The 288,358-nt window shown below is 41.8% G+C and overlaps 1 protein-coding gene across 4 annotated transcripts; it reads left to right on the forward strand.

The window, feature by feature from the left end:
• Positions 1-77,945: 77,945 nt before the first annotated feature.
• On the forward strand, positions 77,946-186,738 carry chst15 (carbohydrate (N-acetylgalactosamine 4-sulfate 6-O) sulfotransferase 15). Of its 4 annotated transcripts, none has more exons than XM_072239463.1 (8): positions 77,946-77,966; positions 142,880-143,578; positions 148,259-148,598; positions 157,962-158,105; positions 163,081-163,237; positions 165,412-165,568; positions 172,994-173,141; positions 178,270-186,738. In XM_072239463.1, exons 2-8 carry the CDS (start codon positions 143,081-143,083, stop codon positions 178,455-178,457), a joined length of 1,632 nt encoding a protein of 543 aa, XP_072095564.1. In that variant the 5' UTR covers positions 77,946-77,966; positions 142,880-143,080; the 3' UTR covers positions 178,458-186,738. The 4 variants fall into 4 exon arrangements, with proteins under 4 accessions (XP_072095564.1, XP_072095565.1, XP_072095566.1 ...); XM_072239464.1 differs by lacking the exon at positions 77,946-77,966 and adding an exon at positions 81,273-81,362; XM_072239465.1 differs by lacking the exon at positions 77,946-77,966 and adding an exon at positions 95,566-95,585.
• The last annotated feature ends 101,620 nt before the right edge of the window (positions 186,739-288,358 follow it).

Genomic DNA, 288,358 nt, shown 5'->3' on the forward strand with positions numbered 1-288,358 from the left:
TTTGAAAATCAAAGCAAAATCTGCCGATGCTGTAAGTTTGAAATAACAACAGAAGGTGCTGGAGATACTCAGATTCAGCTGCTCTGTCGGTCTCTGTTTCTCTTCTCGTAGATGTGGCCTGAACTTTGTTCCTGGTAATTCTCAACATGTTAAGTCACCTTTTCTCTCACTGGCTTTTTATAAGCAATTATTACTTACTAGCTTTTCATTATCTGTATAATTTTGGCAAAGCCGTTGTTCGTTGTCCGTAACCTAACCAGCCCGGAATAATTGATGGCGGGCCTTCTTCTAAAACAATTGTGACTTTTGCAGAGCAGGGGCTTGTGATGTGCCAGTGGAAAGTGAGTTCACAGCATCTGCAGGGGCTTGTGATGTGCCAGTGGGAAGGAGTTCAGGACATCTGCAGGTGGTGGTCATGTGCCAGTGGGAAGGAATTCAGGACATCTGCAGGTGGTGGAGATGTGCCAGTGGGAAGTGAATTCAGGACATCTGCAGGTGGTGGAGATGTGCCAGTGGAAAGTGAATTCAGGACATCTGCAGGTGGTGGAGATGTGCCAGTGGGAAGTGAGTTCAGAACATCTGCAGGTGGGTGGAGATGTGCCAGTGGGAAGTGAGTTCAGGACATCTGCAGGTGGTGGTGATGTGCCAGTGGGAAGTGAGTTCAGGACATCTGCAGGTGGTGGTGATGTGTCAGCGGGAAGTGAGTTCAGGACATCTGCAGGTGGTGGTGATGTGCCAGTGGGAAGGAATTCAAGACATCTGCAGGTGGTGGAGATGTGCCAGTGGGAAGTGAGTTCAGGACATCTGCAGGTGGTGGAGATGTGCCAGTGGAAAGTGAATTCAGGACATCTGCAGGTGGTGGAGATGTGCCAGTGGAAAGTGAATTCAGGACATCTGCAGGTGGTGGAGATGTGCCAGTGGGAAGTGAGTTCAGAACATCTGCAGGTGGGTGGAGATGTGCCAGTGGGAAGTGAGTTCAGGACATCTGCAGGTGGTGGTGATGTGCCAGTGGGAAGTGAGTTCAGGACATCTGCAGGTGGTGGTGATGTGTCAGCGGGAAGTGAGTTCAGGACATCTGCAGGTGGTGGTGATGTGCCAGTGGGAAGGAATTCAAGACATCTGCAGGTGGTGGAGATGTGCCAGTGGGAAGTGAGTTCAGGACATCTGCAGGTGGTGGTGATGTGCCAGCGGGAAGTGAGTTCAGGACATCTGCAGGTGGTGGTGATGTGCCAGTGGGAAGGAATTCAGGATATCTGCAGGTGATGGTGATGTGCCAGTGGGAAGGGAGTTCAGAATACATGTAGTGCATTTAGTTGATGGTACAGACTACAGCCATTGTATTCCAGTCGTGTAAGAAGTGAATGTTTTGAATGGTGAATTGGTTACTCATCTCATTGTCTAACAACAAGAATAGGTGTTCATTTTAATCTTCAGAATCCATATGACTTGCTTTCATTGAACAGAAATCACTAACATGACGTTTAACTTTCTGCTGTGTTCTGGATGATATGACCTTCAGAATCAGATTCAGAATCTAGTTTATTATTACTGGCATGTGTCGTGAAATTTATTAACTTATCAGCAGTGCAGTCGTACAATGCAATAGATGATAATACAGAAAGAAAAATAAATAATTAAATCAGTGACAGTAAGTATATACTGTATGTGTATATTAAATAGTTAGATTAAAAATAGTGTAATACAGAAATTATTTTAAAAAGTGAGGTAGTATTCATGGGTTCAATGTCCATTTAGGAAGGAGCTGTTCCTGAATCGCTGAGCGTGTGCCTTTAGGCTTCTGTACCTCCACCCTGATGGTAACAATGAGAAGAGGGCATGTCCTGGGTGATGGGGTCCTTAATGATGGACACCGTCTTTCTGAGACACTACTCCTTGAAGATGTCTTGGATACTACTGAGGCTAGTGCCCAAATTGGAGCTGACTAACTTTACCACCCTCTGTAGTTTCTTTCAGTCCTGTGCAGTAGAACCCCTTCCCCCTACCAGACAGTGATGCAGCCTGTCAGAATGCTCTCCACAATACATCTATAGAAGTTTTTGAGTGTTCTAGGTGACAAACGAAATCTCTTCAAACTCCTAATGAAATATAACTGCTGTCTTGCCTTCTTTATAGCTGCATCGATATGTTGGGACCAGGTTAGATCCTCAGAGATCTTGACATCCAGGAACATGAAACTAATCACTCTGATTAATTTCCACCTCTGACTCCTCTATGAGGACTGGTTCATGTTCCCTCATCTTACCCTTCCTGAAGTCCACTATCAGTTCTTTGGTCTTACTGACACTGAGTGCAAGATTGTTGCTACGATACCACTCAACTAGCTGGTATATCTCACTCTGGTACATCCCCCTCCCCATCTCCCTCTAAGATTCTACTGACAATGGTTCTATCATCAGCAGGTTTATAGATGGCATTTGAGCAATACCTAGCCACACTGTCATGGGCATAGAGGGATTAGAACAGTGGGCTAAGCACACACCCCTGAGGTGAGCCGGTGTTGATCGTCAAGGAGGAGGATATATTATCACCAATCCGCACAGATTGTGGACTTCCAGACGGAGGTACAGTGGCCCAGGTTTTGTAGCTTATCGACCAGGACTGTGGGAATGATGGTGTTAAATGCTGAGCTATAGTCAATGAATAGCCTCCTGACATGGGTGTTTGTATTGTCCAGGTGATCTAAGACTGTGAGAGGATCCATTGAGATTGTGTCAGGAGTTGGTTCTAGCCATGACCAGCCTCTCAAACCATTTTATTACAGTTGATGAGAATGCTACTGATTGATAGTCATTAAGGCAGCTCACACTTCTCTTCTTAGGCACTGGAATAGTTGCCATTTTGAAGTAGGTGGAAACTTCTGACAATAGCCGTGAGAGGTTGAAAATGTCACAAGTTTTCAAAGCCTTACCAGATACTCCATCAGGGCCTGCCACCTTGCAAGGGTTCACCCTCCTGAAAGATAGCTTGACATCAGCCTCCGAGATCATAGGGTCACCAGGTGCAGCAAGGATCTTCACAGCTGCAGTTATATTCTCTCTTTCAAAGCGGGTGTAGAAGGCGTTGAGCTAATCTGATAGCAAAGCATCACTGCCATTCATGCTATTGGGTTTTGCTTTGCAGGAAGTAATGTCCTACAAACTCTGCCAGAGTTGACATGCATCTGATGTCAGTCCATGGCCTCCTCTACTGCCGTGATGAGGCCACATTCAAGTTGGAGGAGCTGCACCTTATATTCCATCAGGGTAGCCCCCAACCTGATAGCATGAATATCAATTTCTCAAACTTCCAGTAATCTCTCTCCACTCTCCTTCACATTCCCCATTCCCATTTCCCTCTCTCACTTCCTTACCTACCCATCACCTCTCTCAGGTGCTCCCCCCATCTTCCCTTTCTTCCACGACCTTCTGTCCTCTCCTATTAGATTTCCAGTTCTCCAGCCTTTTATCACTTTCACCAATCGACTTCCCATCTCCTTTCTTCACCTCTCCCCTCCCTTCCAGTTTCACCTACACCTACTAGCTTGCATTTCATCCTCCCCTCCCCCACCCCACCCCACCTTCTTACTCTGGTTTTTCATCTTCTTTTTCTCCAGTCCTGATGAAGGGTCTTGGCCTGGTGCATTGACTGTTTACTCTTTTCCATAGATGCTGTCTGGCCTGCTGAGTTCTTCCAGTATTTTGTGTGTGTTGCTTGGATTTCCAGAATCTGCTGATTTTCTCTTATTTGTCTCCACAAGTCATATCTGGTTTTCTTGTACAGACCCGGGTCACCAGACTTAAATGCCACAGACCTAGCCCTCAGTAGGCGACGAACCTCCTAGTTCGTCTACAACTTTTGCATTGGGAATGTACAGCAAGTTTTTGTAGGCACACACTCATCCACACAGGTTTTAATGAAGTTGGTAACAACTGCAGCATACTCATCCAGATTCAAAGATGAATCTCTGAATACAGTCCAGTCCACCAATTCAAAGCAGTCCTTTAAGTACTCCTTTGCTTACGTTTTCCATACTTTTTGGCCCTCACTAGTGGTGCTGCAGATTTCAGTCCCTGCCTGTACTCAGGGAGTAGAAGTACAGCCAGGTGATCAGACTTCCCAAAGTGTAAGCGTGCAATAGCACGGTAGGCATTCCTAATGGTGGTGTAACAGTGGTCCAGTGTGTTGTTCCCTCTGGTTCTACAAGTGATTTGTTGATGGTAATTATTTAGTGACTTTTTCAAACTGGCCTAGTTAAAATCCTCCAAAATGATGTTGAAGGCATCAGGATTTGCTGTTTCGTGCATGATAATCCCAGAGGCCCCTTGGGTAAGAGTGACCATAACATGGTGGAATTCTTCTTTAAGATGGAGAGTGACATAGTTAATTCAGAAACAAAGGTTCTGAACTTAAAGAAGGGTAACTTTGAAGGTATGAGACGTGAATTAGCTAAGATAGACTGGCAAATGACACTTAAAGGGTTGACAGTGAATATGCAAAGGCAAGCATTTAAAGATCGCATGGATGAACTACAACAATTGTTCATCCCAGTTTGGCAAAAGAATAAATCAAGGAAGGTAGTGCACCCGTGGCTGACAAGGAAAATTAGGGATCGTATCAATTCCAAAGAAGAAGCATACAAATTAGCCAGAAAAAGTGGCTCACCTGAGGACTGGGAGAAATTCAGAGTCCAGTAGAGGAGGACAAAAGGCTTAATTAGGAAAGGGAAAAAAGATTATGAGAAAAAACTGGCAGGGAACATAAAAACTGACTGTAAAAGCTTTTATAGATATGTGAAAAGAAAAAGATTGGTTAAGACAAATGTAGGTCCCCTACAGACAGAAACAGGTGAATTGATTATGGGGAGCAAGGACATGGCAAACCAATTGAATAACTACTTTAGTTCTGTCTTCACTAAGGAGGACAAAAATAATCTTCCAGAAATAGTAGGGGACAGAGGGTCCAGTGAGATGGAGGAACTGAGGGGAATACATGTTAGTAGGGAAGTGGTGTTAGGTAAATTGAAGGGATTAAAGGCAGATAAATCCCCAGGGCCAGATGGTCTGCATCCCGGAGTGCTTAAGGAAGTAGCCCAAGAAATAGTGGATGCATTAGTGATAATTTTTCAAAACTCTTTAGATTCTGGACTAGTTCCTGAGGATTGGAGGGTGGCTAATGTAACCCCACTTTTTAAAAAAGGAGGGAGAGGGAAACTGGGGAACTATAGACCGGTTAGCCTAACATCGGTGGTGGGGAAAATGCTAGAGTCAGTTATCAAAGATGTGATAACAGCACATTTCGAAAGCGGTGAAATCATCGGACAAAGTCAGCATGGATTTCTGAAAGGAAAATTATGTCTGACGAATCTCATACAATTTTTTGAGGATGTAACTAGTAGAGTGGATAGGGGAGAACCAATGGATGTGGTATATTTGGATTTTCAAAAGGCTTTTGACAAGGTCCCACACAGGAGATTAGTGTGCAAACTTAAAGCACACGGTATTGGGGTGAGGTATTGATGTGGATAGAGAATTGGTTGGCAGACAGGAAGCAAAGAGTGGGAATAAACGGGACCTTTTCAGAATGGCAGGCGGTGACTAGTGGGGTACCACAAGGCTCAGTGCTGGGACCCCAGTTGTTTACAATATATATTAATGACTTAGATGAGGAAATTAAATGCAGCATCTCCAAGTTTGCAGATGACATGAAGCTGGGCGGCAGTGTTAGCTGTGAGGAGGATGCTAAGAGGATGCAGGGTGACTCGGATAGCTAAGATCCAAGGTGAGTGGGCAAATTCATGGCAGATGCAATTTAATGTGGATAAATGTGAGGTTACCCACTTTGGTGGCAAAAACAGGAAAACAGATTATTATCTGAATGGTGGCAGATTAGGAAAAGGGGAGGTGCAACGAGACCTGGGTGTCATTATACACCAGTCATTGAAAGTGGGCATGCAGGTACAGCAGGCGGTGAAAAAGGCGAATGGTATGCTGGCATTCATAGCAAGAGGATTTGAGTACAGGAGCAAGGAGGTACTACTGCAGTTGTACAAGGCCTTGGTGAGACCACACCTGGAGTACTGTGTGCAGTCTTGGTCCCCTAATCTGAGGAAAGACATCCTTACCATAGAGGGAGTACAAAGAAGGTTCACCAGATTGATTCCTGGGATGGCAGGACTTTCATATGATGAAAGACTGGATTGACTAGGCTTATATGCATTGGAATTTAGAAGATTGAGGGGGGATCTTATAGTGTATAAAATCCTAAAGGGATTGGACAGGCTAGATGCAGGAAGATTGTTCCCGATGTTGGGGAAGTCCAGAATGAGGGGTCACAGTTTGAGGATAAAGGGGAAGCCTTTTAGGATGGAGATTATGAAAAACTTCTTCACACAGAGAGTAGTGAATCTGTGGAATTCTCTGCTACAGGAAACAGTTGAGGCCAGTTCATTGGCTATATTTAAGAGGGAGTTAGATATGGCCCTTGTGGCTAAATGGATCAGCGGGTATGGAGGGAAGGCTGGTACAGGGCTCTGAGTTGGATGATCAGCCATGATCATACTGAATGGCGGTGCAGGCTTGAAGGGCCGAATGGCCTACTCCTGCACCTATTTTCTATGTTTAGGCGGGTTATTGGGTGTCATTTGATAGCACTGACAATGCATCTTCCATCACTTTGCTGAAGACAGAGAGTGCATTTATCCAGGATTAACATGATGCAGTTGATCAACGTTACAGATTGCCAGGCAGCTGCCAGTGTCATAACAGGCTGGATAGAAGAAAGCCTGTGCTGGAAAGCATAATTTTAGTGTTACAACCGGGACATGGTCTTTTCCCATGTTCTTTGCTATATCCAGCTGTTACTTAATGTCATGTGGAATTAACAGAATTGGCTGAGCTTGGTTTTTTGATGGTGGGATCTTAGGGAGGAAGTAAGGATGATCACCCATTAGGCACTGATGGCTGTGAATGTTTCAGCCTGGTTAATGTCCCATGCACTGGGCTGTTATAAGTGTATTTGGATATCCATGAGCAATATTTTCTTGCAAAGTTTGCAAAATGTCTAAATTGGAATGATTAAATCTGGCCCCACAACAGACTTTTAAAAACGCAAACAACAGGAATACTGCAGATGCTGGAAATTCAAGCAACACACATCAAAGTTGCTGGTGAACGCAGCAGGCCAGGCAGCATCTCTAGGAAGAGGCGCAGTCGACGTTTCAGGGTCTCGGCCTGAAACATCGACTGCGCCTCTTCCTAGAGATGCTGCCTGGCCTGCTGCATTCACCAGCAACTTTGATGTGTGTTCCCACAACAGACTTGTCTTGTCTTAACCATTTGTGATAAGTCAGATTCTATTCTTAGCAACAAATTTGCTTACCATGTTCTATGTTAGTAATTTTCCTTACACTCGGTCTATTAGTCACCTTCTGGAGTAAATTATAAAAATTGAGAACAGTCTCAATTCTAGAAAGAAATATATTCCTATTTGTTAATTTAATTCTGATGACAAATTTCCATGTAAAATACTGAATTAGTGTACTTTTAGGTACTTGTAGATGTACAAATTTCAAAAAGAAAATGAAAGAGGTGTCTATTTAAGTGGAACAAAGGACAAATGTCAGTAATGTAGACTCATCAGGTCAGGAAACATTTTCATTAGAAATGGCCAGTTCCTCATCCATGCATGATATTAGCTCAGATATTTCTCCCTCCACTAGCATAATCTGACTCGTTGGGCATTTTCTACAGTTTTGAATTTCCATTTTTACATTTAATATATTTTCTGTCTAACAGCCCTCATTATCATCTTGTCTTCATCGACTTTCGTCCCCAGAGCAAACTTGGCCTCACGCTATCAGAGATGTTCCCTTTGTCCTATCGATACATAGTATATAGAACACTACAGTACAGGAACAATTCCGTCTGCCTATAATGTTCTGCCAAACTAATTAAACTAGTAATTAAATATCTAAGTAAATTAATCTCTTCTACCTACACAATATCCATATTCCTCTATTCTCTGCACATTCATGTGACCATCTAAGAGCCTCTTAAAATCTTCTATCACATTTGCATCTACTACCAGTGCCTTCCAAGAAACTAAAACTTTCTGTGTAAAATATTTGGCCCACATATGCCCTTTGAACTTACCTCTCATCTTAAGTTCATTCCCTCGAGTATGAAATGTTTAGACCCTGGGAGGAAGGTACTAGACGACCATTTATAACTCTAATAATCTTATAAACTTCTATGAAGTCTTCCCTCAGCCTGTTCCAGAGTTGCCATATAGCAGTTAACTTCCGGTTAAGTTAGTCGTTTGAATACTTCTCGCTATTGTTGAGCAGAGTTTAGTAAATGTTTATGTTTGATCATTGTTGCTGGTCACGTGACACTACCAGGAAAGATTCATGAAATGTGTATGATGATCAGGAAAAAGTTGGTTGAGCCATGATGTTGTGATATGATCGAGCACTGGAATCCCTAATTCCCACAGACCAGTGTAAATGAGCTTCTGGAAAATATACAAACATCCCTCAACAGAACCTAATATCGAGAGGGAAATTCCAAACTGTTGCCAATTAATTAACTTTCTGAAAACCCAAGTATTCATGAAATTATTATTACTATTTGACTATGGTTCCTCAAGGTTGCCATAGTGGGGGAGTACAGTGCCTCCACTACCTAGGTGGGTTGCAGGACCTGTAATGGTAACCTTAACCTATTAAATGCTCCCAATGGCGTGTTTCTCAAATAGACTCTGACAACCAAGTCCAGCTCCTGGCCTTTATGTGTGGCTTATTACTAGGCCCAATGGAGTCATTTCGATTGACAGGAGAAGGGGCAAAGGCAGGTCAGTGGTGCCTTAGGATCAAAAGACCAAAAGACCAATCACTTCATGCAGATGGAGCTCGTCAGCTGTGGTTGGCAGCTCATCTGGGAGAAGGAAAACTCTGATCTCAAACCTCAGCTGCCTTGCAGCTATACCCGCTCACGGGGAAGACTTTAGGAGTAAACCCTGAGGGAAAATCTGGAGCTGGTGTCCCTAAAGCAGTCCTACACTGACTGGTAACTCTCGCAAGTACCTCTGTGCCAAACTGCATCAGTTCGTACCGTTCCTTTTGATTCATCAGCTGCATGGAGAGGGGGAGCCTGCTGCAATGGGCACCAGCTTGCTCTCCATATCATGCTGCCCTGCCTTGCATACTATCTTGTGTAGACAACTAGAATGCAACATCCGCAGTTGACCCCTATCAATGGAGGGCCTACTTCAACCACTATTAGACCTTTACTGCGCTGTAAATTTCTGAGGCACCCAAAGAACTCAATGGCAAGATAAAATTTCTGTTAGCCTTCAAAAACGTGTGTTCTACTAAAGAAAGTTTATGATTTAGCAGAATAAGTAAACAGCTTGCTTGAAAAAAAAGCTCATTTCCATGGGTTTCTGAGTTATGATGCAAAATATTAGTTTTCAAGAAGGTACCACATCTTGTTGGATGTTCCACTTGTGTCAATGCTGTAATCCTACTGACTTCAGAAATGCAGGTATCCTTGATCTTGGTGATGGAGCAGTTTTCCAAATGTAGTTAATGGTAAACATCCTTTGCTTTCAGTCACATGCATGCATCTGAACCAAATACTCATTGCAGCCATGTTTAGCTTGAGTATATCTTAATTTTGAAAATCCGCAGATTGCTATTTTGATTTGATTTTAATTTTAAAAAAAGGATATTTGTGTTGCTGTGGAAATCCTGTGGTTCCTTGGGGCATTTTTGAAAAAACACCATTATCTCTAAAAAGCCTTCAAATTCACTGGAAGGATACACAAACTAATGTCAGTATCCTTTCTGGCCATCATCTCTGGCTAGACATTTGGCTCTAACGGGTAGGCCATATTGTTCATTTTTCTAACGGACTAATCTACTCCAAGATCTGTCACAGGAAGGGGTCAGAGGAAAAGATTCAAGGTTGTGCTCAAAGCTTTTCAAAACATCCACACTGATCCTGGCCCCACTCAAAATGGAGAAGGAGAATTCTAGATTATCGTGAGAACCTTATATACCAGGAGACAAGGAAACCCAGGTGTTAGGGATGGAGGGGGCACATTATCACACAAACTATGTAAGGCCTCTCCTGCTCCATCTGTGGAAGAGTCTGTCATTTATACATTGGCATGATTATGCACCTCAGAACCCACAAAACTGGAGTGGAAAGGAGAAGGTGACAAACTAAACGAAGAAGAAAATGGAGAAAAGGACGTCAAAGGAGTCTAAGACAGACATCTGTTTCTTGCTTGAGACCAACTTGCGACTGTCGCTTGAATCATTCCAACCATAATCTCCAGTCGTGTCAGACCATGATGATAGATATGTTGAGCTGAGCTCCCCAACATCTGATCTGATAGTTCGACAAGTTCTCGCTCCTTCACTTCTCAGCCACCAGCACACCCATCCTCCTTTCTTCGACTGGCGACTTTTCATTCGGCCACAGCCACCGACATAACAAGTTGAGCTGTCTTCTGATCATGGCCTCACCAATAGCGGTCAGATCACTGACCCCACCCATCATCCTGTCTTTTCTCCTGGAACTTCCTCATTTTGTGCAACCCTCAACAATTTAACTGGATTCGTTTACATTCTCCAAAATAGCAAAGGAAAGACTTCCCAAGTAGCCCCAGTAGTCTCTTCTGTTCATGTGCAGAGAACTCATATAACCATATAACAATTACAGCATGGAAACAGGCCATCTCGGCCCTTCTAGTCCTTGCGAACTCTTACTCTCACCTAGTCCCACTGACCTGCACTCAGCCCATAACCCTCCATTCCTTTCCTGTCCATATAGCTATCCAATTTAACTTTAAATAACAACATCAAACCTGCCTCAACCACTCCTTGCATGATCGCTCTGAAATTCCCAACAGAGGGACCTTAATGAAAACAATTACTGATCCAAAAGTTCAAAGTAAAATTATTATTGAAGTGTATATATGTTACCATGAGATTCATTTTCTGAATTGAATTGACTTTATTTCTTACATTCTTCACATACGTGAGTAAAAATCTTTATGTAACGTCTCCGTCTTTGTATGTGCAATGTGCAATTTATAGTAATTTATGATAAATAGTATGTACAGTACTATTATACAACAGAACAATCAATAAGAACCGGAAGAAGCTGCAGAAGATCATGAATATGGCACAGCACATCACACAAACCAATCTTCCATCCTTGGACTCTACACCACACGCTGTCGGAGCAGTGCTGCCAGGATAATCAAGGACACGACCCACCTAGCCAACACACTTTCCGTCCCTCTTCCCTCTGGGAGAAGGCTCAGGAGCTTGAAGACTTGTACGACCAGATTTGGGAACAGCTTCTTTCCAACTGTGATAAGACTGCTGAACGGATCCTGACCCGGATCTGGACTGTACCCTTCAAATATCCGGACCTGCCTCTCGGTTTTTTTACACTACCTTACTTCCCATTTTTCTATTTTCTCTTTATGATTTATAATTTAAATTTTTATTATTTACTATCAATTTGTACTCCAGGGAGCACGAAGAGCAGAATTAAATATCGCTGTGACAATTGTATGCTCTAGTGTCAATTGTTTGGCGACAATAAAGTATAAAGTATATAGCTTCGAAATACAATTATGCTAGTGTGAATTAATCAGTCTGATGGCCTGGTGGAAGATGCTGTCCCGGAGCTTGTTTGTCCAGGCTTTAATGCTGCAGTACCGTTTCCTGGATGGTAGCAGCTGGAACAGTTTGTGATTGGGGTGACTCAGGTCTCCAATGATCCTTCGGGCCCTTTTTATGCACCTGTCACTGCAAGAGTCCTGAATAGTGGGAAGTTCACATCTACAGATGCGCTGGGCTGTCTGCACCACTCTCTGCAGAGTCCTGCGATTGAGGGAAGTACAGTTTCCGTACCAGACAGTGATACAGCCAGTCACGATGCTCTCAGTTGTGGGCCTACACAATAAATCTATAGAAAAATGACCATAACAGAATCACAGAATCAATGAAAGACAGTCAAACCTGGACATTCAACCAGAGTGAAAAAGACAGCAAACTGTGCAAATACAAAAGAAAGAAACAATAATAAGAAATAAATATTGAAAACATGACATGAAGGGTCCTAGAACATGAGTCCATTGGTTGTAGGAACAGTTCAGTGATGGGGCAAGTGAAATTGAGTGAATTATTCCCCTTTGGTTCAAGAGCCTGATGGTTGAGTGGTAGTAACTTCCTGAACCAGGTGGTGTGAGTCCCGAAGCTCTTGTATCTCCTTCCTGATGGTAGCGACGAGAAGACAGCATGTACTGGGTGGTGGTGGGGCCCTAATGTTGGGTGATGCTTTCCTGCGACAGTGTTTTAGGTAGATGTGCTCAAGGTTTTCTTGTACAGCCAGTCAATATACACATTTCTACACATCTATTCAACCCAATCAGGAGCCTTTTGATGTTTAGGTTATCAAAGCAGGGAATTATTTGCATTACTCATGTTTCAGAATTTGTAAAGTGACTGTCAACAGAAAAAATGTTGTAATGCCAGAAACAGACAAATAAGACGGAGCACCATGGTAGTATGGTGGTTAGTGCAACACTATCACAGCTTGGGGCGTCCGAGTTCAATTCCAGCGTCCTCTGCAAGGAGTGTATATGCCCTCCCTATGTGCGGGTTTTCCCTGGGTGCTCTGGTTTCCTTCTCAGTCCAAGGAGCTCCCAGGAAGGTTAATTAGTCATTGTAAATTGTCCTGTGATTAGGTTAGGGTTAAATTGGTGTCGTTTTGTGCTGCTGGGATGGTGTGGCTCAAAGGGCCGGAAGGGCTGAGTTCTGCACTGTATCACTAAATAAATACAAATAAAAATAAAGATTAATTTGTAGGTACATGTGTAAGATAAAGATTGGCCCTCTTCCTAGTAACAACCCCACACCCACACCAGCTTGTGACCCTCACGTAAACCCTGTCCACCCAGCTCATAATTTGCTGAATCCACCCACTCTGACCACTGATCTGCTGACATGAGCCCCTCCTATCAACCCCCGACTTCTCCAGCTGCTGATCTATGAAGCTGACGGTCCTTCCACTCTTGAATGCCAATGTTTCTCCAAAAGTACTTCAAGCTATCTACTCTGAGCATCAGTACTGATACTCTTTAATGTGGCACATTATTCACATCATGACAGCTTAAAGTACAGATTATTGTTATCATTATTATTAGACAATGAAGCATTAAAAGCTAATAGCTATCTCTATCTCAGAACACAGGAGCAATAGGTCATTCTGCTTTTTGAAGTCTTAAGACTTGTTTCCAGAACATGCCACACCCTTGGCCAAAGCTGTTCCAGCATAGACACAATAACACCTACTGTGCTATTCCACGCCCTCACTTTGGGAAGTCTGATCACCTAGCTGTACTTCTACTCCCCGAGTACAGGCAGAGATTGAAGACTGCAGCACCAGTAGTGAGGACCAAGAAGGTATGGACAAAGGAAGCACAGGAGCGCCTACAGGACTGCTTTGAATCGGTGGACTGGACTGTATTCAGGGAGTCATCTTCGAATCTGGATGAGTATGTTGCAGATGTTACCGACTTCATTAAAACCTGTGTGGATGAGTGTGTGTGCCTACAAAGACTTACTGTACATTCCCAAACCAAAAGCCGTGGATAAACCAGGAGGTACGTTATCTGCTGAAGGCTAAATCTATGGCATTCAAGTCTGGTGACCCAGGCCTACACCAGAAAACCAGGTATGATTTGTGGAGGCCTGTTTCAAGGGTGAAGATTCAGTTTCAAACGAGGTTGGTAGTGACATCGAATGCATGACAATTATGGCAGGGTTTGCAAGACATTACATCCTACAAAGCGCAACCCAGTAGCATGAATGGCAGCGATGCTTCACTACCAGATGAACCCAACGCCTTCTATGCCCACTTTGAAAGGGAGAACACAACTACAGCTGTGAAGATCCCTGCTGCACCTGATGACCCTGTGATCTCTGTCTCAGAGGCTGTCTCTAAAGAGAGTGAACAATCCCAAGGCAGAAGGTCCCAATGGTATAGGGACCTGGTAAGGCTCTGAAAAGCTGTGCCAACCAACTGGTGGGGGTATTCAAGGACATTTTCAACCTTTCACTGCTATGGGTGCAAGTTCCCACTTGCTTCAAAAAGACAATTATAGCAGTGCCTAAGAAGCTGCCTTAATGACTATCGTCCAGTAGCACTCTGATCTACAGTGATAAAATGCTTTGAGTGGTTGGTCATGACTAGACTGAACTCTTGTCTCAGCAAGGACTTGGTCCCATTGCAATTTGCCTATCGTCACAATAGGTCAATAGCAGATGCAATCTCAGTAGCTCTTCACACGGTTTTAGTCCACCTGGACAACACAAACACCTATGTCAGGATGCTGTTCATTGACTATAGTTCAGCATTTAATACCATCATTCCCATAATCCTGATTGAGAAGTTGCAGAACCTGGGCCTCTGTAACCCTCTCTGCAATTGGATCGACGTTTCGGGCTGGAACCCTTCGTCAGGACTGAAGAATGAAGATGCTTCCCCATCTTTCATTCTTCAGTCCTGACAAAGGGTTCCGGCCCGAAACGTCGACTCATCGTTTCTAACTGATGCTGCCCGACCTGCTGAGTTCATCCAGCGTACTGAAAGTGTTGCTTTGATCACAGCATCTGCAGATTATTTTGTGTCTGCAATTGGATCCTTGACTTTTGGAAGACCACAATCTGTGCGGATTGGTGATAACGTCTCCTCCTCACTGACGATCAACACTGGTGCACCTCAGGAATGTGTGCTTAGCCCACTGCTCTACTCTTTATATACCCATGACTGTGTGGCTAGGCATAGCTCAAATACCACCTATAAATTTGCTGACAATATGACCATTGGTCTGGCCAATGCTTTATAAAGCGTCAGCATTACATCCTTGCTGTTATATTGTAGCCCTCTGGAAATGAATGCTAACTTCACAGGCACTCCATGTGCAACTATTCACTCACTCCAGAAGCAGTGCACAGTAGCATCCACTGGATGCACTGCAGCATCTCACCAAGATTCTTCCAAATATATTACCCCCTACCAGCTGGGACAAGGGCAGGTGAAGCAAGGGATCACCACCAGCTGGAAGTGGTCCTCCAAGCTGTCTGTCGTCCTGACTTGGATATCTATTCAGTGACCACTTAATTAGGTACACCTGTACACATGCTCATTAATGCAAATAACTAATCAGCCAATCGTTGCAGCAACTCAAGGCATAAAAACATACAAACATGGTCAAGAGGGTCAGCACATCAGGATGGGGAAAGAAACGTGATTTAAGTGACTTTGACTGTTCAATGTCTGCTGGTGCCAGAGGGGGTGGTTTGAGTATCTTAGAGATTGCTGATCTCCTGAGATTTTCACACACATCGGTCTCTAGAATTTACAGAAAATGGTGCAAAAAATAGAAAAAAAAATCCACTAAGTGGCAGTTCTGTTGGTGAAAATGGTTAGTTAATGAGAGAGGTCAAAGGAGAATGGCCAGACTGGTTTAATCTGACAGGAAGGTGACTGTAACTCAAATAACCACCCCTTACGCGCTTGTAACATCATCAAAAACTCATCCCATCCCGGATGTTGTCTGTGCAATCTCCTGCCATCTGGTAGGAAATACAGAATCATTTTACCCAAGACAGTAAGACTGAAAATCAGTTTCTTCCTGAGGGCTGTTGTACAGCTGAATAACGCTACACCCCAGCTTGCCAAAGGCCTTTGAGTGTTATGGACGACCAAAGTCACATGTTGTGTGTAAATATGGATTTTTTAAAAAGTAAGCTGTACTGCATGCATTGTAAATATCTGTCTTCATTGACTAGAGTAGCACCACCAACTCGTTGTCTTGAGCAATGACAATAAAATTCTATTCTATTCAACAACAGCAGTGTGCAAAAGAGCGCCTCTGAATGCGGAACACGACAAATTTGAAGCGGATGGGCTACAGCAGCAGGAGACGACAGACATACACTTAGAGGCTACTTTATTCAGTACAGGTGGTACGTAATAAAGAAGCCACTGAGTGTATATCTCTGTCCGCCAGAGAAAGCAGGATCTCCCAGTGGCCACACATTTTAATTCCACGTCCCATTCCCATTCTGACATGTCCATCCACGGCCTCCTCTACTGTAAAGATGAAGCCACACTCAGGTTGGAGGAACAACATCTTATATTCCGTCTGGGTAGCCTCCAACCTGATGGCATGAACATCCACTTCTCTAACTTCCGCTAGTGCCCCACCTCCCCCTAGTACCCCATCCATTATTTATTTTTATACATACATTCTTTCTCTCACTCTCCTTTTTCTCCCTCTGTCCCTCTGACTATACCCCTTGCCTATCCTCTAGTTTCCCCCCGCCTTGTCTTTCTCCCCGGACCTCCTGTCCCATGATCCTCTCATATCCCCTTTGCCAATCACCTGTCCAGCTCTTGGCTCCATCCCTCCCCCTCCTGTCTTCTCCTATCATTTTGGATCTCCCCCTCCCCCTCTCACTTTCAAATCTCTTACTAACTTTTCCTTTGGTTAGTCCTGATGAAGGGTTTCGGGCTGAAACGTCGACTGCACCTCTTCCTAGAGATGCTGCCTGGCCTGCTGCGTTCACCAGCAACTTTGATGTGTATTGAGTGTATATCTCTGCTCATTCAATGTTACAGAGCCAAGATTCCAGAACTCTCTCCCTTACTGCATTCTAGGTATACACACAATTCAAGTACTGCAGTGGTCTAAGATGGTAGCTTCTCAAAGAAAGTTAGAATGGGCAAAACCCGCATATCTTGAATGAATAAAAGAAATATCTTAAGTAATTGAGGTGCATTTTGATGCTGTCAGTTCCGTTTTTATAATCAGTTTTGAAGTGTTCAGTTGACACAGCCTCATCAGCTTTATAGGAAAGTTTTAGATTTCATTGACTTTAGAATAAGAATCAGGTTTAATATCATTGGCATGTATCATGAAATTTGTTGTAATGCAGCAGCAGTACATGGCAATACAGCTTAATAACAACTGAAAATTACAATGTATATATAAAAAGTTAAATTAAGTAAGAACGCAAAAAGATAAAAGTAGTGAGGTAGTGTTCATGGGTTCGATGTCCGTTCAGAAAGCAGATGGCAGAGGGGAAGACACTGTTCCTGAATCATTGAATGTGTGCCTTCAGGCTCCTTTACTCCCTTCCTGACAGTAGCCATGAGAAGTGGGTATGTCCTGGGTGGTTGGTTGGTTGGCATCCGTCTGTCTCAGAGGGAAATGGGTGATGATGATCATGATGCCTGGGTGGAAGGTATGGAGATCCTGAGATGACCAGTCGTCCTGATTCTCCTCTTGGCCTCATCAGTGTAGTCCAATGGAAAGCTTACGAAGCAATACGTTTGGCACCAATTTGGCTGCAGGGATCGCCAGAAGGATGTTCAATGACATCCAGCCGCCTTAGGGGTTCCACTCTGGATTTGTTGCCTGGCTTTACTCTCACAGCCTTTGTCTCTCTTGAGGCTGCCCACAAGACAGTAGGGCTACTTACCCATAGCTGAGGATCTGGTTCACGAGCACCAGGACATGTCCACACACCGGTGGGCATGTGTGGCAAGTGTGCAGGAGCCAGACTTCCTCCCCATCCTCTGTAGTTCAGCCTGAGTCCGAAGGAAATTCAGTTTCCATGTGCCACCGGTGAGGAGCCACTACCTGAGGCTAGCTGTTGGAGAGGCTATGTACTGGCAGGGAGAGATTTACACATTCAGCTCTCCTTTTTGCAAGCCTGCTAGTCAGCGGTAGAAGCCGACAGTGAGAGCAGCAAGAACTACCCACTACACTACCACATTAGATGTGTCACAACAACCATTTTGACACCATTTCCTGGGCGATGGTGGTCTTTAATGATGAATGCCATCTTTTTGAGGCATCGCTCCACGAAGGTGTCCTGGATGCTCAGGAAGCTAGAGCCTGTAGTGAAACTGACTGAGCTTATAACTTCCTGCTGCTTATTTTGATCCCATGCAGTGCCTCCCCCTATACCAGACAGTGATCCAGCCAGTTAGAATACTCTCCACGATACATCTGTAGGAATTTGCAAGGGACTTTGGTGACATACCTGATCTCCTCAACCTCCTCATGAAATATAGCCTCTGTCATGCCTTCTTTGTAACTGCATCGGTACGTTGGGCCCAGGATAGAACTTCAGAGATGTTGACACCCAGGAACTTGAAACTGCTCACCCTTTCCACTTCTGATCCCTTGATGAGGACTGGTGTGTGAATGAGGGGATACTTCCTGATATCTCTAAGGAAAGAGTTAGTCTCTCCGTTTCCTCCTTTAGATCCTTGAATGGTAATAAAGACATCAGTGATCATTCACTAATCGTTCACTCAGAAGAGAATACAGATATAGATTGTAGAATTTATCCTCATAATGTAACACCTGTTATCCCCAGGATCATTCAAGTGAAGCTATTCCATGTCCACTCCAAGCCCATTGTACTGTTTCTGCATGACTGGCCCTCTACACGTAACCCAGACTGTACAGGAAAACTAGACTTCAGAGTTTTCCATCAGAAACATCACTACTTTATCTATGCAACCTACTCATATTCATCTTCAGAGCCTTCTCTCATGGCTTTAAGGGGTTTTATATTGTAGAGGTCCCAACCTATCAGGTCTCTTATGTCATGTGCTTTCATCTGTAAGGCGACACTGTCATGAGAGATTGAGTGCATTTGGTGACTCCGCAGGAGAAGGGTGGCATTGCAAATGATGTGGGGAACCCAGAGTGGGGGAAAGAGTGGATAGGGGGTGTCAGAGAGGTATATAGATAGATAGATACTTTATTGATCCCGAAGGAAGTTACAGTGTCACAGTAGCATTACAAGTGCACAGATATAAATATTAGAAGTAGAAAGAATAAAAATTAAGTCACCTCATACAGTCTAACAGGAGGGGGTCATCACTTCTCCGGCTGTAGATTGACTCATTATAGAGCCTAATGGCTAAGGGTAAGAATGACCTCACACTGCGGTCTTTGGAGCAGCACAGTTGTCTTAGTCTAATACTAAATGTGCTCCTCTGTTCAGCCAAGGTGGTGTGCAGAGGATGAGAAACAGTGTCCAGAATTGCCAGGACTTTCTGTAGGGTCCTTTGTTCTACCACAGCCTCCAGCGTGTCACTCATGTTGATGCCATTGCCCCAGCACACCACCGCATAGAAGATTGTACTGGCCACAACAGACTGGTAGAACATGTGAAGGAGAGGCCTGCACACTCCAAAGGAGCTCAGTCTCCCCAGGGAGTAGAGGGAACTCTGGCTCTTCTTGTACACTGCCTCTGTGTTGGTGCTCTCCTCAAGTCTGTCATCCAGATGCACCCCTAGGTACTTGTAGGTCCTCGCCTACAATGCAAATATGTAAGGAATTGTGTGGTGGAAAAGTCTCAAGAGGCAGAGGGAGGAGCTGGGATTATGATAGGTCACTGGATTTACCTTTCATAAAATGTATTGATTCCAGGAGCATGGCCCACTTCTGCTCCTGAGCCTCTCTGAGGTTCTCAGCAAGAGCCTCTTGACCTCACTTGTAGCCTCCTTCCTCCCAATCCAGGAGAGAGCATTCTCACATCTTACAGATTATCCAAGTGAGCAGACCCAGGGAGCTGACAATAAGACAGGTGAAGACAAGCCACTCCTGCATGTGCTAATGGTGTGTAATCACGCTCCCAGTGTGCCTCAGATATTGTACTACAGTTTCTGTCACCAGTTAAGAAACACATCTGCTAATTCCTGCACAACAAGGTCCTACAAAGAACGACGGCGTAAATGACAGTTGATTCTGTTTTAGGAGATGAGGATTATGTTTGGTTGAGGGAAATTGTTGTTTAAGAATATCCTGCTGTGATGCTGAGTTGCATCCTAGAATGCGCTGGGACACACATCAGTGATGTAACCTGGGGTCATTGGGTGTTTTAGGTCTTTCAACATCAGATACTCTTGCCCAGGTGGCCTAACCAGGGTAGATCAGGCCTCATCTTGTGTTCTGACAGCATTGCTCCATGAGTTACACCTCTTGATCCATAGCCATCTGGAGGCTCGCTCAGCAGCCCCTGTGATGGTCCTAAAGGCTCCTCCCTTTGAAGCCTTGAAATGCCAAAGAGAGAGTAGGTTCTGCAGAGCGAGCATCCAGCAAAGCCTCTACACCTCATCTCTATAGGCTCACAATGGAATATTATTGCAGGATCTTATACCTGAAAAAGTTTAATTTTTGACTCAAAGGCACCTACTTTTGGCATTAGCACATTGACGTCTGTGGCTACATTTATGAAAGGTATTAGCAGGGCTTTAATATGAGATGGGTAGAGTGATCCAGTAAAATGGGTTAGAGTAAAATCATCCCCCTTATTGAAGCCAAGGACCCTGTGTGTGTGTGTGTGTGTGTGTGTAAAACTGTAAAACACTCCAAGGAAACGTGAACCATTGCAGCAGAAAAAAAAACGTGTCACAGTATTTTTGAAAGAACTCTCCATGCAACTAATTTCCATAATCTATAGCAATTAACTTCAAAAAAAAAAGAAAATGAAGGGCAGTTTAGCATCTGAGCAAAAGATGCCTGTAATAATTTAGTATCTTTAATCAGGAGGGATCTTCAGAAACAATGCCCACCATCTTATAGTGTGAAATTCTAGTTGCACCATTTTCTCTCAGTACCAGGACCTGTGAAATCAATGGTGAAAACAAGAACAATAAATTTAAATAAACCACGACATTTCTCTGATAAAAAGATTTAATATTTGGACTTTATTGTATATTCAGATACGTCTCCATGCACTGCAAATTTCTCCATCTGCAGGTAATAAGCAGATATTTTTAGCTTAATGAATGACTGAGTTAGAATGAAACTATACAGAAACCTGGTGTTCATCAGCTATCCTGGTGACAGTCATTTCCCAGGTTCCATAAATTATGCTACATTTTTGATTGCTATCATTTGCATAATTGCAAAATAAAGTTTCTCTTGTGCTTCAGGTTGGAAGTTAGATTGTTTGGGGAATACTGAGAGCCGGATTCAAGTAACCTCCTGGAGAAGTTTTCAAAAACCCAACACTCATTTCCAAATAAGAGCCTTATTAAATACATACAGTCTTCAATTTCTGATGTGAAAACACCATTGCAAAAGCCACCAAAATTCTGTCAGACTTCACCAGCCAAGGAAGGTAAATAAATCTACTTCATTAAAAATGTCAGTATCAAGCAAAATCGAAAAAAATAAGATTCCACAGAGAACTTTTTTTAAAATGCCCCTGAAGTTTACACTAGGCCAAATTCTGCTGAAAAAGTAACACCTTGTGAACATTTCACACTATTATTCACATACAAACCAGTCTTGAAATGCCTAGTGAGAGGTGGGTACACTAAGAATTGCAAATAACAAGTTGCCGCTTGACTTCAACTATTGCATTAAAAATAGCACCTCTCGCTTAAAATTCAATGAAGCTGTTACATTCACTTTCAGTTAAAGTAAATGACTAGATTCTCAAGACCATAAGACAATAAGATATAGGAACAGAATTAGGCCATTTGATCCATCGAGTCTGCTCCACCATTTCATTATGGCTGATCCATTTTCCCTCCCAGCCCCAATCTCCTATCTTCTCCCTGTATGCCCTGACTGATAAAGAATATATCAAATTTTGCCTTAAATATACCAATGATTTGATCTCCACAGCTGCCTGTGGCAATGAATTCCACAGATTCACCACTCCCTGGCTAAAGAAATTCCTCCTCATCTTTGTTCTTAAAGGACACCCCTCTATTCTGAGACTGTGTCCTCTGATCTTAGACTCCTTCACCATAAGAAATATCCTCTCCACATCCACTCTATTGAGGCCTTTTAACATTCAATAGGTTTCAATGAGGTCACCCCTCATTCTTCTGAATTCCAGTGAGAGAGGCCCAGAGCCATCAAATGCTCTTCATATGACAAGCCTTTCAATTCTGGGATAATTTTTGTGAATCTCCTTTGAACCCTCTCCAATGTCAGCAGATTATTTCTTAGGCCCAAAACTTTTCACAATACTCCAAGTGATGCCTCACCAGTGCTTTATAATTATGTCCTTGCTTTTATATTCTATTCCTCTAGAAATGAATGCTAATATCATATTTAGCTTCCTCACCATCAACTCAACCTGCAAATTAACTTTTAGGGAATCTTGCACAAGGACTCCCAAGTCCCTTTGTGTCTCAGGGTTTTGAATTTTCTCTCCATTTAGAAATTTCTATTTAATATGCTTAGCACAAAAAGACAGAAAGCAACACCTTAATTTGGTACACTTTTAAAAATATTTATCTACAAATGGAATACAGTAACTGAAGGCTACAAACAGTTTAGATATTTGTTGCCTGAAAATTGATGTCCAGTGAGAAGAGATGTACAATATACAATTGGTAACATGTGGTACGTTGCGTGTCACTGATGACCAGGGATGAAATACTTGACAAGTTTTATCAAAGTGTCGAGAAGAATAGTACTATATTCTTTCTCTCTCTGGAGTTGGTCCTAATTAAAGAAATGCAGCAACTGTTCCCATCTGCACTTTTATTTTAGAAATCTTCCCTCTCTTTTGTTAAGATAATTTAAAAATGTAATTAAAACCATCTGCTTTTCAGATACCTAACTTGTACATTATGATTTATTGAGGTAGTGATTTCCATGCACAAAGTTTTAGTCAGGGTTAAAAAGGATGCATTGAACAGTCTTGATTTAATCACATTGAGGGGTGCTTGGTTAAATGTCATGAAGGAATAGCCCAGCTACAGAGTAAATATTACTCCTGATGGTGGAGTTGAGAACAAGCGGACACCGTCTTATATCTGGTAACTTTTGAAATTTTCTCTGATAAAGGTGTAGGACAATTACTGCTTTCAAGACTGAGAATTTTTCTTTGTTACTACTCTGTACCAAGGTACTGAGGTATATAATAGGGTTAAGGAGCAGAAAAGCCAAGATAGAAAAGGCCTGACCGCCTGTATGGTTTACCTCTGTCTGAACTGAATAGAGTAGGTGCTTGATCCCACTGTAGGATTTTGTGAATAAAACATGCAAGTGTCATTTTTTGACAAAAGCTGAAGTCCTTTACTTCTATTATGAACAAACGAAAAACAGTCACCAAACACTGAAGTCATTACGTTAGACACCATCTCTTGAAGCAAACACAACAGCTCAATGACAGTGTTTGTGAATTATGTAGAACAGTTTCTATTATGAACAATATGTGTCATCAGTCACCCATTACATTACCCGACAGCAGTACTTAAAGAGTGCAACTCGGTTGGATATGCTCCGTGATCCAGTTGTGGGCAGAAAATTAAGATTCCAGCCAAATTGTTTGCAATTCTGACCAAAGAAAAGCAGTGAATAAGAGAGAAAAAAATAGAAATCTGTTGCATTGCTCTGGCAAAGAGAGCAGAATTTTAAACGAAGAAGACAGTCGGAAGCAAGAGCTGTTCAGACAGGTGGAAGGCTTGGAGGATTGGAACTGATTGTGGAAATGGGCCAAGGTGTTCTCATGAGTCAGAGAATGCTGTCAAGGTAACAAAAGTACTGGAATTGGGCTGTGTAATCAGTATGTCATTTTGCATTTCATTGGAGAATCAAAGAAAATTTACAATACTAGCAAAACCTGTTTGTTCCATTATGTCACTGCTAGTGATAAATGTGTAAATGTGCTACTGAATCTTTAACCACATAAAGGTCTCTTGTTTTTGTCAAATGTAAATCTTGTCTGACATAAACTAAAGACCTTGACCAGTCAGCATAAGGAAGCTTCTTATTACAAATATCAGCTCTGGGTGAATTGCAGGAGAAGTTCTTGTCACAGAAGTGACGACTCTTCATTGTGGCAATGGAAAGGTCCCCACTGCTGTACATCCATGCATTAGACTGGAAAGGATTGTATAGGGACATGGCAATGCTCTTTATCAACAAAGCAAGGGTTGGGAAGACAAACTGAGTTGAGATCGGGAGTGAAGTTATGGGTAATGAGTGAAGATGCTAAGAGAAGAAGGAAGGGGAGAACATTCCACTTGGAATATTCCAAATTAGAGGATATCCCAGGGCAGGGAGCAGACAATCTGTGAAGAGCAAGGATTTAAACCAAGAGAATGAAATAATACATTCAGAGTTTGCAAAGATCTCCTATGCTGAGGACGAGAGGCTAAATTAGATAGAATGAGTTGGCTGAAACACACACTCGGTGGCAACATCATAAGGTATGTCCTGTACCTAATAAAGTGGCCTCTGAGTGCATGTTCATGGTCTTCAGCTGCTGTAGCCCATCCACTTCATGTTTTGATGTGTTGTGCATTTGGAGATGTTCTTCTGCTCGCCACTGTTATTACACATGGTTATTTGAGTTACTGTCTCCTTCCTGAAAGCTTGAACAAGTCAGGCCATTCTCTTCTGACCTCTCTCTTTTAACAAGCTGTTTTCGCCCACAGAACTGCAGCCCTGTGGGATGTTTCCTTTTGTGATTTTTTGCACAGTTCTTTGTAAACTCTATGGACTGAATTGTGTGAAAATCCCAGGAGATCAGCACTTCCTGAGATACTCAAAACACCCCATAACGTACCAACAATCATTTCACTGTCAAAATCGCTAAATTCCTATTTCTTCCCCATTCTGATGTTTGGCTTGAGCAACAACTGAACCTCTTGACCATGTCTGCATAACTTTACAGTATTTTAGCACGGTACTACATTAGATTATGAGGACACGGAGTCCTCTTTTATTGTCATTTAGTAATGAATGCATTAAGAAATGATACAATTTGTTCCTTCAGAATGATATCACAGAAACACAAGACAAACCAAGACTAAAAAACTGACAAAAACTACATAATTATAACATATAGTTGCAACAGTGCAAGCAATACCATAATTTGATAGAACAGACCATGGGCACGGTAAAAAGTCTCAAAGTCTCTCAAAAGTCCCATCATCTCACGCAGACAGTTGAAGGAAGAAAAATCTTCCTGCCATGAGCTTCCAGTGCTGTAAACTTGCCAATGCAGCATCCTGGAAGCACCCGACCATAGTCTGACTCCGAGTCCGTGTAAAAGCTCCGACACCGAGCACCGAGCACCATCTCTGCCGAGTGCTTCGACCCCAGCCCCGGCAACAGGCAATAGGCAAAGCCAAGGATTTGGGGCCTTCCCCTCTGGAGATTCTCAATCGCACAGTAGCAGCGGCAGCGAAGCGGGCATTTCAGAAGTTTCTCCAGATGTTCCTCCATGCTCCTCACAGCTGTCTCCATCAAATCAGGATTGTGCACAGCATCCTACTTCACAAACACGGTATCAATTCAGAGCGGCCACGTGCGCTGCGTCGCGTCGCCATCTTCTCCTCCCCATTTGCTAATGTAGAGTGGACTTGGCGTGGGCTTACGTTAGAACGTTTTATTACTGAACTGCTGCTCAATCCTGTGCATGCATAGCCTGGTCATCATCGTAACTTCCACTTCTGGGTGAACTCCTTGCATTGCCCACTAGGAATTGAAGTTCTTTATAATTGAATTGAATTGAATTGACTTTATTTCTTACATTCTTCACATACATGAGGAGTAAACGTCTGTATGTTATGTCTCTGTCTGAATGTGCAATGTGCAATTTATAGTAATTTGTAATAAGTAGTATGTACAACAGGACAGTCAATATAGCTTAGAAATACAATTGTGTCAGCCTACATTACTCAATTATGATGGCCGGTGGAAGAGGCTGTCCCGGTGTCTGTTGGTCCAGGCTTTAATGCTGCAGTACCATTTCCTGGATGGTTGCAGCTGGAACAGTTTGTGGTTGGGGTGACTCAGGTCTCCAATGATCCTTCCGCCCCTTTTTACACACCTGCCTCTGTAAATGCCCTGAATGGAGGGAAGTGCACATCTTCAGATGTGCTGGGCTGTCCACACTACCCTCTGCAGAATGTGTCGGCAGGCGAATGGTATAACGGGCATACGGTATAATAACACAAAGGAAATAAGGTAGGAGTTACGGACAGATCAGTCATGATCTTACTAAATGGCAGAGCAGCATTGACAGGCCACGTGGGCTACATGGCCTAATTAGTTGGTTTTGTGTGTGTGTAACTAAAATGTATTTGGTTCTTAAGCCCTGTTGCACCACCAAAGCAATGTAGATGTAATAAGGTTTCATTAAGGGAAAATATATAATCCGCTGTGATCTGAGTAGCTGTCAGAGCCGTGATGCCAGTGCAATCATCATTAGACAGTATTCTGCAGGGTTCAGCAGTATTAGAGTTGCTTAACCACTGGCAGAGTATGAAAAGTTCTCTGGTGAGTGCCACACCGAGGCTGGATCGAGAGGAGGATGGGGTACTGGACCTCTTGTTGGAATGCAGTCTGAGAATAGGAAGGCATGCAGAGAGATGGGCTGGATTTGTAACTGTGGGAGCAAGCAAATGGTCAAAGGAAGAAGAAATGAAAAGTGACATGCCAAGCATTTCCACTTTCATTCAGGAAATGTTCTATAGTGTTACTCAATAACTTGCCTCCTGTTTGAGATTTGTGTTTATGGGACTCTTGCGATTTAGTAGACTTGACTGATTTGGCTGCAATTTTATCTACCCAAATACTGTACTCAGAATTTAAGGTTTCAGTTCAAGTTTAATTGACATTCATCCATAAACATGTATACAACTAAGTGAAACAGCTTTCCTCAGAGCCAAGGCGAAAAACACACAGCACACGCAGTTTCGATAGCGCACCTAGTCACAAAAAATAATATTAGCAAAAATTCCTGAGTTGCATGGCCTGAAGATTGATGGTGCATGGGATGTTGTCCAGCAGCCATGTTTCTGGAAGAACATCATTTAATCAGGAGTTGCTCATTGCACTCTGATTCAGCATGCGAAGGCAAATCAGCAAATCTGTAGAGAATTCTGCAATGTTTTTCTGAAAAAGAGGAGGAATTTCCCTTTCTCTCATTCCTAAAAGTCCACCAGCTTAACTTCTTCAGTTAGATACCGGGCTTCCCAAACTTCTTTATGCCATGGATCCCTACCATTCACCACGAGCTCCATGGACCCCAGGCTGGGAACCCCTGAGGTAGAGAAATGAAATGTCTCAACATTTACTCCATCAATCTGTTTCAGAACCATTAATGAAAATATCTCTCACTTTCCTAAGCTCCACTGAATATAGTTAAAGTTCAAGTTTTATTGTCATTCAAGGTCAGGGTGTTGGCGTCTGAGGCGAGGGACAGCTCAGTTCAGCTCACTGCTCCACGATCTTAACTTGGCTCTGTGTGAACTATGGGTCTCAGACTCTCTTTGTGGACTTCAGTTCAGAGCGCTATTTGCTTGTAGTTATCATCTGCATGATTTGTTTTTTTTCTTTTCTCTGCCCATTGGGTGTGTGATATCCTTATTTGAATGGGTTCTTTTGAGTTTCTTTCTTTTCTTCTGGCTGCCTGTTAGGAGACAAATCTCAAGTTTGTATAATCTATCATGGCTTGGCTTGGCGAACAAAGATTTAGGAAAGGGGCTGCCCACGTCTGCTGCAGGCTCGCTGGTGGCTGACAAGGCCAATATGGGACAGGCAGGCCTGGCCACAGCGGCTGCAAAGGATGGTCGTAGACGTTGGCGTGTCCTTCGGCCTGCGCAATGGTATTTTAGGTGGAGCACAGTGTGCGTGGTACTGGCCCCACCATTTACACCCGGGGTTCATCTGCCATAGCCTAGCAAGCTGGGATGGTGACAGCGAGGTCCTAGGGTCGTAGGATTTACGTCGGAGTGTCCTTCTCCTCGGTGGATGGCTTGACAAGGCTAACGAGCCCCACCTGCCCGGGTTTGGAGTCAGAGTCCTTCTCTTTGGCTGGCTGCCATCCGAGGCTAACGAGCCCAGCCGACCCATCCAGTTATACCGCCGGACACTTGGTCACGCCATGACGTAGCAAGCTCGGTGAAAATGGGGGGCACCGACGAGAAGGTGTTGCTACAGACGCAGTAATGTAGAAGCGGCTATTTGCAGTGGCGTCCTGCCTAGCAGGCCAGACAGTGAGCATGTGGCGATCACTACATCAGGAAAGGAGAGGCGATGTATTGTGCGTACACATTCCCTGGGTAAGCGGGATGTCAGGCACACTTTGATAATAAATGTACCTTGAACCATACATGAATAACAATGACTACAGCCAAGTGAAACAGTGATTTACTCAAATTTTAGACCCATTTTATTCAAATTCTCTTTCAGCAAAATACGAGAATTAATCTAGTGAATAGGGTTCATACTGCATATAGTACTCCAAATAATGTACTTATAAACCCTGTGCAATCTCAGCCAGACTTTCTTTATCTCTTTGCAATTGAGGCTAATAGACTACTTGCCTTCCTAAATCCTGCAATACCTATGTATTTACTTCCTACATCACACAAGTTGCTGTTTTGCACACTTACGACTTCTTGCTGTTTAAAGTATATATTATTTATTTTTTTCCTATTTTTCCTATTTTCTCACATTATTCTCTAGGTATCAATTGATGTCCCCCTACTTAAAACCATAGCTGAGTTCCCCTGTTAGTTTTCTGTCATCAGCTAACATATTATTGTCAACAAACAAGAGATTCTGCAAATGCTGGAAATCCAGAGTAACACACACAAAATACTGGAGGAACTCAGCAGATCAGGCAGCATGTATGGAAAGGAATAAAGAGTATATGTTTTGGGTCATTAGGATCACATATTATTGCCCTTTTCTCGATGGCATTAACTGTAAACTGTGAGTTGTTATGACTCAGAACTTGTGCCTGTGGCACTCACCAACAACACTCACCCAAGCTGAAAGCAATTTATAAAATTTCTGTTCAAGGATTGGAGGCACAGATTTAAACTTTTGTGTTACATGAGGCATAAGAGAATAAGATTGTTTAGGAAGTAGTTATAGACTGAAACTGAAGAGCTTGCGTGGGTGATGAAAATAGAACTGATCATGGAGTTCAAAGAGGAATTGCATCACTCGTGAGAAAGTAGTCGCAGGGGTACGGGTAGAAAGTAAGGAAATGGGACGGAGGGGATGGTAAGAGAATAAGCTGATAAGGTCTCGAAGGGCTGAATGGCTTTCTCCTGTGTTGTTTGGAGATGATTTATTTAGCAATACAGCACGAAGTATACCTTTCCGGCCCTTTGAGCCACGCCACCCCAGCAACCCCCGACACACCCAACTAACCCCACCCTAACCATGGGACAATTTACAGTGTCCAATTAGCCTACCCACTACGCCTTTGGATTGTGGGGGGAGACTAGAAAACCCGAGGTGAACCCACGCATCCCTTGGGGAGGATGTACAGACGCTCCTTACAGAACGGCGCTGGAATTGAATTCCAAACTTTGGAACGCTCTGGGTTGTAACTTTCTGTGTATCCATGCTAAAATGTTAACCCAGCTCCATCAGACTAACTTTATACTGCAATGGGCTGATACTGCACTGTACTATAGCATAGGTTATCTCCATGACAGTGGAAGGACACCCAGGCTGGTTCAGACAGAATTCCAGCAGCTATGCTAATGCCAATAACCTTGTAAGGCCTGGATGGAACTCAGAGCACAGAGACTGTCGTCAATATTGCAGGGCTGATTTTCACCCACTGTGTATTTAAAGTGTTACACATGGAATTGAAGGGTAGAGATGGAAAGGATCCGAATCAGACAAATGAAATATGATGATAAGTTATGATGAAATATCAAGATAACTAGCCAATAATATAAAAGAGGATACCATCCTCTGCAACGCCCGCCACAAGTGGGAATTCCCGGTGATCAAGCATTTTAATCCCGATTCCCATTCCTGTTCCAACATATTGATCCATGGCCTCCTCTAGTACCAAGACGAGGCCATCCTCAGCGTGAAGGAACAAAATCTTATATTCCATCTGGGTATGAATATTGATTTCTATTTCTGATGAAAAAGATTCCCCACTCTGATCTCTTGCTTCTTCTCACCTGCGTTTAACTTCTACTGGATCCTGTCCTTCCTCCCTTTCTCCTGTTGTCCACTCTCCTCTCCTATCAGATGTTGTTTTTCTCCAGCCCTTGACCTTTTCCACCCACCTGGCTTCACCTATCACCTTCCATCTAGCCTCTTTCCTCTCCCTGAACCTTTTAATTCATGCATCTCCCTCCTTCCCTCTCAGTTCTGAAGAAGTGTCATCACTGTTTACTCCTTTCCATAGATGCTGCTTGAGCTGCTGAGTTCTTCTAGCATTTTGTGTGTGCTGCTTTGGATTTTGAGCATCTCAGTTTGTTTTTAGTGTTAAGGATACCAAAAGTTTTTTTCAGATGTATAAAGAGAAAAAGAGAGGTGAGTGTGGATATTGGACCATTGGAAAATGATGCTGGAGAGGTAGTAATGGGGGAGAAGGAAATGGCAGATGAATTTATGGAGTATTTTGCATCCATCTTCACTGTAGTTAACACTAGCAGTATAAGAGAAATTCAGGAGTGTGAGGGGCAGAAGTGAGTATAGTTGCTATTACTAAGGTGCTTGGGAAGCTGATGCTTCTGAAGGTCACCAGGGCCAGACAGAATACACCCAGAGTTCTGAAGGAAGTAGCTGAACAGATTGTGGAGACATTAGTAATGATCTTTCAAGAATCACGAGATCCTGGAATGGTTCCAGAGGACTGGAAAACTGCAAAGCTCACTCCACTCTTTCAGAAGGGAAGGAAGCAGAATAAAGGAAAATATAGTTTAGTTAACCTGACTTCAGTGTTTGCGAAATTGTAAGAGTCTATTATTAAGGATGAGGTTTTGGGGTACTTCGAGGCATACGATAAAGTAGGCCAAAGTAAGCATGGTTTTCTCAAGGGAAAACCTTGCCTGACAAATCTGTTGGAATTCTTTGAGGAAATAACAGACAAGATACACAAAGGAGAGTCAGTGGATATCGTGCACTTGGATTTTCAGAAGGCCTTTGACAAGACCTTGATGAGGCAGGAGGCTGCTTAACAAGATAAGAGCCCATGGTTTAACAGGAAAGTTACAAGCATGGATAAAAAAATTGGCCGAGTAGCACGATACAAAGAGTAGGAATAAAGGGGACCTATTCTGTTTGGCTGCCGATGATAAGTGGTGCTCTGCAGCCGTCAAAATTGGGGCTGCTTCTTTTCACGTTGTATGTCAACAATTTGGATCATGGAATTGATGACTTTGAGGCCAGGTTTACAGATAATATGAAGATAGATGGAGGAGTAGATAGTGCTGAGGAAGCAGTTGTCTGCAGAGGGATTTGGATTGGATAATGGACAAAGAAGTGTAGATGGAATATAGTGTAGGGAATTTGGTAGAAAGAATAAAGGTGTAGAATATTTTCTTAATGGGGCAAATTCCAAAAATCAGAAGTGCAAAGGGACTTGGAAGTCTAGGTATAGGATTCCCTAAAAATTAATTTACAGGTTGAGTTAGGGTTAAGGAATGCAAATATAATGTTAGTATTCATTTTGAGAGGTCTAGAATATAAAAGCAAGGATGTAATGCTGATACTTTATAAAGTATTGGTGAGACTGTACTTGGAGCAGTTTTGGGCCCCTATTTAAGAAAAGATGTGCTGGGATTGGAAAGGGTCCAGCTGAGGTTCATGAGAATGATTCCGGGAAGGAAAGATTTAAGGTAAGAGAAGCATTTGGTGGCTCTGGGCCTGTACCCGCTGGAGTTTAGAAGAATGAGAAAGGATCTCATTGAAACCTATCAAATATTGAAAGGCTTAGATAGAGTGGATGTTTCCTATAGTGGGTGAGACTAGGACCAGAGGGCACAGCCTCTCAATAGAAAATCGTTCCTTTAAGAATAGAGATGAGAAGGAATTTCTTTAGCCAGTGAGTGGTGAATCTATGGAATTCATTGTCAAGGAGGTTGATAGGTTCTTGATTAGTCAGGCTGTCAAATGTTACAGGGGAAGGCAGAAGAATGGTGGGGTTGAGAGGGATCATAAAACAGCTATGATGGAATGGCAGAGCTACTCAAAAGGGTTCTTATGTCTTATTATGATCTTAAGTGAGCTTATGTAGAAAGGAGACAGTGTTGAAGTGAAACAAGGATCTAATTATGCAGAAGTGGTAGTACAAAGGATGTGACAGCATTGTGAAAACAGGATGCCAAGGTACTCTGCATAAACCAGACCTTCAGAAAGGTGACAGAGCCATGAAACTGGCTGCTCTCCTGCCCTGAAATCTTATCCAACATTTAAGTGAAGTCATCAGGACTTTCACATCTCCAGAATTCTCAGATTCATCATCCAGTACCAGACACCTTATGTCCTTCAAACTTCTTCTGCATTATAAAGGCCTGTGTAATCAAGTTTATCAGGCTGCTGCTTCACGTGCAAGACAGTTTTTCTTGGGGAGGGGGGCAATGGAAATATTTTAGAAGCCAACATACTGACTTGAACAATTGATCATGTGGAGTCTAATTTAGGAAATTTTCTCAGACAAGTTCCTGTCCAGGATAATAAGTGTTAGGGTCAGTATTGATTTGGGTTTATTTAGAGTTGGTTTCCCCAAGCTGCAATAAATGAAAATAAGCGAGTTAGCTGTGGAAATTGTCAGACTAAAGAGAAAATTAGAAAATTATTTCCCCTTATTCTATTCTTCTTCTTCTCAACAACAGGTCGGAAACACCAATTATACTGATTTACACAGATCAAAACAGATACAGAAAGAATAGTGAAGTTGTTATTGGAGAACCCTTTTTTGTTTCCTTGAATTTTACAGCGGTTCCCATGGTCACTGGATTCCACCACTAGTCCCCACCTAAACCAAAGAGAAAATCTAACCCGCTTTAAAATTCAGATTAGTTCATTGTCATGTATTATCACATACCTATAGGTAGGGTGCCTAAGACTTTTGCACAGTATAGTATTTGTCAACGTGGAATGGTGAGCAAGTTTGTAAATCTGACGGGAGCGAAGTATGTTGGGAATGGCGAGGGTGGAGCACCGTGGGATGTTGTGGGGCAGATGGCAGAGAAGGAGTGTGGCTTATGATTGCTTGTGCTGCTAATTCTGTATTGATGACATCATTGTTTGAAGAAGGCATCTGATAAGTAATAAGGAATCTACCAGAATCAAATTATCATTTCAGAAGTAAGTGATAGTAAATTGGAGGACCACTTCGTCGAGCACCTCCACACCATCCGCCACAAGCGGGACTTCCCGGTGGCCAAACATTTTAATTCTGATTCCCATTCCTGTTCTGACATGTCGATCCATGGCCTCCTCTTGTGCCAAGATGGGGCCACCCTCAGGGTGGAGAAGTGTCACCTTATATTCCGTCTGGGTACCCTCCACCCTGAAGGCATCAATAACAATATCTCCTTCTGAACAAACTTCCCCCCTTCCTCTATTCCCCATTCTGACCTTTCCCTTCTTCTCACCTGCCTATTACTTCCTCCAGGGTCCCCTCCTCCTTCCTTTTCTGCTGTTGTCCACTCTCCTGTCCTATCAGATTCTTTCTTCTCCAGCCCTTGACCTTTCCCATCCACTTGGCTTCACCTATCACCTTACAGCTAGTCTCTTTCCCCTTCCCATCTTTTTGTTCAGACATCTTTCCCCTTCTTTCTCAGTCCAGAAGAAAGACCTCAGCCCGAAACGTCGACTGTTTACTCCGTTCTGTAGATGATGCCTGACCTGCTGAATTCCTCCAGCACTTTGTCTGTGTAGCTTTGGTGGTAAAGGTAATGATTGAACACAAATTTTAGCAATTTCAGAGAAAAAAAATAGAGCTGTCGGCTGATTCCAACCACCTCAGGCTGTTGATTGTGAGTTCTGTGTTCCAGATGTGGGACAGAAGTCATTGGCTCCACGTGAATCAGCATGTGTAATATCTGATCTAATGTGAGCCCGCTGAAGAGTCCTTGCTTTTACCAAAGAGAAAACAGCTTTTTGTTTGATTGCTGCTGCTTTGTCCTACTTGGCATGGCACTGTTAGGTTGATGGCCATATACGATAACTTATGGTGGGAAACTCATCTTCTTCTTTTCCATAGATACTGCCGGCCTGCTGAGTTCCTCCAGCATTTTCTGTGTGTTGCTTGGATTTCCAGCATCTGCAGATTTTCTCATCTTTGAACTCGTCATCCTGGACCTTTCATTGTTAGTTTAACTTGAGTTTATTGTTTTAAATGTAATGATTAGCAGCAGATATTAACCATAAATGGAAATTTCAAAATGCACTTCCAGATTTAATGTTCCCTATTCTTCAAAACCAAAATCCTTTCATATGGACCAGCTCAAGTTATTTTGGATAGAAAATCTAAACTTCAGTTTTCAAAGGCTACTGGCAATGTTTGGAGCAGCAGTGTTCTTCATTCTGTTTCCTTATTTGTGCAAACTTCTGTAATGTACAAAGTTCTGATCTTTGCTGCCTGGCATCTCCCTCTGTCCACATATAAAAAGTCGGATGGGTTTGAACTTTTTTGAGGCCATCGTTTGGTCAGGGTCAACCGTGGATATTGCATCTCAGCTGTCTATATGATGTGCAAGCTAGGGCAGTAGGATATGGAGAGCAAGCTGTTGCCCATGTAGCGGGCTCCCTCCTCCACGCAGATGATGAATCCAAAGGAACGGCAGAGGCTGATACAGTTTGGCATCAGTGGTGTTGCAGAGTTTCCAGTCAGCATTGAACTCAACATGGGACTGCCTTAGGGACTCCAGCTCTGGATTTTTCCTTGGAGTTTACTCTCAAAGCCTTCCCCATGAGTGGGTATTGCCGCAAAGCAGCGGAGGTTTGAGATTAGAATTTTCCTTCTCCTAAATGAACTGCGAAATGGCCGACAAGCCCCATCTGCTTGACATGACTGGTTTTAAGGTGCCAGTAACCCACCTTTACTGCTTCTCCTGTTGGTAGAAACAATTCCGCTGGGCTTGGTAATTAAGCCACATGTGAAGGCCAGGAGCTGGACTTGGTTGTCAGAGGCTATTTAAGACACACCCAATGGGAGCATTTAATAGGCAGTGGGAGCTCCCACTGCCAGCTATAACAAGCTTAAGAAACCTGGTTTGAACTACATGGAGAATATAGAACGTGGTCACAAGTGTTTATTTAAGTTCTTGAAAATCTTTGCAGCAGCATGTAAGCGCTGTTTGCAATTTGCACTCATCCATTTTAGATTTTCCAAAGGAAAATGCAAATCTTCTAATTACATATAAAGGATCTGTGAACTCCAAGCACAGTTTCCATCATCTATTAACTGAAAGCATGATTAAAGAACTGAAAAAAAAAATCAATGAATTGGTTCCTTAATTGATACTCTGGTGGGACAAATAATTAGTTGGATTTCGTTTGATGAATGTTTTATTGACATTTATGTAATAGTCCAAATTTAACTCTTCTGCTTTCTGTTATATTTTGTAACACCAGAAACAAATCAAAAGAAAAATATAGGAACCGGGGATATGTGTGCATTTAGTTTTGTTTTCTCTTAGAGAGGTGTTCACGGATGACGCGGTGCCGTAATGATGTACGCCATTCACGTACTTCTTACATATAACTCATAATGAACTATGTAAAGACATAAATGATGCTTAATCAAACAATATTCTGTATTTACAATATTGCTGAAATATTAAATACACTACACTTTCCATTTAATTACTAAACAATATTGGCAGCTCCCACTGCTACAGCTGAAGTATTGCTTGAGGGGATACACTTGATCTGTATACTTGCTTTTGTTGCAGCTACTGGCATCAGGATCAGAATCCTTTATTATCACCAAGTATGTGGACACATACAGGGCATTTGAAGCCAGTTTCCCTGAGCTCTCGCTGTACAGAATCATCTTCCCCACATTGTCCACTGGCACACTCTTATTTATTCTTATCAAAGACTCTGAGGCTTGTCTACCTCTTACAAAGTTTTTGTCACCCCAGACATACTTTATAGGTGAAGTAGTATTTTACTCCTGTGTTTCCCTATTTAGTGTTCTGCATTTGATACACACAATGTGATCTTCATTGCATTGGGGAAACGAAATGCTGATTTAATTCCAGTGGCAGGCATTCAAGGGAAGGTAAGCAAGTATGGAAATTTCCTATCAAAGGGGAGGATTAGAATATGAAAACCTAGTCAATGGATTCAATAAAACCAAGCCTGATTGATCAAGTACAAATTGTGAGTGAATTCAATTGCTCCAATGATAATTAGTGGGTACAACTGTGTCCTGTGGGAATGTGACCCAGGTATGTTTGTATGCAATTCGTCTGTGCACTTCTTAAAACTTTCAGTACATCAATTACACATGTAATGTGATTATAGGCTGTGCATTGCACATTTCCTTTCTTTTTTTGAGGTACATTAAAGGTGTGGTGTGCAAGGTCTGATCTGTTGAATAATAACAGAAGACTAGAAGTTGGGAGAACACACACCAGACCTCAAAGAGAGGTCAGTATTGGAAAGAGTGAGCGGCTTTAAGTGCCAGGCAGTCAACACCTTGGAGAACGTGTCCTGGGGTCAACACGCTAATGCAATCATGTACTTTGAGGAGATTTAGATGTAACCAAAGGCTCTTGTAAACTTCTACTGCTGGAGAGCATTCTGGTTGGCTGCATCACAAACTCGCATGGAGGCTCCAAGTACAGGACAGCAAGAGGCTACAGAGCATCCTAGATTCAGGTAGCTCCATCATCAGCACAATGCCCCTAATCATCAAGGATATCATCAAGATGCAGTGCCTCAAGAATGTGACATATCTGGAATATACACTCTTCTTTTTACTACCACCAGGGAGGAAGTAAAGGAGCCTGAAGACTCAAACTCGTCAATTCAGAAACAGCTTCTTACTCTCCACCATCAGGTTTTTGAGCTGTCCATGAACACTACTTCATTGTTCCTTTTTTTACACTATTTATTTAATTTGTAGTTTATATTAATTTCATGTCTTCACACCGTTTTGCTACCACAAAACAAGAAATTTCACTTCATGCACTATATCATTGATAGTAAACCTGATTCCGATTCTGGTTCCTGATGTGAAGAGTTCCCCTAAGCTTTGAGACTCTTTCCTGTGGCTGCTTCTGTGAAGAAGAAGCTGTTAGGAGCTTTCATGCAGCTTCCTTCTGGAACAGATGTCCTGTTGTAGTATATGATTCTGGGTATAAACCACCAGCGTTTTGTTTTTAATGTTTTTTTTGGCCAAAGTGTTGATTTTTGTTTGGGGGGGGGCTGAATCCTATTGGGGATTAATGCAATAAAAACACATGTTCACCTTATTGAGAAAGGATGACTTTCTGTTGCTCATAGAAATGCTTTCTTACGATTGGCAAGTGGGAAACTAACAATTTTAGTGTAAATGAAAAAAACATTTGGAAAGAATGTAAGAAGACACTTCCTGTATTGCATAATGGTGTAACTCAAAGGGATGGTAATCAGTTTAGTTCGAAGAAAGACAGATCATTTCATTTTCTATTCCTGTTTCCAGTTTTTCTGTTTCCTCTGTTCTCTATCAATTCCTTCTCTTCACATCTCTGTCATTCAGAACAGACTCTACCCAATCCCATTTTCTTTTGTGGAATACTTTCTTCCTTCCTTCCTCTTCTTATTCTTTGCAGCTTAAAACAGGCTTGACTTCCGAATGTACTCAGTTCTGATAAAAAGTCATCAGCTTGAAGCACTAACCCCTGACTCTCTCTTTCCTGAAATGCTGCCTGACCCACAGAGGAACTCCATCATTCTCTCTGATTATCTCAGGTTTCCAACATCTGCAGTTTTTAAAAAAAATATTGAGATAGAAGTTATTTGGGATATTGGAATGATACATGATGGGATAACCTCTGACCTCTAGATCAGAGGTTCTCAACCCCAGGTCCATGGAGTTCTCAGTTAATGGTAGGGGTCCATGGTATAAAAATGGTTGGAAACCCTGATCTAGTTTAATAGTCCAGAATTCTTGTCTGTAGATTAGCCCTGTAACACTAGCTTTGTACTCCAACAACAAGGAAGACAATTTTCCTGGGCTGCTGATATCCATTTGCTACATGATAATGAAGACGCGGATCAGAATGTTTCCAGAAAATGCCTCTGGCATAGACTCCTTAGCGCAATTTTCACCTGGAGCTTCACTTACAGGAGTGGGGGGGGGGGGGGTGGTGGTGGCGGGGTTGGATTGAAAGAATTCTTTAGAAGCATTTAGTGGACTATATTCTTCAGTGTCCTTGGTGCTCTGTGAAGTTCTCTCCCAACCCTAACTCTTATCTGGTGAATAACTTTGAAAGGTATTTTAGGTAACTATTGGACTGTCATGACATTAAAATCGATTTTGTTCACTGATTTTCTTCAAGGCAAGAAATGCTCTCCAGATCCACAGACGTATGGTTGACCCCAAATAGCTTTTAGTAATGGTTCAGCAGGTCACTTAGTCAATGTGGGGAGAGGTAGTGCAGTTAGGGATGGACACCAAAGGCAACCCTCAGTGATGGAGTCTACATTTCATGAGGGGAGAGATGAACAAGGAGAAAGGTTGATTTGTTCTACAGAGAGAGAAAAGGACAGTTGTGGGCAATTTAACATCTGGAAGAAGACACAAGCAACACAACACTGTGAGTTCCAGTAACTTCACTGTGTTGTCCATGCTCATAGTTGTAATGATCCCTCATTGTTATCATTGCAGCAGGCCAGGAAGGCAGCTCATCACTGATTTTAATGCCAACGTGATGAGTATCAAATGTTAACCTCTCCACCCTCCCTCACCAGCCCACAGGTGTTAAGAGTGGCACAGTAGTGTAGTGGTTAGCACAACGCTTTACTGTACAAGCCACCCAGGTTCAATTCCATCCGCTACTTGTGAGGAGTTTGTATGTTCTCTCCGGGGCGACATGGGTTTCCTTCGGGTGCTCTGGTTTCCTCCCACAGTCCAAAGATGTACCAGCTTGTAGGTTAATTGGTCATTGGAAATTGTTTCATGATTAGTGTGGTAAACTATATATATGAGTTGTAACTGGGTTACCTGTCTGGACACGGCCCTCTGCTGACTGCTCCTGTGGTTCCTCCCACAGACCCCTGAATAAAGGCGATTGTGTCACTGCTCCTCCTCTCAGTCCAGGGCAGATACTCAGCATGGTGGAGGTCACATTTTACTGCTAATAAAAGCTTTTCGGTATTTACTCTACTTCCAGTCTTTTGGAGTTATTGATAGTGCATCAATTAGGCTAGAATTAAATCGGGGGATTGCTGGGCAGCGTGGTTCGAGGCACCAGAAGGGCCTACTCCTCACTATATGTCAATAGGTAAGTAACATATACAAAAACAAATCACAAGACTGACACAGTTATCATTTTACCATCCCTATGCTATGGCCATCTCAAAAAGAGATAAACTTCTTGATAAACTTGGGAACTTGGCTCTCCTTGTCAAATCACAAGTAACAAGCCTGGGTGCTACCCTTGACTGAGACTTGGACTTTAAATGCCACATAAAGAAAGTGAACAGAGCAGCATTTCTACACTTAAGAGATATTGAAAGGTACATTTGTTTCTGTCATCATAATGATGTTGAAAAACGAATTCACGCCTTTATATTGAATGTAATGCTCCTTTTACTGGCCTTCCAAAGCAACCTATTGACAAACTAACTCATTCCGAATGCCGCTGCTAGACTTTTAACCAAAACAAGGATGAGGGAGTATCACTCCCGTACCGGCTACTCTGCTTTGGCTTTCTGTATCTTTTTGAATTGATTTTAAAGTTCTTTTACTTGTTTTTACATCTTTTAATGATCTGGGACCAGATTACATTACAGAATCGTTCTCACATTATAATCCTGCAACAGCTCTCAGGCCTTTTTCGACAAGCCTCTTTAATGTAAACAATCTCCTTCAAAGGATAATTGGCAGGTCGACTTTCTTCAACTACACTCCTGAATTATGAAATAGAATACCCAAAAATATAAGGGATGCAAACTCAGTTGACAATTTTAAATGCCAGCTCAAAACAGAGTTATTTAACCTTCCTTGTAACTGACATATTTTTGTCTTACATATTTTTAATTTTTCTTTTATTGTTTATTTTATTTTCATGTTTGCACTTTATCCTATTGTAAAGCACTTTGAACTATATCATCTGTATGAAAAGTGCTCTATAAATAAAGTTATTATTAGTAGTAACATTATTATTTATACCCAGAAAGCAAGAACCAAGACAACAACATTTCAAATACTAATATCCAGAGCATTTGAGTTGTCCATTTACTAATTCAAAGTTCAAAGTAAATTTATTATCGAAGTACATATAGATCAATATCTATACAACCCTGAGATTCATTTTCTTGCGGGCATGCTCTATACATCCATAATAGAATAATAACCATGATAGAATCAATGAAAGACCTCTCCAACTTAGGTATTCAACCTGTGTGCACAAGACAACACAAACTGTTCAGATACAAAAAGAAAGAAATAATAATACTGTAAATATGTAAATAGGCAACAAATATCAAGAACATAAGACGAATTGCTCAAATCCTTCAGTCTCTTCTGCTCCCATTTATTCATTTTGTTTAGTTTAGCTCAAAGTCTGGAGTGAAAGATGCACCAGTTTGTTATGAAGGGTGATTGGGAGCACTTCTGGGGTTCTATGGCCCGGCCTTAATCTGTATTAGTATAGGTGGCAGCAATCTGGGCTGGTCAGCTCAAATGAAACCATGAGAGGGGAGAGCAGATTTATTTTCAGCCGCCCATTGGGAACTCAGTCACCTGTGTGCTTCATCACCAGCAGACATGGTGATCCATTAGAGAACAAGTCGCTGTATCGGCATGATCCTCTCTAAAGCTCTGTATATCCTCTTGAAATTTGTAGTGATCAAATATCTAATGTCATGATGTTTAATATTTGCTGTGAAGTAAAAGAAGTATTCCTTCCAGCAAAATCACTTAGAAGAAAAATCTTCCAAATGAAGTAATATTGTGTCAAGTAAATTTTTGACTTTTTAAATTTTAGGTATCAATCTTGTTTGATTATATTTGCTTTATAGTTAGATTTCTATTAATTTTGAGTGTTTTAGTAACCAACATATGCACACAAAACTCTTCAATTCCTCTTAATAACAAAGCAGTCACTTCATAGTGGAATTCGTTCCTGTCAAAGTTGTCCTTTTGTATGAAACCTTAAAATTCTTCCAGGAAAATGACAAAGAAATACTGTATGTCACTTTTCATTACTTCTCTTATTAGTTAATTATTTCCATCTTTAAATGTATTTTGATCCATACAAAACTTGGCACACAAGATTATGTAAAAGTTTTCCTTAAATATAAACTGGAAAAGAATGAACTACTGTTGAAACAAAATTTGAAACTGGCTAAAGCTAAAAAAATGGTTCCAGACTACCCTTCAATGTAACATTATTCATATTTTAAAGGAAAATGCATTTATGGGAAATCATATTTGGTTTCTTACATTAACAGAGTATAGAGAAAGTCCATTTGCTAAGTAAAATAGAGTTTTGGGATGCATGCATGACGAGCTGAAGGGTTCACAAAGAATCTTATATGGTTAGCACATAAAAATCCTGTGCATACTGCTGTGTCTGGAAATTAAATGCAAGGTCTCAAGATAGCATGAATGATGTATTTATTGGCTACTTTGGAAAAAAAGGTGACTCATGATGTTCCAACAATGTGGTTAAGATCATTTGCTTCCCACCTATATGGTTGAAAGTTCAGGTCCCAACGGTGACTAGCATTCCAGGCTGTTGAGCAATGTATGCTGAGTCTCTGCATTCACATCTTGGGTCTCTGTTCACTTACATTAAAACAATGCAAATAGAACAGGTAAGAAAGGTCACTTTTATTACAGGGAAGCCAAGCTGATTGAATTTTAAACTGTCTGGAAGTCAAAAAGTCCTATGAAGGAATAGTTACTCTGTTTTGTTCAGCTGCATGTAGTTTAGGCGTGAATAGCATACCTACTTACTGCCCGTTACACCGCTGGCATTTAGGGCAGCAATGAAGATCCTCCACCTCTGGCAGTGCTCAGGACTTCCTTCGTCATGTCAGTAGCTTCCTCTGGGTTTTCATACTGTCAGTCATGCAAGTCCTGGGTGGAGACTCAAACATACCGCTGCTCTCAGGTGTAGGATTCTTTATTGCGGTTTCCGTAACGATCTCGTTTTACCAGTCAGAGTTCCTGAGATGAACCCCCAAACCTAGAGACCAGGCGGAGCACTCTTAGTCAGTCCTCTACCCTTTGACCTCTTTGGCATCAGTGATCGTACCACGAGCCAAAGCATAAAGCCCTGATTCCAGCCAACATAGCTGTCTGAGTGATTGAGATATGCAAATCTCCGGACCACAACAAGGTTATGCTCCTCTTGGAGGGTGAATAACATAAGTCCCGAGTTAAACAATTGCAACGATGGCATAGATTTTATGGGAGGCAGTAACACGGTGGAACTAATGATGCTGGCAGCAAATTCTGATATGATTATTAAATAATCATTTGTCCCTAGCAATCATCTCAAGAACGTTTGCTTAACCCACTGCTTAATTGTCTACACTCATGACTGTGACTAGGTACAGCTCAAATGCGACTATCAATTGCCAATGACACCACTGTTGATGGCAGAGTCTTAGATGGTGGTGAGGATGCGTACAGGTTGGTTGAGAGGTGTCATGGTATCAATCTTTCAGTCAACATCAGTAGAACCGTGGAACTGGTTGTGAATACAAGGATGGGGAATTTGGGTGAACACACACCAGTCCTCATTCATGGGTCAGCAGTTGAAAGGGTGAGCAGTTTCAAGTTCCTGGGTTCATGGACTGTTTGGAAATCTCAGAGGATCTCTATGACTAACGCATTTCTGCAGTCATTAGATTATGAGGACACTCAGTCCTCATTTATTGTCATTTAGAAATGTATGCATTAAAAAATGATACAATGTTCCTCCAGTATGATATCACAGAAACACAGGGCAGACCAAGACTAAAACTGACAAAAAACACATAATTATAACATATATTTACAACAGTGCAAAACAATACCGTAATTTGATAAGAGCAGACCATGGGCACGGTAAAAAAAAGTCTCAAAGTCCTGATAGCCCCAACACCTCACGCAGACGGTAGAAGGGAGAAACTCTCCCTGCCATGAACCTCCAGTGCTGCAAACTTGCCGATGCAGCATCCTGGAAGCACCCGACCACAGCCGACTCTGAGTCCATCCAAAAACTTCGAGACTCTGACCAGCCCTCCGACACCGAGCACCATCTCTGCCGAGCACTTCGACCCTGGCCCCGGCCTCCAAGCAACATGCAAAGCCGAGGACTCGGGCCCTTCCCCTCCAGAGATTTCGGATCACACAGTAGCAGCGGCAGCGAAACAGGCATTTCAGAAGTTTCTCCACATGTTCCTCCGTACTCTCACATTTGCCTCCATCAAATCAGAATCGTGCACTGCACCCTACTTGACAAATAACAGATATTCATCACCAGAGTGGCTGCTGCAAGCTGTGTCATGCCGCCATCTTCTCCTCCTCCTCTCCACGAAGAAGGCATACCAGCAGCTCTACTTCATTAGGAGCTTCAGGAGATTTTGTATGTCACCAAAGACTGTAGCAGAGCTTTCAGACTGGTTACATCACCACCTGAAATGGAGGTTCCAATATGCAGGATCAAAAGAGCTGCAGAGTGTTGTAGGCCTAGACAGCTCCATCACAGGCAAAACCCTCCATACCATCGAGAACATCTTCAAGAGACAGCATCTCAAAAAGGCGGCCAACATCATTGTAGGACCCTCATCACCTGGGACATGTTCTCCTCTCATAACTACCATCAGGGTGGAGGAACAGAAGCTTAAAGATCCAGACTAAATTTCCAAATGGCCCATGAACCCATGAAGACTACCTCACCATTTTTGCACTGTTTAATTTTGTAACTCATAGTAATTTTTATGCCTCACGCTAGTGGTGCTACAAAATAACAAATTTTATGACATTAGATTTTTTTTAGATCATGAGAACACTCAGTCCTCTTTTATTGTCATTTAGAAATGCATACATGCTTTAAGAAATGATGCAATGTTTCTCCAGAGTGATATCACAGTAAGCAGGTCAAACACTGACAGAACCACATAATTATAACACATAGTTACAGCAGTGCAAAGCAATACCATAATTTGATGAAGAACAAACCATGGGCACGATAAAAAAAAGTCTCAAAACTCCCCGAGTCGATCGACTCCCGAGTCCCCGATAGCAGGTGGCAAAAGGGAGAAACTCCCTGCCATAAACCTCCAGGCACCGTCAACTTGCCGATGCCTTGGAAGCACCCGACCACAGCCGACACTGAGTCCATCCGTCCGAAAACTTCAAGCTTCCAACCAGCCTCTCCGATACAGCCTCCCGAGCGCCATCCTCTGCCAAGCGCCTTTGACCTCGCCCCAGCCGCTGAAACACGTAAAGCCGAGGATTTCGGGGCCTTCTGCTCCGGAGATTCGGGTTACCACACAGTAGCAGAGGCAGCGAAGCGGGCATTTCAGAAGTTTTCCAGATGTTCCTCCGTACTCTCACATCCGTCTCCATCAAATCAGGATTGTGCACGGTCCTCTACTTGACAGATAACAGATATCCATCATCGGAAAGGCCGCATGCGCTGCTGTCACGCTGCCATCTTCTCCTCTCCTCCAGTAATAATAAATCTGATTATGTGTAATATTACATTCCACAGTACAAATGAGGCCTAACCAAAATGTGTAATCCACAATATCTGGCTCTATTGCAATGAGCTCAATTGTTCATCTTGCTACTGCTTCTAGTGACCCTCGTCTCCTTGATTCTTCCCCCTCCCCCACGCTCTACCATCATCCTGCTTGTGATCTCAATTTTTCAGTCACTCTGGAGATGTCTGATCTCCTTGTTGGTGCAATTTGAGCTCTATGTCCACCTCAGCAGCACTCCCACAATCTTTGAACCCCTTCCCCTGGTCATGGTCTCTGATCTCAATGCAGTCATTCTCAGGGTCTTCTGTTACTCTCTCATTTGCTCGCCAGTCTCTGTTCTCCCTCCTGGTGCTCTTAATGTCTCTAGCCTTCTTCTCAAGTACTCCCAGGGTCTCTAGTCCCTATCAGGGTTGCATCCACCATATTTGGCTCCTCTCTTAGCGATTTGTTTGCCCTATAATCCACTTGCCTGCCCTCGCTTTTGGCCAATCACAAAGTCTCTGAGCTTCTTCTCAGACACTCCCATGGTCTTTGACCTCTTTTTTGACCACTAATAGGGCTAGCACCTTCTCAACTAATCCCATTCTCCAGTCTCATCCTTTTGTGCAGCGGTTCTATTGAACAGAACTGATCACAATCCTAAATTGAAGAAAGGGGCTACAATGCACCAAGAACACATATTGAAAAAAATACCCTTTACTTCGCAGGTTTAATTTGAATAAATACATTACTTAATTTACAATTAATCTTCATCATGATGTGCCATGTCATATGACTTGGGTGATTCTGGTCTGTAACCATGATTGTTCTTGGCAATTTTTTCTTCAGAAGTGGCTTGCATGGGAGGGAGGAGAAGATGGCGGCGTGACGCAGCGCGCGCGGCCACTCCGGTGAATGATATTTGTTATGTGTCAAGTAGGGTACCGTGCACAATTCTGATTTGATGGAGACAGACGTGAGAGTATGGAGGAACATCTGGAGAAGCTTCTGAAATACCCGCTTCGCTGCCTCTGCTACTGTGTGGTCCGGAATCTCCGGAGAAGAAGGCCCCAAATCCTCAGCTTTGCTTGTTTCGGCAGCCGAGGCGAGGTCGAAGGCGCTCGGCAGAGGATGGCGCTCGGGAGGCTGTATCGGAGGGGCTGGTCGGAGGCTCAAAGTTTTTGGACAGACGGACTCAGTGTCGGCTGTGGTCAGGTGCTTCCAATACATCGGCAGTTGTCGGTGCCTGGAAGTTTATGGCAGGGAGTTTCTCCCTTTTGCCGCCTGCTATTGGGGACTCAGTAGTCGATCGGGACTTTGAGACTTTTTTTTACCGTGCCCATGGTCTGCTCTTTATCAAATTATGGTATTGCTTTGCACTGCTATAACTATATGTTATAATTATGTGGTTCTGTCAGTGTTAGTCTTTCGTTTGTCTTGTTTTTCTGTGACATCACTCTGGAGGAACATTGTATCATTTCCTAATGCATGCATGCATTTCTAAATGAAAATAAACGAGGACTGAGTGTCCTCATAATCTAAACTTAAAAACCTAATCTAAACATTGCCTTCTTCTGGGCTGTGTCTGTACAAGATGGGTGACCCCAGCCTTTATCAATACTCTTCAGAGATTGTCTGCCTGGCATCAGTGGTCACATAACCGGGACTTGTAATATGCATCAGCAGCTCATATGACCATCCATCCACCATGTTCCTGATCGAAGGGATAAGCAGGTGCTATACCTTGCCCAAGGGTGACGTGCAGGCGAGTGGAGGGAAGAAGTGCCTTACCTCCGCCCCCTTTGATGTCTTCACTCCGCTACCCATAATTAGAATGAGATAATTAAAATTTTGCATCCTCTTTTGGAATTGCAATGAATATTTCTCAGCCTATTTATAGTACTTCTCTATAGAGCGTAGGTACAGTTTTCTGATGGTGAAATGATTAAGACTGAAAAGTATGTCAGTCCTTTAAATCAAACAAGGCAATATCCCAAGTAACACAAGCGGATGGAGGATAGTTGCTTTGTATAGCCCGTTAGGAGTTGGTCCATACTTGTTAATAATGTGGGGATAGTGATTGCTGGGTTGAATTTAGTGAGACACCAAAAGCAAAGTGTCAGACTATCACCATCACTTCACTTCCGTGTTTCATTCTGGCAATGGGTGTTTACAATGTGGCAAATTTAGAACTCGTTGAAACTTTCTCAAGCGCTAATGTATCACTGAAGAAACTTGTTTAACACTGATTTCAGGAAGCATATTCAGAAGAATAGTGGCTTTTCTATAGAACATAGAGCATAGAACATAAAAACTAGAACAGTGCAGTACAGGAGCAGGCCTTTCAGCCCACAATGTTGTGCTGAAACAATTAAATTAATAGTCAAATAGCCAACTGAACTAATCTCTTCTGCCTACACAGTCCATATTCAAAGTTCAAATTTCAAAGTAAAATAAAATTATCGGAGTACATACGTGTCACCACACACGACCCTGAGATTCTTTTTCCTGCGACATACTCAGCAAATCTATAGAATGGTAACTGTAAACAGGATCGATGGAAGATCAAGAGTATGGAAGACAACAAACTGTGTAAATGCAAATATAAATAAATAGTAATAAATAACCAGAACATGAAATCACAAGATAAAGAGCCCTTAGATTGATAGCATTGGTTGTGGGAACCATCAAGAGCCTGATGCTTGAGAGGTATTTACTGTTCTTGAACCTGGTGGTGTGAGTCCCGAGGCTCCTGTACCTTCTACCTGATGGCAATAGTGAGAAAAGAGCATGGTCTGGGTGGTGAGGATCTTTGACGATGGATCCACTGATCTATCCATTGTCCTCACATTCATGTGACTATCTCAACTTCCTTCACTTACCTGCTAGACAAACACCTAAAAGACACGGCAGAGTGAATGAATAATTTTTCTGCATTGTGTTTGATGAGACTACAGATGACCAAGGTATGAAGTGTATATTATTCTTTTACCTCAACTGCAGGCTTAAGTATTTGTTTTATTTGTCACATGTACATCAAAAAACACAGTGAAATGTATCATTTGTGTCAAATCTCATCAGCGAGGATTAGGCTGGGCCACTCACAAGTGTCGCCATGGTAACAGCACCAGCATGGCATGCCCACAACTCTCACCCTAACTCGTGCGCCTTTGGAATGTGGGAGGAAAACCGGAGCACTCAGAAGAAAGCCACACAGTCAATTGGAGAATTTTTAAACTTAAAGGCAGTAGTGGGAGTTGATCAATAATTGCTGGCTGATGCCGTAAAGCGCTTGCCGCTATGCTACTGTTGCACCTTAAAAGGCTGTGATGGGTCTTGGCCTGATACCTTGATGCTTTATTCCTTTCCATAGAGGCGACCTGACTTGCCAAGTTCCTCCAGTATTTGTGTATGTTACTCTGGAAGAGCTGAAACCCTTTTTTTTGGACAATGCTATTACTGAAGTAATGAATTATGCCACAGTGAGAAAAATTGTCATTTAAATGTTTGACAGATTTTGAAATGGAATTTGACAAGGTATCTGGGATAATGACAGGTGATACTACTTGGATACGTAATGAAGTTTTGAAGGAACTACTTCATAATTCAATGCATATAACATGCATTGCATCATTGGAATCTGGTCAATAATCAGTAACGCATTAATTTCTCTTAAGTTAACAAATTCAAGGAAAATTGAAAAAATATGTTTAAACATTATTCAACTCACAAACTGGCTCTGTATTTATAATCTTCTTAATTGCAGTAAGTGAACTCATTGCATGTGAATTGGGGATCTTGCCAGACACTCAAGTGAGGTATTGCCTGAACTTACCATTAAATGGCACAATCATACCAAAGTTCAAAGTAATTTTTTTGCCAAAGTGCCCACTGTATTTGTCACCATATACAGACCTGAGATTCATTTTCTTAGTGGACAATCACAGTAAATACAAGAAACACACTAGAATCAATGACAAAATGCACCCAACAGAATGGAGAACAACCAATGAGCAAAAAAGAGCTAGCAGACTCCGCAAATACAAAACAAATGAAGCAATAAATATTGAGAACATGAGATGAGTCCTTGAAAGTGAGCCAGCTCAGTGATGGGATGAGTGAAGTTGAGTGAAGTTATCTCCTCTTGTTCAAGAGCCTGATGTCTGAGGATTTATAATTGTTCCTGAACCTGGTGGTGCAGGTCCTGAGGCTCCTCTGCCTTCTTCCTAATGGCAGCAGCAAGAAGAGAGCATGACCTTGGTGGCGGGGTTCTTGATGATGGATGCTGCTTTCCTGCTACAGGTCTCTCTGTAGATGTGCTCAGTGGTGGGGAGGGCTTTACCCATGATGGACTGGGCTGCATCCACTATTTTTTGTAGGCTTTTCCTTACAGGTGCATTGGTGTTTCCATACCAGGCACTGATGCAACCCCGTACCAGGCTACTTGATAAGAAGTTCATTGCTGTCAATGACATGCAAAAGATGAATGCTATCAAATCTTTTTAGATGTTTACTGTTTCCATCCATCCAGCACACAACACTGTGATGGAATTCACACACTGAGCAGTAGATAGTACAAAGTAAATGCATAATAAAGGTAGAAGCAGTAGGAATTTTTTTTAAGTACATTCAACAGAACAGACAAACTTCAACAATACACACAAAATGCTGGAGGAACTTGGCAAGTCAGGTAGCATCTATGGAGGGAAATTAAACAGTCGAGACAATTTATCGGGGCCGGAAAGGAAGGGAGCAGATGCCAGAATAAGGTGGGGGGAAGGGGGATGAAGTGAGAAGCTGGAAGGGGATAGGTGGGAGAGGCAAAGGGCTGAAGAAGAAGGAATCCATAGAATAAAGGGGAGGAGGTGGGAAACCAGAGGGAGGTAATAAAACCAGCACAATGAGAGCCTAATTTCATGTAGCTGACAATTATGAAGGCAGTAGGGGCATTTGATATCAAACAAATGCTGGTGTTAGGAGAGTATCTACTCTCTCCTGACTTGCCATGATACTTGAGCACAGATTGCCCCACCCAGTTGTTTTTGCAAATGATCATGAAATGACTAGTCTGAGGAATTGTTGAGATTCAGCTGAAATTATGCGTTGGTTTCTAGAGTTAACTGAGGCACAAAGCGATCATTACCAATCCTGCCTAAGACATTTGATGACAAAGATACTGTTCCTTGGTATAGAGTCATAAAACACCCTTCAGCCCATCTTGTCCATGATAAACAGTTATTCTGCCTAGACCCATTGACCTCTACCTGGACCATACCCTTGGTATCGACATACATTTCCAAATTTCTCTTAAATGCTGAAATCGATCCTGCATCCATCAGTTCCGCGGGCAGCTCATTCCACACTCTCACCACCCTCTGAGTGAAGAAGATCCCCCTCATGTTCCCATTAAACATTTTACCTTTCATTCTTAACCCATGACCTCTCATCTCACCCAAACTCAGTGGAAAAAGCCTGCCTGCATTTACCCTATCCATACCCTTCTTAGTTTTGAATACTCCCATCAACTCTCCCCGCATTCTTGTATGCAGTAGGGAATACGATCCTAACCTGTTCTACCTTTCCCTATAACTCAGGTCCTCAAGTTCTGGCAACATCCTTGTAAATTTTCTCTGCACTCTTTTAATCTTATTGACATCTTTCCTGTAGGTAGGTGACCAGAAATGCATACAATACTCCAAATTAGACCTTACCAATGTCTTATGCAACTTCAACATAAAATCCTAGTCACAGTCAGGTCTTAGAAAAATGACAACAGTGGTTTTGCCATGTGGTAAACCATCTACATAGATTGTAACTGGGTTACCTGTCTGGACATGCCTGGACACGCCCCTCTGCTGACTGCTCCTGTGGCTCCTCCCACAGACCCCTGAATAAAGGTGATTGTGTCACTGCTCCTCCCTCAGTCCAGGACAGATACTCAGCATGGGCGTTGGTCCATTTACTGTTAATAAAAGCCTTTCAGTATTTACTCTACTTCCAGTCTTTTGGAGTAATTGATAGTGCGTCATGCCAGAAAGAAGATTAGCAGGTATAAAATATGGAGACACCTGGAACATTGACTGTCCATTTCCTTCCATGGATGCAGCCTGACCTGCTGAGTTCCTTCAGCATTTAGTGTGTTGCTCCAGGTACAAAATACTTTTGAAAAATCATGAGAAGTATCTGTATAGTTAATATTATTGCACCAAGAAATGAATATACCTCTTGACCTTTGCAAATTCGGCAAATAATGGCATAACAGCCTATCAAGGTAGAATTCTGAAGATTTACTGCTCTCTGACAAACAAAATTTCTCCTCATTTTAGTGCTGATCTTTTGATATTACAGCCACACTTATTCTAGGTTTTCCTGTCATTGGTGCAGCCTCTCATAATTAACCCATTTACTCCGTCATTGAACTGTGATACATGAGAGCAAGACTTTGAGTGATATGTGTCTGATGGTGTAAAGGAGTCCTGATTGATATTGATGGTAGATAATTAATTGGTTTTAGGATATGGCACATTAATGGTGCAAATAATTGAAGATGAAACTCGATATACATACTGACCTAAGTCCTGCATGTGAGACTATTAAGCCTTTGAAGGCATTATACCCATGTCCCCGGGACTTCAACCCTATTGTTGACTTTCTTTGCAACCTCCCTCCAATCTGAATATTTTCCTTGATCTCTGCTGCATGCATTCACTGTGGAATACCTGAAAATGCAAATACAAACACTCACTGACAGTGTCGATTCCAGCAAACGTCAAAGCAGGCAGGTAGATTTCTACCTGATTACAGAAAAAAAAGCTCCTTTTTGGAAGTGCAGACATGGCTTCAATCAGCCCTTGCCGTCACACACAAGATTGGCCTTTCGTACGAATGCCAAGGCAGTGAACAGCACAATTAGTATTGGGTGACAGATATCAGCACGATAAAGTGGGCATGTGAATTTTGTGTGCAAATCAGCATAAGGGAATCACAACTCAAGTGCACGTTTTGCAGCACTGCATAATTTAACACTCAGGTTTATCAATTTTGTGTATTGATTGCACGAAACCCCAGATGTTGCACAATTAAGGTTAGAGTCACAGAGTCACGGTTCATTAAGGGCATTATAGCAGGGTGGTGGTCGTGGGGATAAGCTCTAGCTCTTAGATGCTCCCAGTGGCATGTGTCTCAAAAAGCTTCTGACAACCGAGTCCCTTTCCTGGCTTTCACATGTGGCTTAGCTACTAAACTTGACAGAACTCATTTTTACTGACAGAAGAAGGGGCAAAGGTGGGTTACTGGTGCCTTAAAACCAGTCACTTCAGGCAGATGGGGTGCGTCAGCTGTGGTTGACAGCTCACCTCAGAGAAGGAAAACTGATCTCAAGTCTCTGCAGCCCTGCGGCTCTACCTACTCATGGGAATGGCTTCAGGAGTAAACCCCAAGGAAAAATCCCCAGCTGAAGTCTCTAAGGCGGTCCTACGCTGAGTTCATTGTTGACTGGCGACTTCTGCAACACCGCTAGTGCCAAACTATATCATTCTCTACCGTTCCTTTAGGTTCATCGCTGTGAGGGGAGGGGGAGCCCGCTACGTGGGCAACAGTTTGCTATCCATACCATACTGTCCTGGCTTGCGTATCACATAGAAGGCTGGAACACAACATCTATCGTCACCCCCAGTCACTGCAGGACCTCAACCTAGAGTCATAGAGCACTACCTCACTGAAACAGGCTCCCCAGCTCAGCTAGTCCATGACGAGCCATTATTCTGCCTAGTCCCATTGGCCTGCCCCTGCATTATTCAACTTCTCTTAAATGTTGCAATTGGACCCACATCCACCACTGACTCCACACGTTCCATACTGACTCCATCCTCTGAATGAAGAAATTCCTCTTCTGGTTCCCCTTAAATATTTCACCTTTCACCCTTAACCTATAGTTCTAGTCTCACCCAACCTTAGTTGAAAACGTCTGTTTGCAAACAACCTATCGATCCCCTTGATAATTTTGTACAGCTCAATCAAATCACCCTCTTTTCTGTAGGTACATGACCAGAACTACACACTATACTCCAAACTTGGCTTCACCAACATCTTATACAACTTCCCAACTCCTATACTCAGTACATCATGGTTAAAACCCTCCCGACCATTGAGCACATCTACATGAAACGTTGCTGTAGAAAAGCAGCACCCATCATTAAAGACCATCACCAACCAGGCCACGCTCTTTTCTTGCTGCTACCAGCAGGTAGAAGGTACAAATTCCTCAGGACAGTTATTACCCCTCAACTATCAGGCTCTTGAACAAAAGGGGATTACTACGCTTATTTAAGGACTCTTTTATCTTGTTATTTCAAGCTCGTTATTTATTTATATCTGTATTTGCACAGTTTGTTGTCTATTTGATCCTGTTTACAGTTACTGTTATTTGCTAAGTATGCCTGCAGGAAAAGAATCTCAGGCTTGTATGTGGTGACATCTATGTACTCTGATAATAAATTTTACTCTGAGTTTTGAATTCACAAAGGCTAGTTTGCTGAAAGCTCTCTTTCTGTCCCCAACTACCTGTGACACCACATTCTAGGAATCATAGATCAGTATTCTCTGATCAATTTGTTCTACCACTCTCCTCGGTGTCCTACTATTCATTAATGCCAGATACATCAAAAGGAGCAAAACAAATTGCCTGCACGGAAGCAAGCCGAGCTGACAGTGACTCAAGCCAGTCCTTCCAAACTGTGACATCTCACACTGCATTAAGTTCCATCTGCCATTTTTCAGCCCATCTGCCCAGCTGGTCCAGATCACACTGCAATACTTGATAGCCTTCCTTGCTGTTCCGTCCATGAGAACCACAACCTGGTCGTGGTTTTGAGGCTTGTATCCCTCAATGACCCGGAGAGCTATGCTGGCTGGGGTCAGGGCCTTATGCTTTGGGTCACCCATGCCAAACAGGTCAAAGAGCAGAGGCCAGACTAAAAAGAAGTTCAGTTTTTGGGTTCAGCTCAGGGCTAACAAACCTGACTGGTCAAACAAAACTATTACAGAAACAGCAATGAAGAATCCTTCTACATCTAAGTGCGATGGTATTCCTAAGTCTCCACCCGAGACTTGCGTGGCTAACCACACCTGGGGCACAGTAGAGAAGATGGCTAAGAGCAGACAGCGATGGAGGACCTTCATTGCTGCCCTACATGCCAGTGGCATGAAGTTCCTCATTGTCCTCAGTACCCTACTGTTCACTGTGTAAGACCTACCCTGGTTGGTCCTACTGAAGTGCAAAACCTTGCATTTGTCTGCATTAAATTCCATCTGCCATTTTCAGCCCATTTTTTTCCAGCTAATCCAGATCCCAAGCAAGCTACAATATCCTTCCTGCATCCCCAATGTTGGTTTCATCTGCAAATTTGCTGATCCAATTAATCGCATTATCATCCAAATCATTAATATAGATGATAAACAACAACCGACCCAGCACTGATCTCTGCGGTACACCACTAGTCACAGGCTTCCAGTCGGAGAGGCAACCATCTACTACTTTCTAGCTTCTTCCACTAAGCTAATGTTGAACCTAATTTACTTCTTCATCCTAAATGCGAAACAACTAAACCTTCTGGACCAGCCTCCTATGCAGGTTATAAATTAACTCTGGGGTACAGCTTCTTTATCACATTCTCTTATCAAACCATCTGAAACTGGATAATCTATAATCTTTTATTCCCTTTCAGAGTAATTGCCTGATGCTGTATATTTACTTCATCTGAAAATGAACGAGTCCATGGTTTAAAACAGGAAAATGGTTTGAAATAGAAAAATGGTTTATTTATGTGTAATAACAACCAATTTGAGGGGAAGGTAAACTTAAATACGGCTGATCATATCAAAAGTTTTTCTGTCCGGGGGCTGACGTACCCTTCCTCATCTGTCAAACCTCTCTAGCTTTGAAAATTATACAAAAGATACAATGAATTATTTTATAGTCGATAAGGATGTGCTGAAGACTGAAAATGATACAAAGTTATTAAAGGGACAAAGAGAAGAATTATTTCACTTCTTAAAACAAACTCAGGAATACAATATGCACACATTACTCTATGTTATAAAGGTTAGTGTGTACATTTTTACATAGCACTAGCAGGTAATTTGACAATTAAGAAGCTTTTGAGCTTAAATTAATGACAGCTATGCCATAAGGAGGAAAAATAATTGCCTGTGCAGAAGCAGACCGTGTCGACAGTGACTCAAGCCAGTAGGACTCCAGCCTGTGCTCACGTAAGAGTACTTACTGTGCATTGTAGTAAATCTTGTGTTATTAAGCCAAAAGGCAATTCTTTCAACATGCCATACATATTTTGTTAGTTTAAGAACTTACCAGATGGGCACATTGCTCACAGAGAGCTTTTTGTACAGGGAATACTAAAATCTGCTTCAGGTAACATCTGATTGTTACAAGCTAACAATCTGGTTAGAAGGTAAGTGTATTCTAGGCAATAACTTCCTGATGTATGGCTAAATGTAGAAAGTGTTTTAAAGTGTGTCATAGTACGAACAGAACTTTGATTGGAGGATAAGTGGTCACCTCTGAACTAATAAGTTATGGGAGCAGTGACCTTGCATCGAAAGCTGTTCACCCTCATCAAAATGCAGAGTGGAGTGGATTTATAGAGGAAAGTTCCCTATTTCAAGTTGCCATTACATGTCTAAAAGGGAAAATGAGCAGATATTCTGCACTCTTATGGTACATTCATTTATTCCACAGCAATTAATGGAAACAGGCAATTTACTGTGTGAACTGCAAAAAGAGTTGGTCTTATGACAACTGGAGCAAGTTACAAATCAAACGTTTACCTGTAATTAACTAAAGTAAGTGCATGAGGATTGAATTTTCTTGTGCCCATTGACAATATAGCAGCACATGCCAAGAGTGTGACATTCACTGCCAAGGTGAGATGGCAGTAATTTTATAGACTAGAAAGGTTTTAAAAGTGCATACCAGCACCTTTCTGGTGCCTTGTCACCAGGAGGAAAGGACATACGGTTTATGTACAACATTTAAAATGCCCAAACACAGGAAATTAATTTGAGTGAATGTTAGAGAGAGATAGAGATCCTGAGATACATTTTAGGATGCACTGGGACACATCGTCAGTGAAGTAACCTGGGGTTTTTGGTTGTTTTGGGTCTTTCAGCATCCCTCGCCCAGGGGACCCAGACAGGGTTGATCAGGCCCCAGCTTGTATCCCTGCAGCAATGGTCCACCGATCACATCTCTTGATCCATAGTCATCTGGAGGCTTGCTCAGCAGCTTTTTTCTTTGCAGACCTGTAATGCCAAGGAGAGAGTAGGTTCTGCACATTGAGTAGCCAGCAAATTCTCTACACCCCACCTGCATAGGCTTGCATCAGGCCCTCCATTCCCTGTCTCTGGTACTGCTCTACCAGCTCTTGGTGTTTGGCTTTCTTACACTCAAATACCTCCTCAATCTGGTCTTCCCAAGGTATTGTCAGTTCTACCATGACCACCTGATATGAGGTTTGTGACAGAATGGCCATATCAAGCTTCAGAGAAGATGATACAGAGAAAATTAGGAGGAAAAAAGTTTCAGAAAATGGAAAAAGCCAGGAGTATGAAGCTCTTTTGTGATCAAGGCCATGAGATACTGAGAGTATATTGCATTGGCAAACATGAAAGCATAGAATGGAAGGTTGTTTGATACTTAGAGACTAACATCAGGTTAAGTGTTTTTATCGGTCAGGGTGGAATAACTGCAAATTCCGGAGGAAACTGAGTAATATTTAATAAGGCCCTTTATTCACCACTGGTTTATTCTGTTAATTGTTGTACACAGATCTCATCTGACCTATTTGCAAGTGGTGTATACTTCATTTGTAAAATCATGTCAAAACCGCATGTAACACACATAACTGATTAATTAGACTCTTTTCACAAAAGTGGAAGGGACAGATACTGGAACAAGTTAGCCACTATCCCTGTTGCATACCAATATTAAAAAGTCACATCAAGGTCTGTTAAAGTGGCATTGTGACTCTGTAGGTTGGCATCGTCTGAGGAGAATGTCTGTCACAGTGGGCGATGACAATGACTGACTCCCATATAGAGACGGAAACAGGAGTTTATGCATAGGAATTCCAACAGAACACTAGTGGAACGACACCACGAGGCAAATCAGTTTTAGAACAACAACCCCGCGATAAGTACTAATCAGGAGTCCACTAAAAAATAATCACAGTCCACGGAAAACCTGTGCCACTCAAAATAAACTTGACAAGATTAAACAGGAGGCACGAGGGCTTAATAATTCTGGTTAAGATAACAGTTAAGAAAATTCAGGCACTCTAGAAGCCTCAGAGCCTAACGTTCTATGCCTCGCCACACAGACCCGCAAAGTTCATGATAACGTCAACATTCTGGGAAGAACAACGAGTTTTTATGGGCTGACAGAAGGGTCATGTTCCTCGTGTTCTTTCAGCAGAGTTACGGGTCCTTCCCCTGGCATCAGCAATAGTATAGGCTTGCTCCACAAACAATGAGAGATGGATCAGGATCAGAAAATCTCATTAAGTGGTATTGTGAACTCCTTCATTGTGTCCCAGTAGCATGAGAGTGAGGTTACAATGAAAGCAAATATTTTTGCACGGCTACCGGAGAAAGTTGATGAGAACAAGGAGAGTATAAAACTTGGAAAAGTATAACTGGTTAGCTGACTCTGCCAGTATGTATCTGGAGAAGATTGAAGTCTGCAGGGGAAACCCATGTAGACTTCACACAGACGATGTTAGAGATTGGAATAAAACCCAGCACGCAGCACTGTCTATTTAGGATTCCTTTTTGTTTTGCAATAACTTCATTTGTATCCCTGAAGAAATTGCACAGATGGCCACCTTTAGCTACTTCCATAGTTCTTCCAAGGGTTCTGCAAGTGTCGTAGCAGCAGATCGTTCAAAACCTGTGTGAATATTAACTCAAGGCTTAAAAAAGTTAGTGCCCTGTTTTAGTTAGGGATGTATCTGGGTGCAGTGCTGGACAGCAATCAGCATGCACCAGGTTACAATGTCTTCTGATGAGGAATCTTGGAACATTTCTTTCGCTCATTATGCAAACCTACCTCATTACATGGCTTAGGATATGTTTTCTAGGAATTGGACTGTACCAGTTTTAGTGTGTTAAATGGATCCTGCATTTGGCTCTAACATTCAGTTGTGGAACCCTCAAAAGATGGCTAAATTGAGGAAGTTTATTTTGTGTAGGTTCTTAAAAATGCTTTTGTGTTTTCCCCTTGTTTGCTGCGGTGTAGTGCTGCATGCAAATTCCTGAAGCACTCTGCAGTGTTCACTGCTGCCAAATCATTTGACCGGTGACCACAGGAATGGGTCTTACGTCTAAGAAGGCCATCACACCATATGATTTCTTAACGGCACTGTCCACCTGCACAGCAGCTTTGAGTGTCCTATAGACATGGACCCCAAGATTTCTCTGATCCTCCACACCGCCAAGAGTCTTACCATTAATATTATATTCTGGCTTCAAATTTGACCTACCAAAATGAACCACTTAACACTTATCTGAGTTGAACTCCATTTGCCACTTCTCAGCCCAGTTCTGCGTCCTATCGATGTCCCACTGTAATCCCAACAACCCTTCAGACTATCAACAACACCCTCAACTTTGGTATCATCAGCAAACTTACTAACCCACCCTTCTACATCCTCATCCAGGTCATTTATAAAAATCACAAAAAGGACGGGTCCCAGAACAGATCCCTGCAGAACACCACTGGTCACCATCCTCTATGAAGAATATGAATCATTTACAGCCACCCTTTGCCTTCTGTGGGCAAGCCAATTCTGGACCCACAAAGCAAGGTTTCCTTGGATCCCATGCCTCTTTACTTTCTGAATGAACCTTGCACAGGGAACCTTATCAAATGCCTTACTGAAATCCACATACACTACATCCACTGCACTACCTTCATTAATATGCTTTGTTAGTTCCTCAAAGAATTCAATCACGCTTGTAAGGCATGACCTGCTCTTGACAAAGCCATGCTGACTATCTCTAGTCAGATTATATCTCTCCAAATGCTCATAAATCCTGCCTCTCAGGATCTTCTCCAACAACTTGCTCACTACTGAAGTAGACTCACTGTTCTATAATTTCCTGGGTTATCCCTACTCCCTTGCTTGAACGGGGAACAACATTTCCAACCTCCCAATCCTCTGTACTTCTCCCATCACTAAAGGTCATTGCCGGGGGCTCAGCAATCTCCTACCTTGCCTCCCACAGTAGCCTGAGGTATATCTCCTCCAGTCCCAGTGCTTATCTAACTTAATACCTTTCAAAAGCTTCAGCAAATCCTCTTTCTGAATGTCTATATGTTCAAGCATTTCAGTCTGCTGTAATTCATCCCCACAATTGCGAAGGTTCTTTTCATTAAGTACCACCACTACCTCCTCTGGCTCCATGCACATGTTTCCACTATCGCTCCTGGTTGGTCCTATTCTCACACAGCTCATCCTCTTCACATACTTGTAGAAATGCCTTGGGGTTTTCCTTAATCCTGCTTGCCAAGGTCTTCTCATGGTCCCTTCTAGCTCTCCTAATTTCATTCTTGAACTCCTTCCTTGGACCTTTGTAATTTTCTAGAGCTCTAAGAATACCTTGTTTCTTGAACCTTTTGTAAGCTTTTCTTTTCTTCTTCACTAGATTTTTTACATCCTTTGTACACCATGGTTCTTTTACCCTACCATCCTTTCCCTGCCTCAATGGAACATACCTACGCAGAAGGTCATGCAAATGTTCCCTGAACATTTGGCACATTTCTGCCATGCATTTCCCTGAGAACATCTGCTCCCAATTTATGTTCCCAAGTTCCCGCCTAATAGCATCATATTTCCCCCACCCCAATTAAATGTTTTCTCAAATTGTCTCCTCCTATCCATCTCCAGCACTGTGCTAAAGGAGATAGAGTTGTGATCACTACCTCCAAAATGCACTCCCATTGAGAGATCTGACACCTGACCAGGTTCATTTCCCAATACCAGATCAAATATAGCCTCTCCTTGTTGGCTTAGCTATATTTTGCATCAGGAAACCTTCCTGAGCACACCTAACAAATTCCATCCCATCTAAACCCCCTGCTCTAAGGAGATGCCAATCAATCTTAGAAAAGTTAAAATCTCCCATCACAACAGCCCTATTATTCTTGCACCATTCCAGAATCTGCCTCCCTATCTGCTCCTCGGTGTCTCTGTTATGATTGGGGGGGGGTCTATAAAAGCATCCAGTAGAGGTATTGCTGCTTCCTGTTTCTGACTTCCACCCATAATGACTCAGTAGACAATCCCTCCATGACTTCCTCCTTTTCTGCAGCTATGACACTATCCCTGATTAACAATGCCACTCACCCACCTCTTTTGCCTCACTTTTTGTCCTTTTAGAAACATCTAAAGCCCAGCATTCTCAGCAGCCTTTCCTGCCCTGAGACATCCAAGTCTCTGTAACAGCCACAATATCATAGTTCAACGTATTAATCCATGCTTTAAATTTATCTGCCTTGTTTATGATACTCGTTGCATTACAACACATCTCAACCCATCCGGCTGAGTGCATCTTTGTTCTATCATCTGGTTATCCTTCCTCACAAACTTCCTACAAGCTGTCTCTACTTGTGCGCCAACTGCCCCATCCTCTGCCTCTTCACTTCGGTTCCCACCCCCCTGCAAATCTAGTTTAAACCCTCTCTAATAGCATCAGCAAACCTCCCTCCCAGGATATTGGTTCCCCTCCAGTTCAGGTGCAACCTGTCTCACAGTTTAATTCACATCTGCTCGATGACCTGCTGCAGAGTTTACTGTGTGTGAAAAATGAATGTTGGAGGTAGGACTTCTTCCGACCCAGTTCCTTCGTAGTATCCATAACATCTTCAAGGAGCGATAAAAATGTGGTGTCCATCATTAAGGACCTCTATCACGCAAAACATGCCTGCTTATTGCTACCATCAGGAAGGAGGTACAGAAGCCTGAAGGCACACACTCAATGATTCAGGAACAGCTTCTTCCCCTCTGCCATCTGATTTCTTAATGGACATTGAACCCATGAGAACTACCTCACTACTTATCTAATTTAACAGTTTAATATATATATTCTTACTGCAATTTACATTTTTTTCGCTATTATTAAGCATTGCGTTGTATGCTGCCACAAAGATAACAAATTTCAGGACAAGCGCCAGAGATATTAAACCTGATTCTAATTCTGATTCTGATTCTATCAGTTAGGCAGAGTACATTTTGCATCATTGTGCATTTCGCATTTTGGGGTCATCAACATGAGTGAATGGCGTGGTATGTTGGCGTAGCAGGCCGTATGGTGGCGTAGTGTTTAGAGCAGTGCTATTACAGTACCGGCAGTAACACGGGGTTTGACTCCTGCTGTCTGTAAGGAGTTTGTATGCTCTCCCCATGACTGTCTGGGTTTCCTCCAGGTGCTCCAATTTTCTCCCATATTCCAAAGATGTACAGTAAGTTGTGGACATGCTATGTTGGCAGCAGAAGCATGGAAACACTTGCAGGCTGCCCAGCACAGTCTTCACTGAGTTCATTTGGCGCAAACAACACATTTCAACATACGTTTCGATGTACATGTGACAAATAAAGCTCATCTTCAAAAAATAGTCTTAGTTTTTGAATGATGCCAGAATGCGTCCAAACGTGCCTGATCCAATTTCCCGTGGGTGGCACTTCCCCCAGAAGTGGGCGCAAACACTTTAAAACTTGCACAAATGTGATCTTATGCATGATTCATCCATAAGAAATGGGATAATTTCTGGGTAGTTACCTGCTGCATCTGTTTCTGAAACATGCAGTTTTGCACAGAACAGTTGGGTCTGGCCACTCACCACTCTCCTGGTCTGGTGCGCTCTCGGTTTGTGGGGGAGAAAAGCCTGTTTGCCCGGTAGGCAACTCAAAACATTTATTCCCAGCCTTTCTAAAAGCCAAAAGATATTTTGCCCAAGGGCATTGTATTCAAATAACTGCATCCTTTTAAATTGTGCCCATGGCTTTTAAGGGAGCAGAGGGAGCAAGCTATAATCACTTAACTAGACTGACCTCATGACCTGAGGCAAGGTCACATCTTTACACAACAGGCTCCTCATGACAGGGCTACATAATTAGCCCACTAGTCATCTGCTTGTGAATTTTGCCACAGTTAATCACTCAGTTGTAGACTTCACCGTGCTCATTGCTTTGTAGACATAATGAATACATGTCCCAAGTTGCTTCCCTTTCTAAGATTCATTATGCACTGATGAAAAATAAATAAGGCTTTAAAGTAAAAATCAAAAGGTTCAAAACTTTTCATCAATCAACTTCCCCTAAAGTTAAATTGCTACTAACTATGAAATTCTTCTATTTGGTTTTGAGGCAAATGCAACCATTAGAATATTTCAAATAATACTGTTTAGCTCAATAAGCCCATCAGGGGCCAGTATCTTATGGTAAGCCCCATTTCCTGTTCTGAACATGGAATCCAGTATTGTTATTTGCTGGTTATCATTGACAAACTATTCCACTGCTCTGTTATCCATTGGTAACACTTTTTGACTAATTTGCCCTTATCCTTGATATCTGAAATGGTTTGATATATATCCCACCATTTAGACAGTGCTCTCTTCTCACTACTACCATCGGGCAGGGGGGTTCAGAAACCTTGGGTCCCACACTGCTAGGTTCAGGATCAGTCATTAACCTACGACTATCAGGCTCCTGAACCAGCATGGATAATTTCACTCACCAAAGCTCCAAACTGAATCTTCAAACTACAGACTCACTTTCGAGGTCATTTTACAACCTATGTTTCAGTATTATATTTTTTGTTTGAACAGTGTGTCTTCTCTTGCAAATTAACTGTTCATCAGTCTTTGTTTATGTGCGGTTTTTCATAAATTCTGTTGTATTTCATTATTTTCCTGTAAATGCCTGCAAGAAAATGAATCCCATGGTAGTGTATGGTAACATATGTACTTTGATGATAAATTTTACTTTGACTTTGAATATCTATATCTATATCTATATATATTTTTTTACAAAGTCAAAGTAAAAAATATATATATTAGTGAGATCATGAAGTCTCACTAATATAGTAAGGAGGAGAAGATGGTGGCGCGATGCAGCGCGCAGCGACTACTCCGGTGATGAATATCTGTTATCTGTCAAGTAGGGTGCAGTGCACAATTCTGATTTGATGGAGGCAAACGTGAGAGCACGGAGGAACATCTGGTGAAACTTCTGAAATGCCTGTTTCGCTGCCGCTGCTACTGTGCGATCCAGAATCTCCGGAGGGGAAGGCCCCGAGTCCTTGGCTTTGCTTGTTGCTCGGCGGCTGGGGCAGAGTTGAAGCGCTCGGCAGAGATGGTGCTCGGTGCTTAGTGTCAGAGGGCTGGTCGGAGGCTCAAGGTTTTCGGACAGACTCAGAGTCAGCTGTGTTCGGGTGCTTTCAGGGTGCTGCATCGGCAAGTCTGCGGTGCTAGAGGCTCATGGCAGGAAGAGGTTCTCCCTTCTACCGTCTGCGTGAGACGATGAGGCTATCAGGACTTTGAGACTTTTTTTACCGTGCCCATGGTCTGCTCTTTATCAAATTACAGTATTGCTTTGCACTGTTGTAACTATATGTTATAATTATGTGGTTTTTGTCAGTTTTGGTCTTGGTCTGTCCTGTGTTTCTGTGATATCATACTGGAGGAACGTTGTATCATTTCTTAATGCATGCATTTCTAAATGACAATAAATGAGGACTAAGTGTCCTCATAATCTAAAAAAAAAGTCTTGAATTAGATTTAGATTAGTTCAAAATCTCTTTGTCTTTGAATGTTTCCTTAACGTTTTCTCATCCGTTAAATTCCTAGTATGGAAAAGTTGTCACCACTCTCTTGAGAGTGGCAACAGCTTTCGTTTATAAGATAACCACAACAGTGCATTAGAACAGTGTATGGTGCATGAAAGGAAATTTCATCAATGCCCTAAAGGGCAACAATGTTCTTTCCCCATCTTAGTGCAACCCATTACTTCCCAGAGTTTAACCATTATTGAAAGAAAGAAAAGAGTAACAATTTCAAAGATTTATCCATTGAAGTTTCTCAATCTCGTTTATACATTATGTTCTACACAGTTATTCTATTTTATAGATGCCCCATCACCACCTTTATTTTTCCTTTTAAACTACATTTATAAATTATTACGTTTGTAAATAATGAATGCCATTATTCAGTGAATTTTCCTTCCAAATATGTACCCAGAACTTCTAGTCTCCCATTCATGTAACTAGATCAGGATGACAGTGGAGTGCCACTACTGTTTCGGTTATTGCGCATTCACTCAAGACTGTGTTTTGCATCCAAGGCCTTAGGCCTCAGCACAGTAAACACAAGCCATTACACATTTTGATTGGCAGAAGTATACCTCCTGCTTGCTCAGGAACTTCTTGACCACAAAGGTAATTGTGTCTGAGCTGTATCTGACTAGCAAAGGCATCATGGCCCCAGTGATCGTGGGGCCATTGGGAAGAAATGACAACCGATAATCGGAGTGGGGAGGTATATGAAAAGATCAGAGGCTGATACTTGAGGGGAAACTGGGACGGACCATCGGGGGAATGGGAAAGGACCATCAGCTTGTATTTGAGGGGGAACAGGAAAGTGACTGATGGCTGATAATAGAAGAGGAAAGGGAAGGAATAGATGGGGAATAGGGAAGAACCGAGAATTGGTTCTTGGTAGGGAGGTGGAGGTTTTGTATTTATTTGTATTTGTAATTGGGAGAATTAGTCATTGTGATATATCAGTATAGAGTAGGAGATGGACTGGGATTAGGAGAATAGTAGCTGAAGTTGGGATGGGGGTGAGAAGTCCGACATGTTTTTGGGGAAGAAGCAAATTCAAGAATACCAACTTTTTTTGGCATTTTTTTCCTTTCCAGATTCAACAGTGAATATCTAAACTAATTGTTACCTTGACGTCTCTGGCCTCCATCCTATCATTGATGTTCCTTCTTTTCTATTCCACCTTACCCTTCTACAATTTAACACATTGTTTTTCTCACTTTTCCACTTCTGGTGAAGGTTGGAGGGCCAAAAATGTCTATTCTGTTCTCCGCCCACTATTTTTGTCTGACCTGCTCAGCCTTCCAACTAGAATTCAGAATCAGAATCAGGTTTATTATCACGAGCATGTGTCGTGAAATTTGTTAACTCAGCAGCAGCAGTTCAATGCAATACATAATCTAGAAGAAATAAATACATAAATTACAGTATATGTATATTGAATAGATTAAAAATCATGCAAAAACAGAAATAATATATACTTTAAAAAATGAGGTAGTATTCACAGGTTCAATGTTGGATGACAGCGGGGAAGAATCTGGTCCTGAATTACTGAGTGTGTGCCTTCAGGCTTCTGTGCCTCCTAGCTGATGGTAACAGTGAGAAAAGGGCATGCCCTGGGTGCTGGAGGTCCTTAATAAGGGACGCTGCCTTTCTGAGACACCGCTCCTTGAAGATGTATTGGATACTTTGTAGGCTAGTACCCAAGATGGAGCTGACTAAATTTACAACCTACTGCAGCTCCTTTCAGTCCTGTGCAGTAGCCTCCTCCATACCAAACAGTGTTGCAGCCTGTCAGAATGCTCTCCATGATACATCTATAGAAGTTTTTGAGTGTTTTTGTTGACATCCCAAATCCCTTCAAACTCCTAATGACATATAGTTGCTGTTTTGTCTTCTTTATAGCTGCATCGATATGCTGGGACCAGGTTAGATCCTCTGAGATCTTGACACCCAAGAACTTGAAAGTGCTCACTCTCTCCAGTTCTGATCCCTGTATGAGGATTAGTATGTGATCCTTCATCTTACCCTTCCTGAAGTCCACAATCAGCTCTTTCATCTTACTGACGTTAAGTGCCAGGTTGTTGCTGCAACATCACTCCACTAGTTGGTATATCTCGCTCTTGTACGCCGTCTCGTCTCCATCTGAGATTCCACCAACAATTTGTATCATCAGCAAATTTATAGATGGTATTTGAGCTATGCCTAGTCACAGTCATGTGTATATAGAGAGTAGATCAGTGGGCTAAGCACATACCCCTGAGGTGCATCAGAGCTGAAGCAAGCAGTGTCAGTGAGGTGGAGATGTTATCACCAATCCACATAGATTCTAGTCTTCCAGTTAGGAAGATGGGAATCCAATTGCAGAGTGAGGTACAGAGGCCCAGGTTCTGTAACTTCTCAATCAGGATTGTAGGAATGATGGTGTTAAACGCTGAGCTATAGTTGATGAACAGCATCCTGACACGGGTGTTTGTGTTGTCCAGGTGGCCCAAGGCCGTGTGAAGCGCCATTGAGATTCCATCTGCTATTGACCTATTGTGGGGTTAGGCAAGTTGCAATGGGTCCAGGTGCTTGCTGAGGCAGGAGTTCAGTCTAGTCATGACCAGCCTCTCAAAGCATTTCATCACTGTAGATGTGAATGCTACTGGGTGATATTCATTAAGGCAACTCACATTATTCTTCTTAGGCACTGGTATAACTGTTGCCTTTTTGAAGCAAGTGGGAACTTCCACCCTTAGCAGTGAGAGGTTGAAAATGTCCTTGAATACTCCCGCCAGTTTGTTGGCACAAGTTTTTGAGCCTTACCAGGTACTCTGCCAGGGCCTTCTGCCTTGCAAGGGTTCACCCTCTTTAAAGGCAGCCTAACATTGGCTTCTGAGATAGAGATCACAGAGTCACCGGGTGCAGAAGTGATCTTCACACCTGCAGTTATATTCTCCCTTTTAAAGTGGGCATAGAAAGCGATGAGTTCATCTGGTAGTGAAGCATTGCTGCCATTCAGGCTATTGGGTTTCACTTTGTAGGAAGTAATGTTCTACAAACCTTGCCAGAGTTATTGTACATCCAATGTTGTTCCAACCTTGTTCAAAATTGCCTCTTTGCCCTTGAAATAGCCCTCCGCAAGTCATACCTGGTTTTCTGGTGCAGACTTGGGTCGCCAGACTTGAATGCCACCAATCTAGCCTTCAGCAGACAACGTATTTCCTGGTTCATCCATGGCTTGTGGTTTGGGAATGTACAGCAAGTCCTTGTAAACACACAGGTTTTAATGAAATCGGTAACAGGTGATCAGCTTGGAGACAGGTGGTGGAGTCAAGACTGGAAAGAACTCTAAAGCATGAAACCAGTGTGTGAGGGAATTTGATTTAAAAGGGCTGGTGTAAATTTGAAGATGTCATGAGAAAACAAGGGAAACTTGAAATCTCCAGTATCTACACTGCCTTGTCTTTTGAGTCTGATCAGAGTTTCTTTTGAAATTTCAGATTGAGAACAGATAGTCTTTGAGCTATCGTCAAGGGATGGACAGGAAAAAGTTTTGAAGAGTTAATTAGAACTTCTCAGATTAAAGACACATGGAAGACTATGGTCACCCATGTCATACAACACGGCACATAATAATGATGAGTCTTTGAAGAAAGTGACAGATGAAATTAAGGTCCACCAAGTTCATTCATTATCTAGGTAACAGTAGACCAAACCTTTGGCAATCAGTAGATCTTGGGCTTATCAGTGTATTGTTGTGGGTTAGAGTGTATCAGAGCAGTTAGAGCCCAAGCTTCATGCCATAAAAGAGAGCAGGAAAGCAAAGGCTAAAAAGGAGGGCAAAGGGACACAGAATGCTGGAAGGCTAATAAATATTGCAATTAAGATCATGATATTCAGCAGTGTGCCAAATACATAATTTCAGTCCATAGAGACTGTATGGTAAATGTTTTGTGCTGGGTATGTATAAACTGCATGTTGCACACAGATGGTATTAAAAAGATGGGGAGTCAAACCCCTTAATAAAATCTTTTCACAGTTCTGAAAATAATTATGTTAATGGAACAATTCTAGAACAGGATGCCAGGTAAAATGTCTGTGAAACCTGCATGAAGAAGTGTTTCACTCAAATCACAAATGCCTGAAGCAGGCATTTCAAGTCATATCAATTACACTTTATTTGGTAGACAAGAAGGTTAAAAGATTGAAACAGTTCATAATTATTCATATTTAGAAATATAAATATGTATTGTTGTAGGTAATCAGCTAACTGCCTAAGTGAGCAGTTGCTTGATAGTACGGTACACCCGTGTGTTACTGAGGAGTTACAATCCTAGAAAACCATCCATATTGCAGTATTCCACATTGTGAGCCATCAACAAAGAATTAAAATCTTTTGCTTCTTTTGCATTTTGTACTTCCAGTGTATTCTGTTTAATTGGTACACATTGGGTCCAGTACATTTTGGCCCAATTAAGCAGCTGCTCCAGTTAGCCGAAGATTCATGGAAATAGTTAAAAGGTGTAAAGAAGATAAATTACTGTTAACTGAGTAAAAATATACATATTTAAATGAAATACAGAACAAATTAGAACACTACCAATACAACTACTGTACAATAAAACAGTGGATTAATTCCTAATAGTTATCACCAGAGGAATTAATCCAGAGTATGCTGCTTTTAATTGACTGTAAGAACAAAATCAGCGGAGGCATGTCGTGTAGATGATGGACTGCCTTCATACAATGATCTTGATGACTGCATCTTCCAACTCTTCATTAAAGGTTAATTTATTCATTTTAAGGTTAATTAATTATCAATGTATGCAATTCTGAAATTCTTCTTCTCCAGAGAGCCACAAAACCAAGAAAGAAAAGAAAGGCAGCATGAACATCAACCTCCAAATCCCTCCTCCCTGCACAAAAAACTAACAATAATGGAAAAGGCACATCGACCTGCAAATCCCTCTCCCTGGCACACAAAAAAAAGTGAGAAAGATCAGGTGAAAAACACAAAATATAAATGTTATAAGACTGAAAAAATGTCTGTAGTCCAAATCCATATCCAAAATGCAGAAAACCTGGGTAATGTTCTCCAGGCACAGCAGTAGCAGTATCATAGTACCTCTATGATCAAAATGCAGGCTGCCGTGCTTACCGTCCACATTCACCTCGAGGTTTCAATCTCCCTCGTCACTTCAATCAATGGACAATGGAAGCTTTAATCGGTGACACGGAGTCGAACATTGGCTCACAGATTTCTCGCCACTAGGTTCGCGCACACAGTCTCTGCTTTCCGGAATCCTCTCAGAAATTGCAGAGCACTGAAACACCCAAACACTTTCCAAATTGCAAATCACAGGCTCCAGCAGTTCCAGAACTACATTCAAGATGAAAAACAAGAAAAAAGAGAGAGAGAAAGAAAGGGGGGAAAAATAAATAAATAAGGGATGGGATCTATTTATTTATTATTATTTTTTCTCCTTTCTTTTTCCCTCTCTCTCTCTTTTTTCTCCCACTGTCCCTCTCACTATAACTCCTTGCCTGCTCTCCATCTTCCTCTGGTGCTCCTCTCCTCCCGTCCCATGATCCTCTCCCTTCTCCAGCCTCGTATCCCTTTTGCCAATCAACTGTCCAGTTCTTAGCTCCATCCCTCCCCCTCCTGTCTTCTCCTATCATTTCAGATTTTCCCCTCCCCCTCCCACTTTCAAATCTCTTACTATCTCGTCTTTCAGTTAGTCCTGACAAAGGGTCTCGGCGGGAAACATCGACTGTACCTCTTCCTATAGATGCTGCCTGATCTGCTGTGTTCCACCACCATTTTGTGTGTGTTGCTTGAATTTCCAGCATCTGCAGATTTCCTCGTATTATTGTTGATACTGTAGCGTGGATGAAATCACTGGAGAGACAGAGTTACTGGTAGGTACTGTGATGGGATCCTGAAGTACCCCTATGAACTGTGCTTTTGAAAAGAGAGAGAGAGAGAGTTATTTACCACTGACATTTTGTTTTGAAAGAGAGAGAGAGAGAGACGAAGACTAACTGTTGGACTGTCACTTTAAGGAACAGAAAGAACTGGTTAACTGTTGGATTTCTGCTGAAATGGAGATAGCACTGAGCATCTCATAAGTTGCTATGGTGACTAAAGACGGTGTTATTTAATGGACATTTGATGTTATGATTTTCGGCAGGTTGTTGACACTTCCTTCAAGGATTTTTGCCTGCTTGCATTTCTTCACAGAGAGAGGAAGGAGGGATTATTTGAATGACAGTTGATGCTCAGTACGGGAAGATAAAATGGGAGGTCAGATGATACAGACCTCAGACACATGTTTGGACACTGAATGAGCATTGTTGTGCCCGCAGAAAAAGTGGGTTTTGGAGGATTGATCAGGCGGATTGATCCATCGCTCTTGCAGTGGAAAGAGGAAAAGGGTTGACTGGTGAGGAGTTGTCCATGTGTTCACCCTCGCCTGGGGGATAGCTCCACCACAGAAAACCGGTCCCCTTTGTTAGTGTCACAGTCGGTGACTTTTAAAGGATTTCGAAGGACAATGAGAAGATCGACGGCATCAGCTCACCTAAAGACTCAAATCTCTCCCTTTCTCTCTCTCTCTCCATCACTACTCAACTCAATACCACGAACTGAACTGAACTGAACTTTACTCATCATCGTAAGACTGTATCTTTTTACCCCTAGACTGAAAGAAGCTTGTTTTTTTATATATATATTTCCACACTTACTGATATACTTACTTATATATATAATCATTGCTAACCTGTTAGATTTATCTACATTTATATTACTGTATTGCGTAGTTACTAATAAATATTATTAGTTTATAGCAATACTGGACTCCAGAGTGTTTTCCATTTCTGCTGGTTCTTTATTCCCGTCACGGGGTTCGTGATAATACAAAGCAGCTTCTTTATTCGACACGGCAAGGTACAGCAGGCATCATACGGACGGAGACGCTTTCAGTGGAAAGGTCTGCGAGCCCAATGTGGGCTTGATATTTATATGCTAAACACAAAGGACAATTCCTATTTACCAGGTTGTAGACAATGCTTCCTTTTGAAGCTACCTACAAAACATCACACCTTCTGACTTCATCCTTTCCTCCTGACGCTCTCATGTCTGGGTTGGTACTCACAGCCTTTAGGAGTGCAAGTTAAATCCACAATACATTTATTTGATATTTTATGTGCTAACATAGGACAATTCGTATTTATAAAGCATAGATAATATTGTCTTCGAAATTACAGCATCTGGTCAAACTATGGCGTCAGCAGCGTCTGGTATTCATAGCTTTTAGGAAATGCATTGTTGTGAACTCAATCCACAGCACTTTGTCAAACAGAAGACTGGTGGCCGAAGTCACTTAAGTGTAAATGAATCATCTACCCAAAAACTCACTCTAACAGATACCTTCAAATTCTTCAGAGTTGCCAACTTATTGAAGCAGTGAAATAGTTTCATTATCATTCATAGACATTTCTGGCGTCTCTAAGCCTGAATTCTTGAAACCACAGTCAGCAAAACAGTTCTGTATTGTCTTGCTGCTTATTTCTTGCTAGGACAGTGAGAAAAATCACTGCTTCTTGAACATAAACATGTGCAACTGATGCTATTTAAAAACTATTCACTCAAAGCACAGTGTAGAGTCTAATGGCCATGCAAGTGCACGTCACCGATGCTGGTTAGAAGCTGCTTAGCAACAGTCTCCTGTCCCATTTACAGATATCCTACCCTGCAAAAGCTCATTTCAGGGAGGTAACACAATCAATTTGTGGGAGACTCCCGGAACTTCCGGGAGAGGTGAGATGTCTGAAATAGAGTAGCTCCTTAGCAGCTGGCCAGCTAGTTTAAATAATGTTAGCTGTGCTAATGAACGAAAGACACCTGTTAAACTCACCTCAACATGTCTTTTACAGTCTTAACCCACCATGGGCAATAGAAAAGTCACTGTAGCTAACAGTGCAGCGAGCAACACTGTCATTATTTTTGACCCCTATTAGGCAGGGGTACACTTTAGTGTAGTCTGGGGTGATGTACATTTTATATTTTCTTTTTTTGGAACACTCTGCCATGGTGCGCGCTCTCTCTCTCTCTCGCTCTCATGGTCGCTCTCACGCTCGCTCTCTCCCTCTCTCACTCCCTCACTCGCACGCTCTCAAAAGATTGATTTCGGGATATTGTATATAATTTGCAGGCATCAGGGAGCCACTATTAATATACGGGCGACTCCCGGAACTTCCGGGAGATGTGGGATGTCTGCAATTAAGCGGCACAGTGTCCCAAGTAAACAAAGGTAATCCCAGCTATTTTCTTGATTAGTTTTTGTTTTTAAAGATTTGTCCCAAATAATCACTTCTGTGATTAACCGATGGTTCAATTAACTGAAAACACTATATTTAGTTTTTCTTTCTAACATAAGTTCTGTGAGGAAGATTTTTTATTCCACATCAATAATTTTTTTGTCAGTGATTTGTGAACGCATGGATGAATTTCCATTGTAATTCAAGGGTATACTGTGGATCTTTTTTATTTACAATATTGTGCAAAAGGCTTAGGCCCATATATATAGCCACGGCTTTTGCACAGTGCTGTATTTATCAACGTTGAGCAGAGAAAGAGTTTGTAAATCTGGCAGGAGCAAAGGATGTTGGGAATGGTGAGGGTGGAGCACCGCAGGAGGGGTGTGGAACAGGTGGGAAAGAAGGAGTGTCAGGGATGAGGGGGGGAGGTTTGTTGTGGGTGCAGACACACCCAACCCCGAGGCACCAGGTAAGATCATTTGATTCCAAACAATTGATTTACTGATCATTATAGAATGTCTCTCAAGTGCTTCCCTCTCCCTTCCCCTTTTTTCAACCATGATTCCCCTCTCCTTGCCCCCTTCTCAATCTCTGCCCAAAATAGAAACCCATATCATCACTCACATATGCCATGAAATTTGTTTTTTTTTGCAGCAGCAGTACAGTGCAAAACATAAAATTACTACAGCACTGTGCAAAAGTCTTAGGCTCCCTAGCTAAATATATGTGCCAAAGACTTTTGCACAGTACTGTATATAAAGAGAGAACAGTATACTCTGTATAAGTGTATATTTAGGAACTAAATGTTCCATGGGATATAATGTTGATATGTCATTTTACTGGAAATTTATATTAAGGCAGCAAGTCTGAAGAAACTTATAGACATTACATTGGTATCAAGTTTGGGACAGTGCTTCAGGCAAAGTTAATGCTGTATGACATTGTGAAAATGTTGTGCATCTCAGAACAGTCATATTAAAACATTGAAGGTGCTCAGATGTACTTTACAGTAATAAAAGCAGAAGTTGGAAGTACTCGGAATGTCAGCCAGTATGTGCAGAAAAAGGAAACAGAGTCAGTTTCAAAAGCCATTGATCTTGCCTCATTCTTTATAAATATGATCCTCAGCAGAAACGTCAGAGAAGTGTTAGCTAGCATCTAAGTTAGACAATCAGTTTCCTTCAGGTGCCTGGGTTGATACAGTAGTGGGCATCTACCAAGAAACCTCAGGTTTAGTTGTATTATAGTTCTTCTGGCAATATGCAAGAAATTGAGAGTTAAGATACCAATGATTTTTGGCAATGTTATCTGATTCATTTTTCAGTTTCTTTGTGCCAAGAAAACTACTTAAAATACATTGGAAAACTAGTTTTGTTTTAAACCACATCAAAATCACTTAAGGTATATTCCCAGATTTAAAAGCTAGTGTACTGTATTGATTTTTTTGAGGTCAAGGATTTTTGAGAAAAACGCAAAATGCTGATAGGAAAAAAGGCAACTGAAGGGCAAATGAAGCATTAATTTTGAAATTAATGGCCCTTTTTAGTTTTGTGCGTAAAGTGATGGATGAGTATTTGCAAGGAAGTATCCAATTTTAAAATGTTTTCTTAAATCAATTAATTTCTTTCTCTTTAGGAAATGCACCAGACCCTACTGAATTTTACACGGAATATGTTGGTTGCTGAAGTGGTTACAAAGACTATTGCAGATTCGAACATTTCTTTCTTCTCATTGCATAGTCAAGCCTTTAGCTGCAGATCCATGTACTAACTGACTTTAACTCCAGCGAGCATCAGTACTGGAGTATGAACTCTGAGGAAAATGACGAGTTAGACAGACAGCAGAGAATTCTAGTTGAAAAAGAATATAAAGGATGCCAGAGCACCAGGAATAAGATGTGACACACAAGTCCTCATAGAGGGATCAGAAGTGGAAAGAGTGAGCAATTTCGAGTACCTGGGTGTCAACATTTTTGAGAATCTATCCTGGGCCCAATGATGCAGCTATATTTCATTAGGAGTTTGAGGAAATTTGGTATGTCACCAAAGACACTCACAAATTTCTACAGATGTACCATGGAGACCATTCTAACTGGCTGCCTCACTGTCTGGTATGGGGTGTGTGTGTGTGTGTGTGTGTGTGCACAGGATTGAAAGATTCTGCAGAAAATAATGAACTCAATCAGCTCCTTCGTGGGCACTAGTCTCCATAGCATCCAGGACATCTTCAAGGAGCAATGCCTCAAAAATGTGGCATCCATCATTAATAACCCCCATCACCCAGGACTTGTCCTATTCTCATTGCTACCATCAGGAAGGAGGTACAGAAGCCGGAAGGCACACCTTAATGATGCAGGAACAGCTTCTTCCCCTCTGCCATCTGAATTCTGAATGGACATTGAACCCTTGAACACTACCTCACTACTATTTTGCATATACATATACACAGTGCTTATAAAAAGTATTCACCCCCCTTGGAAGTTTTCATGCTTTATTGTTTTACACCGTTGAATTACAATGGGTTTAATTTTGCTTTTTTGACACTGATCAACAGAAAAAAGACTTTCATGTCAAAGTGAAAACAGATCTCTATAAAGAGATGTTTTTAAAACATTATCAAAAGTCGGCAATATTTGGGAAATATTTCTGTTTCTGCTCAACGTGTGATGGCCTTTTCAACTTTATTGGCTAGGAGAGCCACTTTACTGAAGTAGAAGGATTCTAATCCACCTGTTGTCTTTTATCGGCTCTCCTCCATTATGTCCTGTTTAAGTTTAGAGAAAATAAGAAGTCGGACATTTGATGCATCCTTTAAATTTGAGCAAATCTGGCAACCTTTTATTCAATATTTTCATTTGATATGATTTATTACTCTTCCAATTTTTTTTTTCGAAGTTTTAGATTTGATCAGAAAGTCTTTCTTTTCTTTTTGGTCGGATCCTCAGAATGGGCCGCCCAGTCCTTTTTTTTTGCATAGTGTAGTGGGGATTTTTTTCTCCTCATTTAAAATTCAAAGTTTTTTCTTTCCTCTTCATGAACTGATAAGAGGAGAATTAGCTGTTTTCTTTTTTATTATATATTACATACTCGCTTAACACTATGTATGATTTTGATAATGTCTATTTCAATCTCTGTATTGTTATTGGTATATATATTTGAGATAATTCTCCTCTTGTTTGTATTTATGTTCCTTTTAAATCAATAAAAAGATTAATTTAAAAAACCAAAGTGATCTAAATTAATTATAAGTATAGAACACAAATTATTTGATTGCGTAAGTATTCACCCCCCCCCCCTTTTAATATGACACACCAAATTATCACTAGTGCAGCCAACTGGTTTTAGAAATTACACAATTAGTTAAATGAAGATCACTGTGTGCAGTCAGGGTGTTTCAATTGATTGTTGTAAAAATACACCTGTATCTGGAAGGTCCAACTGCTGGTGCGTCCGTGTCCTGGCAAAAACGACACCATGATGACAAAAGAATGCTCCAAGCAACTCCTCGGAAAGGTTATTGAAAAGCTCAAGTCAAAAGATGGATACAAGAAAATTTCCAAGTCACTGAACATCCCTTGGAGTACAGTTAAGTCATTCATCAAGAAATGGAAAGAATATGGTACAGCTGTAATCTGCCTAGAGCAGGCCATCCTCGAAAACTGAGTGACCATGCAAGAAGGGGAATAGCGAGGGAGGCTACCAAGAGACCTATGACAACTAGGTCATGGAGGATGAGAGGTGACCTGATAGAGATGTACAAGGTGATGAGAGGCATTGATTGAGTGGATTGTCAGAGGCTTTTTCCCAGGGCTGAAATAGCTAGCACAAAAGGGCGAAGTTTTAAGGTGCTTGGAAGTAGGTACAGAGAAGATGTCAGGGGTAAGTTTGTTATGCAGAAAGTAGTGAGTGCCTGGAATGGGCTGCTGACGAAGGTGGTGGAGGCAGATATGATAGGATCTTTTAAGAGAATCCTGGATAGGTACATGGAGCTTAGAAAAATAGAGGGCTATGGGTAACCATAGGTAATTTCTAAGGTAAGGACATGTTCAGGACAGCATTGTGGGCTGAAGGGCCTGTATTGTGCTGTAGGTTTTTCATGTTTCTATGTAACTCTGGAGGAGTTACAAGCTTCAGTGGCTGAGATTGGAGAGATTTCTCATACAACAATTGTTGTCTGGATGCTTCACCAGTCAAAGTGTTGTGGGAGAGTGGTAAAGAGAAACCCACTGTTGAAAAAAACTCACATGAAATCTCGACTAGAATTTGCCAAAAGGCATGTGGGAGACTCTGAAGGTTCCTTGGTGTGATGAAACCAATATGAGCTTTTTGGCCATCAAGCTAAACACTATGTTTGGTATAAGCCAAGCACAACACATGATCAAAAACACACAATTCCTACCGTGAAGTATGGTGGTGGCTGTGTCATGATGTGGGGCTGCTTCAGTGCAGCAGGCCCTGGAAGGCTTGTGAAGGTAGAGGGTAAAATGAATGCAGTAAAATACAGAGAAATCCTGGAGGAAAACCTGATGCAGTCTGCAAGAGAACTGCGACTTGGGAAAAGATCTGTTTTCCAGCAAGACAATGAACTCAAGCGTAAAGCCAAAGCTACACAGCTTTGTCCTGGAGAGGCCAAGTCAGAGTCTAGATGTCAATCCAATTGAGAATTTGAGGCTGGAGTTGAAAAGAGCAGTTCAGTCATGATCCTCATGCAATCTGACAGAGTTCGAGCAGTTTTATAAAGGAGAATGGGGAAAAATTGTAGTGTCCAGATCTGCAGAACTGATAGAGACCTATCCACACAGACTCAAGATTGTAATTGCTGCCAAAGGTGCATCTACTAAATACTGACTTGAAGGGGAAAAGTACTTATGCAATCAATTTTTTTGTGTTTTATATTTGTAATTAATTTAGATCACTTTGTAGAGATCTGTTTTCCATTTGACATGACCGAGTCTTTTTCTGATCAGTGTCAGAAAAAGGCAAATTAAATCCACTGTGATTCAATGTTGTAATATATATATTATTTAATTCAGTTTATTATTATTAGGTATTGTATTGTACTGCTGCTGCAAAACCCACAAATTTCACAACATATGCCAGTGATATTAAACCTGATTCTGATGTTGGAATCTGATGTCCAATGCCTGTTCAGCTCAAGTGCAAGTAAATACAAAACAAGTAAATTACTGCATTAACACCAAAAACCACTCCAAAAACACATTGGAGATTGCATTCAGAATACCAGGTAATCCTTTCCCTTAATCTTGTCATTGTTGTACAGCACTGTGCTTTGTTTAATCAAGTGCATAGCAAATAACAATGTGCTACTGGCAATATGCAATGCAAGCCTTGGCCTCGCAATAGTGGCTGCTTAGAACATTTTTATTTTACTCAGAGATGCATTGTGGAATAGGCCCTTCCAGCCCTTCGAGTCGCACCACCCAACAACCCTGACTACCCCTACTTAACCCTGACCAATTTATGGGATAATTTACAATAACCAATTAACCTATCCTGTATGTTTATGGACTGTGGGAGGAAATTGGAGCACGTCTTCCACAGGGAGGGCATACAGAGAAATCTTACAGACTACGCTGGCATTACGTGCATCCTGGGCTACTGTAATAATTTGATTGCTCTTCCCACCTCCAACCCCTGCCTGCTCTTCATATACTCTCATACTGTCAATATATGGAATTTCACTTTGTTTGGAGTTCCCAGAGAGTGGTTTATCTTCTGTCAGGATGTGCCATGCTCTATACCGATAGGAAGATATACAGTTAATATGCTACGTATATATGCCACGTATATCTTCCTCATCGTATGTCTCAAAATTCATTCAGTCCTGAGCTGTTAATGTAGTACTTCTGCTCCTTTCTCTTAATCCTATTTCATTTTTGTCCCACAGTTTCAACAGCCCATCTGACTCTCCTACTTTGACACCCTAAAGCTTCCCGCCAACTCCAAGGCACTTGGCAAGAGCTTGATGACGTATTCTGCAGTTGCCTAGATCAGTGCGGTGCCTACAACTCTCAAGAAGTTTGACGTCATCCCAGGTGAAAGGTGAAGTATTGAAGGGGAATCTGATGGGGAGCTTCTTTACTCAGAGGGTGGAGCGAATGTGGAACAAACTGCCAGAGGAAGTGGTGGGTGCGGATTCCATGGTATCACCTAAGAGAAGTTTGGCTAAGCACATAGATGAGATTGGTGATCAAGAGCAAACGATTCAAGATCAAGATTTGTTTACTGTCATTTCCAGTATACAAGTGTAAAAGAAAATGAAATAATTGTTGCTCTAAATCTGATGCAGCACAAAAAATAACACAATAAGATAAAGACACCATAATTTAATAAATATAAATACATAAGATAGCTTATATACAATGATTGATTTTATGTCTGTGAGGTGACACAAGAGTGTCTGACAGGAAAGGATAAAGTGGTGACAGACAAGGAAATGATAAAGTAATGGTAGTGGGTTAGTGGGTGGAGGTGTTGATCAGCCTTACTGCTTGGGGAAAGTAACTGCTTCTGAACCTGGTGGTTCTGGTATGGATGCCACGTGGCCTCCTCCCTGAAGGGAGTGGGACAAACAGTCCATGAGCAGAGTGGTTGTGATCCTTCATGATATTGCTGGCCTATTTCCATTACTTCCCTGTAAATATGTCATTGATGGCGGGAAGTCTGGTGTTGGTGATGCACTGGCCATCTTTGACTACCCATTGCAGAGTTTTTATAAAATATAAAAGAAGTACCTGAAGGAAAGTTAAAGCAGTTGTGCAGGAAACAGAGGGGTGATGCAAGCAAGATGCCTTGCAGACTCTACGACAAGAGGAAACTGAAGGTCACCAGCTGTCAACATTGAGGTTAAAGCTAGTGTGAGTCAATTAGATTTACAGGACCGAATAACAATTCAGAAGATGGAAAAGCAGATATTACAGCACTTCAAAAAGGCAAGGCAAAATTACAACATTAAGACTTCAATTTTCCTAGGAAACCAACAGCCACCAAAGAGTGGAGAATTAACTGAAATCTATCCCCCAGAGTTTCCTACATCGAAATGTAAAGGGGAATGTGAATATTATTACAGCAAGGTGCTTTTGAACATTCATGATCAGAACTTCATTGGGTTTTGAGAAGTTCTAGAATAGAAGAAGGTACATAAAAGAAGTTTCAATTGCAAGGTCAGATATTTATTAGGAATGCCCTGGCAAGGCAACACTGTTTAAATGGCAAGGCATCAAAGCCAGTGCTCCCAGGATGCCCAATAATATAGAGATTACAATGAAACAGAGAAAGATGAATTGCACTGATGTTGGGCTCACAAGTTAGTAGAGAATGTGCTGAATGCAAAAGTTACAAGGAAAATTTGGAAAAAAAACACAAGTTGGAAGAAGAACATAGTTGACACATGGTTAGCTTCAACTCTATTAATGATCAGCTTTGAACTTTGAACATTGGACATATTTCCATGCAATCCATCACATTTAAAGATAGTAGAGTCACAGAGAGATACAGCATGGAAACAGGCCATTGGCCTACCGAGACTGCATCGAACACAATCCTACTTTTAATTTCTGGACACAAGAAAATCTGCAGATGCTGGAAATTCAAGCAACACGCACAACATGCTGGTGGAACACAGCAGGCCAGGTAGGTCAAGGAAAGAGGACTGGGTCGAAACAACAGAGACTTATGGAGAAGAGGAGTTCGGTGGGTAATAAAATGGACGAGTTCACGGTGCTAGTCGGGCGTCAGAGAACATTTTGGGAGTGCAATGTTATGTGTTTCACTGGAACAGGGCTGCACGAGGACATACCCGATCAAAACTTTACCATGTACGGCTTCCAGACCGTTTGGGCTGCCTGGAAGTGCACTGAGAGCGGTAAGTGTGAAGTAGTTGGGTGCTTACTGTTCTGGTTAACAACAGATAGTGCAATCCGGGTCATATTACGATTGAGGAACGTGTTTGTAGACCGGATATTGAACTTTTTACAGTTGGACTTCAACCATATTCCACCGAGATACAACACTGGGCGGCACGGGAGGTGGTTCCTGCCTGTGGCCATCGAACTTGCAGCTCCTCTCATGGAGGGTCAGACACCCTGAGCCGATAGACTGGTCCTGGACTTATTCTCCATCTGGCATAGTTTGCATTTTGTTGTTTGATTGTTTGTGGTTTTTGTATTGCTATATTTATGCTCTATTCTTGGTTGATGAAGCTGTAACGAAACCCAATTTCCCTTGGGATCAATAAAGTATATCTATCTATCTATCTATAGGAAGAAGTACAGTCGAAGGGTCTCGGCCCGAAACATCAACTGTACTTCTTCCTATAGATGCTGCCTGGCCTGCTGCGTTCCACCAACATTTTGTGCTAATTTCTGGACATTCTAATCAAATGCCCCCTTCTCCCCAGATTCTACTGCTCACCTTTACACCAGGGCAACTTATATTGGTCAAATAATTTATCAACCTATATGACCTTGGAATGTGGGTGGGAAGTGAAGCATGCAGGAGAGATCCATGTGGTCACAAGACAAATGTGTAGGCCCCACACAGACTCTGCCAAAGCTCAGGATAGAACCTGCATCCCTGTTACTCTGAGGTAGTATCCTGTTAGCTGTGCCACCAATGTGTACCTTGCAAGGGTTGTGGGAAATCAGTAGTACCGCTCATCTGTAAAAATGCTGCTCAGTTTGTGGAATGAGAACCCATAATTTACCAGACGATACATTTAAAATTGAGGTACCTTACAAAATTTCTGAATTAGCTTTACCCTGAGGATGACCACAGAAAATGTAGTTTAGCTTTTTCAACTGTTCGAAGTTTAAAGGCTTTTAAACCAACTCATGTTTAAACTAGCACCCAATTTATGGATTTCCCAGGTAGTGTGGCTAAAATTCCAGGCCATAAACTAATTAAAGTTCACTCGGTGGATTGCAGCAGGAAGTTCTGTACTTAAATGAAACACATCCCACGTCCATGTGAAAAGCCATGATTCTAAATCAACCACATAGGTTTCATTGAATATAGAGGTGTCACCTCTCAGCATGCTCTGAAATACAAGGTCAATAGAAGGGGTGGTGGTTGTAAAAGAGACAAGCTTAAAAGCTATAGTATTGAGGTAGTAGGTCATGCTTCAGTGATAACCACGGGAGGTAACGTTTATCAGGTGTGCTGGGCAGAACTGTAGTGAGAACTTTTAACACCACTATCATTCAAGAGCGATACAGCCAGTTAATTTGTGAAATTGTATCATTCAGGAGCAGGAAGGAAATAGTCATGTGAGCAAGGGACTATTGGGAAAGAAAACCAATGTAGGATGTGGTGAGTGAGGTTGGCTAGAAATAAAGTTCCAAGTAGATCAGATAAACTTTCTGCCAGAAGAAAATTCATCAACTGAACTAAAGATTACTTGGTATCAAAAAAAAATTGAATGGGCAACCTGCTCATGGGGTAAGAACCTTGTACACTCACACATACTGTAGATTTAAAAAATTTGAATGTGTTCATATGTCAGCTGTGCCTGTGAATATTTTTAATGTATTTATTTATTGAGATACAGTGCAGAATTTTGTTTTGAGTTAGTAAACTGTGTTCATTATTTTTAGCTAAAAGATTAACTGTTCGGATGTCTGTTACACAATTCTGTACTCAATTTTGCGCAATAATTTGAAGGAATTCAGGATTTGTCCTTTTCTTTTGCCTGTTACCTGTCAGGGTAAAGAAACACGGAATTTAAATAAATATTGGCATATTAAATGTTCCGTATATTTTCAAATTAAGGCCATAGAAGCTGATGGGCATTCTGAAACATGCGATTATTTCAAGATCTCAGACTGCAACCTACCATACCAACATAAACAACACACATCAAAGTTGCTGGTGAAGGCAGCAGGCCAGGCAGCATCTCTAGGAAAAGGTACAGTCGACGTTTCAGGCTGAGACCCTTCGTCAGGACTAACTGAAGGAAGAGCTAGTAAGAGATTTGAAAGTGGGAGGGGGAGGAGGAGATCCAAAATGATAGGAGAAGACAGGAGAGGGAGGGATGGCGCCAAGAGCTGGACAGGTGATTGGCAAAAGGGATATGAGAGGATCATGAGACAGGAGGCCCAGGGAGAAGGAAAAGGGGGAGGGGGGGGAAACCAGGAGGGTGGGCAAGAGGTATAGTCAGAGGGACAGAGGGAGAAAAAGGAGAGTGAGAGAAAGAATGTGTGTATATAAGTAACAGATGGGGTACGAGGGGGAGGCGGGGCATTAGCGGAAGTTAGAGGAGTCAATGTTCATGCCGTCAGGTTGGAGGCTACCCTGACGGAATATAAGGTGTTGTTCCTCCAACCTGAGTATGGCTTCCACGAACTCCTCTACTGTAAAGATGAAGCCCCTTATATTCCGTCAGGGTAGTCTCCATCCTGACGGCATGAACATTGACTCCTCTAACTTCCGCTAATGCCCCGCCTCCCCCTCGTACCCCATCCGTTACTTATATACACACATTCTTTCTCTCACTCTCCTTTTTCTCCCTCTGTCCCTCTGACTATACCTCTTGCCCACCCTCCTGGTTTTTCCCCCCCTCCCCCTTTTCCTTCTCCCTGGGCCTCCTGTCTCATGATCCTCTCATATCCCTTTTGCCAATCACCTGTCCAGCTCTTGGCGCCATCCCTCCCCCTCCTGTCTTCTCCTATCATTTTGGATCTCCTCCTCCCCCCCCCACTTTCAAATCTCTTACTAGCTTTTCCTTCAGTTAGTCCTGACGAAGGGTCTCAGCCTGAAACGTCGACTGTACCTCTTCCTAGAGATGCTGCCTGGCCTGCTGCGTTCACCAGCAACTTTGATGTCTGTTGCTTGAACTTCCAGCATCTGCAGAAGTCCTTGTGTTTGCGATACCAATGTAAAGGAAGGTTACTGTGGTTGCGTAAAGTCAGAGATCTTAATACATGCTTATTAGATTAGATAGATACTTTATTGATCCAAAAGAAAATTACAGAGTTTCAGTAGAGTTACAAGTGCACAAATATATAAATATTAGAAGAGAAGTAAGAAAGAATGAAAAATAAGTTACCTCAAACAGTCTAACAAGAAAGGAATTTCACTTACCCCGCTATAGGTTGACTTGTTATAGAGCCTACTGTCCGAGGGTAAGAATGACCTCATATAGCACTTGTTGGAGCAGCGCAGTTGTCTTAGTCTATTACTATAAGTACTTCTCTGTTCAAGCAAGGTGGCATGCAGAAGGTGAGAAACTGTCCAGAATTGTCAGGGTTTTCTGTAGGGTCCTTTGTGCTACCACAGCCTCCAATGTGTTCAGTTTGACTTCTATAAAGGAGCCAGCCTTTCTAATCAGTTTATTGAGCCTGTTGGCATCACCTGTGTTGATACTATTGTCACACCACCACGTAGAAGATTGTACTAGCGACTACAGACCGGTAGAACATGTGAAGGAGAGGCCTGCATACTCCAAAGGACCTCAGTCTCCTCAGGAAGTAGAGCTGCAGTTACTCCCACCAATCTTAACTTGGTTCATTGTTACTGTAAGTTAAGAAGTGGGCATGTCACAGAATCAATAAAGTCATAGAGTTATACTACATGGAAGCAGGCCCTCTATCCCGACTCACTCAAGCTAATTAAGTTGCCTGCCTGACTTGATCATGTTTGTCTGCATTTGGCCCTTATCTCTCAAGACCTTTTCTAACTTTTAAAAGTGATTGTACCCATCTCCACCATTTCCTCCAACAGTTTGCTCTTTGATAATTGAGCAATGCTTCCCTTCACTTACAAAATGAAGGAGTCCATGCCCATGCTCACTGTCAGCCTACTGTGACACCAGTGAGGGAATATCTAGACAATATTGAGTACTGAGTTACAAGTAACACAAGTATCACACTGTGACCATCTCTAATAATGAACAGTACAACCACAACTCCTTGGCATTCAATGACATTACTAATGCTAAATCCCCACCCTCAAACTCTTAAGGCCACTGTGGACGAGAAGCTTAACTGGAGCCATCGCTTGAACATGCTAATTACAAGAACAGGTCATTTGCGGAGTATAGGTGGGAGGAGAAGATGGCAGCGCAACACAGCATGCGCAGCTCTCTGGGGAAATGATATCGTATCCGTTAAATAGGGGCCGTGGACAATTCTGATTTGATGAAGACAGATGTGAGAAGCAGAGGAACATCTGGAGAAATTTCTGAAATGCCTGGTTTCGCTGCCTTTGTTACTGTGCAATCGAGAATCTCTGGAGGGAAGGCCCCAAAATCCCCGGCTTTGCCTGCTGCTGGCGACCGAGGCTGAGGTCGAAGCATTTGGATAGAGGTGGTGCTCGGTACTCGATGTCGGAGGGCTGATCAGAGTTCAAAGTTTTTGGACGACTCAGAGTCGGACTGTGTGTCGGGCATGGCAGGGAGAGTTTTCTTCCTTCTCCCGTCTGCCTGAGATGTGGGACTTTCGAGAAACTTTGAACGTTTTTTACTGTGCCATGGACTGTTCTTCATCAAGTTATGGTACTATTGCACTGTTGTAACTATATGTTATAATTATGTGGTTTTGTTAGTTTTTCAGTCTTGGTCTATCCTGTGTTTTTGTGATATCACACCGGAGGAATATTGTATCATTTCTTAATGCATGCATTACTGAATGATAATAAAAGAGGACTGTGTGTCCTCATAATCTAATCTAATCTAATCTAATTCTGCAACTGTGTGACTCACTTCTTGATGCTCTGACGTGCTTTATCATCTTCAGTCCTGTTGATGGTGTGTTGGAGAGTTTGGGGACCTGCACCACAGATCCACTCACAGGGTTCAACATCCACAGTCTGCATATATGCTGATCAATGATTAACTAAGCAAACAAGGTGAATTATCCAGCCATCTGGCTCAGAGGTTTTAGTAAGTTCCGGTTGATAGTAATACCTATCTCCATGTGGTTCTAGACACAGCAAATCTCACTCGTTGTCACTGAACGAGGAGCTCACTGCTTTCTCTATGGTTTAGAGCCTGCATATATTCAAAGTCTACCACCTCACGCGCTCTTCCCTGTACAGTCCTGACGAAGTGTTCCGGCCGGAAACATCGACCGATCTTTTCCACGGATGCTGCCCGACCTGCTGAGTTCCTCCAGCGTGTTGTGAGTGTTGCTTTGACCCTAGAATCTGCAGATTATTTTGTGTTTACCACGGAGGCTAATGATGGCTGTTAATTGGTTGTCAGCAGTACCTGAGTGAGATGAGCATGTGTGAGATGATGTGCTCATGTTGCATAACAACCTCTTTTTTGCTTGAAGATAGCTGTCGACATGTTATAATGCACTTGCTGATGAAATTGTAGGGGTTGCTGTTGCAACAATATACACATAAAATATTTCCAGGATTTGTCCTCCTGTCAGAATTACAAATCATTTCTTCACCAGCCAGAAATTGAAAAGAAAAAAAGCAAACTGTCAGGCAACCATGTTGAATTTTAATGGCAGGTACTTGCAACAGGGTTGCCTACAAATGTGGGCCTGTATTATTGCTGATAATGACAGACATGGTTGATGAAATTCACAGTTGTTTTTAATGCACCAATTATAAATGTAATAAAGTTAAATATAGATATTACAAATATATCAGAGAGTATCACGGCTGTTGCAATGTTAGCGAGACATTTGCTCCTGAAAATATAATTATTTTATTATAATGAGTGCACACAATATGCAATGTGCTTAGAGCATGCACATCAACATGATCACAAACTGATATACATATAAACACAATGCATAGAACCGTGTGTACATGATGCTTTTATAGTCTTTCTAAAACTTGTCCTGCCTTGCAGAATTCAAGAGGCCTGTTTGGATAAGATAGGAAACTTTTTAGCTTACATAGTGGGCAACATTTTAATTGACTTCAATTATGAACTGAAATAACAAATATAGGTGTTTTCAAAAAGATGGTGTCCTGTGTTATTGGTCAACTGAGGAAAAAGATATCTGAATATCAACCTCAGACATGGCACAAACTCATTGTGCTAAGCAGCAGTGTCCAAGCCTCCCATAGGTATCTACTGGCACTGGAGAAATACCACAATTACCATGTCCTCAGGGTCCCCCAAAAATCCTGAATGCCTCACTGAACAAGCAACGTTCTTTGTTACAACAAATGAGATGCTGGAGGGACTTAGCAGGTCAGGCAGCATCTGTGGAGGGAAATAGACAATGTTTTGGGTTGAGACCCTTCTTCTGGATTCATTACCCTTCAGCAATTCCTTTGTCCATCTTCTCTTTTTTTTCTCTCTCTCTCCCTCTCTCTCTTTCCCTCCCTCCATCTCCTCTCCCTCCCTTTCTTTCTCCCTCTTTCTCTATTATCAACCTGATAATATGGACTTACAAGGTGCCAGAAACTGGAGCATCAAAAACTCTGCTGGAGTGGTGGGCAAAAGGATGGTGGTGGGGAAGGAACTGGTGACATTTCAGATTGAAATCCCGAATTTGGACAATGCAGGGCTTTGACCATGAACTTCAGTTTGCAACTTAATGTGAACTTTTTTTCTTTTTCCTATTTGTGACATAGGGTCTTATCCATTTCCACAACATTTCTCTTTTACTCTTTCCGTAGATGCTGTCTAACCTGCAGAATTCCTAATCTGATGAAACATAATTTGTTGAAAGATGAAATACTGTTCCTTGAGTTTATAGTGGCTTCACTAGAAGAGTGTAACAGGTAAAGTGAGAGAGGTCACAGCAGGAGTGTAATTGAGAATTAAAGAGACAGACAACTGAAAGCTCAGCATCTCTCTAACAGGTTCTACCCACATGGGTGTCCCAAGGATTCCAATTGTCCATCGATTAGTTCTGCTTCCTGAAGCTTTAACTATTTCACTCTGCAGAGATACAGTCAGATGGAGAGCTTGCTCCTTTTAAGTGATAATTCTGTGCTCTGTCAGTACATTCCTTACATTCATCCAGATGAGTATGATTACATACAGCTGGGTCCAGTGTTACTTACTTAGTGGTGACCAGAGCATCAATTGCAACTGCATCTCTTTCTATGCACATCCAAATACCATTCTCTTCTGAGTGTCTACTCTCAGCTCCATCTATTTTCTGTCCAAACCAACACTAAGTCAGAGTCTACAGCAACCATTCACACACTCCACAGTACCATTTGATACAGTGTCTACAGTAACCATTGGTACAGAATCCGCAGTGTCCATTGTAACCATTAATACTGTCCACAGTGCCCAATGTTACAGTGTCCACAGTGCCCATTGGTACAGTGCCCACAGTGCCCAATGTTACAGTGTCCACAGTGCCCAATGATACACTGTCTGCAGTGCTCATTGGTACAGTGCCCTCCATGCCCAATGGTACAATGTCTACAATGCCCAATGTAGACATTGCCCAGTGTTCACAGTGCCCATTGATACAATATCCACAGTGTCCAAAGGAGTAAAGGAGTGCAAACAGACAAATTAAGTGGCAACAGTTCTCTGGATGGCTACTCCTAGAGTGACCCTCTACTCTTTAACCAGACCAGTATCTTCTGCTAAACATCTGCAGATAAATTTAAAGTCCCTATTTCTGCTTACTCAGAAACACTCCAGTGCCAGAAATTCAACATAAGTCTCTTCACTATTGCCTTTTGTTAGAACTATTGTCTGTGTAGCATAAGAAACAGAGAGGCTTGAAGATTTTTAGGGTTAGGAGTTATGCTGCTTCAAGCAGAGGCTATTCCCCTAGCTTTAAGAGCTATTAAAGGGCAGTAACTTATTTAAAGTAAAGAATTAAATTTTGGATTCATCTCTCTGCTCAGAACTGTGGAAGGGTAATTAACTTATCTCGTTCCACAGCATCTTTCCACAGTTGCTGCCTGATGAGTCGAGTGTTCCCAGCATTTTCTGTTAATATTCATGACTGGCATTGATGCTCCAGAAACTGTGGTCTGTCTGAACATCTGTGTTTAGATGAATGTGAGCAATTGTCCAAGGAAATGTGATCATGGTCTTTGTATGTTTAAGTGACTGTGTCTGGGAATTTCCAAGCCTACATCTGTGGAGTTGTTATGAGGGATTGTCCCAAGAGATGTGAAAACATCAATGGATACAGTGGTTAAACTATCAGATGAGTAATCCAAAAGTTCGGGCTAAGAATTCACAGGCCCAAGTTCCGTTATACATACTGTGCATATATAGCTAGGGAGTATAAGACTTTTGCACAGTACTGTCGTAGTTCATGTATTCCAATGTACTGCTTCCACACACAAAAATACACATTTTATAACATATCTGAGTGATGATAAACCTGATTCTGCTATAGGTCACTATGGTGGACTGAGAGTGGGAAGGGAGCAGGGAGAGAGGAATCGTAGTTGGGAATAGGGCATGGGGGAAGGGGGTGAGTGGGAAGCACCAGAGAGACATTTGGTAATGATCGATAAACCAATTATTTGGAATCAAGCGTGGTGCCTTAGGGCCGGGTGTGTCTGTACCCAGGCCACCCCCACCCGGAACTCCTCTGCATCTGTCCCACACCCCTCCCCGCAACACCTCACCCTTGCCATTCCCAGTATCATTTGCTCCTGCCAGCTTTACAAACTCGCTCTGCACTGCGCATTGACAAGTACAGTACTGTGCATAAGTCTTAGGCACCCTAGTTATATATAGTACAAAAGACTTTTGCACAACTTTTAGAATTTAATTTTAATTACTGAGCTGTAAGTTCTGTGTAACTCTTCATTAGTCTCCATTAAAAATAAATTTATCCCTCTTGTTCTTTCATTCACTACCTGCCACAGATCCAATCTGTCAGCCATGTTCTTCAGGATACAGGATACAGACAGTTAAGTCAGTGTTGGTGTTACCAATATCCTCTTTGTGGTAGACATTGAAATTTTCCACATTCTGCACCATTGTTATGATCAGTCCTTCTTCCAAATGTTATTCAACGTGGAGCACAACCGATTTATCAGTTCAAAAGAGCTGGGAGTTGCAAAGCGGAACTTTCACCCATGATTAACTTTATGCTCAGGGTCTTTATTAACTCTAGAGCAGGAGGTTCCCAAATTGGGGTCCACAGACCCCTTGCTTATTGGTATTGGTTCATGGCATAAAAAAGGTGGGAAGCCCTGCTTTACAGTCAACAGGATGCCAGTGTCACTCATTCCCAGATCTCTACTACTGTGCTGTCACCTCTGTGGGGGTGGGGGAGACACAGGTTCTTACAGTATACCCAGGTGTACCAACAAGAATAGAATTTGCTGAGGCTTTTCCCTGGAGTGTAGGAAACTGAAGCCTTTATAAAATCACAAGGGACATAGATAGATAAATTATTGATTCCGAACGAAATTACAGTGTCACAGTAGCATTACAAGTACACAGGTATAAATATTAGAAGAAAAGTAGAAAGAACAAAAAATAAGTTACCACAAACAGTCTAACAGGAGGGGGTCATCACTTCCCCGGCTGTAGGTTGACTCATTATGGAGCCTAATGGCCAAGGGTACGAATGACAACATACAGCGCTATTTGGAGCAGTGCAGTTCTCTTAGTCTATTACCAAAAGTGCTCCTCTGTTCAGCCAAAGTGGCATGCAGAGGGTGAAGAGCAATGTCCAGAATTGCCAGGATTTTTCGTAGGGTCCTTTGTTCTACCACAGACTCCAGTGTGTCCAGTTTGACTGACTCCTATAACAGAGCCAGCCTTTCTAATCAGTTTATTGAGCTTGTTGGCATCACCCGTGTTGATGCCATTACCCAGCACACCACCGCATAGAAGATTGTACTGCTGACAATAGGCTGGAGGAACATGTGAAGGAGAGGCCTGCATACTCCAAAGGACCACAGACTCCTCAAGTAGTAGGGACAACTCTGGCCTTTCTTGTGCACAGTATCTGTGTTGTGCTCCATTCAAGTCTGTCATCCAGGTGCACCACTAGGTACTTGTAGGTCCTCAACACATCCACATCCTCACTATCAATAGTAACAGGGAGCAATGCAGGCTTAGTCTTATAAAGTCCATCACTATCTCCTTTGCTTTACTGACATTGAGCTGCAGATGATTCAGCTTGCACCATTTGTTAAAGTCCTCCACTAGGGCCCTGTATTCATTCTCCTGTCCTCCCTTTATACACCCAACTGTTGCTGAGACATTAGAGAATTTCTGCAGATGACATGAATCCATGTGGTATCCATGGTAAACAGGAAGGGAGCCAATACAGTCTCCTGTGGGGCCCCATTGCTGCTTATAGCCATGTCTGACACACAGCTCTGAAGCCACACACACTGTGGTCTGCCAGTCAGGCAGTCCATTATCCAGGATACAATGGAAGTGCCAACCTGCATTGAATAGAGCTTCCCTCCCAGCAATGAGGGCTGTTTGGTATTGAAATCACTTGAGAAATCAAAAAACATGATCCTCACAGTGCTGTCCTGCTTATCCACATGGGAGTAGGCTCTGTTCAGAAGGTAGATGACAGCATGGTCGACTCCAATGTGCACCTGGTAGGGAAACTGCAGGTGATCGAGGGCTGAATTAACCAGGGGTCAGAGGTGATCCAGGACCAGCCTCTCCAGGGTCTTCTTGATGTGAGGTCAGGTCCACTGGACAGTAATCATTCAGGACTTTTGGTTGGTCCTTCTTGAGTACTGGGACTACACATGATGTTTTCCACACAGTCGGGACCCATTCCAGGCTGAGGCTCAGATTGAAAATGCGCTGGAGAACTCCACACAACTGCTCAGCACACTCCCTCAGGACCTTGGGGAACATACCATTCAGTCCCAATGCTTTGCCATGTCTGAGTTTCTCCAGAGCCTTCTCACCTGCTCAGTAGGGAAGGTGAGTCCATATTGACTGGGGAGTTGATGGAAGGTGGGGCTGGGGGAGGTAAAGATTGGGATGATAGCAGTTGATATGTGGAGGTGCAGATGGTAGGTGCAGGGCAAGGAAGGGACGTAGACAGTGGTAGCCTGTGCTGTTCATCCATGTGTTGAATTGGAGGGGGGGGGAGGGGGGAGGAGGGGAGGTGTTGGTGCTGAGAGAGCATTGGGTGCCCCCGAATCTGGACTGGTGTGTGGAGGAATGTGTGAACAGGAGGGCAATTGTTAAACCTATAGAAGAATCAGTTTAACTCATTAGCCCATTCACGGCTGTGTTCCAAGGCTCTACAGCTAGGCTGATTGAAGCCATTCTTCATGCCTCTCCACACCCACCCCCCTCCCATGTGCTACTCTGCCCAAGCTTGTTCTCCAGCTCCCTCTTTTATTCCTCTTTAGCCACCTTGATCTTCTCCTTTAGCTCTCTCTGCATGTTTCAATTCCTCTCCGTCTCCTAACATAAATTGGATATTTACAGGTTTTCATTTGTAGGAGGTTGAGTGTCAAATTACAAGGCATAGGATTAAGGGGAAAGGTGAGAGGGGAAATTTTTAAATTGATATGAGGGGCAATTTTTACTCACACAAGGAGGAATAAGATGGCAAATGAAAGAGAGCAAATAAAATATACAAGGAACACACATAAAAGTTGCTGGTGAACGCAGCAGGGCAGGCAGCATCTCTAGGAAGAGGTGCAGTCGACGTTTCAGGCCGAGACCCTTCGTCAGGACTAACTGAAGGAAGAGTGAGTAAGGGATTTGAAAGTTGGAGGGGGAGGGGGAGATCCAAAATGATAGGAGAAGACAGGAGGGGGAGGGATGGAGCCAAGAGCTGGACAGGTGATAGGCAAAAGGGATACGAGAGGATCATGGGACAGGAGGTCCGGGAAGAAAGACAAGGAGGTGGGGGGGGGACCCAGAGGATGGGCAAGGGGTATATTCAGAGGGACAGAGGGAGAAAAAGGAGAGTGAGAGAAAGAATGTGTGTATAAAAATAAGTAACAGATGGGGTACAGGGGGGAGGTGGGGCATTAGCGGAAGTTAGAGAAGTCGATGTTCATGCCATCAGGTTGGAGGCTACCCAGACGGAATATAAGGTGTTGTTCCTCCAGCCTGAGTGTGGCTTCATCTTTACAGTAGAGGAGGCCGTGGATAGACATGTCAGAATGTGAATGGGGTGTGGAATTAAAATGTGTGGTTACTGGGAGATCCTGCTTTCTCTGGCGGACAGAGCGTAGATGTTCAGCAAAGCGGTCTCCCAATCTGCGTCAGGTCTCGCCAATATATAAAAGGCCACATCGGGAGCACCGGACGCAATATATCACCCCAGCCGACTCACAGGTGAAGTGTTGCCTCACCTGGAAGGACTGTTTGGGGCCCTGAATGGTGGTAAGGGAGGAAGTGTAAGGGCATGTGTAGCACTTGTTCCGCTTACACGGATAAGTGCCAGGAGGGAGATCAGTGGGGAGGGATGGGGGGGACGAATGGACAAGGGAGTTGCGTAGGGAGCAATCCCTGCGGAATGCAGAGAGAACTTCCGCTAATGCCCCACCTCCCCCTCGTACCCCATCTGTTACTTATTTTTATACACACATTCTTTCTCTCACTCCTTTTTCTCCCTCTGTTCCTCTGAATATACCCCTTGCCCATCCTCTGGGTCCCCCCCCCCACCTCCTTGTCTTTCTTCCCGGACCTCCTGTCCCATGATCCTCTTGTATCCCTTTTGCCAATCACCTGTCCAGCTCTTGGCTCCATCCCTCCCCCTCCTGTCTTCTCCTATCCTTTTGGATCTCCCCCTCCCCCTCCAACTTTCAAATCCCTTACTCACTCTTCCTTCAGTTAGTCCTGACGAAGGGTCTCGGCCTGAAACGTTGACTGCACCTCTTCCTAGAGATGCTGCCTGGCCTGCTGTGTTCACCAGCAACTTTGATGTGTGTTGCTTGAATTTCCAGCATCTGCAGAATTCCTGTTGTTTGCAAATAAAATATACAAGGATTTTGCTAGGACCTGAGGGCCTCAGTTACAGGGAATGGTTGAATATTTTAGGGCTTTATTACCTGGAGCACGGAGAAAGAGGTGATATCTGATAGAGGTTGCAAAATTACGAGGGGGATAGATATGATGAATGCGCAACACAAGCTTTTACCCTTAGGCTGGGTGAGACTAGAACTAGTATTCATAGGCTTAGGTTGAAAGGCGAAATATTCAAGGGGAATCAGATGGCAAACTTCTTCACTAAGAGAGTGGTGCAAGTTTGGAATGAGCTGTCAGAGGAAGTGGCAGGTATAAATACATTTGTAACATTTAAGAGAAGTTTGGACAAGTACATAAACGAGAGCAATATTCAAGATCAAGAGGTTCAAGATCAAGGTTGTTTTATGTCATTTCTAGTGCACGTGTAAAGGAGGACAAAATACTTATTACTCTGTATCCGATGCAGCATAAAAAACACAGTAAGATAAAGAACACAAATTATAAAAAAAACACAATAAATATAAATATACAAGATAACTTATAGACACAAATTGATTATATGTCCATAAAGTAACACTAGGCACAGGAGTTCCTGTACATTAGGTGACATACAGGAAATGATAAAGCAGTGGCAGAGTGGGTTAGTGGGTGGAGGTGTTGTTCAGCATTACAGCTTGGAGAAAGTAACTGTTTTTGAGCCTGGTGGTCGTTGCATGGATCCTACGTAGCCTCCGCTGTGATGGTAATGGGACAAAGAGTCCATGAGCATTGTGGGTGGGATCCTTCATGATGCTACTGGCCCTTCATCTCTCTCTCTCTCTCTTTTGATGCCCAGTAGGCTGGTGCCAGTGATGCATTGGGCAATTTTATCTACTCATTGAGGAGCTTTCCTGTCCACCACGGTGCAATTTCCATGGCAGGTTAGGATGCTCTCTACCACACATCTCTAGAAGGGTGTGAGTATGGACGTGCATAGTCCAGCTCTCTTCAGCATCGGCTGAAAGTAGAGGCATTGGTGAGCTCTCCTGATTGTGGGACCATGAGAGGTTGTGCGATATATGCACACTCAGATGTTTGAGACTGCTCGCAGTTTCCGCTGCCGTGCTGAGATGTAAAGAATGGTTTGAGTGGTGCTGGTTCTCCTAAAGTTGATAACTATCTCATTTTACTTGTTGTCATAAAGGGAGAGATTACTTGCCTGGCCTCGAGCTCTTCCACTTCCTATCTGTCGGCTGGAGAAGCTGCTGCATCTCTGCGCACCACCATTTTTCATCATTGGGTGAGAATGTGACAGATGGAAGATAAGAATGAAGAAAATGTGATATCATCTATTTTGATAGAAAAAGTATATTAACTTTTAAATGGTGAGAGATTAATAGGTGTTGCTGTTCAGAACAACTGCGGATGCTTGCACTTAACTCACCGAAAAAAGTGCAGATACAACAAACTGTAATGGCACATTATAGCAATAGGACTGGAAGTCAATAGTAAAAGCTTGTCACTAGAATCATATTGGTTCCCAGTCTGGCTGTATCTGAAATATTTTGAAAAGATCTAGTATTTTGACATGTGATAGAGGAAGAGGTTCAACAAGGTTACAGGGCTGGGGAATTTGTCCTTTGAGGAGAGATTAAACTGACTTGAGTTTAGAAGAATGAGAGGTGATCTCATTGAAACATGCAAAATTCTTTTGGATAGATTGGAGGGATGATGTTTTCCCTGGCTGTGGTGTCTAGCACCAAGGACTGTAGTCTCAAAGTCGTTGTTAGTATTCAAAATTGGTAAAGAAACTTCTTTACCAAGAGGGTGGTTAATCTTCAACTTCTCCACCCAAAAGCCACGTGCGGCTCAGTTGCTGAGTATACTCAAGACAGAGGTTGTCAGGCATCAGATATTAAGGCAACCAAGAGATATGGGAGAAAGTAAAGTAACAACATTAGCAATAATTTTAACCTGTTTTAGGAGCAACTTCCTCCCCCCACCATCAGATTTCTGAATGGTTCATGACCCTATGAACACTGCCTCACTATTCCTCGTTTGCACCATATTATTCACTGTAATCCGTAAGAGTATTATTTTTACTATGTCTTGCACGGTACGGTTGGCATACAACACCAAATTGCATGATATACGACAGTAATAATAAATCTGAGCCTGATTCTGATTCCTTAGTACATAGAAAGAAGCCATCCAGAATGCCGGCTCCAAGGTGGCTCACAGAATAATTCCATCAGCCCACTTCCCCTATTTATTGTCTGATGGAGGAGGTACGAAGGGCCAAATGGCCTACTCCAGTTTCTATTGCGTTTTTCTCTATATTACGGACTGACTCCGAGGACAGTCTTTCTCGAAGTTTAATATCACCGGCACAGGTCGTGAAATTTGTTAACTTAGCGGGAGCAGTACAATACAATACATGATAATGTAGAAAAAGATAATTAAGTAAAACAATTACAGTATGTATATAAATAGTTAAATAAAAAGTGTAAAAACAGAAAGAATAGAAGTGTTCATTAGTCGTCTTCCCAAATCTTCTATTGTTTCTCTCTTCACTGACCAGCTGAGTATTTCCAAGTGTTTTTATTTCAGAATTCAAACACGTGGTAATTTGCTTGTTGATTCTCAGCTTCCCTGTTAGAGAGATTTGTGAGGTTGTGTCCGAGCGGACTTTATGTGAGATTGTGCCTCAGCAATGTCTCTGGACTTCTTTCTGCAACGTTGTGTTTGGGGAAGCGCCTTTTGTGAATTCCTTTCTGTCAGGTTGTGTCGGAGAATGCCTCTGGACCCGCTTTCTGTGAGGCAGTATCTCGGGAGTGTCTTTGCAACCCATTCTGCGAGCTGTGTCTGAGGTCTGTAAGCCGATGTCTGCACAGTTCTGGCGGGGGGCAGCGAGCTCTCTGCGGAGCTGCTTTCCCGGGGATGGTGAGCTCTCTGCGGAGCTGTTTCCTTGGGGACGGAGAGCCGCTGTCTGCTCCTGTGTTTAGGTAGATGGGGAGGGTGTGGAGTTGTGATCTAACTGGCTGCCGCTCAACAGCCACTGAAACGCTATTGCGCTTGTGACTGTGGAGGTCACTGAGTCGCCTGCTGGGCTGCCGCCTCAGAGTGAGTGAGGACTCGCCGGATTCTTGGGCTCTTATTCGTCGAGAAAGAATCCGACGGGAAGTTTATGGCGAAAAATAGCAGCCGGCAGTGAAACGGAAGATCCGCGCGACAAGGCTTGATGGCGCGCTGAGTTTCTGTGGAGCGATGAGGTTTGAGAATGTGCAGCGGCAGGTTTTAGACAAGGAGCAGCCGGCGGAGGGTGAGTGACAGTGCCGGGCTGCCGGTCCCCGGCTACCGTCCGGTTTGGAATTGTTGTACGGGTGTCTGCGGCTTTAAGGGAAAGTGTTTGAAACAAAGCTGGGGTTTATTGTCTGAATGCCCCTGGCCGGGATCTTCGTTTCCAGCGGTATTTTAGTGACACGGGTCTTAGTGTCGTTCCCGGGTCGAGTGGCGGGGCTCTGTTCTGTCCAGGTCTCAGGCGGAGCACAGGCTCCTGGGTCTGTCTCCGTTCCCGGGCAGGACGGCGAGGCTCTGGTTTGTCTTCCCGGTTCCGGGCGAGTCGTAGCTCTAATGCCGGCCCCAAGCGGCGCGCTTGCTTTCCTGGTCCACCAACTATCCCGGGTGGGCTGGTGAGGTCCGGTCTGAACGTGCCCGCTCCCTCTTCCCCAGTGGCGGCGGGTCCCAGGTCTGTGCCCCGGTCCCGCGCGGAGCACTGGCTCGCAGATTTCACCGAACTCCTTCACCAAAGTTATGAAAGGGCAGCACCAAACATACACCCCCTATCCAACACCAGGCTGGTGTGTGGACCGGCGAGATACTGAAGCTGGGGAGGAATGTGGGTTAGACACTGAAGAACGTCGGGAGGCAACTCAAGGGATTCTGGACTGGGCGAGGGGTAGGACCCGTTGGAGAGTAAAGAGGGAGAGTCTCATTTCCCTCTCGCCACCTTAGACATGTTCAGCAGAGTGTTGTTCTAAAGCTGATTAGAATCCTGTTAACTTTTTGTTTAACTGACTTAGACTGTATTCTGGAACCTTATTCTCCGGTTTGCGGCTTTTTAAAAAGTGGAATAAGTTTTAGAGTATCTGCTATTTTAATGATCCTGCTCTCGTACCCTCCCATGTTACCGACGCATTATTTTGTTTCAAAAGTTTGAACGTCTAAAGACACTTGTGATAACCATCCTGTAGTTTTATTTTTAAAAAGTTACGCCTTTCCGACTTGTACCCAGCTGTACTTCTCCTGTGTATGTTCTGCACGGATCACCTTCCGTGCAGTTCTTCGCGATTTCTCTCGTAAACTTCTGTCAGTTAGAGGCCTCACTTTTACCACTGAAAACGTGTAATCTGTGACGTAAAGTAGCTAATTGGATGTAATTGAAAATAGATATCGTGTTAAAGTGCGTCATCGATGTCAAACGTTTAATGAACTAAATTATTAGGAAAGTTACTTAAAATGAACTTCGGGACGTAAGTATTACAAGTAATGAAACTCATGTCGCATTTTAATATAAATAAAATATAATAGTTCATTTTACTTCAGTCCTGATCGCTTGATTTGATCGCGTATAAAGCTACGCCGTAGCGGTTCTGGCTTCTTTTTGAAGCAACGATAAAGGACCATGAACTAGATATGGGATGAAGTATAAAGGAATTTCTGTTTTGCTACGAAAAAAACGCACTTTACTCTGTTCCCGAGTATGTGAGATGTTGCTGAGGTGTTCTTGTAGATGGTATAACATCTAACAGTCGGGGGTATTTTATGTGCCTTATGACTCAGTAAAATGAGCTGATTTTGTTATAGTTTTGGGGAAAATTCTTTTCTAATGGTAGCAAGGAATGTTTCATTTTTAATGAGATATCTGATCTAAGAACAGAAATCTTAGAAATAAGTATTCCAGAATATTCTGCCAAATCGCAGTAGCTGAAGACGAGTTTGCATCGATAAAAAACGGCGTGGCATTTACCAGAGGGAATTTCTTCTGAAGGATACCCATGCATTGGTAACCGCTGGCAATTCTCGGTGACTCGGCTGGATGCGCTATTTAATAGCTTTCTTCAGCCCTTGGCATCGAAGAACTGATGGAAACTTCAGCTGTTCGTTCTGCAAACCCTCCTGAAAATGTTATGTTTTATTGTATGGGGTGAATCAAGTTTTTAATGGTGTAGGAGCTCTCCCTCTTGTTTTGCGATTAAGAAAAAATTGCAGGGTCATTATCTTCTGAACAATTACAGATAGAATCACGGCTAATATCAATATGGCCATACATTGGTTAAATACCACCCAGTGGATGGCACCATCAGATTCACTAGGGATCACATTGTACCCAGAACTTTGACCAATAGCCTCAGGAACTGCATGTTTGAAAGTAGGAGATCATGTCTTGATATTTCCTGAAATACCACTGAACAGTTTGGCAACTGTCACTGCATTTTTCCATCACTGCGGTTTTCTTTAAATCGCTATACTTATTTGAATTCTTTTGTCCTCTGTGTTTGGGCTTTACTGTCTCTTCCACTGTCACACCTTACTCCCTGCCAATTGCTTTAAAACTTTTAACTAACTGCCGCCTTTTCTCTGAAGCCTCCTTACAAAATCATTGTCTCCTTTGTTGTGTTAATTTTCAGCTACACTTCTAGCCAGCCATCTGAATCATGTCTCTATTGATTAAAATTACAAATATTTTGAATATCAATAATTTTGAAGTCATTATATACAAGTTCTTTCTTATTATTTGCAATTAATTAAGTAATCAGACAGGAGATAATAAAGATCACTTGTGCCTTTCATATGTGAGCTGAAGTATTTGACCTTTAAAGAATTCAATTTTTTTTTAACAAATGGGCATCTTGTTGTTCTAACAGCCTTGCATTTTACAATAGGTTTCATAATCTTAAATACTTCTATCAGATGACTTTGCACATGCTAAGTACGTACCAAGATGAATCACCCCCTTATTTCCAGTTATTCCAGTTAATTAAGTCATTTAGTATATCTCTTCTGTACTCTGTTCAAAGTCTTCACATCTTTCATCAAGTGTGGCCCTCAGAATTGGACACCATACTCCAATAGAGGCCAAATAAGGATTTTTCATAAAGGTTAGTCATGTTTTCCTTACTATTGGACTCTTTACAAAACTCAAGATCCAATAGGCTTTCAAACAACCCAGCCTACCACTTCCAAAGAATTGGGCACAAACCCCCTAGAAGTTCTGTTATAACCTTAAAGTTTGAGAACATGGATGAAGTCTTCCTGCAAATCTGATACACTTCTTATCAGAGATCAAGCTAAGATGTTGTCTTGCTGAAAACCCTGTTCTGAGGAGGATATATCTTTACCTACTGTCCTAATGTCCTCAACCGAATGAGTATCTCAGTAGCCAAGACCTGAAGAAAGACTTCTAGTTACCCATAGGGCACTCCGTGAACTTTGGAAGTTGTTTGAGTAGATGGCTATGAGTCCTGATACTGACCAGTCAGGTCTCCTGGTGTCAACAGAATGTCCTTTAGAATTATCAGAAAATCAGTAAACTAATGTGATGTGTTTCTGATCCTGGGTCTATTTCATGACAGTTGTAATGCAGAGCTTTCTGTTCCAATTTATGTTAGTATAGTTAGAAAAAAGTGTTGCATCAATATTGGCATCAGTTGGTGCATATCTGACACCAGGAAAACATCAGATGTACTTATGCGAATACTATATTAAATGTTCCAATTTTGCATTTGCCACAGTTTTGCTTAAAAATGATCTCCAAAGCGGCCTGTTCCAGGTAAAATTGAGCTGATGTCATGCTGCTTCTAGAGCAGGAATGTTTCTAGTTTTGGAAGCTATTAATATAAAATAGTCATCAAGAGATCAAATATACAGAATAATAGGCAGTTAGTAGATATCTAGACAGTTGATCAGCGTATCTGGATACAAATCCCACCATGCCCATTAGGAAATGTAAATCTAAGGAATTAAATAAATCTTGGAATATTAAGCTAAGTTGGGTAATGATGCTAATGAAAATACCAGACTGTTTTAAAAGTCCATCTGTTTTATTGATGTTCTTCAGGAAAAGAGAATACTATCCTTCCTAGTTTTGGTCTCTGTAATCCCAGAGCCAAGTGATGTGATTGAATCTTAACTTTCCTTTGCAATGAACCTGCTCAGTTAAGGAAACATTTGTGAATGCAAGTAATGGCTGCCCTTGCCGGTTGTGTCCATGTTCCATGAACCAACAAATAAGGAAATAACTCAGGATAATGTGCATGTACACTCGAGGGGAGGCCGAAATTAATCAGTAAGTTCAAGGAAGAAGAAAATGAATATGTGAATGTAAATATAATATAAAATAATGCTAGTAGAGTTTGGTTAAAAAGACATTCAGTATAAATAGGGTGGGCAGTTTGGGCTGAATGGCCTGCTTCTGTCCTATATTTGCACTGTGTGAATCATTACATTGAATACTGATGCATAAATATGAGGGACATTGTATTAGCAAGTACTGAGCTTAATAAAATGTTCTTGAATTCTCTTGGATCTGTATAGCCCTAAGAAGATTGCAGACAATGGTGGCATTTTTACAGCAACAAATAAGATTCTGTCATTTTGTTATGGGATAACAATAGAGAACTTGTGTTTGACTTAACAAGCCTTCTGCCAATTTTTTTTTCATTATTTCTGGATGCTGTGCTACAAATTGAATTACAATAAGGGAGGAGTCTCTAGTGTTGTACAAACAAAAGAAAATCTGCAGATGCTGGAAAATTTTATTCAAAGCACCATGTGCAAAATGCTGGAGGAACTCAACAGGCCAGGCAACATCTATGGAAAAAAGTAAATGGTCAGCATTCCTTCTTCAGGTCCTTAAAGTTGCCTTATAACTTATTTAATATCATTTGACCAACTCAGACAAAATATGAACTTTTTACCCATGACTCTAATAACAATACATGGAATGTAGAGCAGATCCTACCTGCTTTAGTCCACCTGTGCATTTGTTTCTTTCCTGTTTGTTTTTGATACACTAATGAACAGAGAATGGAAAGCCTACTTGTAGCTAGATTTTCCTAACTTTTTCTTTTGTCTTTTCTTGGAAATTCATAAGTAACAGATTTCATTATTGCACCATAAGACCATAAGATATAGGAGCAGAAGTAGGCCATTTGGCCCATCAAATCTGCTCTGCCATTCAATCATGGGCTGATCCAATTATTCCAGTCATCCCCACTCCCCTGCCTTCTCCCCATACCCTTTGATGCCCTGGCTAATCAAGAACCTATCTATCTCTGCCTTACATGCACTTTTAAAAATGTAAACAGTGGGCAATTACTGTGCAGTCACAAGTGGTATAGGTGGGATTACAAACCACTTTTGAGTTACTTGCTTCTTGAGACACTTGTTTCTTTCCTTGCTCTCAGAACAGTTTATCAGAAATAGTTTGTGAAAATATTGAAATGTCAAACAATTGTAAATGTGCCAGAGAAAGAACCACATTGATATACAAAAGCTGTGGAATTGCAAAGGTTTTTTTTGCCTGTTTTTGACAGTTACTTGGGACTGAGATTGACATATTTCCTCTCCAGTGGTGTGGATTCTGTGGTGGTTAGCGAGGTCAATGTTGAACTGTTAACCTCTTCCACAGTAATAGGCCAAGGGGCAGCTGACAGAGAAGTGGGTGATTAATTGTGAGACAGTGTCCCAATTACACAAGGCCATTGCTCCCAATGTATGGCCAGCTGACACTGTCAGAGCTGAGTCAAGAACAAGACCACAAATTTGCCACATTGACAAAGACTGGGATAAAACTTTTTATTTTCTAAAGAGCTCAGAATAATTATTCTCATATGTTTGTAAATAGTTTTGAATACATATAAGCAGTTGCAAAGGAACTAAAGAAAGTGTAACATAGGTATCTTATGTCATGAATGTAGCAGAACTGTTGCAAAACTATAACCACAGGAGTTAATAGTAAGGTCTTCAGGTGAAGAAGGATGGTTCTGTGGGAGGTGAATGGTGTGGGCATAGTGATTTACTCAGTGTACAAATTGGAGAATACTACATGAATCCTGAAAATAAATCCTGTTTGAACTGTATTCAAACTTGTATAATTCTAGGATCATCAAGTCCCCATTTAACGTTAACTGTCTTGCAGTGACTGAGGTTTACTGTTGATGGTAGACCAATAATTAGAAAAAATTTACAATATTTTGATTTTTATTCTGAACTTAGGTGAAAACAGGAAGTTACGTAAGTGTGAGATGATTAATGTGAAAGTAGGTTAAGGAGCAAAGGCAACTTCCAATAATACAAGCAACACATAAAAGTTGCTGGTGAACACAGGAGGCCAGGCAGCATCTCTAGGAAGAGGTACAGTCGACGTTTCGGGCCGACACCCTTCGTCAGGACTAACTGAAAGAAGAGATAGGAAGAGATTTGAAAGTGGGAGGGGGAGGGGGAGAACCAAAATGATAGGAGAAGACAGAAGGGGGAGGGATGGAGCCAAGAGCTGGACAGTTGATTGGCAAAAGGGATATGAGAGGATCATGGGATGGGAGGCCCAGGGAGAAAGAAAGGGGGAGAGGGGGGGATAAACCCAGAGGATGAGCAAGGAGTATAGTGAGGGGGACAGAGGGAGAAAAAGGAGAGAGAGAATATGTATGTACACACACACACTCAGGTTGGAGGAACAACACCTTATATTCCGTCTGGGTAGCCTCCAACCTGATGGCATATATGTGTGTATATATATATTTTTTTCTCTCTCCTTTTTCTCCCTCTGTCCCTCTTACTATACTCCTTGCTCATCCCCTGGATTTATCCCCCCCTCCCCCTTTCTTTCTCCCTAGGCCTTCCATCCGATGATCCTCTCATATCCCTTTTGCCAATCAACTTTCCAGCTCTTGGCTCCATCCCTCTCCCTCCTGTCTTCTCCTATCATTTTGGATCTCCCCCTTCCCCCTCCCACTTTCAAATCTCTTACTACCTCTTCTTTCAGTTAGTCCTGACGAAGGGTTTTGGCCTGAAACGTCGACTGTACCTCTTCCTACAGATGCTGCCTGGCCTGCTGCGTTCACCAGCAACTTTTATGTGTGTTGCTTGAAATTCCAGCATCTGCAGATTTCCTCATGTTTGCGTTCCAATAATACAAATACATTTTCATCATGGTCATTTTAATACTTAAGTTAAAAATTCAAATTTTAATGACAATCCCTCTCAAATTCCATCAGTGAAAGAAAACATATCACCACAAAGGGTGCCAATCCCCACATTGATACACTCCCTCATTGTTTTTGAGTTCCTTGGGTATATATGATGTGAAAAGCAAGTATGTAATATTGAGGCTTTATACAGAAGGGGTGAGGTAGACAAATATTATTCTGGGATTGATAAGCTTGTCATATGAGGAGTGTTTGATGGCTCTGGGCCTCAACTCACAGCAATTCAAAAGAATGAGGGCTGACTTCATTGAAACCTATTAAATGTTGAAATGCTTCAATAGAGTAAAGGCGTCTGTTAGTCTTGCGAGACCATGGATCTGCGCCTGGAAAATATTCATTCTCCAGGGCGCAGGCCTGGTCAAGGTTGTATGGAAGACCAGCAGTTGCCCATGCTGCAAGTCTCCCCTCTCCACGAGACCAATGTTGTCCAAGGGAAGGGCATTAGGACCATACAGCTTGGCACCAGTGTCGTCCCAGAGCAATGTGTGATTAAGTGCCTTGCTCAAGGACACAACACGTTCCCTTGGCTGGGGCTCCAACTCACAACCTTCAGGTCGCTAGTCCAGTGCCTCAACCACTTGGCCACGTGCCCACTTCAATAGAGTGGATATGGCAAATATGCATTTACATGGTGGGGGAGCCTTAAGACTGGAGGACACAGCCTCAGAATAGAGGGGCATAATTGTAGAACAGAGATAAGGAATTTCTTTAGCCAGGGAGTGGTGAATCTGTGGATTTCTTGCCACAGGTGGCTGTGGAGGCCAAGTCTTTACATATATTTAATGGATTATTGATTGGTCAGAACATGAAGGGATACAGGGAGAAGGCAGAAGATTGGGGCTGACAGGAAAAATGGATCAGCCATGATGAAATGGTGGAGCAGACTTGATAGGCCAAATGGCCTAATTCTACTCCTATATCTTGTTGCCTTATGAGCATACAGTCTGCATTGCTAGATGTTTGGCAAAACATTAATTTCTGACCCATAATCTGTTAATGCATGATCACATTACTTGCTTCTGGATTTATTCTCTTACATTTAGGCAGACATGCAGACGCATTGTGTGTGTGTGTGTATGTATGTATGTGTGCACGTGTATACACTTTAATGGACTAAGGGTCAGAAGTGGTGAAACCTTTGCAGCGTTAGAATCGTACATGTATCAGTGAATGTGGAATTGTTGCTTGTCTGCTCAGTGCATTTCCAATTTCTGATTTCCATCCGTGCATGGAAGACCAAACTGAACTGGAGATAAGCTCCAATTAAGCACCCAGTGTCTGGAAGCAGAGCACTGATGGGCTGAAGTGGCCAGATGTACATTGCACCCAGCTACTCAGCTCCACCCAATGGTTCCCTACAGAAGAATTTGACTCTAACCTTTATATTTAACTTGTGTCAAAAATGACTAGTTAATAGTCGTCAGGTTAATTGATAAGTAGCTGAGTGCTTTCCTATTTTATGGGGTTAATAACCCTTAGTGAAAAGGTAAGCAGGTGTTCCAGGTTCTGAAGTAGATAAATAGATAGATATACTTTATTGATCCTGAGGGAAATTGGGAAATTGGGAAATCTAAGGCTTGCTTGCTCTATGCCATCTGCTCAGCCTCACTCTGCCTCTGACTCTCTGGTATGAAGGATTAACGTGGTTGGCATTCTATATGTGGAATGAGTGGGCATTTCAGATGGGATGGGCCACTGTAGATTTAAGCTAGTGGGCTGGATCTGGGATGATACTGCCCCCAACACTGAGATCATTTGCATTAGTTCTAACTCCACCAGAGATTTATTGGAGTGGATGGCTGTGGCTGTTTTTTGAAGGAGGTGCAGAAGGCTTAGGTTCCACACCACCAGGTTCAGGAACAGTTATTACCCCACAACCATCAGATTCCTGATGAACCAGTGTGGATAACTTTATTCATCACTCTTCTGAACTGATGTTACAATCCACAGACTCGCTTTCGAGGACTCTTTACAACTCATGTTCTCAATATTATTTTTATTTCCACAGTTCATATTTTTGCACATTGAAGTTTGTCCGTCTTTGTTTGTGTATAGTTTCTTTGTTTCCTGTAAGTGGCTGCCAGAAAATGAATCTCAAAGTAATATATGGTAAAATATATGTACTTTGATGATAAATTTACTTTAAACCTTGTACCTCTCAAATCCTGATTGTAAGAAGATTGTTCTAGCACCTAAGCATGTTCAGTGTCAGCTTCCACCAAAGAGAATATAGTTTGATCCTCCTGTGAGCCTCTACTTCGAACGAAGCTGTGGGGCTTGTAATATGATTAAAAATATTCCTACGGCATTCAATTCAATTAATATTTTACAAACCCCTATTAATGGCATCAATGACAATAATCATTTACCACCAGATTCTGGCCAAATAGTTTATTTCATTATACCCTGGATTCCAGGCTGAGAACCATATCTCCTTACTGCCACATTCCCACCCAACTGTGTCCCAGAGTGGCCTTCTGCTATGTCAAACTCTGAAGGTGCCTTTGAGTATAATGAAGCATGTATACACAGACACAGACACACGCGCGCACACACACACACACACACACACACACACACACACACACACACACTTGAGCTCCTATGCAAATTGCAATTTTTGATGTGGATATTAATGGGTCTTATTACGTGTTTAAAAATGCTCACAAGAAATGTCAGTTTCTACCCAAATCCTGTGTGTATGTTCCAAAGTCTATTCACCACTGTGTAGAGTATTTAAATCATTGTGATTTCTTCTGCCTTATTTGTTGTTTGTGAGTTTTTTTTAGTCTAAGTGCCACTTGCCAACTTAATGGCATCACAGCTGCCGTTCTTCCTGGACCCATGACTCATGGAAATGGATACTGGAAGAGGAAGCCCATGCCATGCCACGAACGTCAGAAGTCTTTGAAGCCAATGGTGGGCACTACTGTTTTACCAGCTGGTCTCAAGATCTGGATCATGATTTTGTATCTTAAAATAGCAGTGGAACTTGGAAGCCCAAAAGTGAGCAATGGAGATACAGAGTTCTATTTTGCATGTACTTATTTTTTTGCCCTTGAGTTTAGTATTACAATATGCACTCTAGTTCGTCTCAGAGCATTACATTCTGGAAAAAAGTTGATTTAACTTTCAGGAGAGATCTACTCATTCAAAGGCTAAACAGAATTCTTTCTGACGGTAACATCCAAGGAATTCATTTTACGCTTAATTTGAAACATTATATGTGGTAACTGTAATTGCTTGGGAGGAAAAGGATGAATTTGGAATTAGGCTTCCTAAACCTCTCCACCACAGGGATTATCCTAGTGACTTCTGTGAGCTAGTTGTTAAATATTTATTGTTAGTATTGGTTTGCAATCTCTTTAACACTCTATCTTGGGATTTTCAGAGTGGTACAAGACAAGCTGAAGAGAGTAATGTTTGATCAGCTAGACATTCTTATGAAAGAAGCATGATTACATCTGCACTGAAAGTTCTATTATGCAAAACTATTCTTGTACTTCAGCAGTCTGCAATATTAGTGTATTTCACAAGCCTATACAGCCTTATCATTCATCATTAAACTCTCAACATCAAGGCTATTACAGAGCTTGGTCACAGTGTTTAATTCCTCTGCATGTTCCTTTTAATTTTTCTTTCTTTCCCCCTCGTTCACATTTTCAATCCTTTCTCTTTATTCCTCTATCGTTGAACATGAAGAACAGTCTCTTGGGTTTCATACCAAGTTATTAATGGCAGCTTCAGAACTTCATCATAGCAGGAGTTCTTTTGGTCAGGGGAGAGAGAGGAGAAAAAGAGTCAAAACAAATTCATGCACGGCCTATGCCATCTCAATTAGAATTAAATATTGTCTTTCCTGAAACTGCATCAATATTGCAGGGGTTTGAGCAATTTTTATCCATTTACTCCAAAAACTGTCAGGCTTCAGTTTTCACATTTCCTTTCATCCCTTTTCCTGCATATAATTTATTTAACGTCTCATTTTTTATTGGTGCTTGTCCATTTGGTTTAATCTTGATGGGCTCTTTGAAAGTATACACATCTATCAGTAGTCCGCAGAGGATAAAGTGGCTCCTGGAAACTGAAATCATTATTACCATTATGTATTTCTAATGCATTACGAGCTCTGGGCCAGGTAGTATGATCGTTCGGTCCTTCTGTTAAAACTTGTACTTTACTGATTACAATCATAAAAGATAGCTGTAGCATATGGCATTACCTGCTATAGCTACCCCAAATTAAATGTGGCCTTGTTCCACACAACTTTAACTGGTATTCAGACACAACATGCTCTTTTCAACCTTATTTCTCACCTCCTCTTTTCCTTCTGAAGTTTGAATTTCTTTCACCTCGCAAATCTATACAGACGTACGGTGGAGAACATTTTAACTGGCTGTATTCCTGCCTGGTATGGGATGGGGGGAGGAGACTGCACAGGATCCAGCTACACAAAGTTGTGAACTCAGTCAGCTCCATCATGGGCACTAGCCTCCCCAACATTCAGGACATTTTCAAGGAGAAATGCCTTAAAAATGCAGCATCCATCGTTAAGGACCCCTTAAGGGAGGAGATACAGGAGCCGGAAGGTGCACAGTCAATGATTCAGTAACAGCTTCTTCCCCTCTGCCATCTGATTTCTGAATGGACTTTGAACCTATGGACACTACCTCACTATGTTTTTTATTTCTATTTTTGCACTACTTATTTAATTTATCTTTTAAAACTATATATATTTAATGTAATTTACAGTTTTATTATTATTATGTATTGCAATCTACTGCCACCCTATCACAACATATACCGGTGATATTAGACCTGATTTCGATTTTGATTTAAGTAATCAAGAGTAATGAATATGCTACTATTAATGCTGTTAACTGGAATATTATATAAATGTCAAAACTATACCAAAACTGGAAAGGCATGGTCTTTGCATCATCATTTTCCACTTTGCACGTGTCTTTATCAGCAACAGTTCAAAATGAATAAAGAACACTATCAAAGCAGTTTCGCTTTTGAGGAGGCGAGGTGGAAAATCACCATGAATCATGATGCTTTGCACTTATTCAATTTGACAAGTTGCTTCACTTTTCCCAATAACATTTTTTGAATCGCTGGAAAAATTGGATGCCAGAGTGAATTGAGATGATTCAAGCCCATTGTTATTAACTATTAAATGATTCTCAATATGATAAGATGGACTCTTTACCTCACAATCTACCTCATTATGATCTTACACCACATTGTTTACCTTCTCTGTTGCTGTTACTTTTTATTCTGCATCTGCTTTTTTAACGATGTTCTACTCAATGATTTGATCAGTGTGAGTAGTATGTAACACAAACTTTTCACCATGTTTTGGTACATGTGACAATAATAAGCCAATTCCAATTCCAACAGAGATTATCAATCCCCCGTGTGAAAAATGGGTTCACCATTATCCCTAATAGTAAGTTGATGTCATATACAATTGCAAATGTACTCTGTTAAATTTTCTTTTCTATTTATAGTACAATGTTTTGGAAATGGAAAGAAGATTAATTATTTGGGTTCTCTCTTGTTTCAGTGCACAATTTGTTTAAATGTGAAGAAATGTTTTCAAATTAGACATATACTTATGATACCAATTTAATAGCGAAATGGCATCTTAGTTTTAGTTGTAGATCAAAAAGAGTAACATCTGTTTCTAGTTAATCGAATGTTAAAAAAATTCTACTGGGCTGACCTGTCAGACTAAGAATGTTTTTAATTTTATTTGACCCTGTAATTATCTTTCCTTTTTGTTCTCTACCCCTTATTATGTATTTATTTATCCAACATTATTATGTACCCCTTTTTCAAGACTACCTGCATCATTACCTCTTCACTAACAGAAGTGGTACAAAGCATGAAGAATTACATATAGGTTTATTTTATCTGCCAATTAGTGAAGAAGCATCTGTCACTAATAAGTACTGCTTTTCTGAGGTATAATCATGGTTTTAAAGATGCAGGAAAAACACATAATTTATATTTTGCAAGCTATTTGCAAATATTCAAAGTATTAAAAAAAGGTTTTATAATCATTTTCTGTCCAGACAAAATCATATTTTTTTAGCTATATGGTATCTGCATTGCATTCGTCTCACAATCTGATGAAAGGAGATTAAGTCATGAACAATTTTATCTTATTTAGTTTGGAAATGGCTTGCATTCTCTTCAGAGAAAACATTTAGCTTTCTTTCCAACAGGCATTATTAGAAAACAGACACTAATAATTCTGAAAATAATTTCTGAAGGACTAAGATTAACACAAGAGATTAGAAACATAGAAAATAGGTGCAGGAGTAGGCCATTCGGCCCTTCGAACCTGCACCGCCATTCGGTACAGTCATGGCTGATCATCCAACTCAGAACCCTGTACCTGCCTTCCCTCCATACCCCCTGATCCCTTTAGCCACAAGGGCCATATCTAACTCCCTCTTAAATATAGCCAATGAACTGGCCTTAACTGTTTTGAAGAATGTGGAAATTCAGGACTCAATGAATGGTCTTGGTTTGAAACGGCAACCATTTATTTCCCTTCAGAGATGTCCCCTGACCTTCTGAGTTCCTGCAGTATTCTGTGTGTGTTTTTCTGAAGGACTGCCTATAGAGCTGTAGGGTAGTTCAGAATCAGGTTTATTGACACCAGCATGTGTCATGGAATTTGTTAACTTTGCAGCGGCAGTACAATACAATACATAATAATAGAAATAAAACAGTAAGTAGATATATTACATAAATAGAAATAAACAAGTAATGAGGGAGTGCCTTCAGGCTTCTGTACCACTTTCCAGATGATAGCAATGAGAACAAGGCATGACCTGGGTGATGCAGGTCCTTAATGATGGAACCTATGGATCCCACAATGCAAAGAGTTAGTTTGGGTGACTAGATGTTAACATTCATTTGAATAGTACATGAAGAGGGGTGCAATAGAAAATACGTTGGAATTTGATGTAAAGGGACAGGGAAAAATTAATGTGGACCATAACGCTAGCATACCATAAAAAGAGAAACCAAACAGTGGGCTGAGGTTGGTTTTTATATCATAAGTGCATTACTGGTTCTGGAATTACCTTCCACATGTGCAGTCATTAAAACTAGAGACTTTAAGATTTGCTTTTTATAGTACATGGTGTACAGTTGTTTCCAAACAAAATTATTGATTTGCTTGTCTTTCCCAAGATGAATCAGTTCTCCAAAGTCACATTGACCATTCTCTGTAATGTGGTTTACTTAGACTTCAAACAGGATTTTTTAGTTGTACTAAAACCAAATTGAGAATTCTAGCATCTTTGCTTGGGACTATTGGCACTTGCTTGTACAAGTACCACCAGGTTTAGTATTCTGTCTGAAGCATTGGTGCTGACCTCGTGGGCTGCTCTTTATTGGTGATATTCTGTACGGGCTTTGGCTCCATGTAGGATTTCAACAGTGGAGCATGCAGATCTCTGTCAATTCATACTGGACCTTTACTATCTGAACCTGAACTGCAAGAGCTTTTACTTCAGTAGGGAAGAACAGTTTTGAAACATGTGGGCGAGCATACTTAAGTGTGGAATTTGTGTTTCCTTGACTTAACTGCTTTAAAAATGTTTTTTTTTTGAATAGACGTGTAGAAATATTCATAGTTTTTGAAGGTTTGACAGTGACTAAGCCACGAGACATGACTGTTATTTTATTTTCATGTTTTGTTGGGATTGTTCTGACCCACTCACAAGGCAAGACTATATTGCTTAAGGCTCTGCCACTAATGAGGATAAAGCTGGTATATAGCATCAAATTGACAATGGTGAATTCAGGATAGAGTAGGTCTATCTTTTCCATGTAGATCAATGACTAGAAACCTATTGCTACTTTCCTGTTATTTAACTGCTTGAAAGAAGAAGATGCTGGCAAGCCACATGGAACAACGGTGAGCATCTGTACTGCCAAATTGAAAGCTGCAAGTGTGATTCTGGCTTGAGTTCCACGTAGCAGTGGAAAATACAAACTTTTAGTGAGTGGTTAACCAATCCCTGGACAGCCCCTGTGAAGTTGGGCAATACCCAACAAAGCTGTACAGAAGTCAGAGCTGGGATGCAGGTTCAAGGTAATTTGATCACAACTCCTAATGATGATTTCAGGGTGCTGACTCAAATATTCTTCCATATCTGATGTCCAAAGTCAGGCCAGTCCAAATTTTGCCTTCACTAGTGGGAGCAAATGTGATTTTCTCTTTTAAGTGTGTGAACATGGCACAGCAGATAGGCAACAGATACCTATACTTCTCCAAATTAGAGCACAATTGCTGAGGGATGCACAATTCAAATACTAACTGAGGGAGCCAGTTGGGCATTGAATACTGAAAGGAAATTTTGAAGTGTTCTAAAGAATTTGACTGAGAATATAATGACTAATTTAGTAAATCTTACCACGCTCAATGTACCATATCGCCTCCCAGGCTTTGAGCAATAGGAGGAACAATACAACCTGACCACTTTCCATTCTTGTGGCCCTCTGTTGCTCAGGGTCAACAATAGATGTTGATTCTCAGCTGTCCATATGACATGCAAACAAGGCAGTACAATATGGAGAACAAGCTGTTGCCCATGTAGCAGGCTACCTCTCTCTACACAGCTAATGAATCCAGAGGAATGGCAGAGATTAATACAATTTGGTACCAGTGGTGTCGCAAGAGTTGCCAGTCAATGTTGAACTCCACGTAGGATTGACTTACAGACTCCAACTACGAATTTTCCTTGAGGTTTACTCCTGAAGCCTTCCTGATGAGTGGGTAAGGCAGCGGAGGTTTGTGATCATAGCTGTACTTCTCCCAGATGAGCCAACTATGGTTGATGAGCCCTATTTGCCCAAAGTGACTGGTTTTAAGGTGCTAGTAACCTGCCTTTGCCCCTTCTCCAGTCAGTAGGAATGGTCCCCCCCGGCTAAGCCACATGTGAAGGCCAGGAGTTGGACTTAATTGTCAGCGGGTATTTGAGATGCACGCCATTGAGAGCATTTAATAAGTGGGGGAGCTTATTCCCACTACTACCCCAAATATAACAACCCTAAGGAATCATTTACTATTAATGCGATGTCAAAATGCCCCAGGTGATAAGTTAACTATTACAAGATTGAGGCTATAACCTATCTTGTATGCATTATTTTTGTGGAAAGCACGAATTTCACCATGTTCTTGGAAATGTATTTCATTAAGTATTTACAAATTCAAGTTTGAGTTATGAGGAATATGGAAGGAATTTGCCTTTGTATATTTACGTGTGGTTACTTCATCAAGTTGTATTGTGTTATCAAGATATACGGGGAGTTTTTCAATGCATATGTCAATATATCTGTCTTGGATTAATTCAATTTATATTGTAAAATAAACACACAACATTGAAACTGAAGAAGAGTTAAATCTTACCGCCTGTGAATGAATTTGACTTGGAGTTTGTGTCGTGCTGAATGACACTCAGGCTCCATTGATTTTTATGTATGAGGAGTGATTGGCAACATAAATTTGTATTGATATAGAGTCAAAGAACATCAAAGTAAGCTCTTGGGCTCACTTTGTCCATACCGATCATCAAAACATTGATTGAAATTCGGAAGTCTTAGGAGTAATTTGACAAACGTTTTTTTTAATCATATTAGAGGAATCTGATAGACGTTCCAGAATACATACCACTTTATTCAACATAAGAAATGGAATATTGATTAATTTTTGCACATATCAATCACTTATGCTTTTTTTATGTCCCTTGAAATTCTGGGCAACCTCAGATGTTGCAAATCAGGATGACATCAGATTTGCATGTCCCTTTTGAAGTGTTTTCTGGGAGATTGGATTACTTTGTGCTAGGTGCAAGTACAGTATTATTACGCACTCTCACAATGAGCCTGCTCTGCACGCTACTGGGCTGGGATAGCCACTGGCATTTATCCATTCCATTGCCTCGTGTCCCACCATCTGATCTCCTGATCTTGTGACACTGTAATCTGCTTTGAACCAAACTAGTGACCTCGATCTCCAACATCCCAATGGCTTTCCTTATTGATGGTTTCTGATATTCGGCTCAATGCTGCTCCCATTCCCTTCTCTCCCCACTACCCTCCATCAAGGAGGAAGATCCCTCATCCCTCATTTTCCTCTGCTTCACCTCCTAGCTCAAGCAACAAAGTCACCATTTCATCCGTGCCATTGCACAGCACATCTCACCATGATGATTCTCCTGCCCTTTTGAGGATTGCAGAACCTATCCCTTTTATTTACAGTTCAATGTACATGGCTGCTTATTATTCTCCCCATCCCATGGGCCCTGCCTCCCATATCTTTCCAACCCACCACGACATTGGGTCTGATACTCCTTTCCCCAGATCATCATCCCCAGACCAACCACAGTTGAAAACCGCACAGGCATAAAGCTGCCTATCGTAGCTGCAAACCATGGCTTGAATCAGGCTACTCAACAGATTATTCTTGATGTCAACAATTGAAGTTTATATATAGACAATGACAACAGTTGTTACTGCTGCCCCATTACAACGGGGCAACAGTGCTAGTGATGTTGGTTCACAGGAAAACTGAAATTTCAGAAACTCAGGACCACGTTGCAGTCTGGAAACATTTTGACATTGAAAAAATTATTTGTATATTGAGATACAGCACCCTAAATAGGCCCTTCTGGCCCTTCAAGCCACGCCACCCAGCAATCCCCTGATTTAACCCTGGCCTAATCACGGGACAATTTACAATGACCAATTAACCTAACAATGAGTACATCTTTGGATTGTGGGAGGAAATGGAGGCACCCAGAAGAAACCCATGCAGTCATGGGGAGAACATACAGTCTCTGTACAGGCAGCAGTGGGAATTGAATGTAGGTCGCTGCTACTGCAAAAGCGTTGTGCTAACCACTACACCGCGTGACACCCCATGTTGGGCATACAGAGTTATTTCCCACAAATAAAAGTTGATGTGAAAATTATGGTTTGTATATAAATCTTTTTCTACATCCTGATAATTTTTTGTTGGCAAAGGGGATTATAGGATGGGCATGTATGAGTATGTAGAGTTAGGTCACAAATCATCCATGATCTTAATGTACAAGGGGTCCCAACCTAGGGTCCATGGATAATGGTGGGGGTCCATGGCATAAAAAGGGTTGGGGACCTCTGGTAATGAATGACAATAGGTCTCTTGGTAACATTTCAGAATGAGATATAATACAAATATTAATACAGCCTCATGTGTACCTTTTGCAATATGTCTTGAATGAAAATACCATAAATTGCTAGTATGAGTTACAAACACTCAGGCAGCTTGTTTCAGTTTCATATGACTACAGGAATAATGACATTTCTCATGTGAAAATGCCCTGGTCTCCTTCTCTGTGGTAGCAGAAGCACGCAAACTGTGAGAATGCACTCGACTTAGTGGTCGTGCTGAAAGGGTGAAAACTGCACTGGTATCCATGATGTTATGACGACTGCTAGCTTTTTTCGCAAAACTTGACCTTTAATCTGAATACATAAATCTTTCCAGATGATGTCAGGTAAGAACATTAAAATGATTTACTTTTTTTGAAGCATCTGCTTAAGTGTTCTTTTTTGAATTATTCTACTCGGCAAAATTTTGTTCCTGTATAGATGAGGTATCTATCCACTTTTCTTCTCTGATGGTAGTAAGTGCTTCCACATATTGGTTTATCAATAATCATCAGCGTCTGACCGCCTTTGATAATCGCACACTACTGATGTTTAGCGAGACATTTATCAATAAATCTTCCTTTTAGTCACTATTTAGATCCTAGTTATTGTCTGGAACTCATTGCCAGTAATCAGGGCTTTCAACAGGGAACTGGATGGGGGACTTGGGGAGAAAACAAATCCCAGGGCCCTGGGGGAAAGGGCAGGAGAATAGAACTGGCAGAGTTGTGATGAGCCAAATGATCTCCTGTATTATAACAATCCTATTCTATTTTTTACCCTTGTTGCATGTTGACTTCCACTGAAACTAAAATTTGAAGATCTAGGATATTAATTGAAAAAAAGTAGTTATGAAAAAATAATTTCCTTATTTGCTTTACTTTTGATGAGCATGAGATAATCTACAAAGGTGCCAATATGAAATTATGAGAAGTACTTCATTCCTTAAGGTTGTTATAGCTGGGAGTGATACTGGAGACTAGCTCCCACTATCGAGTAAATGCTGCCAATGGCGCATGACTCAATAGCCTCTATCAACCAAGTCCACCTACTGCCCTACACATGTGGCTTAGCTATTAAACCTGATAGGATTGCTTCTACTGACAGGAGAAGGGGTGTTACTGGTGCCTTTAAACTAGTAGCTTTGGGCATTTGGAGCTCGTCAGCTGTGGTTGGCAGCTCATCTAGGAGAACAAAAACTCTGATCTCAAATCTCCACTGCCTTGTGGCTGTACCCACTCATGGCGAAGGCTTCGGGAGTAAATCATAAGGGAAAAATCTGGAGTTAGCATCCCGAAGGCAGTCCTATGCTGACTGGCAACTCCTGTGGTGCTGCTAGTGCCAAGTTGTACCAGTCTCTGCCATTCCTTTGGGTTCATCAGCTGCGTGGAGAGAGGGAGCTTGCTCTCCATACTTTACTGCCCTAACTTGCATATCTAGACAGCTATGGCACAACCTGATCAATGGAGGCCTCAGTCACTCAACGCAATTGAACCCCAGTGATTGAAGGACTTAAAGTGAAACTAGTGGAACAGTGGAAGAGCTGCTCTTAAATTCAAAATTATTGAATTAAAACAATACGTATTTTTTAAAAATGAAAAGCTTGCATTGGAAATGACTTGAGAAGGTTTAATTATGCAGTGTACTGTCTCTGAAGATGAGATTGATTTGCTTTGATACTGGTCAGTTACCAGAATTGTGAGACGGAGTGGTTGTAAATGCTGATCAAGTTTTTGGATGAAACTCTGAAACTGCTGAGTAAAATCCCCATTGAAACTTATAAATTTGGACCGACTCCAAATTGGGACGGCGTACATGAAATATATTATCAGAGATCAGAGATTAAGGGGGCTAGGGCTTTACTCTATGGAGAGAAGGAGGATGAGAGGAGACATGATAGAGGTGTTCAAGATAATAAGAGGAATAGATAAAGTGGATAGCCAGCGCCCCTTCCCCAGGGCACCACTGCTCAATACAAGAGGACAGGGCTTTAAGGGAAGGGGTGGGAAGTTCAAGAGGGATATTAGAGGAAGGTTTTTTACTCAGAGAGTGGTTGGTGTGTGGAATGCACTGCCTGAGTCAGTGGTGGAGGCAGATACACTAGTGAAGTTTAAGACACTACTAGACAGGTATATGGAGTTAAATTATTTAAGGTGGGGGGTTATATGGGAGCTAGGATTTGAGGGTCGGCACAACATTGTGGGCCGAAGGGCCTGTAATGTGCTGTACTATTCTATGTTCTATGTTCTATTATGAAAGGGGCGGCCTTTTGGTGCTGAAGTGGTGATGTCAATATTATCTGTACTTGCTAGGAAGTTTGGGTGGTACTTTGAGGCAGACCCGTCACTCAAACCTTCATACATGGATCTGAATGGGAGTAAATTTGCCCTTTCACTACGGAATGCTGATTGCATAGGATCCCTAATATGTTCATCCAGCTTAATTGAAAAGGAGAATCTTTTATAGAGAAAGTTACTTCAATGCAGCTTGAGGCACATGGACGGGATCAGACCTACCAGCCTGCATTGCCATTCAACATCATACCTCAGTTCCTGTCTTTGTATTTGTCCATGGGCTTTTATATTTCTATATGTCAAAAGCCTATTCCAGGCCTGACGTTGTGGCAATTGTGGCTCTTTTTGAGAAAGGGAGTTCCAAATTTCACCGATTTCTGTGCAGTGTGTTACGTACCCCGTTGCCAAACCAGCAGAAATGGACCACTTAGTTGGAGTCTGGATTACTGGAACTAAGAAAGTTTTATTAAAGAAATAAGTAACACAGTACTCTAATCGTAAGGATATGAATACAACAGATTAGCAATGATAAAACACACATGTACACAGAACTAGGGTAATAGGAATCAAACAAGCTCTATCGCAGTCTAGGGGTAAAATGATCAGTCTCGAGTGACGCAGAGTTCAGTTCAGCTTAGGACAGTTCGCAGTAATTGCTGTTGTGTCGTTGGGGAGAGAGAGAGAGATAATATGCAAATTCTGATTCACGCAGACCTTTGTTCTTCGCAGTTAGCTTTCGGGCGAACCCTTTTATGTCTTCTGTGGTCACTGACTGTGACCCCTCCGTTCCGGATACGACCATTCTTCCGCAGTGAACCCGGCACCCAGGCAAGGGCAGACACACACACCAGGTTCCCGCCGATCGTACCTTTTCACCCTGTGCGTCTATGGTCGGTCCCCGCGACTAGACCTCCAAACTCCCACCAACTTGTGGGGGCACACCGCTTTCCCAGGGTCTTGTTATCTCGTGATCTCGTGGTGTGTGTCTTGCCTTAGCAAACCTGTTCTTTTTATCCCCCTGCTGGGGTATCACCTGTCCATCAAACTTCAAACAGTTGGGGTTCAAAGCAACCGGTCTGTCAATACTCTTAAATTGTGTTTCTTTTCCGTTACCTCTCTCCTCCCTCATTAACATTTTGAATGCTTCTCCATTGTCTCCCTTATCTCTCTCATCAGTATCAATCTTCTGATAACTTGGTTTTTCGTCACAAGTGTAAGCCCTCCCTGGATTACAAATGCCTCACTTACATACAAACCAGTGTCTGAGGGACCAGTGTGATGGGTGGGGGTAGAGCCATCCTGATCAAAAAGGCGCAACAGCGCCTTTATTTCCTATGGAGCATGAAGAAAGCTCACCTCTGTCCCAGGATACCGCTGTACCATTGAGAGCATACTCACCAACTGCATCTCAGTGTGGTGTGGCAATTGTCCTGTATCGGACCGCAAAGCACTCCAGCGGATTATTGGCACCCAATTGCCCACCATTAAGAATATCTACTATAAACGCTGCCTGGGCAGGGCGAAAAGCATTATCAGGGATGCATCTCACCCTAACCATGGACTTTTTACTCTCCTCCCATCCGGTAGGTGCTACAGGAGCCTCCACTCCCGCACCAGCAGGCACAGGAAGAGCTTCTTCCCTGAGGCTGTGACACTGCTGAACCTCACATCACAGCGCTAAGCAGTATTGCACCCATATTGTACTGTCTCAGTACTTTTATATTTGTGTGCTGTAGCACTTTTTTTATTCACAGTTATTTTGTAAATAACACTATTCTTTGCACTTCTGGTCAGATGCTGAATGCGTTTCATTAGCTTCGTATCTGTACTCGGCACAATGACAATAAAGTTGAATCTAATCTAATGTGCAGCTTAGTGTAGGGATGTAGGCATCTCCCACCCTGCGGAAGCCATGTGCCCTCTGTCCCCAACGTGCCACTCTGCTCCAACCCCCTACCCCCCCTCCCCCGAATCGCAACAACCAAGAACTGGGTCGTGCTGAGCAGAGGCGTGAGCACTGAGTCAGCACCTGCTGTTCTTTCACCAGCTCTCTTTCCGTGATCCTCTCCCATGCGCTGTTTTTTGTTCATAACCGACTTGCAAACTATTTGGGTTATGAACAGTTATCAGGATCAGAATCCTCGTCATAGCCTGGGCACTGCCTGTAAAGCAAGGGTTCCCAACCTTTTTTGTGCCTTGGTCTCCTACCGTTAACTGAGCTGACCATGGACCCTGGGTTGGGAACCCCTGCTGTAGAGTGATTTTTCATAGCACAGCTTAGTTTTAATTGTACTATACAGGCTTCTTTTTCTATATTTCTCTCACTAGAGGAAATCATTTTTCTGCATCCATCCCGTTGTCCAATCCTCTAAGACACAGGAAGTGACAGGTCGTGCAATGTTTGGCTTTCTTAAGCTATCCCAAAATCAGTATGTTCATGATCATACTCACTTTTTCTCTGTTATAACAGATGTTAAAGTCATAATTAGAGTTCATGAGGCAAAAAGTAAACATCTGTTTGGAAAGTTTCTCCAACCTGCAACAGATACTTGTCTGATTTCAGAAACTGATTAAGTCTTTAAACAGTTTTTATGTCTGTGAATTATATTTGGCAGTAATAATGCCACAATTATTGGAAAGAGCTTGCATGATGTCATGAGAGCAGCTTATTTAAATAGCCATGTCTCATTTAGGATGGGCGTTCCCAGCTGTAAAAGAAATTATTAAAATATCAGAGAGAAGGAAAGGTTGTGGAATTCTAAAATTAAAAATCCTTATCTTGAACCTGCAGAAAATCGTGCATTAGATTCCATTCTGCAAACATATGAACTGCATTGTACTTTCGGATGCGTTCATCCTTCCAGTTTTGCAGATGCTGAGATACATCCTAGGACGCTGGAGCACTTCATCAGTGATCTAACCTGGGGCCATCGGGTGTCTCAGCTCTTTGGACATCGACAGTTCTTGCCCAGGCGAACCAGCCAGAAATGATTAGTCTCTGGCTTGTGTCCCAGCAGCATTAGTCCACGGGTCACACCTCTTGATCCATAGCCATCTGGAGGCTCGCACAGCAGCCTCTGTGACGATCCTGATGACTCTTTTTGTAGCCCCCATAATGCCAAGTAGGTTCTGCACAGCGAGCAGCCAGCAACACCTCTACATCTCATCTCCTATAAAAGTTGCTGGTGAATGCAGCAGGCCAAGCAGCATCTCCAGGAAGAGGTACAGTCGACATTTTGGGCCGAAACCCTTCGTCAGAACTGAAAGAAGAGCTAATAAGAGATTTGAAAATGGGAGGGGGAGGGGGAGATCCGAAGTGATAGGAGAAGACAGGAGGGAGAGGGATGGAGCCAAGAGCTGGACAGGTGATTGGCAAAAGGGATATGAGAGGATCATGGGACAGGAGACCTAGGGAGAAAGAAAAGGGGGAGGGGGGGAAACCAGAGGATGGGCAAGGGGTATAATGAGGGGGACAGAGGGAGAAAAAGGAGAGAGAGAAAAAGAATGTGTGTAAATAAATAAATAACAGATGGGGTACGAGGGAGAGGTGGGGCATTAGCGGGAGTTTGAGAAGTCAATGTTCATGCCATCAGGTTGGAGGTTACCCAGACGGAATATAAGTTATTGTTCCTCCAACCTGAGTGTGGCTTCATCTTTACAGTAGAGGAGGCTGTGGATAGACATATTGGAATGGGAATGGGACATGGAATTAAAATGTGTGGCCACTGGAAGATCCAGCTTTCTGTTCGTATCAAGCCCTCCATCCCTGTCTCTGGCACTGCTCTGCCAACTCCTGTTGTTTGTCCAGTCCTGACGAAGGGTCTTGGCCTGAAACGTCGACTGTACCTCTTCCTAGAGATGCTGCCTGGCCTGCTGCGTTCACCAGCAACTTTGATGTGTGTTTCCTGTTGTTTGCCTTTCTTATGTTCAAATGCCTCCTGACTTTGGTCTTCCCAAGGAACTGTCAGTTCTACCATGAATGACCACCTGCCTCGAGGTTTCTGATGAAATGACCATGTCAGTCCTCGGATGATGATGCAATAAAGTCAGAGAACTTTAATTACTTGCCAAGATCAACTTTCATTTGCCAGTCAGATGACGTGGTGAGCAATCCTGCTGGTGATCTGGGCTGAGGCTGTCGTTGGCCTGCAGCTTTGACAAAGGCTTTGGGCTCTCTGAGCAGTTACTGAGGGAAGTTTTGACCTTTGTTCTCTAAAACCACCAGGAAAGTTATCAGCCACAATCCACTGAAGTCAAATTTGACATGCAATTTCTGTCCTAAAGTTTAAAAGAAGGAAAAATAATGTAATAAATGCACAAAAAAGTATCCATCTGAGATATGATGGAACATGCATTCCACGGGGAGGATGTACAGACTCCTTACAAAGGACGTCAGAACTGAACTCTAATCTCTGACACACTGAGCTGTAATAACTTTGCAATTACCACTGCGCTACTGTGACTCCCAAACCATCTAGACCCAGAATTAAATGGCTGGGCGACATGGCCTAGGCCTGGAGCATTTCCCTGTGATCCTAATGCAAAGCACAATCCAATATTTGGACAATCTAAGAGCCGGTCCTAATAGACTGGAAAGGCAGAGTGTCAGGACGGGGGCCATCTCATGCAGAGGCTGTGAGACTGCCCTGACTGCTATGGTTTGTGTCTGCGAGCTTTACGGTGATTTGCTCCACTTTGGGCCTACTCCAGGTTGCTCCAGGGATTCAGATCTAAGCAGTCAATTTGGTTTGAAATGCTTCTATTGTTTACATGATTTGCGTTTATTTTCTCCTTCTCTGCACATTGTGTGTTGGTCATACACAGCCATCCGTAACGTTGAATTCAAGAAATTTACCGCCCTCTGGCTAAAGAAATTCCTCCTCATCTCTGTTCTAAAAAGTCACCCTTTTATTCTGAGCCTGTACTCTCTGGTCCTACAGTCTCCCACTACACTACTCTCCACGTTCACTCTATCGTTGAATACTCAGTAGGTTTCAATGAGATCCCCCTCATTCTTTTAAACTCCAGTGAGTACAGGTCCATAGCCATAAAATGTTCCTCACACATTAACCCTTTCATTCCCGGGAACATTCTCATAACCCTCCTCTGTACCCTCTCTACTGTCAGCTCATAAAGAGAAGAGTACAGATAAGACAGTGGCTTGCATTCAGGTGTAAAAGATGTGTTAGTGTTTTTACAGCAATAACTAGACAACACACTGATAACTTATATATATGATATTTTCAGAGCTATGCAAAGTTGTAAAGTTTTGTGTTGCACAGGAATAATGCTGGCAATCTTTGGCTGGATTTGTAATTGGGTTTGTATTGACACAAATCCCTCTTGTTGGATGTGCTGAAGGTACCTTTGGTCAGATATGAGTAACCATATATGGGAATGCCAATTCCTCTACATCAGGAGTGCCCAATCTGGGGTCCACAAACCCCCTCAGTTAATGGCAGGGGTCCATGTCGTAAAAAAAGTTTGCTAAATCTTGATCAATATTCATTATTGCTGTTTCTGACACCATATTCAGCTGAACCATGAAGTCTTGGCTGGTGATTTTTTCCTCCACCTCTGCTTCTGTGTCAAAATACTGTAGTCTCTTCTCAGTAAAAATACATTATAATTTTTTTAAAAAATGTGTTTTATGAAACAGTGCCAATTAATCATGTAATCTAATCCCAAAATGCAACTGAATTCATCCACCCTGTTTCATAATGTCTTGCAATGATTTCTCTCTTTGGTTTAACAGGGCCTCTGATCTTACAGCTGAGAGAATCCATGGCCACCTTTAGTTGTGTTACTTTTCTTTCTCCTGGTTTGTCTATAGTGCCTTGCAGCTATTGTCCCAACTCAGATCACGTTACTGTCATCTCTGATTGCTGAATGTAAGGTCAGGAGAAAATAATAACTTGCTGGACAGATGGTATTTGGATGGTGGAATTGATGGCCTTGTGACCATGTTTGCAGATGATACAAAGATAAGTGGAGGGGCAGCTGGTGTTGAGGAAGCAGGAAGTCTGCAGAAGGACTTAAAGTGGGAGCATGGGCAAAGAAGGGGCAGGTGAAGTATAGCGTAGGGAGGTGTATGTTCATGTACTTTGGTAGAAGCAATAAAGGTGCAGACTGTTTCCGAAGTGGGGAGAAAATTCAAAAATCTGAGGCGCAAAGGGAACTTGGAGTCCTCGTATAGGATTCCTAAAGGTTAACTTTCAGGTTGAGTCGGTGGTAAAGAAAATAAATACAATGTTAGCAATCATTTTGAGAGCATTAGAATATAAAAGCAAGGATGTAATGCTGAGGCTTTATAAGGCTTTGGTCAGACCGCACTTGGAACATTGTGAGCAGTTTTAACCTCCCCTATGGCATTAGAGAGGGTCCAGATGGGGTTCACAAGAATGGTTGAGGGAACAAAAGGGTTAATGTATGAGGAGTGTTTGATGGCTCTGGGCCATTACTCACTGGAGTTTAGAAGAATGAGGGGGGATCTCATTGATGTCTATTGAATATTGAAAGGCTTAAATAGAGTTGATATGGAAAGGATGTTTCCTATATTGCGAGAATCTATGACCAGGGGGCACAGTCTCAGAATAGAGGGGTGTCAATTTAGGACGGGATAAGTTTGAATTTCTTTAGCCGGTCGGTGGTGAATTTGTGGAATTAATTGCCACAGACAGCTGTGGAGTCCAATTCACTGGGTATTTTTAAAGCAGATGTTGATAGTCACTTGATTAGTAAGGGCATCAAATGTAACGGTGAGAAGACGGGACAATGGGGTTGAAAGGGACAATAAATCAGCCCATATGGAATAACGGAGCAGATTCGATGGGCTGAGTGGCCTAATTCTACTCCTATGTCTGATGGCATGGGTGATCATTCATAACACTCCTGAGTTATAGCGCTAATCCTTAATGGATGTAAATGAAGGAAAGGAAATGCATTAACATTTGTGCCTTGTGTGAAGCTGGGATATCCCAGGAGAATGACATCTGAAGTATGGTTGCCATGGTAATCCATGTAGGTTACTTTGAATAAAGTAAACAGGAAGGGTTCTTCCTGTTGTCATTTCCTCAACAAGTTCAAACTCATGTTAATAGCAGGAGATACTGGTAAAGTGTTGTGCAGTCTGTCGGAGGAAACTCGTGTAGATACGGAATCTAAGCAAGAATCTGGTGACTGGAAAGGCCTGTTTCTGCATAGTGGATGTTATCGGTTAGAATTTCTCTTGTATAATCTAGAATTATTTTGTGCTACATTTTGCATATTTTATTATATTGTAGGGGACCATTTGGCCCATCGTACTTATGTGAGCTCTTGCAGCATTCTCGTTATTCTCTCTACATTTCTGTAACTTATTCAAGATTCATTTATTATCAAAGAATGTATAAATTATACAACCTTGAGATTTGCTCACTCACAGGTAGCCACAAAGCAAGAAACCTGAAAGAATCCAATCAGAGAAAAAAAAGAATAAAAATAAAAATAAAAAAAATGCTCGACGCACCAGAGAAAGATAAAAAATACAAATCATACAAACAATTGAAGCGAACAGCATTCCAAACTAAAAATGAGTCCTCAGATCCAAACCCCAGAGCAGCCCTGAGTAGGCCCAAAGCCTCACTTATCAGATCATCATATTAGCGGGCATGGAGCAAAAAAGAAACCGGAGCAATTTTCATAGCATCAGAGCCATGGAGATGACTATTGCGGAGAATGAGTGAAATTCATTCTTGTCCTGACCGACACTCTGTCTTTTCAGTCTATCTGGGCCGGCATTTAAATTGACTCAACGACGGAACAGTGGAAAGGTCCAGCGCCCTGGTGGGAGGAGTGGCCATCGCGGAGAGGTATCATATTAACTACCATTTGCCAAACAACTCTATAATAATTCCTTTACCATTCACCTATGTAGGGGTGACTTACAGTGGCCACTTAACCTAACAACCAGGGTCTCTTACGGATAAATGTGGAACATCCATGGAAACCCACTCAGTCACAGAGAGAATGTGAAAAGTCCATACAGATAGCACTGGAATTCAGGATTGAACCTGGGTGGCTGGAGGTGCAAGTCAGCTACACTGCCAGCTGCACCACAATGCCGCCCATATAAGAATGACTTTCATCTAAGATCTGATTGTGAAATGTGATCTCCCCTTTTGTGTCTACGTGTTACACTCTTAGCCCTTTAACCCTGATTTTCTTTGCAAAGGGTAGACATACAGCTGGAGATTGTGCAGACATGTATAGTGACAGCGAATGTTGTCCAGGGTTCAATTTGCATTATGTGAATAGCGTGGACTACTTGTAACAAAGCAATCCTTGAATGGAGACTTGAAACCTGTTTCTGGGTTATGTAAAGGAAACCAAATTGACCTAGTCTGCTGGAGGGAAACCTCAACCACAGGTCTTTTTGTAGGTAGCTCCTCTTAATTCTCAGGACTCACTCCACAAGTTTCAGGAACAGTTATTACCCCTCACTATAATTAGTGTCAGTATCACTAAATAAAAAAGTTGGGCACGTGGCCAAGTGGTTAAGGCGTTCATCTAGTTATCTCAAGGTTGCTAGTTCGAGCCTCAGCTGTGGCAGCGTGTTTGTGCCCTTGAGTAAGGCACTTAATCACACATTGCTCTAGTCTGTGCGAGGAGTGGCGCCCCACACAGACTTCCAATCTGCGCCTTGTAAGGCGTGAAATGCCCGATGCAGGCCTCTCATGGTCTGAGCTGACGTTGCCTTCCCTTCCCCTATTACCCCTCAACCATCAGGCTCTAGAACCAGAGGGGATAACTTCACTCAACTTCACTTGCCCCATCTCTGAACTGTTCCCACAATGTTTGGACTCACTTTCAAGGACTCTTCATCTCATGTTCTGGACATACATTGCTTTTTTATTTATTATTATTTTTCTTTTGTGTTTGCATATTTTGTCATTTGCACACTGGTTGTCCTCCCTGTTGGGTGTGGTCTTTCATTGATTCTATTATGATTATGGATTTATTGAGAATGCTTGCTAGAAAGCAAATCTCAGGGTTGTATATGGTGACATATATGACCTTTGATAATAAATTTAATTTGAACTTTGAACTTTAAGTACCTTACATGGTGTTCACTCAAATTGCCATCCCCATGAAACCATATCCCACCAACAAATTCTGGTGACTAAATCTTTCCTCTTCCAACACCCAATATTGCTGATCTTCCTTTAATGAAGTTGCTCCGTTTCACTGCCAGGAGTCCCTGAGAGTGGGAGAAGATGAGGAATGAAGGACACTACCTTAATGTGCCAAACTTACAAAACTGAGGAGATAACTAGCAAAGAGTTATAATGAAGGGAAAGGAGAAAGTGTGAAATAATAGAAGGGAGGAAAGAAGAAAATACCAAACAAAATGGGAATCAACTTGTGATGAGATATGCAAAATAGAAATTCATTGTAATCTTAAAAAGCTATGCTCTTCCTTGTGTCATACACTTGTTCATTATTGCTTTAAAATCAAAAAGTAGAATCTACTTGCTGTACCAGCTTGATATTTTTCTGAATTTCTTATTGTCTAATATATTTTTGATCATGTCTAAAAAAAATCGAGATCTTAATTCTCGAGTTTCATCCTTTATGACATTAAGCATATTTCGGTTTATTATCTAGTTAAAGGTGTATAAAAGATGTTTGTGCTCTTGAAAGGTAAGTGGGTATATCACTGCAGTTGGTAGTGTTCTTGTTTCTGGGATATAGCATAGTCTGAAGAGCTCCCACAGGTTAAATGTTACTTTGAAATCTTGTAAGTCAGATTTTCCTGAAAACAGTCACTATGCAAAGCTTTCTCACAACTGGATGATCACAAGCTTTTGAATTCTCAATATGAAGTCATTGACAAAGAACAGCAAAGAGCTGAAAAAAGGCAGCAAAAATGTAATTCATTCTACTTTGTGGTATCTGATCTTTTATTCTTAAGAGTGTTTTCACTAATGGGGCAAACTATATAGTTTTAATGTATTATCAAATAGTAAAGTGCTTCAAGCTGGCTTTTTTATCTGAAATTTGTAAGATATTTGATTTTAATTAGTGTTTAAGCATGGTTCTTTATAAACTACCTTACATTCATAAATAGAATTATTATGAACATGTTGGATTCAAAAATATAATGGAATATAGAACATAAACAGTCATTTGCTTAATATGTGTAAAGCCAAATCAAGTAAAGCACTTTTCCAGGTGGTGGAAAAATAGTCTGACGGAAATACGATAATGTAAACAGCTGACATTCCATTCACAGAACCACAAAAGCTGTTCTGAATTATTTCTGTGTACATTTGGTAAGGTAGCTGATCATAAAAGATTATTCTGCATTGAATTATCATGAAGCAAAGAAATAGTCCTGGGGCAATGTAGTACTTCTTGTTATTGTTCAGTTTTAAAAGGATTGGGCTAATCCTAATTCTATTAGAAGCCTATTAATTCAATTAGGATTACCTGGATCTTCGGTGCAAACATGTTAAGCACATTTATATAGTTAGGGTATTTTTGCAGTAATTTTATGTATTGCATTGTACTGCTGTTGTTGCAAGAAAAATTGTGAGTGGTGATAAACCTGATTCTGATATGGGTCTCCATTGTGAACTGAGAGTGGGAAGGGGGCAGGGAGAGGGGAATCATGGTTGGGGAAAAGGGGAAGGGAGATGGGAGGGTACAGGAAGCACCAGAGATACATTCTGTAATGATCAATAAAGCAATTGTTCAGAATCAAGTGACCTTGCCTGGTGTTCAAGGTGTGCCTGCACCTGTGCCACCACAGCCCCCTCACCCCAGCATTCCTTTTCTTCCACCTGTCCCATGCACCTCTTACGACGGTCCACTCTCACTATACCCAAGATTTCTTTGCTCCTGCTAGATCTACAACGTTGCTCTCTGCTCCACTATCTACAGTGCTGTCCATCACAGACATTTTTGACTTGTGGCATTAAATGAAGAGAATAAAAATGTGATCCTACTCCTCATTAATCTTGAAGTAGATTGTAAAATACTGGTTCCTCTTTGGTATTAAACCTAGATGATCCTCCTTTACATCAAATGTTGGCAGAATAGGAGGTGATCATAATTAGGTCCCAGAGGATGAAACAAACTGATAGATGGATGCAACAGACTTTACATTGAAGTGATAACGAAGCTTAGGTGATATCTTTTTCCTCCTACTCACTTTTTTATTCAGTGATACTGACACTAATTATAGTGGAATTGTACTGGGGTAAATCAAGGATTGGTACTGAGCCAAGTTCCCTCTAATTTTTTTTTACAGCTGCCCAAACAAACCATTGCTCTGAGCAGGAGATTTTTACAAGGCCTAAGAACTGCAAAGCACTTTAAATGTTTAAATGTTGAGAAAATTCCAGCTGTGCGGCAGCAATCTGTGTGGATTGGTAATAATATCTCCTCGTCACTGGCGATCCACACTGGCAGGGGTGTGTGCTTAGCCTTCAGCTCTATACTCATGACTGTGTGGCTAGGCATAGCTCAAATGCCATCTATAAATTTGCTGATGATATAACCATTATTGGTAGCATTTCAGATGGAGATGAGGGAGTGCACAGAGGCAAGGTATGCCAACTAGTTGAGTCCTGTAGCAGCAACAACCTTGCACTCAACATCAGTGAGACAGAAAAGCTGATTGTGGACTTCAGGAAGGGTAAGATGGGGGAACACACACCAGTTCTCATAGAGGGATCAGGAGTGAAGAGAGTGAGTAATTTCAAGTTCCTGGGTGTCAAGATCTCTGAGAATCTATAAAGAAGGCAAAATAGCAACTATATTTCATTAGACGTTTGAAGAGATTTGGTTTGTCACCTAAAATACTTGAAAACTTCTATAGACGTACTGTGGAGAGCATTCTGACAGGCTTCATCACTGTCTGGTATGGGACGGAGGGCTACTGTACAGGATCAAAAGAAACTACAGAAAGTTGTAAAATTAGTCAGTTCCATCTTGGGTACTAGCCTCCACAGTGTCCAAGACATCTTCAAGGAGCGGTGTCTCAGAAAGGCGACATCCACTATTAAGGACTCCCATCACCCAGGGCTTGCCCTCTTCTCATTGTTACTGTCAGGAAGGAGGTACAGAAGCTTGAAGGCACACACTCAGCGATCTAGGAACAGCTGCTTCCCCTCTGCCATCCGATTCCTAAATGGACGTTGAACCCATGAACACTACCTCACTTTTTTATATTATTTCTGTTTTGCACTATTTTTAATCTAACTAATATATATAATTACTTACTGTAATTGATTTACTTAATTTCATTTTTTCTTTCTATAGTATCATGTTTTGCATTGTACTGCTGCTGCTGCTAAGTTCACAAAATTCACCACACATGCCGTGAATACAAACCTGACGCTGATTCCGACAAAGGCTATGTGCGCGGGGGCATTTCAGCTACCGCGCGGCTGGCCGTGCGTCTGCGCAGTTTGGAGGGGACAGTGATACTGAAACACGCTGTCACCATTGTTCAGTTTAACATCAATTAAAGGATTAGTTAGATCTGGGCTCTAACCTGGGGTCCACGGACTCCTCGGTTAATGGTTGAGATCGAGGTCCGTTCCATAAAAAACATCGCGAACCTCTGAGTTGTTCTCTGTGCTGACAAGTAGATGCTTGTGGTATGCGTATCTGAAACTTTGTAACAATTCTGGAGTACGTACTTCCCATATCTTCCCAATTCTAAATAGGAACCAAGTAGCAAATAGAAAGTAGTTTATACTTTTCAGAGTTTCATCACTGTACTCGATTCTGTAATAGTCCATTAAATATCCACACCTTCAAACTCCATACCTGGTATAATTATTGTGACACAATATATTTTGCAATAAGAAATAGTGGACAGGAGAGACTAAACCCAAACAATAAAATTTATTGTTTTTCAGAGACTAATTTGACATTATCAAAGATGATTAAGTATTTCTCCCAACAAAACAAAATGTACAAACAGGATTACATACAGATTATAGCATTTCTGATGCAAATAATGTGTCAAATGATCATAGGTGTGGTGAAATTCTAATTGAAAAGAGTGTGTACTATAATGACACCCTCTCTCATATACAAATTTTCTAGTTGTAAATTTTGGATTAACTTTGAATTTAACAGGAGTAGAAAATATTGCCTATCTGTCAGATACCATCATAGAAGTGAAAGTCAGGCAGGTTAGCAGATACCATATCACCAGCGTTTTAGTCTGGTGAATTCTCAAAGTGTCTTAATAATGACTAAGCCCTTCAGTGTTTAGCAATATGTAGTATAGCAAAAGACATTTGACAAAGAATGCATATCAATTCGAATCAGAACCAGAAGGCATAAATGTAGGAAACACTTATTGTAGCTGGCTTCTGTCTATGATACGGTAGTAAAGATTAGTAACATGACATTGGAATGCATAACTCTTCAAATTTTACAGTAATCTTGTATACCATAATCTTGCATATATTGTTTGCTTTTATTCTCAAAGGAATGGCTTCTGATTTTTATGATCAGGCACCTGCTCGCAATTTGAGTTGTCTATTGTAAACTGGAAACTAGATATCCAATTATTTTAAATAGTCATAGCAAATGTTGAACATGATACTCTTCCTGGAGTACCCTCACATGATAAAATGAAGTGAAATCAGATGCAGTGAGTAACATGTGGAACTTTTTATACCTATGCAAACATTTTCATATCTTTATGATTTATAATGTGTAACTATTTACTTGATGGTCATATGGTTTGGAAAACAGTTCTCATTCTAGAGTTCTCATTCTATATATTTATATACCTCCTACTTTTTAATTATCATCTTGATATTAATTATATTGATTAGAATCAGAATCATTAGCATATTGTATGTCATGAAATTTGTTGAGTTTGTGCCAGCAGCACAATACAATACATAACAGAGAAAAAAAACTGTGAATTACAGTAGGATATAATGGTTAAATAAGTAGTGCAAAAATACAAAAATAAATTAGTGAGGTTGTGTTCATAAGTTCAATGTCCATTCAGAAGTTGGATGGCAGAGGGGGAGAAGCTGTTCCTGAATCACTGAGTGTGTGCCTTCAGACTTCAGTACCTCCTTCCTGATGGTGGCAATGAGAGCAGGGCACATCCTGGATAATGGGGGTCCTTAATGATGGATGCCGCTTTTTTGAGGCCTCACTCCTTGAAAGTGTCCTAGATACAACTCTACAGATTACTTTAATACTGTGCAGTACTAAAATTCAAAATCTAACATGTTGATCATATAGTGAGGTAATTGGGGGGTGGAATGATCCACGGAAGTCGAGTACGTTGATGTACTGTAGATTGGTTGTAAGGAGCACTAGAAATCCTTATACACTGAGTCAGTATCAAGAGCAAAATCCTTCAGTTCGTTATATCAAACCATAAAGAGCACTGGAGTGTTGTGCTTTTCAGTTATTAGAGGAGATTGTCCAATTAGGTTGTCAAGTTTACTGTCATATGGCTCTGGCCCTGTACTCACTGGAATTCAGAAGAGTGAGGGGGGGATCTCATTGAAACCTATCAAATGTTGAAAGACCTCGAAATCAAGAGGATGTTTCCTATGGTGGAGGAGTCTAAGACTAGAGGACACAGTCTCAGAATAGAGTGATGTCCATTTAGAATGGAGATCAGGAGGAATTTCTTTAGCCAGAGAGTGTTGAATCTGTGGAATTCATTGTCACAGGTGGCTGTGAAGGCCAAGTCAGTTTGCTAGATTCTTTATTAGTCAAAGTGTAAAGGGATATGGGGAGCAGGCAGGAGATTGGGGCTAAGAGCGAAATTGATTAGCAATGATGAAATGGTGGTGCAGACTTGATGGGCTGAATGGCCTTATTCTGCTCCTCCTCCAATTCCACTCCTACGTCTTATGGTCTTATTGATAAATATGGTGAGGTACCGGCACGTAAATACAAACCACACACAGAATATAAGTTCTGCAAGACATTTAAGAGAGAAAAAGTATACCGTGAGGGGAACAAAAAACATTAGAGCAGAAAAAAAACAGAGGCAAGTTTATGGTAGTGCATAAAGTGGTGATGAATTATTAACAGTTTGTACAGTGCATCGAGATCAGACTTGGCATCCTTGCAAACACCAGAGGAGGTGTTGAATGTTACCAATCTACTGTGGCTAATTTAAGATGGTTTTTGGAAGACATGTTCTTTCAATCTTAAACAGGACTTGATTGTTGCCCTCCAACTAAAGTAAATTCCACCCCATCTATCCATTGCTAACTCAATGGTATGCTGACACATACTATTTGTATGCTGACACGTACACATACTATTTTGATCTTCTGAATGTCACAGGTGGACCACATTGATGCAAATATGAAGAAAGCACCCCAACGTTAGGGATTTTGACAAGATTTCAAATATCATGAAAAATTCTTACAAATTTCTATAGATGTATGGTGACGAGCTCCATACCAGACTGGTTAGATTGGTATGGAGCTTGGAAGGCACAGGATAGCAAAAGGCTGCAGAGAACTGAGATTCAGCCATCTCCATCACAGGCACGATCCTTCTCACCACTGAGGACGTCTTCATCAGCCTTCACCTCAGGAAGGCGGCATCCATCACTAAGAACTTGCACCATCCAGGACGTACCCTTATCACCATCCGGGAGGAGGCTGCTGTTCCTCTCCACAGCTGGTGGCACATTGGACTGCAACCCTGCCATTTCTTTAGCATTTGTCTGTTTTTAATGAGGTCACAATGCTAGCTCGACACTCAACCCAGCACAGATGGAAAGCGTGCAAGGAGCCGGCTAGATTTGAAGCTGTGACAACTCACCTTGAAGTCCGGTGCATATGCTTCTACACCACTGGCTGGCAAAAGGGAAGAGGGAAAGAGCACGAAGATGCACATTCAATGATTCAGGAACAGTTTTTTCCCCTCCACCATCATTATTCTTTTCTTTCCACACTATTTATTTATTTTTATAGTTTATAGATTTTTTTTGTCATGATACCAGAAATGAACAGGTTTCACATCATATGTCATTGATAATAAATTTGATCCTGATTCTGTTTCCCGTTCTTTACCTGCTTTTTTTTACACACCATGATGGAGTTAGTTAATAATTTGCTGTTCTGCTTACATCTCTGGAGAGTTGAGAGTTGTAATTTGCTCTGACAAATACTTTGGCATTTCATGGACTTACAAAAGACTTCACAAGTAACCCATCTGTCTGCAGTGGGAGTATGTGACTTGTGCAAAGCTCACACGAAGCAAGAATGGAGGAAGGGTACTGCTGAACCTTGTGTCTGGAAAGCAATTGATATAAAGTTACTGGTGCTCAGAGTAAGAGGTGGAGGAGGGGTGGATTCAGCAAGGCTTCCCTCCCCAACCATTTCATTCATTATATGCAATGCCATATGACGTGGGCGATCATGATCTTGGAAGTGGTCCACTACTGCCTTCTTCCGGGCAGCATCTTTACGAGGCAGGTGACCCCAGCCATTATCAGTACTCTAAAGAATGTCTGCCTATCGTCAGTGGTCACATAACCAGGACTTGTGATATGCACCAGCTACTCATATGACCATCCATCACCTGCTCTCTTGGCTTCACGTGACCCTGATTGGGTTGGGGGGGGCGGGGCTATGCTGGTTCTACACCTTGTCCAAGTGTGACCTGCAGGCTATTCGAGGGAAAGTGCTCCTTACACCTCTTTTGGTAGAGACATAGCACCACTCCACCCACATGCCTCAAAATGGCACTCATACTGATGTGATGATATTGAATGTATCCTTTCAAGAGTGCTAAACTTAATTCAAGACTTTAAGCCTATTGAGTGTAAGTGCCTGCAAGTACCTTCATTTTAGGGAGATTTTACTGTATCAACCTACACTTCAAGAACTAGTTCACTTTGCTGCTTCAGTCTCTTCCTGAGGGGATCTAGCGGACTATAATGACTATCTCAAGTGGTGGGTCCTCCTTCCCAACCAAAGAGGAATTAATGCCAGCTAAAAAAGTAGATTATACCCAATTCATTATTAAGTGAGCATGTTTAATTCTGAGGAGTAATTCTGTATGGAAATTTATGACTTACATAAGGATTTCCAAACACAGGTACAATTTTTACAGTCTAACAGTGAGTTCAAAGTTCAAACTAAATTTTATTATCAAAGTACATATGTCACCATATACAACCCTGAGATTAATTTTCTTGTGGGCATATCCATAAATCTTTAGAATAATAGGCAAATTGGAATCAATTAACTGGAGTGCAGAAGGCAATAAACTATGCAAATACAAAAAGAAAGAAGTCAAAAGAAATCAAAACAATAAATAAACAAGCAGTAAGTATCGAGAACATGAGATGAAGAGTCCTTGAAAGTGAGTCCATCGGTTGTGGGAACAATTCAATGATGGGGCAAGTGAAGTTGAGTGAGGTTATTCCCTTTGGTTCAAGAGCCTGATGGTTGAGGGGTAGAGGATTTTAAAATTATTTGGAATTATAAAATAATGCAATTTAATTTGCTACATGTGTTAAAATGACCATATTATGAGATTAGCGATAAGCCTTTTGGGCCTGGAATGTAAATATCCATCTCAATGTGCTGTGGTGCGTTTGGCACACTCTGTTAAATGCAAGGATTTTTTAAAATACTTTTTAATTTAAGACAGCATTGTGCCCTTAGACTTGCCCATATAATGCATCTGGGTGTGCTGCTAATTGTTGTTTATTCTGTAGTTGGAACAGAATTATTACCAACCTTGGAAGATAACGCTTTTGAACATATCGTTTTCCAAGAATGTGACTGCATTAGTTATTTCTTTAGATGAAAGTAGATCTCAAACTATCTGGAATCAATTTCTGTCCTTGTCATTTTTTTAAGTGAATTCAACTTGATGTTCTGCAAAGCCTTAATGAAAATACAGATCGCATTGTGCCTTGAATTTTGTTTTCTCTCTGTTATTTTAGTTTAAGCTAAGCATAAAAATCCCAAACCTGGACCCAGGATTTACTTCCAGAAGTTAAATTATGTTGCTGCATGTTTAAAACACAATGTACTCAATAAATATCATGGAAACTCTGTGCCAGGGGCATCTCCTTTCCCAGCACCTTCTGCTGTCAGGCATATGTTCAAATGGTTTCCTGGCTCCCAACAAATGTAATACCTTCAAGCTTAATGAGTAGCCAATCACGTGAAAAGAATGCTCATTAACAGGAGACCAGTAGGCAATTGGTACTTATTTATTTAATCTCTTGCATGATCTGATGACTTGAGCTTGACTCTCTTTTGCCTGATAAACTTGTCTTGAGTGTGTAGAGTACAGGATACGGTAGAAACTTGAGATTTGCCCCTCAACTTCATGCTAATTCACCATCAGAGCACAAATGGAAATAGCCTATGATCTTGTAAATTTAAGAACAACACATTTACTTGTGAGTCTTGAATCTTTGCAGTTACAGCGGGAAATAGTTTAACACTGTCATGGCACCAGTGACCCCGGTTCAGTTCCGCTGCTCTCTGAAAGGAGTTTCTACATTCTCCCTGTGATCATGTGGGTTTCCTCCAGGTGCTCTGGTTTCCTCCCACATTCCGAACGTGCGGGTTAGTAGGTTAATTGGTCACATGGGTGTAATTAGGTAGCGCATCGTGTACTTGTTGGGCGGAAACACCTATTACCGTGCTGAATCTCTAAATAAAATTATAAAACAAAATGAATTGCTGCAGTCCCACATGTAATGTTTGGTGAATTCATGGTGGATTTGAGCCATTGTACAAGGAGCTGAATATGTGCTGGGACATTTACATATGATTCAGATAGAAACCAAAATATGGATTTTTTTTAGATAAAAGATATATTGAAATATTAGTGACAGAGGAAATAATATGCGTGCCTAAAATTGGTTTCTTGGGCTGTAAAGGCAGTAGTGATGGTTTGGTGGACCACCAAAATCACAAGAAGAACATCTTAACTTTAGGTAAGCTTTTCAAAGCATCTTAGGGACAGATTAGTTCCAAAATAGCTGAAATTCATATCAGTTCAATCAGATTTGTCCTGATTGCGGTGGAGATGACGACAAGATAGTGCATCTGGCAAAGATGCACTGAATCAATAAACAAAATTCAGCAGTCAAAGTTGAGCTACTTACAAATTGCTTTGAGCATCATGCAGGTAATGTGTTGCTTGCATCATTAGCTGCCGTGCACAATCCAACTCTTCCCAGCCAAAAGAACAAAGGCAACATTTTCATTTGATGCTGGTAACGTGGAAACGAGTTTGCCGCGTGTACCCCTGTATGGGATTGCAGAATAACAATCAAAAGGAAAGACTTCCTAATGTGTTAAAACGTATTGGGTAAAAATATGAGTGGTCTGAGACAATTTTTAATGCCACACTAAATCAGAATCAGATTCACCATCTCTTAATATCCATGGGTCTTGTTTTACTTGCATTTAGAAAGCTGTCTGTATCATTTTGCTGTAAAAACATATGATTGAACAGGGGAAGTAAATACTTTCTTTGCATTTTTACTTCCTTGGCAGTAAATTCCACTACAGTATTTAGAGTTGCTTCTCCTGGAGTGAAGAATACTCACCATGTGTATATATTTGCTGTGTTATGAACTTGCAAACTTTATTTTGTTTTGATTTGTTGTGACTTTTGCCTTGCATGACATTTTTTTACATGACATTTGAAGTGGTTGAATGAGAGATCTCTGTCTATTTGTTTGTTTGCATTTATCTCTTCTCTTACACTTTGGTATAAATTTTAAATTAGGAACATAGAAATATAAACAGGTCCTCTGTCTCTTTGAGCAATTCCCTGCATTCAGCTCCGATGGGAATCATCAAATATTCTGGTTTAGAACTACTACAGCTGAAATCCAGTCAGAATCATGGGTACTTCAGTAAGATTTAGTTGTTTTAAGATGTTTAAAGCATCTATTGATACTCAAAATGATGGATCCTGGACTGTAGACTCAGGTTGCAAGTGCATTTTCCCTTTAAGAAAACGGACGCATGGAAGATGAGTCGATGTACATGTGTGATTGAAATACAGAGACCTGAGACCACCCCCCCTCCCCCCCCACCCACTATCTACTCTTGACTATCCTACTGGTGAATTCACAGTCAAGAAAATAAAATTGAAAGCGTCAGAGCAAGATTGTAGTACCCGAGGGACATCAGGGATTGTTGCACACTTTGCTTCATCGAAACATGGCTCACTGTTGCAATTTCGGATGCAGTGTTGCAGACCGATGACTTCACCATTCTCCACAAAGACAGGACAACTCAGTCTTTTAAAGGTAGACGAGCTGGAGTATGCTTTACGATTAACAGATGTGGTGGTTCGGTCTCAGTCCTGCTCACCTGACCTGGAACATCTAGTGGTCAAGTGTTATCCATTTTATTTGCCAAGGATGTTTCCCACCATCAAACAGGTAGTGGTGTATATTCCACCTGTGGCCAAAGTCAGGCAGGTATTGGACCAGCTGAGCACTGTGATTAGCAGTTATGAAACAGCCTTCCCTATTATTGTGGGGGATTTCAACCAGGCCAGCTTGAAGAAGTCTGAACAATTACTAACAACATATCACCTGTGGAAGTAGAGAGCAAACACACTTGACCACTGTTATACTGCCAAGAATGCTTACCATGCCCACACTTTGGGAAGTCCAATCTACTGGCTATATTTGTACTCTCGGTGTATAGGCAACGACTAAAGACTGTAGCACTACTGGTGAGGGCCAAGAATGTATGGTCAAATGAGGCGGAGGAGCACTTACGAGACTGCTTTGAGTCAGTGGACTGGACAATATTCAGGGATTCACCTTCAAATTTGAATGAATATGCCACAGTTGTCACTGTCAAGTGGTGTCACAGCAATGACCTTGCACTCAACATCAGTAAGACCAAGGGATTGATTGTGGACTTCAGGAAAGTGAAGTTGAGAGAACACACACCAGTCCTCATTGAGGGATCAGCAGTGGAAAGTGTGAGCATTTTTAAGTTCCTGGGTGGCAATGTCTTTGAGGATCTCTCCTGGGCCCATCATATTGATAAAATGACAAAGAAGGCACAACAGCAGTTATATTTCATTAGGATTTTGAGGAAACTTGACACGTCAGCAAAGACTCATGCAACCTTTTACAGATGTACTGTGGGGAGCATTCTAACTGGTTGCATTACCATCTGGTATGGAGGGGCCACTGCACAGGGTAGGAGAAAGTTGTAGAAAGTTGTAAACTCAACCAGCTCAATCATGGGCACTAGCCTCCCCAGCACCGAGGACACCTCCAAAAGGCAATGCCTCAAACATATGGCATCCATCAGTAAGGATCCCCATCACCCAGGACATGTCCTCTTTCCTGCAATCAAGGAGGAGGTACAGGAGCCTGAAGAGACACAATAGATAATGAACTCACGAATAGTACTGACTATTTTTCTCTCTTTCTGCAGTAGTTAATTAATTTAATTTTGTAATATATACATTTTATTGTAATTTATAGCTTTTCATTATTATTGCATTGTACTACTGCTGCAAAACAACAAATTTTATGACATATCCCAGCGATAATAAACCTGATTCTGATTCCTTTAGGTCTAAACAATTATCAACTTTCTTAAAGACATTCAGTGATTTAGCCTCTGTAGCACATTGTGGTAGAACATTCCACAGGTTCATTACCTTCACAGTGGAGAAATTTCTGCTCATCTCAGTCTCCTCATCCTGTAAGTTTGACCTCTCGTCCACAAATACCAGCCCATTGAGGCATCTTTGCCACATCCACAAGGTCCAGCCCTGTTAGAATTTTGTTTCAATTAAGTATTAATGAATCCAAAGCCAGTTGACAATCTCCCTTCATATATCAGTCCTCGCACCCAGGAATCAGAGACACTTTGCCACACTCCTTCTGTGGGAAGGCTATCCTTCCTTAGATGAGAATTGGGTTGCTTGTCCACAAGGATAGCTAATTCAAGATGCAATTTGTGGGTAACAGATTTAAATTTAAATAAAACTATTAGATTTCCTGCATTATTGCCCACTATAACTGGTGGTCTGGGGCATACTGATTTTTCATTAAAGGCACTGAGATCACTGATGGTCCTTGAGATAATTAGAGGTCATTTTGAGATCTGCCCTTCTCCCTCTTTCTCTCAGTCAAGGCTTATCCTCCCACAAAACAAGCTTTTAATGTACATAACATTTTCTCCTCTGACTCACTGAGGGAACTGTAAACACCTTTTGTCAACTAGTGGGTGAGTCAATAGAGCATAGAGTCAGAGCATTTGGAATCAATGGTGAAACTCAGCAATGACATAAAATAACCCAACCATAATGTCTCCACTTTCTTAATTGGATTCAGTAAACAATACCAGTCTTCTGATTTGCTCCCTGAATAGCAATTAACTTCTGAATAAGCTCCAGTCAATATTTGCTTAACTTCAGTTCAATGTAGGCCTGTACTTCAGGAACTCAATGACACACTTTGCCAATTGTACACATAGTAAGTGTTACAAGGCTCTTGTCCTCTTGAAGCAAAAACTTATTGACTCAGTTAAAATGGTGGCATCTGAAATCCTGTAATATTAATTTTAAACAAGTGCACTAAATGTAAAATACTGAGATGCTGCAAGTCTGTGCAAACCACTACACCATGATGCAATCTCTTTTTAAATGGTCCAGGCTAAATATATACTTTTATAGATCATTAATGCTAGCATGCTGATTCAACTGCGTCTCCAACCTTTGCCAAATCTCATAATGATCTATTATACTAAACGTTTCTCGTTTTACAGCTACTGGTTTGACTGCTGAGCATTTCCAGGACTTTCTCTAACTTTAGTCTTTTAGATTCCTGTTACACTTGAACTGTAGCACACCACTACAAGTTCGTGTACAATTTGTAAGTTTGGAAGAAGCTGGCTGCCCAGCAATGGTAACCCCAAGGCTGTAGGACAACTCTCTAGCATAGTGGTTAGCGCAACGCTTTACAGTACCAGCGACCCGGGTTCACTGTCTGGAAAGAGTTTGTACGTCCTCTCCGTGACCATATGGGTTTCCTCCCACAGTCAAAAGACGTACTGGTTGGTAGGTTAGTTGGCCATTGTAAATTGTCCTGTGATTAGACTAGGATTAAATCAATTATTGCAGGGTGGTGTGGCTTGATGAACCAGATGGGCTTATTCCACACTGCATTTCAACAAATAAATAAGTCAGTCAATAAACCTGCCGTTTCTTTATTTGCAGTGGATGATATTTGCATGACTGTATGTGATGTCATGGTGTAAAAATGTAAAAAGGATGCCCTGCCATGGAATCAGAATTAGAATCTGAATCAGGTTTAGGATCACTGATATTTGTCATGAAAGTTATTGATTTGTGAAAGCAATACAATGCAAAAGATAAAAAATATTCTGGGTTACAATAAGAACTGTGAAAATAAATAAATAGTGCAAGAAGAGAGCAGAATAGTGAGGTAATGTCGATGGGTTCATGGACTGTTCAGAAACTTGATGGTGGAGGGTAAGAGGCAGTTCCTACAACATTGAGTGCACATCTTCGGGCTTCTGTAGCTCCTCCCAGATGAAAGGAGGGCATGTCTAGGACGGTGAGGATCCCTCATGATGGATGCCACCGTTTTGAGGTATTGCCTTTTGAAGATGTCCTCGATGGTGAGAAGGTTAGGTCAGACCTTTTTCCAATCCTGCGCATTGGTTTCTCCTTACCAGACAGTGATGCAACCAGTGAGAATGTTCGCCATGGTACGTCTGTAGAAATTTGCTTGAGTCTTTGGTGATATATCAGATCTCCTCAAATTCCTAATGAAATATAACTGCTGACAAGCCTTCTTCCCAGGCACATCAATATTTTGGGCCCAGGATAGATCTTCAAAGATGTTGACACCCAGGAAATTGAAACTGCTCACTCCTGATCTGTGGATGAGGACTGGTGTGTGTTCCTTCAACTTCCCCTTCCTGAAGCCCACAATCAAATCTTTGGTCTTACTGGCATTGTACAAGGTTGTTGGAGATACCACTCAACCAGCCAGTCTATCTCACTCCTGTATACCTCTTCATCTGCCAACGGCTGTGACATTGAGGAACTTATAGATGGTATCTGAGCTGTGCCTAGCCACACAACTGAACACAGTGCTTGACCAAAACCTCACTTAATTTCCCTACCCGAGTTTCCTCCTCACAACCTGCAATCCCAGTCTCCCTCACCTTGCTCCATTTGGTCCTCCAGTTGACCTTCCTATTGACCTTCTGAACACCCGATGTTTGTGCTAGAATGCCAGAAGAAGCTTTTTTAGTCACCTTTGCTCTCCTGATCCTTGATTCCACCCCATCCAGCTTTTGTCTGGGTCCCTGATGGAGCATGTCTCCGTATGAAAAAGTGCAGCCTATTTCTTCAGCAGCTACTGATGCTAACAGGAGCAGGTCCTTAGCCAAAAGCGTCTGTAGCTTGCTGTATAATGGCTACATCACACATTTATCAAGGCTCACTACAGTGCCTAAGTAGTTATGTTTCTTCACTCAATGCCTACTTGATCAGGTACCTCTTGTATCTGATAAATGATGTGATAATCGATAATACATTTGTGGTCATCTGTTTGTAGCCCACCCACTTCATGCTTCGGCAGAGATCCTGTTCTCCTCACCACTGTTGTAACATGTGGTTTTTTTGAGTTACTGTCACTTTCCTGTGAGCTTGAAGCAGTCTGACCTCTCTGATTACCAAAGTGTTTTCACTCACAGACCTGCTGCTCACTGGATGGTTTTTGCTTTACATTAGTGGCAGTCCTTCAGATTCAAAGAAGACACGTGAAACCTGTGCATGATGGAGTTTTAAGTGGAACAGCCGTTGCACAGGGGCGATCCCACTCTCTTGGCAGAAGCGACCTTGATCCAGTGGCACGGACAACCGTTACGACTGGAGACCTCTCCTGCTGAAGTGGATGACCAGGACATCTACGTGTCTCGTCGTGCTCTTAGCACTCCACAGTGCCTGCTGGGACTGCCTTCTTGACCGTTGGACCATTAAGCGGTCTCCTCCGCTCAATCTGCCAGGGCCAGACTTCACACACTGGGATAGACAGATCCCCTACCTTACCAAGGGTTGAAGTTCCGTTGGCTACCCTCACCTGGTTTGGCCCGTCTGCCGAGACGGTTTACTGGGGTGTGGCCACTTGCGCGTGTTACAGCTACTTGGAGCCACAGGTGAGAGCTGAACGCCAGGTGGGGACCAAAGGTGGACGAGCTGCCCTGAAAAAGGGCACGGCAGGCCCTCCCACCAGAGGTGCTACCCCTTCCTAGACACCCCATACACCCCATTACATACCATTGCTTTACATACCATTCTCTGTAAACCCCAGGGACTGTAGTGCGTGAAAATCCCAGTAGATCAGCAGCTTCTGTGATACTCAAATCACCCTGTCTGGCATCAACGATCATTCCACAGTCCAAGTCACTTAGATCACATTTCGTTCCCATTCTGATGTTTGCTCTTTACAATAACGGAATCTCTTGAGCATGTCTGTGTGTTTTTATGCATTGAGTTGTTGGCAAATGATTGGATGATTAGATATTTGTATTATCATACCTAATGAAATAGTCATTGAGTGTATTTTCATTAAACTTCCATGTATCCTCTGATATTTTTACAAGAATCAGCATGTGTTATTCTGTGTGGGGGGGGGAATAAAACTAATTCAGTGCTATTAACATAGAAGCTAAATGTATCTTAAATTTTGTATTTAAATGTATCAGCAAAAACTGTCCTCTGCAATATACAAGCAACACACATCAAAGTTGCTGGTGAATGCAGCAGGCCAGGCAGCATCTCTAGGAAGAGGTGCAGTCGACGTTTCAGGCCTGCTGTGTTCACCAGCAACTTTTATGTGTGTTGCTTGAATTTCCAGCATCTGCAGAATTCCTGTTGTTTGCGTTTTTAAATTCTCTGCAATATACAGATTTTTTTTCAAATAGGAGGCAACAAAGAAAACATGATTACAGGTTCTTGTCTATCGTGGCAGTTATAATTTTTAATAAAAGACAGTCAAATAATGTGACAAAAATATAACCTTCTTTGGCACAGGTAAATATCCTCCATGTGATGGTTAATATGTAAATTGATATTGTATATTTTTATAGAAATTATATTGGTAATTGCCAGCTGAAACGAAATGCCAGAGCATTGTTGAATGCCTTTAGCATTAATCTTGGCATAATTAATACAGTGAATACTTTCTGGTATAATTTTTTGGTGCTGAGAGGTATTGCTGTGAACAACACCACTGGATGGGTGTGTGAAACAGCTCATCAGGGCAAGCAGAGTGGATGTATAGGATGCTATTTTATATTAACTCCTGGTTTTCTCTTTATTCTACAGGTAGATTTTAAAGATTGATTATCTCCACTGCCTGACGTCAGGAAGGGTGTTCAAATGGCTTAGGAAAAAGGTTGTGCCAAGCTACATTTTAACTGAGGCCATTTCAATGGTAGGATGCCAAAATTAAACAGCCAAGGACCTCAACTGGAGATGTAGTTATCTACTAGCCCGATACCATGAACCTATGCTTGGCCATGTAAAATGCAGTCAAGGCCCAGTTGTACAGAAAATAAGTTTGCTTCATTTACTTTTAACAAAAACTTTCAGAAACCACCTCGACTATTTTATGAAGCTGAGCAGCAACCAATGAATTTGCTTGCAACACTGGAGGTCAAAGCAGAACGCAGGTTTAAATGGAGTGGATATCTTTTTGCGTGGAAAGCAAAACTGGGCACCCTGTTTTTGGGTGTAATAATACTATGCCTAGTAATGGCATCTTATATTTTAACCAGAAACCAACAGAGACTACTGCTCACTCCATCGCCATTCCAATACAGTACCAGCACAAATAGTAACTTCCTAGAACTGGACTCGACAGAGTTTGAGGATGACACCGATGACCTTTCCTCACCACTAAATTGGATTGGAAGTACTAATTATTTAAAATCTGAACTCATTATTAAAACCCGCAATTTCAAACTTCAACTCACGCCAAGAAGACTGCCAGAGTGGGATGATCTTATCAAAGAAGAAGCACATGTAAGTTGGAATTTAATTTTTTTATATATAAAATCACTGTTTACCAATAAAACGTCAACATGCATTACGTGACTATTTCTGCAACCTTTAGATTTTTAACATTTAAAGTATAGAGAGTGCAACAATTTTAATGACCCCGTTTAGGTGATTTAAGAATCTAGCTCAGGGCTGTGATCTGACTGATACCATATATGCCACGTTTACAAGTTGGACCATGTAGCAAACTAGTTGGAAACTGAATAGAATTTTACTTAGCAATAAACATTATTTGCTCCAGACATTGAAATAACGTATTCACTGCTGTGTCAACCACTGCCATTAGATCCTGAAGCCAGATATATTCTCAGTATGTCAAATTTCATGACGTGCTGAATGTCCCCATTCATTGGTGCTGAAAAAGATTTAATTGGTAATGATTATCGCTTTCCCATTTTGCACAGTTTGAAATTGGAGCATTACATTTTGAGTATTAATACAATAGTTAGTTAGCTACCTTGATGTTCAGTGATGTGTGGTATAAAACAAGATTCCAACTTTAATATTTGATGTCTCGCAGTATTAGTTAACCTTGCCCAGCTGCAGATTTAGGATTTTACAGTGTTTTGAAAGGATACAAAAACTGTATAATGTTCGCAATTTACATAACTACTTGAAATAAGACCTCTGGATTTGTGATTCCAAATACACACACTTAAATGTTCTGAAATCAAGATGCATATAAGTAAATTATAGCACCTTTCAAAAATAAACAAAACTTCAATACATGTGCTCTTCTGGCCAATGTCATCTACTACACAGTTGCATGACATCCACTGGAGTATTCGTTCACTCTAAGTTGCACTTATTGCTGTACTCTTAAGTAAGAATGTACAAAATTGGAAAATGAGCCATCTCTGGTATTTGGTATCTGTTAACTACAGATTGATCATATGACATGGGAACAGAATAAGGCCATTCAATCCATCAAGTCTGCACTGCCATTCAATCATGACTTTTTTCCCCCAATGTTCAAAGGTTCAAAGGTTCATTTATTATCAAAGTATGTATGCAGTATATAACCCTGAGACCCTTCTTCTCCAGATAGCCATGAAAGAAAGAAAACCATGAACATCAGTTCAAAGAGAAACAGCAAACCCACCACCATGCACAGAAAAGAAGAGCAACACTATCATCAACCCTCCCTCCCCCGTAAGAAATGCAACAAGAACATCACCCACTACCCCCACTCACCCCCGCACAAAAACAATGAGAAAGAACGGGCAACAACACAGAATACAAAAACCATAAGATTTAAAAAATCCAGAGTGCATAGTCCAACTGCATAAAAGCAGAACGGCAGCAACATACTGCAACATCACTGAAAGAGAGACACTGCTTGAATGCAGGGGGTACCTTCTGGGCACAGTGATAGGCCACATAGGCTCCTCATCCAGCAGGCAGGTAGTCGGTGTTAAACCCTCGCTTCCTTTCTGCATTTGCCTCAATGTTTCAATCTTCCCCAATGCTTTGAGTGGCAAATAATGGAAGCTTTAATCAATGAAATGGAGTCAAACATCAGCACGTGCCTCACAGTCGTGTAGTTTCTTCTCCTCGAGGGTGTTTGAACCTGAGCTTGCGCTCACTTCCCAGAATCTTCTTGGAGATAACAAAGTGCTGGGTTTCTCAGTTGATCTGCAAAATGTAAATCACAGGCTCTAACAGTTCCAGAAACACATTCAAGATGAAAAACAGACGTAAAAAAACACCATTATCTTCCGTTCACCCAATGGTCTTTAACTTACTTCAATTTTGAATTTGATAGAACTAAATGCATTTTGAACCAGAAATATGCAAAATGCATATTGATTCTCACATCAGTCCATGAAGAACATCCTAAAATACTAAGCATGTACTATTTTTTATTTTTGTATACAGTCCATTAGTGATCTGTTTAAAAAGTCATTACAATGGGCCTGCTCTCAATGTCCAGAGACAGAAGGAACCTGTACCCAATCTAGCTCATGCCTCAGTAGAACATCTGAATGCATATGGCTTCATGTATCAGAGTTTCAGACAATGTTTGTCTCAGCTGATGTGTCTCAGGGAACAGCACACAGCAAACAGTCTCATGTGTACACATACTGCTTGAACCTTAACAATGACCATGGACCTTCTTGACTGACACACACACCTAAAGGAGGTGCATGATCTGACTTGAGACCTTAATGCAGTGAGGCTGATGCTCTATTTGTGCATGAAGGTTTTGATGGGAAGGCCCTTCTCATTCTAAGCCAATCTAGGTCCAGGAGATTGTTAAAGAGTTGCGGCTATGAGGCATTCTGCATCCAACCGGATCCTCTGTCTTCTTTTCCTGCGTGGCCTTCAGGACATTCGGTCAACATCAGGACAAACGACCAGTTTTACCTGTGCAATATTGTTTAATGGAGTATTGTTGACAGTAGATTGCTCTTCAGCTATGTCCTTGAGGTCTTTTAAATCTGTAACCAAAACAAGCAAATACAGTTACTAGATTTGAAATGCAAATATTTTGACCTGTAAGTAAAAGCTTTGCCACTATAATGTGATTGAATTGTTAACATTAACCATTATGAAATGCTTTGAGCGGCTGGTCATAGAGCACATTAAAGCCTTTCTCCTGGCTACATTGGACCCTTTCCAGTTCACTTATTGCTCAAGTCGAATCACTGACAATGCAATAGCCTCTGCCCTACACTCTGCCCTGTCCCACCTGGAAAACAGGGTTTCATATACCACACTACTGTTTCGTAGACCTTATTTCAGCATTCAACACCACCATACCCCAGAAACTGATGGGGAAACTGCCCTTGCTGGGTCTCAGCACCTCCCTCTGCAACTGGATACTGGACTGCTTAACAGTGAGCCCACAGTCAGTCCATGCAGGCAGCAATGTCTCTTGTTCCATTATGCTGAGCATTGGCGCTCTCCAGGGCTGTGTGCTCAGCCCACTGCTGATGCATGACTGTGTTGCAGGACCCAGCTCAAACCTTGTCATCAGGTTTGCAGATGACACAACAGTGGTTATCTTTATCAAAAATGATGATGTGACGGAGAATAGAGAGGAAGTGGAGCAACTGGTGGTTTGCTGAGAGAAGAACAACCTAAGCCTGAACGTAGAGAAGACCAAGGAAATCATTGCAGACTTCAGGAAGGTGCAGATGAACCCCATCCCCTCCACGAATATATGGCCGCTCCATAGAGAGAGTTAACTGCACCAAGTTCCTGGGAGTTCACGTCATGGATGACCTCACCTGGTCTCTTAATATCACCTCCCTGAACAAGAAGGCACATCAGTTCCTCCACTTTCTAAGAAGGCCTTTCACCCCTGCCCCCCCCCCCCCCAATATTAATTGTGTTTCAGTGGAGCACCATTGAGAGCATCCTGACAATTACACCTCCATCTGGTCTGGGAGCAGTTGAGCATCGGACCAGAAGTCACTACAAAGAACTGTGAGAACAGCTGAGAGGATCATAGGGGTCTCCCTACCATCCATCGGGGACGTTTATCAGCAGCGCTGCATACACTGGGCTCTTAGTCTTATTAGGGATCCCAGCCATCTATCCAGCATCCTCTTGGACTTGGCAGGAGGCTATGATGCATAAAAACAAGAACGGTTAGAATGAGAAACAGTCTCTTCCCTCAGGCCATTAGGCTTCCGAACTCCCTGTGGCATCATATTCGAAGTGTCACTGCTTAATCTGTTCTGTACCTTACAATATTTAATATTAATGCAGTTTTTCAATTTGTTATTTATGTGTAATTCATCTGTAGATTTTATCCTTACCTTCATAAGTTATGTGCTATGTGTGTTGTATGCTTTACACCCTGCTTTGAAGAAACATTGTCTTGTTTCTACATACATTATATGGTTATCCATGTATGTAGTTAAATGACAATAAACTTGACTTGACATGTTTAGCCTTCAGATCAGCATACTAAGCTGTTTTGATTGTGTAACAGTGTAAAAGAGATCAAAATAAAGATAGCATTTAATATCTCCCATTTAAAAAAAATTAGTATTCAAATCTAGTAATAATTGGGCTGTTTATTTTGCTATTTCCTATTTTGTACTTTTGTGCAAACTTCAAAATAGTCTTTGATGTGTTTCCTTACATCTATAGTAAAGAGTTTAACTATAACAAGATAATGTTCCCATGGAACTTGGTTAACTTTTGAGTAGATTGTTCCTTGATGATAGATGTGTTTGTCGAAATATTAAAATTTTAGAAATTCTAATATGGTGCAGGTGCCCCAGTGCTATTCACTAAAGAAAATAACCCATTTGAATTCTCCCTGCAGGGTTTGTGCTCCAATACTTTGCCTGAGACCTTCTGCTTCTGCAGTTCCGTCAATGTGAATTTAAAAGACACAAGTTTTTAAAATAGACTGAAAGAACAAAATTATATTCTTAATAGCTTGTTTGAAGGTGCAAAGATCATACTGACCCAGTAATGTATATTACCCAAGATTTTTTCTTATAAATATTTAGCAAGCTTTGAATATAGCCATCTGTACTTTCAGGTGTTATCTCAGACGATCATTGCAACAGCTCTGAAAATAAAATTGTGTGGTTAAATATTTAGCAGCGTGAGGTCAATACGATTTAAGGCAAGTACTGAAGTATTGATTTCTTTCAATATTTTGCTATGTTCACATTACAGATATTTTCAGTTATTCCAAGGAGGTTTCTTCAGAATGTAAAGAATCATTGTTGGTACATGAAATATACGGGAACTGCATCAACAGACCCCTACAAGAATAATGCATATTTTTTGCACACAAAGCATTTCCAAATGATATTTGATTACCTGAGAAAGGTCATTTGGAAACATTTGCAACACCACGATGGTGAACATTATCGCCTCCGCTGTCTTCCATATTTCTACATAATCGGACAGCCAAAGTGTGGGACTACTGATCTGTATAACAGACTTAGACTGCATCCTGAAGTGAGCTTTTCCATTGTCAAAGAGCCTCACTGGTGGACAAGAAAAAGGTTTGGTAAGTAGTGAAATTGTTTATGTGATTTTGCAGAGGTAAGATTTGCTATTACTAAACCTGCATTACCATTTCGATAACACGAGGAAATCTGCAGACGCTGGAATTTCAAGCAACACACATAAAAGTTGCTGGTGAGCGCAGCAGCAGTCCTGACGAAGGGTCTCGGCCTGAAACGTCGACTGTACCTCTTTCTGTAGATGCTGCCTGGCCTGCTGCGTTCACCAGCAACTTTTACGTGCGTTACCATTTCAATTACTGGACCCAATAAACCACCCCATCCTTCCTTTGTGAATGAAAGGGGAAAAAAGCATTAAGATAGTTTTTTAAAAAACTTAATAAAGGGCAAAATATGATCAGTGTTGTTCATATGGTGCAGTGGTGAAAAATGAGAAATAATAATACATGTATTTAGATCTATAAAAAAATCACAGTAACATTATTCGCACTGATGGAGAAAATTTACTGAAAAGTGTTAATGTACAAATAGATAAGTATTAATAGTTTTTCAATTTGATTTTGGTGAGAAATGTATAATCATTATCTTCACTTAGAATATAAGGGAATGTCTCAAGGTGGAGATAGACAAACCACTAAAACTGGAACTGTAGATCAGCACCAGAGTATTCAACAGCAAGGAATGAGTGAGACATATTTCCAGTGGTAAATGATTCAACAATTATTAAATTGGGGAAGATTTGTTTTGGAGTCTGGCCCGGTTTTTCTCAGAGTCCCATGCACAAATCTAGTCTCAATATGATGATGGGAGTGTAAAAATAGGAACAAGTGCTGGAAAAGAAGATTTCTTAAGGATGCTTCTGAAACTGGGCGACTGCTGCTACTTGGGGCCTTTCGACAGGCATTTCCTTCTCAGAGAAGAGATTTGATTTTGAAATGTATGAATGGATTGTCAAGGATAGACGTGTAAAACTTGATTCTATGTGAAACAAAAATTATGGGTTATAAATATAAGGATATAATGCTGCTTTACAGTTCAACTATAACTACCACAAAAGAATAGAGAATTTTGGGTGAAATTTGCATTTACCACACCTCATGTTCTGTTATATTAGCAATGATCCTAAAATCATTATGCAAGGCACACTCTTAAAGGAATTTATCACTGTTGGGAGTTTTCAATAATTGTACTTATTTTCAGGCCTTCAGGAAAGGTTCGGGAATTACGCCAGGCACAATGCACTAAAATGTGTATTTTGAAAGATTTTAAGTACTTGTTTCCTGTTATAATTTACTAGGAAACTGATTTATCAGTGATTTAAAATTGGACTTTAGCAGATGGTGGAATAATAATAAACAGAAATCATTATTTTGTATTTTTGTTGCTTTAATTAAGTCACTGATTTAACATATTTTAAATATAAAGAGTACAAAGTTCAAAAGAAAATTTGCATTGGGTGAAATGGAATAGTTTATACAGTTTTGAATTTAATGGGTGTTAAGAATTTGAACAAAATCTACAGCGATCGCTTACTGACTAGCAGAAGGAATGGAATAATGCCAGTGTTGGCCCTGTTACAAGTTGGTTATCACTATGGCAACTCATGGTATTAAGTGGCCAGGCCAAATCAAGCTTTCACTCACCAATTTTGCAGATGATGGTGAACTCAACAAGTGTATGGACTATCAGGTTTTTGGTCATTTAAAGGTCTGGAATAAAGGACAGGAGGTGGGGAAAGGGTATGGAGGAGCAATTGCACAGCTTGGCATGATCTAAGTATTTAGCATTTTGCCTTATTACAGATTACAACCCAGTCGTTATTCTATATTTATATTTTAAATATGAGTGCACGAGTTGTGGGATATTATATTTCATGGTCTCTAATTTGTGTAATTTAGTCATCTGCTGGGACTAGAAAGACTTTCCTGTCATTCCCACAGTTACTGCAGCAATGGCATTCAGTTATCCCCTAAAAGAAAGACATTAATAATTGTCACAAATGTTTATTTAAATTTCTGGCTCTGAGTTTACAAGCAATAATTCCTATAAATTATTTCTGAGATTATAATGCTATGCTTGTGATGGTAAAATAAATATGCTGCATACCTCCTATTCCATGTCAGAAGTGACACGGAATGTAGAATGGAGAACTGAAGTATTTATATTTAACTTGTATACAGTGGTGTGACCGCATAATGCTAACCAGTCCAATGAACTGTGATACTTTCAGTGTAAAATGGGACCGGTGCCATGTTTTATGTTTCGTAAATTGCATTGTCTCCTAGTTTTTAAGTCCAGTTACTTTGCAAGAAATTTATAGAGAAAGATTTAAAGATGAGCCTTGTTTACCATATGTGATCGAAACAATGCAGTGTTTGCATTTATAGCCAACACCGTCCAACAATGTACTTGGGGGCAGCCCGCAGTGTTGCCATGCCTCCTGCATGTCCACGACTGGCTAATCCATATACATTTGGAATGTGGGAGTAAACCAGAACACCTGGAGGAAACCCACATGGCTACGGGGAGAACTTACAAACTCCAAACTCCATACTTGCATACAGCGTCAGGAATTGAACCCCGATTGCTGATCGCTGGTGCTATAAAGTGCAGTAACCCAGACATCCCACCCTGCAAAAACTCATTTCAGGGAGGTAGCACCATCAATTTGCGGGAGACTCCAGGAACTTCCGGGAGAGGTGGGATGTCTGCAATAGAGTAGCTCCTTAGCAGCTAGCCAGCTAGTTTAAATAACATTAGCTACGCTACTGAACGAATGACACCTGTTAAACTCACCTCAACATGTCGTTTACAGTCTTAACACACCATAGGCAATAGAATAGTCACTGTTGCAAACAGTGCAGCGAGCAACACTGTCATTATTTTGACCCCTATTAGGCAGGGGTACACTTTAGTGTAGTCTAGGGTGACGTACGTTTTATATTTTCTTTTTTTGGAACACTCTGCCACTCTGACTTTTTTTGGAACTCTCTTGCTCTTGCTCTCTCTCTCTCTCGCGCTTGCTTGCTCGCTCTCTCTTTTGCACACGCTCTCCTGCTCTCGTGCTGTCTCACTTGCGCTCGCTCTCTCGCGCTTTCTTTCTCACTCTTGCTCTCGCTCTCACTGTCTCCCGCGCTTGCTTTCTCTTTCTCTCTCGCGCTCGCGCTCTCTCATGGTCGCTCTCACTCGCGCTTGCTTTCTTGCTCTTGCGCTCTCTCTCTCTTGCGCGTTCTCTCACGCTCGCTCTCAAAAAAATAAATTTCCGGGACATTATATATAATTTGCAGGCATCAGGGAGCCACTATTAATTTGCGGGAGACTCCCGGAAGTTCCGGGAGAGGTGGGATGTCTGCTAACCACTGTGCTACCATGCTGCCCACTTCAGTAGCTTCTTATGGACATCTTTAATGTTTTACCTTCCTGTGATATCAGCAGCATATCCTTCAAACTCATGTATAATGTTGTCAGGCCTTGTTATGAATAAAAGTTTTTTTTTAACAACAAGATTCCATTTATTGCAAATAGGGGTCTGCTGTGCTCTTGCAGTTCAGTGGTGCCAGTCACACCTAAAAGTACAAGAGGTAGGAGCTGTGGATTAGCACTGATTCTGGGGAAAAGTAGAAGGCTGTTGCTATGGAGATAGGAGCAGAAAACGTGCCAGTATGACTGTTCAATTGAAAAGGGTGAAATAAGGTAACCTTAGTTTGAATTTGTGAAGGAAAGGGAGGTTGGTATTGTGGATTCAATTCAAGAGCAGAGAGAGAAAAGAGCGATATGTTGACTTGGTGAATAATAAGGGTGTATATTGGTATAGAACTATTCACTGGAGTTTGTTGTGAATTATGGTGCATTGGAAAGAGTGAGCTTCTTTGTAAAGACAGAACAAGAAGGGGACTTCATCTGTTGAAAATCTAAATGTGAGTTTATTTTTCCTATTGCTCTGAATGCACATTTCCCAACTGAGAAACTTTTAAAATAAACCAGAGTGCTCTAGGCTTAGTGAAACTTCCGAATGTCCCAAGGAAGCACTCTACAGACATTCTTAACAATTTCAGAATAGAGCAAGATAAGCTGAAAAATATATTAAATTCCAAAATCGAGGGTTTTGCAAAGAAAATCAACAAAGTTTTCCTGTCAAAATATTCTCGATGTTAATACTAACTGTAAAAATTTAAAATAATTTTCTTTTGATGCACCAAACAAGCACCCGATTGCACAACCACCAGAAATCTGGAAATTGCCAAAAAATCTGGATAAGTATTCTTTAGTCTGAATATCACCCTGATTCAAGTGTAAATCCCTTACCTTCCATCAGTTTGCTGTGGAGATCACAGCTGCCAAGCTCATAAGACTGATGGACACTTGGCATACTGCATTGCTCATGTGAGGAAGCCATTAAACTGGGTAGATTAGGAGATGATGTCTGTAATGGTTGGAACCAGAGCCAGGGCTCACAGTATCAATAAGAGGTTGGTCATTCAAACTTTGGAATTCTCTACTCAAGGAATGGCTACTTTCAGTGGATACACTCTTCAGTGTATCCTGCTAATTTTCCCCAACCCATGGTGATCCCTTTTGGGCAATCCTGTGTCACAAGTGACCTCCTGCCACCTGGAAGTTCACCATGGCTGACGCTGGTGGAAATGTCTTGGCTTCTCTGCCAGGGAGATTCAGGAATGGGAATAGAGAGATTACAGATGATAGGACATGGACTGGAAAACAACTGTTGGACAACTGCATTGGGTTGGGCAGCATCTGTGTGGAGGGAAAATAAAGGTTAAAAACCCTCACCTGAACTGAAAGAGTGCAGATAACAGTATAAAGGGGTAAGTGTGGGGCATGAGCTGGCAAGAGTCGGCACAACATTTTGGGCCGAAGGGCCTGTACTATCTCGTATGTTCTATCTCGAGGTGGGGAGGATAGGCAGAGGGAAACAGATGCGGGAAAAAAGGATGGAGATAGATGGGAAACCACAAAGGGCTACAAATGATGGCATCTGATAAGGATGGAAGGTGAAGTATGGAACCAAATAAGGGAGATGGGGTGGGCAGATGGGAGGAAGGTGCGGCTGATGGGCAAGTGCTGTAGGTAGTGGAAAGGACAAAAACTGGGAGATAGGGTGCTGGGTGTTAAAGGTGAGTGGGAAGGGGGTAAGGTGTGGTTAGGTAAGCAAGGTGTGTACAGGAGGACCTGGACGGATCAGATGGAGACAGTGAAAAGGACAGAAGAGTTGGTGAGGATGGCAAACAAATCAAGGAGCAAATTACCCATAAAAATAAGGTGTTCTTGGATTGGGAACTTAACTTCAAAGGTTTCAAAGGTACATTTGATGTCAGAGAAATGTATACAATGTACATCCTGAAATGCTTTTTCTTTGCAACCATCCATGAAAATAGAGGAGTGCCCCCAAAGAATGAGTGACAGTTAAATGTTAGAACCCCAAAGCCCCCCCCCCAGCGCCCCTCCATCCCACACACAAGCAGCAGCAAAGCAACAATCCCCCCCTCTCCCACCAGCAAAAAAAAAGTATTGGCACCCACCACCGAGCACTCAAGAGTGCAGCAAAGCATCAGCAAAGACACAGACTTGCAGTACCCCAAAGGCTACTCGTTCACCTGGTATTCGACATACCACAGGCTCTCCCTCTCCTTAATAAGGGAGAAAGAGGTGTCTCCGTTTCACAGCGAGAGGGGAGACATAACAAACAACCCGCTGGTTTATGATGTTAAAAGTCTGTTGCATTGTTTTTTCTGAGCTCTGTGCCCAAAGACCTCAGTTCTCTGAGCATACAGCCAGAGATCTTCTGACTCCCACGAAACACCGATCTCCTGCCAGGACACCGACCTTTGATCTGCCCGTCTCCAGGGCCATGAGAACTCGGACCTCTGAAGGCGAGCTAAGCTCTGAGCCACATCCTTGGCATGTTGAAAAATGGCCAGTCATGAAATCCCAAGACTGAGTCCTATTCCCGCAAAGAACCGAAGTCAGTGTGTAACTCCAGGTCAGGATCTTCAAAAGAACCCTGAAAGGGAAAGGTAGAGATATTAAAGATGGAAATGGAGCTGTTTCCAAAGATGTAGGCAAAGGAGTTGCCATTCAGCACCATCATAACTAAACTTTTCACCAAGCGATAATAAACTGCTTTGCAGGCAACTGAAGACAGAGATCCAAAATACAAAAAAGAAATTGTGATGGGAGGTGAAATGAATGCAGGAGCTTCAGCAACGTTTTGGCAGCCCTGGTTTGTGGGTTCTTTAGCGCTGTCAGAACTATCTATGACCCAAACACCCAAGCACTCACCCCACTGAGGACCAAAGTTGAAAGTGAACTTATCAATGACAAAGGAGCAGGAAGGTACATTTCAAACACTTTCCTAAACATGACTTATCCTTAAAATGAGAGCCATGATTCCATTCTACCAGACTGTGTCCTGCTGTCCCTCCTGACCAAAAAGAAATCAAAAAAGGCCAAATCCCAACAAGTCCTAAGAAACAGACAGAGCACTTATTGAATTTCCCACCCTTACTTAGTCAAAATGGAATATGGAGCACTCTCCTCCACTTCAGTTAACCACAGGAATTTGCCTCCATCTTATGTTTGCTTCATGGTGGCACGTAAATTATGATCTTAATTTGTAGGTCTGTAGCAGCCAATCCTAACAATGACTGGATTCAAGCAAGGCTCGATCATTGGCCAACAGTTTTCGGATCATTCTTTCCACAATGTTGCATGGTACCTCCAAGAAGCTTTCAAAGCTAACAGAACACATTCAACCTAGTCAATGGTACCAAGACTGTCTAAACCTAAGGAGCTGAGCTGCAGAAGGCACACGTTTAGGTTTACCTGTTGTCGGAGATCAATTTCCAAGCCATCGGCAATTCACCTACTAAAGTGTACGAGAGAATAACTTTCACACTCAACACGTACAAGGCAAAGCTCCTCTCCAGCTGTACAATGATAATCAAGGTACATAGTCCACATCTCATATTTTGCAAATCACTGCTTAGCAAAGGAAGACCTTGGACAATTCAGAAGAAAGATATTTGATGATCAAAAACTCATTGTGTACCAGACAGCAATGACGCCAGCCTTCCTGTACATTCTTGAGGCATGAACCACTGCAGTAGACACCTCTAGGCACTGGATGGATTTGCCAAAGTTATCTGCACAGAGTCCTCCAAAGTCACTGGAAGTGAACAAGCATCAGCTGCCTCTCCCAGGCCAATGTTTGCAGAAATTGGATCCAAATTACAGGAAGTTCCCATTGAACAATCCAAAGTGCCCAACATTAGACTCTTGAAACATTCTCTATTCTGCATTCTGTCATGGAAAGTGATTATTAGACCAACAGAGGAAGAGGCAAAGGATTTTGGAAAAAGTCAGTATCCTCATTGATATTTAGGGATCCGTAGCCCACGAGAGCACAAAGTGGAGTCAATGTACTCAGAATGAGAAGCTTCAATAGGAGTGCACACTATTGGAATGTGGGGAGGGAGGGAACGTCGACTCAGACCATGAGAGGCCCATGTCGGGCATTTTCATGCCTTACAAGGCACAGATTGGAAGTCTGTGTGGGGCGTCACTCCTCGCACAGATAAGAGCAATGTGTGATTAAGTGCCTTGCTCAAGGGCACAAACACGCTGCCACAGCTGAGGCTCGAACTAGCGACTTTGAGATCACTAGAGGAATGCCTTAACCACTTGGTCACATGCCCAACACAATTGGAGTGTAGTGTGTGAGAAACTACCCATCCACCCTACCTGCTATCATTTGATCCGGTGTGGAAGAGACTGTACTTCCCGCTTTGGCTTCAATCACCCACAAACCTGGCATGGATTCCTAGGAACTGTCTAAGAAGTGTTGTTGCCCCACTACACTTCCAGTGTACTTAGTTCTCATGTTGTGGCTTTATATTTAGGTTTGTTTGTGAATCATCTCTTTTTGAAGTCGTGATGCAGTCTACAGTGAAGGACTGAATTTTCACTTTGAATGTAATCGTTATAGCAGAGGTAGTCTGGTGTTACACCTCCACCGTGTCACTTGCTGTTACAGCATGCCATTTAATAGCATGCTTCGAGAAATTTTGACAGACCGAGACTGCTTCAGAGAAAATTCTCCATTCTTGCTATATTTTTCTACAGAAGTCTTTTTTTCTCTCCTGTTGAACCCTTAAAAATTGAATACAATGGTGTATTGTACACGTAACTGGAGGAATGATTATTATTATTGACATTCTATGTTTGAGCCAGATTTGGATGTGTGCCCTGTTTCCTGAGAAGCTAGAAGGGCTTTAATGTTTGGCAGGCAAGTATAGGCATACTATTGTGGTTTTGAAATAACTGACAGTAATTCAATTGGGATATAATCCGATTCTCATAATATGGTTTCTCTGTCTGGTGGATAAATCTGGATAAGTTCAGCACTACGCTCCACTTCACTAACACATCATTTTTTGGATGTGTTTGTGTTCAGACTTTAATTAGCTTGTTAAAAGTTTAAGGTTTTATAATAAAGATTTTCTCTGGCTAGCTCATTAGTAGCATTTAAAGTTTACAAAGTGGAAGGATATAAATTTTTGAAATATCTGGGGATTGAGGGCAGTGGGGATCTGCCACCGAGGAGGCTGTGCAAAGCTTGGATGTTTGACAGCAGGCACATAAAAGTCTTGTTTCGATCTGAATGGATATGTGGGGATAGACACGCAGAAAATGGTTACTATTTTCGAGCCTTGAAGTTGTATTTTTATTTAGTTGAGTGAAAGTTGGGAAAGGAACTTTTATTGTCCATCTTGTTTCACTGAAAAGTTAGTGATAGGCCTATTTGAGAAGAAATATCCATGCATAGTAGGGATTCCCAATATTGTGGCCCAATGATAATAGTAATCCCTGTTGGAATTAAGATGATTACCACATGCAGCAGCACACGAGGAGAGTAATGCAGAACACTAAACTGGGAAGTCACATGCAGACCAGATTTGTGTATATGGATGTAACACGTTCTCTACCCTGAAGGCCATGAGTGTACAGTCTGGGAATTTGACCAATCTGATAAGATTGATGGTGCTACTCCGTAAATGTCTTCAGTTCCATATTTATCATGGGAGGAAATTAAACCACAAACTCAAGGGTTGTTAGCTAAGTAACATGCATTGCTATGACACAACGTAAGTAATTCTTAGTCATTTTATTCCAATATACTGTTGAAATGTGAAGCAAGAACAACTCCAGACTTAATTAAAACTAATAACTTTTACTTGACAATACAAAAACACAATTTGAAACACTTGACAAAATTTTGATTATACGGTCTTGAAATTTAGCACATTAATAGAGACCAATTCAATGTGGGCAGAAGTTCAAGTTGAAAAAAGTTACCGTTCCTGAGTTGAAGCTTCTCTTGTCTACAGGGATCATTCAGCCCTGGAATGGATTCCATGGCCGCTATCTAATTGAAGATTACTTGGATTTGTTTGATCTAGCAGCACATCAGATTCAGAATCAGATATCCAATTCATCTGCTGAACAAGAAATGGACAGCAACATGGTTATTGGTGAGATATTTTATCCATTGATGCTGCACTAAGATGATTATTTGAGTTCCCAAAAGTTGAACCTCTCTAATTAACTTGTTATGTGATTGTCATTGTATGGTTGAAGTTAATTAATTAACATAGAGTAAATGGCTTTTTCCAAACCATTTCTTTCACCTATTCCACCTATCATCTCCCAGCTTCTTACTACATTCCTCCTCCCCCAGCCACCTTTCCCCTCGCCCCTCACTTGGTTTCACATATTCCATGCCAGCTTGTACTCCTTCCCTTTTGCATCTTCTTATTTTGGCTTCGCTTCCCTTCCCCCCCCCCCACCCTTTCTAGTCCTTCTGCCCAGAATGTTGACTGTTTATTTGCTTCCTTAGATGCTGCTTGACCTGCTGAGTTCCTTCAGCATTTTGTGTGTGTGTGCTGAAGATTTCCAACATATAACCATATAACAATTACAGAACGGAAACAGGCTATCTTGGCCCCTCTAGTCTGTGCCAAGCTTTTACTCTCACCTAGTCCCACTGACCTGCACTCAGCCCATAACCCTCCATTCCTTTCCTGTCCATATAGCTTTACAATTTAACTTTAAATGACAACACTGAACCTGCCTCAACCACTTCTGCTGGAAGCTCGTTCCACACAGCTACTACTCTCTGAGTAAAGAAGTTCCCCCTCATGTTACCCCTAAACTTTTGCCCTTTAACTCTCAACTCATGTCCTCTTGTTTGAATCTCCCCTACTCTCAATGGAAAAAGCCTATCCACGTCAACTCTATCTATCCCCCTCATAATTTTAAGTACCTCTATCAAATCCCCCCTCAACCTTCTACATCTGCAGGATCTCTTGTGTTATTATTTAAACTAGTATTTTATTCAATGCAGTTTCAACGTTCAACTTACGAAAAGAAAATCTGATAGCAGTTCAGTCAAATTGTGGTACGAAAACTGTAATTCTATTGAATCAGATTTTTTATTAGATAACCAATTCCAAGTAAAACCAGCTATCAATTTTCATCTCTCTTCACTTGTTTTTTTTTGTTAAAGCACATTTTGTTCTTTTTCCCCTGTTTTGATTCTCTGACTTCATCCAACTCAAACTAAGCATAGAAGTGATTCATTGGCAAGCCTCTTGCTATGCCTGACTGCATAGCAGAAGAGTAATTGATATCAAATCGTAGTTGCAAATACCACCGTAATATGCTCTGTGTTCTTGTTCAATGGTTCAATTTAATGTCAGAGAATGTATACAGGATACAACCTGAAATCCTTACTCTTAGCAGACTTCCACAAAACAAAGACCTCCCCCCCCAACAATGAATGACAGAAAATGTTAGAATGCCAAAGCTTCCCTCCCCTCCCTCCACTTGTTCCAGCAAAAAATATCAGTCCCCACCACCCACCATGCAAGCACTAGCAAGCCCCCCAGAGACAATGATCATCAAAAACTACTGTTCACCCCAACACCCTGACATCTCAACAGGGAGAGAGAGATATTGCTCCTGCCTCAGAAAGAAAGGAGGCCAACAGCTGGCTGTTTCGATGTTACAATCTGCAGCACCGTTTATTTTAAGTTCCCCTGACTCGAGAATCAGCAGAGTTCTTTCAACATCAAGACCTGCATATTCTAGAATTCTTTACAAACAACCATCTGTGCTTCTTTCGGCTAGAACACAGGTTCAACACTGTTTTAAGAACCCAGGATAATTTACAAGTAGCTAACTGTGTTTGCAAAAGCTATCCTGAGCAGAATGGTACATTTGCTTCTTCCCAGCCTGTTTCTGAATTAGATTATGCTTTTGACATTGCAGCCAGAGTCAGGAAAATTTAGCATGAGACCGTAATCCAAATTGCCACAGATCCAAACTTGATCAGTTGTTTGAGAGCTGAGCTCCTGATCAGATGCATCTTTTGAATTGCTTTTCAGTTATAATTCTGGCCCAAGGCACACAGTCATCATATGAAGTAGTCCTGTTGATAAAGTGGGTTGAATTTTTTTTAAAATTTCAATAAAGGAATGTTACAGCAAGCACTCAACATGTGATGTGAACCCAGTGATACTGTAGATTTTCAGAAATAAAATGGCAGAGGTGTTAAGTTTAAGTAAAACCGTAACAAACTTCTTTATTGTCCTCCAAGCACTGACCATAAAGCGCAGTAAAAAAAACTATACGTAATTACGTGATCGTGTCAGACCAGTGAACCCCATCTCCATGTCGGTAGTTGTGAATTTTGTGCGTTTCCGCCAGTTACCTTACACCATATCACCTATAATGGTTCCATTCTTTCACCAGAATGAATCTACTGTTTCAGCAGTGGATTAATTTTTTCACTGCACCATAGAGTCATAATGTCAAAGAAAAGTACAGCACACAAGCAGGCCCTTGGCCCATCTTGGATGTGCCGAACAGTTTAAATGGCCGAGTCCCATCCACCTACCCTGAGAAAGACACTTCACAAGTTCATTTGCATGTGTAAAATTAGTAAACAAATTTGTATTATACTTGTATGGATTGACAACCCATGTGGAAGGGAATTTCCTGACAGTATGGCCTTTTCCTGTTCTGGACTATCAATGTATTTTTTAAACTTCTATGAGATTCTGATCTTGCATTAACGTTTACTGTTTAAGTAGTGTTCTATTGGATGTTCATATAAACGAGGATGCTGTTAAGTTAGGGTTGCCAACTGTCCCGTATTAGCTGGGACATCCTGTATATTGGACTAAATTGGTTTGTCCCATACTGAACCGCCCTTGTCCCGTATTTTCCCCTGCTAAGGTAAAGCGTTCCTATGAAACCGTTCATAAGCCAAAATGGCGTAAAGCGAAGAAGCAATTACCATTAATTTATATGGGAAAAATTTTTGAGCATTCCCAGACCCAAAAAATAACCTACCAAATCATACCAATAACACATAAAACCTAAAATAACACTAATCTATAGTAAAAGCAGGAATGATATGATAAATACACAGCATATATAAAGTAGAAATAATGTATGTACAGTGTAGTTTCACTTAATAGAATCGAGAAGATTAAGCCAAAACTGAATTGTAGAAAAAAATCGGCACATACATGCATGCGCACGTCACGTATGTGCACGTCACTTATGCGCACACAGGTGCCTGCGCAAGGCTTCATGGTCATGGTAGTCTTTCTCGGGGTAAACACAAGTGTCCCGTATTTGACTGCTACTTTTGTCCCTTATTTGGGAGTGAGAAAGTTGGCAACCCTGTGTTACGTCCTCAGTGAGTATGAAATGGCTAACCCATCTTCTTACCTGAATAATGGATTGTGGGTGGGGGAAGCTAAGTACTGTACATTAAGCACACAAACACTGCTCTTGACATTCCTACAAAATGTCGATGTGCTGATATGATACTGGCCATCCATTTACTTACAGTGCATAATTTATAAGCCTCCGACAACAAAATGTGTATTAGGATTGGCCTTTAACACGCAACTGCGTTTGGGGGCTGAACGTCCATTTCCACTTGATCAGCTTATTTCAATGTGAACTCAGCATCCATTATGTACCACTACTCTGTTAGGCCATGGACAATCCCATGGAGTCTTGCATGGAAGTTGATAAGCAATTGTATTTTCAAAGTTGAAAGTGCATCTATTACTAAAGTGTGTATACATTATACAACCTTGAGATTCATCTTCTAACAGACAGCCACAAAACTAAGAAACCCAAAAAAGCATTACAAAAAAGGCCGTCAAACACCCAAAGTGCAAAGTGGAAGAATATGCATCATGCAGACAAATAGCATTCAGAACTGAAGCCCACAAAGAGGGTCCATCTACAGACCCTTATTTCAGTGCAGAGCGGAGCAGTGAGCTGGACCAGCCCAGGCCTCGTCTCAAGCCCCAACACCCCGACCTTTGCAATCTGGCCTGGTGCCTACATTGTTGTCTAAACATCAGGTTCAGCTGCTTCGAGCTGCTCTAAAGCCTGGATCCCACTGCCTCAATTCTGCTTGTATCTGACCTTGTTTCATATATAAAAAGAGAATCAGTACGCTTTTCGTTACCAGCTTCTCACATTGAATTGAATCAGCAGATGAATTGGTTAAGACTTTTCACATATCGTGAAGCTAACTCTCAGTCTGAAGGTAAACAAATGAAAGCCAGTTACAGTCAAACTGTCATCTATGTATTACCATGCAATGTCTTGAGTGGAAGGGGAATGAAAGTCTTTAATTACTATGGTCACAATGAAGTATGCACATGAAAATAGTTTTAATGTATCAGTGCATTTCTACCTGACCAATTAATTTCAGTTAGCTATGCTTTGCAAAATTTGATTTTTCTTTTGTTACTTCTTACAATTCATTGAGAAATTAGTCTTACTTGCAAGTCTTTTAAGTCATCGAGCTCCTCTGCTCCATCTGCCATAAGCAGGACTTCCCGGTCGCCAAATATTTCAATTGTGATTCTCGTTTCCATTCTGACATGTCAGTCTATGGCCTCTTCTTGTGCCAAGATGAGACCACCCTCACGGTAGAGGAGCAACACCTTATATTCTGTTTGGGCACCCTCCAACCTGATGGCATGAATATCGATTTCTCCTTCCGGTAAACAAAATTCCACCCCCCGCCCCTATTCCCCACGCTGACCTTTTACCTCCTCACTGGCCTAGAACTTCCCCCTGGGCCCCTCCTCCTTCCCTTTCTCCCATGGTCCACTCTTCTCTCCTACCAGATTCTTTCTTCTCCAGCTCCTGACCTTCCTCACCCACCTGACTTCACCCGTCACCTTCCAGCTATCCTCCTTTTCCTCCAACCGCTTTTTACTTCTGGCATCTTCCTTCCTTTTCAGTCCTGAAGAAGAGCCTCAGCCAGAAATGTCGACTGTTTGCTTATTTCCATAGATGCTGCCTGACCTGCCCAGTTCCTCCAGCATTTTATGTGTGTTGCTTTGGATTTCCAGCATCTGGAGATTTTCTTTTGCTTAAAATAAATATCATGTTTTCTGTTTTTAGGCGAAGCAAGTGCTTCCACGATGTGGGATAATAATGCATGGCAGAGTTTCTATAGTCGCACAGCTAACAGTGAGCCGCCATATTTAATTCAGGATTTCCTACATGCAGTTCTGCCAGCTGCCAAGCTTATTGTTATGCTCAGAGACCCTGTTGAGAGGTCAGTCTGAAGTCACTGCTTTCATTATGAAATTGTAAGGGAACTTAAGTTCTTCTGAAGTATTGACTGTTGTAAAATTTCCAAACCCTGTATTCGTTCTGATGCTGTGATATCCACTTCAAATAAATGCAAAATTCATCTTCTCACACTGATTTCGACTTTGGCTTAAGCAACCATATCCAAGAAAATATTCCAGAATGAATTCCCAGCATTTTTAAAGTCACTTCCTTAATATCAAAGTTCGATTATTTTTAGAACCCATGTCATACTCGCATGTCAGATCTATAGTTTCATTGAAGTTAATGAAATAATTCTAAATATAAATATTGAATTATGAAGTTTAGACAGTGAAAAGCATCAGTTTTTTTTGTTTTTGACCTATTCTGCTTACTCTCACAAAGAACATCTAGTGAAATTGTATCTTTACGCAATGACCTTGAGCATTTCAGATAGTTATGACATGAATATGATTAATTAATTTATTTAGGATGTATTTTGCTCTGATTTCTTGCCAGTACCTGATATGAATTAATGATGTCTAATCAATAATTCTGAATTGACACATCCATGCTGTGATGTCTCAGCTGCCCAGCTAGGATGGTGACTTGGCACTGAAGTAACGTTGTGCTAATTCTACCACCCGATACAGTCAATATGGTGACAAGCATTTTTGTGATGTAACACAAAATTCAAGAGGATGCGAAGCAATCAGCTGAAGGCATAACAACTTGATCAATATAAATGAGGCGTAAATTATAAAATATCTCTTCAATTCCAATGCCATTAAAATAACAGTGACTTTTTTCTCAGACAGAATCACCGAGTATCCATCCCAGCTAACAACTTTATAATTAAAAATGTCACAGAATTAACATACAACAACTTGTAAAGTTACTCTTAGGCATTACAATTGAGTTTTAAAAAAAATTAAAATGGAGCTATCATGATGATACTGGAACCCGTATTAACTTGTTTTAAAAGGAAGTTTATTTTGGCCATAGATTGAGAATTGGCTTTGCTTACTGAATCTTGACTGCTTATAAATCTAAGCCCAAGGATGCACAGGAATAGTGTTTAAGGCAATGGCTCATCACTTCAAAATACACTGACGACTGAGTCTGTGATGATTCATGGGGCATGCATTGTTTTTGTACATAAACAAATGTGTTCATACCACACTGGGTATTGCATGGATGCAGTAAGAATGATTATGCAATTCCAATATTTAATGCATTTCTTTATAAAAGTTTAAAAGTTCAATGCAGCATGAAATCACCAGGGCATAAAAGAATATCGTTACAAAAATTTAAAAAGTTATATTGAATATTGGGTGGCAGTGTGAAGATATGTCTCTATCAAAGGAGGTGTAAGGCGCTCCTTCCCTCCACTAGCCTGCAGGTCACCCTTGGGCAAGGTGTAGCATCTGCCTAGTGCCCCCCAGCCATTATCAATACTCTTTAGAGATTATCTGCTTGGTGTCAGTGGTTGCATAACCAGGACTTGTTACATGCACCAGGTGCTCATATGCCCATCCACCACCTGCTCCCATGGCTTCACGTGACCCTGATTGGCGGGGGTGGGGGGAGAGTGCTAAGAAGGTGCTACACCTTGCCCAAGGGCTACCTGTAGGCTGGCAGAGGAAGGAACGCCTTACGTCTCCTTTGGTAGAGACGTATCTCCACCCTGCAACCCACAGATATATGAAGTACAGTAAAATGTTAACTGTAGGTATTAATTCACATTAAACTTTTAACTTAGAGCTATAATTGGAGTATTTAGGAAAATAGTATAGTCAGTGTGACTCTAGAAATGAATTAGTGCTTCAAAAATGTTATTTCTTCAAGGAAAAGCATTAATAGAAAAAAATCTTTACAAATTGAAACAGAAGAGACTGCAGATAGTAAAATCTGGAACAGAAATGGAATGCTAGAAGAACTGGAGGCAACAGGTGTGTGCCAACATTTTAGGTCAAGATTCTCAATCCAGATGAAGGGTCTCAACCTGAAATGTTGACACATACGTTTCATCTTCACAGATGCTCCTTCACCTGCTGAAACCATCCAGTATTTTGTTCTCAGTTTTGCAAGATGATATATATTGATGATCTGCTGTAGCTAAGCCAATCATATATACCCTTGAGTGATACTCACTTCTGTGCTTTATTTTTTAAATAGGCTGTATTCTGACTACTTGTACTTCATAAGTGCTAACAAATCTGTGGAGGATTTTCATGAAAAGGTGAAAGATTCTCTGCAAATATTCGACAGCTGCCTCATGCACTCTTCCCTTAGATCCTGTGTGTACAACTGCACTGTGAACTCTGCCATGCCTGTGAGTACCTCTTTTACAGAGCAAATTCCCCAGTGCATTATATGCCAATTAATAAAACAGTATTATTTTTGGCCATGACCTCAAATATCCCACTGTATGGTGCTGTGCTAAGGCCACATTACTACAAATCCATAGCATTCATTACTATCAGTAGGAAGAATTTTGTATTTCTAAGCTTATTGGTTGTGAATGTTAAAATAACATGCTGCCTTTGTGTTAGGCAAAATTGAAGGATTCAAAATACAAGTTGAAAACAGCTTTGACTAAGGAGAAAAGAGGAGATAACATTTTTCTAGTGCATAACTAAAATAATGGGTGATTATTATAGAATTATTATTATCAGTAATTATTTTAGTATTACTGAAAATAGCAAGCAAAGATGTACAGTACTGTGCAAAAGTCTTAAGCACATACATATAGCTGGGGTTCCTAACACTTCTGCAATATATTTATCAACGTGTAACCGAGAGTGAGTTTATCAGTCTGGTGGAAGCAAAGGATGTTGGGAATGGTGAGGGTGGAGCGCCGTGGGACATGCAGTTGCCATGGGCATAGACACACCCAGTCCTGCGACACCAGGCAAGGTCAGTTGATTCCAAGCAACTGTTTTTTTGATTATTACAGAATGTCCCTCTGGTACCCCCCTCTCCCTTCCCCTTTTCCCAACCATGATTCCCCTCTCCCTGCCCCCTTCCCACTCTCAGTCCACAATACAGACCCATATCAGAATCAGGTTTGTCATCTCTCACATATTTCATGAAATTTGTTTTTCTTTTTGCAGCAGCAGTACAGTGCAATACATAAAATTACTGCAGTACTGTGCAAAAGTCTTGGGCACACTAGCTCTCTCTATCCCTCTCTCCCTCCCTCTCTCTCTCTCTCTCTCTCTCTCTCTCTCTCTCTCTCTCTCTCTCTCTCTCTCTCTCTCTCTATATATATATAAAATATATATAGAGAGAGAGAGAGCTAAGGCTTTTGTACAGTACTATAGTACCCTAATAAATACTTCATTAGTGTCGTTGTCATTCGTTGTCATTTTTGATATTCCATACCTGGAAACTATCACTTCCGGCTTCGATGCTTCTATGCAGAAGTACTATTCATCTATCTTTTTGGCCTATAGATCTCTGCAACTAAACAAAATGGCCCCACTGGAGCGCACCAGCTCCAACGCCTCTCTCCTGGCAGCTGTAAACAGGCAACACCGTGGCGTGAGGCCCAGTCTTCGCACATATAAGATATTAAGCACCTATAGGGTATCAGTCATACAATCAAGCAAAATCTGTATGTACATAGAACCAAGTTGACATTTGGTCATCTGGAATTAGAAAATCACCATTCGGACTTTAATATGTAATACTGGGAGGAAATGTCACACTATAAATCCAGGGTGACTCAATGACTTATTGTCCAGTCATTGCTGAGGAAGAATGTGCCATCCTGACCTACAATTTATACATTTTTTTGAATTGCTTGAATTTGCCAAGGACTATAATCAGTTCTAGCAAGGAGAACCCAACCCAAAACGTTATCCCTATTATTGCATCCACAAATCCTGCATGATACGCTGGTTGTTCCCAGCATATCGGGGCCTGTGTCGAGGGATCAGCTGGTTCAACTCACTGCTCCATGATGTTTACTCGGCTCTGTGCTAAATCATGGTTTCAGACTCTCTTTGTGGACTTCAGTTCACAACGCTATTTGCTTGTGGTTTTTGTGTGCATGGTTTGTTTCTCTTCTCTGCACACTGGGTGTTTGACAGTCTTTTTAATGGGTTCTTTTGTGTTTCTTTGTTTTGTGGCTGCCTGTTAGGAGACAAATCTCAAGGTTGTATAATGTATACTTACTTTGATACTAAATGTACTTTGAACTGATCTCATTTGATGCAAAGACGCATTTCACTGTACGTTTCGCTATATATAAAGCTAACCTCTCTTTAATCTCTCATTTGCAATTTTTTTGAAATTGTGATCAGTTCTCAGTGTTTCACAATAATTTTTAACAGTATTTCAAAATTCAAAGTACATTTATTATCAAAGTAGGCATACAGAATACAACTCTGAGATTTGTTCTCCCACGGGCAGCCATGAAACAAAGAAACACCATGGAACCCGTTCAAGGAAATATCAAACAACCAAAAAAAAATTGAGCAAACAACAAAAAGCGAGGAAACAGCACATAGAATATCAAACATCAAACTCGCAGTATTCAATTTAGTTCAGATCTGCGCTAGCCAATGCAGGCTGCAGGCTGTTCTTAGCTGAAGCATCACGGTCCACATCAATCAAACTGCTCAAAAACAGCAAAAAAAAGAGTAACCAGAATCCAGGAATGCATGCAACATGAACCTCAAAGTCCCCAAAAATTAGTCCACAGCCTCGCAGCAAGACTGAGGAACAGTTTCTATCCCAGAGCTGTGGCCTCCATCACACCACTCCCGCAGAACAATGACTGAAACTGTGAGCACACACAAAGACTCAAATACTTGCGCTAACGGCACTTTGTGCATTACTGTGATATTCTGGTGCTGCTGCAGCTTATTTTCTGCTACTCATCTACTTAATACTGGTTTTCTATTACTGACTTGTTTTTATCTACCGCTTTATTTAATTGCCTGAGAGGAAGCCAAACAGAGTTTCATGGTACCTATGTATAATGACAATAAAGATCATTCAATTAAAGAGCCTTCAATTCAATTAATTCAATTAAACAATGTGAGTCCCAAGACTCCTGCACTTTCCTGTGACAGCAGCTCATGAAAGGGAGAGGAGGACCGGTCAAACGTGGGCAGATGGAGTTAAACACCCGCCTGTCCTCCATCTTATCCTTGTTGACTTCAACCTTTCATTTCTTGTCCTTTAGAAACATTCATTATTAAGTAGATTTGGTGACAGGAAAATAACTAGCATTTGAAATATTTCAAAGAAGTGGTTGTGTATTAAACTCCATTTCTAGAACACATATTAAAATTGTGTCCAGAGAGAATAGGGCTTCCCTTTTAATTATTAGGGATCCTAAGTGAAACGCATGCAGGCATGTAAAATACTACTGACAAAGCAAAAGGTTTTCATAATTCTTTGGAATTTTAAAACCATACAATGAATTTTGCTGTATGCAAATGTTAAAATGGCTATTTTCTGGCACTGGAAACATGGAATGTATTTGCAGCATTTTAAGCTATCATGTGTTAGCTGTGTATCGACCCTTGCTATTTTCTGCTGTCCATTGGAAGAAAATATCAAAAATACTACTGGCAGAAAGCAGTTTCTACATTCTGACATTCTTCACAAGGTTAAGGGCAGTTACTAAGCTTTTGATAATAACGTGAGAGGCTTTACATTCTAAATCTCAGATCTTTGTTTGGAGCCAGCATCCCAAGAGGTCCCAGCTTCCTCATTCCCAAACACCATTTAATGGGTGCTGTAATTAAGGACACACTTGGAATGCTAGTTGAAAATGAGATGAAGTTTGTAGACCCCATCATACTTTAGCTATTTGCTCTTATTCAGACTTGGATAGACTGACACAGAGAAACAAAATCTGGTGCTAATCTGGCATAGGCATACATGAATATCAACCACAAACTTCAAAGAGTTAACTTTACTAATTTTAGTATTGCACATGAAAAACAAATATTTGGTTAATAATTTTATGGTCTTATGTCAGATAGTTATGTTATGTGATACAGGAGCACTATTTGGTCCACTATTCAATCATGGAGTCTGTTCCTCCATGGAATGGCTGATCATTTTCCTCTCTTCTCCCCATAACCCTTAACCTCCTGAAAGTTATTACATCTTCTTGCAATAAGTTTAAGTTTAACCTTTACTACTTGCATTCCTCTCCTATTCCTTTCTACAAAACACTGTAATTGATGCCTAGGATTCTTTTCAAGTTGTTTAGTTTTAATGGTTTTCACTTCCTGTTGTATATTATTGCATCATTTTAAATAGTATTTTAATGATGTGTTTATTTGCTTCTCCGTGCCTCAAGTGGAAGCTGCATGCCTTTCCTTCATTTTTAAACAAGTTTATTTTTTCAATTGAACTGTGTTAAAATTCCTAAGCATGTTTACTCAACCTTCCTGTGTCATCTGGAGAGAGAAGTACGTGAGTTCTCCTTATAACTCCATTGCATAATAGGACATAGAGTGAAAGGTGCAGGTGGGTGGGAATAATTGCTGTATTGTACTCATTCAATTTACAGAATGATGCTGAAGTATTAGAACTATTGTTTGCCCTTTGTTTTCATACATGATTTCTTCTTAAACTACACCATGTAAAACGTACTTTTTGCTGCTTTATGATAAATCATATTTGGAGCATCAAATTAACATTATTACTTGAAAAATCAAAGCTTGATAACATAATTGTCTATAACCTATTATTTGTAAGCATCTTCCTTTGATTTCTTTTTCCATCTTCCCTTCTAAATGGTATTGATACCATGGATAATGTATAGAATTTATATGTAAATTTACATGTAAACGATCGGGTTATTGTAACATGTTGATTGACAGACAATCTGCGTTTGATTACCAGAAAACAACTAGAAAAGAGGAAGTTATAATTTTGGAATGTTGTTTTGACCATGAAATCCGAAAACAAACTGCATCGTTAGCAGTATACAGTTTTATTCTTAGAATTATCCTATATTTTTTGGAGAAAACTGGTGCCTTCTTTCTTTTTAATGTGGTCTAATGTTGTCCTTCTCTTCCAAGAAAGCTTAAAAAAACTATGTGATCTGTATTGTGAAATCGATAGTTCTTTATAAACACTTTCAATCATTTATGACTTACTGGGGCTAATGTTGGCCAAGTCCACAAATACGTAAACCTGATCCCACTTCTAGCTGTCAATCTCTTTTTTTTTATTGAGATATGCGTGGAATAGGCCTTTTCAGCTTTTCAAGTTACACTTCCCAGCAATCCCACACTTTAATCCTAGACTAATCACAGGACATTTACAATGACCAATTAACCTACCAACCGGCACTTCTTTGGACTGTGGAGGGAAACCATAACACCTGGAGGAAACCCACTTGGTCACAGGAGGAATGTACAAACTCCTTATAGACAGTGGCAGGCATTGAAACCAGGTCTTCTCTACTGTGTATGTACAGTCATCAGTAGTTTTCTAATAAACATCTTTGTATTTCAAAAGTAAAAAATTAATTATTATATTTTTGTGAAATGTACTCGTGTTTCACAAAAGGTGGCTTCCCTTCACTGCGGTTAGAAACGTAGAAACATAGAAAATAGGTGCAGGAGTAGGCCATTCGGCCCTTCAAGCCTGCACCACCATTCAGTATGATCATGGCTGATCATCCAACTCAGAACCCTGTACCAGCCTTCCCTCCATACCCCCAATCCCTTTAGCCACAAGGGCCATATCTAACTCCCTCTTAAATATAGCCATTGAACTGGCCTCAACTGTTTCCTGTGGCAGAGAATTCCACAGATTCACCACTCTCTGTGTGAAGAAGTTTTTCCTAATCTCGGTCCTAAAAGGCTTCCCCTTTATCCTGATGAAGTATCTCCTGCGTTACCTGCTTCTCAGTCTTGTGCTCTGACCTCATCTCCCTCCAAACAGTACAGAAATAGAACTCCTGTGGTCAGCACCTTTCACTCCAGCCTCATGCGTCTTCATTTTTTTTTTCCTTTTTGAATGTCTTAACCATGTACATATAGAAAACTCATTGACTGAGGAACTTGGCTTTGATCAACAATGCTACTCAAAGAGTAAAATTGATAGTTGTGCATGCCTTGTGCAATCTGTTTTTGTCAGATCTAGGGAGTTAAATGAACTGGTTACAGTTCTGTGCAAAAGTATTAGGTTAATATATAGCTAGGGTGCCTAACTATACTTAGTATATTTAGTATATTTGCACAATACTTAGTAATTTTATGTATTGCACTGTACTGCTGCAAAAAAAAAACAAATTTCATGGCATATGTAAGTGGTGATAAATCTGATTCTGATATGGGTCTCTATTATGAACTGAGACTGATAAGGGAGCAGGGAGAGGGACATCATGGTTGGGAATTGGGGAATGGAGATGGGAGGGAATGGGAAGCACCAGAGAGACACTCGGTAATTATCAATAAACCAATTGTTTGGAATCAAATTACCTTGCCTGGTGTCTCAGGGCTGAGTGAGTCTGCACCAGCGCCAACTCCCATCCCTGGTCCTCCTTCTCTGCCACACATCTCCCATGGCACTTTGCTCTCACTATTCTCAGCATCCTTTGTTCCCGCCAGATTCATACACTCACCCTCTCTCCCCGTTGACAAATACACCACTGTGCAAAAGTCTTAGACACCCAATACATGCCTAAGAGTTTTGCATAGTACTGTCCATTTTGACCTTTCAACTAGACTCCTAACGAAGGACCTAAACTGTGTATTTTTTCATAAAAAGAAAATGAAAGCTGCTAAAGACCAGGGACCAGGCATCCTGCATGTTTATTCTACAATGTCTGATACTGAAACATGTTAATAACTGCAACATTTCCTGCCTGAGAAGACAGAACATCCCTTGGCATCTTTTCATTAGTTGGCTCCCATTGGTCATTTCTGCACTTTTGTATTCAGCCTGTAAAATCCATGGGAAATTCTTATAACTTTTCACCATAATGGAGTATGTCAGAACACTAAACTGGTATTTTTATTGTTAATATTGAGATTTTTATGAAGTTACCGAAAATGTTTGGAAAAATCCCTTGGAAATCATCCTCACTATTTTGTTCTTGCCTCAGTTTAATGTCTTCCCCACTAGGAATTCCTGGTGTGAATTATCCGGGGAGAGCACTGCATTAATTGTGATGCAATTTTTTTCACGCACCTTAGCTTCTTCATTTGTTATGTGCCGTATGTGTCGTATGATGTAGGTGATCATGGTCTTTCCATCACCATGATGGTTTTTAGCAGATTTTTTTCTATGGAAGTTATTGTCTTCTTCTGGACAGAGTCTTTACAAGATGGGTGAACCCAGCCATTATCAATCCTTTTCAGAGATTGCCTGCCTGGCATCAGTGATCACATAACCAGAACTTGTGATATGCACCAGCTGCTTATACGACCATCCACCACCTGCTCCAATGGCCTCACATGGTCATGATTGGGGGGCTAAGCAGGTGCTACTCCTTGCCCAAGGATGACCTTCAGGGTAGCAGGGGGAAGGACTGCCTCGCACCTCGTTTGGTAGGGATGTTTCTCTACCTCGCCACCCAATTTTTTCAAGCACCATAGCAACTGATATGTAAAAAATACTTGACAAACCCAATGTTGATTTTCTTTGGAAGTATTCAATTATATCAGATGAAGCCGAAGGGCCTGTAATGTGCTGTACTATTCTATGTTCTATGTTCTATATTTTACATGGTGAACAGGGATAACATTTTGAAATTATATCTTGGCTGTTTCAGGTACGATTGCAGATTGGGTTATATGCTGTCTTCTTGTGGGACTGGTATGCTGTTTATAACCCAAACCAATTTCTTATTCTCCGGCTGGAAGAACATGCAGCTGATGTAAAGAATAGTATGGACAGGGTCTTCAGATTCTTGGATCTAGGTATGAATCCAATTAAAATGCATTTTAAGTTTTCAAAGAGCATGATTTAATGCAGTAAATCGTTGGTACCTGTACACTTCATAAAGCCTTCTGAGGTCAAAGCATTTAGTACTTCCAGTGCATTTAATGAAGTTGCCAATTTGCATACAATGGGCTGCAGCATTAATTTACTAATTTAGGACTGGTTCAAGTTCTATCTGAGTGGTAAAGTACAAATATCACATAAGATGTGTGTAAAGATTAAAGTAAATTTATTATCGAAGTGCATATATAGTATGGCACCATACACAACCCTGAGATTTATTTTCCTGCGGGCATACTCAGCAAATCTACAGAATAGTAACTATAACAGGATCAATGAAAGATCAACCAGAGTGCAGAAGATAACAGATTATGCCAATGCAAATATAAATAAATAGCAATAAACAAAGAGAACATGAAATAACAAGATAGCAAGTCTTTAAAGTGAGATTATTGGTTATGGTGAGTGCAGTTATCCCCTTTGGTCAGGACCCTGGTGGTTGAGGGGTAGTAACTGTTCTTGAACCTGATGGTGCGAGTCTTGAGGCTCTTGTACCCTCTACCCGATGGCAGCAGTGAGAAAAGAGCATGGCCTGGGTGGTAGGGATCTCTGATAATGGGTTCTGCTTTCCTTTGCCTGTGTTTCATGCCAATGTGTAATTATCTACTCGTTGATTAATGAGTCACCTGCCTAAAGTTGTCCTCCACTCCATCACTTCCAAGATGCCCTTTCCTATATCTTTTTTTTACATTTTTCAGTGAAACTCTTGCAATGAGTAAGAACTTCATTGAGGGAGTAAGAACCCAGGGTTGTGCAATTCCAATCCTTCAGAATTGTGCAGGGATTTCTGAGATTAAAAATTCATCTCCGGCTTCCAAAGACAGTAAAAAGGATCAGCCATGTTGTGGTACTTTACATTTGTTGCATATGTCTTGTACAGGAAGTATTGGTGCAGAAATTTTCCCATAAACTTATGTCCCCATTCTGCATCATACCCACCTCCCTTACGCTGCAGGCCATTGGAGCCATCTGTCTTCCTGCCCTCCATCAATAGCCTTCATGCATTGCAAGAGTGGCCTGCTAGTCCCTTATTACAGAATGAAGATAAGTAAGACTGAGAAGAGTAGTGTGAGCTGCCTTAATGACTATCACCCAGTAGCACTCACATCATTGGTGGTGAAATGCTTTGTGAGGTTGGTCATGGCTAGAAGGAACTGCTTCAGCAAGGACCTGAACCGACTGCAATTTGCCTATCGCCACAATCGGTCTCTGGCAGATACAATCTCAATGGCTCTTCACACGGCCTTAGATCACCTGGACAATACAAACACCTATGTCAGGATGCTGTTCGTTGACTATAGTTCAGAATTAACACCATCATTCTCACAACCCTCATCGATAAGCTACAGAACCTGGGCCTCTGGACCTGTCCCTAACCGGAAGACCACAATCTGTGCGGATCGGTGAATATATCTCCTCCTCACTGAAGATAAACACTGGTGCACCTCAGGAGTGTGTGATTAGCCCACTGCTCTATGACTATGAGCTAAAGGGAAGGAGCTGGTAGGCTGAGCTGCCCTATGCTTGCATTGCCACAAATCGCTTTCAAACCCTCAGTATGTCGAAATCAGCCAGTTGAGTTGTGTTGCAGCAACTACCTGGCACTCACTGTCAGTAAGACCAAAGGCTCGTTGTGGACTTCAGGAAGGGTAAGATGAGAGAACACAAACCAATCCTCATAGAGGGATCAGAAGTAGAGAGAGTGAGCAGTTTTAAGTTCCTGGGTGTCAAGGTCTCTGAGGATCTAACCTGGTCCCAACATATTGATGCAGTTATAAAGGAGGCAAGACAGTGGCTATACTTCATTAGGAGTTTGAAGTGATTTGGTTTGTCACCTTAAACACTTGAAAGCCTCTTTAGATGTACCATGGAGAACATTCTGACAGGTAGTGGGGGGGGGGGGGGTTGCTACTACACAGGACCGAAAGAAGCTACAGAAAGTTATAAAATTAGTCAGCTCAATCTTGGGTACTAGCCTCCGCTGTACCCAAGACAACTTCAAGGAGCTGTGCCTCAAAATGGCGATGTCCATTATTAAGGACCCCCATCACTTAGTGCATGCCCTCTTCTCATTGTTACCATCAGAAAGAAGTTATAGAAACCTAAAGGCATACACTCAGTGAATCAGGAAAGCTCCTTCCCCCCTGCCATCTGATTACTAAATGGATATTGAACCCATGAGCACTACCTCACTTTTTAAAAATATACATTATTTATGTTTTTCCACTATTTTTAATCTATTCATTATACATACCTACAGGTAGTTTCTGAGTCAATGAAATTTTCTGAACAGTAATCAGCATATTTTTACTGGTGAAGGAAGTAACGAATGTGAATAAGAATCAGATAAAAGCGTGATCGAGCAATAGGAAATGATCAAGCAGTTGAATGTTCTTAGTGCTAATTCATTAAGGTATATTCAATAAACCATTTGTAAACAGATGATTATTGTCTTATGACAGAATAGAAAATCCCATCCAGATACCAGAATTACCCTTTATAGATTTGTCTATTTTACATTAAATCTTCTCATAAAATATAGACTGTATGCCTTGCCATAAAGTTCTGCTATCACTTTAGGAAATGAATGTCCTTGTCCATAGGAAACACAAGTTGAGGGATTTACTTTGTTGAAATCTTCAATACAATTATTTTATTTCATTTCATTTGTTATGGTTATATAATTAGGGAGCCTAATCGCCTTACAGCAGACATGTCTTTTTAGGAATGGAGTTAAAGCAATGTATCCAATTCTGTTACAGTCTAATGATGAGGATGTGTAATTAATTAATTCTAATACACCATTAAACACCATTCATGATAACCTGTACAGTTTGCACCTGTCCTTGGTTAATGAGAGTAAGGTTTACAACAATAAAAGCAAAATACTGCAGACGCTAGAAATCAGAGTCCATCAATGATTGCTGTTGGTGCTCAGTCTGAATCTGTAAGAAAGGAATGGAATTAACATCTTAGATTGAGGAAATTTTACTGGGATTTTAGAGCTTTATTGTAAGTAGCTCAAACTGGGAATCTGGTGTTAAGTGCTGCTGAGCCACAAACTGATATTTACTTAGTGCCTGATATTAGTGACTGCCAATTTTCTGAATGACGATATGACCTGGTTAGCTGGTTATAATTTTTTTTATTTAGTGATACAGCGTGGAGTCAGCCCTTCTGGCCCTTGGAGCTGTGCTATCCCAGCAAACCCCAGCAACCCCAAATTAACCCTACCTAATCATGGGACAACTTACAATGATCAGATTAACCTACCAGGTACATCCTTGGACTGTGGGGGCGGGGGGACTGGATCAATTGGGGAAAGCCACCCCACAATCCATAGGGAGATCCCCACACAATCCACGGGGAGACCTCCACACAATTCACGGAGGGACCCCCACACAATCCACGGGGAGGACGTGCAGACTCTTTATAAAATGGTGCCGGAATTGAACTCTGAACTCGGAGCTGGAATGGTGCCGCGCAAACCGCTATGCTACTGCGGCACTTGTCGTATAGAAATGTGAGTATTTGTTCTGGATGTCACAGAAAATACCATAAGCCAATGAACCCATTTTACGATACTCACGTTCAGCATGAAACAATGGTGCATAGTTTTCTTGTACAACTTGAGCTTTAATTGCCCCAGGAATGAAACAAGATTTGTTATGTTAGCAGGCACAGTATTCGCCAGCCTACATTTCTACTTGAAGATGAAGCAGATTAGCAGTTTTGTGCTGAATGATGAATATTTTTTTTCAAACATTCCAGCTCATTAGGTTTCTAGAAGGAAATAACAGCATTGAAGACAGAACTTTTTAGTGGCCTAACAACCAAGCTTAAGGCATTCTTTTCCTTAAATTATAATATTTTGAAGCAGGAATGAGCCATTTGGCTCCAGCATTCATCGAAATCATGACTGATCTTCTGCCTTGATACAATTTTCCTGAATTATCTTTATATCCCTTGATATCCAGAAACCTATACATCTACTTTTTGAGTAAACTCAATGACTGAGCTATCATTATATAAACACTGGTGGAGAGACAACTCCTGTTTTGATTGCTGTCACTAATGGAAGCTGGTTACACTCATCCCATGTTGAAGTCATTGAAATCAAATGTCATGAGTTGACTTCACCCAGCAATTGCTGCACTTGCACTTGTTAAATATCAGTAATTAAAACAGCACATTTTCCCCCTAGGAATAGTATGGTATTGTGGCATTTATATTTAAGTTGTTAATAATATAGATTTCAAAGTGCAAACTCCAAAGTAAATTTGTTAACAAATTACATATATGTCACCATGAGATTAATTTTCTTGTGGGCATACTCAGTAATTCCATAAAATAATAACCATAACATAATCAATGAGAGACCACTCAACTAGGGCACTTAACCAGAGTGCAGAAGACAACAAACTGTGCAAATACAAAAATAAGAAATAATAATCATAAATAAATAAGCAATAAATATTGAGAACATGCGGTGAAGAGTCCTTGAAAGTCAGTCCATTGATTGTGGGAACATTTCAGTGATGGGGCAAGTGAAGTTGAGTGAAGTCATCCTCTTTGGTTCAAGAGCTGATGGTTGAGGGGTGATAACTGTTCCTGAACCTGGTGGTGTGAGTCCTGAGGCTCCTGTACTTTCTTCCTGATGGCAGCAGCAAGCAGAGAGCGTGTCCTGATAGTGGGTCCCTGATGATGGATGCTGCCTTCTGTGACAGTGTTTCATGGAGATGTGCTCAATGGATTTTTGAGCATTCATGGCTAATGAATTATTAGGTTCAGCAATTACTTGTCAATTGCACCAAGCCATGGTATTAATGGAAAGGTTGATCTGTTTGGTCCTTCTGATGCCTCATAGCCCCAACTTGCTGGCATAAAGCAAACACAATAGATTTTTTTTCTCTAAACTTATGTGATAATGAAATAAAAGTTGAATTGTTGAGAGAATAAAGACAAGTGTGGCCATATGCAGAGGGTGAAAATTATTGTGCCAATATTTGTCTTTTCTTCTAAAGCTCTACTGCTACTTTTCAACAGGAAATTTGACAGAGAAACAGGAGGCAGCCATTATAAACAACCCAGCATCAAATACCAGACGTCCCAAAGACAAAAGCCTTGGGCCTATGTTACCAGAAACCAGGAAGATCTTAGAGGAATTCTACAGACCCTTTAACGAACAGCTGGCTTTGCTACTTAACAACGATTCTTTCTTGTGGGAAAAATAAATACAGACCAAATTCACGAAGCTGAAAAATATTAACTGTTTTATACTATGTGGTCCTGGAATATTCAACAGTACATTGACGGTAGAGTTGAAAATTTAGTTTTTGAGTTTATTTTTAAACTCTTACACGAAGACTTGATCAAAATTCAACAAGTGTCTTGTTTAAAGTTTAACCCTCATGATTTTAACGAGGAACATTTTCCAAATTCCTTCACGTAACATTTCCATGGAATATTTAGGATTATATTATTTGACACTGTGATAAATTCAAATTCTTAATCTGTGTACTTTTTAAAAAATGTAATCCCCATGTGATTTTAAATATTTTGTAGGAGTTTCAATTACATGTGTATTTGGTAAAATTGAAATATTCATAAATGTCTTCTAATATTGCTGCCAAATATAAATAATGAGATTTCAATAATGGTGCCTACTTTAGTCTTCCAGTAACTTATATAGTACATAACTTCATAATAGTTTGCTACAGGAGTTTCTATTTGTGTCGTCGTTCATCTTACCACTCCCTGTTGTTTTATATCTGAGAACTAGAGTTTGAGAAGCATCATCTCCAATAACTGTTCTAAAAAAAATATCAGTTTCATGTCCTGTTCTTTGCATGTTTTTAATCAAATAATTGAGTTGTTTTATTCTGGTTGCTTCTAAACAGATGAATGATTGAATTATTACATCTATGGGACCAAGCTAGACAAAATGCAGTTTTCCCACCTGGGTTCTGGTGCACGGCAGGCCTCTTTCAGTGTGTTTCACTCAGTGGTTGGTACACACTGAAGCTTTAACTGCATATTATAGAAAAATATCCATGACTGACTTACACAGGGAAGCAATTTTTTGTTCAAGTTTGCAATGTTAGGAGTAGCAGTGCCCCCTGTTGTTAAAAGGTTGCTATTTGGAAAATCCATTCAGCTCTATGCTGGCTCAAAGGAAACTCAGATATTTGTAATAATGGATACAAATTCTATAATGAAATGAAAAAAACACCCTACAGAGTCTTGTCAGCTCCAAGGAGAAAATACTGATTTATTATTCTTTGCGACTCTTGAACATTTTTAACCAATGGGGACCTTTAGTTTAGTTGGTGAAATATTTATATTTTTGAGAGTACTAATATTTTTCTAAGATAATTTTTATGTTCAACTAGGTAACAGCACTAGAACAATGCTTGTCCCTGTTATTCAGTCCGTTATTTCCAGGCCATTTCCGAAGTAAAACAGTTTATTTTTTCAAGTTTTCTCTCAAAAATTAACGAGAATTCATTAATGAAGAACTAGTTTAAAAATAAGTAATCCCTGGTTAAATGTAATATCACTAATAATTTCATAATTCTAGTATTAGAATGGCTCTGCTTTGTCCTTGGGACAGACTATTAGTGACATCCTGTGTTACAGACAGTTTTCATACTCCGCATTGTACATTCGATTGAGATTGCACAAATTCAGTTGTTTTGACCTTTCAATGGGCAGAGTGATTATTAATCCTTTGATCAGGTTTGCATTTGAAGGCAAGTGCCAGAGGTTTAAGGATAGAGTAATAGATTTATGTACAGTTCCACTTTTTGTTTTGCACTCCTTTCAAACCATTCATTTTGAATTGTTTACTGTATATTCTAAGGTACTTTGTGGAAAAAATCATAAACCTCCTTTAAGTTGCTATGCAATATTATTGTCACAATTCAGTTTGTCCAATGTTATTTTTGGTTCTGTTCTGCTGTCTTTGATTATCATTGTTTGGTTTTCTGTTGCTAATTGTGATAACTGACAGCTGTGTTCTTGTGGACTACCCTCCTAGTTACTGTCTCATTCTACACCACCACCTTTTGGACGGCTCGATATTTAGTCCACTCCAACACATAGAAAACAGATCTATTAGATAACAGAGAGAGAGAAAGAGGGAAAAGAGAAAGAGAGAGAAGTATTTGGTTAATACCTCCAGAGACAGAGACCTATTAGGATTTGAAGCCTTTATTAAGTTAAACACCATTTTTTTCCATTTAAGAATTAGCATTCACCCAAGTGAGCATTTGAATTCATTTTAAATGTTAATTTGAAATTACTTCTGGACCAGTTACATAAAGAAGTGAATTTTTGTTAATTTTATTCTATTTTTCTCTATTTTAAAATCTAAAAACTAATTATGAAATGTGTGATGACTATATTGTGATACAAAGTTAGCAGTATTACACCTACACAAGTGGAGATAAATCCTGACATCCCTGCCCTAAAAAAATATGCTGATGGCATTCATGTTACCATGCAACTAGGGATGGGCAACAAATGCTGCTTTAGCTGGTGACGCCCAAAAATAAAAAAAATGTAAAAGGTTTCTTGCATAGTTTCAAGACATCAAGCCATTACTTTCTTTGGTGCCATGTAATTACCTATGTTATCCATCATGGATTTGATAATTATATGGACTTTTTTTCCATATAAACACAATTAATCTAACTCCAGATTAAAGAAGATGAAAGTATTTTCATGTGGAAATACCCTGCATTGCTCTATGAAAAACAGTAAAGTATTTGCAGATGATTCTTGTGCTAATGACTAGATTTCCATTCAGGGTTATGAGTATTTAAGTGGGAATGTAAACCAACTATAGTATGAGAACTGTTTAGTCATAGTTCCTTGCAAACTGTAGGGATGGATATTCTTGACTTTCTTGTGGCTATTTTCCTGTCAGATCGGGAAAGGTGATGAAATAAAGGCTTCAGATTAAATTACGAACATATATCTGGGGTGTGGATTTTGGCGTTGTCAGGTTTGAGGAGGAGTGTTGCCAATACTTGACCCTGCTGTGTATAAGATGATGAGAAGCATTGATCATGTAGATAGTCAGAGGCTTTTTCCCAGGGCTGAAATGGCTAGCACGAGAGAGCACAGTTTTAAGGTGCTTGAAGGTAGGTACAGAGGAGATGTCAGGGGTAAGTTTTTTTACACAAGAGTGGTGAGTGCATGGAATGGGTTGCCAGTGACAGTAGTGGAAGCAGATACGACAGGTTCTTTTAAGAGACTCCTGGACAGATATATGCTCAGAAAAATAGAGGGCTATGGGTAACCCTAGGTAATTTCTCAGGTAAGGATATGTTTGGCACAGCTTTGTGGGCCGTAGGGCCTGTATCGTGCTGTGGGTTTTGTATGTTTCTATGTTTTGATGCTGTTTCAAATAAGATCTGGCCACATGTGGGATGGGGCCTCCTTGTTAGACTCATAGAGTGTTATAGAAGTACAACACGGAAACAGGCCATTCAGCCCATCTAGTCTGTGCCGAAACCATATAAACTGTTCCCAGCCTCCAACGGTAATATTATTAACTAATATCAGTTTATGCATGTCAGTTCATAGAACCATTTCCCCCTGCAAAGAAATCCAACCTTTCTAAACTGATGGGTTCACATCTAACTGGTGAGGTCATTTCCTGTGATGAGCTCTCCATGACAATGGATGATGTAATCAATGTCAGACTTCACTAGTTAGTGCACAGTAGGACTGATGCCCACAATAAATGATCTACAGATGATGAAACTTCTTTTCCTCAGGATTTATGAAGCCCCAAACTTTGGAAGTAAATTAATCTGTTCCTTTGATGCCTAAAGAAATGCATCTATTTCTATCATTCAAAGCAACACACACAGAGAAAATGCTGGAGGAACTGAGCAGGTCAGGCAGCATCTATGGAAATGAGTAAATGGTCGAGACGCTTCATAAGGACTAGAAAGGGAGGGGGAAAACACCAGAATAAAGCGATGGAGTGATAATGCAAGCATGGGCCATTTGGCCCATCACAACCATACTGACCTAATTGCCCATCTACACTATTCTCAGTTGTCAGCATTAGGGCCATATCCTTTAATGCATTCCTAGTCCTGATTCAGGATCTCATCCTGAAAGATTACTCATCTCTTTGCCTCCCCAGATGTTGCCTGACCTGATGAGTGTGCTTGTAGCTCTGTCTGTCCCTGGCCTATTTAAGTATCTGTCAAGCGCCTCTTAAACATAGTGATTGCATGGAGCCCACGACCTCTGTTGGCAGTTCATTCCAGACGTCAATCACCCTCAGCAAAAAGTTTATCCCTACCTACCTTAAGGTTCCTTGTAAAACTTCTCTCATCTTAAAACCATGTCCTCTTGTTCTTGATACCTGTTCTTAATGCTGCCTTCACGTGTCAGGTTGTCAATCTTTCCATCCAGGATACTCTGTGGCTGGTAAGTGAAGACTAACACAATGGGCTGCTCTAACGTTTGTTCTGCACCAAGCCTATTCCACAGCTCTGACGTGACCTGCAGGAAGTTTATCATTGAGTTTCTCCACTGTGAAGGAAACGACGAGAAATGTGCCAACTTCAAAGTGAACCTGTCACTGAAGAATGACCATCGTGTTCTTTTCAAGTTGATCCCAAGGAACTGTGATAGCAACAATTCCCATTGAAAGGGATAATAACTTACTGGCTGATACATGCACGGTGGATAAATGTTCTGAGTTACCGGAATTTGGGATAAACATATGATAGTAATGCAATTGCAGTGGCACGGTAGCATGGTGGTTAGCACAATGCTTTACAGTACCAGTGACCTGGGTTCAATTCCCACAGCGGCCTGTAAGGAGTTTGTATGTTCTCCTTTTGACCGGGTTTCCTCATACAGTCCACGATTAGTGGGTTAATTGGTTATTAGCTATACTTCAGCTCATCTAGTCCACCTTCTCCCATTGATCTGCACTGGGACCATAGCCCTCCGTACCCCTACCATCCAGGTACCTATTCAAACTTGTCTTGAATGCTGAGATCGAGCTTGCATGCACCTCTTGAGCTGGTAGCTCGTTCCACACTCTGAGGACCCTCTGAGTGAAGAAGTTTCCCTTATGTTCTCCTGTAGGTAGTCCCATGATTAGGCTGGGCTTAAATCCTGGGATTGCTGGGCAGCGCAGCTTGAAAGGCTGTATATCAATAAAAAAACATTTGATTGCTATTTAATGAAATGTGCTCACGTCCGGTATGAACAGGATCTGGAGGGGTGGTAATGTCCTTCATAGCTTCATGTGCCCAGAAAGATTCCTCTCTTTCCATGAATATGGTTAAAAGACAATGTAAATGACCATTCTGGCATTCTCTCTGCTGTTATGGTGGGAAATTAGAAGAAACCCTTATTGATGAAATTGTGTATGTGAAGTGATATTAAGCTCTTGAATTGCATGTCGATCTAAACACAAGCAAGAGGCAGGAGAGTGGTGAGGAAGAAAGTGGAATCGTGTTTATTGTCACTGATATGACATGAAGTTTGTTGTTTTGAAGTAGCAATACAGGTCAAGACAAAAATCTACCATAAGCTACCAAAATATGTAAATAGTGCAAAAGGAGAATAATGAGGTATTGTTTATGGACCATTCCGGAATCTGATGGCGGGAAAAAGAAGCTGTTTCTAAAACATTGACTCTTGGTCTTCAGGCTCCTGTACATCCTCCCTGATGGTAGTAATGAGAAGAGGACATGTCCCGGATGGCTGAGGGTCTTTAATGATGGATGCCGCTTTCTTGAAATGGTTGAAATCCTGCTAATCACAAAATCTTGAAGTGAATTGTTTCAAGCATTGCTGAAGGAAGGTTTTATAAATGAGTTAAATAAGGTCAAAGATATAGGGGCAAAATTAGGCCTTTCACCTCATGAAGTCTGGTCAACCATTACATCATTGCTGATTTTTTTTCCAACCCCATTCTCCTGCCTTCTTGCTATGACCCTTAACCTTATCTATCAAGATCCTATCAATTTCTTTTCTACAAGTGACTGGATGAACTCGAGTCAGTGTTGATTGGCACATAGAAGGATTTTAAGTCTGTGGCACTTTTCTGCCTTTGGATGCAGCCAATTTGTAGCCTAAATCCCCTCAACCACAAATCCTCAATGTGCTTTACTGGGAAAAGATCAATAACAACATTATTCTTAAGAAGCGTCCATTAGGTAGCACCATTAGTTGTACTGTTTTACAAATGAAAACATGACATGTTGAGAGCAAGTCATTATAACCAAAACTTATTGTAGATCAAGGGTTCCCAAACTTTTTTATCCAACGGACCTCTACCATTAACTGAGGGATCCGTGAACCCCGGGTTGGGGGCCCCTGCTGTAGATACTTAAAATTGTGTATAGTTTGTGATTTCCTTTCTTCTCATTGGTGGTATTGTGGTTAGTGTAATCCTATTACAGCCCAGAGTTCAATTCTGCTGCTTTCTGTAAAAAGTTTGTATCTCCTTCCCGTGAGTGCATATGTTTCCTCCAGAATTTCCGGTTTCCTTCCACAGCCCAAAGACGTATTGGTTAGTAGGTTAATTGGTCATTGTAAATTGTCCTGTGATTAGGCAAGCGCTAAGTAGTTGGGTTTCTGGTGGTGCAGCTCACTGGGCTAAGAGGGCCTGTTCTACACTGTATCTCTAAGTAAAATAAATAATTACTTGCTGGAGTACGAATTCCTAGGTTGCTTTCAAACTAGTATTCATAGTGGAGATGTGAGTGTGATACAAAGCACAATGGGAGCTTCATTGTTTCCACGCATTAGCAGTTACTGTTTGATTCATGCAGTAGAGTTAGCATGATTCCTCAAAGTGGTAACATGCAGTTATGAATTCTTTGAAAACCTGCTGTTAGGCTGCTGCAGCTTCGATGCACCTGAACATTGTGATTTTACTGGAAGAAAGCCAGGTACGAGAATTTAAAAATGTGTCTTCAACAAGCAATTTTTATACACATTTGAACTTCACAAACCTTAATTATTAAAGGATGCCATGGAATGTACATCCTGTTGATTGTAGATTATTGGGTTTTGATAATATAAGCACATATTTTACAGCATATGCTGTATGAAAGCATAAAGCTATTTAGCACATACTCATAAATAGTGTCAATAAAACATTGGTATGTATCAAATTATTATATAGCATATGATGTTCATTTGCAGTAATACTAATATAATATTTTTATAGCTGTGCTGCCCATGAACATTTTCCTGTTATCTCCTAAAAACTATAACTTATAACTATTCTCCCAACTAACTTGACACTTTCATTGTTAATGCCAATGATAATATCACTTCAGTTCCATAATCTGATGGTTGCAACTTAGTTCGAGGCAGGTATAATAATCACATTGCCCGCATACACATTATGGGATGTAGTGTAGTCTAAATTACTTATAATGTTCCTTACTAAAGACCTGGCATGGCAGTAATATACTTATATAAAAAGCTAATCTTATGAAATGCAAACCTTATGAAAGTATTAATACATACCTGTGTTGAGTGATTCTGAATTTGATCCGTATTATGTTGAGCACCGCATCAAATGTATTTTAGAATATATATTGAATTTGTTACCTTGCACAAACCAAATGATTAAAGTATATATTTTTCTAATTATCTTGTTTACCCTGAAGTAGTTACATAATGTATTGCAAAGCAATGTTTAATCACAGCTAAACTGTTTACGTATTTCAACAAACCGTGTAAACATTTCACTGGACAATTAATTTTTGCCATTAAAACTTGACAGAAATCAGCTTTATTGAAAATGTACAACAAAACAGTAATTTATAAGATTAACATGGTTTATCAAACACTGGCCATTTTACTGATTCTGGCCCTATAAAAGCATTAGTAAAATGACATACATTAATGTCTATTTTTAAAGGAACATTAGACAGAATGAAACAGTAAATCAACTTTGGCAAGTTGCAGGAATCCAGCCCAGACTGAAGAGAATAATGTTTCTATCATTGTTCTTTCAAAGGATTTTCTCAATCTTCCACTGCAAATATGGTGAAAATTTACCAGGAACCACACAGCTAACCACACAAAGAGTTAGCCTGCATTATTTGTCTTTTCCCAAACCTCTGTCAGCATGAAGGGGGGAATTTTGGAGTGCTGTGCAGAAACTCCAGATATCTGTGCTTATCTGTAGAGTTCCAACAGCTTAGGTGGTTTCCATCGTCGCAGGTCCATACCAACTTTAATTTACCACAGGTGGCATACTCAGTCAACTTTACAGGTGTCTTACCACATAGCCTTCAATGCTGACACCCTGTTGTATACAACATTGGCACAATTGTTTCTTATTTTAAAACTGCCAGATTTATTGGACTACGTAACTGCTTTCAAAACATTAAGTTGATTTATAATTCAATATTTAAATGCCAACTATTTTTTTCACTGAGCAGGATTCTTGTGCTTGTAAGTCATATTTTCATTAAGCATTGAAACACTGTTGCATTGTATTCTCAATAATAAAGCATTATCTATTTGTTTCACAATTTCTTGTTCTTTTCTACTGTAGCTTTTAAATGAGAGATACCCTACAAGCCATAGGAACAAGAACAGGGCAGTTAAACATTCAAGCCTTATCTACCAGTTAGCTATCATGGTTAATTTGTGCCATAATGTCTTGCCCCATCCAAATTCAAAGTAAATTTATTATCAAAGTACATATAAGTCACCATATACAACCCTGAGATTCATTTTATGGCATTAAACCAGAGTGCAGAACACAAGAAACTGCAAATACAGGAGATGAAATAATACTAATAAATAAGCAATAAATATTGAGAGCATGAGTTGAAGAATCCTTGAAGGTGAGTCCATTGGTTGTGCGAATATTTTAATGATGGGAGCAAGTGAATTCTTGAGGTATCAAAAACATATCAGGGTAAAAACTTAACAACACACACAGTTTCAATTATAGTTTGTGAATAAGAGTTCTGAATTTGTACCTTCCTGTAGGTCAAAATATTTCTTTAGTTCATTCCTGGAAGTCCACTCTAGTTTTTTAGCCTACGTTTAAGAGCCAGAATCAGTTACTACCAGAAACCATGACAGACTTGGCTGAATATTTGCGAACACGCCAAGTGTGGTACAAGTTTGGAGGAGTATTATGGAAACACATAATTTGTGGAATCTCAGGTGTGCAGGCTCAAACGAGACTGCTCAGTGTTACTCAACATCAATCAGATGTTCATATTACCCAAGCAACGGAGAAAGATGTAAGCAAGCAAAGGATTTGCAACGTCACTCAGCAAAGGCTTAGGGTGTTAACATGTTGGGGCTTAGCTCTTCCAAGGAAAGGAGGAGTAGTTATTGTTGTGACCATCAACAGCGGGCTAATAAGCAGCACACACAAAATGCTGGAGGAACTGAGCAGGTCAGGCAGCATCTATGGAAATGTATTAACAGTTGACATTTTGGGCTGCGACTGTTCTTCAGGACTGGAAAGGAAGGAGGAAGATGTCAGTATATAAAGGAGGAGGAAGGGAAGGAGGATAGCGAGAAAGTGATAGGTGAAGCCAAGTGGTTAGGAAAGGAAAAGGGCTGGAGAGAAAGGCGTGGATCACTGAAGAAAGGGAAGGAGGAGGGGACCCAGGGGGCGGTGATAGGCAGGTAAGAAGAGGTAAGAGGCCAGAATAGATGAAAAAGAGAGTGGGAGGGGAGGGATTTTTTTGTACCAGAAGGAGAAATTGATATTCGTGCCATCAGGTTGGAGGCTGCCCAGACGGAAGATAAGGTGTTACTCCTCCACCCTGAGGGTGGCCTCATCGTGACACAGGAGGAGGACATGCACCGGCAGGTCGGAATGGGAATGGGAATTAAAATGTTTGGCCACTGGGAAGTTCCACTTTTGGCTAATAAGTGCAGACACAAAGAGTTTGCCCGCAGTCATGGTAAGATAAAAGGTTGCCTGGCAAGAGATTGAAAGTGACTCACTTCCCCTTCCTTTACTCACTAAGATATTGCTGAGAGCTGGGCATTTATGTTGACAAAGTGCTTTACCAAACAAAGGAACTTCAGAGTCATGCAATATTTCTTATTTGTGTGCCAACTATCCAAGACGTAAGCAGCTTCTCTAATAGACAGCCAGAGGGACTGGAATACTCTAGGCACTGTTACACTACATGTAACACAAAGGGCAGTCAGTCATATGCTGTCACTTGTAAATGGGTGCTGATCAGAATTACACTTTCTCTATATGATGCAGAAACACAGGAAGATCATGTCTCACTCACAACCAAGCACTGTGAAGCCTATTGGGAAGAAAGGTAAAGGGTATCCTAGCAGATATGGACTCCAGAGACTCTAGAGCAGATACAGACTCTAAAGTTCAAAGCTCAAAGTAAATTTATGATCAAAGTGCATCTGCAGTATGTCACCATATACAACCCTGAGATTCATTTCCTTGCAGGCATAATCAATAAATCTATAGAGTAATAACCATAAGAGGTCAACAAAATCCCACACTCTGTCATAGAGTCTGGGCACTCTATGGTAGTAAGAGTGTGCTCGCTCACCTCTGCCCCCTGACCATCAACACAGGAGCCCCCAGGACTGTGTCCTAAGCCCCCTTCTTTACTCCCTGTATACCCATTACTGTGACGCCACCCACAGCTCCAATCTGCTAATTAAACTTGCTGATGATACATTGATTGGCCTTACCTCAAATAATAATGAGGCAGCCTACAAAGAAGAAGTCATTACCCTGACACAGTGGTGTCAAGAAAGCAACCTCTCCCTCAATGTCGCAAAAAACAAAGGAGCTAGTTGTGGATTACAGAAGGAATGGAGACAGGCTAGCCCCTATTGACATCAATTGAACTGAGGGAGAGAGGGTGAACAGTTTTAAGTTCCCCTGCATACACGTCACCAAGGATCTCATAAGACTATAAGATCATAAGATATAGGAGCAGAAGTAGGCCATTTGGCCCATCGAGTCTGCTACACCATTCAATCATGGGCTGATTCAATTCTTCCAGTCATCCCCACTCCCCTGCTTTCACCCCACACCCTTTGATGCCCTAGCTAATCAAGAACCTATCTATCTCTGCCCTAAATACACCCAGTGACTTGGTCTCCACAACTGCTTATGGCAACAAATTTCACAGATTTACCACCCTCTGACTAAAGTAATTTCTCTGCATCTTAGTTCTAAATGGATGTCCTTCAATCCTGAAGTCATGCCCTCTTGTCATAGAATCCCCTACCATGGGAAATAACTTTGCTATATCTAATCTGTTCAGGCCTTTTAACATTTGGAATGTTTCTCTGAGATCTCCCCTCATTCTCCTGAACTCCCGGGAATATAGCTGAAAAGCTGCCAGATGTTCCTCATATGGTAACCCTTTCATTCTTGGAATCATTCTTGTGAATCTTCTCTGAATCCTCTCCAATGTCAGTACTGTATATCTTTTCTAAAATAAGGAGCCCAAAACTGCACACAATACTCCAAGTGTGGTCTCACAAGTGCCTTATAGAGCCTCAACATCACATCCCTGCTCTGATATTCTATACCTCGAGAAATAAATGCCAACATTATATTCGCCTTCTTCAAAACCAACTCAACCTGGAGGTTAACCTTTAGGGTATCCTTCACAGGGTCTCCCAAGTCCCTTTGTGTCTCTGTATTTTGAGTTCTCTCCCCATCTAAATAATAGTCTGTACATTTATTTCTTCCACCAAAGTCCATGACCATACACTTTCCAACATTGTATTTCATTTGCCACTTCTTTGCCCATTCCCCTCAACTATCGAAGTCTCTTTGCAGGCTATTCTCAACACTACCCGTTCCTCCACCTATCTTTGTATCATCGGCAAATTTAGCCATAAATCCATTAATACCATAGTCCAAATCATTGACATACATTGTAAAAAGCAGCAGTCCCAACACCGAGCCTTGTAGAACGCCACTGGTAACTGGCAGCCAGCCAAAACAGGATCCCTTTATTCCCACTCTGTTTTCTGCCGACCAGCCAAAGCTCCACCCATGCTAGTAACTTCCCTATAATTCCATGGGCTCTTATTCTGCTACACTCACAACACGCCGGAGGAACTCAGCAGGCCGGGCAGCATCCATGGAAAAGACCCCAGCATCTGCAGATTATTTTGTGTTCTTACTTTGCTAAGCAGCCTCAAGTGCGGCACCTTGTCAAAGGCCTTCTGAAAATCCAAGTACACCACGTCTACTGCATCTCCTTTGTCTACCCTGCTTGTAATTTCCTCAAAGAATCGCAGTAGGTTTGTCAGGCAGGACTTTCCTTTCAGGAAGTCATGCTGGCTTTGGCATATCTTGTCATGTGCCTCCAGGTACTCTGTAATCTCATCCCTAACAATCGATTCTGAAAATTTCCCAATCTCTGATAACAGGCTAACAGGTCTATAGTTTCCTTTCTGCTGCCTCTCATCCTTGTTTAATAGCAGAGTAACATTTGCAATTTTCCAATCTATTGATTCTTGAAAGATCATCGTCAATGCCTCCGCAATCTCTCCAGCTACTTCCTTCAGAACCTGAGGGTGCATTCCATTAGGTTCAGGAGATTTATCCACTCTCAGACAATTAAGCTTCCTGAGCATCTTCTCAGTTGTAATTTTCACTGCACAAACTTCACTTCCCTGACACTCCTGAATGTCCTGTATACTGCAGATGTCTTCCACTGTGAAGACTGATGCAAAATATGCATTCAGTTCCTCTGCCATAGAACCATAGAACATTACAGCACAGAAACAGGCCCTTTGGCCCTTCTTGTCTGTGCCAAACTGTTTTTCTGCCTAGTTCCACTGACCTGCACCTGGACCATATCCCTCCATACACCTCTCATCCATGTACCTGTCCAAGTTTTTCTTAAATGTTAAAAGTGAGCCCACATTTACCACTTCATCTGGCAGCTTATTCCACACTCCCACCACCCTCTGTATGAAGAAGCCCCCCCCCAATGTTCCCTTTAAACTTTTCCCCCTTCACACTTAACCCTTGTCCTCTGATTTTTTTCTCCCTTAGCCTTAGTGGAAAAAGCCAGCTTGCATTCACTCTATCTATACCCATCATAATTTTATATACCTCTATCAAATCTCCCCTCATTCTTCTACACTCCAGGGAATAAAGTCCTAACCTATTCAACCTTTCTCTGTAACCGAGTTTCTCAAGTCCCGGCAACATCCTTGTAAACCTTCTCTGCACTCTTTCAACCTTATTAATATCCTTCCTGTAATTTGGTGACCAAAACCGCACACAATACTCCAAATTTGGCCTCACCAATGCCTTATACAACCTCACCATAACATTCCAACTCTTATACTCAATACTTTGATTTATAAATCAATCTCACCATCTCTGCATCTCTGATTACAATATCTCCAGGGTCATTTTGTATTGGTCCTCTATCTACCCTCGACTCTCTTTTACCCTTTATATACTTAAAACAGCTTTTAGTATCTTCTTGGATATTAGTCGCAGCTTCCTCTCATAATTCATCTTCTTTTTCCTAATGACCTTCTTAGTTCCCTTCTACAAGTTTTTAAAAGCTCCCCAGTCCTCTATCTTCCCACTAGCTCTGGCTTCCTCGTATGCCCTTTCTTTTGCTTTTACTTTGGCTCTGACTTCACTTGTCAGCCACGGTAGTGTCCTTCTTCCTTTTGAAAATGTCTTCTTATTTGGAATATATCTGTCTTGCACTTCCCTCATTTTTTGCAGAAACTCCAGCCATTGCTGCTCTGCTGTCCTTCCTGCAAATGTCCCTTTCCAGTCAACTTCAGCCAGTTCCCCTCTCATGCCATTGTAATTTCCTTTATTCCACTGAAATACCAACAATTGGATTTTATTCTTTTTCCCTGTCAAATTTCAATGTGAACTCGATCATATTGTGATCACTGTTCCCTAAGGGTTCCTTAACCTTAAGCTCTCTTATCACCTCTGGATCACTGCACAACACCCAATCCAGCACAGCCGATCCCCTAGTGGGCTCAACAACAAGCTGTTCTCATGTGGTTGTACAGCTGTGTGGTGAAAAGAGCACAACTGCACCTCTTTCACCTCAGAAGATTGAAGAAGTTTGATATGGGCCCCCAAATCCTAAGTACTTTCTACAGGGGCACAATTAAGAGCATCCGACTGGCTGCATCACTGCCTGGTATTGGAACTGTACTTCCCTCAGTCGCAGGACTCTGCTAAGAGTGGTGTGTTAAAAGGGCGCAAATGATCACTGGGGAACTGAATCACCCCAACCACAAACTTTTCCAGCTGCTACCATCAGGGAAACAGTACCTCAGCATAAAAGCCAGGACCAACAGGCTCCAGGACGGCTTCTTCCACCAGGCCATCAGACTGATTAAATCATGCTGATACAATTGCATTTCTATGTTATACTGACTGTCCTGTTAAACATACTATTTATTATAAATTACTATAATTGCTCATTGCACATTTAGACAGAGATGAAACATAAAGATTTTTACTCCTCATGTATATGAAGGATGTAAGTAATCAAATCAATTCAATTAAATTCACTCTCACAGGTAGACAGCAGAAAGCAGTCGACAATCATGCTCGTGAGAATGCACATTCCAGCATATCAGTGTTAATCATAGTTGTAATTAACTTCCTTCCTGTCATTTCAGTCTTGTCGAATCTTCATTGAAGCATAGCGACGGCAATGATCCCTGCTTCCCTTAATCCACATTCTGGGAAAGAATATTATAATTTAGATTTACGCTGTAAAGGAATGGTACTAATTGAGTATTAAGTTACTGCTTCCGAGCTGAAATGACAGTGTTAGATTTTAGTTTGAGAATTTTAGTTAGCGGCCCTGTTAGCCTAGTGTTGATTATTTTCCTTTTGTCCTGGACAATTCTCATTAAAACTCAATGATTTCCACTTTGGCGTCTCTCCTCTGCACTCAGGCCTTCACCGAACACCTTGTCAAGATGAGAGAGGTGGTGATTAAAATGCGCTGTGTACAGTACACAATATCGAAAGGCCACGAAACTATTTTGTATAAGAGAAAGACAAGGAAGAAAGAGAGTGAATGGAAGCTGGCATTGGAATTGCAGGATACTGATGTGTGAGCAGGTATCTCAGTGACAATAGTCTGATCCTTTGGTAGAGTTCGAGTAATCAGCAACCAGCCTTTATGCATATGGGGGGGCATGTTTTAAGGTGATCTGGTGAGGGTTGTGTAAATGAACAAGGCTTCCTCTTTGGGTTGTCCGTGGAAAACCTGAATGTAAAAGATGAGACAAGGTTGGGGAGAGATAAGAGGTGTGAAGAAACTGTTTTAAGTGTAACTGACACATTGTTTTGTGATTCATCCCTGCTCTTGGATTCCTGACAAAGTAATTGGAGTTCCAGGTGCTGTACTTAGTGTAACTACTGAATTCATGCCGAAGCTTAGACTGTTGGTTTCTGGTTCTCAGTCTTTGCCCTGTGGCTGCTCTCTGCTTACAGCCATAACCTGGTGGTTAGGTTTCTACCCAAATCTTCTATGGACCAATGCTCTCTTTCTTTGGGAGTCAGATCTACTTCATCCCATGACAGCTTTCACCATAAGGACCATATCCTTCATGAACAGATGCTTGTTATATTTTGGATGTAAAATCCACTTCGTCTAAGGGTGATGCTCTCTCTGTGCAAGAAAGATATCCTCCCTGGACTGATGTTCCCTTTCCCTCATCATGATTACTAGTATTTGCTTTGAATGACATTCCATTCCGTTCACTCCATTATCTATGGCTGCAATTTATTATTTTTTATATATCCAAGTTTAAAATTATATCATGGTCCGGTCTGTGAGGGCCGTATTCCGGTTCATGGTCCGGTCCGTCGACCCTTGCTCCAGGTTTTCCTGTTTACCTTGTTTCTGTTCTTGTTGAGCTCTAATTGAGGCAGCTGATGCTCGTTGGGGCTGGCTGCATAAATACCTCCAGAGACCAGAGCGTGGTTGCTGGATTGTTCTTGTCCTTACTCCTTGTATCCCTTCCTCTGCCTTCTGTTTCCTCGCCAGAAGCCTTGCCTTGTCTTGCTGGTAACTCTCGCCTCACCTGAAGTTCTCATCTCGCCTTGCTTTGCCAGAAGCCTTACCTTGTCTTGCCGGTAACTCTCACCTCACCTGAAGTTCTCATCTTGCTTTGTATTGCCTGAAGCCTTGCCTTGTCTTTCTGTTAATTCTCGCCTTGTCTCACCTGCAGTCTTGTCCTGGAGCCACCCTCTACCTAGCTCCCTTCCTGTCCCTTGCCTCCGCCCAGGTAAGCCAGGTCATCTTGCCGTTACCTGTGGTGGGTTCTGCCCCTTCCTGTCCCTTGCCTCTGTCGGGTGGTGATCCGCGCCCTGCCCAGGAGTACCGCGCCCTGCCCAGGTGATCCGCGCCCTGCCCAGGAGTACCGTGCCCTGCCCAGGTGAACCGCGCCCTGCCCAGGAGAAGCCTGCCTAGCCTCAAGCCGGAAGACTCCAGCCTCCTGCCTAGCCTCAAGCTGGAAGACTCCAGCCTCCTGCCTAGCCTCAAGCTGGAAGACTCCAGCCTCCTGCCTAGCCTCAATCCTGAAGACCAGCCTCCTGCCTAGCCTCAAGCTGGAAGACTCCAGCCTCCTGCCTAGCCTCAAGCTGGAAGACTCCAGCCTCCTGCCTAGCCTCAAGCTGGAAGACTCCAGCCTCCTGCCTAGCCTCAATCCTGAAGACCAGCCTCCTGCCTAGCCTCTAGCCTCAAGCCTGAAGACTCCAGCCTCCTGCCTCCTGCCAAGCCTCGCTTCGTCTCCAGCCTCCTGCCTCCTGCCAAGCCTCACCTCGTCTCTAGTCTCCTGCTTCGCCTCAAGTCTCCAGCCTCCTGCCTCGCCTCACCTCAAGTCTTCTGCCTCCTACCAAGCCTCGCCTCAAGTCTCCTGCCTCCTGCCAAGCCTCGCCTCAAGTCTCTAAGTCTCCAGCCTAGTCCTGCCTGCCAGCCAAGCCTCTTCCTTGCCTAGTTCTGGGGTCTGTGCCAGAGGCAAGACCCAGGTACTGGGTCCTTGTCCAGTCTTTGGCTCGGAGTCCAAGCCCGGGCTCCTAGATCTTTTGTCCAGTCCTGTTCCAGGTTCCTGGTTTTCCTGTCCATGTCCTTGCCATCGCCCTGTATCCTAGTCCTGAACCTAGTACTTCAGTGTCTGTGTCTTGCACTTGGGTCTGTTCCTAGCCACCGTCTTATGACAGATTACTGCCATTCTCATTCATACACAGTGTATAAATGCCATGAAAAGTAGCTTTTTGCATCAGCATCACATTACAAACATGATGAACCATTGTCTTGGCAATATAAGCCTATAAGACAGAGGACAGAATGAGGCCATTCAGCCCTTTGAGACAGCTCCATCATTCAATTATGGCATATTTATTATCTCTCTCAACCCTATTCTCCTGCTTTCTTCCTGTAACCTTTAATGCCCTGAATAATCTAGCCAGGTTCAAGCTTAATTATCGTTCAAGCATACACAAATATAACCAAAGGAAACAGTATTCTTCTGGGCCCAAGATGCAAAACACATTACCAACAGCACACGGCACACTGCACATAGCACATAGCACATATGGTTATGATGTCAGAAAAAGTCACAAAGAGAAAAAAAAACATGGCCAAAGTCCCTGAGTGGCCTGGCTGTAGAACTGATGGTAAGTGGTCTTGGTCCAGATAATTCTTCCATCGAGTGAATCCGGGAGGGCAGCACTGAGCAGACACTGAAGACGAGCACTGACAGGAGTGGCCAACCCCCAATTCAAGCAGGGAGTCCAGTGTGCCTCACAGGGGATCCCCCACACTACCTTGGGCTTTGCCTTTCCTGGTCAGCTGCAACGGGCATCCCAGCCCACAGCCTGGTCCTCGCCACAACCAAGGCAGTGCAGCTCCCCTGCCATTGGTCTCTCCAATGAAGCACTGAATTGGTCTTGCAGTACTATACACTACCAAAGTCCAGCGGGGTCTTGAGAATCACAATAAAAACATCCAAAGCAATCACTCACTCCTCTTTATGGACCGTGCACTATCTGACAGTACACAATGAATCGAGGTAACAACATAACAATGGCTTGCAGTAAGTCCAGCTCCATTACTGTCGGGCAACTCACTGATGGGATAGTCCTGCAATACATAATGTTCTAAGTATCCAGCGGTGACTTGTGATCGTAAGAAAGACAAACAAGTTGAACAAAAACAGCTTTGATTGGACCCAGAGTGGCCACTGCGCCAAGCGCGCCGCCATCTTATGGGAAGGTAAATACCAAATCAATATCAAAAACTTTAATTAAAGGCATCCGTTAGTCTTTCAAGACCATGGATCTGCACCTGGAAAGTCTTCACTCTCCAGGGCACAGGCCTGGGCAAGGTGGTATGGAAGACCAGCAGTTGCCCATGCTGCAAGTCTCCCCTCTCCACGACACCAATGTTGTCCAAGGGAAGGGCGTTAGGACCCATACAACTTGGCACCGGTGTCGTCGCAGAGCAATGTGTGATTAGGTGCCTTGCTCAAGGGCACAACACATTGCCTCAGATGGGGCTCGATCTCATGACCTTCAGGTCGCTAGTCTAATGCCTTAACCACCTGGCCACATGCCCACATCAAAAACTTAACACCCTCCACTTTAAATATACCCAATGGCTTGGCCTCCACAGCCATTTATGGCAATGAATTCCACAAATCCACTACTTTCTGGGTAAAGAAATTCCACTTCATCGCTTTTCTAAAAGGACATCCATCTGTTCTGAGACTGTAATCTCCGTCCTATACTCACCCACCAAAGGAAACACACTCTTCACATCCACTCTATTTTAACTTTTCAATATTTGATAGGCGCCAAAGAGATCCTCTCTCATTCTTCTAAACTCGAGCTAGTACAGGCTCAGAGCCATCAAACGCTCATCATACTTTGACTCCTTTATTCACAGAATCATTTCACAAACCTCCTCTAGACCCTCTTCAATGGCAGCGCATTTCTTACATAAGGGACCCAGAACTGCTGACAATACTCCAAGTTTGGTCTGACCAATGCCTTATAAAGCCTCAGTCTTACATCCTCGCTTTTGTATTCTATGGAGTGCAACTGGATTGACTGGATTGACAAGGGCAACTTCTGAGGGGAAATGTGATTCAACAATTACAGGTCGACAATGTTGTTCCTGTCAGATGAATTATCCTGTATATCCTCTGTATCCCAACATAAATCCAAGGCAAATGTCAATGATCATTAGCAGCCAAATGCACCCACAACTGCTTGTGAATCAAGAGGTGAGGCAGGAGGTGGCAGCTTATTGCAGAAACAATGCTACTGTGTGATGAAGTAATGCTTCAACAATTATTACCGTGGAAACACGACTGCATCAGAACTATTTCTGATGTGACATCAGTGACTCGTATGGATTCAAAACAAAATATATCTGTTACTCAGATGAAGACACTGGAAATACTCAACATCTTAGTCAGCATCTGTGAGAAAGAAATAGGGAGATCATTTCAGATACTTAGCCTTCAATCAAAGGTCTCCGACTGAAACCATCAATTTTTTTCCCCGAGATGCTGCCAGATTCCACTATTTACAATGGTTTCTGTCTTCAATTCAGATTTTAAGCATCAGCACTGTTTGCTTCAAGTATTAATAAACTCTGAATATTTTGTGAATTAATTATTGAGTGACTGTGAGAATCAGTTAGCTCTGGAAATTCTACCTATCTCTTTTAAATGTAGTTTTGTTATCAATCTTGAACTTCTTTGATAATATTTTTGATTATGCTTCGCCCAAGTTAAAGGCAAAGAGGAGTCACAGCTAATTCTGAGAGTGCTCAGAGAATGAGGCAACAGCTTAATGTGATGCTGTTGCTTTTGGTGCCATCTAGTGGAGGGGCAGACAAAATGAAGGAATGGCTTCATAACTGCTGAAATGAGAATGTTATCTTTACCCAGTGCTTGAACACACTGGAGCCACTTGTTATGATTCCTCACACCTTCAACTCAGCATTTGCGAAGACGGCCAATTGAATCAATAGCTGGTGGTCATTGTTGGATCTGGAGATAACATTGTACAGAAGGTCGTTGGTAAGTCAGGAATGAGGCAGGGATCTTGTGATTACAACCTCATTATTCGATGTTCATAACATGAAATAACAGTAAAGCACTGCAGACAAGTAACATAGCAGCAGGGAACTAACTCTAACTGGAACCAACTCCCTCTAACAGAGGGAAGTGAAGGCAAAAGAACAAAAAACTTGCTTCGTGGTTGTTCTTGATACTGAAAACTGTTTCAAGCTGGACAGGTAAAGGAATCTTTTCTGACAAGGATAGCCTGCGAGACAACAAGGGCTATTGATGTACACTACCTGATATCTCAGACAGAGTCAACGAAACTTCAGAAGTACCAAACCAGCTATACGACAAATGACTGAAAATCCTCTGACATGCAAACAGACAAACATGTGATTTAAGCAGTCATTTAAGCAAAGAAAATTAATCTGCAAGAAAAAGAATAATTAATAACAATTTAGACCCTAATCCCGATTTCACTCTCCCCCTCCCCAGTCAAATCTGATCTTAGAGCAAACTAGCAGGGATCACAGCTGTAACAAAGACAGTTTTAACAGGGATGTGGGTTGGGCTTTGGCAGGGAAAGGACTGACATGGTTCTCACTGTCGCGTCCATCTTAGGATGTCTCCATCAAACCTCCTGGCCATCCTGCTACGGTAGGGGTTCCAAACCTTCTTTATGCCATGGACCCCTACTGTTAACCGAGAATCTAAGGTTAATCTATGCTCCCAATAGATGGCTTGAGGTCCTCAATCCCATTAGCCATGTAAGTGAAAATGCCCCGTCCCATGGACCTCACTAAGTGTAAGTAGGGCCTGAGTACTGGGGATTTGAGCCTGGGAAAGGATGTTGATGATGATTTGTTTACCCTTTCTGTGGAGAAATTTGTAGAGGCAGCGTTGGTGCTGTTCTTCCTGTGAGGTGCCTCCTGTAGACGACCTCACACTCAGACATGCACAGAGAGACAGGGATCATGGCTGCCTAATGGACTGTGAATTTTTTTTGTTGCTATAACTTCTTGATCTTCAAAAGCCCTGTTATTCAATCAACCATGGCTGTGTTGACCATTAGGCATATATGGCTTGCCAGAACAAATTGTGAGTGACAACGGACCATAATACACATCAGAAGAATTCCAACTGTTCATGAAGAAAAAATGGCATCAGACATTTCAAGTCAGCTCCTCAATGAATGGGTTAGCTGAAAGGTTTATCCAAACCTCAAGAAGTCCATCAAAGCAACAGACAAGGAGGACATTTCTCTACAGCACAAGGTGGGCAACTTCCTTTTCATGCATCGGACCTCTGTTCATGTGACAACAAATCAAACACCTGTCATTGCTGTTCACGAGCAGGGATCTGAGATCTCACATCGACCTTCTGAAACAAGATCTACGAGGGAAGTGCAGAATAAACAGTTCAGCCAGTTGTCAAGTGAAGCAGCAAGGAGCTTCGAGATGGGACAGGAAATCCTAGCCCATGATTACCGAGAAGACAAGTGGACACCCTGTAGGATAGCTACAAGAACTGGACAACTGATGTACACAGCGGATGTTGGAAATCAGACATGGGCGTGTCGAGTGGACCAGATACTGGATGCTCAACTGAAGAACACACCTGAGTCGACTGCATCCAATAGGATGGACACATTGCGATCACCAGAATTACCTATCTGTGATGATGTCACCAACATCAATGTGACATCAGAAACCGAGAATGTTGTTTTAGACTAGACACCTCCCAAACCTAATGCCACTCCACAGATCCAGAGGTGCTATCCTGAAAGAAATAGAGTGCCACCAAAGACTAATCTTTAAAACTATGAAGTTAGTTGGGACTGTTATTGTGAAAGCATATCTATTTGGAACATGGGTTTGTGAAAGGGAACTTGAATGTTTTGTACATACAGGTGTCCCCTGCTTTTCGAACGTTCGCTTTACGAAACCTCACTGTTATGAAAGACCTACAGTACCCTGTTTTCGCTTTCAGAAGGTGTTTTCATTGTTACGAAAAAAAATCAGCGCGCGCCCGGAGCAGCCGCTCTCCCCGGATTCAGAACGGCATTCTCGCCAGCATTGCTTTAACACGAGCCTGTGAACAGTCGTTTGCAGGATGAGTTCTATGGTGTCGGAAAAGCCTGAAAGAGCTCGTAAGGGTGATACACTTAGCGTAAAACTAGACATAATTAAGCATTTCGATCGTGGTGAACGAAGCAAGGATAAAGTAAGTTTGGCTTGTGGAAGCTGACAAAGATGATGTTGAAGAGGTTTTGGCATCCCGTGACCAAGAACTGACAGATGAAGAGCTGATGCAATTGGAAGAGGAAAGGAGAACAATCGAAACCGAATGAGTAATGATAAAGTACGACTTTAATTTTGAAAGGGTACGTAGGTTTAGGGGATATTTGCAAGATTCTTTGAGTCCTTACAAAGAACTGTATGATAGAAAAATGCGCGAGGCTCAGCAGTCAAGCAAGCCTTCCACATCAGCCACAGCAGACGACGAACCTCGACCTTCGACATCGAGGCAAGTAGTCATAGGGGAAGATGAGCTGCCTGCTTTAATGGAAATAGACGACGAGATGACACCTCAGTGTCCCACCAACCCAACACCCAGGCCACAGACAGATACAGTACCGATTCGCAGAGAATGCAGCAGTAGCCGGGAGGCACACAGCACATCTTTAAGAAAAAAGCCGAAATAAACATGCTAATTAATTAGGTACCGCCCCACACGTAATTGTCGGCCCAGATCAGAGGCGATGCAATCGGCAATCGGCACTGATCTGGGCTGACAATTACATGTCGGGCAGCATGTAATTAAGTAGCATGTTTATTTCGGCTTTTTTCTTAAGGATGTGCTGGGTGCGTCCCAGCTACTGCTGGACCCCTGCGTGCTTCGCGGCAATGTATCGGTTGGTGGCCCGGAGAGTTGGGGCCACTGCACCACCCCAGCCTGCGACAACTCAGTCTAACACACCATCATCAGTGTGCTCGACACTGTTTTCTCAATTCCGGTAAGTGATACTACACTGTACATACATTATTTCTACTTTATATAGACTGTGTATTTTTGTGTGTTATTTGGTACGATTTGGCAGCTTCATAGCTTAAAGGTTACTGGAGAGCGCTTGCGCGTGTTTTTGCCAACAGCGCTTGCGTGAGATTTTCTGCCGACGGAGCTTGTGTGAGATTTTCGCTCCAGAGAACAGTTCAGTAATGATTGTGGAAAGGTATTTCTACTTTATATAGGCTGTGTATTTAGCATATCATTCCTGCTTTTACTATATATTACTGTTATTTTAGGTTTTATGTGTTATTTGGCATGATTTAGTAGGTTATTTTTGGGTCTGCAAACGCTCACAAAATTTTCCCATATAAATAAATGGTAATTGCTTCTTCGCTTTACGACACTTCGGCTTACCAACCGTTTCATAGGAACGCTCTACCTTCAGATGGCGGGGGAAACCTGTATACAATTTTATGTTGCATTAATCTAAAGTGGGAGGAAGTGTAATGAATGGATCTATTTCTTTTAGAGCAATGACCACCCCCCACCTTAGCACTACTTATCGATCTTTTGTCTGTGCATGCACTGTTGTCTACGTATGCACGTTGTTCTCTTTCTCTCTTTCTCTGTAGTTGTGCACAGACAGAACAACACAGGTTATGAATAAGCACATTAACCCTTTATTTGCAAACAGTAAAACATTCAATCAAGCAACTACAAGAGAAAATCTGCAGATGTAGGAAACCCAAGTAACACACACAAAATGCTGGAGGAACTTAGCAGGCCAGGCAGCATCTATGGAACAGAGTTCAGTTGATATTTCAGGCTAAAACTCTTTCCCATAGATGCTGCCTGGCCTGCTGAGCTCCTCGAGCATTTTGTGTGTGTCAGTCAAACAACTAAGTCACTCAAAGTTACAAAAACTATGATATTAAACATTCAGTAACACTTCATAGTCAACAGGTACCTCATTAAGTCTCCCCAAGTTACACAACTACAAAACTAAATATTCAACGAACAGATATTTAGCTAAGAGTGTGCAGGGGCCCTCCTATATCTGCAGCACACTTTCCCAATGGTTCTTCAGCACTGTTTGTGACCTCAGTGTGAAGGTGAGTGCCCCAAAGACAAAGGAAGGCGTCTGAAACTGAACACTGGTGTCACGACACACAAGGCAACCAATAGAAAGAGCTCATTACACCTATGGACTCTCCATCGCATGTTGTGGATATTTATATTTTTTTCTTTCTTTCTGTATTTGCACAGTTTATTTGCACACTGGTTGTCCAAGCCTGTTGGTACGGTCTTTCTTGATTCTATTATGGTTACTAGATTTGTCGAGTATCCCCGCAAGAAAATGAGTCACAGAGTTGTATATACTTTGATAATAAATTTAGTTTGAACTTAAAGCTGGGTCAAATTCCTCACAGGGCTCTGACAGTCTGTGCATATGGTGAGGAGGGACGATAGGAGAAGCATGACACAGGAAAGTGGGTGTTGGTGTGGCAGTGAATGCGGCAACATGGCTGCACATGGGGACAGACTGTATCTTGTGGGCAGTGACAGGTGGAAGACTGGCTAATGTTGGAAGAGGGTAAGAAGAAATTGAAAGGCCAATGGATCAGTACAGTGGAGGGACGGAGGGAGCCAAGGACTGTGACAAATATTTCATTTATCTAAAGCTTTAAAAGTTAAGTGCAATGGGATTAAAACCATATTGTCCCGCAGGCATGCTTTGTGGACAATTTCAGGGTATAATTGCCCAACATCTCCTGAAATCTTTCAACATTATTCTGATGTAGAATGATCATCAAGGTGGCAAGGGTGACCCACAATGGAAATGCCCTTTTGAATTTTAAATTTAGAGTTATTCAATCTACAAATAATTACAACTTCGTCTTATGGTATTGAATCTTCAGGCACATAGTTTTACAAATGGAATTAGTTTTGCGTGTGTTCTTTTTTGCTTATAATCACATAAACAAAGCTGCTCTCCATTACTTAACAATTTGGTATCAGGTTAAACACAAGAGATTCTGCAGATGTTGGAAATCAAGAGCAACACACAAAATGCTGGAGGAAGCTTTTCAGTATCAGATTAATTTCATTTCTGATTATCTGTATTTCAAGCAAAAGACACCGATGAGGTATTTTACGTTCAATAATCAAAGTCCATTCAATGCTCCAACAGTGTCAGAATTTACTTAAGTGAAAGAGAAAGCCTTTTCTCGACACAAGAGATTCTGAAGATGCTGTAAATCTTGGATTGCTGGAGAAAATCAGCATCTATTGAGGAAAATAAACAGTCAATATTTCAGGCTGAGAACCTTCATCAAGAACTCAGAAAATTATGCACATTACTTTTTCATAAATGGAATGGTAGTCTCTGGGATCTTGATGTGCGTGAATTAGTTGCTGCACTTTACATTCCAAACATGAAAATACTCCCTAACTATTTTATCAACTGTAGAATATTTTGACATATCTTCAAGTTGTTAAATATATGAACCCCTTTCTCCAGTGATGCTCTGTTTAAAATTAGCTCTAACTTTTCCTTTCATTTTTTTAGGTGACATCTTCAGTTTATGGACTATTGTTACTGACTTGGCCCAAGGAAAATAATTTACTGCTGTTCAACTGGTGTGCAAAAGACAACAAGCTGTGCAAATATAAAAAAGAAATAAATAATGATAATAATAAATCAATAGGCAATGAATATTGAAAATATGAGATGAAGAGTCCTTGAAAGTGAGTCCATAAAGTTGTGGGAACTTTTCAATGATGGGGACAATGAAGCTGAGTGAGGTTATACTCTTTAGTTCAAGAGCTTGATGGAAGAGGGTTTCCTGAACCTGTGTGGTTTGAGTCCTGAGGCTCCTGTACTTTCTTTCTGATGGCAGCAGGAAGAAGAGAGCATTGCCTGGGTATTGGGGGTCCCCAGTGATGTTTGCTACTTTCTTGCGACAATGCTTCATGTACTGTAGATGTGCTCAATGATGGGGAAGGCTTTACCCATGATGGTCTAGGCCATATCCACTTCTTTTGGTTGGATTTTCTATCCAGCCAGTCGATGTACTCTCCACTATACATCCATAAAAGCTTGTCAAAGTTTTAGATGTCATGCCGAATCTTCACAAGCTTTCTTGGGAAGTGGAGGTACTGCTGTGCTTTCTTAGTAATTGCAGTTCCATGCTGAACCCAGGACAGGGGTTCCAAAATGATAACAGCAAGGATGATGCTGACCCTCTCCACACCTGATCCTCTGGTGAGGACTGGCTTATGAACCTCTTGTTTCCTCCTCCTGAGGTCGGTAATCAGCTCATTGGTCTTGTTGACTTTGAGTAAGAGGTCATTGCTGTGTCACCACTCAGCCAGATTTTCAATCTCCCTCCTGCATGCTGATTCGTCACCACCTTTGACTTGGCCAATGACAGTGGTGTCATCAGCAAACTTGAATATGGCATTGGAGCTGTACTTAGCCACACAGTCATAAGTGGAAAGCTAGTAGAACAGAGGGCTAAGCACACATCCTGGTGAAGCACGCATGCTGATGGAAATTGTGGTGGAGATGTTGTCGCCAGTCCAAACTGACTGGGGTCTGCAAGTGAGGAAACTGAGGATCCGATTACACAAGGTCGTGTAGAGGCAAAGATGTTGAAGCTTATTGATTAGTCTTGAGGGGATGAGGCATTGGATATTGAGCTGTCATCAATAAATAGCATTGTGATGTACGCACCTTTGCTGTCCTGATGTTCCAGGGTTGAGTACAAAACCATTGAGTTGGCATCTGTTGTGGACCTATTGCTCTAGTAAGCAAATTGGAGTTGCTTCTCAGGTAGAGTTGATATGTTTCGTCATTAATATCTCAAAACACTTCATGATGACATAGATTTGTAAAAAAAATGCTAAATGTTCTAGTTGAATTAAAACAACGGGAATTTAAATTAGATTTGACCAAAACTATGTCATAAATATTTTGACAAAATGGATAGAAATGTTAATCAAATTGTTGAGAAAATTTATAACCAACCCAATGCGTGATTTTACAACTTGCTTTAATTGTTCCATGGTTCCATCAAGAAAATTGCCTTCCAGTTTGCTCTTAAGTTCACCATTTGCTTACAACAAAAAATAGCTCCATGGTTTAAAATTGAGAGGAATAATTGTAGCTGATGATTTGACTCACTGGAGAATTAGTGACATAATAGCAGCGATATTCATTCGTGGCCTAATGTGGGCTTTGAGTGTAGTGTTTTGCAATGATCAAAACACAGCTGAGTTCTGCCAGATATTGTTCACAACAGTTGCTTTTCTTATTAAGTTTCTGACCTCAAGGCATTCATGTTTCCTTTTAGTGAAAACATGACTGGTTTATGATTGATATTGACTGAAGAGATAAGTAGTTTTCCTGTTTTCTAGCATTAAACTGCTTAATTTTTCCTGTCGTTTGTATCTTATCAAACAATGGTTCTGTTCTGTTCTATACTGATGCCAATGTTGGGAAGTGGTTGATAACGGTAACCCAAAATGTCACCTGTTACCTTATAATCATGTAACTCTTAACGTAAACTTTCCACAAAGACTGGCTGAATTAATTCACTGGCAAAAATCAGAATCTGAATTTGCTCTTCCTTCTGTATATTGCTTTTGGCCAAAATTGTTTTGTCAACAGGGCATGTTGCAAGACAATATTGTTTCTTTTGCAATATATGTCAGAATTGATGTAAAGACAATTTGCTTCATTTGTTGAATTGCAAAAGTAAAACAAAAAATTTGGCAAATGGTAAATACTTTTATGACTCTTAACATTTTTGATTATCAGTACAACCAACACCTAAGTTACTAAACTATTGAATTTAATTTCACACTTGGTATGGTAGGTTTTTCATTCATGATCCCTGATTTGCTTGTTTGGTGTCTTAAACATTAACCTTCATTATCAAATGACTTAGTAACGATTTTGCATTGCTTTCTGCTATTAGTTGCTTTATTGCTGAGTTGGAAATTTGCCAGGACCACACAACTCCAGTCCTCAGATTGATCTCAGTTTCAACAAGGATCAAAGCACTGAACTCCAGAGAGGAGGTGTGAGCATTTGACTGGCCCTGGAGACCCAAGTACAGGAGGACTGAAGTCAATGAGAGTAAAAGTAAACAGTTTGGGGGACTGGTGGAGATCAATTTCCCCATGATTTTATGCAGGAATTTGTTACATATGTGGGTTATGACCAAAGGAAAAACGACTGGAGTCACTTAGCACTTTAGAGCAAGGGTTCTTATCAGGTGCGTCAAAAATTAAACTTACACAAATTAGTGAAAATAGTGAAAAGAAACCCGCCAATATTTACAAAAAGATATCTACCAGAAAATACAATAATAGATCCATACTTTTTCCAGAGTGAACTCCTGGAAGCTCCTTTACTGAGGGCAATTGGCCCCAATTTTTTTTTTACCTAGGACATTCCATCTTTAATTACCAACAAAATTAACTTAAGACCACACATAAATTAGAATATAATGCACCCCACAGTCTAATTACAATCATATTACAAAATAAATGAAAGAACCTACCTTAAATACAGTATACAATGTGCTACTGACTTCCATTCTGTGCTTATTGTTACAATTTGTAAGTGTTGTAACTTGAAACATCAACAATGTAAATACATTGAATCTAAAATATTTCAAAGTAAAGGATGTGGTACATTAATTATTCAGAAAATTTATGGATTGTATTCATTAACACATAATTAAAAGGTATTTCAAAATTATATTAGCATAATTTTATTAACATTATTAAGATTATATAAAATATATTAACACTATATAAAAGAAAATTCCATCTGTGCAGCAACAAAGGCTATATCCATGGGAGCATTTCAATTACTGTGCAGCTGTGCACTGTGCAGTTTAGAAGGTGCTAGTATTCACTAAGGTTTAGAAGAATGGAGAACAAACATACAAATTTCTCAGAGGGATCAACGGATTGTATGCAGTCCTGAAGAATGGTCTTTCCCTGAAACGTTGACTGTTTATTCATTTCAATAGATGCTACCTGACCTGCTGAGTTCTCCCAGCACTTTGTATGAGATTGGATGCAGGGTGGGGGCTTCCCGGCAGAAGTCACCGGAGCGATGAGACACAGCCTCAAATCAGGGGAAGGACGGATGTAAGAAAATAATCTCTTCATGCAAAGGGTAGTGAATCTACTCAATTCTCAGTAGATACAGAGGATATCCTGGGGGATTGTGGCGTCTCAGCCATTAAAGTCATTTAAAATTTGTAGAGAATAAAAGAATGAAAATGTGTAAGGATGTTGCAGGCAAATCGTATTGAGATGAAAGATCAGTAATGGTCTTGTTGATTGGTGAAGCAGGTTTGAAGGGCCAAGTACTCTCCTTCTCTTCCTGTTCCTTAAGCTCCTTTGTTTTTATGTTCTAGCATTTAGGCCATATAAATGATTATCTCTAACAAGACACCATTTAACTACATGGTACTCACAGTACTCAGTGTAGCAGCGTGGAGGCACCAAAGAAGGTGTAAGGCACTCTTTCCCTCTGCTAGCCTACAGGTCACCCTTGGGCAAGGTGTATCACCTGCTTAGACCTCGATCAAGGTCATGTGAAGTCATGGGAGCAGGTGGTGGATGGCCGTATGAGCAGCTGGTGCATATCACAAGTCCTGGCTACGTAATCACTGGTGCCAGGCAGACAAACTCTGAAGGGTGTTAACAATGGTGCAGGTCACCTGTCTTGTAAAGACACTGCATAGAAGAAGGCAATGACAAACCACTTCTGTGGAAAAATTTGCCAAGATGAATTATGCTTATGGATAGAGAAAAGAATAAGAACAACAGATGGCAATGCAATAATGATGACGATGATGGTGCTCAATAGTATTACTGTTGCCAAGTTCCTCATTATCAATATCCTGGGGTCACCAGAAACTCAACTAAACCAGCTAGATAAATAACATGGAGGCTGGATATCATATAATGAGTGACTCACCTTCTTACGCCCCAAAGACTTTCCATTATCTGCCAGGTCAAAATAGAATTGTTATAAAATATTTTTTATTTGCCTGGATATGTGCAGCTCCAATAACACTTAAGAACTTCACAGCATAAAGGGCAAAATGACCCTTTTGATTGACCTCCAACCACCAACATAAACACACATTCCCTCCGCCACTGGCACAAAGTGGCTGCAGTATACACATGCGCAAAATGCAAGATATTTACTCACTTGGGCCATCCCTAAACCCTGCAGTCCTCAACAGTATGAACACCAATGATGCAGGGGTAGACCACCATCTGGCTTGTTTATAAAGCGTATGTGCTCTCTTCCAGATTGGATGTGTATTAGAAGTTTGTAGCATGTGTAAAGCACAGTAGATGGTCACATTTCTAAACAATGAGATGCTCCTTCCCTAGCATTCTGGATTAATGACCTTCATTTTCTTCAACCAGAATAAACATTTCCTTTTGGTATTCTGAATTATATATTTTGTTTCCACTTACTATTGATTAATTTGTATTTTTGATTAAGAATATGTAAAAAAAAACAGTTCTAAAAGACAAATATTTATATCCAAATCTTCAATTGTGTCCTTCACAGCTGCCTGATCCCACCCTGGGTTAGATTTGCATAATACATTTTTCCAATGTTGTTAAGCTGGAGGCAAAAGATGTTAGGCCAGAAGGTGGATGGTTGAGAGCATTATTTCAACACAGATTGGATACAAATTGATTTTAGCTGGAGTAGACTGCATTGAAGGCTATTTCTGGAAAAAAAAATCTTATCTATTACGAGACTTCTGTTGCGATCAACACTCGTGTTTGATCTCCGCAGAGCAACAGGTGCCTGTAAAATGACGTTATGCCATCATTCTGTTGACTCTTTCCTCATTGAAATCAAGCCTCCTATTTCAGGAGAACGATTGTCATATAACAACAACAAAAAGCAGGGAGCACAGTATGCTTATATCTGCAGTCAGACATGAACTAAAGAGTGACCATTCCGATTTAGATATCCTGATATTGGATTTCTCCTGGGTGCTGTGGTTTCCTGCCACATCCCAAAGACATGCAGATAAAGGCAGATAGGTTAATTGATCACATGGGCTTATTTGGTCAGGAAGCTCTTTGTCTAGCTCCAAATAAATAAATAAATATTTATTTATTGGAATGCTGTTCCAATTCTCAAGATTTTTTTTCAAGTAGTTTTTCCTTGGCTCATCGTGGTTTTTAGTATTTTTAAATTTTATACATGCATGTGAATAATTCCGTGATCTCTTCCTGCTGACTATCCTGCAATTCACAATGAAGTTGCTTGCAGCGTACATCTTCATCACGGTAGTATATTATGTGTGGTGAGGCTATATATACTGTTAATCTCCACCCTATCACCATCATCACCTTCTCTGCATTTTTCTCATCTTATTGATAGCCTTCTATGTCACTAATCTGTGAATTCTCTTGGGTTTGGCTCATGCAAAGTGGAGTCATAGACATGGAGTCATACAGTCACGGAAGTAGGCCTTTTGTTGCCCATCTACACTAATCCTCCTGTGTCCTGGAGAACTCCCTTCCCTCACCTGGTTTCCCTCCACGACCAACACCATAGACAGTGACACACCTGTGCACATCTCTGCAAATCCAAAGGTTCTTTACATTGGGAATCTCCCAGCTCTCATTGAGGTGCATCTTTCTGGGTGTAAACTTACCCTCCCAGTGACAATCATCTTTTTGTCTGATTTTGTGGTATATTTATGGGCAAGCTAAACCTGTGTTGAGTCCTGAAGAAGGGTCTTGGCCCAAAACACTGATTGTTTATTAATTTCCATAGATGCTGCCTGACCTGCTGAGTTCCTCCACCATGTTGTGTGTGCTGCTTTGGATTTCCAGCACCTGCAGAAGTGTTTATCATTTGTACTGGTGACAGTTTGTTCTACTAAAAATAGTTGTAATCCAATTTCAAGGTTTTCTTTTCAACATTAGAAATCCAGCCTCCATAAAAGCTGGTTTCAAGATACTTATAAAGCACAAATCATGTTTTGTGGCTGGTCAGAATTACTGATGAATTAAGTGGTTTGTGTAACATTGCAGTGGTTAGGACTTTCAAAGATAAAAAGCAAGAGGGTAACGAGTGGAGTTTAAAATATAGGCTTAAGTACTTCCCATTGAATCATGTTTGCTTAGTATTTCTACTAACAACATTTGTTGACTTTTGTTTTCCCACCTTGGGAGCCTTTTGGCTTTTCTATCACTTTGTGAGTCACCAACATTTTATTAAACTGGGTCAAAGATAAATATTGTTGTTCAATATATCTCCAAACTTGCTTTCAAGCCTATTGGAAAGAGGTACTAGAAAGATCAGTGCTAGTGGAAAGTTTCCATTGAAACAGTGCTTTAAGGGTTAATTGGAAATCTCAATATCCCTTTTCTATTCAAGTTCAGACTTATTGGTTCTCACTGAATGGTTTGCAGCTAAAAATAAACTTCTCAAGTATTGAAAAACAACTGGAAAGCTTTTTAGATTACAATGGAATGATTCAGAGGAAACTGGTCAATATTAGCATGGGCATGACAAAATCAGCAGATATAGGCCTAGTTAGGGTAGAATGCTGGAGGTTCATTACAATTGTACTGGTGCCCTGGACATGAAAGAAACAAAGAGAAAATAGTCAATGTGTTGACTTGGCTGATGTTTTACAGCATGGGTCAGAAGTTCGGGAGCAGAGAGCTGGTAAAATCAGTAATTCTCTCCATTGATCAGACGACCTGTTGTGGTATGCTTGCTCCCAAATAGCTAGCTGTCTGTCTGATGGCATTGAGCTTGCTGACCACAAAATTCTAAACTCAAACAAACTCCTTGAGCCCTATCGGGTATACGTTTGTAAATAGTCATGAGTGCTGTCACTAAAGGAAGATTATAGTGAAACCACCCAATCTTCAAAGACAACTTCCTTCCCTGTTTTTACTCTATGAAAAATTTAGCTGCCAATACCCACTATTCGAGGTGTGGGTCCCCTCTCCCTGCCAAGCAGAAGATACTTCCAGTTAACAAAGTAATTTAAACAGTTCATTTATTCTCAGTGACGCATGCTTAAATACAAACAACATTTTCAAAACATGTTTAAAACTCACAGAGGATTTCTACCTTTTAGGGCCGCTTGTCTTGGAAAGGATGTACTGAAACTGGTGAGGGTTCAAAGGAGGTTCACAAAGATGATTCCAGAAATAAATGGCTTGGCATAAGAAGAGCGTTTGATGGCTCTGGGTCTATACTCACTGGAATTCAGAAGAATGAAAGGTGACCTAATTGAAACCTATTGAATGGTGAAAGGCTTTGATATAGGGGATGTGGAGAGGATATGTCCTATGGTGGGATTGCATAAGACCAGAGCACCCAGCCTCAGTGTAGAGGGGCACCTTTTAGATTGGATATGTGGATGAATTTCTTTAGTCAGAGAGTAGTGAATCTGTGGAATTCGTTGCCACAGGCAGTAGTGGAGGCTGCCTTTATGTATATTTAAGGCAGAGGTTGATAGATTCTCGATTGGTCAGGGCTTGAAGGGATACAGGGGGTTAGGCAGGAGACTGTGGCTTAGAGGAAAAATGGATCAGCCATGATAAATGGCAGAGCAGGCTCTATGGGTCAAAAGGCCTAATTCTGCTCCTATGGTTTTATAGTCTTAAACATTTCCCAATTCTCACAAATTCTCAAAAGGATTTCTATCTTATCTTGCTTGAAGCAGTGAATCACTTCTTGAATCTTGAAACACTATAAAACATGTACAAATGACAAGCGATTTCTATAACGCAAACCATTTCCAAAACGTAAAGCATTAAGCGTTTCTTCAACACAAGGGAAAAAGCATAAAGCCAAAACAAGAAAGGATTTCCAAAACACAGGTACAATTCATATAAATCAGAAAGACATAGCAAAGATGCAGACAAACAGGAAGCCCATCCCAGGAACTGAGGCTAGAGAGATGGGTTCTAGTTCTTCCATGTTTCTTGATTTTGCTTACCCCATTCCTAATAGACTTGAACTGCTCTTTACATTTATACCTTTTTCAGCCGCTGATATTTCCTCAGATATCCTTTTAACACAAACAGTTTAAAAGCATCTTTTGGGAATATAAATCTTAACTAGCTGCCAGTAGTGCTATAAAGCTCTATTCTTTTAGTGCATAAACTTTTCAAACTTTAAACATATCAGTTATTGATATGCTAAGTGATATTATCCATCTGTTCTATGAACTTCCTTGAAGTAAGCAACTTAAATGTCAGCTTGAAAAAGCCCAAATTAAGCAAACCACTGTCTTATACTCTACTCTTGAGCAATAAAAAGCAGGTGCAGTGGCTCTATACAGAGAGTCTTCAAAATACAGAGCCTATTTGCAAAACTGTTCTATAAAGAGAGTTTTTCATTCACATTTTAAGAATTGACTTCCATTTACGACCAGAAGTCAAACAGCTGTTAGTTGGAAGTTTACTTACTACTGTTTCATCCTACAAAATGCAGTGTTTAGGGTTTTTAGCATAAAAACCAAGGCGTGAATATCTATCACACCCCCTTCTTGCTCAGCGAAGATTTCTAAACCAGCTTCTTCCTACCAATATTAGATTAGAAATCAAGCCTCCTGTCAAGACTTCTCTTGGGAGCCGACTATCAGCATGAGTTCCTCAGGTCAGCTGGCAATGTCTCTCAATGAGCTGAAGGTAGTTCTTCTCTTTCACAGGGCTGTTCACATTGGTTGCACTGCGATGCATGACTTCACTCTGGTTACCTGGAAGCATCCTGTATACAAGTTACTGATTGTGCGTTGCTGTCTGCTTTTGCCCGAGGTTTATTAAACCCACAGCAGCTTACACCACAGACGACAGGCTGCTGCAGCTACTGCGCTATACAAAATGCACACCAGCCACAGCCTTGCAGACCTTCGCTCAATGCTGCCTTCATTTTATGAGATACGGCGCACCACATGATGAAGTTTATCTATGCCTGCTCATGCTGTTTCTATGCCTGATGTGAGAACCTACACACTGGATAGAAGCTTCCTTCACTGTGCTATCAGAATTTGGAACAGCCTTCCAGATGCTGTGGTTGGAAACATCCGCGACGATGGGGTCCAAGCCTTCATGAGTCGAGTGCACAAACACCTATCATCTCTGGGAGCGCAGTCACATGCTTCTTCATAAGCTATCATGAAGGGGACCAGGATGGCGATGCTTGGTTGTTGGTAGGTAGGGTTAATACCTGAATTTCAAGAGCACTTGTGAGTTATGTTCCAGCTGGACTTAGTCGTGGGAGCTGAATTCTGAAGGAAGGCAGCTTTTTTAAAAACTTCTTTGAGTGCAAGAAGGGCGAGACTGCGCAGGTGCGTGATGTCAACAGAACCGTGTGGAGAGTTTAAAAAGGCAGGTTGCTGCCAATGGCTCTCTTTTGGATCAGGACTACAGAGTGTTGTGGGAGCTGAATTCTGAAGGAAGGCAGTTTTTTTAAAAACTTCTTCGAGTGCAAGAAGGATGAGACTGCGCAGACGCGTGACGTCAACAGGACCGTGTGGAGAGTTTAAACAGGAGACCAGCCTATACAGCGGGCAGCTGTCAGAGCGGGCAGCGGAGTGAGTGGTAGCAGAGTGTAGTGCTTTGGCTTCAACGGGCTTCGGCGGTAAACGGGAAGAGGCGAGAGTGAAGTGCCAACTCTTTTTTTTTCTCCCCCCCCACTTCGTGAATCGGCCCGGACAGACAGGAACAGCAGCGCTCTCACAGCTAATGGTATGAGCTAACGGTTTAAAAAGTTCGTCTGTTTGGCGAGGTAATTGGGTGAGTAGACTTATTTTTCCTGTTTCATTCCTGTAGAATTAGGTAGCATGCCTGCAGGGTTAGTGCTTTGTTCAGGGTGTCAGATGTGGGAATCCTGGCAGACCTCCAGCCTCCCTGATGGCCACATCTGCGCCAGGTGCACCGAGATGCAGCTCCTCAGAGACCGTGTTAGGGATCTGGAGCTGCAGCTTGATGACCTACTGCTTATTAGGGAATGTGAAGAGGTGATGTGAGGAGCTACAGGAAGGTAGTCATCCCTAGGCTACAGGGGTCAGAAAACTGAGTCACTGTCAAGAGAGGGAAGGGAAATGCCCGGATAGTGGAGAGCACCCCTGTGGCTGTCCCCCTCAGCAAGAAATATCTTGTTCTGGATGTTGTTGAGGGGGATGACCTGACAGGGGACGCCCACGGTGACCGGGTCTCTGGCACTGAGCCTGGCGCTGTTGTGCAGGAGAGAAGGAGGGAGAAGAGGAATGAAGTAGTCATAGGGGATTCCATAGTCAGGTGAACAGACAGGAGATTCTGTGAGCCTGACAGAGATACCCGCATGGTGTGTTGCCTCCCAGGTGCCAGGGTACGGGATGTCTCGGATCGGGTCCGGAATATTCTAAAGGGGGAGGGTGAGCAGTCAGTTGTCTTGGTACATGTTGGTACCAATGACATAGATAGGACAAAGGAGGAGGTCCTGAAGAGAGATTTCCAGGAGTTAGGAAGGAAGCTGAGAAGCAGGACCTCCAGGGTAGTAATCTCGGAATTGCTACCTTTGCCACGTGCTAGCGAGGGCAAGAGTAGTCGGATCAGGCAGATGAATGCGTGGCTGAGAGACTGGTGTAGGGGGCAGGGCTTCAGATTCTTGGATAATTGGGATCTCTTCTGGGGGAAGTATGACCTGTTCAAAAAGGACAGGTTACACCTGAACCCGAAGGGGACCAATATCCTGGCGGGAAAGTTTAATAGAGCTGTTAGGGAGGGTTTAAACTAATTTGGCAGGGGGATGGGACTGGAATGACAGAGCGGAGGAAGGGGAAAACAGAAATAAATCTAAGATAATGAGCAGTAAAGATGTCAGGAAAGACAGGCAGGTGATGAGGCAAATTTGTAGCCATTGGGATGAGTTGCAGTGCAATAAAGTTGCAGTGAAATCAAAGCGAAAAGTATCAAATACTGGTCTTAAGGTGTTGTACTTAAATGCACGCAGCATAAGGAATAAGGTGGATGATCTTGTTGTACAGCTACAGATTGGCAGGTATGATATTGTGGCCATCACTGAGACCTGACTAAAGGATGCATGTCTCTGGGAGCTGAACGTCCAAGGATACACTGTGTATCAGAAGGATAGGAAGGTAGGTAGAGGGGGAGGCGTGGCTTTATTCGTAAGAAATGATATTAAATCATTAGAAAGAGGTGATATAGGATCGGAAGGTGCAGAATCTTTATGGGTTGAGCTAACAATAGCAGGGGTAAAAGGACCCTGATGGCAGTTATTTATGGGCCTCCAAACAGCTGCAGGGATGTGGACTACAAATTACAACTGGAAATAGAAAAGGCTTGTCAGAAGGTTAGTGTTATGATAATTGTGGGGGATTTTAACATGCAAGTGGATTGGGAAAATTAGGTCAGCACTGGATCTCAAGAGAGATAATTTGTAAAATGTCTGCGAGATGGCTTTTTGGAACAGCTTGTTGTTGAGCCCACTAGGGGATCGGCTGTACTGGATTGGGTATTGTGTAATGAACTGGAGGTGGTTAGAGAGATTGAGGTGAAGGAACCCTTAGGAGACAGTGATCATAACATGATTGAGTTCACTGTGAAATTTGAAAAAGAGAAGCCGAAATCTGATGTGTCGGTATTTCAGTGGAGTAAAGGAAATTACAGTGGCATGAGAGGGGAACTGGCCAAAGTTGACTGGAAAGGGACACTGGCGGGAAAGACAGCAGAGCAGCAGTGGCTGGAGTTTACGTGAAAAATGAGGAAGGTGCAAGACAGGTATATTCCAAAAAAGAAGAAATTTTCGAGTGGAAAAAGGATGCAACCGTGGTTGACAAGAGAAGTCAAAGCCAAAGTTAAAGCAAAGGAGAGGGCATACAAGGAAGCAAAAATTAGTGGGAAGACAGAGGACTGGGAAGTTTTTAAAACCTTACAAAAGGAAACCAAGAAGGTCATTAAGAGGGAAAAGATTAACTATGAAAGGAAGCTAGCAAATAATATCAAAGAGGATACTAAAAGCTTTTTCAAGTATATAAAGAGTAAAAGACAGGTGAGAGTAGATATAGGACCGATAGAAAATGATGTTGGAGAAATTGTAATGGGAGATAAGGAGATGGCAGAGGAACTGAACGAGTATTTTGCATCAGTCTTCACTGAGGAAGACATCAGCAGTATACCGGACACGCAAGGGTGGCAGGGAAGGTGAAGTGTGCGCAGTCACAATTACGACAGAGAAAGTACTCCGGAAGCTGAATAGCCTAAAGGTAGATAAATCTCCTGGACCAGATGGAACGCACCCTCGTGTTCTGAAGGAAGTAGCTGTAGAGGTTGCGGATGCATTAGCAATGATCTTTCAAAAGTTGATAGATTCTGGCATGGTTCCGGAGGACTGGAAGATTGCAAATGTCACTCCGCTATTTAAAAAGGGGGCAAGGAAGCAAAAAGGAAATTATAGACCTGTTAGCTTGACATCGGTGTTTGGGAAGTTGTTGGAGTCGATTGTCAAGGATGAGGTTACAGAGTACCTGGAGGCATATGACAAGGTAGGCAGAACTCAGCATGGATTCCTTAAAGGAAAATCCTGCCTGACAAACCTATTACAATTTTTTGAGGAAATTACCAGTAGGCTAGACAAGGGAGTTGCAGTGGATGTTGTATATTTGGATTTTCAGAAGGCCTTTGACAAGGTGCCACACATGAGGCTGCTTAACAAGATAAGAGCCTATGGAATTACAGGAAAGTTACATACGTGGATAGAGCGTTGGCTGATTGGCAGGAAACAGAGAGTGGGAATAAAGGGATCCAATTCTGGTTGGATGCCGGTTACCAGTGGTGTTCCGCAGGGATCAGTGTTGGGGCCGCTTCTTTTTACATTGTACATCAACGATTTAGATTATGGAATAGATGGCTTTGTGGCTAAGTTTGCTGACAATACGAAGATAGGTGGAGGGGTCGGTAGTGCTGAGGAAACGGAGAGTCTGCAGAGAGACTTGGATAGTTTGGAAGAATGGGCAGAGAAGTGGCAAATGAAGTACAATGTTGGAAAGTGTATGGTTATGCACTTTGGCAGAAGAAATAAACAGGCAGACTATTATTTAAATAGGGAAAAAATTCAAAGTTCTGAGATGAAACGGGACTTGGGAGTCCTCGTACAGGATACCCTTAAAGTTAACCTCTGGGTTGAGTCAGTAGTGAAGAAGGTGAATGCAATGTTGGCATTCATTTCTAGAGGAATAGAGTACAGGAGCAGGGATGTGATGTTGAGGCTCCATACTCTATAAGGCGCTGGTGAGACCTCACTTGGAGTACTGTGGGCAGTTTTGGTCTCCTTATTTAAGAAAGGATGTGCTGACGTTGGAGAGGGTACAGAGAAGACTCACTAGAATGATTCCGGGAATGAGAGGGTTAACATATGAGGAACGTTTGTCCGCTCTTGGACTGTATTCCTTGGAGTTTAGAAGAATGAGGGGAGATCTCATAGAAACATCTTGAATGTTGAAAGGCATGGACAGAGTGGATGTGGCAAAGTTGTTTCCCATGATGGGGGAGTCTAGTACGAGAGAGCATGACTTAAGGATTGAAGGGCGCCCATTCAGAACAGAAATGCGAAGAAATTTTTTTATTCAGAGGGTGGTGAATCTATGGAATTTGTTGCCACGGGCAGCAGTGGAGGCCAAGTCATTGGGTGTATTTAAGGCAGAGATTGATAGGTATCTGAGTAGCCAGGGCATCAAAGGTTATGGTGAGAAGGCGGGGGAGTGGGACTAGATGGGAGAATGGATCAGCTCATGATAAAATGCCGGAGCAGACTCGATGGGCCGAATGGCCGACTTCTGCTCCTTTGTCTTATGGTCTTATGGTCTTAAACTGCTGGAGAACAGTGCGGAAAGAACAGGTGCTGTTTTCTCCCGGCAGGGATTAGTTTTCAGTTCCAAGTGCTCCTGTCACGTTTTGTCACCCTGCAACCTTATCCTTCAATCTCTTTGAATTATGGAGGACAGCATGTGTATAAATGTCTCTCTCCAGCAGACCTCATCGTGATCATCATGACTCCAGTACTTCTACTATTTTTTAATGTTTCTTAATTGTACATATGATTTTTTGCGTTCTGTCGCTGAGCAGCAGTGAACCATCTGATTGACCTATTAGAGTTCTCAAATTTATTATAAAGCATTACATAAAGCTACATAATTTCACAATATAGAAATATACATAAAAATAAAACATGCACATTCAATGTTGAGAAACCCGTCTATACATTTAATACTAAGCTCCCAGAAAAGAATATCACAATATATGAGTTATGTCCCTGCCATGGGAATGAACATCCATTGGTATGCTGTAAGTTAACATTCTAATACCAGCCTTACTACCTGCATAAGTCTCCTCCTATTTTTGTGATTCTGAATTCTAAATAATTGTTCAGATCTTCCCCCTTTAATTTGTTAAGGATTAGACCTAAATGAGAACTTTTGTGTTTTCCAAGAAACATAGAAAATAGGTGCAGGAGTAGGCCATTTGGCCCTTCGAGCCTGCACCGCCATTCAGTATGATCATGGCTGATCATCCAACTCAGAGCCCTATATCTGCCTTCCCTCCATACCCCCTGATCCCGTTAGCCACAAGGGCCATATCAAACTTCCTCTTAGGTATAGCCAATGAACTGGCCTCAACTGTTTCCTGTGGCAGAGAATTCCACAGATTCACCACTCTCTGTGTGAAGAAGTTTTTCCTCATCTCGGTCCTAAAAGGCTTCCCCTTTATCCTTAAACTGTGACCCCTCCTTCTGGACTTCCTCAACTGAGTGAAGTCTACTCAGTCTGTTCTGACAAACCACAGGATTTTATATACAAATTATTTTTGCAATATAAAGTATAATACAAATAGCAGTATTGGTAGGCCTAGTGGTCCTACTTATTGCATTATAGGAGTACCATACACAATATATGCTCATACCCCAATAGTAAGCAAAATACATTCAATTAGTTCTACCTTGTAACAATATAACGATTTGTAGACCTCAGAGGTCCTATGATTACATCTCCATTTCCGAGGAATCACCACAAAACAGGTAAAATGGTTATCAGGAGTACAACGTTCCCCAGGGGTAGCTATCTCTCTCTTCCTCATAAATCTTAGACCATAACACACAAGACAGATGGTTTTAAAAGTCAAAGGAATAAACCATGATAGAGTAATATTATTGTTAGCAATGAAGAACATATTTACAAAATACATTATATATGAAATCTTTAGAACCAAGTCACCCATGTCAAAAGTAAATATGCAACATCAAATAGGTAAGCAAAAGATAATGTTTATCGCTCATCTTTCTGTGCAGTCATGTTATTAGACCAATTATTTGTGAGAGGTACATCCCAACCCCCTCAAGATGAGGCTAGAAACATGCATACATGTATGCAATATTAGTGATCAGGACTAGGAAAAGGAGAGAACCAAGGATAACACGATTATGATTCTCCCACTTCTTCACTCTTTCGGGGTTAAGGACGACCCAGAGAAATAAGTAAAGAATCGAATATGAAGCAAGAGAGAGCAAAGCAGTTATGAGAGATAACTGATACTAGTGCAGGTTAGGCATGGGAGTTTACAAATCCTTAGCAGTGGAGCCCTTACAAAAAGCAGAAGTCACCAACCTTCCATCCTTGCAGGTGTCCATGTCTGAACAAAACGAGCAGTACAAAACAAATTTCTAATAGCCAAGGGAATTCTCCGTTGCAAAACTGCCAAAAAAAAATCTCTAATCCAATTAAAATTAGTGCCAATCCACCCAGAAATTATTTGTTGCTGCAGAAACTAAACGTGCAACAGCTGGAAAAGTCTTAGTTATTGTTTCAACTAGAGCTGGAGTTCCCAACCTTTTTTTTTTATGCCATTGACCCCTACCATTAACCTTGGGGTCTGTGGACCTGAGGTTGGGAAACCTTGAGCTTGAGTGTTAAGCCACTCTGGGGCTCGGTATGAGTCTATAAATGAAACTTGTGGAAGAAAAGTGTGCCTTGCTTGTCTGATTGTGTCAGTTCTGTTACTCTTGTAATGCATAAAAATATATTCTTTTAATCTGACTGAGTTTCTTTTTCTTTCTTTTCAAATCTTTTTATTATTATTATTATTATCCAAAATTAACAAGAGTACATCGAAGTAGGCAACACTTACAATGTCTCAAGAAAAAAAGCAATGTTTCAAAGATTGAAAAAGATTTTGGTGACAAAAAAAAAGAAAAACAACTCTACTAAGCAAGAAAAAGTGAGGGAAAAAAAAACCCATTAGGTGTTCAACCCCAGAGCCATGCGTCACACAAAAAGCTTCTAAAGATAAACATCAAACTGCCAGCAAGAAAAAAGTACAAGAAAATTTACAATTAGATCGTGGAGGAAATCTATCAATTAACTCAAATGATAATAACGAGCAAGTGAACCCCAGCTTTTCTCAAAATCAAACATAGGTTCAAAACTTCGACTTCTAATTTTCTCCAAACTAGGACATAGCATCACTTGAGAGAACCGTTGTGACAAAATGGGAGCTGATGTATCCTTCCACTTCACTGACTGAGTTTCTTTTAGCCATTGTTAATGAATATCAAGTTCTTTTAGAACATTCAAGGGCAGAGCTAAGATGATGCCAAATGGCCACCTCTTTAAGCTCATCTGTGAAAACAGCTTCAATTCATCTCTTTAATGTCTTTTTTTCCCTTTTTAAGGTGGCTGGGTTTCCATTGAGGTCCCCGATCTGCTACAGGACTCAAACTGCAATCTTTCGCGGAGATGAGTTTGCATTCTTGGAGCTCACCGACTGACCAGTCGTTTTCTGACATTCTCCAGGTGCGGCACAGAAGATGCTGGGGTGTGGCGTTGCGGGAGAAGGAACATCAGGATTTTGCGATGGCAGATGCTGTGGACAGAGGTCCCTGTACTTGAACGATTGTTCCTCCTCTCTCTTTCCCTTGATGGTAGGGAGAGTCTGCTGCCGATTCTGGAGTTGGAGAATCTTGGAATAAAAAGTGACACGGCAGACTGCAACATTGTAACAGTGACTGTTTGTAAGTCTTCCCTCTCACTGTGAAATGGGTGATACCTTTCGGTCCCTTGTTCGTGAGAGACAGAGAGAGCCTGTGGTATGTCGGACTGTGGTTAAACAATAATTTTTGTTGACTGCAGATCAGGGTCTCTCTGGGGGCTTTGATGTTGCTTAGTGGGTGGTGGGTGCTGACCCTGCTGAAATGGGTGGGGTGGAGGAGGAGGTTGATGCTTTGCTGCTGCTTGTGTCTGGGAGGAGTGAGAGGTGGCTTTTGGGTTCTAACATTTTCCTGTCACTCATTTTTTTGGGGTTCTTCTGTTTTCCAGGTTGTATAGTGTATGCGTTCTCTGATAACACATGGTACCATTCCTTAAAATTGGACATGATTCTGTTTTGTGATATGCAATATAGATTAATTACTCCAAAAGTGATTTTCTTTATAAACTTTAGAAGTAAGTGATCCTCTGTTAGCAGTATGTCTGAAGAGCTTTTGTCATCAGAAAGTTCCACATTCCGAGTAAACCTAGGGGATGCAATTTAATGTGGATAAATGTGAGATTATCCACTTTGGTGGCAAGAACAGGAAAACAGATTATTATCTGAATGGTGTCCTATTAGGGAAAGGGGAGGTGCAAAGAGACCTGGATGTCATTATACACCAGTCATTGAAAGTGGGCATGCAGGTACAGCAGGCGATGAAAAAGGCAAATGGTATGCTGGCATTTATAGCAAGAGGATTCGAGTACAGGAGCAGGGAGGTACTACTGCAGTTGTACAAGGCCTTGGTGAGACCACACCTGGAGTATTATGTGCAGTTTTGGTCCTCTAATCTGAGGAAAGACGTTCTTGCCATAGAGGAAGTACAAAGAAGTTTCACCAGATTGATTCCTAGGATGGCAGGACTTTCATATGATGAAAGACTGAATCGACTAGGCTTATACTCACTGGAAATTAGAAGATTGAGGGGGGATCCTATTGAAACGTATAAAATTCTAAAGGGATTGGACAGGCTAGATGCAGGAAGATTGTTCCAAAGTTGGGGAAGTCCAGAACGAGGGGTCACAGTTTAAGGATAAAGGGGAAGCCTTTTATGACTGAGATTAGGAAAAACTCCTTCACACAGAGAGTGGTGATTCTGTGGAATTCTCTGCCACAGGAAACAGTTGAGACCAGTTCATTGGCTATATTTAAGAGGGAATTAGATATGGCCCTTGTGGCTAAAGGGATCGGGGGTATGGAGAGAAGGCAGGTACAGGGTTCTGAGTTGGATGATCAGCCATGATCATACTGAATGGCGGTGCAGGCTCGAAGGGCCGAATGGCCTACTCCTGCACCTAATTTCTATGTTTCTATGTTTCTATGTTTCTATCACATCTGTGTTAGTACGAGAGTGAGCACCGTCTTACTGTACAGGCAATCTTGCTCTAATATTTTTTAGAAATCATGAAAATTGCTTGGGGGCTAAATTGTTTTTTTCTATCTGCTTGCTGATGGTAACACCATTCGATTGAATACACAGCAATAATTGAAGGTTTGTCTGTGGATGTAACATTGTCTATTTAGGAAATAATGTTATGTGTGTCCCCAAAATTTAGTGTTATCAATTTCTCTCCGACAGCAAAGTTTGTTATCGGTTTATTTCCCTGTTTTCCAACTTGTATTCGAGGTCGCTCTGTCATATAACTGAATTCATAAGGACACCAGTAATTTTGAACTAACTTTCATTGTAAGGTTTTGTTTGCACCAGAGCATGAATTGTTCATGACTGTTTCATTAAGAGCAAATAAGAAGTCTGGGTAGATAGAAAAGTCTATGGGACTAAGATCTCTAAAAAGTTTTTGGACTTATCAGTTGACCAGGGAGGAAAACATTTTCGTTTCATCTTACATTCTGCTTCAGTGCATCTGTCCATGCGAAAACCTGGATCAAGAGCTTTGCTGAACCATTTAGACCATAACGCAAAAATGCAGAAAATTGTCATGTTACCTTGGCATTCAACAATGCGATGGAATAGTGGCCATATCTGGAGAAATGGAAATGCCTAAAATCTTTTCAGTAAATATGTTCATTTACTTGTTGTCCATAAAGGGAAAGTGCAGTAAGGTATCTGTCTAATATAGAAGTCATTAAAAAATTAATTCATTAAAACTTCCAATCTGCACCTTGTAAGGCATGAAAATGCCCAACGCAGGCCTCTCTAGGTCTGAGTCCACATTCTCTCCCTCCCCTCATTAAAAAATTAGAGTTTTTTCCACAATGCTCCTATAATTTCAGTGACATGTTCCCATGAGTTGGATCATTCAATGACATAGCAGTGTTCATACTTTTCTTTAAGTGTAGAGCAATCCTTGCTAATCAGGGGTTCCCAACCTGGGGTCCATGGACCCCTTGGTTAAAGGTAAGGCTCCACGGCATAAAAAAGGCTGGGAACCCCTGAAAGTGATTCCTCTATTAGGTTACCTTCAATATCTGGACTGGAATCTTTCAGTTACATTATGGTGTTATTAATTATTCCTAGAAGTGATTCTTTGCCTTCCCATCTACCTATGTTCACTTCATCAGCAATGCGGTCAGAGTGAACGTTTAAGTGGACAGGAACAATCACTTTACCAGAGGCAAGGATTGAGGGTTCCATTGTATTAGGTCACACATGAGCAAGGGGTAAGAACTATTTTGAGGCAATTACATAGAATCATTATTGACCTTGGATCCCCTTAAATAATATTCTCTGAGTCAGTAAGCTTTATGGGTATCTGATCCAGATGAGACAATTTCCATAGTAATTGTGATTTTGACTGCAAAACGTAAGGCAGCCCTGAAAAATATTAATATAGACACAAATATTAACAGTAAAATACTGCAAAGGCAACATTTCTTCCTGGAGTTTGAGTATGTCTTACTCTAAAAACCAACAACACATTCTGGATGTATTATCCCTGGGCAATGCATTTATGAGACCTTTCTGAAGTGAAAAGGATTTTTTAAAAATATTTCTTTTTGGATCTAAACATGTGTTTTATCTTTTCAATACCATTGGGGTGTAGAGGTTCTGTGGCAGATCCACGTACCAGTCTAATATAAGTGTTCCATTCATTCTGGGAGGATAAATCATGCTGGAGCAGTTTTGAGGTTCTCTATGGAGACGTTTATACATACAGTCTTCCAGTTTTCCCTTCCATCTCGATTACCACAGTCCCATTGTTGATAACCTGGGTAATCAGACAAGGAGGTTTCCGTTGAGGGTGAGAACCAGTGTCAGAATTATTTTTATGTAACTTCTTTTGTTTCACAGTCCCATTTTTGTGGTCTTCAAACTGTCTTGTCAGGTTCTTTTGCTTTCTCTTGAATTCCCATAAATTCTCTCAGTTCTTTGAGGAGAGTTTTATCAGATGCAGGAAATGGTTGGCCTGAGTTAGTGATGAGGGGTGTATTTAGGTGACATTGTACATCATGAATTAAGATGTAACATGCCTGTACACTCGTATTTTCACAATTGGCACTTTGTTTACAGACAGTTGCACTTCGGACATGGGTAGACTACCTTGCCTCTAGAGTAGACCAGTTTTGCCAGGCCTCTGTAATCCTACTCGGGCGACTTTTGTCTAAATTAAGGGGTGAAACCACAATCCTGATTGGTAAATGTTATAAGTAGGAAATGAACTTTGTACAACAGAGCTGAAAATTTGTTAATGCTAATTACATTGCCTCTGCCTGTCACTTTTAAGAAGTTGCTGGAGTCTCCCATCTCCATTTTATGGAGCAAGGCTAGCAGACTTGACTCCCGGACCAGGTCTTTCAGCCTGGCAGCCGAGCCTTCTTCAGCAGCCGGTCATAAAGCCACTTAAGATTGCCATATCACAGTCCTTGCCTTCCATTGTCATCATCCTGGAATTTAGGGATTTGGGATTTACATCTGCCATTAGATGCATTATTATATTTAAATTTCCAACAAATCTCATAGGAACAAATTCTTTGTTCTACCTTCTATTCCATTCAAACTGGGAGCGAGCAGGAAGCTACAATTGCCTATAATTGTAGGTCTTCTACAATTTGTGCAGTTCCTACATTTTCTTGCAGTTCCAGTGGTAAATATTATTGTCAAAAGGCACAAAACAGAAGATGTGCATTTGAATATTCTCGGTTGTTATTTTAGTATTTTAAACTCTGCACTATTTACTTGTTGTTTCTTTGTTTATTAAGGTTTTATAGTAAAAACCAAAACTCCGGAAATAGGGGTTTGGCAGCATCTGTCAAGAGAGAAAATGGAGATGGCATTTCAGTTTGAAACCCCATCAGAATCTTGACAAAGGATGATTGACCAGAAACTATCAACAAATTCACTTTCCATTGATGCTACCTGACATGCTGAGTGTTTCCTGAGTCCTGAGGTTTGGATTTTGCTTATTTTTTCCAAAATTTTCAGAGACTTCCAGCACTTTTATCAATATTTGAGCTTTAATATTTTATACGATTATAAGCTATCATGACGTGGGTAGCAAGGTGGAGATATGTCTCTACTAGAGGAAGTGTAAGGTGCTCGTTCCCTCGGCTAGCCTGCAGGTCACCCTTCGGCAAGGTGTAGCACCTGCTTAGCGGCCCTAGCGGGGTCTCATGAAGCCATGGGAGCAGATGGTGGGTCATCGTATGAGCAACTGGTGCATAGCACAAGTCCTGGTCATGTGACCACTGATGCCAGGCAAACAAACTCTGAAGAGTATTGATAATGGCTGCGGTCACCCATCTTGTAAAGACACTGCCCAGAACAAGGCAATGTTCTGTAGAAAAATTTGCCAAGAACAGTCATGGTCATGGAAAGACCAGGATCACCCACTTCATACGATTCGGCACAACAAACTATTATAAAATATTGTAAATGCTAAGCATCCCAGGGCACTGCTTCTAGTTTTTACACAGTTTATGCCCCAGCAGTGAAATCTCCCATTGGATGCAGCAAAATGCTGGCCTGCTCTTTGCCACTAACTCTGGGCCTGCTGCACTTTATTCTGATTAAGACAATTTTTTGTTACTTTTATTATGCATCAATGCCTTATTAGTATTTACACAATCCAGGACCTTTAAAGATTTGTTACTGTCTGATTTTTAATACATATTACAATGTTGTAAGGAGTCTCTGTAAGTCCTTAACCCCTCACAGAAACATAGGGATCTCATAGAAACATTCCGAATACTAAAAGCCCTGAACAGATTAGATATGGCATGGTTATTTCCCATGGTAGGGGATCCTAGGTCAAGAGGACACGACTTCAGGATTAAAGGACGTCCTTTTAGAACTGAGATGTGGAGAAATTACTTTAGTCAGAGGGTGGTAATTCTGTGGAATTTGTTACTACGAGCGGCTGTGGAGGCCATGTTATTGGGTATATTTAAGGCAGAGATAGATAAGTTCTTGATTAGCCAGGGCATCAAAGGGTACGGGGTGAAAACAGGGGAGTGGGGATGACTGGAAGAATTAGATCAGGCCATGATTGAATGGCGGAGCAGACTCAATGGGTCGAATGGCCTACTTCTGCTCCTATATCTTATGGTCTTATGGTCCTTACCATGGAATGCAGACGTTTTCTCCGGGTCCTCCGGTTTCCTCCTACTGTCCAAAAATGTATCAGGTAGGTTAATTGGTCATTGTAAATTATCCTGTGACTAGGTTAGGGTTAATTGGGTTTGTCGGAGTTGCTGGGGCAACATGGTGCGAAGGGCCTACTCTGCACTGTATCGCTAAATAAACAGAATTAAACTAAAAGGAACTCTCAGGTTCCTGAGTTGGGTGTCTGAAACATTTATTCCAAGATATCAGTTTCTTCTCACTTCAGCAAGGGTGACACCAAAAATGTGTGGAACCAGAAACCTGTGGAAGTTGTGTCACAGTTCTTTCAGAAAGAAAAGGCTGGGAGATGACCAACTGGAGGTCTTTAACGTAATGAAAGGCTTGGATAGAGTAGGAAAAGAGAAAATGCTGAAAGATCTGGCTAAAGGTCACCACATTGACCGAACATCTGCTTTCTGCTGAAAATGGAGAATTGACACTGCAGGGAGGGGTTAAAAGAAAAGAGCTAATATATTTAAGTGGAAACTGGATACAGATTTAAAGGGCTCTGAGAGTACTGTATGTTCTGCGCAGTGCTAGTCACATCAGTTCCACTACTGACCACATGGTGACTCTATTCAGCTCCAGGCTGCTGTCAGCAAAGGATGAAACAGATCCAATTCTGCCAAGGAAATATAATGCGAGTCCTTCAAACAAAACTGAAATGTTTTTTAGCACTGACACTTAAGGCATATGAGTCATTCTTTTTTAATCTAACAGTTGTTTTTGATGCAACACTAGATTTATTTAATGTAAAATTTCAGGCAATTTATGGATTATGAAAGGGCTCCAATCCTGAGAACAGACGTTCAGTTGATTCCTTCGTAAGTCAGTAATGCCAATTTTCAATAGTAATCCATTTTGTACTGCTCTACATTCACTTGCTATTTCATTTTATTGAATAATCACTCTAACAAAGATTGAAGTGAATTTATTATCAAAGTACATATATGTCACCATATACAACCCTGAGATTCGTTTTCTTGTGGGATTACTGAATAAATCTGTCATAGAATAATAACCATAATAGAATCAATGATAGATTGCGCCAACTTTGACGTTCAACCAGTATGCAAAAGACACAAACTGTGCAAGTATAAAAAGAAAGAAATAATAATAATCATACATAAATAAGCAGCTCAGGTGAGTGTGGTTTTAAAAGGAGCGCGAAGCGGGGACTCCGGACAGTGTGATCAACGAACGGTCGCAGCAGGAGGGGGAGCAAGAGGCTCAGGACAGCGCTGAGAGCTGGGAAGCAGCTCAGGTGAGTGTGCTTCGAAAAGGAGCATGGAGGGCAACTGAAGGGTTAAACAGAGTGTTGATTAGCTGATTAGAGGGTGTGAGTACTTGAGATAATTGGTTGGGACAGATAAAAGGAGGGGGTAACAGGAGATGAGTGGTCAGTGAGGAGTGGAGCTTTGAGGCTGAGGCCTTTAATTAACTTAGGAGTAGGTAATGGAGACAGTAGGTAGGGCAGTTGAGTGCTCTGTATGCAGTATGTGGGAAGTCAGGGACAGCACAATTGTCCCTGATGACTACACTTGTAAAAGGTGCATCCAGCTGCAGCTCCTGACAAACTGAGTTAGGGAACTGGAGCTGGATGAAGTTTGGATCACTTGTGAGGCAGAGGTGGAAATAAACAGGAGTTTCAGGGAAATAGTCACCCCTAAAATTCAGGAGGCAGGAAGCTGGGTGACTGTCAGGAGAGGGAAGACAAGTAGACAGAATGAGCAGAACACCCCTGTGGCCATTCCCATCAATAATAAGTATACTGTTTTGGATACTGTTGGTGGGGATGACCTACCAGGGACAAGTTGGTAGTGGTCATGTCTCTGGCACTGAGACTGGACCCTTAGCTCAGAAAGGAAGGAGGGAAAAGAGGAGAGCAGTAGTGATAGGGGACTTGATAGGGGGACAGATAAGAGGTTCAGTGGGAGAGATTGAGAATCACAAATGGTCTGTTGCCTCCCTGGTGCCAGGGTCTGTGATATCTCGGATTGAGTTGTCAGTATTCTCAGGAGGGAGGGTGAGCAGCCAGATGTTGTGGTCCATGTAGGGACCAATGATGTGGATAGGAAGGAGGAGGAGGTCCTGCAAAGGGTATAGGGAATTAGGAGCAAAGTTGAAGGACAGGCCCTCCAGGTTTGCAATCTCAGGATTGCTACCTGTGCCACATGCTAGTGAGGCTAGAAATAGGAAGATAATGCAGCTAAATATGTGGCTAAGGAGATGGTGCAGGAAGGAGGGCTTCATATTTCTGGACAATTGGGCTTTGTTCTAGGGAAGGTGGGACCTGTTCTGATGGGACAGTTTGCACCTGAACTGGAGGGGGAATAACATCCTCGCGGGTAGGTTTGCTAGTTCTGCTCAGGGGGTTTAAGCTAGATTTGCAGGGGGAGGGGAACCAGAGTGTTAGAGCAGATAGTGAGGTGGAGGAGGATAAAGGTCATGTGAGAACTGCATGTCTAGACAGTAATCAAAGATTTGTATGTGGTAGTAATGTTTTCAAGTGCATCTATTTCAATGCAAAGAGTATTGTAGGTAAGGCAGATGAGTTTAGGGGGGGATTGACATGTGGGATTACAACATTATTGCTATTAGTGAGACTAGGTTGCAGGAGGGGCAGGGCTGGCAGCTTAATGTTCTGGGGTTCCATTGTTTCATACATGACCGGGGGGGGGGGGGATGAAAGGGGGAGGAGTGGCATTACTAGTCAGGGAGAATATCAATCACAGCTGTGCATAGACAGGCAGCCTGGAGGGCTTGTCTACAGAGGCCATGTGGGTGGAGCTGAGGAACAGGAGAGGTGTGACCACACTAACAGGGTTGTATTATAGACCACCCAACAGTCAGGATTTGAGGAGCAAATCTGTAGAGAGATAACAGACTGATGTAAGAAACAAAGTTGTAATAGTAGGGGATTTTAACTTTGCACATATTGACTGGGACTCCCACACGGTGAAAGGGTTAAATGGTGTGGAGATCGTCAAATGTGTTCAGGAAAGTTTTCTAAATCAATATATTGAGGTACCAATGAGAGAGGATGCAATACTTGATATCCTATTAGGGAACCAGACAGGTCAGGTGACAGAAGTATGTGTGGGTGAACATTTTGGGTCCAGTGACCATAATGTCATTAGTTTCAGGTTAATTATGGATAAGGATAGGTCTGGTCCTTAAGTTAAGGTTCTAAATTGGAGAAGGGCCAATTTTAAGGAAATGAGAAAGGAACTAGGAAGAGTGGATTGGGATAAGTTGTTTTCTGGCAAGGATGTGTTCAGTATATGGAAGGCATTAAAGGTGAAATTTTGAGTGCGGTCTGCCCGGATTAAAGGCAGAGTTAACAGGCATAGGAAACCTTGGTTTTCAAGGGATATTCGCGATCTGGTTAAGAAAAAGAGGTGTATAGCAGGTATAGACAACAAGAAACAAGTGAAGTACTTGAGTATAGAAGATCTGAGAAAATACTAAAGGAAATCTGAAAGGCAAAAAGAAGACACAAGGTTGCTTTGGCGGTTAATGTAGAAACCCTTTGGGTTTACCTTCACAAATATATTAAGAGTAAAAGAATAGTAAGGGACAAAATTGGTCCCTTAGAAGATCAAAGTGGTCGTCTATGCGTGGAGCTTCACAAGATGGGGGAGATCTTAAACAATTTTTTCCATCAGTATTTACTCAGGCAACTGGCATAGTGTATGTGGAAGGAAGGGAAACAAGCAGCAGTGTCACGGAACATAAAGATTAAAGAGGAGGAGGTGCTTGCTGCCTTACAGCAAATAAAGGTAGATAAATTCCCCGGGCCTGACATAATATTTCCTTGGACCTTGAGAGAGACTAGTGTAGAAATTGCAGGGACCCTGGCAGAAATATTTAAAATGTCCTTGGCCACGGGTATGGTGCTGGAGGATTGGAGGGTAGCTCATGTTGTTCTGTTTAAAAAGACTCCAAAAGTAAACCAGATAATTACAGACCGGTGAGCCTGATATCAGTAGTAGGTAAATTATTGGAAGGTGTTCTGAGAGATCGGATATATAAGTATTTGGACAGCCAAGGGCTGATTAAGGATAGTCAGTATGGCTTTGTGTGTGGTAGATCGTATTTAACGAATCTTGTAGAGTTTTTTGAAAAGGTTACCAAGAAAGTATACAAAGGAAAGGCTGTGGATGTTGTCTACAGGGACTTTAAGGCCTTTGACAAGGTCCCACATAGGAGGTTAGTTCAGAAGGTTCAGACACTAGGTATCCATGGAGAGGTTGTAAACTGGATTTGAAATTGGCTGTGTGGGAGAAGACAGTGGTAGTGGATGATTGCTTATCAGACTGGAGGCCTGTGACTAGTGGTGTGCCTCAAGGATTTGTGCTAGGACTATTGTTTGTTGTCTATTTCAATGATCTAGATGATAATGTGGTAAATTGGATCAGCAAGTTTGCTGATGGCACTAAGATTGGAGGCGTTGTGAACAGAGGGAAGGCTTTCAAATCTTGCAGAGGGATCTGGACCAACTGGAAAAATGGGCCAGAAAATGGCAGATGGAATCTAAAGCAGACAAGTGTGAGGTGTTGCATTTTGGAAGGACAAATCAAGGTAAGACATACACAATAAACGGTAGGGCACTGAGGAGTGCCAAGGAACAAAGATCTGGAAATTCAGATACATAATTTCCTGAAAGTGGGGTCACAGGTAGACAGGGTTGTAAAGAAGGCTTTTGGCATCCTGGCATTCATAATCAAAGTATTGAGTATAAAAGTTGGGATGTTATGGGGAGGTTGTATAAGACATTGGTGAGGCCAAATTTGGAATATTGTGTACAGTTCTGGTCACCTAACTATAGGAAGGATATCAGTAAGATTGAAAGAGTGCAGAGAAGTTTTACTAGGATGTTGCTGGATCTTCAGGAGTTAAGTTACAGGGAAAGATTGAACAGTTTAGGACTTTATTTCTTGGAGCGTAGAAGAATGAGGGGAGATTTGATAGAGGTTTTCAAAATTATGAGGGGTATAGACAGTAAATGTGAATAGGCTCTTTCCACTTAGGGGAGATAAATACAAGAGGACATAGCTTTGGGGTGAAAGGGGAAAGGCTTAGGGGGAACATTAGGGGAAACTTCACTCAGTGGTGGGAGTGTGGAACGAGTTGCCATCTGATGTGGTAAATGTGGGCTCACTCAAGTTTTAAGAATAAATTGGATAAGTACATAGATGGGAGAGGTCTGGAGGTTTATGGATTGGATGCAGGTCAATGGGACTAACAATGTTTTGGCACAGACTAGAAGGGCTGAATGGCCTGTTTTCTTTGCTGTAGTGTTCTATGGTTCTGAGCAATAAATATTGAGAATATGAAATGAAGAGTCCTTGAAAGTGAGTCCATAGATTGTGGAAACATTTCGATGAAGTGAAGTTATCCGCTTTGATTCAAGAGCCTGATGGTTGAGGTGTAAACTGTTCTTGAACCTGGTGCTGTGAGTCATGTTTCATGTAGATGTACTCAGTGGTGGGGAGACCTACACCCATGATATACTGGGTTGTATCCACTATTTGTATGATTTTCTGTTTAAAGGCTTTGCTGTTTCCATACCAGACTGTGATCCAGCCAATCAATATACTCTCCACCACACATCTATAGAAGTTTGTCAAAGTTTCAGATGTTATTCTGAGTCTCTGTTGTTACATGCTCAAGGAGATCTATGTTTTTTTTTTGTGAGAATGATGTAATGGTCTTTTGGAGGTCACCTGATGTGATTTTCCCACCAATGTGAGGTCACATGATGACATGTGCACCGTGGCTATATAACGGTCGACCCAGGTGACGCAGTTAGGTTTTTTAGTTTGTAGATTTCCAGGTAGAACATGCTGTGTCTCCGTTTCTGTTGCATGTTTGTTTTTGTGATGCAGTTTCATTTTTAAAACGGCTGTGCGTTCTGTTGCAAGATACCATATTATTGGACTGGAAGTTTTTGCTAGATGTGTTGATTTACTCAATTCCAACAGTAGGAGGGAGAGTGAAGACTTTATCGAAGTACAGAATCGAGAGGAGTCGGCATCGTTTGGCAGTTTAATAAAGGATCGATCTTATTGAGTTTTTGTTGGAGTACGACCTGCATTGAGATAACCCTTGCCAAAAAGAGCAAGGAGTTCATGCAATGGTGTCTCTGTGTCTCTGTGTCTCTGTGTCTCTGTGTCTCTGTGTCTCTGTGTCTCTGTGTCTCTGTGTCTCTGTGTCTCTGTGTCTCTGTGTCTCTGTGTCTCTGTGTCTCTGTGTCTCTGTGTCTCTGTGTCCATTGTGAATCCTGTGGACAGAACCAGCAGGAAAGTCGCATCTGTGAAGAAATCCTTCTCCAGAGAAGTCTTTCCCAATTGAACGCATAAATCTGTTGGACTTTCAAATTTATTGCTTTAAGAACTATATTTGACTTTATCACTTCAAGAACTGTTTTCTCATTTAACACTTTAAGAACCAGTGCCGAGTGTTGATTTGTTGAACGGCTGCATATTGGTTAACGCACGGTTAAAGTTTTTGTTTGTTTTTTTTCCTTATTGTTTATCCGTGTTTAATATGTTTGGTTGTTTTTATATGTCTCAGTTGATATTCATTGTTGCCATTTACATAACACTGTAAATTCATAAGGAAGTAGAGTAACACTACACATAGTTAAACTAATGGAATAAAAACTGTATCCAGCCATCTGAGTACCATGAAATTTTATTATCAGCTTTAAAAATGCTTTAATAATGGATGGAAAATTTTGTATACCATCAGATTTTTAAGTCAGGTCACTTGTAATGTAGGGATCCCCTGTTCTAGAAACATCTATGCTTCATGTTTGAAACAAATGAATGGTTGTAAGTAAAACAGTAATATGAAAGGGAATTTGAAAGCAAAAATCACATGTAAAAATACACATTAGATTTGAAGCTAACCTTGGTTCTGCCTGGTTTATATTGCTTACACCTTGTTTCCTGTTTGTTTCAGCATGTTGTCAATCAGTTCAACAATCATGCCAAAAAACCTGCTTCCAGGACAATTACTTTCAAGCTGTGTCATGGTGTAATCACGGGTATGTAATGTGCTTCAATAATTATTTTGAGTTCCAAAGCTCAAATGCTTCTGTATTTTCAAACTGGAAACATGTCTTCCTTTTCATTAACTACTCTCCAACCTGGTTAATAAAAATGTTTTTGGCTGCATAACAAACATCTTCATCTGGATTTCACTATTTTGCTGTGATAGTTCCTGCATTTGAAAAGTCAAACACAATTCATTTACATTTATCCAATTTATTACTCAACCAGGGTTTGTAATTCAGAATATTATTCTATTTTCCTCTTCATAAGAGCCTTAAATGAAAATATTGCACTAAATTGAAATGAAGAAACCTCAAAGCTGCTGTGACATAATGAAGGGATAATTTTCTTTTTTTTTCTGACCAGTAAAAGTAGTTGCCTTGTAAATGGAAATGGGTCTGTGTTGCTGTGCATTCAGGGAAAGTTGGCTCTTTTCTTCATACACAATACCCATCTGAAGCATCTGGGCCTGTAAATAAAAATGAAACCTATTTACCTGAAATAGATGAATAGGTAATTACATTTCTAACATACAAATGACAGAAGGAAATATTGAAAAAAAAACCAATGATCAAAAGGGTTTTTTGCTTTGTTTTTTTTTCTCTCTCTACTAATTCAGCCTGAGCAACAATATTTTCTGTTTCTATTCTGGATTACCAGTATTTTAGTTTTGAAGTTTTTAATTAATCCACACATTCCACAAAAGTTAGTTTGGGTAAATTAATGTTTTTATTTGCACTTCTCAGAAGATCTAAAGTACTTTTACTGAATCTACAGATAAGCTCCACCTTGATGTCAGCTTATTCCAGAACCCCCTCAGAAAAGCTGAGTACCCCACCAATGACTGGCTCAGCACAAGATCCAGATGATTTCTCGGAGACCCCTGCACAGAATTGTTCACACGCAATAAGGTGCCCATGCAGGTGTCCAGAGTTATTTGCCTGTAACTCTCAGTTAGTAAAAACTGGACCTCAAAACTGGGCTTCAAACTAACTGTAAATTGAACATGAACAGCAGGCTGGTTAGTCTGACTGCTGCCCATGTGAATAACAGGCAAAGACATTGAAGTCTACTGTGACATTGGCTGCAGCAAACAGTGCAGTGTGCATCCTGCACCAGTGTAATGTGCACCTTGGACCAGAGTTAATGCACAAAAAATGCTGGAGGAACTCAGCAGGTCAGATAGCACCTATGGAAGTGAATAAACAGTCAACGTTTCAAGCCAAGACCCTGCGTCAGCTTTGGAAATGAAAGGGGCACGTGTCAGAATAGCAAGTGGAGGTAGCGGGTGGAGGACAGCTGGAAGGCGATAGGTGAAGCCTGCTGGGCTGGAAAGGAAGGAGTCTGACTGGAGAGGAGAGTGGACCATAGGAGAAAGACAGAGTAGGTGAGCCAGCACGAGGTGAAAGGCAGGTAAGGAGAGATAAGTGGCCAGATTGGAGAATAGAAGAAGAGAGAATTTTATTTTACTGGAAGAAGAAATTGATATTCATGCCATCAGGTTGGAGGCTAACTGGCTGGAATATAAGGTATTGCTCCTCCACCCTGAAGGTGGCTTCATCATAGTGTAACAGGAGGCCATGGACTGACATGTTGAAGCAGGACTGTGAACCAGAATTAAAATGTTTGGCCACTAGGAAGTTCTGCTTTTGGTGGATGGAGTGGAGGTGCTTGACAAAGCAGTCCACCAATTTGTGACAGGTCTCCACAATGTAGAGGAGACCGCATCAGGAGTACTAGACACTATAGACAACCCCAGCAGATTTGCAGGTGAAGTGTGGCCTCACTTGGAAAGACTGTTTGGAGTCCTGAATGGAGGTAAGGGAGGAGGTGAATGGGCAGGTGTAGCACTTTGACCTCTTGCAGTGATAAGTGCTGGGAGGGAGATCAGTGGACAAGGGTATCACTGTTTCCCACAAGCCTATTCCTACACCATTGTGTCTATTTTGGCTCCCCTGGTGCCAGTCTCACCCCTGTGTCTGCCCACATTACAATGTCTGTTAGGGCACTGGGATGATCCCCTAATTATCTTGTTCCTGACTCTAGTCAGGGGTGTAGGAACAAGTACAGATTCTTCTTGCGTAGTAGACTAAGTGGCCAACAAAGAGGCCACCTTATTGGTCAAAAGAAAAAACTAGCCACCTGACCTTTATATGGCCCTTGTGGCTAAAGGGATGGGGGTATGGGGGGGAAGGCTGGTACAGGGTCCTGAGTTGGATGATCAGCCATGATCATAGTGAATGGTGGTGCAGGCTCGAAGGGCTGAATGGTCTACTCCTGCACCTATTTTCTATGTTTATGAAGGTAGCAGTGTAGTATAACCCAGGACATGTCTGAAACTTCAGCTGTTGCTGCACTGTGTCCAAAAGAGCATGCCCATGCATATTTGCAGCTGGAGAGGAGGAAGAGAAAGAAGAGGAGGAACAAGCAAAGGGGTAGAGTTTGTTAGGTGTGTTCAGGAAGGTTTCCTGACATAATATAACATAAGCCTACAAAGGAGAGGCTGTACTTGATCTGGTATTGGGAAATGAACCTGGTCATGTGTCAGGTGTCTCAGTGGGAGAGCATTTGGGAGATAGTGATCAAATTTCTATCTCCTTTACCATAGCATTGGAGAGGGATAGGAACAGACAAGTTAGGGAAACAGTTAATTGGAGTAAGGGGAAATATGAGGCCATCAGGGAGGAACTTGGAAGCACAAATTGGAAACATGCTGTCAGGGAAACGTATGGAAGAAATGTGGCAAATGTTCAAGGGATATTTGCGTGGGGTTCTGCATAGGTACATTCCCATGAGACGGAAAGGATGGTAGGGTACAGGAACTGTGGTATATAAATGCTGTTGTAAATCTAGTCAAAAAGAAAAGAAGACCTTACGAAAGGTTCAAAAAACTAGATAATGATAAAGATCTGGAAGATTATAAGGCTAGCAGGAAGGAGCTTAAGAATGAAAATAGGAGAGCCAGAAGGGGCCATGAGAAGGCCTTGATGGACAGGATCAAGGAAAACACCAAGGCATTCTACAAATATGTGAAGAGCAAGAGGATAAGACGTGAGAGAATAGGACCAATCAAGTGTGACAGTGGAAATGTGTGTATGGAACTGGAGGAGACAGCGGAGGTACTTAATGAATACCTTACTTCAGTATTCACTACAAAAAAGGAATTGGCCATTATAGGGATGGTTTGCAGCGGACAGAAATGCTTGAACATGTAGGTATTAAGGAAGAGGATGTGCTGGAGCTTTTGGAAAGCATCAAGTTGAATAAGTCACCAGGACCAGATGGGATGTACCCCAGGCTACTGTGGGAGGCGAGGGAGGAGATTGCTGAGCCTCTAGTGATGATCTTTGCATCATCAACGAGGACAGGAGAGGTTCTGGAGGATTGGAGGGTTGTGGATGTTGTTCCGTTTTTCAAGAAAGGGAGTAGAGATAGCGCAGGAAATTATAGACCAGTGAGTCTTACTTCAGTGGTTGGTAAGTTGATGGAGAAGATCCTGAGATGCAGGACTTATGAGCATTTGGAGAGGCATATTATGATTAGGAACAGTCAGCATAGCTTTGTCAAAGGTGGGTCATGCCTTACGAGCCTGATTGAATTTTTTGAGGATGTGACTAAACACATTGATGAAGGTAGAGCAGTAGATGTAGTGTATATGGATTTCAGCAAGGCATTTGATAAGGTACCCCATGCAAGGCTTATTGAGAAAGTAAGGAGGCATGGGATCCACGGGGACATTGCTTTGTGGATCCAGAACCGGCTTGCCCACGGAAGGCAAAGAGTGGTTGTAGATGGGTCATATTCTGCATGAAGGTCGGTGACCAGTGGTGTGCCTCAGGTATCTGATCTGGGACCCCTACTCTTTGTGATTTTTATAAATGATCTGGATGAGGAAGTGGAGGGATGGGTTAGTAAATTTGCTGAAGACACAAAGGTTGGGGGTGTTGTGGATAGTGTGGAGGGCTGTCAGAGGTTACAGCGGGACATTGATAGGATGCAAAACTAGGCTGAGAAGTGGCAGATAGAGTTCAACCCAGATAACTGTGAGGTGGTTCATTTTTGTAGGTCAAATATGATGACAGAATATAGTACTAATGGTAAGACTGTTGGCAGTGTGGAGGATCAGAGGGATCTTGGGGTCCGAGTCCACAGGACATTCAAAGCTGCTGCACAGGTTGACTCTGTGATTAAGAAAGCATACGGTGCATTGGCCTTCATCAACCATGGTATTGAGTTTAAGAACTGAGAGATAATGTTGCAGCTATGTAGGACCCTGGTCAGATCCCACTTGGAGTACTGTGCTCAATTCTGGTCGCCTCACTACAAGAAGAATGTGGAAACCATAGGAAGGGTGCAAAAGAGATTTACAAGGATGTTGCCTGGATTAGGGAGCATGCCTTATGAGAATAGGTTGAGTGAACTTGGCTTTTTCTCCGTGGAGCAGTGGAGGATGAGGGGTGACCTGATAGAGGTGTACAAGATAATGAGAGACATTGATTGCGTGGCTAGTCAGAGGTTTTTACCCAGGGCTGAAATGGCTAGCATGAAAAGGCATAGTTTTAAGGTGCTTGGAAGTAGGTAAAGAGGAAATGTCAGTGGTAACTTTTTTATACTGAGAGTGGTGAGTGCGTGGAATGGGCTGCTAGCGATGGTAACGATAGGGTCTTTTAAGAGACTCCTGGATAGGTACATGGAGCTTCGAAAAATAGAGGGTTATGGGTAAGCCTAGGTAGTTCTAAGGTAAGGACATGTTCTTCACATCTTTGTGGGCCAAAGGGACTGTGCTGTGCTGTAGGTTTTCTCTATTTCTAGGACATGTAAAGCGTGCTTTTTCCCTGGACAAACTGTCAGGGCCCAATTCAATGTTCCTCTAATCTTTTTTTACAGCAGTGAAGACCAACCATTGCTCTGAGCAGAAATTTTTTTACGCAACCTGAAAACTGAACAGCACTTTAAATTAACATTTATATAAAACAAATTTCCAACTGTGCTAACAAAGGCTATCTGTGTGGGAGCATTTCAGTTACTGAGTGGCTGGCCACCTGTACAGCTTAGAGGGAATATCATCATCATTATTATGTAATGTCTTGTATGACGCAGGCGATCATGATCTTATCCATGGCAAATTTTTCTACAGAAGTGGTTTGCCATTGCTTTCTTCTGGGCACTGTCTTTCAGGATGGGTGACCCCAGGCATTATAAATACTCTTCAAAGATTGTCTGCCTGGCATCAGTGGTCACATAACCAGGACTTGTGATCTGCACCAGCTGCTCCTACGACCACCCACCACCTGCTCCCATGGTTTCCCGTGACCCTGATCAGAGGGGCCAAGCAGGTGCGACACTTTGCCCAAGGGTGCAGGCCAGCGGAGGGAAGGAGAACCATACACCTCCTTTGTAGAGACGCATCTCCACCTCGCCACCCCATAGTGGGAACAGTGGTCCAACGAATTATCCTTAGAGTCTGAGTATAATTACTGAGATTCTGTAAAGGAAACAGATCTGTGCCTACCTTCAAAATTACCTGAAAATTAATACGTTGACAGCTATATGATAACTTTGTCCAGAAGATCAAGCCACATGGAATCCTTTGAGTTGATAAGTTGGATACAAAATGGGCATGACCATAGGAAACAGAGTTTTGGTTGATGGGTATTCTTCTGTCTGGATGCCTGACACCATTGATATTCTGCATGGATCGGTGCTGGTGACTTTGCTGTTTGTAATATAGATTTCCGGTAAGATGGTGGTATGTTTGATCTCAGGGTCTTCTATGGGGTAAACTAAAGGTGCTATTGTCCTTTTTAAATGTATTTTTACGATCGCAAGACCCAGCTAGACGTTAAGAACCTAAAGTCCTGCAGATCTACCCCATCAGCAAGTTGCTTATTGGTGGAAAAACCAACAGAGTTGACACAAAAGTTGTGGGTGTTGGGGAGTTTGGGGTGTTGTGGATAGTCTGGAGGGCTGTCAGAGGTTACAGTGGGACATTGATAGGATGCAGAACTGGGCTGAGAAGGTGCAGATGGACTTCAAGCCAGATAAGTATGAAGTGATTCATTTTGGTCGGTCTAATTTGAAAACAGAATATAATATTAATGGTAAGACCCTTGGCAGTGTGGAGGATCAGCGAGATCTTGGGGTCCATGTCCATAGGACACACAAATCTGCTACGCAGATTGACAGTGTTGTTAAGAAGGCATATGGTGTGATGGCCTTCATCAACTGTAGGACTGAGTTCAAGAGCTGTGAAGTAATGTTAAAGCTATGTAAGACCTTAGTTAGATGGAGTACTGTGTTCAGTTCTGGTCACCTCACTACAAGAAGGATGTGGATACTATAGAGAGAGTACAGAGGAGGTTTACAAGGATGTGGCCTGGATTGGAAGCATTCCTTATGAGAATAGTTTGAGTAAACTTGGCCTTTTGTCCTTGCAGTAATGTAGGATGAGAGGTGATCTGATAGAGATGTACAAGATGATGAGAGGCATTGATCTTGTGGATAGCCAGAGGCTTTTTCCCAGGGCTGAAATGAATAGCAGGAGGGGGCATAGCTTTAAGTTGCTTGGAAGTAGGTACAGAGGAGATGTCAGGGGTAAGTTTTTCACACAGAGAATGCACTGCCTGCAATGATGGTAGAGATGGATACAATAGGGTCTTTTAAGAGACCCTTAGAAAGGTACATGGAGCTTAGAAAGATAGAGGGCTATGCAGTAGGGAAATTCTAGGCAGTTTCTAGAGTAGGTTACATGGTCGGCACAACATAATGGGCCAAAAGGCCGGTAATGTGCTGTAGATTTCTATGTTCTATGTTCTGGACTTGGTGTTGATCCTGCTGCTGCCTGCTTTGGAGAAGCATCAATGCACAAAGGACATGTGCAGTCTAACAGGGAGTGATCATCTTAATCTCTTTTCTTGTGATCGCAAGACCCGGTAGGACATCGGGCGATAGTAAATCAAGGCAACTGGACTTGCTGTGTTGTCTAGAAGACGTTTCGCTACTCATCCGGGAGGCTTCTTCAGTTGTAATCCATGGTGGATAGTTTTCCAGTTTATAAACTCTGAGTTGTTTAAAGGTATAGCAATCACATGAGGGATGTTAAATGTGGTAGATGTAATAAGAGGGTTATTAGTCTTATATTTGCATGGATGGAGGTGTGAACTGTTGTGGAGATGCCAGGGTAGAGATGTTAGGATTGTATTGTAAGTAACTGATAGGTGGTGTCATACCCCATCCCCTCTGTTCAGGGATGGGTTTTCCAGTTTGACAAAGATAGCTTCTTTAACTCTTCTTTCAAACTACTGTCCTCCCTGTCCAAAATGTGCATATTGTTATCATAAGGTCTTGCCCTGAGGTGTTAGCCCTCTTATGTTGGGCCATCCACTTGTGAAGCTTCACGACTCAGCTGCATATCTACACCTAAAGGACAAGGGACACTAGTTTGATGACAATAGTTCACACCTCCAGCCATGCAAGGATAAGACTTTTAACGACCCTCATGTGAATGCTATTCCCTTAAACAACTCATAGAGTTTATAAACCGGAAAACTGCACCGTGATTAGAACTGTAGAAGCCTCTTAGATGAGTGGCGAAACGCCTCCTACACAACACGTCAAGTCCAGCTGCCTTGATTTGCTATTGTTTGATACACAATGACCTGGATGACTGAGAACTTCCGTAGACACCCTGTTGGACGTGGCTCAAGTGGAACGCTACAAGTCTGATTCACTGATTTATTGGTTGAAGGCAGAGTTGGACGGCAGGGGTGCTGCGTGGCCTCGGCTGTAGCGGGAACTAGGCCTCAAGCCACAGTGTCGCCTACTTACAGGTGCCCAGGAGAGAGGCGTCAGAGTTGGTGTGCTCCATCAGAGGTGGTGTGGCGCTGTGTTCAAGCTGGAGTCAGTGCTGCCCCCAGTGTTCACTTAGCAGAATACAAGCCGTATTGTGTTTGACTTCAGTTTTCTGCAACATTCATGGACTCAGGGTCTTGGATTATATTTTGTCATGTGTGAGTGTATTTTACTGATATACTAATGTGCTTTGTGCTGTGTGTGACTGTTGGTACTCTGTGTTGACCCTGACCCCAGATTAATGCTGTTTTGTTTGGCTATATTCATGGGTATTCATGTATGGATGAATGACAATTAAACTTGAACTATTTTTATAAATATAAATAATTTCCATGAAGTTTTAGGTGATCTAATTACTAAGTAAGAAGATGACACAAAAATTAGTGGAGTGGTGGATAGTGAAGGAGGTTATCAAAGGACACAGCAGAATATGCCCTAGGTAGTTGGAAGCTAGGGGAGAAAAATGGCGCTTGATGGAGTTTAATCCAGACAAATGTGAGGATCCTTCATCCTGATGAAGAGTTTCAGCCTGAAACGTCGACTGCTTATTGCTCTCCACAGATGCTGCATGACCTGCTGTGTGGCTCCAATATTTCGTGAAAGGGCCTGTGGGAATGTTGAAAATCAGAGGCCATCAATAAATAATGACCTGCCAATAATTCCCACCGTTCAAAAATGAAAGAAAAGAAAAACCAAACATCTTACATCACATTCCCTTTTTTGTTGATCACATTTAATGAATTGTAGGTAAAGCCCAATTATTTTTTCAAACCATACTGTACCTTTAACTTCATCTATTCTGATTGCCTTCAGCATTCCTCTTCACTCTGCCCTATCAAAGCCCTCATCCAAATCCTCCGCAGTAGGTCTATGGTGTAGTCTCACAATCTGGGAACTTGACCCGGGCATGTCTGCGGTTTGTGTCCAGAGATTCACGACCATCCAAACCCACAGCTAAGCTTCCATTCATGGTGCATGAATTGCCAATGTATGAGCTGGTAGTTGCAGGTGACAAGTTGACTGTTGGGTGCTGCCTTTTGAGCTCAATTGTTACTCAATACCCAGGGCCTGGACTGCTGGGAGCTCATGACTACTGGAAGAAGAAAGACATAAAACCGGGATCATGTTGTGGTGGGAGGAGGTGAGAGGAGAATAAAAGGAACAACCTTCCAGAGTTCAAACCTTATAAATCAGAGGAGAGAGGAAAACTGGGGAAATGGGAGGTGAGATGTAAGAAGGTAATTAGGCATAAGTCTTCCATCTTCTTTAATGATCTCTGTGTCATTGCTGGTCAATAATGGCAGGTGATCTCTTCTCAGAGCCACTGAACCAATCAGTATGTGTGTGAGATTTAGGTATGAATGTTAGAAATGTTAATAAGTAAGTGAGGGCAAGTTAAGGTACACAAAAATTTGATAAACATCTTGATTGACAATTGTTTGGTGAATGATAGGAATATATAACACAGAGATGTGTGAGAGGCTTCGTGAAGGATGGGATTTGTTCAGTGAACATGGCCATATCTGTAAGGACAAGTTTTGCTTACTGCTGTGCATCTCTGACCTGGCTAACTTACTCCTGGCTTTGTCATTTACTGGAGTCCTGTCCACTATCACTTTATCATCTCTCTGGGTGCTTCCCTAAGCCTCTTCACATGGAAGACCTTACTCCCATTCTCCTGTTCCAACTCTTCCACCATAGCTTCCAGATGCATGAAGCATCTACTCCCTGGCCTGGAAACACATGCTTCCAAAAAGTACATGTTTCCAGTGAGCTTCCTGATCAGTGAGATCACCTCCACAACCTGTTGCAAGCAATAAGTACTTTTTCTTTAACTGTTATGCATATTGACTCAATCAGTGCTAGCGCGTGCCAGCTGATACTCTGAGCACAGTGTACAGGCGTCACAGTAGCATAGCAGTTGGTGCGACGCTATTACATTTCGGGACGTCTCAATAGGTTTCATTAGGTACATTTAATGTCAGAGAAATGTATACAATATACATCCTGAAATTCTTTTTCTTTGCAAACATCCATGAAAATAGAAGAGTGCCCCAAAGAATGAATGACAGTTAAACGTTAGAACCCCAAAGGCCCCCCAGCCTCCCCATGCACAAGCAGCAGCAAGGCAACGACCCCCCCGACCGCCACCAGCAAAAAAAAATCAGTGCCCTCCACTGAGCACTCAAGTGTGCAGCAAGGCATCAATGAAGACATAGACGCGGTATCCCAAAGACTACTCGTTCACCTGGTAATTTGACACACTACAGTCTCTCTCTCCCTAATAAGGGAAAAAGAAGTGTTCCTGTTTCACCGTGAGAGGGGAGACATAGCAGTCAACTCACTGATTTATGATGTTAAAGGTCTGTTGTTTTGCTTTTTCCGAGCTCTGCACCCAGAGAGGTGCGGCTGTCTGGACACACAACCCCCGTCAGCTAACCCACTGCTCCTGATGTTCTGTGTTCTCCGAGACACTTCAGTCAGGGGCACCGGCATAGAGTCAGCATGTCTCCAGAGCCACAAAACTCCAGCACCCTGAAGGTGCGCTCACCTTCCAGGCCGCGTCCTTCGGATATCAAAAAGAAGCTGCTGCTTGTGAGGTCCAGAGAGCAGGCCCCATTCCCGCAAAGAACTAAAGTCAGAGAGTAACTCCAGGTCAGGGTCTTCAAAAGTACCTTGAAAAGCCAAAAAAGAGATATCAAAGATAGAAATAGAGATGTTTCTGAAGGTTCAAGCAAAGGAGTTGCCGTTTAGCGCCATCTTGACTTCGCTCCGTCTCTTCACACAGTGTTCACTGAACTTGTGTTCAGCATTCAGTTCCGGTGTTGTTCTGTCAGGAGTCTGTACGTCCTCCCCGAGGAATGCGTGGGTTTTGCCCAATGTTCTGCTTTCCCCCTACAGTCCAACGACCTACTGGTTAAGTTAGTTGTTTATTGTATATTGTCCCATGATTAGGTTAGGGTTAATTGGGTTTATCGGTGCTTGCTAGGTGATGTGTTTTGAAGGGTTGGAAAGGGTGACTATGGGCTGTATCACTACATGAATAAAATAAATATTATCCATTGGAGAAGAACTGTCAATACAGGGCCTCGGTTAATATCGCCAGAATGATAGAAAGATTAAGCTTCATGCATGATCTGTGATGAGTGGCAACTATACGCAGCATTTCCAGTACATGTTCTTCCAGTGTTTTTCTAATTTTCACACCACAATATGTCAATGGTTTCTCGGAAAAGGGACAGCTGAATTTCCTAGGTATGTTTAGCAAATTGCGTTTGGTGTAGGCACTGGTGAAGTGGAAGTCTGCAGATGAACTTCCACACAGTTTTAATTTTCAACCTAAATGTGGAGACAGGGATGAAAAAAGAAGTGGTGCATTCTTACCCTTCACTAACTAACAACTTCAATTAGTTTCTTAACAGAATTTTTTTCTAATACTTATACAGTTAGTCTGGCACCAGAGGGCAGCAGAGTGCAGCAATGAACCTGAGAAATATCCAGCTTCATCCACGGACTCCTCGCCAACATCTCGTGGAATGTTATGAGCAGTCAGTTAGAGATTTGGGTGTGGGTGTCTCTGCTACAGAAAAGAGTGGGAAAAATTCACGGTTTTGGTTGCTGAGGAAACATACTGAATACCTTCTTCTTTTCTCCCTTTTGCTCTTCAAATACTGGACATCCTGCTAAAGCAAATCTTCTAGAATCATTCCCCATGCCTACTTATAATGGGCCAGGGCTATATGTGGAGACACAGGTGACTGCAGATGCTGGAATCTGGAGCAACAAGAAATCTGCTGGAGGAAATCAGTAGGTCAAGCAGCATCTGTGGGGGCAAAGAGATTCTTGACATTTTGCGTTAAACCCCACGTCAGGATTTGTTACTGGGGGTAGACCTCCCTTTACTGCTTTCCTACAGTTATAGCCATCAAGTTTCATTCTCCACTTTACCTATTTCAAGATCTTTGGTCTCATCCCACACCAGTCTCATGGTGCTAGTAGATGGTCTTCAATTTTTATAGAACATAGAACATAGAATAGTACAGCACAGTACAGGCCCTTCGGCCCACAATGTTGTGCCGACCCTCAAACCCTGCCTCCCATATAAGCCCCCACCTTAGATTCCTCCATATACCTGTCTAGTAGTCTCTTAAACTTCACTAGTGTATCTGCCTCCACCACTGACTCAGGCAGTGCATTCCATGCATCAACCACTCTCTGAGTAAAAAAACCTTCCTCTAATATCCCCCTTCAACTTCCCACCCCTTACCTTAAAGCCATGTCCTCTTGTATTGAGCAGTGGTGCCCTGGGGAAGAGGCGCTGGCTATCCACTCTATCTATTCCTCTTATTATCTTGTACACCTCTATCATGTCTCCTCTCATCCTCCTCCTCTCCAAAGAGTAAAGCCCTAGCTCCCTTAATCTCTGATCATAATGCATACTTTCTAAACCAGGCAGCATCCTGGTAAATCTCCTCTGTACGCTTTCCAATGCTTCCACATCCTTCTTATAGTGAGGTGACCAGAACTGGACACAATACTCCAAGTGTGGCCTAACCAGAGTTTTATAGAGCTGCATCATTACATCGCGACTCTTAAACTCTATCCCTCGACTTATGAAACCTAACACTCCATAAGCTTTCTTAACTACCCTATCCACCTGTGAGGCAACTTTCAGGGATCTGTGGACATGTACCCCGAGATCCCTCTGCTCCTCCACACTACCAAGTATCCTGCCATTTACTTTGTACTCTGCCTTGGAGTTTGTCCTTCCAAAGTGTACCACCTCACACTTCTCCAGGTTGAACTCCATCTGCCACTTCTCAGCCCACTTCTGCATCCTATCAATGTCTCTCTGCAATCTTTGAAAATCCTCTACACTATCTACAACACCACCAACCTTTGTGTCGTCTGCAAACTTGCCAACCCACCCTTCTACCCCCACATCCAGGTCGTTAATAAAAATCACGAAAAATAGAGGTCCCAGAACAGATCCTTGTGGGACACCACTAGTCACAATCCTCCAATCTGAATGTACGCCCTCCACCACCACCCTCTGCCTTCTGCAGGCAAGCCAATTCTGAATCCACCTGGCCAAACTTCCCTGGATCCCATGCCTTCTAACTTTCTGAATAAGCCTACCGTGTGGAACCTTGTCAAATGCCTTACTAAAATCCATATAGATCACATCCACTGCACTACCCTCATCTATATGCCTGGTCACCTCCTCAAAGAACTCTATCAGTCTTGTTAGACACGATCTGCCCTTCACAAAGCCATGCTGACTGTCCCTGATCAGACCATGATTCTCTAAATGCCTATAGATCCTATCTCTAAGAATCTTTTCCAACAGCTTTCCCACCACAGACGTAAGGCTCACTGGTCTATAATTACCCGGACTATCCCTACTACCTTTTTTGAACAAGGGAACAACATTCGCCTCCCTCCAATCCTCCGGTACCATTCCCGTGGACAACGAGGACATAAAGATCCTAGCCAGAGGCTCAGTAATCTCTTCTCTCGCCTCGTGGAGCAGCCTGGGGAATATTCCATCAGGCCCCGGGGACTTATCCGTCCTAATGTATTTTAAGAACTCCAACACCTCCTCTCCCTTAATATCAGCATGCTCCAGAACATCAACCTCAGTCATATTGTCCTCACCATCATCAAGTTCCCTCTCATTGGTGAATACAGAAGAGAAGTATTCATTGAGGACCTCGCTCACTTCCACAGCCTCCAGGCACATCTTCCTACCTTTATCTCTAATCGGTCCTACCTTCACTCCTGTCATCCTTTTTTTCTTCACATAACTGAAGAATGCCTTGGGGTTTTCCTTTACCCTACTCGCCAAGGCCTTCTCATGCTCCCTTCTTGCTCTTCTCAGCCCCTTCTTAAGCTCCTTTCTTGCTTCCCTATATTCCTCAATAGACCCAGCTGATCCTTGCTTCCTAAACCTCATGTATGCTGTCTTCTTCCTCCTGACTAGATTTTCCACTTCACTTGTCACCCATGGTTCCTTCACCCTATCATTCTTTATCTTCCTCACCGGGACAAATTTATCCCTAACATCCTGCAAGAGATCTCTAAACATCGACCACATGTCCATAGTACATTTCCCTGCAAAAACATCATCCCAATTCACACCCGTAAGTTCTAGCCTTATAGCCTCATAATTTGCCTTTCCCCAATTAAAAATTTTCCTGTCCTCTTTGATTCTATCCTTTTCTATGATAATGCTAAAGGCCAGGGAGCGGTGGTCACTGCCCCCCAGATGCTCACCCACTGAGAGTTCTGTGACCTGACCCGGTTCATTACCTAGTACTAGATCTAGTATGGCATTCCCCCTGGTCGGCCTGTCCACATACTGTGAAAGGAATCCGTCCTGGACACACTTAACAAATTCTGCCCCATCTAAACCCTTGGAATTAATCAGGTGCCAATCAATATTAGGGAAGTTTAAGTCACCCATGATAACAACCCTGTTATTTCTGCACCTTTCCAAAATCTGCCTCCCAATCTGCTCCTCTGTATCTCTGCTGCTACCGGGGGGATACCAGTAGAGTAACTGCTCCCTTCCTGTTCCTGACTTCCATCCATATTGACTCAAAAGAGGATCCTGCTACATTACCCACCCTTTCTGTAGCTGTAATAGTATCCCTGATCAGTAATGCCACCCCTCCTCCCCTTTTTCCACCCTCTCTATCCCTTTTAAAGCACTGAAATCCAGGAATATTGAGAATCCATTCCTGCCCTGGTGCCAGCCAAGTCTCTGTAATGGCCACTACATCATAATTCCATGTGTGTATCCAAGCTCTCAGTTCATCACCTTTATTCCTGATGCTTCTTGCATTGAGGTACACACATTTCAGCCCTTCTACCTTACTGTCTCTACACCGTTTATTCTGCTTCTCTTTCCTCAAAGCCTCTCTGTATGTTAGATCTGGCTTTACTCCATGCACTTCTTTCACTGCTCTATCGCTCTGGGTCCCTTCCCCCTCGCAAATTAGTTTAAACCCTTCCGAACCATGCTAGCAAACCTACCTGCAAGGATATTGCTCCCCCTCGAGTTCAGGTGCAACCCATCCAATCTGTTCAGGTCCCACCTTCCCCAGAAGAGATGCCAATGATCTAAAAATCTAAAACCCTGCTCCCTGCACCAACTCCTCAGCCGTGCATTCACCTGCCATCTCCTCCAATTCTTACCATCACCGTCACGTAGCACTGGCAGCAATCCTGAGAACGTCACCCTTGAGCTCCTGTTCTTCAGCCTTCTGCCTAATTCCCGAAACTCACACTTCAGGACCTCATCCCTCTTCCTGCCTATTGTCCCCAGATTTCCTTCCTGGGATTCACTTAGAGGCAGATGAGGCCTGACATGGTCATTCTGTCAGAAACCTTGAAGCACGAGGTCATGGTAGAACTGACAGTGCCTTGGGAAGGCTAGATTGAGGAGGCGTTAGAGCGTAAGGAAGCCAAATACTGGACGCTGGTAGATCAGTGCCAGAGATGGGCCGGAGGGTATGAAGTGAGCCTAGAGAGGTTGTGCAGAGGTTTTGCTGTGCAGAACCTACTCTCTCCTTGGCATTATGGGGGCTTCAAAGAGAAAAGAGCTATCAAGACCATCAGAGAGGGTGATGGTTGATCGAGGATCCAGATGGCTATAGATCAAGAGGTGTGACCTGTGGCCCAGTGCTGTTGGGACACAAGCCAGGGCCTGATCAATCTGGGCTGAGTCATCTGGGCGAGGGTATCTGATGTTGAAAAGCCCAAGACACCCGATTACGCCAGGTTACATCAACTGATGATGTGTCACACTGTATCCCAGAATGTATCTCAATGTCATAAAGTATTCTTCAAGCTTTAATCTCCTTCCGTGAACTGCAAACCTACACTGTCACCCTTTGGATACACAATCATTCCCTAGTACTCAATGTTGTCCATGATAGTCAATCATTCCAATCATCTACTTTCCTTTCCTGCTGATCCACTATGGCAACAGATGACTTGGGAGTAGGGGTGATGGTGATGGTGGAGATCATTGAGGTAAAGACTCTCAGGTGTGTGGCAACATATTTCAGTGCTACACTAGTACAGCATGGACTATAACTAAAATCTGAAACAAGCCAAGCTGTAGCACTGTGTGAAAACCCAGAATAACTATTCAAAAGTGGAAACTGGTCATAACTGGTCAGCTGACTTTCTTTGCATAAAGTTGGCTGGATTGAATATGCACTTGCCCTAAGTCTATTCACCTGAAGGAGTGATTTCCATATAGAAAATCGCTGTGAAGGTGCTTAAACTAAATAGTAGGACTGGATTCAACGGCTTGATAAAGTAAAAGAGAAGAAGAGTACAGGAGAAGTTATGAAAGTCTCCAGAATAAAAAAAGACAAAATACTTAGGAAGTGTTAAGAACTTAACTTCAAGTAACATGGAGACAACATTGAAAAGAGTGTTGAATACAGGATTGAAGGTGATACTTAATGAAGTAGATGTTCTTGTAGCGCAGTTGCAGGGATCACTGAATTGTGGCTGAAAAAACACCTGAGGATACATATCACATTGAAATGACAGGCAGGTGAGCAAAGGGGTTGGGGTGACTCTGCAGGTAAAAATGGAACCATATCCTTAGAAAGAGGTGACAGAGGATTAGAAGATATAGAATCCTTGAGAGTAAAGTTAATAATCGCAAGGGTAAAAAAAAATTATGATGGAAGTTACTGTACAAAACAGGCTTCTCTGAGCAAGAGCCAGGCTGTTGGGTACAAATTTCAACAATAGATAGTATGTGCGTGTAAAAAGGGCAATGTTACAATGATCAAGGGGATTTTAATCTGCAGGTAGATTGATAAAATTAGATTGATGTTGGATCCCATAAGGAGGAATTTGTGGAGTTCCTACAAAGTGGCTTTTTAGAGCTGCTTGTGTTTGAGCAAACTAGGGAAAAAGCAATTCTGGATTGGGTGTTGTGTAATGAACCAGATTTGATCAGGGAGCTTAAGGTAATGGAACTCTTAGGAGTCAATGACCATAATATGAAAGAATTCACCATGCATTTTGAGATGGAGAAGCTAAAATCAGATGTATCAGGGTTACAGTGGAGTAAAGTGAACTACAGAGGCAGGGGTGGGAAACTAGTCAAAGCTGATTAGAAGATACACTCGCAGGGATGATGGCAGAACAGCAATTGCTGGAGTTACTGGGAGTAATTTGGAAGATTACAGGATTGGTTCATCCCAAAAAAGAAGCATTCTAAAGGGAGAATGAGAAGGCTGACAAAGGATGTCAAGGACTACATTAAAGCAAACGAGAAGGCATACTATATAGCAAAACTAGAGGACAGGAAATACTTAAAAACAACAGAAAAGAAAAGATTATTGAATCTTTCTTTGTCACATCAAAATGTCAAAACAAATAGTGAAATGCCTCCAACCTGATGGCATGAACATTGACTTCTCAAACTTCCGCTAATGCCCCACCTCCCCCTCATACCCCATCTGTTATTTATATACACACATTCTTTTTCTCTCTCTCCTTTTTCTCCCTCTGTCCCCCTCACTATACCCCTTGCCCATCCTGTGTTTTTCCCCCTCCCCCTTTTCTTTCTCTCTAGGCCTCCTGTCCCATGATCCTCTCATATCCCTTTTGCCAATCATCTGTCCAGCTCTTGGCTCCATCCCTCCCCCTCCTGTCTTCTCCTATCATTTCGGATCTCCCCCTCTCCCTCCCACTTTCAAATCTCTTACTCGCTCTTCCTTCAGTTATTCCTGACGAAGGGTCTCGGCCTGAAGCATCGACTGTACCTCTTCCTAGAGATGCTGCCTGGCCTGCTGTGTTCACCAGCAACTTCTATGTGTGTTGAGTGAAATGCCTTGTTGCATCAATGACCAAAACAGTCCATGGATGCGCTGGGCGCAGCCTGCAAGAGCATGTCCAAAACTTACTAACCTTAACTTATACATCTTTGGAATGTGATAGGAAAGCCACAGCACCCAAAGGAAAGTCCCTCAGTTATTCAGGGAACGTACAGACTCCTTAAAGACAGTGGTGGGAATTAAACCCTGATAACATTTTACAGTGCTCGTTATATTAACTGCTATGTTAATGCGCCAACCCAGAAGGCAACTAATAAAGAGGAAAACATGAAATATGATGGAAAGCTAACCAATAATATAAAACAGGATACCAAAATTTTTATTTAGATATATAAAGAGTAAAAGAGAGGCAAGCATGGAAATTAGACAAGAAAATGACACTGGAGAGATAGCAATAGGGGACGAAGAAATGGCAGACAAACTGAATATGTATTTTGTGTCAGTTTACACTGTGGAAGACAACAATAGTATGCTAGAAATTCGAGAGTATTAGTGGGCAGAAGTGACTGCAGTCGCTATTACTAAGGAGAAGGTGCTTGGGAGGCTGAAAGAGATGAAAAGATTGTGGAGTCATTAGTAATGATTTTTTAAGAATCATTAGATTCTGGAATGGTTCAGAGGACTAGAAAATTGCAAATGTCTCTCCACTCTTTAAGAAGAAAGGGAGGCAAAATATGGGAAATTATAGGCCAGTTAGCCTGACTTCAGTTGTTGTGAATGTGTTGGAGTCTATTAATAAAGATGACGCTTCAGAGTACTTGGAGTACCTGATAAAATAGGCTGAAGTCATGATATGTTGCATGACAAATCTGTTGGAATTCTTTGAGGAAGTAATGGGCAGGATAGACAGAGGAGAGTTAGTGGATGTTACTTGCTTGGGTTATCAGAAGGCTTTTGACAAAGCATTGCACATGAGGCTGCTGAGCAAGATAACAGCCCATTGTACTCAGGAAGCATCTGGCATGGACAGCTGAATGGCAGAAGGTAAAGAGGAGGAATAATGAGGCTTTTTTCTGGTTGGCTGCTGGTGACTAGTGGTGTACCTCAGAGGTCATCTTTGTAATGTTTTGTAATTTCAAATATTAAACTAACTCGAAGAGATGGGAGTCCAAATGTGGGTCTAACTTTGTGTTTACTTTAAACGAGGTGTGCATGTACCACGTGGTAGTGTGATGACGAATGCAATTAGTGTATTTTTACATATAGCTTGTAATGAATTATTTTAACAAACAAGATGCTTAATTAACCAATACATATACAAGTAAGTAAAGGTATCCGTTAGTCTTGCGAGACCATGGATCTGTGCCTGGAAAGTCTTCACTCTCCAGGGCGCAGGCCTGGGCATGGTTGTATGGAAGACCAGCAGTTGCCCATGCTGCAAGTCTCCCCTCTCCACGACACCAATGTTGACCAAGGGAAGGGCATTAGGACCCATACAGCTTGGTACCAGTGTCGTCACAGAGCAATGTGTGATTAAGTGCCTTGCTCAAGGACACAACACTTTCCCTCGGCTGGGGCTCGAACTCACGACCTTCAGGTCACTAGTCCAATGCCTTAACCACTTGGCCACGTGCCCACACATATACATACAAGACCACTCAAATATTATTGAAAGAATAAGTACACAACGCTCCTCCCTGCCTAGCTATAAAGTCCAACTCAGAAGAGAATGCGTCACATTTATATACACAGTATATTACATAATACAACCACTATATACAGACATCCACAGCATAGTATGTTTTAAATTGTCTCATTCAGGCCTAAAGATTTAATTGCTGTGGAATATCCTTTACTCTTATGGGTTATGTCTTTCCTGACAAGGAGAATCTGCTTGGCAGGTGCGACTTGTGGCTCTGAAAACATTCTCAGGTTCTGGGGCCTCCTCCGCGGTTGTTGTAGGAGCTGACTCTGACACTGCATGATGTGGTTCTGACAGTGGTAGCCAACTTCCTTCTTCTTCCCTCCTCTTCTAGTTTGTCAGTCTTACTCTTGGGAAAGTGCAGTTAATTCACTGGATTATTCTCTTATAAATCCTTCTATTACCCCCTGGACAATCTCATCTTTCTTTTTGGATTCCTCTTTCACAACATCATCTGATAAATTCTCTGTTTATGTATCTCCATTGACCCCTTTTTTTTTTTGGCCTCCCATTCATCCAGCTGGACTTTGGGCTTTGCATCTACTTTTACAAGCAGCTTTTTGTCTCCCAGTTGAAGTCCATGCTAAAACCTCAATCGGGGGTGCAGTGCTGCCGGAGCTCACCGGAGCGCCACTCCAGCATCTCTGTCAAAGAAAATTCAAAATAAACAAGTGTGGAATTTAACAGCAGCCACATATTAATTACAGGGAATTTCATGGAAGCGGGGGTTGGAGAGACGGGGTGGTGGCTGGTGGGGAAAATACCACTAATAACATTAGGATATTTGATCGATTTTGGTGAAATCCTGGAGCTGTGACTGTTTTTATTTAGGCATTTGGGAAATTCCTCCTCGCTCGACCCTTTGTCCCAGCAAACCCTGCTGTAGCCTCTTGTTGTTTGGGCATTGTTCGCCGAGAAAATAAAAACCTTAGATCTTTCGAAAAGTGGCATGTCACTTGCCGAAGTGGGCCGTAAGGTCGGTAAGAACGTATCGAGCATTCGTGCAATAAAGCTGAAAGGAGCTGAAAGTCGTGGAAGTGTTAGTGCTACCCCTACAACAGCAAAACTGGTCTCTCTAGTTCATGATAAAGTGCTTGCAAAGACTGAGAAAGCACTGTTTGTGGCTAGAAGACACGTCACAGAAGCATATTCTTGTTGATGGCAAAACTATGCGTGAAAAAGCACTTAGCCTCAATGAGCACTTCTGTGAAGGGGTTGAGGAGAGCGAGAGGAAGGAGTTTAAGACTAGAAATGGAGGGCTGGCTAGCTATGTAAAGCACTACAGCCTCAAGAACTTAAAGATCACGGGAGAATCGACATGGCAGATGTACCAAGTATCCTATTATGGAGCCAATCGAAGTACACGCTTGAAGTCTCTCAGAAAAAAAATGTTGATCACAAACTATCAAAAGCTCACACTGCTGCTCTAAGTGTTGAAAATATAGCTAGTGAAGATGCTCTTGGAAAATTATGTGACACCATGATTCGCATCTAAAGGCAACTTGTTCAATTTTTCATTCTGCATGTTATTTAGCTCAGAATGACAGACCATACTCTGATCACTTTGGCTTATTGAAACTTCAAAAAAAATGGTATTGACATTGGAATTGGGCTGCATTCCCGCACTAGTGCTATAGAGATAATTAATCACGTAGCCATTAATATGAAAAAGAAAATTTGCCAGCATATCAAGCAGATAAATGGCAAATTTTCTGTTCTCATTGATGAATCAACAAGCCTGAGCATTAAGACTGCCCTAATAGTTTATCTGAAATGTGAAGGTGATCCTCATTTTATGTTGTTATACCTAATTGAACTGCCTGATCAGAAAACTGCAACTATTGCTAAGCATATATTGAACTGTCTCAATAACCTTGGGTTTGATGACTCTTACTTGAAACAGAGCCTTGTAGCATTTGCTAGTGATGGGGCAAGCACACTGCTTGGTGTCAAATCTGGTGTTGCTACAATTCTCAAGGAACATTGCCCTGATGTGATAATTTGGCATTGTCTTAATCACAAATTAGAATTTGCAGTAGGTGATTTGGTGAGAGAAATTCATGGAATAAATCATTTTCAATTATTTATGGACAAATTGTATTCTGTTTACGGTAGATCATCTCTAAATCAAAAGGAACTGTCTGAATGTGCCTCTCAACTAGAACAACAAATTTGCAAAATAGGCCATGTTCTGGGCACCAGGTGGGTAGCTAACTTGTTTTGAACAGGTTCAGCAGTGTGGCAAAATTATGAAGCACTGTGTTTTCATTTTGAGAAAGCAGTGAAGGATGAAACAAGATCTAGGAACGACAGAAAAACCTATGAAGGTCTGTTTAAAAGACTCTCTTCAGAGCAGTTTCTATTGGACTTAGCTCTAATGTATGACATGTTGCATGAATTTGGTTTGCTGTCAGACTGTTTACAGAAATGCACTACTAAGATTGTTCATGCAGACAAACTGATCCAATGGAGCATAGGTCACTGCATGGACTGAAAGAGCAACCTGGTACAAAAAATCTAGAAGCCCAAGAGGCAGTTGAAAAGGAGAAGTTTGGAGAAATTACCTTAACAAGCAACAACAAAATTGTTTCCATTAATTATCTACAGTTTCTTATTAGTCTTACAAAGAATTTGCAGCACCATATGTTCACAGCAACATCCTTAAAAGGTTCTCAAACTTCTAAACCTCAAAGTATGTATAAATCCCTGCTAAATGAAATATGTGTCCTTGATAAAGATAGCTGGCCTGCTGAAATACCGCCTAATTATGGAGAAGCTGCAATATCATCTCTCTGTAAGAAGTTTAAGCTTTCTTCTTCCTCTGTAATAAAGGCCTTCAGAGATTATGTGGAGGATCGTGGACGCCACATCCCCCAAGATTTACGCCCATTACTGAGCTGTTCACAAGTTATTCCTGTTAGTACTTCTGAGTGTGAGAGAGGATTCAGTCACATGAACTTGATAAGAACAACAGCATGCTCAACAATTCTCATAAATTATGTATCAGCACTTATTTTTGTTAAACTACACGGACCTCCTCTAGTCCAGTGGAAGCCTGAGCTGCATGTCACATCATGGCTGCGGTTCCACAGATCAGCAGATGACACCAGGACGAGAGTTGCTTCAGACCACCGAACACATATTATGCCTGACTCTTTGAGGAAATTATTGTGAAACTTCTAATTGGTGGCATTTGGTAAGTAGGTAATTACTTTTAAATTGGTAAAATACATGATTACCATCTTTTTCTTTATTTGCTTGATAATTATATTTTATGATAATTAGTGTAACCGTGTATCACTTTGTAATATTATTAGATTAGATTATGACACACAGTCCTCTTTTATTGTCATTTAGTAATGCATGCATTAAGAAACGATACAATGTTTTTCCAGAATGATGTCACAGAAACACATGACAAACCGACTAAAAAACTGACAAAAACCACATAATTATAACGTATAGTTACAACAGTGCAAAGCAATACCATAATTTGATAAGAACAGACCATGGGCACGGTAAAAAATCTTGAAGTCTCTCGAAAGTCCTATCATCTCACGCAAATGGTGAACCTCCAGCGCCGCAAACTTGCTGATGCAGCATCCTGGAAGCATCCGACCACAGTCCGACTCTGAGTCCATCCGAAAACTCCGAGCCTCCGACCAGCTCTCTGACACCAAGCACCGAGCACCATCTCTGCCAAGCGCTTCGACTCCGGCCCCGGCAACAGGCAATAGGCAAAGCCGAGGATCTGGGGCCTTCCCCTCCGGAGATTCTCGATCGCACAGTAGCGGTGGCAGTGAAGCGGGCATTTCAGAAGTTCCTCCAGATGTTCCTCCGTGCTTCTCACAGCTGTCTCCATCAAATCAGGATTGTGCACGTGCCCCTAGTTAACACATATCATTCAGAATGGCTGAGCACGCAATGTCGCGCAGCCATCTTCTCCTCCCTGCTTGTTATAATACATAATTAAATTAAGTATTATATGTCTTATTATACCAGTTATACACTGAAATGTAGTGATAGGCTATAATCTTGTTAATGTCTTAACTATCACTATATTTCTGTAGAGCTCTGGAATTCATGTATTTCTTTCATCTTGGTTTAGTGCCTGACATTATAAGAAGCCCTATTCACATATATATATATATATATATGTCACACCCAATCTGTGTACCTGCTCATTACATGAATGGGGCAAGGAAGTTGGCCAGTACATGAACTGAGCAGGTACACAAATTGGGTGTGACATATATATAGAGAGGATATAGGAAATGGCAAGCATTTTGTCAGCTCTGGCACCTAAAAAAAATTAGCACAGCACCCCAACCTTAATGCATGTAGTGTAGATTCTGGTTATTTATACTCGTAAAAGCCAAATGCATGCAACTTTCCTGAAGCTCCTTGAACTCTCTTCCAGCTTAAAACATAGTCATATTTTGCAAGTAACTGCCTTATTAACTTTCTCAGATATGTTGCTTATAAAAACTGTTGTAGTCCGAGCACTGCTTGCATCACTTTTATGATTCCTCCGAGCAACTTTCGACGGTTCTTGTTTCAGTCGAAGCAAGTAGCTGAAGAAGTGAGCGGAAGAATTCGGGTCAAAAAAGTCGTTTTTTTTTAAAAAACTGCTAGGGGAGAAGGGTCTGCACTGCGCAGGCGCGTGACGTAGCGCGCCAAGGTTTAAAAAGCAGACCACCATATACAGCGGCCATCATTGTAGTGGCCATCGTCGGAGTGGACTGAGTCAGAGTGGGTGGCTTTGGCTCAAACAGGCTTTGGCGAGAACAGGCAGAGGCCAGGGTAGGTTCTGGTAAGATTTTTGTTCAGATTGTCTAGCGTAGAGAGAATGCCAGGCAGGATGTTGGAATGCTCCTCTTGCAGGATGTGGGAAGCCAGGGAGCCCTCCGGTGTCCCTGACAACGACACCTGCAGGAAGTGCATCCAGCTGCAGCTCCTGACAAACCACGTTAGGGAACTGGAGCAGGAGCTGGATGACCTGCGGATCATTCGGGAGAATGAGGAGATTATAGATCGTAGCTACAGGGAGGTAGTTACGCCAAAGGAGCAGAGGACAGGAAATTGGGTCACTGTCAGGCGAGGGAAGGGGAAAGGGCAGGCAGAGCAGGGTTCCCCTGTGGCCATTCCCCTCAGCAACAAGTATACCGCATTGGATACTGTTGGGGGGGGATGATTACCTGGGACTAGCTGCAATAGCCGGATCTCTGGCACCGAGACTGGCTCTGCAGTGCAGAAGGGAGGGGGGGAGAAAGAGGAGAGCGGTAGTGATAGGGGACTCAATAGTTAGAGATGCAGATAGGAGGTTCTGTGGTCGTGACAGAGAATCCAGGATGGTTTGTTGCCTCCCAGGTGCCAGAGTCAAGGATGTCTCTGATCGATTGCATGACATTCTAAAGTGGGAGGGTGATCAGCCAGATGTCGTGGTGCACATCGGTACCAATGACATAGCAAGGAAGAGTGAGGAGGTCCTGGACAGTGAGTATAGAGAGCTTGGTAGGAAGTTGAAAAGCAGGACCTCGAGGGTAGTAATCTCGGGATTGCTACCTGTGCTACGTGCCAGTGAGGGTAGGAATAGGATGCTCTAGAGGAGGAACAAGTGGCTGAGGAACTGGTGTAGGGGGCAGGGTTTCAGATTTCAGGATCATTGGGACCTCTTCTGGGGCAGGTGGGACCTGTACAAGAGAGACGGGTTACACTTGAACCACAGGGGGACCAATATCCTTTCAGGGAGGTTTGTTAGTGCGATTGGGGAGGCTTTAAACTAGATTTGCAGGGGGATGGGAACCAGAGTGCCAGAGCTGACAGTGTGGCTGGGGTGAAAATAAATGATGTTGAAAGTTTAAGCAAATCCGCTGATGGAAAAGTTGTGAGTGGTGGTAAAAGTCTTCTGAGGTGTATATATTTCAATGCTACGAGTATTGCGGGGAAGGCGGATGAGTTGAGGGCGTGGATTGACACGTGGAATTATGATGTTGTAGCAATTAGTGAAACTTGGCTACAGGAGGGGCAGGACTGGCAGCTTAATATTCCAGGGTTCCGATGTTTCAGATGTGATCGAGGCAGAGGAATGAAAGGTGGGGGAGTAGCATTGCTTGTTAGGGAAAATATTACAGCAGTGCTCAGGCAGGACAGATTAGAGGGCTTGTCTACTGAGTCCTTTGGGTGGAGCTGAGAAACAGGAAAGGTATGGCCACATTAGTGGGATTGTATTACAGACCACCCAATAGTCAACGAGACTTGGAAGAGCAAATCTGCAGAGAGATAGCAGGCAACTGCAGGAAACATAAAGTTGTGGTGGTAGGGGATTTTAATTTTCCATACATTGATTGGGACTCCCATACTGTTAGGGGTCTAGATAGTTTAGAGTTTGTAAAATGTGTTCAGGAAAGTTTTCTAAATCAATATATAGAGGGACCAACTAGAGGGGATGCAATATTGGATCTCCTGTTAGGAAACGAATTAGGGCAAGTGACAGAAGTCTGTGTAGGGGAGCACTTTGGTTCTAGTGATCATAACACCATTAGTTTCAATTTGATCATGGACAAGGATAGATCTGGTCCTAGGGTTGAGTTTCTGAACTGGAAGAAGGCCAAATTTGAAGAAATGAGAAAGGATCTAAAAAGCGTGGATTGGGACAGGTTGTTCTCTGGCAAAGATGTGATTGGTAGGTGGGAAGCCTTCAAAGGGGAAATTTTGAGAGTGCTGAGTTTGTATGTTCCTGTCAGGATTAAAGGCAAATTGAATAGGAATAAGGAACCTTGGTTCTCAAGGGATATTGCAACTCTGATAAAGAAGAAGAGGGAGTTGTATGAAATGTATAGGAAACAGGGGGTAAATCAGGTGCTTGAGGAGTTTAAGAAGTGCAAGAAAATACTTAAGACAGAAATCAGGAGGGCTAAAAGAAGACATGAGGTTGCCTTGGCAGTCAAAGTGAAGGATAATCCAAAGAGCTTTTCCAAGTATATTAGGAGCAAAAGGATTGTAAGGGATAAAATTGGTCCTCTTGAAGATCAGGGTGGTCGGCTTTGTGCGGAACCAAAGGAAATGGGGGAGATCTTAAATAGGTTTTTTGTGTCTGTATTTACTAAGGAAGCTGGCATGAAATCTATGGAATTGAGGGAATCAAGTAGTGAGACCATGGAAAATGTACAGATTGAAAAGGAGGAGGTGCTTGCTGTCTTCAGGAAAATTAAAGTGGATAAATCCCCGGGACCTGACAGAGTGTTCCCTCGGACCTTGAAGGAGACTAGTGTTGAAATTGCGGGGGCCCTGGCAGAAATATTTAAAATGTCGCTGTCTACGGGTGAGGTTCCGGAGGATTGGAGAGTGGCTCATGTTGTTCCGTTGTTTAAAAAAGGATCGAAAAGTAATCTGGGAAATTATAGACCGGTGAGTTTAACGTCAGTAGTAGGTAAGTTATTGGAGGGAGTACTAAGAGACAGAATCTACAAGCATTTGGATAGACAGGGACTTATTAGGGAGAGTCAACATGGCTTTGTGCGTGGTAGGTCATGTTTGACCAATCTATTGGAGTTTTTCGAGGAGGTTACCAGGAAAGTGGATGAAGGGAAGGCAGTGGATATTGTCTACATGAACTTCAGTAAGGCCTTTGACAAGGTCCCGCATGGGAGGTTAGTTAGGAAAATTCAGTCGCTAAGTATACATGGAGAGGTGGTAAATTGGATTAGACATTGGCTCGATGGAAGAAGCCAGAGAGTGATGGTAGAGAATTACTTCTCTGAGTGGAGGCCTGTGACTAGTGGTGTGCCACAGGGATCAGTGCTGGGTCCATTGTTATTTGTCATCTATATCAATGATCTGGATGATAATGTGGTAAATTGGATCAGCAAGTTTGCTGATGATACAAAGATTGGAGGTGTAGTAGACAGTGAGGAAGGTTTTCAGAGCCTGCAGAGGGACTTGGACCAGCTGGAAAAATGGGCTGAAAAATGGCAGATGGAGTTTAATACTGACAAGTGCGAGGTATTGCACGTTGGAAGGACAAACCAACGTAGAACATACAGGGTTAACGGTAAGGCACTGAGGAGTGCAGTGGAACAGAGGGATCTGGGAATACAGATACAAAATTCCCTAAAAGTGTCGTCACAGGTAGATAGGGTCATAAAGAGAGCTTTTGGTACATTGGCCTTTATTAATCAAAGTATTGAGTATAAGAGCTGGAATGTTATGATGAGGTTGTATAAGGCATTGGTGAGGCCGAATCTGGAGTATTGTGTTCAGTTTTGGTCACCAAATTACAGGAAGGATATAAGTAAGGTTGAAAGAGTGCAGAGAAGGTTTACAAGGATGTTGCCGGGACTTGAGAAACTCAGTTACAGACAAAAGTTGAATAGGTTAGGACTTTATTCCCTGGAGCATAGAAGAATGAGGGGAGATTTGATAGAGGTATATAAAATTATGATGGGTATAGATAGAGTGAATGCAAGCAGGCTTTTTCCACTGAGGCAAGGGGATAAAAAAACCAGAGGACATGGGTTAAGGGTGAGGGGGGAAAAGTTTAAAGGAAACATTAGGGGGGGCTTCTTCACACAGAGAGTGGTGGGAGTATGGAATGAGCTGCCAGACGAGGTGGTAAATGCGGTTTCTTTTTTAACATTTAAGAATAAATTGGACAGATACATGGATGGGAGGTGTATGGAGGGATATGGTCCGTGTGCAGGTCAGTGGGACTAGGCAGAAAATAGTTCGGCACAGCCAAGAAGGGCCAAAGGGCCTGTTTCTGTGCTGTAGTTTCTATGGTTTCTATGGAGCAGTATAGTCATACCTTGGCCCAATATGCTTTCCAACCAGAGGCGGAGAGCTTGGCAGCAACACCTGTTTACTTTCTGTTGGACAACACTCCATGGAGTAGAGCATGGAGACAGCTGGAGCATCATTCAGTAGCTTTTCTAAATTGCTTTCAATTATTACAGGGGATATTGCATGTCAATAGTGGTTGGATCTCCAATCAAATTGAAGTTGTCTCAGCCAATCACACCCCACAATGCTGTTCCTTCTACTTTTACCACATTCAAGCTTAATGTGGCTGGTTGGTTATTGTATTTCACCATTACGTTCCACACACGCACCACTCTGTGTGGAATAACTTGCCTTGGAGATCCCCCCTAGTATCTACTTTCAAGCACTTTAAAACTCTGCCCCCTTGCACTTAGCAACATTGGTACTCATTTCTCATTGGCTATTTCTTTTGCTTCAAAATAGTTCTGAATTAGTTCAGTATACGTGAGCTAGTTACCTGTTGTGCAATCAAACTGGTCAATCGTTCAGCCATTTCTGTTTTTTTTATGATTATCATCACCTGGTAGTCATTGCTTATGGACATGTGGATTCTCCTGTTTTCTGTCTTTTTAAAATAAAAACTTGACTGTGTCTTCCCTTCCAAAGAACACGTGCTGCTCCATTTCGCATTCCTTGCCGCAGTCTGTTTTAAACTTTAATGTCTCGCTGCACTTGAGCAGGTCGGTACCCATCTCGGTTTTGTTTTAAAAAATTCCTCATCGACAAAGTTTTGTTTTGTAACTTGAAAACATTCAACTCATTCAAAGGAAGACACAGGAGTCCGAAATGTGGGTCTAACTTTGTGTTTACTTTAAGCAAGGTGCGCACGTGTCATGCGGTAGCACAACGACGTATGCAATTAATGTAATTTTTACATATAACTCAAAATGAATTATTCTAACAAACAAGAATGCTTTATCAACCAATTTACAGTATACATATGATCACTTGAATATTATTGAAATATTAAATGCACACCAGGTTTTGAGTCTGCTGTTTTTTATATTATATGTTAAATATCTAGATGATAGAATTGATGGCTTTGTGGCCAAGTTTGTGAATGATACAAAGATAGGTGGAGGGGCAGGTAGTGTTGAGGGAGCAGGGACTTTAAGAAGGACTTTGATAAATTTGGGAAATGAACAGTTGGAAAACAGTAATATATGGAATATAGGGTAATATGTATATGATTATTCACTTTGGTAGAAGGAATAAAGTGCAGTCTATTTTCTAAATGGGGAAGAAATTCCAAAATTGAACGCACAAAGGGACTTGGAAGTCCTAGTGCAGGATTCCACAAAGGTTAACTTGTAGATTGAATTGGCAGTTGTTACATACCTCATTGATGTCTTGTGACTGTCTTATGACCATGATGTAATTGAGTATCTTATGAGCATGATGTAATGGTCTTGCGGAGGTCACATGATGTAATTTTCTTGCCACTGAGGTCACATGATGACCTGTTCTCAACAGGTATATAAAAGGGAGACCCCTGGTGACGCAGTTAGTTTTCAGTTTAGTTTTGTGTTAGATACTCCATTTTGCTGCGTGTCCGGCTTATGACGCAGTTTTTTTTTAAAGTGGAGTTCTACTTTCTATTGTAAGTAGTATTGGAGAGTGAAGACCTTACCAAAGTACAGGAATTCGCCGAGTCCAGTAAAGCTGATATTGTTTGGCGGTTTTGGAGAGGATCAACCTTTATTGAATCTTCGTTCAAGAAAAAGTGACCTGCAACTGAGATGTCCCCTGCTAAAGTAGGAAGGATAGTGCAGTGTCTATTCTTCAGAGGAAAAGGTCAGTTCCTTTAAACTGTTTTATTTCCATCATTGTGAATCCTGTGGACAAGGCAGGTTCCGGTAGGGATCAGCTGTAACGTCATGTCTCGAGGAATTCTTTACTTCAGGAAAGACTCTCCTAATTGGCTGTATAAATCTCTTGGACTTTCGAATTTACCATTCTAAGAACTGTGTTCAAATTTACCACTTTAAGAACTGTTTTCGCATTTACCCTTTTAAGGACTGATCCAGAGTTGCCGTAAAGCAGTTAACTTCCGGTTAAATTAGTCATTTGAATATTTTTTCGCTATTATTGATCAGACTTTAATAAATGATTTGTCTGTTTTTATAAAACCTGACTCAATTCTATATTCATTGTTGCCGGTCACGTGACACAGTAAAAAAAGGCAAATGCGATGTTAGCATTTATTTCAGGAGGACTAAAATATATAAGTAATGATGTAATGCTGAGTCTTTCCAAGACCAGATTTGGAGTATTGTTAGCAGTTTTGTGCCCCATATCTTGCATTGGGGAATGATCCTGGGAATGAAAGGGTGGGAGGAGGCTTGATGACTCTGGGTATTTACTCACTGGAGTGTAGAAGAACGTGGGTAGATTTCATTGAAGCCTACCAAATATTGTAAGGCCTAGATAGAGCCAATGTGAAGAGGTAGTTTCCAGTAGTGAGAGAGTCCAAAAACCAGTGGGCACAAACCACAGAATGTCTCTTCAGAACAGAGATTAGGAATAATTTCTTTGCCCAGAGGGGGGTGAATCTGTGGAATTCATTGCCACTGGCAACTATGGAGACCCTGCTATTGGTTATATTTAAAGTAGAGGTTGATTGGTACTTAATTATTAAGGGTATCAAAGTTTATTGAAGGCAAGAAACTAGGGCTAAGAGGGAAAATAAATCAGCCATGATCAAATGACAGAGCAGCCTCAAAGGGCTGAATGGCCTAATTCTGCTCCTATGTCTTATGTCTCCTGAGTAAGGATCACCCTGCATACTCTTCCTCACTCAGGTTCTTGACTACCTGCTGACCTTGACATCATTTGTAACGTCTATCATCCTCTGGGACTATAACCCACAAACGTTTGCTGATAGCACAATTATGTTGCATACAGTAGCCTACAAGACACCTCGGCAAGATTGCATTTTACTATTCCCTGGACTCTCTCCAAGTACTTCAAAGACATCTGCAAACATACCTGCTGCCACTTGAAAGAATCCTGGACATGGAAGTTGGAAGCGAGATAAAAACATTCATTACCTCAGATGGTATTTCTAGCTAAAATGTAAATTTAACATGAAAATGTGTAAATGAGATTATCACATGACAACTGTGTTAAGTGCAGTGTGCATCCGTGCTGCGTGGATTCCTCTGAAGTATTGGTTCCCACTCCCTTAGATGTGTATAAAAATATCCCCGAGTGGTTTACATAGTTTCCACACATGACAACACTTAACATTTTTTGGCAATTTAATTGTAACGCTAACTATAAATCCTCTTAACTTTAAATCCTCTTTTTATAGCCATTTTCTTAATACCAGACTAAACGAAGAATGCAAAGATAACTATGGCTTGGGATCCAAATAAGTAATTTTCTCCCTTGGTTCTAGATGTTATGACCATTATATCTAACAGGAAGTTGACAGAACTATTTGACAAGAGGTCCAGCAATAATATGAATCTAACTCGTATTTAGCTATTATTTATTATTATGTGGTGGACCTCTAATTGAATCAAGAGCAATGCAACACGCACAAAATGCTGGAGGAACTCAGCAGGCCAGGCAGCATTTATGGAAAAGAGTAAACAGAAGGTGTTTCAGGCCGAGACCCTTCATTAGGATTAATGAAAGGTCTTGGCCCGAAATGTCTACTTACTCTTTTCCATAGATGCTGTCTGGCCTGCTGAGTTCCTCCAACATTTTGTATTGGTTGCTTTGGATTTCCAGCATCTACAGATTTTCTCATGTTTGTAAGAGCAATGCAATATTCATGTCCCTAAAAAAAGATGAAGTTTGAGAGAATTAATATTGATGCACGATTATTATTGAATAATGTTAATAAAGCTAGACTATAATTCAAAGGATTTACAACTGTATTAAAATTTTAGTCAATAGCATGTGGGCTTAGAGCCATTAATTTAGAATTAGGATATAACTGCAAATAAGAGAGTAGGTTTTAGTTTTCCTCCCACAATCTTGCTGAATATCAGACATCCTTCATGGGCACATCTGACTTTGGCCTGATTCCTGAACCCAACCAGATCTGAATCCTGGATCCTGGTTCTTCCCCCAGTGCCTCTGGACTCAACATTGGAAGAAGAATCAGCCTGGACTAAGGATGAAGGGACCACACTCCTGTGTCCACCAGTACTGTCACCCCAATGTCATTCAAAAGCAAACTGCACCAAGTTTTGGTTCCTTTCAGTATGATAATCCTAGGCATGGATCTAAACCTGGAGACAAGCAGCTCCCTTATGACCAGTCTGGACATTCAGTAAGGGATGAGAGTGGCTTAGCACTAGGTACCACAACATGTTTTGGTTCCTTTGGCCAGCTCCAGGCTGATGAAACATGGGGATTGATTTGTGCCTCAACCAAGATACCAAATGACTGGAGTAGGTCTGGGAACCAAGATCCTAGGGATCAGACTATACCCAGAACTAGTGACCTGGGTCCAGTCTAGCCCTATTAATATTATTCAATTATAATTGTACATTGATAATTACTCTTCCAATTTCCACCAAATTCTGACCAGAGATCAGACTGGGCATTGTGACCAAGGACAAAGGGATTAGAGATCATGGATAATACTAGGCTATTTTAAGATTAGGTTAGACTAGGTTATGAGGACACTCAGTCCTCGTTTATTGTCATTTAGAAATGCATGCGTTAAGAAATGATACAATGTTCCTCCAGTAAGATATCACAGAAATACAGGACAGACCAAGACCAAAACTGACAAAAACCATATAATTGTAACATATAGTTACAACAGTGCAAAGCAATACTGTAATTTGATAAAGAGCAGACCATGGGCATGGTAAAAAAAAGTCTCAAAGTCCTGATAGCCCATCAGCTCACGCAGACGGTAGAAGGGAGCAACTTTCCCTGCCATGAACCTCCAGCGCCGCAAACTTGCCGATGCAGCATCCTGGAAGCACCCGACCACAGCCGACTCTGTGGCCTAATCTTCTGAGTCTGAATCAAGATACAGATCCATACAGGTATCTGACAGAGATGTGCACCACATCATGGGGCGGTACTAGTGGGTACACATTTGTCTGTGTGTAACACTGGGGTACATTACTGGAGGGAACCAGTCGGTCACTGCTTAACAATAAGATACCGTGCAGGTAGGTAGAGGTCTGTACTGGTGGGCATAGGTCTGTCATTGTATTATGCCAGGATATAGTTCTGTCCTGATATAACATTGAGGTAGTTCTGTCACTTTTTAAAATTGGGATGCAATATTAATGGGTAAAGGTCAAAGTTCAAAGTACTTTCATTATCAAAGTATATATAAATTATACATAGTGTTATTAACAAAATATATAGTTTTATTTCTTGCTTTATGAACTGCCAGTAAGCTGTCACCCATCTTCGATAGCGCCACCTTCAACTGGATCACTGCATAACGTCAGGGTATAATTCTCTTACTATATATTACTGAGATGCAGTACAGGTGGGTAAAGGTGTATCTGTCATTGTACAATACTGGGGTATAGTTCTTTTACTGTGTAACTCTTGTTACGTACCCCATAACTGGGTTGCCAAACCAGCAGAAATGGAACGCTCGTTGGAGTCTGTGATTACTAGGAACTAATAAAACTTTATTAAAGAAATAAGTAATGCAGTACTCTAATCGTAAGGATAGAAATGTAACAGGTTAGCAATGATAATACACACATATACACAGAACTAGGGTAATAGGAATCAACCAAGCTCTATCGCAGTCTAGGGGTGAAATGATCAGTCTTAAGTGAAGCGGAGTTCGGTTCAGTTCAGTGCAGTTCGAAGTAGTCGCTGTTGTTGTACCGTTGGAGAGAGAGAGAGAGAGAGAGTGGGAGATGCAATTGGTTTCAGGCAAACCTTTTGATGTCTTCGCAGTTGGTTTCAGGCAGACCTTTTAATGTCTTCTAATCCTGCTGTGGCCACCGACTGTGACCCCTCCATTCCAGATACGATCGTTCTTCTGCGGTGAACCCGGCACCCAGGCAAGGGTGGACACACACCCCAGGTTCCCACCAATCGTACCTTTACACCCTGTGAGCCTCTGATCGGTTCCCGCGAACCGGTCCTCCAAACTCCCACCACTTGTGGGGGCACACTGCTCTTTCCAGGGTCCCGTGGCGTGTCTTATGCCTTAGCAAACCTGCTCCTTTTATCCCCCTGCTGGGGTATCACCTGTCCATCAAACTTCAAATAGTTCAGGTTCAAAGCAACCAGTCTGTCAATATCTGAATTGTGTTTCTTTCCCGTTAATCCCTCTCTTCTCTCTTATTAATATTTTGAATGTTTCTCCATTGTCTTTTGTTATCTCTCTCATTAGCATCATCCGTCCGGTAGCTCTGCTTGGTGTCACACATGACACTCTACAGTGCAGGTAGGTAAAGGGTCTGTCACTATGTAACACTGGGGTACTGTTTTCTCTGTGTTAAACACTGGGGTACTGTTTTCTTGCTATATAACACTGGAGTACAATACTGGCAGGCACCTGCTTTGCACTAATTGCAATTTCGAACAATTTTTTTCAAAAGTTGTTCCAGGCACAATGGGACATGAAATTATTTACATTGTCATTCTTGTCACATCCTCAGTCCACAGTTTTACTCTTGTCAGAGAGAGGCTAAAGCTGATACTGCAAAAAGCTGTGGTTATTGACAGTAGCCAGAAGGAAAAAGTGTGGTTTGACATGGGAGAGTGTGAAGTATTTGTCCTCTGAAATAAACGTGTGAGCAATCGCTTTTCATGGAATGAAAATCTTGGTCACTGGTGGCAGGTCTTGGACTGGAAGCATTTCTCTATCCACTGCTGCCACCTGACCTGCTGAGTATTTCCAGATTTTCTACACTTGCAGATTTTCATTAGTTTCATTCAACTGACTGACGTGGAGTGTTACTATTAACATTTCCCTTGTAATGTAATAGCATATCTTGAGGAGTGCAATGCTTTCAAAAAATAGATCTTGCGTCATATTTTATTTTCCTCCTTTCATGTATTTAATATAATTTCATACAGTACTGTGCAAAAAAGACAGGCACAACAGTATATATAGCTAGTTATGCAGAGTACTGTAGTAATCTTATGTATTACACTGTACTGCCATAAAACAAACAAATTTCATGACATATGTGAGTGATGATAAACCTGATTCTGATATGGGTCTCTGTTATGGACTGAGAGTGGGAAGAGGGCAGGGAGAGGGAAATCATGGTTGGGGAAAGGTGAAGGAGCAGGAAGCATCAGAGAGGTATTCTGTAATGATCAATAAACCAGTTGTTTGGAATCAAATGACCTTGTGCAGGCACACCCAGCCCTGAGCCTCTAGGCAAGGTCATTTACATAGTATTTATTAGTAAACGCGGAGTGGAGAGTGAGATTGTAAATCCGGTGGGAGCAAAGGATATTGGGATGTCGCAGGGCTGGGTGTGCCTGAACCTGCACCACCTCCCCCCACCCTGGGGACTTCTCTGTCACCTCTCCCACACCCCTCTCACACGGCTGGGTGTGCCTGAACCCTCATCACCTCCCCCCACCCCGGGCACACCTCCTCTGTCACCTGTCTCACACCACCTCCTGCCCACCCCGGGGACTCCTTCTCTGTCACCTCTCCCACACCCCTCTTACAGGGCTGGGTGTGCCTGAACCTGCATCACTTCTCCCCCCACCCCGGGGACTCCTTCTCTGTCACCTGTCCACACTCCTCTCACAGCACTCCACACTTGCCATTCCCAACATCCTTTGCTCCGGCCAGATTTACAAACTTGCCCTCTGCTCCACATTTACTAATGCAGTACTATGCAAAAGTCTTAGGCACCGAAGCTATATATATCTGCCTAAGACCTTTGCACAATACTGTACTGTACAAGGTCCATGTTGATTGGAGCGGGTATGGACCATTGAGTCTACTCTGCCCGCCCAGGTGTTTCAGTGGAGCTTCTTGCATGACGGGCCCCACCCAGAACCAACTCCACTCTCAAATTTGCCTGCACAACCTGTCTATTGCTGTTGGAATATAATGTAATCAACTGTAGATCTCAGGGATTTTCCAGTCATAAATGATACACTACCCTAGTAGCTGGTTAGTCCAAGTCACTGAGTTCAGTGATTGTCAAAGAGACTGAACGTGAGTGTTCAAGTTCAAGGTCAAGTTTATTGTTGTCACAGGCATACATAGATGAGGTACAAATCCCATGAGAAATAGCTTTCTGCAGCATCATCACGTTATATTACAGGATCAGGACAAGCATAGGTCAGTAAAAACAAAGATTCAAACCCTTTTTTTTTACTTCCATGGCCTTCTATGCCCATCTATCAGATTCCCCCTTCTCCAGCCCTGTATCTCTTTCACCAATCAACTTCCCAGCTATTTACTTCACCACCACCCCTCCCAGTTTCACCTATTACCTTGTGTTGCTCTCTCTTGTCCCCCACCTTTTCAATCTATTCATCTTTTTTTCTTCCAGTCTTGCCGAAGGGTCTTGGCCCGAAACGTCGACTGCATGCTTTTTTCATACATGCTGCCTGGCCTGCTGAGTTCCTCCAGCATTTTGTGTGTGTTACTTGAAAGATTCAAAGTATGAATACAAAACACAACTCTGAGATTCATCTTCCCGCAGGCAGCCAAGAAACAAAGAAACATCATGGAACCCTTTCGAAGAAAAAGATCAAACACCAATGCACAAAAAGAAAGAACAAATTGTGAAAATGGCAAAAAGCAAGAAAACGACAGCTAGAATACCGACTTCAAATCAGGAGTGCAGGGGTACTGTGTTTGGTTTAGTTCAGTCCAGCGCTGCGTTAACAGCCTGCTGCAGGCTACAGAGCCAGTCTTCACCGAAGCACACTGGTCTTCACCGATCAGCCTGGTCAAACCGCTGAAAATTAGCAAAAAGTGTAACCAGAATCCAGAAACACATGCAACGTGAACCTCAAAGTCTCCCAAAACAAGTCCACATCCATGTCAATCAATCCTTGCAACATGAAGTCCGAGACTCCTGCAGTTCCTTCCAACAGCAGCTAGTGAGAGCGAGAGAGACCAGTCGAACACAGGCAGAAGTCTATGAACATCTGCCTGTCCTCCCTCAGACTTCAACCTTCCTCGACTCCTCAATCACAAAGTAACATAAATTATACATAACTTTCTTACATTCACAAATATTCAAAAACACTAAACAGACTAACACACACAAAATGCCAGAGGAACTCAGCAGGTTAGGCATCATTTATGACAATAAATAAACAGTCGATGTTTTGGGCTGAGGCCCTTCATCATACTGGAAATCTTCCCCCTTCCTCTCCAGAATTTCCAGCATCTGCAGAATCTCTTGTGTTATAGATTAAACAGGCTTTAAAAAAATAATTATTAAAATATAAAATGTAAAAAAAAACATGTGACAACACTGATTGCATTCAATTAACTTCATTAACTCAAAGGGATATAAGTATCAGTTGTAGTTATCTTTTCCCTCACAGCTGTTCTCCAATCAAAGGAATGAGTTTGCTGGACTTGTGCCAGGTTCAGTGGGTAGGTTCCTCACAGGATATTTTGGAAACTCAATGAAGATTATCTCAGCTCAGGAGTCCAAAGAGCACAGTTGGGAAATCTAAACTGATCAGCTATGAGGAGGTCTGAGATTTTCATGGAGATATAGAGGTAAACTTAAACCATTCTTTAAGGAATTGCCAGTATTTCTGTGGAAGATTTGAGGCATTATTTTTCTCTTAGCACTGAATAACTTGTAGTTTTTCAGCTTCCAACTGTGCCTTGTAACAATATTACAGCACAAAGAGCTTTGTGAAGTAGCATGGTGACTGAAGATGGGATAATCCTGACACTACTCAATCACAGTAGCACTTTCCATAATTTAAAAATCCCTTAATGAAAGAGACTGCATTATATTGTTTACTGATACTCAAGCAATGAAAAGCAATTGCACGCAGGTCACCTTGTGAAATTCCGCACTCCGCGCTTTGGTCCCATCATTTTGCATCTATCTTGAGTTACAGAGCTGAGTCAAGCTCTCCCCTCACAAATTCCTGCACATTACTACATTATCACACCTAACATAGTCAGCCATTCAGCTCTTCAGACTTAGCCTTGATAAGACCATAAGATCTAGGAACAAAATTAGGCTAATTGGTCCATTGAGCCTCTCCACGATTCCATCATGGCTGATATATTATTGTTCTTAACCCCATTCTCCCATGTTCTCCCTATAACCTTTGATGTCCTGATTAATCTAGAACCTATCAACCTTTGCTTTAAATGTACTCAATGATTTGGGCTGCACAGTCATCTGTTGTAAAGAAATCTACAGATTCACTACTCTCTGGCTAAAGAAAAATTTTCTTTGTTTAACATTTATATGTTAAATTTTACATACTGCATTTACTAATCTTCAATCTCATCACCTAGGATTTAATGGGCTTCCATCCAGGTCACGCTCAATTTTGCCTTGGAACTAAATACCTTTAACCTTACTGTGTCAACGTCCTGAATCTACCTACCAAAAAGCACTGAGAATATAATCATACATTGGTCAGGAATGCAGTCCAACATGATGTTTTTGATTGAAGTTAGGGATAAACTTTTGCCAATAATACCATTTTAAGAAAAGAAACGTTAATGAAAAACGCCACAACTTCCTTTGCTGAGGAGGTAGAATAATTGATCCCCTACAATTTGGGTAGGATGGGAGGGTAGAGATATCTCTCTTCCAAAGGAAGAGTAAGACACTGCCTAGAAGGCAGTAATGGCAGTTCTGTAAAAAAAAAAACTTGCAAGGACAATTGTGATCATGAAAAGACATTGATCGCCCTTGTCATAGACACTGCACATAATGAACAAACAAACAACTTGGTGTTCTCAGAAGACTTCAAAATGATTGACATCAGACCTGAAATCACAAAGGTTCCCTATCATCTTCAGAAAATTTTAGAGAAGAACTGCTAGAGAAAATGCATGCAGCATGTCCACTTTGAATGATCAATATAAGATCTCATTCCCCTATGGTGTGTAGATTTAGTTCTTATTGTACCTAATCAGTGTTATCTTGCTGAATCGCATTCAAATCTTTCCACTATATGCAAGATGCAAATCAAGAGTAAAATTAGTTGGCAGCTGAGTATTATTTCCTAAATAAATTAATCAATGTAATATTAGACATTATTAAATTTCTGTTGCTAAATTCTACAAAACTTATACCAACTATCTGTTTTCACAAAATCAGTCAAAACCTGCCAAATTGCCAAAAAGATAGACTTTAAAAAAAAAATGTACAATTGAATATCACTCATAACTATAGCTCTAACTTTTTGAATACAAGATAAATAGTAAGACATTGTTAATTCCTTAGCCACCCCCATCATTACCAGCAACACACGTACTTCTTTTGGTGATTATGAACCAAAGATTTTAAAACAAATGTCACAGGATTTGCAGGAAACCTAAAACATCTTACATATTCAGGCTTATTTCAACTAGGAGAAAAATTCATTGAGGCCAAATATTTTACATGTCCAATTTGGCAGGACACGGGTAAAAGCAAAGAAAATAAAGGAAATGAGACTTATGGAGAAGCCAGCCTGATGGAAAAGGCAAAATACATTTGCAGAAAACAAAGATGAACATACAGTTTAAGGACTTTGTTCTTCTGCAACAGTTAGCTACACACTAAGCTGGATACTTGGTGTGGCTATTACTGAGTATTATCAATGTGCATTAGTTTCAGCAGTTACCATACAGGAAATAAAATTTGTTTGTTTTATTAGTTCATTATTATTGTGGCAGACTGGCTCTGTAGCCCACAGTAAATGAACAACACCACACTAAATTGAACTGAACATTTTTGGACTGTTTCAATGACTTTGTGTTCTGTGTCTTTTGCTGGTTTTTACTGTTTGCATGATTTGTTCTTTTTTTACATGTTGGGTGTTTGGTATTTTCTTTGAACTGGTTCCACAGTGTTTCTTTGTTTCCTGGCTGTCTGTGGGAGGGCTTGTCTCAGGGTTGTATACTGCATAAATACTTTGATAATAAATGCACTTCTAATCTTTGAATCATTTTATTTATTCTTTTATTAGAAGCTGGTATTGCTGTATATTCCTAAATCTACTTAGGAAGTAAAAGTGAGCATCCTTTCTGAACTCCTGCAGTGTATCTGGTGAAAGCATTTCCGCATTTGGGAGAGTCAGGGAGTTCCAGGTTCTAGACCTAGCAATTATAAAGAATTGGCAATGAATTTTCAAGACATGATATCTTTCCAACAGTGGCTTGGAGGTATGTAAATTGCTGCATGGTGGCATTCCCTCTTAGATGCTTCCCTTGGCTTTCTCAGTAATGGAGGTCTCAAATTTGGGAGATGACCTTTGAATAGACAAAGTAACTTCAGTGCACAATGGAGTTATTTGTTGCTGTAATGCAGGAAATGAATTTTCAAGTGTAGACGGTTATTGTTCAACAAGATAAAAGAGAATATATCCCTGGCATTCGCTTGAATACGAATATCCAAATAGATGCAATGAGAACCCAATCCCCGCATAATTTCAGGGCCATACATACAACTTACCTCACAGAAATCTTGCAAATGATAAGCCATGCAGTTTTTCTAACATTATGTATATTGAATACCAGAAAAATGTCAGGAAGTATCATTTATAAACCCTTGCCATTTAAATATAATACGTCATTAGGATTTAGGAAGTAATTTTATATTGAAATTGTTGTCATAGTTTAAAAAAAATCAATGTGCAATACTGACTTAAAACTCTGTGCAGCATTGAACCTGCCCGCAATGTAATTTATAGGACTGCTGGTGCAAAAGCTCTAAGATCCTGCTTATACTAATATGTGCTGCTCCCAATAATTGCCTGAACTATTAATTTCTTTATTCCTTCACAGCTTGCTCTTCCATTAGACCTACTACATCATACAGTTATAATAATGAGTAATTCCTCTCTTGGAGTTTTGACTCCTAAGGATACCTTTTCTGATTGTTGCTAACCTTTATTTTATTAAATTCACTTCACCTGCAAACCCATTGGTGCCATCTACTGTATTCTGTGCTCCTAGTGCAGCTTCCTCTACATCAGGGAGACCCAACGTAAATTAGGGGACCACTTTGTTGCATTTGCTACAAAAGTCAGAATTTTCCGGTGGCCATCCATTTTAATTCTACTCTGCATTGCCGTTCCTACATGCCAGTCCATGGCCTCTTCTTCTTTCACAGTGAGGTCACACTCAAGTTGGAGGAGTAGCAATTCAAATTCCATCTGGGTAGCCTCCAACCTAATAGCCAGAACATTGACTTCTCTAACTTCCGGTAATTTTTCACCCATTCCCCTTCTCTCTTTGTCCCATTCTGGTTCCCCTCTTACTCCATCTTTTCCCCTCACCTGCCAATCACTTCCCTCTCCTGCTCCACATCCTTCTCTTTCTCTCATGGTCCACTGTCCTCTCCTATCACATTCCTCCTTCTTCAGACCTTTACCTCTTCCACCAATCAGCTCCCATCTTCTCATTTCATCACCCCTTCCCCACCTACCTATCTTCTCCCTCACCTGAAATCCTTCCTTACCCCCTACCTTCTGCAACCTGCCTGTCTAGTCCTGATGAAGGGTCTTGGTCCAAAACAACGAGTACTTATTCCCCTCCCTATGCTGCTTGACATGCTGATTCCCTCCAGCATTTTGTGTGTGTGCGTTGCCCTGAAACTTGTTGTTTTGCAGCAGTGGTGTAGTCACTTCTCAGGCAGGAGTTGACATGGTGACATGGTTCATCAGCAACCTTTCCAAACCCTTCATCACTGTGGATGTAAGTGCTGCTGGGTGATAGTCATTGAGGCAAGTCACCATGCTTTCTTGGGCACTGGTATAATTGAAGCCTGCTTCAAACAGGTGGGTTCGACACACTGCTGAAGCGAGAGGTTAAAGATCTCAGTGAACACTCCAGCCAAATGATCAGTACGGGTCTTCAGTACTTGGCCAGGTACCCCGTCTGGGTCAGATGCTTTTCGTGGGTTCACCGTCCTGAAAGCTGCCTGCACATTTTTCAGAGACTAAAATCATAGGATCATTGGGGGATGTGGGTGCTTATGATGGTTCCTCACATTTTGACAGTCAAAGCGAGCATAAGAGGCATTGAGCTCATCTGGAGGTGAAGCCCTGATGTTGATTATGTCACTAGATACAAGTTTATAAGAAGTGGTGATATTCAAGCCCTGCCACAACTGTTGAACATCTTTCGTTGATTCAAGTTTAGTCTGGAGTTGCCACTTCACCCATTGATTGGCTTTCTGGAGATCATACCTGGATATCTTGTAACTTTCTTGGTCACCAGACTTGAATGCTTCTGATCTGACTCTCAGCAGATTGCAGATCTCATGGTTCATCCAGGTCTTCTGATTGGGGAAGATTTTGAATGATTTTGTGGGACACACTCACCTACAGCTGTTTTAATAAAGTCCATGACAATCATGGTTTATTCATTCCAATCCACAGATGAGGCCTTGAACACGGCCCAGTCCACTGGCTCGAAGCAGATCCATGGCCTCTCCTGTGCTTCCCATGACCACTTCTGTTGACCTAATCTCTGGAGCTATGTTCTTTAGCCCCCGCCTATGTACAGTTAGAAGGACAGCCAAGTGATTTGAAGTGAAGTCAAAGACAGCATAAAAGAGAAAGAGAGTGCATATAATATACAAAAATGAGTGGGAAGTGTAGTGTTTTTAATACTTCAGTAATATTTGAGTAATATTGTAAACAGTTTGATTAAGCATTCTTTGCTTGTTTACGTAATTCATTACGGGTTATATGTAAGAAGCACATGGTTTAATGACATACTCCATACAACACATTATATATGAGCACCTCACCAAAAGAAAAACTAAGTAGACATAACATAGAATCAGAATCATGTTTATTATCACTGGCATGTGACGTGAAATTTGTTAACTTAGCAGCAGCAGTTCAATGCAATACATAATCTAGCAGAGAAGAATATACTAATAAATAGAATTTTAAAAATTATAAATACACAAGTAAATCAATTACGTATTGAATAGATTAAAAAATGGACAAAAACAGAAATACTGTATATTTTTTAAAAAGTGAGGTAGTGTCCATTTAGGAATTGGATGGCAGAGGGGAAGAAGCTGTTCCTGAATCGCTGAGTGTGTGCCTTCAGGCTTCTGTACCTCCTACCTGATGGTAACAGTGAGAAAAGGGCATGCCCTGGGTGCTGGAGGTCTTTAATAATGGTCACTGCCTTTCTGAGACACTGCTCCTTGAAGATGTCCTGGGTACTTTGTAGGCCAGTACCCAAGATGGAGCTGACTAGATTTACAACCCTCTTCAGCTTCTTTTTGTCCTGTGTGGTAGCCCCCACATGCCCCCACAGTGATGCAGCCTATCAGAATGCTCTCCACAGTACATCTATAGAAGTTTTTGAGTGTATTTGTTGACATGCCAAATCTCTTCAGATTCCTTCCTTCCTTCCTTCCGAAGTTCATCATCAAACAAACATTTTCATAGCATGTATTTCAGATATTGTACATATATATCATATAATCATATTTGCCACAAATCTCCGCATAATATTTATCTGAGGTATGCACCTATAGAAAAGAGGAAAGAAAGAACAAGCAAAAGGAGAAAACTATGTAAAAGTAGGGAGTGATTTTTTTTTTACAACATATTCATTGATTTGTGAGAATAAAATCAGGCCTATGAGGTGTTATGTAGTTGAACCATTTTTCCCCAGTATGAATCAAATTGTTCCAGCTTATGATTAACAGATACTGTTATCTTCTCCATTTTGTAAATGTCCATTGTAATTTCCATCCATGCATGGGCTCTCCTGTGATAACCGTTTTCTGGTAAGAGTCTTTTTACCAGCCACTAGCAGTATATTCATTAAATATTTATCTCTTTTTAACCATTCTTGAGGTACATACCCAAAATATATGGTCTTACTTTCTAAGGGTATTTCACATTTAAAAATGTCCTGTAGGGCATTGTGTATCCCACTCCAATAGTCTTTGATAATGGGGCAATCCCAGAAAATATGATAACGGTTTGTGTTGTAATGTGAGCATTATTAAAAGTAAGTTAATACTAATTAGGATAATGGGGGAGGGGGGGGTTACTTCCATTCTTTTTACTTCCGGTGGGCTTTGTATATACTGTCCCTGCCATGCCATACGGGTTGTGAAAGCCTCTGTATATACATAACGGTTTTGAAGTTCGACATAAAGTTGTTTCTTTGGCATGAAGTTGTTGAGTATGCCTTTTTCAAATTAGAAGTTACTACATATTTTTGGCAACGAGATGAACTGGTTTTGTGAACATATTGGCACGTTTTTCGAACGGGAGCTTCGTGTTTCAGATGGCTACGTTTGAACTATCGGTGAATTTCTGGAAGGAAATGAGTTCTGGCCGGAGTATGAGGGAAGGTTGGGACACTTTTTCAGTGCTAATGGAATTACTGAGGAGGCTAAGAAGCGCTCTATTCTCCTGAGTGTGTGTGGGGCAAAGACTTACAAGCTAATAAGGAATTTAGCCACACCGCAGAAACCAGGGGGACATTCCATATGATGAACAGGTCAAGCTCGTGGGGAACCACTACAATCCAAAACCTTCTGTGATAGTCCAACGGTGTAAGTTTCACAGCGGTTTCAGGAAGCCAGGTCAGTCTGTGGCCAATTTTGTGGCCGAACTTCGGCAGCTGTCGGAGTATTGTGATTTTGGAGTGGTGTTGGAAGACATGCTCTGTGATTGATTGGTATGCGGCATTAATAATGACGGCATACAATGCCGCCTGCTGGGGGAAACCCCACCGCTTACTTTCAAGAAAGCTTTAGAGATTGCCCAAGGCACGGAGATGGCTGCTAATAATGTCAAGGATATCCAGAAAGGACATGTGGGGTCGCAGTAGGTGGCAGTGCACCGCGTCAGGAGGGAGATTGGTAAACAGGCAAAGTGGGTGGAATGTTTCCGGTGTGGAGGGATGCACTATGCAAATGATTGCAAATTCAAAGACACTGTCTGCCATACTTGTAACAAAAAGGGACATTTAGCTAAAAAGTGCAGAAGTTCAAAGGGTAAGATTAAGCCTGGGTAGAGGAAAGCTCAACAGGCTCAGGCAGCCACACACCATCTAGAAGATGCAGATGAAGAGGCAGCGTGTGCCTATACAATGTTTGGAGTGGAAACAGATGAGGAACCACCTGAACCATATTATGCCACAGTCACTGTCAGGGGAAAGGACATTAAGTCTGAGATTGATTTAGGGGCTACTGCATTGGTCATTAGTGAGGAGACCTACAGGAGGACATGGGGGTTCAACCTGCCTCCCATTAGACTGTCAAAGCTCAAACTTCGGACCTATACAGGGCAGTCCATACCTCATTTAGGGGTGTTATATGTGGACATTTCAGCCAGGGGTCAGAAGGCTGAAGCCAGGTTAGTAATAGCTAAGGGAAGGGTCCCAGTCTTTTGAGCCGTGATTGGCTTCGCAAAATCCAGCTAAACTGGCATGAAATTAAGTATGCACACACGACAGAGGGCATTCTGCAGTGGTACAGTGACGTTTTCAGGGACGAGCTAGGAATGCTGAAGGACATGACAGTGAAACTTCATGTCGACCCTGAGGCTACACCACGTTTTTTTAAGCCCAGGTCGGTGCCCTATGCCATGAAAGGCAAAGTTGAGGAGGAGCTGGAACATTTACAGAGGCTGGGCATCATTGAGCCCGTCCAGTTTTCAAGGTGGGCTGCTCCCGTTGTTCCAGTTTTGAAGGCAGACGATACGGTGAGGATATGTGGGGATTATAAGCTTACGGTGAATCAGGTCTCTAAGCTGGAGGAGTACCCATTGCCACGGATGGATGACCTGTTTGTGACCCTGTCAGGGGGTAAGCTGTTCACAAAGCTGGACGCGAGCCAAGCCTACCAACAGCTGCTGCTTGACAAGGATTCAAAGGAGTACATCACAATTAATACGCACAAGGGATTATTCAAGTACAATCGCCTGGTGTTTGGAGTGGCGTCCAGCCCCGCTATTTTCCAAAGGACAATGGACGCTTTGCTGCAGGGGATTCCGCACATAGCAGTGTACCTTGATGATATTTTGATCACGCGGGCTATGGAGGTGGAGCATCTGGCTAATTTAGAACGGGTGCTGAAGAGGCTCTCAGACGCAGGGCTGCGGTTGAAACGCAGAAAATTTGTGTTCCTGGCATCGAGTGTGACTTACCTGGGACACCAGATCACAGCTGAGGGGCTCTGCCCTGTGGAGGACAAAGTGAGAGCTATTAAGGAGGCCCCAAGCCCCAAGACTGTCACGGAACTCAGATCATTTTTGGGCGTGGTGAATTATTATGGCAAGTTTCTTCCTGACCTCTCAAGGGTTTTGACCCCACTGAACAAGCTGCTTCACAATGACTCTAAGTGGCAGTGGGGTGAAGAGCAGGAGAAAGCTTTCAAGGAAGTGAAAGAACTCCTCCACTCAGCGAAGCTGCTTGTTCACTATGACCCAGACAAGGAGATCACCCTTGCATGCGATGCTTTGCCCTATGGAGTTGGGGCAGTTCTCTCACATGTAATGGAGGACCGTTCAGAGATGCCTATTGGTTTTGCTTCACATACCCTGACAGCTGCTGAGAAGGGATATTCACAGCTAGACAAAGAAGGTCTGGCCATTGTTTTTGCAGTCTAACGCTTTCATCAGTACCTTTATGGACGTGTATTTACAATTTATATGGATCATAAACCACTGATGAGCCTGTTCAGTGAGACTAGGTGCATCCCACCACTAGTCTCAGCCAGGATACAGCTTTGGGCTCTTACATTGTCAGCCTACTGGTACACTATAGTGTACAGAGTGGGTGGGAATAATGCAAATGCTGATGCACTGAGTCAAATACCTTAACCTGAGACATCTGTTACTACATATGTACCTCCAGATTCTGTGTTTTCATTGGAGAGGCTGTCAGAGACACCTGTAAAGGCGACCCAGATCAGGCAGTGGACAGAGAGGGACTCAGTCCTGTCCCAAGTCAAGACTTTTCTTTTACAAGGTTGGCCCTGAGTCGTGGAGGAGAGGAACTGAGGCCTTATGCCAAACACAAGACAGAACTCAGTCTGCAGGATGGCTGCATTTTCTGGGGGGGCAAGGGTCATTGTGCCTCCCCCTGGTCGTTCACAGATTGTGGAGGAAATTCATGAGACTCATCCAGGGGTGTCTCGAATGAAAAGCCTTGCAAGATCCTATGTTTGGTGGCCAGGAATGGATCAGGATCTGGAGAACAAGGTAAAATTATGCACACAATGTCAGACTAATCAGAATATACCACCACCAGCTCCTTTGCATCCATGGGAGTGGCCAGACCACCCCTGGACTAGGCTACATTTGGATTCTGCTGGCCCTTTATTGGGCAGATGTTTCTTGTAATGGCAGATGCGCATTCTAAAAGGATCGAAGTTCCTATCATGAGCAACATCACAGCCCCCTCAACCATAGACAAAGTCAGGCAAGTGTCAAGCAACTCATGGGTTACTGATGATGGCCTGACGTTCACTAGTGAGCTGTTCAGTGAGTTCATGCAGCAGAATGGCATTCATCACATTCGGACAGCCCCTTCCATCCAGCCTCCAATGGTTTGGCTGAGCGGGCTGTTCAGACAGGGAAGGAAGGCCTGAAGCGGATGACAGGGGACTCTCTTAGCATTGGGCTTTCACGTTTCCTGTTTAAATACCGCCTCATGCCACAGACTACGACTGCACGCACTCCAGCAGAGATGCTGATGCAGTGTAGGCCCAAGGCAAGATTGGACCTGCTGCGCCCGGACATGAAGGCAAAAGTGGAGAGAAAGCAGGAAAAGCAGAAGGAGGGACATGATCAACATGCGCAAGAGATATAGTTAAAACCAGGTGACAATGTCTATGTGAGAAACAATCAGCAATGGCTGCCTGGGGTTATTCTTAAGCAGAGTGGTCCCATCTCCTACGTTGTTAAGCTGACTGATGGGTGTGTTTTCCGCAGACATCAGGACCATGTGCGTCTGTGTCATGATACCGACTCAGAGGCAGACAGTTCCATGGAGTTTCCATTTGTGAGATTGACTACGGTGGAAGCATGTCCACCAGTGACTTTGCCAGAGGGCGAGACGCTGGCAGAGGGGTCGGGGTCCCCTGAGGAGGATGGACATTCTCACGCTGACACACGGACCCCTCTCATGCCCCCAAAACCAGATCCACCCAAAACACCCTCACCAGTGGTGCCTGCTGGGTCACCGGGGGTAGTGCGCAGATCACAGCGCACTCGTAAACCTCCTGACAGACTGAATCTTTGACGGGATAGTTCTTTTTCTGTTGTTGTTAGATTGAATGTTGAATCTGTCACATTTTCCAGATGTTTTGTATTGATAAACTGTTGCTGGGATACTAGTATAAGTTTTCAGGGGTATGCAAGTTAATAACACCACTGTTTTTATTTCCTAGTTTTTTACATTTGGGGATGTTGGATTTTAAAGGGGGAGAAGTGTTGTAATGTGAGCATTATTAAAAGTAAGTTAATACTAATTAGGATAATGGGGGGGTTTTACTTCCGTTCATTTTACTTCCAGTGGTCTTTGTATATAGTGTCCCTGCCATGCCGTACGGGTTGTGAAAGACTCTGTATATACATAACAGTTTTGAAGTTTGACATAAAGTTGTTTCTTTGGCATGAAGTTGTTGAGTGTGCCTTTTTTCAAAATAGAAGTTGCTACAGTTTGCATTTTGATTTCCACAATTTCTCCAGCAAACAGGGAGGTTACTATCATAATGAGATTTCTGTGAGGGTGTAATAAAATATCTTATTAAGTTTTTCCATTCAAACTCACTCCATTTCTGTGAACTAGTACACTTCCATTGATACCTCCATATTATTGTCCATTCTTCCTCAGATATAATTATCCCTCCTTCCTTCTCCCATTTTGTTTTAATGTATGAAGTCGAATGTGTTTTAAGATTTGACAAACCCTTATACACGCTTGAAATGATTCTACTATCATTATCTGAATTATATGCTTTTCTAAATTGCTCTATCAAACATGTACCTACCTTGGTTACATTCTTAACCCTCCTATTAACATACTGTTGCATCTGTAGATACCGATAAAAGTCTTGTTTTTCTAATAAGTGTTTCTCTTTAAGCATTTCAAAACTGAACAGTGTTCCTTCTTTCATTATATTGCAAAGAACTGTTATTCCTCTAGCTGTCCAGTCCTTAAATCTAGCATCCAGTTTATTCGGTGTAAAATCTGAGTCATATGCACACTATTTAAGAATTGCAATATCTCCCTCCGGTTTATATTCTTTTATAGTAGTTTTCCATATTTTAAGAGCCCATTTCACCCATGGATTATCCGTAGTATTTACGCACCTTTGTCGGTTGTTATCAGCACACTTTCCACTTCTGATCCCTCTGAAGACCGGTGTGCATTCTTTCATCTTACCCTTGAAAATGTCCTTGAATATTCCCGCCAGTTGGTTGTCACAGGTTTTCAGAGCCTTATATCAGGTATTCCATTGGGATCTTCCGCCTTGCAAGGGTTCACTCTCTTAAAAGACAGCCTAACATTGGGCTCTGAAACAGAGATCACTGGGTGCAGCAGGGATCTTCACAGCTGTAATTATTTTAGCAACACACATCAAAGTTGCTGGTGAGCGCAGCAGGCCAGGCAGCATCTGTAGGAAGAGGTGCAGTCGACGTTTCAGGCCGAGACCCTTCGTCAGGACTAACTGAAGGAAGAGTGAGTAAGGGATTTGAAAGTTGGAGGGGGAGGGGGAGATCCAAAATGATAGGAGAAGACAGGAGGGGGAGGGATAGAGCCAAGAGCTGGACAGGTGATAGGCAAAAGGGGATACGAGAGGATCATGGGACAGGAGGTCCGGGAAGAAAGACAAGGGGGGGGGGGTGGAACCAGAGGATGGGCAACAGGTATATTCAGAGGGACAGAGGGAGAAAAAGGAGAGTGAGAGAAAGAATGTGTGCATAAAAATAAGTAACAGATGGGGTACGAGGGGGAGGTGGGGCCTAGCGGAAGTTAGAGAAGTCGATGTTCATGCCATCAGGTTGGAGGCTACCCAGACGGAATATAAGGTGTTGTTCCTCCAACCTGAGTGTGGCTTCATCTTTACAGCAGAGGAGGCCGTGGATAGACATGTCAGAATGGGAATGGGATGTGGAATTAAAATGTGTGGCCACTGGGAGATCCTGCTTTCTCTGGCGGACAGAGCGTAGATGTTCAGCAAAGCGGTCTCCCAGTCTGCGTCGGGTCTCGTCAATATATAAAAGGCCACATCGGGAGCACCGGACGCAGTATATCACCCCAGTCGACTCACAGGTGAAGTGTTGCCTCACCTGGAAGGACTGTTTGGGGCCCTGAATGGTGGTAAGGGAGGAAGTGTAAGGGCATGTGTAGCACTTGTTCCGCTTACATGGATAAGTGCCAGGAGGGAAATCAGTGAGGAGGGATGGGGGTGACGAATGGACAAGGGAGTTGTGTAGGGAGCGATCCCTGCGGAATGCAGAGAGGGGGGGAGGGAAAGATGTGCTTAGTGGTGGGATCCCGTTGGAGGTGGCGGAAGTTACGGAGAATAATATGTTGGACCCGGAGGCTGGTGGGGTGGTAGGTGAGGACCAGGGGAACTCTATTCCTAGTGGGGTGGCGGGAAGATGGAGTGAGAGCAGATGTACGTGAAATGGGGGAGATGCGTTTAAGAGCAGAGTTGATAGTGGAGGAAGGGAAGCCCCTTTCTTTGAAAAAGGAAGACATCTCCCTCGTCCTAGAATGAAAAGCCTCATCCTGAGAGCAGATGCGGTGGAGACAGAGGAATTGCGAGAAGGGGACGGTGTTTTTGCAAGAGACAGGGTGAGAAGAGGAATAGTCCAGATAGCTGTGAGAGTCAGTAGGCTTATAGTAGACATCAGTGGATAGGCTGTCTCCAGAGACAGAGACAGACAGATCTAGAAAGGGGAGGGAGGTGTCGGAAATGGACCAGGTAAACTTGAGGGCAGGGTGAAAGTTGGAGGCAAAGTTAATAAAGTCAACGAGTTCTGCATGCGTGCAGGAAGCAGTGCCAATGCAGTCGTTGATGTAGCGAAGGAAAAGTGGGGGACAGATACCAGAATAGGCACAGAACATAGATTGTTCCACAAACCCAACAAAAAGGCAGGCATAGCTAGGACCCATACGGGCTCTTGGCTCTATCCCTCCCCCTTGTCACTTGTCCTGTATTTCCCCCGCTAAGGTAGAGCATTCCTGTGAAACCTTCCGTAAGCTGAAATGGTGTAAAGTGAAGAAGCAATTACCATTAATTTATATGGGAAAAATTTTTGAGCGTTCGCAGACCCAAAAAATAACCTAGCAAATCATACCAAATAACACATAAAGCCTAAAATAACACTAACACATAGTAAAAGCAGGAATGATAGGATAAATACACAGCCTATATAAAGTAGAAATAATGTATGTACAGTATAATTGGGAAGTTTAAGCCAAAACCGATTTGTGGAAAAAAAAATCAGCACGTACGCACATGCGTAAGTCACATATGCGCACGTCACGCATGCGCACTTGGGTGCCCGCGCAGGGCTTCATGGTCATGGTAGTCATTCCTGGGGTAAACAGAAGTGTCCCGGGATTTGACTGCTAATTTTGTCCCTCATTTGGGAGTGAGAAAGTTGGCAACCTTAACTGTAAAAGACGTGTTGAGGTGAGTTTAACCCTACTTGAACACCCTCCCTTCGGTCGGCCAGTCTGCAAGAATATTGACAATATTAAACTGGTCCGCAGTGCAAAAAAGATTGGGGGCCCCTGGTCTACTAGCACAGCATTTTCTGTGAATTGTAACACAATCTTCTGCATTCTGTTATTGTTTTCCCTTTTGATGTTGAGATACATCCTAGGATGCACTGTGACACATCAGTAACATAACCTGGGGTCATCGGGTGATTTGGGTCTTTCAACATCAGACACACTCACCCGGGTGGCCCGGCCAGGGTTGATCAGGCCCTGGCTTGTGTCCCAGCAGCACTGGTTCGCAGGTCACACCTCTTGATCCATAGCCAGCTGGAGGCTCGTTCAGCAGCCGTGTGACGGCCCTGATGGCTCTTCTCTTTGCAGCCCCCATGATGCCAAGGAGAGGGTAAGTACTTGTATTTGGAAAGATCTGTCTGGATGGCATGCAAAACAATATGTTTCACTGTATCTTTGTACACAGTAATAAACCAAATACTATTAAGTGCATTCCTTCCCAGAAGGAAGGTGGGAGAATTGGAGCCAGAGAATCTAATGAAACAAAAAGAATAAATGATACACATCTCATGAAGAATTCATGTGAGAAGTAATCTGCATATCAGAAGCTGAAGGGGAGGTGAAAAGGAAAGGAAACTATGTGAGAAAATAATATAAATAGAAACTAAAGGAGGGCCCAATTTTATAAGCAGCACACACAAAATGCTAGAGGAGCTCAGCAGGCCAGGCAGAATCTATGGAAAAGAGCACAGTCGACATTTTGGGCTGAATCCCTTCAGCAGGACAGGAGCAAAAAAGATAAGGAGTCAGAGTTAGAAGGTGGGGGGAGGGGAGGAAGAAGCACAAGGTGATTGGCGAAACCGGGAGGTGAGGCGGGGGAGGGCTGAAGTAAAGAGCTGGGAAGTTGATTGGTGAAGGAGATACAGGGCTGGAGAAGGGGGAATCTGATAGGAGAGGACAGAAGGCCAAGGAAGAAAGAAAAAGGAGGAGGAGCACCAGAGGGAGGTGTTGGCCAGGTAATGAGATAAGATGAGAGAGGGAAAAGGGGAGTGGGGAATGGTGAAGGGAGAGGCATTACCGGGAGTTCAAGAAATCGATGTTCAGGTAGGAGGCTACCAAGACAGAGCACTGAATTTTATAGGATTGTAAAGAGTGAAATGGTTGTAATAGGGAAAGTGAGACTGTTTCAGCATTAAGAAGGTGGTTAGTGCTGAGGCATAGGTATAGTGAAAATAAGAAGACGGATTTAGCGCTAAAGCAGTGCATCCTCATTGCATGAGGGCAAATGAGTATGAACTTCAATACGTTGAGAAGCAGGGCAGCATGGTAGTGTAGTGATTAGCACAATGCTTTACAGTACCGGTGACCCGGGCTCAACTTCCACCACTGCCTGTAAGGAGTTTGTCTGTTTTCCCTGTGTGTTTCTTCCGGTTGCTTCAGTTTCCTCCCACAGTCCAAAGGCATGTCAGCCAAAGACAATTTGTCAAAGGCAAATTGTCCCATAATTAGGCTAGAGTTAAATTGGGGGTTGCTGGGCATCATGGCTCGAAGGGCCTATTCCACACTGGATTTTAATAAATCCAGTGAACAAGAAAATAAATAAAATGGATCCAAATATGACATGTTAAAGTGAAAAGTTTGAGATTTAGGTAGGTACCACCTTCTTCTGCCTCAGGAAAGCAGCCAAAATAAGACCCTTCCCACTTGGTCATTTTCTCTTTGCCTCACTTTCATTGGATAGAAGATACAAAAGCTTGCAAGTCTTTGCTAGAAATGAGGAAGCTAAAAATCTCTGTAGATGTAGAGATGAGAAAAATATGGATAAGGTGAAAATGGACATTAAGGATATATTAAAAATACTGACTAAACTTAAAGTGAATCAGACTCCTGATCTGTATAGGATACAATCCGGGTATCTGAGGGAAGTGAGTCCGGATATTACTACTTCAATTTCAATTGGATTCTTCCTATCAAGGATGTAGCTATGGGCCTGAGCTATGCTTGCATTTTTGTGACCTCTGAGAACAACCTACTTAATCCTTCGTCTAGACACCAAGGGTTCCATCAGTGATATTGGTCCTTCCCATACACAACTCAAAAATGTCCGGTGCCTTTGGTGTCAATTTCCACTGGTTCTCCATTTCATAAGGTCCATTTACCCTTTGTGAATTGATCCACCTCAGGAAATAGGCTGGTGGCACACATCCATGCACACCCCTATAGCTATCTTGACTGTATTTCCTCCCACTTTGCTTCTTTAAGGACTGTTTCTCCTTACACAGATGCTGTTAATTCACCCATCAACCAGCACAT

Source organism: Mobula birostris, chromosome 21 (genome assembly GCF_030028105.1).
Source record: "Mobula birostris isolate sMobBir1 chromosome 21, sMobBir1.hap1, whole genome shotgun sequence".
NCBI classification, from domain to species: domain Eukaryota; kingdom Metazoa; phylum Chordata; class Chondrichthyes; order Myliobatiformes; family Myliobatidae; genus Mobula; species Mobula birostris.

Coding starts and splice junctions, on each gene's coding strand:
- chst15 (XM_072239463.1), top strand. CDS start 143,081: ATGCAGTCAAGGCCCAGTTGTACAGAAAATAAGTTTGCTTCATTTACT. Junction 148,599..157,961: donor GTGGACAAGAAAAAGGTTTG/GTAAGTAGTGAA, acceptor TCTTGTCTACAG/GGATCATTCAGCCCTGGAAT. Junction 163,238..165,411: donor CTCAGAGACCCTGTTGAGAG/GTCAGTCTGAAG, acceptor TTTTTTAAATAG/GCTGTATTCTGACTACTTGT.